This window comes from Corvus moneduloides, chromosome 17 (genome assembly GCF_009650955.1).
Source record: "Corvus moneduloides isolate bCorMon1 chromosome 17, bCorMon1.pri, whole genome shotgun sequence".
In the NCBI taxonomy this organism is placed as follows: Eukaryota; Metazoa; Chordata; class Aves; order Passeriformes; family Corvidae; genus Corvus; species Corvus moneduloides.
The window spans coordinates 9,526,191-9,762,937 of record NC_045492.1 but is presented as its reverse complement, the minus strand read 5'-3'; the positions used below and the strand labels follow the sequence as shown (position 1 = coordinate 9,762,937).

Sequence of the window (236,747 nt, the reverse complement as noted above, 5' to 3'; positions counted from 1 at the left end):
CCCAACCCCTTCCTCACAGGACTTCCTGAGAGCCAGACTGATTTTATTGAATGTGACAGGAGATAACAGTGCCTTATAATAATGGTGCTTTTTTTCCATCGTGAAAACTGTATAATGCAGCAACCTCCAGCTTGCTGATGAGCAAAGGGACACCTGCCTCAGCCACAGGCTGTGAGGTGGGCAGGAGAGCTCTGCTTGCCCTCATTCCATCCCATGCAAAGAGGATGACCCAGGAGGTTGGAGATGACATCCAAAGCATCTCATGATTCACTTAGTCCCCTCATGGGCAGCAAAGAAATTAGGATGGGAGCAGAAACACACTGGAGTGCACCTCCCTTCTGAGGGACATCCTGCTAAGACAGGGAAATGAATAAAATGGTTTGCCCTACCTTGTTATTCTAATTTATTCCTAGAGACAGGCAGTTAAGTACTGGGTAATTCCAACAAGGGAATCCTCTTCCATGGGCAAGAAAAATCTTGCTTTCATTTGTGAGACTCAAAGGAATTGATGGCTGAAAAGTTCTCCAAAGCCAAAGGGAAGGCTTCTGCCTACATCTGTCTCTCTGACAGGGGCATCTCCACCATGTGTTGAAAGGACAGGAGATGTTGGACCATGGCAGTCTTGAGAGCACAGGAACTGGACCCACATGTGTTCGAGGTGTGTTGTTCCATGTGTTGGTCGGGCTCTTGGCTGCACAGTGGCTCCCAGCAGTGGCTGTGACTCATGCTGCAAGCACAGAAAAAATTGGCTGCACATTTTCATAGCAGAAAATCAGCAAGTTTGGTGAAGATTAGAGCCAGAGCAGGAAGCAAAATTGCTCCCAATTCTGCTTTTCATGTAAAACCACCAGTACAGAAATATCAGTATCCTAAAGGAATGCTCACATACTTCATTTCTTCCTTTCAGCCCCACCATTCTCCAGTAACTCTCAGGTTGCTCCACTTGTAATATTTTTTCTCTAACAATAATTAAATTTAAGCTATTTTCCCTACCCTTCAATTTCCTGCACATGCTAAGTAACACTCTTGGAAAATTATACAGGGAGTGTGTTGCTGTCACTTGAAAGCAAGAATTAATTAAGGGGCCTCCAGCCATCCCCCAGGTGTAGCCCTTGGCTGAGCACAGCCAAAATGTGCCCATGGAAGGATTACACCTGGAAAAGGGAGCATGGATATCACTGCTACAATCTTCAGCACCAAAAAGCTCCATAAAGAACATGCAGCACTTCCATTCACACACACTGGATCACACCCCACATGTAGAGGCACAGGCATGAATTTTGTGAGATCATGGGAAGGATTACTTAAAAAAATCTCCATGGATTCTTGCAAAGGCACATGGCAGATTGTTCTTTCTGATTTGTTGCCCAACCCAGAGTTTTGGTCTCTGCTCTTTCCACTTTCCCACTCTTTGCTTGACATGGTGGAATTTCACCTCGATCTCAGGAAGGACTGATGAGCTATGATGCCTTTCCCTCATAGCAGCTGTCTGCACCAGCCTGACAACAATAAGGCAGAGCAAAAGAGATGTAAAAAGTTTCTGATTTTAGGAAGATTTCAGACTCACAGCTGATTCTCAGTGCACTGATCCAGCAAAACATTTTATGATGCTGCATGTGAAGGACATTGTGTGAAATTAATTGTACTACATTTAATTAGCTCTCTGTCTCCTTTTCAGGTCTGCTTCACATATATTTTCCTTTCTTCCTGTTCAATTACTGTACACTGCTCTCTTTCAGCTCATGTTTTCATTTAGCAGTGTAGCTAATTCTGTAGCTGGTTGTTACTTAGGAAAGTGGAACTGAGGCAATTTGTACAGGAAATAAAAAGCCCTTCTGTCCTACAATATGCATTTCCAGTGGCAGTCACAGACACTTTCTCCTCCACCCTGTAAACCCCAAATAGCTGAAGTTCCCCCTGACTGCACTGAGTGAAGCAGGGCTGCAGTCCAGCTCAGATCTGTGCCATTCTTACCTCCTTGGCAGCATTTTAAAATCCGGAGGAGCCAATGTCCACGGCCTTCTATCAAAGTCGTACACCTGTCTACCTTTGGATAGAGAATATGTTCTGATTCATTTGCAACTCAATACCATATGCAGCAGAGCTGTGCTAATCCAACTGTTTGGATCCTGGTTTGGAGTAGTAGAAATTCCTATTCCTGTGCTGGAATGATAATATTCTCAATGTTTGTTTTTTAGCTGTACGTGGTGTTCCTAAACAGGAAGATACCTTGGCAGAAGCAGACACAAATATAAGCACTAACATAAACATACCACATTCACAAAGTGATGCAGAAACTCTTGGCAGCAGAAAGACCAGAGGAGCCATAATCCAAAGAGCATCACTTACAGAGGGCTTGGGAGGAGCAGGAAGGTAGCTGACGAGATGATGTCTGCTATGCAATCAAGGACAATCACACACTAATTTTTACCATCACGGGCAAATACTGGTTAGCAAAGCATATCCCAGTGGCTTTTCCTTTAGCCCTCAAAGCAGCCCAACCTGCAACCATCACTGCTAGATGATGGTGACACTGGAAATAGTAATATATTCTCTCATAAACTGATGGCAAGGAAATTTATGCAGATTTGTGCTTCCTCCATAGTGAAGCAGAGGTCTGGTCCCCTCCAAGCTCTCACTCACTGAAAAAATAATTTGATGGGACTTTGCCTATTCCTTCCTTCTCTGAGTTTTGCTAGGATTTCCTTGAGAAGTAGATACAACAGCCAAAGCAGCTCTCAGAGAGCTCAGATGTAAAGCCAGGCTTCCAGAGTTGGAATTTATACACAGGGGAACAAGTATTTGTAGTTACTTCTGCCAGAATCTAAACTGCGATGTGCACAAACACTGAGTGTATTTGTTGGTGAGGAAGAGAAGTGAGTCAAGGTAACAGTACATGAAATTGCATTAATGCTCTCTTTTCTTGGCCAACTAGAATTAAAGCGTCGGGCCAAAGGTCTATTCTTCACTTGATTTTATTATGTGGCCTGGATTTAATTGTGAGCATCCATTATCAGCTCTGTTCATTCTCTTCATCAGACTCCAGACACACACACACACAGTCACACACAAAAGCCTCCCCCTTCTATTCCAGCTGTCTCCAAAACATCGAAGCACCAGTTTTCAGGGCAGCATCAGTAGATCCTGGGATGCCAGAGGGCAGCTTAAATGAAGGTGGACAAAAACATCCAGCCAGTTAAAAACCTGCCACATTATAGTCACATAAATAAATGTTGACGTGGCTGGAAGGAGAGCGTGTCCTAACATTGGGGTTTAGAACAGCGAGGATTAAAAAAACATGAGGAAAGGATCTGTTACTGAAAAGCCAGTCTGGGGAAATGATCCCCTTTTCTGTTTACCCAGTTTTGTCTGTAAGTCTGCTTTTTCATTGCTTATTTATCACTCAGCTCCATTATGTACTTTGTGCCCTATCCCTGGTAATGTTCAAGGCCAGGTTGGATGGGGCTTGGAGCAACCTGGGATAGTGGAAGGTGTCCCTGCCCATGGCAGATGAACTTTAAGGTCCTTTCCAATCCAAACCATTCTATGAGTCTCTGAGGAGTCCTGCTGCCTACACACCACCTCGTTGTTTTGGGGTTTTCCCTCTCTGTTTCCTCACAACTTTCCGAAGTTCCCATTGCAGGCTGGGACCAAATGATAGTGAAAATGTGATTTTGTAACATAAAATTTCATAATGAGCCCCTTTTCCCACACCACTCCAAGCATATGAATTCAGAAGTGGCAGCCTCAAAATAGTACCACTGTCACGAGTTTGTACTGAAAACTGAGACCAAACACTCAAGGAGCCTTTATTTATGATTTCCAGCAACTGTTAGTAAGCACAGCCTAAACTCCACACCCAGACAGCAAGGAAAGCATTTGGAATACATAAATACCCCTGGTCAGCGGCACTGACTGTGGTACAAATGTGCCTGGAAGAGACCAGCTTGTAATTCTGGGCCAGAGCCAGCTGAATTCAAAGGATGACTTTCTATCATCTCTGATAGGCTTTGGGATCAGGCCCAGCTTGCCTTAAATCAGGCATCTGGCACTTAAATAAACTAAAAGGTTTCTTAGTTTGTGGTTTTCAGTCAGGCTAGCAGCAATATGTTGTGCAAAGAGAAAGCTCTCGTGTAATATTCCTTCCTGGCTATAGCTTTGTCCCAAGATGACAAATTGTTTCCAAATAGACTCACATGATATAATTCTATTATAGATGCTCTGGGCATGTTTCATGATGGGTCTTTCTACTTCTATAAATCCCTTACGGAAGCATATTTTCTATTAAGTATATTGATTTATATGTGTCAGAAGCCATATGCTTAAAGGAAAAGGACAAACTAAGTTCACTTCTTTTTTTCTTTTAAAGGAAATAAGAAGCAGGAAACAACACAGAATGACATAACTCTAGTATGTGAGGGTAATTATCTGCTGAAAGAAGAGATAAAACCTGTTCCAAAACCAGTTCAGGTAGATGGGAACAGATCACCCCAGCATGAAATTAGCCTGTGTTTTATCTACAGAAATGTCCTGTCAGAGATTATGTCTGTTCAGTTGAAATCTGGTTTCTGCTCAACCCTGAGAGAACTGACCAAGTATTTGCATGACCTGATGGGCACAGATGGAGTTTTCATCTTGGCCATGCAAGAGAAAGTTGCCAGCTGTGCCGCAATATCCGTGGTCTTGGCTGACTTGATAATCAGAGACTCCTAAGAGTTGGAGGGATCTTGTGAAAACCTCTGACACTGCTCTTCCATCATGCTCTGACAGCCTCTGGGGCTGGTTATTCCAGTTCCTCTACACATTGGACCTTCTAACATCCCTCAGCTGCTGCTCTTTCATGAGGAACGAAAGGGCACGGTTTGGTACAGGAAGGACTAAGCCCTTTACTGCCACAGGACTCTCACTTTGGTTTCTGCATCACTGACCTGCACTTACCCTTTCTCATAAATGTATACATGAAACCCTGGCACTCAATACCTAGAGGATCTTGTTTTGGCCAAGAATTTCATGCAAGGAATTCCATTTGTTAAATTCTCTGAATCCTAATTAGAAAAGGCAGCCCCTAATATTTATTGGTTTTCATTTATATCTTTGGCTTCACAGCCTCTTCATTTCCAATGACCCAAATACTTTCTGTCATGTCTTGCTGATAATCCGACTGTGATAAAACCTCTCTTAGTGTTATTAATCTCTCATGTGGAACCACGTGAGCTTGCCAAAGCCTGTTTCAAGAGCCTCTGAAATCAATTCTCCTATTGCAGATGGTTGGACTCGATGATCTTAGAGGTATTTTCCAACCTTAATGATTCTACAACCTGTCTTATAGAACAAGCTTTAAATACGAGAGCAAATGTCAAGATTACGTTCGAATGCAGAGGGACTTACTGCAAATTACAATTATTTACCTTAGGTGAGTGATTGCCAACTACTATTATATCAAAGGCACCCATAGCTACTTCAGCTTTCATTATATTGATTAAACAACACTGACACAAAGCAAAAATTGATTTCTGAGCACAGTGAAAGGCTCTTCCTTCAGCTCAGGGATATCTGTGTAAAGATGCAGGCTGGCCCAGGCCGTGTTAGGGGAATGGGCTGCCCTTTGCAGTTTCTATCTTCTCCCAGGCTTGTCTCCCTGTGTTCCTGCCTCTCCCAGATTTGTAGTGACATCCCCAGCAGGAGCTGCTGAAGCCTTGAGCTCTCTGCCAATCATTTGTTGCTTCTGGTGAGAATTGGAGGCACTGGGCAATCCCGGGGGAGGGAGGAGTGCAGGGAAGCAATTAGCAATCCACCCGCTGCAGGGATGAAACCATTTGCTCCCAGAAGCTGTGGGGGCAGCTAGAAGGAGAGTTTTCTTGGATTAGGGTGCCTCTCACTGCTCTCTTTTGGAAGAAGGACTGGAGGGAAAAGATGAATTGGGATACAGCTGTGATTTTAATGTTTTTCAGTCTCTCCAGCCTCTCTTTTCAACAATGGCAGGATGTAAGATACACAGCAAGGGCAGAAATGTGGGAAATTATATTAATGAGAGAGGAGGTCAAGCCAAACCGTTCTTCAGAAGAAATGAAATCTCTCTGAGTCATCTTATCTTTTCTCAGCATCTTCCTTTGTCGGATCTTTTGGCTAAATGGCCAGGCCTCCTGGCTCTCTTTCTCCTTCTCTGCTCCTGGGGAAGGTGTTTTATTCTAGCAGTGGGCAGTTTTCTGTGGTTTGGATTGGTTCTGCTCAGTGCAGAACTGGAGTCTGCCTCTGAGGTGGAAGCACTACTGGTGCCTTTGAGAACAGAGACTGAAACGCACCCAAGCCATGGACGGGTGATATTTCTGTCCTGTCACATCCCATTAATGAGAAAAGATGGCAAAATGTCCATGTTATGGCAGCAGTTCTTTCTCCCAAGTATTACTTAGTTTACTGTAGCACCTCTAGACAACAGCAAAGCCAAGTCCCTCCGGGTTTGATGTTGCTCTACCTTGGACACTCCTTGCCTGCGTTTGGTTAACTCTCTGGCCAAAATCCAGTAGATTTGGGAGCATCAGATCTAAAGCGTCATTTTTGGGCTCATCACTGTGACAGGAGTTTCCTCCTTTCATGGGTTGAAGATAAGCAACTTTTTTTTCTCAAGTATCAGCATAACTTTTATTGAGTCTTCACAAGCAAGATTCTATTGTTTAGTCAGAGTTATTGTTGCTAGAAAATGAATGGTTGTGAGGGCTGCTGAGGACTGGAACTTTCCCTGGATTTGAATTGAACGATAAATCTAAATTAACTCTGCTATAGAAATGAAGGGAAGGCAGCAGCTGTCATAAATCTGTGTCTTTGTGGAAAGAAAAGTGGAGCTTCCTGCTGATGTGCAGGTGGTAGCTCTGGGTCTCAGTGCACTGTTTGCCAAAGGGAGTTACACCAAGGTCCAATGAATCAAACAGCTGTAACTGCATTGGGAGAGAATAAAACCCCTCCATGATAATAAAATAATAACCAGCCAAATTATTTCTACCTTGCCGCTTCCTCTGGCTCAGAGAATGGCCTTATTCTTAGGAGAAATAGCAGGATCAAAGACGACAATCTGTAAGACTCTTGGAGTATGATTGGAACAACTTCCAACACGTTGTGCATCGTTTTTCACTGGTTTATCTCTCAGCAGATCCAGGGCAGATATAGGAATTTCCCCTAGAGGTGTGTAATGGTGCTGTTGCAGTAATGACTTGCAGTGACCTGTAAGATAGGGAGCAGAAAATTGGCAAAATCTGGGAATATATTACAGTGAGCATGCCAGGGAGTCCAGGGTCATGCAAAATCTGTCCCAGACAGAGACAAGGTTGTGCACTGCTGAGCAATACAGACTCTGCAATTCTAAATTCACTGGCACACATGAGGATAGAAGAGAGAAGCAAAGGCAAACTGCTCAAATTTTCCAGATAGAGTTGTTTCTCCACCTAAACTTTATCCCTAGAGAAAAAGAGATTATGGGATTGGAGGAGCTATTGACAGAGCTGGGATCTAGACGAGCCATGTCATGTGTCAGTGGTTTTTACCACAACTACAACATAAAAAGTTCATCATCCTCTCCTGCCTGCAAAGGGAGTTTGTCGTTTCCTCTGCTTAGAAAGGAAAAAAGAAAAGACAGAGAGATGGAAATGCTGTTCTGCTCTTGTAGCCCATCTCCTAAAACATCACATCAGATGTGATAGCTCTGAGTGAAAGTGGGTCACTCAGCTACACAAGTGACTTCAATTAAACTTCTTGGCAGGATCCAGGAAGGTGCTGTGTTCACACCTCTAATTTAATCTTTTTTGGGTGGTTGCATACAGCCACAGGATCTCCCTTGTTCCCTATCCTCTGCTGGCATCTTCTGTGCCCTCTGCTCCCTCTGACCCTGAGCCCATTTTCATATAGAAGATATAAGGAGAAAACCTTACTGAGCTGAGTGGCAGGGGGCTGGATTGGTGGTATTTTTAGGATGCTCCTCTGACAGCCTTTCTTCCCTCACTGCTCTCCTCAGAGACGGTCAAGCAAGGCCAGTGTGGCACTGAAACAAGCAGCCACCACTGCCCTATATGTTGGGGTGGGAGATTTGGGTGCAGGATGACAGCTTTTGAGCCAGCCCTCTGCAAAATTTGGCAAGATGATGCATCCTGCTCTGAAGCACTGAGTTGTGCCATGGTGCCTCCTCCATCACGTTGGATTAGATTAAGCTCAGCAGCAGGACAGTGCATTACACAGCATCCTGGGGTATTAACCTGAATTTGTACTCAGTCTATGTGCATCATATGATAATGGCTCCCTGTCAGCAGAGGTTGTTGGGAAAAGGAAGACTATTAATCCAGACGTAATGAAAACAGAGAGAGAGGGAATAATTACATTTCCTAGTTCTCGTTAGAGTCCTAGTGTAGCTCAGGGAGTGGTGTGCACAGCCTGAACATGGCAAGAAAGGAAGAAAGAAACAATTAAGGGAATTCAGAAGTGTGGGGAAAAGAAGTACTGGCACAGAAATTAAGGCCAGAGAGACAGCTCTTCTTCTTTTATTTTCTTCTTTCCTGAAACTATATGCCACCAAATAAATAACTACTCATGGAGATCTCTTTGGAAACGGGCTGATTTAGAAGCTCTGTCCCTGATAACAGACAAGCATTTGTTGGGTTTATAGGAAGAACAAGGTGTTTCCTGGGAAAGGTTGAAAGTTTCAGGCACCTATTTCTGTCTTCCACGCTTCTCATCAGAGGAATCAAACTTGATTTAGCACTGATTACTGTCCATGAGTCACCTGTAATTTAGCCATCACTGATTTAGAGAGGTATCAAGCATAAATGGATGTGGAGGAGAAGGCAATGTACAACTGAGATTTTTCTATCAAAGACAATAATTTATAATACAGAAAACAGGGCACAGCTGATTTAAAAAGGATCACACTCTTGGCGAAGTAGTGAAGAACTTGTTAAACTCCTATCTTCTGCAGATTTCTTTTTAGCAGGTATATATTACATATTCAGAAGTCCCTGGAGGAATAGATTACGTAGAACAGGTTTTTAGGATGCCACCTGATAAGTGAGTCTTGTGGTCAAGATATTAGACTGGGAGTGAGAAGAATATGCTTTAGTTCCTGCTCTGCAAGACCTGTAACATTGTATTTATTCTCCCAATGTCTCCAAAATAAATAAAATAAGAAAAATCTTGGTATTGTTGCCCAACCAGAGAGTACTACAGTGATAAATTCATTTGTGCCTCTAAGGCACCCAAGCAGTGCCATGGCTGCAGCCTGATTAGAACCAAGACAGATGCTCCAAGCCCATCACTTGCCTCTGGGTCACCAAGTCAATCCAGACCCTCTAAATGGAAGTGACAGTCACAGGATAAATTGCAGGGCTCTGGGAGAAATGGATCTGTCACGTGCTTCTGACCCTGTCACCTGCCCTCTGCCCACAAATCCATTTATTCCGTTTTCCCCATCTTTGCAAGCTCCAGTCTGCCAGCATTTGACAACTGAATCCTGGCTTTGGTGGGTAAGATGAGCACTATTTTAATTCACCGGTGCTCAGGTATTTGGGTGGGAAGTGTTTCCCATTTTCTCTTTAAATTATTGCTTTCCATTTGTTGATTGACCATCCCTGGAAGTGTCCAAAATCAGGTTGGATGGGGCTTGGAGCAACCTGGGATAGTGGAAGTGTCCCTGCCCATGGTAGGAGGATGGAATGAGATGAAATTTAAAGTCCCTTCCAAGCCAAATCAGTCTGTGATTCTGTGATTTAAAGAATACTCAAACAAAACCCCTGCACTCTCCAGCAACCAATTTCATTTCCCATGTCAGGGAATAAGTTACCACACATTACCAATAAATAGAGGGAGAATGCAATAATTCTAGAGAAAAATGTGGTTCCAAAGGAACTCAAGTGGACTCGAATGGAATAACACAGCACAAAAAAATCCCTGTGTCTACCCTCATCACCAGCTACTTGTAGCAAGCACAGCATCAGCCATACTACCCCAAGGCAGTCCTGTCAGGATCAATGACATCTTTAATTAATCCAGCCAAGACAAAAACAAAGAAAAGAAATCTCTGCATTCAATATTTTCCTTGCACTTCGTACACGTCACGAAGATGAGCTCTGGGGCAGGCAGTGTAATTAAGGCATTTCAGTACCCGGGCATCCACCAGCGCTCCCGGCACTTCCAACTGCTGTGCAAGTTGGATGGGAAGCGGTTGTCTGCACCACGGAGGGATCTGAGACTTTTAGCTTCTGGTCTTTTAAAAGCTTGACAAGTCACAGAGATTTTATTGGCCCTTTTGTAGGGGCCAACCATCAAATCTGTGGGGTCACACGCTCCGTATGAGGAGATTTGCTTGTGTTCATTCAGCACCTGCCCTCTGCTTCAATTTCTCTGGAGAAAACCAAGAAAACATATTAACCTCTCAGTCTCTGGACTCCATCTTTTGTTTTAAATTACCTCCTTTGCTTTGCACACAGAAGGTTTGAGAGCGAAGCCGCCCAGGGCCACAATTTAATTTGGGTGAATCACACACCTAAGCAGACCTGAGAAACCAGAGCATTGGCAACACCTCCAGCCCAGAGACAGCGCTGCAGATCACTGCATGACCCGAGGTAGGCCAGATTGTTATCAAACATGATCTCACACAGCTAATATTTTAGAAACTAGAAGTTTATTAGGCTCAATATTGACATTGCAATCTCCAGCAGTTGACAGAACAAGCACAAATTCATCTTCTGGCTGACTGGGCAACCCTCTGCTCCTCTCACATTGACAGACTCAGCTGAAGCACATTTGCAGTTTTCTTGGCAGATAAGTCAAGGGTTTTTGCCATCTGAGCTATCTCAGGCCAGATTAATTCACTGCCTTGTCCATGCACACCCTGCTGAGGACACAGGGCACGCCACCTTGGTGCCAGGGAGCACACAGGGTAAAATGGGACATCTCAGAGCCAGGAGACCCTGTGACACTGCCAGAAGGGAGGTGTGGATCTAGTCCTGCCCATCTGTGGCACTGAGAACATGCAGATATGTGTTTGTGTGTGTGTTGGAGTCCATCCATCCAAACACCCTCATCAGAAAACAGAGCACTACGTTGAAGTTGATGGGATTGTGAGGAAACACTGTACACTGTGCATATTTGAAAGACAAAGGTGAGTACCAGAAAGCATTTTCTCTACTGATTCAGCCTTCCCAAATGCCTTTCCTGTTACTCAAGGGAGCTTTTATACTATACATGGAGTTGTTGATGATTTCTAAGGCTAGGGATGGACTCAGTACTCCTGTACCATGGAGCTTCAGGAATGGTGCCATCAAGACCTTTCAGACAGCTCAGATGGCTCCAGATAACACATCAGTTCCCTGGAGTACACAGAAATTGCGAGTCTGAGGGGCTGCAGGAGCTCCTCTGCTTTTAAACATGATCATGTTTTGGCAGAAGTAGCATCCTGTGCTTGTTATAAAGCACAGTTTAACAAACTGTACCTCAATAAAACTCTTGCTACTGCCACTTCTCACCTTGTTTTCATATCGCACAGGGTCACTGGGTGAAGCAGGGCTCTCTCAGACTCCCTGGGTTTCTGTGATTCCTCAAGAGCAGAGAGAAAAGCAGATCTCCCTGGAGGGAACACACGCAGGAGGTCCAGACAAGGATTTTCTCATCAAGGGAACTGCTGGCTGTGCTTCTACAATGTTCACTGAAAATTCGTGTATATCCCTCATAAATTCATACCAAAGAAGATCCAAGGCAGACATCAACCACTTCTCATCCCAATGGAAAAAAACTAAAAAGATGTGAATACTGGCTGATCACACGAGTGAAAAGGGCAGCAATTCAATTAGCCAATCCATTAATTACTACCATAGTATTGTTTCTTCACTTTTCCAAGGAAACGCATAAAACACTAACATAAAAATCAAAATGGATGTTAAAAGCAATCCCTAAGTGTGTATTTATCAACTCTCACTTTCAAATTTCTATAGAGCTGCCACCTGTAAGAAAAAAAAGTCCTGTTTGAATCTCATTTCAATCAAGCCCACGCGATGAGCAGAGGGATCCCCATCCTGCTGAATGTGGGTGTCTGGCAGCCACTTCAGCTGGTTCCACTTCCCAACACCTGCGGGTGGTTCCAGCAGCTTCATCTGCAGGATTTTTGGCTGACTGCTTGAGTTTTTACAACTTATCATCCCTGTGAGATGGGGACGGTCCAACCTGGCATGCCCATCTGTCAGAGACTCCAAGGCTTGGCTGTCCATTCTTCTGCTTCTCACGGCACAAATTTGTGTAATTTGGTCAATTTGCACCTTTCCTGCATTCCATGTGTAAGTCTCACTGTGACAGGCACTGCACATCTCTTGTTGGGAGGCAGGACCTGCTGAAAACACGTTGGAAGCTGAAGGCAGAGGGTAGAAAGACTCTTCCTGAAGAGTTTTTGCAGTAATTCTGTGAATAGACACGGTAGGGAAACTGGGACTGCAATCTCACTCGAGTTTCACAGAACCACAGAATGGTTTGGGTTGGAAGGGACCTTAAAGCTCATCTCATTCCACCCCCTGCCATGGGCAGGGACACCTTCCACTATCCCAGGTTGCTCCGAGCCCCGTCCAACCTGGCCTTGGACACTTCCAGGGATGGGGCAGCCACAGCTTCTCTGGGCACCCTGTGCCAGGGCCTCCCCACCCTCACAGAGAAGAATTTCTTCCTAACATCTAATTTAAACCTACTCTCTTCCACTTTAAAGCCATTCTCCCTTGTCCTGTCACTATTTTATTGTTTAAGGTTTCAGCTTAAGGCTGACCCATTACCTGAATCCCAGACCAGGGTCTTACCTGAAACCAGTTTTGTGAGCTGTGGCTGTGATGGAATAAGTGAAAAATTACCCTTTAGTTATCATCACCACCATTTTGATCCCATTCTGTTACCTCTCCCCAGATGGGACAACATTCAGCCCTGCAGTTCATCTCACTTAAACTCCATGGAATGAGCAAGCCACTAATCAAGCTGAGAGCAGCCAGAATCTGGCCTTTAGAAGGGGCTGGAATGAAAAGGGGAGAGCAGAGGGTCTCCAGGGAATTTAAAGTGTCTGTCAAACACACACCAAAGCTCCAGTTAAGTGGGTTGTGAAAGTTTGATCGGGAGGCACTGCCCCAGACTGAATTCATCTGTTGGTGTGTAATGGTAATGAACCTCGGCTGCTCCTGCTGAAAATAGAGCCTCAGTGTGCATTATTTGGAGTGCATGCATTAGCCACCACTAGTGCCTTAATTAGTTTTTCAGAGACTGTGTCTGAATGGAAAGGTTATGGAATAGTAAGTGATAATGGCCTCTTATTTTATTTGCTGCTCTTTCCTAATTTATGGGACATTAAAAGAGTGGTAAAGAGAAATAACTTCATCAGAGTTATCCATGTTGTGGGCAAAAATGAAGCATGTATGTATTTGATAAATGATCTGAGGCTCTCAGATGCAGAGAAGTTCAGCTTTGATGGAATTCCCTTTTCAAGGGACAATCTGCCTGCCTAAAAAGACTATTTTTCACAAAGCCTTTGGAATCTGCCAGCTTCCTGTAATCCACTTGACTGATGCTCCAGCTCTCTTACAGAGCAGATCTGCATGCAAACGACATGCCAGGACAAAGGAAACAGTGAGATGCCAAGAACTGAAAACCACCAAGGCTCTCTGGCAATGCTTTGAGATTCATGAAAAGACATGAACCTGGAGAAACAGGGCAGGATTTCATGAGGAAAAGGGGCTGATTGATGGGAACACAAAACAGGCCAGGATCTTAGACAATGTCAGATTTCCTGAAGAGAATGAGAACAGCTCTCGAAAGATGGGGTTTTTTCTTAACAAAGATCTTTGCATTTTGTTAAAGCAGATTATGGAGCAGAGCTCACAAAAGGAGAGACAAGGATCTACCTGAAACAGGAGACCCAAACTCTCACCACGGGGCAATCTCCTGACAAAGGACTGGAAGTCACACCTGTTCTTCCCTGACTCCTAATGGGGACCCCCAGTATGTCCTTTATATCCCTGGCCATGGAGAGATCCCCCTGATCCTGATCCTGATCCCGATCCCAGGGCAGTAGTGGCCATTTCTATTTGCACGAACCTCTCTTCTGCATGAGAGATCCTTGAGGACATTCTCATGTTGGAAATATGTGGAATCCAGGCCCATTCCCTCTGGTATGTCACAGCTGGTTTGCTCACATCATTTCCTTCACTCTCAGATATAACCTCTTCTGCCTTCACTCCTTTTGCTATCTCTTCTTTATTACTGATGAAACAAACAGGAGGTTTGGGGCTTTTTTTACAAAAACAAAGTACATTTCTGTGTTCCATGTAATTGTCCCTCAATTTAATTGTGCAAGGCTTGATTTTGCCCCTGAGGGAACAATTTGCACACACAGACTCCCTCCCTCAGGTATTTTCCTTTGCTTTATTGCTTAGAATGAAATGTAAACACTCCAGTCCCTGTGTGGTTCTGCATTTCATTGTGTCTCATTTCCATACTTTGAATTTCCTAGCAAGTCACACTCTGTGATTTATAGCAATAGGAAAATAAGAGACCAATCTGTCAGCTCTGTCATTGAAAATCTGACACATTAGAATGTCTAGAGAATTGCCCCTAATCAAACAATTAGTGAAATTGCAGTGGATTTAATTATTGGTAAACTTACCACATACTGTTAGCACAGAGAAGTCAAAACCCCTTCAGAAATTATTTTCCTTTGGAAAGCTGCTTTCTTGTGTCAGGATAATATTTGCCACATTCAAACTTCTCACCCTGGATTAGTAGATTCTTTAATGTAGACAAAGATTACTGTATTATTTGCAAACTTGTTTATTCACCAAATGCTGATGCCATGATGATACAAGCAGTATTTTCTTCTAAGACTGGGTTATAAATTAAACCCTGAGGGGAAGTAAAATCATCCAAGGCTGTTCTGAAGATCACAAAGAGACAGTGAGTCCCTTAGATGCTTTTTCATTTCAACACAAAATTTAATTTTACAGAACTTTAGAACCGATGTCTGACAAAAGCTGTGTACAAACTGGGTTTTTCTGCACCTGCGAAGGTCCCAAAGAACCAGCTTTTTCCACCAAAATTGTTTCTGACCAGCCCTGGCTCACAGTCCCATCACAAAGATCTTTAAAGAAGAGAGGGGATGCACAGTATTGGCCTCAAGAGGAAAAGCCATCTGCAGCTGTAGCTGTCAGCAGGATGCAGAGCATCCTGAAAAGTCCTGGCTATCAAGAGCTTGAAGATGAATCACAGCCACCTGGAACTGGAGAGAGGGAGAGTGAAGCTATCACATTTAAGGAAGAAGAGCCCTGTTGCAGGCTTACAGCCTTGCTCTCGTGGTTAGGAAAGAAGCCTTTTAATCAGCTGAAGGGAGGTGTCCTTCTCACTCCAGACTGCAGCTCGTGAGCCTTCACTCCTGATTCACAGCTTTAATAGAAGAGGGGAGAAGAAAGGTTGGAAACAGGAGATTTAATGAAAACCCCTTCTTAAATTCGAGTGATTCATAGATAATACTTTATTGAGGTTTTTCCTGCTTCAAGCCATCAAGTAAATGCCAGTGAGAAGTATCCGATGCTTTCTCCCAGAGTGCAAGGACTGAGACACACAGATTTAGAGCTTATTCATACCCAGCTACAGAGCCTCCTGTGCTGAGCTTTTTCATCTTCTTCTGCCACGCAGTAGGGAATTACTGGCAGAGGAGTGGTGGAATTGCCCAAAGCCCTCTTTGAGGGTGACCAGGGTGGGCAATCTCTGCCATCTCTGACACATGATGCATACTTGGCTCTGGCTCAATGTCCCAGAGGAATAGAACTCCGCACCTAGAAGTTGAGGTCAGACACTGCAATAGAGAAAATAAAATCCTGTTATCTTCAGATTGATCCTGGGTATCCTCCTAGTCATGTATCAGTCAGACAAAAATAGGTCAACAGCAAGGTAAATGGGTGATATTTCATGTTTGTGATGCACCTGAAGTGAAACAAGAGGATTTTATTCCATTCTAGATTTAAGCTCAATAGGGTTGTAATGTGTTGCTATGACTATAAAGTAGCCCTTGGTCAGACTTTTTGTATTCTTTCATGTAATAACATGGTGGTGCCCAAAGCACATGGGGCATTTCACCCCTCAGGATCCTGTCTCTTAGTCCCTTCAGCAATATTTCTTTCCCAGAAAACCAATTCCATTTTCTAAAATACAATCGCTGTGCCTTTTTGGTGTGCAGTGCTGAGCAGGAAGGAAACATCTGGAAATCTCATTTAACAAACTTAAGAAGTAAGGTTGGTTTTTGGGGCTGCATGTTCTCACTGGAACACCTCCAACTCCTTACTCAAAGCTCTTTTGGTCTCCTCAGGGGAAGCATTATAGCAGTAGTGATGTCCTGATGGATTAGACAATTTCTTAATAATTAATGACAGTTTCCCTGTGCAGCTGGGTCAGCATCCCACTAAACAGCACAAAACAAATGAGGTAACAACAAAGCAGTTAACCAGTAGGGAACACAGGTCAAGAGCTCTGTGTCTTCCTTGGTCTTGCCATCCACCTTCCAATTCCTAGTGTGGGAAGAAGTCCTGCAAACCAGGACCAGTGCTCCTAGTTCTCAGAGCTGTGTCACACTGGACTTGTGGCTCTCAGCCCCTTGCACCCTTTGCTGTGTGACCTCTACAGCAGAAGGCTTGGCCAATCTCTCCTGGTACTCAGTGGATGGGGGATTTCCAGTGAGGAGAGCTGACTTTTTGCCTCTAAAAGACTTCTCAAATTCTCTTGTATCACAGGTGCCTAAGTTGCCATCTCATGAAATACAATCACTGATTAGACAGATACAATTTCTGTCTATTGTTTTGGCAAAAACCAGTGCCACCAACTTTCTGAAAGCATTGGGATGTTGGAAGCTAGGAAGCTTGGAAGGAAGCTTGGAAGGAAGGAAGGAAGGAAGGAAGGAAGGAAGGAAGGAAGGAAGGAAGGAAGGAAGGAAGGAAGGAGCGAGCTGTGCTGCTGTGTTTCCACCAAGGGCAGGTCCTGTTTGTGGCTGTAAACACTTTTGAATTGGCTTTAAACCACTCCAGCACCATGAGCACTGCAGAACTGTGAAACCCCTGTGGAAATCTGGGACACATTGCAGCTGTCAAGTAAATTATATATTGGGGCAATGCCTCCAATTACTCCTGATTTAGCTGGTTAAAAGGTAATCTGGGCAGGACTGTGTGACCTGACAATTTTTAGAGTCAAAATATAATTAGGCATAATTAGGAAAAGACACCAGCTGGTAGGAATGATTTAACGGCAGGTATCAGTTAAACCCCTTCTGAGTAAGGAGAGGGCAGTTTGTGTCAGTCAGAGCTTTAGTCTCCCCTGCACCCTGGCTCTTTGCTCTGTGCCTTGTGCTCAACTCTGCACTGTGCTGAGATTTCATACTCCAGTTCACCCAGCGTCACCTCCCAAGTCTTGCCAGTTCTCCTGCAACTAACTAAGCTCACAGGTTCTGGAGGCTGTCCTTAGCATGTTCCTGTTGTGGAGATGAATCCTGTTCCTAGGTGCCATCTCAGGGTGGCACTGAACTAAACAGCATTGCCTCATCCTCTGCAGTTTGCTTTTTGAGCTTCCTGTGCACTGTCTGGGGCGAGTTGCCAGTGCTGCTCTCGAGTGACTTCTCTGTGATTGATGGTTCCTGGGCTCTTCTCTCTGGAGCAGGAGATTTGGGGGCATGAAGGGCTTAATTCACACCATTCAACAGCCTCCCCCTCGGCTGACTCAGGAGGATGGGAGAGGTTGGTGATACGGCTCTGCCCAGCCATCCCAAGCCTCAAAAATGCCAGTCCTGGGAAAAGGTTTGAAACCAGGGCTGTGGATTATGGCTGGGGGGACATTCCCAGGATGGAGAGACCTGTGGCAGATCCTGGAGGAGCAGAGAGAAAAGGAAGGTTGGAACAAGATGAACTTTAAGGTCCCTTCCAACCCAAACCATTCTGGGATTCTGTTAAGAACATTAACAAACCCATCCCCTTGCCAGGCTCCCTTCTGCCGAGAGGACTGTCAGACACCAATTTCTTCAGGAACTCTTCCTATCATATGAAATGAAATAAAACAAAATCTGATCATTTGGGACACAAACTCAGAGTTTGTTCACACAATAATTCCTGTGGAAAATGAGTTAAAAGCTGAAAGATATGAAATATCTCTGATCCACTGGAAGTCAGCCTTTCTTTCCAATTTTTCAGGACACCCAAGGCTCTCCAGTCAAGCAGGGCAGCCAGACCTCATTCTAATACCTGGTTTATCCACCTGTGTTGGGTTGACCCTGAGTTGATGGACAGTCTTTAAGACCAATTACGCTTCTCACAATTTACATATTTAAACCGCACAGAAAGGCGGGACTTCCCCTTTTTGGTCGGAGCTCGCCTGCTGGAAGGTGGGGGGGCTCCGAGCCTCCCGGCCCCGCTGGGCCGGGCCGGGGCCACTGCCCCTTTCCCCCTTTCTCAGCACCACGGCACGGACCCTGGGTCGCTGCGGGGGGACTGTCCCAGAGCCGCAGGCAGCTAAAACCAGCCATGGACTGCCACAGCTAAACCCATCCAGCGCGGCTTCTGGGGACAGGCGGGTCCCTCTCCTCTCCATGCGGAGCCGGCGGAGCCAGCGGGAGCCGGCGGAGCCTCCTGTCTGCAGCCAGCACACTTCGTGCCGAACTGAAGAGGACACCACACAGCCAGCAGCACAGAAGGAGCGAGGCTTTCCCCACCGTAAAGCCTGAACAAGAACACCCTTCAACATGGCGGCTTCAGAGTCAGAGAGAAAGGGAAGTGAGTCCCGTGGGACGGAGCTGGAAATGGCGACGGGAGAAAAGAGGGCGGTGCCGCGATTCTGGCGCGCAGCTTAAAAGAAACCTTCTTGCATGCCGTGGTAAGAAACCGTAATACCACAAACTGTTTGTCTCTTTAATGCAATGAAAGAACATGGGGGGATGGAGTATCCTCGTGTGCCTGTGAAGATTGTGAAGAATGCCTATGCCAGGCTATATAGAAGTAGTAAGAGGCTGTTAGAGACTTGTGGTGAAGAAAAGCCTTTGTGTGCAGGCCAAAAGAACTTATCCTTAAAAAGATGAATAACCCCATGTGATGGCCCATGTTTTGTAGTATGAATGAACTGTGAAATTCTTCATGGGAGAGATGTTCTACACACAGCAGACTGTTTGTTTCCGGGCGGGTGTGCTGTTGGTGGCAGTTTGGGAACCATGTGCAACTGAAGGAAAACCTTTTCTTCCTTAAGCATAAGAGAAAAGACTTTTCAAGAACTGCAACACTGACTAACATCCCATGTTCTGTTATCCCTTGTGTGAGCTGGATAAAAGGAGAGAAGTGCTGGAAAGAGGGGGGGCGGGGGGGAATTTACTTTAATTTTATTTTGTTGTTTTCTCTTTACTTTTAATTCTGTTAGTAATAAAGCTTTTTCATTGTACTGCAACTGTTTAAGGTTTGTGCCTGCTTTGCTTTTCTCCTAATTCTTATCTCACAGAAGAAAAATAAGTAAATAATGGATATTTTGAATCAAAACCACTACATTTAATTGGTGTTTCCGCCCGGTTTCGAACTCAACCCGCTACACCACCCTTTCTCCTTCAGTACTTACAGACTGTAAGCACTTGGGACAGAGTCTGTTTCTGTAAGACGCATCTACAAATGACTGATGCAAAGGGATTCTTATGGGATTTTCTGGCAAGTAGCATGGTCATACGAAGAAGAAATACACCTGGACATTGAACAAAGCTCTATGTGACAGGATAAAGCAAAAGATCATTTTGAGTGTAGCTGGGGCAAAACAGATTTAGTACTTACAACTTTTTTGGTTTTGAAGTTAATAAACACTTTCTTTGCTAATCTTCCCCTTTAAAAAATAAAGCCACTAAAGATTTTCAAAAGTTTCTCTCTTGCTGATTGTTTGAGAGTTGCCTGGTACTGCCTCAGGTTAGCAGTTATCAGAATAGAGCATTCTGCAAACGAGCTCAGGAAACTTTCCCCAGGACATCTCAATCCATCCTCTGGACCAGTGTTTTCAGCTTCCCCGTCTGTGGCTCTGCATTAACAAGATTTATGTGGTTTTCCCTTGTCTAGGACAGGGGAGCCTTCTCTGCTCATCCATCACTGCTTTTCTCTGAGCACCAGCAGCAGCAGCAGTGCTGTAGGAAATAATGCACTTTCTAGTCCTTCATGGTGTTAATTCACCAGATAAACTCAATGAAATCCCATAAGGACTGAAGTGTAGTCAGCAGCAGCCCAGAGAAAGAGCTGAGGTATGGAAAAGGGCATTTCTTGTGTGAATCCATGGCTGCTCTCTGTAGATAAGATAAATATTGCTTATTTAGCTGTCACCAGTAATGAAGATTTTCTTTTCTGCAGGCCAATATTAGTAAGCATTAACACATCACTGCAGCAACTCTGGTTTATTGGGCTTTTTTTTCCTGGTTTGTTCGGGGGTTTTTTTCTGGTTTGGAGGGTTTTTTCTGGCTTGTTTGTTTGGGGGTTTTGTGGGGGGTTTTTTGTTCTTTGTGAGCTTGCTTGTTTGGGATTTTTCTTGTTGTTGTTGTTTGTGGCTCTTTGTTTGCTTGGGGTTTTGTTGTGGTTTTGTTTGGCTTGTTTTGGTGAGGGGTTTTTTTGAGGTTTGTTGTTGGTTAAGTTTGTTTATTGGTCTGGGTTTTTATTTCCAGAAAAACCTAATGGAGTGGACAGGTAGAATAAATACTGGCAGAAGCCAATATTGAATGGAGATGAGGACAAAGGGAAGGATAAAGGAAAATCCATTCTGAGGAGGACAAAATCCATTCTGAGGTGGGAAATTCTGTTTTCAGTGATACCATAACAATTTTGGGCACAAACAGAACAGATTTGCTAACCACCCCTGCTGGTGTTGGTTTGCAGAAATTGTATCGTAATATGAGTTAGCCTAACCCCAGAAAAAGCAAGATAAATGTATAAAATTTATCTAAAAACCTAATGAGATCTTTACAGCATTAATTCAGGGAGAAACTGAACTGCTCTGATTTCAGAAGAGCTGCTCTTCACACACACCCCTGGAAGCCACGTGCGCTGTTAGAACAGTCACAGATGTCTTTTCCAGGCTTTTGGAGGAATCCCTCATGTTTTGTAACATAACAGTTACACCTTAAGTGAACTTCTGAAATCCCTGACAGAACCCAAGGACCTCATTCTCTGTTCATTTTTTCTGGTAGAATTACTCACGGTTTACACTAATACATGAGAATAAACAAGCCCAGGCTGTGCATTAACATTCTCCAAAGGGCTCATTAAGGTAATTGTGCCTTGATTCCAGTCTCACCTCCAGGGCCAGCAGAGTTCGGTTTGTACACCCAAAGCCAACATCGAGAAAAGTCCTATGGAAAAGCAGAGTATAAGTGAACAGCAGCACAGCAGCACTTCCACTGCTCCCACACTTCCCTCTGCTCCCTGTGGATCTGCAGGAACTGTAATGTATGCAAAGGACTCAGTGGGACCCGTATTTCCTCTGAAAAATGTTTCTCACAGGAAGCCAAATTACATTTCTTCATTCAACCACACCAGTTAAATTTGCATTTGCAGAATGAGTATTCATTTCTTTGTGATTTTTTGCTCCTCAAAGAGAGATTTCTTGTGGTTTGGGCCATTTCCACCACATGTTCAGATTTCCTACCCAGAACTGTGGCTGCTTAGCTACCACAACCTTGTGCACTGAGGCCATGCACATTTAATGGAGAAACAGCATTTACAGCACAAATATCAAACATCCAAATTTAAATATTACTCTGAAATTCAGGATCTGTGTGCCAGCAATTTTAACACAAATAAACAAGAATGACCTATTTTAGCGCATCAGCTCTTCCCTGATATAGAAGGTTCTTCCAAGATTCCCTTTTTGCTCTGGGTTAGATCTTAATCCTCGTTACACTTGTGTGACTATGGATCTACTAAAGACACTTCAGTAGCTCTCACATTGATCCCAACAAGAAAATTCGGATTGTACTGACTTTTCCCAGCGTACCATAGTGGATTTGTGACAGAGATGAAATAAAATCCGTGAGTTCTGATGTACTCCCTGCTGTTCTCCTCCTTACACAACACTTTGTTACATAAAACTTTTTCTGGGGAAAAAAATAAAAAAGGAGAGGGAATGGAAAAAATAGCATCTTTTTGGTTGTAAGCCAGTTTTCTGTATCAACATGGCAGTAGCGTGTGAAGTGAAGCAAGATTTCCTTATAGCACCATGTGACAAAGCTAATCAAAATAAACATCCAAAAAATAAAGAAATTAAGGGTGAGGTAGCAGACTGTGGGGAGAGCAGATGGTTATTTAAAATAACAGCAAATTTTCCATGCTGACTGCAACTATAGCTCTTGTCACAAAACATTGTTGTTAATGGCAAAAGAGAAGGCAGGAATATCATCAGAGGATTTTGTGGGGCTGGGGAAAGCAAAAGGATGAAAAATATATGGGGAAGAGGGAATTTTCAGCTCTCTGAAAAAAACTGCTCCAAATATCAGTGGTGCTAGAGCAGAGACAGGAGAAACAGCAAGGCAGCAGGTGGAAGGAAGATCACATTGATCAAATTTATCACACACAATAAGAGGTCTCTCACAAGCCCAAGGATCAGACACTGAGATAAAGGAGAATCTTTTGTCTTCTCAGGAATGCAAAACCACAGAATTCATAGTTTATAGTAGTTTAAAGTACAGAAAAGAAGGTCCAGATCCCGAGAAAGGAGCTGGGAAACCAGGATTGACCTCAGACCATTGTTCAGAACCAGCCACTCACCCAGCCTCAAGCACAAATCCACAACTTGAGTTCCAAGGCATGGCTTTGGCCAATCCTGACATTTTACAGGCTCTTACCATGAGGAAGGCTTCCCACTTTTAAGGGCAGTGTATGCAACAAGATGTGCTTTTTTACAAGTTCAGATTTAAATGTTCTGCTGGAATCTCAGGTGAAAACAGGGAGATGCAGCTTCCAAGACGGAGAGGGTGCTGCCAGCCAGGTGCCAAGAGCATCTTGGGTGCTCAGATCCAATGGAGAAGGGACCTGGGAGCCTCTGCCTGCAGTGTTGCTCTGCCCACTTTGTACTGTGAATCCCCTTTTAACGCTGAATAAAAGCACTAAAAATCAGAAATTGCAGACAAATTGCTGCCTCTCTACAGTTAAAATTTCCAGAAGTGAGCTGTCAGCACACTGGGAGAATGGGGAGCAGCCGGCTCCGCTCGGCACTATTGAAGTGTTTTCAGCACTCCAGACACTTCAGAATCTTGGCACAGTGAGCAATAAATGCAGAAGCAGCATCTTTTCTGTCTCCTGCAGAGAAGGGGAAGTAGAGGGACATAGTCTAAAGCCCCAGAAGCTGGGATGACAGTGACACAGAGGATGCAGCTGCAGCTTTTGCCAAGGATGACGGGATTCCATGGAGTTCACAGCACACACCACGGGCAGTTGTGTTGGTTGTGGTGGTACCATCCTGAGCTGGCCTCTGGCAATGCCCTCAAATCTGGAAGACTCGTTCTCCCTTATCACCTCCATTTTCCTATCCTTCCTGCTTGTTTTCTGCGTGTGTAATACAAATGTTTGTGTTTTCCATGACTGTGAGGCAGCTTTTCTAGGATCTATTTCACTCCTGTAGCAAACAAAATGCGGAGTTTTCCATTGAATGGCAGCCTCAGATCTGTTGTACCAGCTTCTTCTCAGGCAGATACACCTCTGTTCTTGTCTTACACAACTTCCTACTTTAAAATACGTTCAGCACTCTCTCAGCAATAGAAATGACAAAGGCAAAGGCTTGTCTGCCCAGGAACACAGAAATGTTCATCTGTCCATCCTGATGAACTACTGCAGCTGATCAGCTAAGGAAATTAGAGCATTTTTCTAATTCTCTTCCTCCTAAGGGATCATCCTTGCAAAAATTTACCGTGTGGATGCTCACAGTATTTTAAATCATGGTCTGCTCAAAGGTGTTTTCTGAAGAGCAAGGAAAGTTTTGCTGAGTCTCAGTTCCTGGTGACTGGACTTCAGTGAAGATCCTTCTGCAGAACAGTCCAGATTAATTGCAACTCTAATTTTCCTCAGAATTCACACATCTTTGCACTGGCTTTCCACACCCTTTTATTTAAACTCTGATATTATGCAACCATTTTGTATCACCCCTCATCAGCACAGTATCCGAACACTTCCCACATACAAACTGAGAGAGAATATAAACTTGAGTTAAATCTCTGCCTTTCTTGCACTTTGGGGTAAAACCTCAGCTTTCACGGCAGCTTTATTTTTCATTTTAGATGTTATAGTTTTGTTTTAATGTACTATTGCTTGGTTAAAAGGGATTCACTGAATAGAAACCTTGTTTTCTAAAGAAATTTCCAGTGGCATGGCACAAAGCTGGGGAAAAGGCTCTGGTAATCCAGAGGAGAATCCCAGACCCCAGTTTGTGAGGCAGCTGAGCGTGGCTAGAAGGACACAGGACAAAAAGCAATGAGGAAAGCTTTAGGAAAGCTGACAGAGTGAGTGCTGAATCCAAGAGGAATTCAAGGAAGGAATTCAAGTAAGGAATTCAGGAAGCCCTATCTCCTGTGTCAGGGGCAGATGTGGTGAATCATCTTTACTGCTGGGGGAGAAGAGCTGCAGCTACACATGGATGTATCCTAATTCCCAGTTTCCTAGTTGCTGCAAAAGCTTTGACTAGAGCTTTTCAGTCTGTTTAATTGTGTTTTGTAAATGTATCCTACCTCAGTGGTCAAATGAAACCAAATTTTATCACTTTCCTCATTGCTGAGGGCCTTGAAATTCAGCACAGCAGCTCCATCCCAGATTCAATTTGTCAGATTACATTAGGTCCCTTCAGACTTAAAAAAAATGGGCACCTGGTGAACTCCTCTATTACATTTCCAAAACTTCTTGCACTTAGAAGCATTTTTCAATAAGTTTCTTTGCAAAGTAATTGTCAGTGTGATTAGATTCTTGTTCAGGTGCTGCACACAACAGTTGGAGTGTCCATGTGAATATGGAATGAAACACAAGATTAAACTCACTCTAAAAGCAGAGGGCGGTCAGTGACTGGCAGTTTTTTGCATGTTTTTCCTTGGTTTGTTTTTTCTTTTGAAATTAAAGTCTTGCCAAGTTCTACAACCCCCAAAATCACATGTTTCTGCCTTTAATAAACAGCTGCTAAATGATTCCCTGAACAGTCTGTTCTCCTCCTGCAGAAACCAGGCAGGAGCCCACCTCCAGCACGACTTGGCCACTTCTCATCTTGCTGTGCGCCTGCACATGCGGCTCAGAGAAACACAAAAGCAACCAGACAAAGAATTCTGCTGAACTTAGTCACAGACTTGCATTTAATGATGTGTGGGATTAACGTTACAGGAACATTTATACATTGGGAGTCAGATGTCTGGGGTGTTATCGTTAGAAGGAAAACATAGAAAACCAGAAAATTTGTTTTCATGAGAGTGGGGAACCACAGCATGTACCAGAAATGTTGACAGCAGTACCTCTCTTGCAGACATAACCCTGCACACATCACAGGGTTGGACAAATTCACCACTGCCACTTAAACTGAAAAAGAAAAAAAAATCTAAACAAGCACCATTACTGCTGCTGCTAAACCTCCAACAAAATTGCTTCTTTTCTGATAAAGGTGCACTTTTGCTTTATGAGCAGTTTAAGAAAAATCTGTGCAGAGACTAAGATTCCCTTTTGAAACTGTTATCTCTACAGACCCAACATTTTAAATAAGTTGTTTGTTGCTTAAAACGGTTTTATTCCAAACAGCTCCAGCTATCTAAGTGTTATCTCTGTGCCAGGATTTTTCCCAGAGGTAGATTTAAGCACGAGGACTAACATCAGACCTCTTCTGATGCTAAATTTGAGTCTGGATTGGCAGTCCATGGTACCTGGAGTGGGGAGTGTAACCTGTGAAAAGATTGGGAACTAAAACATTCAGGCTGGAAATTGTTACTCTTCTGCTCTGTCATGTAATATCATCACAGAAGGGACACCAGTGGCATCAGCAGGGCTCCACAAAATGCTTGACCACTCTTAAAATCATTGTGCCTTAGGAAGTCAGAGCTATGTTTAATTACTTGTAAAGCTACACTGAATTTGAAAGGAAGAAACTGTCAGAGTGTACCAAGAAGCCAAGTAATTATTCTGCATTAATCTTTGCTTGCCCCCCTCTCCTGAGATGACCTGAATTTGTAAGTTCCATGAGCTCTGGAGTCTATGGAACCACTGCATCAAGGCCAGAGGATTACAAAGACTTTTCATTCTGAGGCTGAATGAAAAGGCACAAAAAGCTAACGAGGATTCTGAAGAACATTCAGGTTTCCAGTTGCTAAGACCAAGAAGACTTTTAAAGCAGGAAAAATACAGCTGCGTCCACCCAATAACATCCATTCGAGATCTGATGCTTGATCCCACTCATGTAAATTACAACCGTTCATTAACTGGATAAAGAGAAAAACAATTTTAATATAGTATCTCTTGGCAGAAGACTCAATTGAACAGAAAATTGAGAAAAAAAATTAAACTCACATTAATAGCCAAAATGAAAAGTTTTTCCTCAGCTGCCCTCTTGTTCTAATAGGTCACAAAGTTTTTAAATTCCATTATCTTTCATGATTGGTCATATTTTACAATGTAATTGGTAATAGTTGTTTTGAACTGAAAATTAAAATGTAGGGTTTGGTGACAAAAGAATTTTCTTTTATTAAGACATATTAAAGAATCAGGAGTAGCTCCAGTGACTGAACTCAGTAGATTCAGCCCAGTGAAATAAAACTTCATCATGTTGAAGTTGCTTAAAGTACTGTTTGCTCATAACTAAAGAGTAAAGGGAGCAGCACAAATGGGGTATTAACCATTCCAGTAAGTTTGTGATCTTCATTTTCTAGAAATACGTTTGTCAAAGAGCTTCCTATTATGACCCTGATTATTACCTGTATTAGAAACAGGAGCCTCAAACAGCCACTGTCAAAATTCATTTTAGAAATTGGTCTGGAAGACAAGTATAAAGGCATTTAATCAGCAATCCTATCTAATAAAACTGATTAGAAGACACAGTTTTGCATAAGCCCACTTGATCGTAGTGAGAGCAGATAGCAAATGTTCCAAATTTGAATAAATTAGCAACAATCCCATCAGGGCACAGAGATAAGGTAATATACAGATACGAACTGCAGCAATAAAAGGTAAAGTGGGAAATGAGATACGATTATTTTTCTTAACAACTCCACTAATTTGATCCAAGAAGAATAACTAAAAGAATTCAAAGTGAACGCAGTTTATTGTAGTCTTGGATTCCTCTTCCAGATCAGACTGTGGGTACAGTGGAAAATTCATCAGCTCTCCCCAAATCCCTTGAAGATCAATTACACTTCTGTACATGTGTACACAAACAGCTACACACCTGATACATGAAGTCGTTTTCTAAGGGTGGAAATATTCCCATTTAATCCCACCTTTGAGCATGAAAAATGTTCAGAAAAAAAAACAGACTCCCTTGCAACTGAGATAAATTAAATTAAATTAAGTGGATGTAATAGCCAGACTCCTTAAAACAACTTTAGAAACTGCTACACACAAAGTGGGGAGAAAGTGCCACACACAAAATGGGGAGAAAGTGCCCCTTTCCTTGCTGTGGGCAGGGATGAAAGCCTCCACGGATCATCCCAGCTGGACACTCAGAAAGGCAATGGCAATGAAATGTTGCCCTGAGCAGGACTAGAGCTTCTGAAGTGAGAATACAACAAAAAATCAGCACTGGGGATGAACATTTGGCAGCTGTACAAGGACAGCAGTCATGGCAGGCCCAGGGCTAACTCTACATCTGGGTTTCTATTGCTTTCACTGATGAAAATCCTTCCCAAAAAAAACAAAAACAAAAACAAAGGAACGCTAAAATTATGAGACCATTTTAAAGGGCATCATTTAACAGAGCCAGTGAACAAAACAAACATTTGCCACAAACATTTTTTCCACCTCTTATTTTAGGTCTTTTTCCACTTGGGCTACTGAGCATTTGGGCTTCAGATTAAGAAGTAAAAGGGAGAACGGCAGACCAAAATATCAGGGGAAAAAAGACATTGTGAGACAGGCCATTACAAAAAGGAATTTCTGAGAAACTCAACGTTGTCAAACTGGATTTGGTGGAAGGTTTTTCCACTCAACAGAGCTGGAGCATTTTGCCCCCTGACCAAGGTCAGCTGGTTCTTGTAAGGTCGCACAACCCTCCCCATAAAAGCATCAAACAAAACATTGGTAGACGCAAGTTCTAAACTTACCCCAGCTGTAAATACTTTCTAGTGGAGATTTAGTCATTCAAATGAAAAACTGTGGTGATTATATTTAACATCACCAGAAGCAGAGGGCACTTCAGATAATAGCTTCCAGGTAGGGAAATGAAACACTGGGGATAAAGCCATCCTTTAAATCTTGTAGATTTTTATTATCATTGCAGGAGCAATTCAGAATTCTGATGTGCAATGTTAATAAGACAGATTATAGTTCACCTGAGCCCCAGATTTCCTACTGCTAAGGGAAAAGATATTTTTTACTTATTATTTTCTTAAAGTCCATTGAACTCTATTATATGGCAAGATGTACCTGGATTCCAAACAAACTATCATCTGCTCCTAATGGTGGATTAAAAAAGGAAAGCTTTTGAAAGTCAGATATATGTGATTGAATAACTCCTATTGCAGGTCTGCTAGTGAACCTTGGGCCTCATTTATTCTCGCTGAAGTTACTGCAAAAAGAACTTTCTATTTTTTAAGGTTTTGGCATCTCATAGCAGCCAAGAAAGCTTGAAAAAGAGCTGTGTTCTGAAATACTTGGAGTTAGCTCTGAAGTATAGTAAGTTTGGCAAATATAAATTAGACATTAAATTTTCCTTCACATATATTCAGTCCCTAAAATACAAAGCGCATAGAAACATGGGAGTTGACAAAAAAAATCTCTGAAGGAGGACAGCAGTTAACAAATGTACTGATTTTGTGTGAAAGAAGGGTCAGCTTTGCCTCTGTCCCATCCAGCCAGAACAAGACTCCTTGGCAAATGGGAAAAATTGTTAGTGAAGGAAGATATTGAAAAAAAAAAAAAAACGAAGAAGATTTTTATCCCCATTAATTTCTTTTGACGACGCAGCAGCATCTCCAGTGTGCTAAAGAACAGGCATGAAAAGGCTGAGGAATCACAGAACTCTGACATTGCTTGGATATCCTTAAATTATCTCTCCAAGAGCAAATCTGTAGCAAATGCTGCTTCTCTACCCCCATTCCTAAGGGCTGATGAAAAGTGAAAGGCAGGAGAAAGATCCCCACAGACACTGGCACCTTCTGTATCAGCATTTCCTTTTCTCTGGGGAATGTAAAAGTGTGAGTAATTCAGATCTCATCAGAGGTGGTTTTAAGAATGGGAGAGCAGCAAGGAACACTTGATTATCCTGCAGAGGATGAGTCAGTAGCACCAGGATGTGTAGGTGGGATCCAAAGCACTGTGTGCACTATCAGCCCCTCATCCCTCACCTCCCCGTTCCAGTCTGTAAAGACAGAATTTGTGAGCTTTTAAAAGTATGACCCCAAACACACATGAAAAAATCAAATAGATACTTCCTTTCTAAGTGTCTCACACAGATAAATGGTGGAATTATCTACTATGAAAGAAATTGGGGCCTTCCTACCTTTTAGAAAATGCCTTAAATTTAATACTTTACCTCTGATATTGTCTCAAGGAGCATAAAACCAGCACGAATGGCTGAGGCAATTGAGAAATCCTGAATAGGAGGAGAAGCTCTGTCTCTTTGCAAAAAGCTTCCAGCCACAGCTTGCTGGGAAAAGCTGTGGGATGTGCTCCCAGCCTCTGTCCCTAATATGATTATGCAAAGTAGATGATAGTAATAGTGCTGCCCTGCCATCACTTACAATGCATTTGCTCTCTTCAATTTTATGTAATTTTCATTGAATTTAGGTCCATCAGGTCTATAGGAGTCATATGAAAATGAGATCCTTATTCAAAGCAATTGATGCAATTGAAGAAATGGGAAGTGTTAAGGCTGCTATCCATTATGCTAAGGGGGAAAAGTATCCCAAAAATGCAAAGGGATAAAATCTATTTAAATGTGCAAGTTTTCAGTTACTTCCATTCCAGAGAAAAAAAAGAGGTCTGTGAATCACAGCTGTCCTCAGAACACTTGAACATATGTGTTCAGGTGGGGATTGTGATATATATGTAACCTTGCTGACAGACCTGACCCAGCAAAGGCTGCATTCCAGCAGGAATCTCAAGTTGGAGCTTGGAGTGAATGCTCCAAACTTCAAATATCAACTTTGGTGTAGAGGCTACTGAGCAAAATAAACAAGGGATAAAGCAGGACCAGTAATTTAAAGACAGGCCTTGATCTTAGCAAAGGAGAACACATTGGGCAAGTCAGCCTGTGTGAATCCACTATAAACTCCTGCAGCTCCAGAGTGCAATGAGGAGCTGCTCTGAGTAGGAAACAGTGCAGAAAGTGGTAATTAGAATTCTGGATGCAGCAGGGAACTGCTGATCCACTGGGCAGGTTTATGCAATTAAGTCTCTCATGAAGATATCCTACATAATTTGCCAAACTTCTTAAGCAATTGCTCATTGGCATCATTAGTTTTACATCAAATTACAGCATCGTACTACAGTTTATAAAACCCCTGAGTTTTGCCACACAAGCAGCAAAGCATTGAAATAAAGTTCTGCTTGCTGAATCAGAAACCAGAAGTGGCCAAGTGTATCAAAACAAAAACAATTGCACATTCTACCTTGGTGATATAGTTAGCTGTATCTGTGCCTTTTTACAGGAACAGATTGATATATAGATAGATTTTTTTTAGCATATTTTTATATAGTGATGTCAGTCATGACAGTGTTGTCTACAGCCTTTCTTTAAACCTGTTTATTTACTGGAGGGGTTTTTTTTTGCTCCTAAACACCCTAGGAATGCACATGGTAAAAACTGACATTTCTTTGGCTATGAAGATGGAAACACTTCAGAACTAACCCAAATACTTTAAATTACTGATACAGTTATTTCAGTTTGGGTTGGGGTTTTTTTTGTCTGTGTTGTTTTAGAAGGAATAACTGGTTTTGCAATATGTGCTGTAAATTACAGAAAAAAAAAAAAAAAAGTGGAAGAGTGCCAGGCCTGAAAAACAATAACCAAGTCCCCTGTCTCCTCTTACAGGTATCTCCTAAACAACCAAATAAACAGAAAACAGAATACATTTTATAGGAAATTCTACCTTCATTGACATCAATGGATTTTTTCCCCTTTGATTCACACTTATGCATAAAACAACATTTTTTTCAGTCAGTCTGGTTTAGTGTTATTAAAGATAGTGGCGGAGTCATTGAAAATGGTGAAGGACAAAACTCAGAGACTTCAGGCAACTCCAGGCAAAGTTGCTCCTCATCCAGGGCTGCATCTGCCTGGTTGAAGGCAAAGTGACCCAGGTTAAGAACATCTTCTACCAATGGAACCACTGCAAATATACTGATGAATTCTGAGAATCCAATTTCTTCTCAAGGTGATGGACAGTGAGGAATTTGATTAAACAGATAAAGCTCCAGGATTAGGTGTGTTGGTTCATCAAGCATTCCTTACTGTCAGTAATTATACACTTCGTACCTGAGGAAAGACAGAATTACACAGCTCTGCTTTGCTTCTGTAAATCAAATGAAAATTTAGATCAAAACAGAAGTGTTTGTAAAATGACACAGGAGACGGGACAGGACTTATTTCCATGACTACTGAGAAAAAAAGGTCCAGTTAGTAGCACTCTGTGGACTCCTGTTTCAGAGACACACTGACTCTAGAGACCTATTTCTACAAATTAGACAAATTCAGACATTCTTTGACAAGTTACTTGGCTTAGGCCTGGCTGGTTCTACTGATTTATCATCACTGCAAACCAAATTTCAAGCTGACCTGTTCCTTCCACAGCTTTCTGTGCTGTTTTCTGTGCCAGCAGCATTGCCTGCCTGGCTGTGGCTGCAGTTTGTCCCTTTTGTCCCTGCTTAGGATCCATCCTAGGAAACAACCTTAAGCATCATCCACATGTTGTAGCCTAAGGGATGATGCTGCTGAAAGGTGCTTGTGAACGCCCTCAGTAAGAATGAAATGCCAAAAAAAAAAGGCCTTAAAAGGATCTCCCAGACCCCTGAGTAGTTCTGTGTGTGCTTAAAGGAGCATATGTGCTTCATGAAAATCTGCTGCCACCCTCCGCCACAGTGAAAGCTGAGTGTGGCTGTCGTTCTAATGTCAGCTAGGCAGGGTTAGTGCTTCCCTGCTTCCCTTCTGAAGATCCTTTCTGCTCATGCTGGCTCCTTGTTTTTTTACAAACTAGTATTTGTAGGTTGAAAAATAGATTTTTTTAAATGCCCCCGAGAAGAAAGGGATGAGCTGAGCAACCCTGATCACAATGCTGAAACTGTCAAGGAAGGGAATTCCTTCTGATCTGGGCTGCCCAGATGGGCTAATGGGACTTTAGTTTGGCTGACACTTAGGCACTATCAGTAAAAATCATCTTCAATAAAACATGCTCTGATGTCGACTTGGGATAGCCAAGGATTCAGGAATTGATCCTTGTGCTCACCTTGAGCTTGTTCACTATAAATCCACTGGTCCATCTTTATGCCTCTCTGTAAGCCTGGGCTATGATGGATTTATTAAACTGAAAAATCAGTAAGATGGCTTTTCCTTCTCCAATCCCCACTCTGCCCTGGGATATTTTAAAGCACAGCAGCAGCAGTAATGAACGTCTCTGTGCATACTCAGAGATAATTATTTGCACTGTTTCCATCTACTTTTCCAAGGTTTGCCATCTGATGCCCACCTAATACGAAGCCTCTCTCCACTGGGAGAACGAGCACAACTGATCACAAGGGAAAAGTTCAGTTTGAGAACATATGTCTGAGCAAACAGAACAGATCCCCTGCCTGACAGCTGCTGCCCTCAGCCTTGCTGCTGCACCCTTATTTTGATTTAAATTCCCTGTTTTGCACCTGTAAGAAGCCACGCAGGGCAGATCTTGAGAGTGAATTTTCCATTCAATGTTTTTGTTTAATATAATCAAATATACCTTTGAGCAAAGGAAAAAGGTAATTAATTGGAAGAGGAAGAGGCAATGCTGCTCTAAAGGGCTGTGTGATAAGACTCTAACAACAAAGAGCTTTATCTTTGTGGTTCTTCCTCCTTCACAGGTTTAAGAGGGAGAAAACCATCTCCATATCAAACTATCTCATCAAACTATCTCCACCGATTCATTAAAAGATATGCAAAATGATCAAGCTCCAAGTTTTGGACAATTCCCTGGGTAGTTCTGTTAAAGCAAAACTTCCCACAGATTTCACACTGAAAAAAAATGGATTTTCAAAGTACAGCTAAAGCTTACAAATCACATCAGAACTCTTCTCTTCAGGAGGTCCTCATAAGTCACAAAGGATATTTTATTCAGAAATACTGAAATGTTCCAAGGCACTGAGATTGCTTATTTTGTAGGAGGATTTATGGATCTGAGAGTAATTTGGTGCAGGAAGAGGCTCCAGAAAAATGTACTTCTGCCTGTACTTCTTACCTATGGAAGAAAAATCCTGTTAGATTCTATATCCAGGATATAGAATCTATATCCTAGAAAAGGTTAAATGACTGGGTTTAATGCAAAAGCAGGCAGACGACACTCTTTTGCAAATGTTCATGAGGCACACCAAAAATTACAGGATTTGGAATGAAATTTTTGCTTTGTTAAGGGCACTAGCACATGGTGTTCTAAAATAATGACAGAAATAGTTGTAGCCATATTGCTTATCCCAGAAATCCAACGCTTCTAGGGAGAATGCCAAATGCCAGGCGGATTTCTCAGTTGTTGCAAAGTCTTAGGAAATTACTGATCATCTTCTGGGGGGGAACCACTGATCCAGCCAAGGGCTCAGCACCCTTAGGTGACACAACAGCCAGCCTGGTTTTTAAGGCTGAAATCAGCCTAAAGAGTGGGAAGAAAAAGAAAGGAATAAAATCATGCACATCTTCCATGGCTCATATCTGCTTAAACCCGAAAGTAGGATTTAAAGTTGAACGAGAGAACTGTAATTTTTTCTGAAAAATCTGTTCAGTGACTGAAAAAAAACAAAAAACAAAAAAAAACCCCAGAAAAATTTAATGAGGGAAAAATTAAACTCTGGTCAAAATCCAGGTGGAGGCTGTACATGGCATTATTATAGGCTCCCATATGTTTCCTAGAGGCATTGAACATGACAAGGGAATTTAGACACAGGGAAATGTAATTATTTGTGATTGAAACAAAATAGCAGTCCGTTTATGCACACACTGATCCTGTTGAATTAATATTATTCTACTGAATTGAATTCTTCTCAGATGCTATTGTATTTTCTGAGGTAGCCATAGGTTTCTTCACATTCTGTTTCACATGTTACTTTTTTTAGCCGTCAGAACTTAGTGACATAAAAATTGCTGTCTGAGTTGACACAGTTATTCCCTCTTGATGTCTTTAAGTAGGAGCATAATGTGACAGATCAGAGTGCTGAAACTCAGTGTCTCACACAGGCTTAAAAATAAGTTATTCCTGCAAAACTTTGAAAACTATTCTACAGGGGAGCAATTTTTATACTCTGAAATTTATTTGCTTTTCTTTCTCCCTTCATTTTTCTATGCCTAGAAACATGTATGAAAACAGGGATTTAGTTGATCAGGAACTCATTTCCTCCTGCTGTGCAGCCATCACAGGAAATCATAACCCTTTCTCTCAGTAGCAGCTGAGGACTAGGTAGCAGCATAGATCAAATAAACACTGAAAGGTTAAAGAGGCCTGGGTTTATCTCCAAAAACATGAGGACTTGAGTTTGAGATTGGTAAAATCCTGTCGATAGGTAATTTTGGCTCAAAACGAGGAAATCAGTGTGGAGCCTGGGCTGTGTGAAGGCAGGTCCAGCACAAGCAGGACACAGGTACAATGGTGACAGCAGGCAGAAGGGAAATTTCTGGAGATTCCTGTAGTCTTGATGCGGAGAAGTCGTTCCAGCAAGATCTCTTGTCACTCTGGAGCTCTCAGAGGAAGCTATTCCTGGAGAACTTCCACAGCATCTAAGCCAGACTGGGGTCACAGAATCCTTTCCATTCCAAGAGGCCAGACTGAACCCCACTGGAAAAACGGGATTCGTGTCCAGAACTCACACTACCAACCTTCCCAAGGCTTCACACATGAGGTTTTGGGTTTCACTCATTTCAAATGTTTATGTAATGTTAGATTAACCTGTTTGGGGTATAAATTACATCAAGGCCAAAACAATGACACGAGTCAGCTCTTTGGGTATCAACAGGTACAGGAAGTTCAATTTCAGAAAATTGTATCTTTCCCTTCCTGCTTTTTATTATGTGGATAATTTGCATTAAAATAATGTCTCTGCTTGTGTTTTCCCCCACTGCTTTATTATTCACTCAGAACACTCATTCCTTGCATATGATGTGATCATTATTTGCTGTTGAAACACTTTTAATGTCACAAAACGGATTAAATCTTCAATGAGGAATGAGCAATTGGAAAACCCTATCACCTAAGCAACCGCAGTCCCATTTCATGCCTGTGTGTCTAATTATACCTAACAAGGCAAAAACCCCTAATCTCGGAGGGAATGATACATTCTCCGTCTTCCCAAACTTTTTTTTTTTTTTTACATTTTAAATGATGGGCAAAGCTGGTGGGTTCTGCATTTTGTAACCAAGCCAGGCACGGTTATTTGTTAAGCATCCATGCCAGGTTGATATTTGATATAAAATGATCCAAGGAGGAGGAATCTGGGGGGATTTGTGTTGCAGTGGGGATCCTGCAACACGCATATATCAAACCAGGAGTCCCGTGGAAAGGAAATATATATGGACAGACAGATTCTTGCTAGATGTTTCAGAGATGTTTATTTCTCCAGCCGCATGGCCGGGGCTCTGCCCAGGAACTGTTCCAGTCACGGGACCAAGGGTCCTTCTGCCCGCGCAGGGAACACAAACCAACCAATGGGAACGAGGCTGAGCAGGGGCAGGGAAGCCCCGTGTCTGTGCCCTCAGGGCCCCTCTCCCAGGGCTACATGGCAGGGGAGGGACCCCAACACCTCACCCGTTTTATTTTAATAAAAGGAGAATGAAAACAACTGGATAAACATAACAAGAACAGTTTCAAAACAAAACAAGTCACCCTCCTGAGTCTTTAAATGTCCAAACAGATTCTGTGGAACATCTTAGGGCTGACAGAAGGGAGACAGAACTCTCTGAGCATGCTTTGTGGGGAAACTGAGGCAGGAGAGGGTTTAACTTCTTCCCTCCCCCTTTTCATCCCCCACTCGGCACTGGAAAGGGATTTTTGGGGAAACAATTGGCAAAAGCATGGTTTTGTGAGGGAAACCATGGATGAAAAAACGGATTGGGAATACACTGGGGGTAATAGGACATAGGGTAAAAGGGAAAGGTGGGATTAGGAAAGGGAGACTGTAGGGGGGACTTACAATGGAGATACTGTCTAACATGACTACGATTTTTTGCATATATACTGCCTTTTACAGGAACACCATCAGGCCCAGTGACCTGCGATGCTTGTAACCCTTTTCTACCTCGTATAATTTTGAATTGCACCACCTCTCCATCTCCCAAGCTTGGGATGTATTTTTCAGGGTTATTCTTTTTAATAGCAGTTCTATGCACGAATATGTCTTGCTGGTTGTCACACCTTGTTATAAAACCATAATTTTGCTTAACATTATACCATTTTACTATCCCTAAGATCTTAGTTACTATGATCTTTTCCTTTTTCCGAGTGGCTGCTGTTTTCTGTCTCGCTGCGTCTTTGCTCTCTCCTTTGGTCGCTCCCGTGTTGGAATTGTCGGGGCTGCTGGTGCCTGCGCGCTCTTCCCGGGGTCGCGTTCGGGGCTGCGCGGGCCGGGCCGGGCCGCGCCGCTCAGTTCTCCGCGCGTCGCCTCCTCTGGTCGCAGCTTCGCTGCCACTGCCGGGCGCTGCACCCACGTCTCGGCCGGGCCCCCGAGCGACGACTCCCCCGCGCCCTGCTCCAGCGCGCGTTTCGGCTGGGCGCGGCTCCGCTCCACCGCCGCCCGCGCGCCGCCTCTCTCGGTCGGGCGTTCACGGGGCTCGCTCCACCACGCGCTGCGCAGGGCCGGGCGGGCACCGCCGGGTCCCGCCGCTCCTCGCTCCGCTGCCGACACTGCGGCTCGCGTGGCTCCGCCCGCACGCGGGAACTGCCTCGCTGCTGCTCGCAGAGCGCTCGGTGCACGTGGCCTGGGCCGCACGGTCCCTGCGCCAGGCTTCCCTTCGCCAAGACACAGCTGACATTGCTCAACAGTCTCGGTAACTAAATAATATTCACGAAAATATTCTTCCATCGGCATATATTTTGACTCAAATATTAACTGTGTCCAAACGGTTTTCCAAAAGCCCTTGGTAAGAATTAAATCCCAAGAAACATAGAAAAAGTTCTTAAACAACCATGCCAGGAAGTGTTTCAGTTCTTTCTGAGCTTGAATCAAGCTAAAATTTACAAATCATTGTCCAAGAATCGTTTTAAGTTTAAGATAAATGTCCATATGCGGCTCGGAGAGCCAAGAGTCTTCCCACTGTTCCTCCATAGTTTAGATATGGAATAGCAAAGCAAAACCAAGAAGAGGAATCCAAAGTTTCCAGGGTTTACTCACACAAATCAGTCGCTTAGGGATCGGGGATCGTTCTGCTCACAATTCTCTACCATTTGTTGCAGTGGGGATCCTGCAACACGCATATATCAAACCAGGAGTCCCGTGGAAAGGAAATATATATGGACAGACAGATTCTTGCTAGATGTTTCAGAGGTGTTTATTTCTCCAGCCACATGGCCGGAGCTCTGCCGAGGAACTGTTCCAGTCACGGGACCAAGGGTCCTTCTGCCCGCGCAGGGAACACAAACCAACCAATGGGAACGAGGCTGAGCAGGGGCAGGGAAGCCCCGTGTCTGTGCCCTCAGGGCCCCTCTCCCAGGGCTACACGGCGGGGGAGGGACCCCAACAGATTTGCAGTGCCCGGGACTTTTCCCAGCACAACTTCCCACTGTGGCAGCTCCTTGGGCTGGATGAGGATGGGTCCTGAGGGCAAACACTGGACTGGCCAACACTTCCCAGACTAAGAGGGTGAGCACTAGGGTGGCCGAGGCTTCCTGGGCAGCAGGTCCTGCCCTGAGCCCCCACTGTGACTCCCCAGTGCCGGCACCCAGTCCCAGGGATCTCAGAATCCAGAGAGCCCTACGGAGCCCACTGGGATGGCAGCGTTGTGCTGCCTCCACAACTCGCCTAAGAGACCCTGAAACATGACAGTGGTCCTTTTCCCCCAGGCCCAAAAAGCTGTTCCCAGAGGCCCATAAGGAACACCCAGAGGCCCATAATTTTCCCCAGAGGTTCCGAAGCCACTTCCAGTGGTCCATAACGCTCTTCCCAGAAGTCCACGAGGCTCTTCACGGGCAGTGCCGCGGCCTCGCCCCGTCCCTCAGGGCTGGGTGCCGGTGCTCAGCTCCCGCCTCCGGCGCTGCCAGCGCGGGGCGGCCCCGTCCAGAGGAATCCCCCGAACCTGAGGGGCCCCCCCGAGGCTCCCCCGCCCCAGCCCCGGCCCCAGCGCAGTTGTGCCCGGCTCCCGGCCGGCAGGAGCCGCTGCGGGCGCGGCGCGGCGGGGATGAGCGAGGCGGAGGGCGGCTCGGCCGCCGCCGTGGAGAAGCCGCCGCTGCCCGCGGCCGGGCCTGGGGCGGCCGCGGCGGTCGCTGCCGCTGTTGCAGCCGCGGCGGCGGCGGCCGGCCCGGAGCCCGGCGCGCCGGCGGAGGAGGCGGCGGTGGTGTGGAGCCCGGAGGTGGAGGTCTGCCTATTCCACGCCATGCTGGGCCACAAACCCGTAGGTGAGCGCGGGCCGCGGCCTCCGGGAGCGGCGGGGGCCGGGCCGGGGAGCGGGGGCCGGGCGGGAGCTCCCGAGCGGCTCCAGCGGCCTCAGCGGCCGCCCTGCAGCCGGCCCGGGGCCGCGGGGCTGCGGCGGGGCCTGTGGGAGGGGGCGCCGGGCCCGGCCGGGCCGCTGAGCCGCCGTGTGACCGCCTGCCCTGCGCTTCCCCAGCATCACAGAGCGGGTCAGGCTGCAGGGACTACAGGGGCTCGTCTGCTTAGGCAGGGTCGTCCCGGAGCACTTGGCACGGGATTGTGTCGCGACCGTTCTGGAATATCTCCAGTGAGGGAGGCTCCGCAGTCTCTCTGGGCAGTGCCCGCCGTAAAGAAGTTCTTCCTCGTATTTAGGTGGCGCTTCCTGTGCATCAGTTTCTGCCCATTGCTTTATGTCCTATTGCTCTGCACCGCCGAGCAGAGTCTGGATCCATCCTCTTGGTACTCCCCTTTAGATATTTATAAACGTTGCTGAGGTCCCCTCTTAGACATCCCTTCTGGGGATTGAACAGGCCCAGCTCCCTCAGTTTTTCGTTGTCAGAGAGATGTTCAGGTTCCTTCATCTCTGTTGCCCTTGGTGGACCCGTACCAGGAGCTCCGTGTCTCTCTTGTACTCAAGAGCGCAGAACTGGACACAGCACTCCTAATACTTTCCTCCAGTTGTTTCTCACACAGCCTCTCTAAAAGCTCTGTGTGTCAGAATTACCCACAGGGGCACCCTCAGCTCCCCAGAGAATAGCACCTGCAGTGTAAGGTGAAAAATCAGCCTGCCCAGCTGCCAGCCGTCTCTCCTATAATGTACGTGTTCTTTGTAACAACATGGCTTTTTTAATTCATAAGTAAATAAGCTTACGTATATCTCTAAATGTCATAAATAACACTGTTAGCAACATTAATTGCACTGGGTTCTTCCCCCAGGTGTGAATCGCCATTTCCACATGATTTGTATCCGGGATAAATTCAGCCAGAATATCGGACGGCAGATCTCATCTAAAGTGATCTGGGACCATCTGAGCACCATGTATGATATGCAGGCTCTTGTGAGTATAAAGGGTCGGTACTGCCACGTGGTTTCATTGAGTTCAGAAGTTTGACAGGCCAAAATCACTGGGCCTGTTGTACCTTCCATGATACTTAGAATTAGGTGTCATTCCAGTGAGTTGATGGAGTTTTCCCTGAGTAAAAGTAGATTAGGTAGGAGACAATAAAACCTGCAGTGGCTTGTGAGGGTTTTTGGGGTTTTTTTGATACCATGTTCTGACTTTGTTTATTAAAGTTGCCTAAATGCTGATCCAGAAAATGTTTAGATACTTATATAAGTGTCAAATGAGAAAGTTGTAGTGTGTTTACATAAGAATTTGCTATGTTTGGATTCCAAAAATGATCTCAAATGACCATGAGTTGTGATCTCAGCTATCCTGACCTTAGTAATCAGTTTGATACCAGAAGCCTCCTGCTTCTCTAACTTCTGAAGTGTCTTGTTAAGAATTATTTAGCTCCTAATGGCATGTAAAATAGAACTTAAGAATGTCTGTCAAAATTCAAATTAAAGTCTTTACCAGTCACTCACAGAGATCCTTCTTTTCTTTCTAAGCATGAATCTGAGATTCTTCCATTCCCTAATATAGAGAAGAATTTTGCTCTTCCTGACGAAATGATTCAAGAAGTGAGAGAAGGTGAGATGTGACTGTAGTCGCTGATTCTTGGTTGCTTTAATCTCATCTCAGAATCTTAAACAAAACTCTCCCTAAAACCGCCTAACCATTAATAACAATCCTTTCTGTAGGAAAAGTAATGATGGAAGAAGAAGTGAAAGAGGAAATTTTAAAAGAAGAGATGGAAACGCATGCAGGTCCTGAAGAAGGTAATTTTGTAACTCTCTACTGTGTAATACGAGATTAAAAACCAACTGTAATTGAGAAATTAATGTTAAAATGTAAATCCAAATGCAGTGTACTTTGTGATTTGTACTCAGACTTAGCCTGTGCTCATGCTAAGAACTTGACTAATTTAGAGTGCACAGAGTAAGCAGCTGCTTATCGAGAAGATTTCTTCTTTGCTCCTAATTCATCTGTGCAAAGTTGTATAGCTTTGGAGATTTTTTGCTTTAATATGTATTTGAAAAAACCCTGGGAGTCTGAAGGAATCTGAGGATCTCTGGAAGAAAGCTGAGTCTCATTTTATTGAACTTAAATGCCGTGTTGGGAACTTTGTAGTCATGGGGGAAATAGGGCCTATAAATCAAAAAAGATTGTAAAATTGCGTGCTGAAGTGGGAAGGTGGGCAGAGTGTTTATTTTATTTTATTCTCATTATCGTGCTGCTTTTAAATAAAAGGCTTGTTTTTCTAACACTTTGCTGTAGAACAAGTCAAATGTGAACAGTAGAGATCCTGCTGTTTATCTTACCAGACCAAGCCAACTGCTAACAATATAATTTCATCATATTTATATCACTGAATAAGTGGTGTTTAAAGATTGTAATAAAAGATCTAAAATGTATTTTAAAATATATTAAATTTCACATTTTGGGTGTTCAGTTTTAAAATCTATCTATGATACCAAATGTAATGATTGCTGCTGATTATATATTTCATAGATTGGTCCTATGTTTGTGTAAATGTTCCTTTTAAGTATTTTAATATTAAGTGCTGTTTACTTCCACTTAATGAGTTTGATTTTTAGCCTGTCAAAATACATGCCTGTCTTTAAAGCAAATAATAAAAGCAAGATGTGCCTTTTTCAGAGATTTTTCCTTTAGAACTGAAAGTAAGACTTAAATGGTGGACAAGGATGTTGAGAGTTGATTGTTTTGAGAAGTTTTATGGAATATAAAGAAGTTTGATATCACTATTGTTTGCCTATGTGTATGACTCTGATCTGGAATCATTACTTTGATCCTATTTCAGTTTTTGCACCCTCTGGAAGTTTAGGAAAAACAACTGAAAAGCCAAGCAGCAAAGAGAAAGAGAAAACTTCATCAGATCCTGGATCCAAAGAAGGGTCTGATAAGAGGAAGCGCAACAGAGTCACCGAGAAGGTTCTAAATGCCAACAGCAACCCCTCTAGTCCCAGCGCCGCCAAACGACGCAGGACGTAGAGCTGAGGAGGAGCAGTGAAAAACTCTGGGATGGGAGGAGGGAGCAGGAAAAACAAGGAGCAGCACAGTTGCTACATAAACTTTTGGAGGAAGTAAAAGATATCTGAGCCAGTATTTGAGGAATCTGCACATTGGCTTTGTCTCTCCTGAGGTGTTTTCTGAGCAACAGCAAGGAACCACCTTCCTGGGGCAAGGGGACAAAGCTGGCACTGGGGAGGGTGGGTGTGACAGTGCCAGGGCTGCATTTCAAACCAGCAACACACTCTGTGTCAGCACAGCTCGTAGAACGAGTGCCCAGTGGGGCACAGGGCCTCAGACCTTCAAAAGCAGAGGTGATTTCTGTAAATGTGGGGTTGCTTTTTCTGCCTTTGCTGTCTGTGAGTATTACAGACCATTTGTGGGTAATGTTTCGCCATTTCCCTTCCATTTGTATCAAATGTCTCAATTTTTTGGTTCAGTAAAACTAAAATTCTAAATGCAGGTAACTACTGCATTTGAAGTATTCTTTCGCTCTCTTTGCTGGAGGACCTCGTTTCACCCTTTTTGACATAACATTTTACAACCATCAGTAAAGTGAAAATTATAATGCCCCTAACTAAAATAATTAATAAATGTCCTAAATAAAATATCTGGTGATGACACATGGTTTTGTAAGGGATCAGCTGAGCTGTGCATGCAAGTGGAGGTGTTGCTTCGTCCATTTGTAATACAGTAGTATATAATGGGGTTTGTACTTAATTATTTATTTTTTTAAAGCAGTTTTAGTAGATGTGAATGGAATTGGTTTTCCAAAATGTTTGTGTTGTTCTACAACTGAAGAATCTTGCTGACATTGTAATGCTTATCTTTTATATGCTAGAACATTGAGATTTGATGAAGTTACTATTTTTGTGTTGTCAAAAGATGGATCGCAGTCAACAAACACTTGTTGAATGGTGAATGAAGCAGGTTGAAATGGTACTGAATTTGTTTCACTATATTAACTATCAGTTAATAAAAAGAAGAGTTACTTCTTGATCTCGCAGTGTTGCCTTCATGGTGAGGCACTAGGAGTCTTCTAGTTTTTGCTTTATTCTAGGTACACAGCCAAGTTCTTGTCTGCCTAATTTGCTTCTCTTGCTTTATACAAAGAATAAATTTGACTTGTTTTTATTTTACTAAATGGCAGTTGTTGTGTGACTTGATTAAAATCTGGCCCAACTTATTTTGAAAGTAATTTAGCATTACAGTGCTGGTTACTTTGTCATGACCTACATAGATTTTGGCCGTAAAGTGCAGATTTTTTAATTCTCAAGTCTCACATCCCTGTGGGCAAATCCTCCTCATCCATGGGGTTTCATTCAAAAACTTTTGCTGTACTAATGAAATGTTTTTGTAGCTTAAAGTAAAAATATGTCGACAATAGCGTGTACTGGTGCAACCACTCAGCACCAACCTCGTAGCAAGGAAAGCCCACTTGGGGATTTCGCGGTCACTCCCGCAACGCAGACTTTTTAGGAATTGTTCGGATGTGAAGTTGAGTATCGGCAAATGTAAATGCTTTAGCAGACCCCAGCGCAGCCGCTCATTGCCGCCCTTGGCTCTTTGGGACGCTGTTGTTTTATTCCTTTGGCTGGAGAGCGCCGTTCCCTCCCGCTCTGCCCGGGGAGTGCGAGCGGGGCCGGGACCGGGGGCGCTCCCGGTGCCGCAGGAGCGGTGCGGGCGGGCGCAGGGGCCGCGCGGGCGGCAGCCAATGGGGCGCGGCGCCGCAGGAAGGGGGCGGGGCGTGCTCGCGCTTCCGTCCCCCGTTCCCCCCCACACGTGCCCGGGCTTTGTGCGCGCGGGCGGGCGGGTAGTCCCGCCGCCACATCCACGTCCCTTTCGCTTTCCCTTTCCGTTCCCCTTCCCCGCCGCGCCCCATGGCGGCCTGGTTCACCTCCAGGGCGGAGGAGGACGAGGCGGAGGACGAGGCGAACCTCTGGACGTACGACTCCACCTGGGAGGGGGAGGAGGACGACGAGGAGGATGGCGGCGGCGAGCCGGAGGGAGCGGCGGCGGAGGAGCCGGAGAATGCGGGGGAGCAGCCGGGGCAGGGCCGGGCGGGGGGCTGCCGGCACAGCCAGGTGCGTGTGGGGGGCACGGGGACAGAGCGGAGCCTGCGGGCGGGACGGCGTGACGGGACCCCTTCCAGACCTTTCTGGCCGGGCCCCGCAGCCGGAGCCCCTTCCCGACCCTTCCTTCCCTGGTCTCCCGGGCACAGCCGCTGCCCGGGAGCGGAACGGCGAGCTCGGGGCCGGGGGAGGCACCGCGGCCCTCGGGGGCATCCTCAGCACAGAATTTGTCCTCTGAGGAAGCAAATCCCCCTGGAGGAGGGGGGCAGAGAGATGCTGTCACTTAGTGACTCCTCAAGATCCATTGCACTGCCATGAGCTGGGTTTTAATACGTTCTTCCGCACGGTTCCCTATGATGTGGGTACTTTATCCCATAAATACAGGTCTGCTTTGTGTGTGGCACCTGCCTGTTCACCGCTGCTGATGGCCGCTGGATTTGACATTATGGCATTGATGTTCTTGCTTTTAAGTTTGTGGTTGGTATCCTCAGCTTTGTATGGTGGCCTTCCCTAGACTCTTCTGTGTCATCAATAAAAAGCCATTACATAACATCTGCTCAGTTTTTAAAATGAGCTGTAACTCTTTATGTGTCTTAGACATGTTTAATTTCTCAGGGAGCGTGTGTAGAGCAACTTTGAAAACCAAAAAATGCTGTGTTTTGAAAACTAGAGGTATGTGTGCAGTTTTGAGCAAGGTGCTGCAAAACATGAGCACTTGTGTCTGGGGCCTTAAAATACTGTTTATTTGAAATAAAAGGAATTAGTTAGTCTTATCTGAGGTTCCTGTTCTTAGCATCAGCGTTTTTCAGTTTGCCATTGGGTGCCAGTAATTTCTTCTCCAGCACTGCTTTGGTAAATGCAACTTTTTCCTTTTCAGTAGTTCCTATGTCAGGCAAAACACACTACAGTCCTTTAACTCCTCCCCTTTCTGGGAAAGGGAAACCAGTCCTTCGCTTCAAGCTTCATTTCAGCTATTCATGCTTATTTTTAAAATAAAGTTTTCTAATGAATATAGTTTTAAAGGAGTTTAATACTAAGCTTTCTTTTTTGCTTAATAAGCATTAAAATATAGAAATAACCACTCTTGAAGGAAGAATAAATTCTCTGTGCGCATAGATCTGGGAAAGGCCAAAGGTGTTTTGGGCGGAATAGTTGTAATTCTGAAGGGAAGAGGCAGTGAATTCCTTTGAAGTGTTTTGTGCTGTTTGAGGGCACCCTATCAACTTTGTTTTGTACATGGCTGGAGTTCACAAGCTTTGATAACTCCAGAACGTTCCCATTATTCTGTTTGAATGTGTTTGTTCTTGAGGTTCTTTTTTTTTTTTTTTTTCTTAGAGCAGCTCTGGATTGTGACAACTGTAAAAGCAAGGACCATTTTTTCACCCAGTGAATGGACTTTCCCAGCTTTGCCTTACAAAGGAGGATGTTGTTGTCCCTGAGACTTACAGCCCCTGGAATATTGTTCTGCATTTTTAAAGAGGAGCTCTTCCTTCAGTGATGAATGTGTAGTCACCTCTGTCTGACAGTGCCTGAAAATTTGTAAGGGCACTGAGAATGAGTGCACAAAGAAGCAGTAAATCTTCTGCTGCCCATTTACGCCTTTGCAGCCTGTCAAAGCCATGGATCAATTTCCCAAACTTGTTCCTACTTCTGCTTATTTTATACTAATTCTCATTCTTCTCCCCTCAGCCTGGATGGTTTTCTTTACACCTGAAGCGTCTAATGTCTTTCTTTAGTACTGAGGTTAGAGTTTTTTATTGTTATTTTCACTATGCACTTTCAAAACAAACTTCAAATTCTGCTTTGGTCTTTGCATTTCACTTGTGTCTCTGAGAGTGTTCATGGCCTAGTTCCTGCAGGTGTGTCTTTCCAGCTCTTTTGCATTTCAGTGCCTTCAGCTTCCACGAGAGAGTTTTGAAAACTTTGGGGGTTGTGTTCATTTTAAAAAGTTCCCTCTGAGGTTGCTGTAACACCTAGAGTTCATGTTCAGGTGTTTCAGTAACAAACCCCATGGTCCTGCCTTTTTCTGAATCTCCATCAACAAAAGATTTCAATTGCTCTTCTGGACTCTTACCATCTTTCTCATTCCTGTGCCTTGTTCACAATCCACATTCCTTCTGGTTACAGCGGATTTCCAGCTGATTTCTCAGCCAGATCCTGTTTGTGTCACCCTCTCCTGGCTGTGTTCTCTGCTTCCCTCACTCTTCCTGCAGCAGTGCATGTTCTGCCTGGTGTAATGCAGGTTTGGAGGGTGAAACCCACTGAGTTTTGTTGTGAGGCAAAAAGGTGTTTGATTTCTACAGGGAAGTTTCAGCCTCACTGTTTAGTTTTTGTGTCTTACCTGGAAAGAAAGGCCTTAAGTTGGAAGTTTGTGGAGACCCAGAGACAACACCTACTTGGAGGAGCAAAGCTGCGGTTTGCTCTCTTTGCTTCCCCATCTTGTTCTCCTGATTGCTGTGCTCCAGACTGCCTTTTCCCTGGATCTAGCTTCTTTCTGGATGAGCCTTGCAGCCCCTTACACCATGGCATTGCATCTGTCTCCGTATCTGCACTGACTCTTTAGCAAACCAGTTCTTTTCCTAAGTGGAACCCAGTCTGCTGTACTCCTGTCCCACCTGGCTGTGTTCAAGGATGTTATTTTAGAACCTTAAATGTAAAGAATTTCTGGGAATCAGTTATTTTGTAATGGGGAACAAAATTGTCATTAATGCCACATAACTGTCATCAGGGCAGCTGAATGGATGACTTCATACCAGCAAGGTGCTACAAATGTAGACCAGTTCCTGCCTTAATAATTAATGAATCAGTGATCAGTGTTTGTTAGAAAGTGGTTTTATTTTTCTCTGTGCACGTGATAAGAAATATCAAATGAGGTTATGAAATAACTTGGAGTTTTTGCGGCTTATGTCTTCTAAATTTCTTCCAATGCTTATTTTGCAAGATTCTGCATATCTTACCCCCATTTCCCAACTTCCCTGTTCTCTCTGTGAGCTGGCATTGAACCTTCTGGCTGTGCTGTGCTTTGGGTGCCATTTTTTCATGAGCAGTCTTGTTCCTTTTGGTGGTTCTCAATTGATAGAATGCTGTAAAATGCTGTCATGGTTTGGGATAAGATGGTTCAGCACTCAGCAAGATTAAACCTGTCTGTATTGCTTGTGAAGTGTAACAAAATCTCTAATCATTAAGGTAATCAAATGTATAAATAAAAATGTATATAATTCAGTTAAAATGCACTTTAAGCTAAGTCATACTTACAACTTCTATTTCCATGAAGTTCAGAGGAGGAAATGAAGCTGTTCTTTGTGAATTCTGTCTAAATGTGACACTTGGAATGAATCTAGCACATCTGTGATGAGAACCTGGTGCCTAGTCATATGGCACCATAGGTTTTTCTCTGTAGCAATTTGAATTATGCATAAAATACAGTGAATTCAGCTGTAACCTGGTAAATCTGTCACTTGGCAACTAATAGGGATCGTGTGAGTCACTGCTGTGGGTATTCTCATTTTGTATCTATTTTTTATTTTCTTAGTGAAGATTGGTTTCAAAATGTTCCAACTAAATGCTTTTTATTTGCAGGATCAAGGCTCAAATTCCTCACTGCTGTCTTGGGGGAGTTTTCAGGTAGGCTTGACATAAGGTTTGGTTACATGGAAAGATGGGTGATAATGAAGATTATGATTGGAAGAAAAGTCCAATAAAATAAATATCTCATGTGATGATGTGGCTCTGTTGCTGTCCACTGTCTGAGTCAGCAGGGCTGATCTTGAGCATAAAGCAAAAATGGAGAGAACTTTTTTTTCAGTAATGTCTACAGGGAGTGAGAATCTTGAATTCAAGGGATATTTCTGCATCCTAAATTCTACCACTTTAAAGTCTAGCCTCTGTCTCCACTAGGGTTTGTAGCAGCTCAGAGACATGTCTTGGTTTAAAACCTCTGAGGTAAAGAAAAACAATGAAATTTTCGTATTTGGGATCTTCATATTTGGGAGCTTGTTCCGATCATTTTCATTGGTAAACCCAGCTGGGATAAAAGATAGACAGAAAACATAAAAACCTTGATTAATAAGATGAGAAGGAAAAAGAAGTGTTTTTGTTACAGGAGATGGTGTTAACTTCTCTTGGTTTAAATTTGTCTTCAGGAATGCAGAGACATGACTACAGCACCAATCTGGCTGGTTTTGGGGGTGCTGGGAGTGCAGGGCACATGCAGGGGAACCTGTGGGAGGTGTTGAATTCAGTCAAGACATTGTTTATTTTACAGAATGTGATTTTATTCTGAGTCTCTGCTCTGTCTCTTCTCTCCAGTGCAGTGGGAGGCGCAACTGGACTGCGGCGAGAGACCTGCAGAGATACAGAAACCATTACCCAGTATGTGCTCCTGGGGCTCCTCCTCATCACTTCTACCTTCAGGAACATTTCCTAGATTTGGGAGCATCCTTTTGCCTTTGCATTTACAGGCTCAGCACCTTCAAAGGGTTCATCTGTGAGGGGGAAGGGATGATGTGTGTGTGTGGGTGCATCAGAAACAAGCTGCTACTTCCCAAAGCACATTTCGAGGATTTAGCTTGAAATATGTAGGAAATGTGAGGGAAAGCAAGGAGAAGTGTTGGAGTGATTACTGCTTTTTAAAAGGTTGCTGCTTGTTCATTTCTTGTTCTCATCTCCAGGATTTGAAAGAACCAGAAAATGAGGAGGAAGAAGAGATGTGGAACTTAAGCTTTTATAAAAATGAGATTGCTTTTGTGCCCCACGGTGAGTACCTTGTGTGGTGGCTGTTTGATGCCATCTGCTGCAGCTGGTTGAATTGATGAGAGAGTAGTTTCATCCATGTGAGACAATTAATAAAAAACCAACCAACCAAAACCACCACCCAAGCCAAACAAAAACCCACCAAGAGTGACCATTTTAAAATGTTCCTGCTGTATTTTCTTTAATACTCTGGTGGTAGAAAAGTAAGATTTTTTTTTCTGGCTGGTTGTCCTGTCAACATTAGCTAATGCCTGTGTGTAAATATCTGGGTCTGGGTAGTGAGCCATGTAGAGTGACTGGCTAACTTCAATTTGGTGTCATTTCTTGCCTGACCTTTTCCTTTTCCTTGCAGGTGTGTTTATTGAAACTCTGCTTTCATCTTGGTGGGACAAGTATGAAATGCTGGAAGAAAACCATTCTTACATACAGTGGTAAATTGTCTGCATGAACACAGTGCCTCTCTCTAGTTGTGCCTCTTTGAAGTGTCAGGTGGATCTGTGCTCCTGATTTCAGCTTCACACAAGGCCCAGAATTACTTCAGTTAATTGAGTTGTATTCCTCGGGAAGCAATGCACTGGAACTCCTGAAAACACAGGTTTCCAGTGCAGCTGTGGCAAGAGATCTCTCAGTCATTCGTGGTCTTGGAGCACAAAGTTAGGGCAAGGAGAAAGATCCACATAAACAAAGTTTTTTGTTATTGGTGTAGACAGTGCTTTTATGGAAGGGATTTACTAGAAAACTACTTCTGTGTCCATAAGGATGGGAGTTCCCCAAGTGATGCCTGTGATATCACAAGTTCTGGAATCTTTTTTCAGTTTTAACAAGTTGGGTACCCTGGGTTGGATGTCATCTTTGCTCATCTGGCCTGAAAATTTCTTTCCTTTCAGGCTGTTCCCTTTACGTGAACACGGGATGAACTGGCGTGCCAGGCCACTCACCTGTCAAGAAATCCAGGTATTTATTTAAAGCTTTGGTCTCTCTTTTTTTGGAGATCTGAAGGATGTTAGGATTTACCCTAAATACATGGTATTTGAAGTCTGGTGGTTTTTTCCATTGTTTCCTTGGGTTTTTAGTGTGCACAGTGCTCATGGTGAAGCGTTTGCCTCTTGTGTCAGCAAGTGAAATGCTTAGTGATAAAATCAATCTTTGTTTATAATTCAGGTGCCACTTAAACAGGTGCAGGTAATTAGGGACTTGCACCATCTGCTAATTGCTGTGTCTTGTTTTCAGGCCTTTAGGAAGTCCAAGGAAGTTATGGACAGGTTTATCCGTGCTTACAAGCTCATGCTGGGATTTTATGGAATACATCTGGTCAACGAAGAAACTGGAGAACTTAAGAGAGCAGAGAATTGGCGTGAACGATTTGAAAACTTGAACAGGTGAGTGTGTTGATGCTGTTGATCGTTTACTGCAGCCAGGCACTTCTCTGCAGGGGGAGGGACATCAAAATCAAAGAAATCCTCAGACACTGAGGAATGGAGACTTCTGTTGATAAATGTTGTCTAGTGAAAGTGTTTTTAACTTTTATTCTGTTAAGCTACAAAATAGAAGTCTTTCCATATGGTTTCCTGACTGTTTATGAAGTACCCTTAATGTGTGTAAAATGCTTTGAGTCCTTGTTTGAAAAGTGCTCTGCAAATGGGATGTTTTTATGTTACTGCAGGTTTTGCAGAGTAATGACCCTTCCTGGTGATAGTAACATCTTGAAAGGAGTGGGCATAATCACAAAAGAAAAAAACAACTTGAAGTCTGTCAAGTATTAAAAAAAGGAAAAACCAGCTGTGTCTGGCTTAAGTCCTGAGGTTTTGGCATCATTCTTTCATGTCTGTGGTCTCAACACTACAGGCTTACCCTGTAGGGTCTCTGTCAGGGGCAGGACTTGTATATCTGCCCCAGTGTGGTGGCTCTTGTCTACTGGTGGCTGATCCAGAAAGCCCAGACCTTTCCAAGCAGTTGAGATGATGAATCTTATCAGCCCAAGGAGGGTTAGGAAGGAGCTGCTGAAGGCAAACAGCAGCAGTGGGTGCGTTAAAAGTAAATCCACCTGTGCTCCCATTTGCATTGTCAAATAGTCTTTAATGGCTCATAGTCAGTAAATGATAAAACGTTTTGAAGATGCCCCAGAGGCTCAGGGACCTGTAAGACTTTCCCTTGACATCTTTGCTTATCTGTTTCCTTCAGGTTCAGCCACAACAATTTGAGGATTACTCGCATCCTGAAGTGCCTGGGGGAGATGGGATATGAAGACTATCAAGTGCACTTGGTGAAGTTTTTCCTCACAGAAACTCTTGTTGAGGGGACATTACCAAATGTCAAGAGAAGTGCCTTGGATTACTTCCTGTTCACTGTCAGAAGCAAAGAGAAGAGGAGAGAACTCGTCCACTATGCTTGGCAACACTTCAGACCTCCGGGCAGCTTCGTGTGGGGGCCTCACGACAAACTCCGGAAGTACAGACCCCGCTCTGCCAAGCCACAGCTGCACCAAAGGCCTGAGGATAAACAGGACACTCCATGTCAAAAATGTGGTGATTCTGTGGGGAAGGATCAGAACCAGTCTCCAGAGGTGGAACAGAAAGCTGGAGATGCTGCAGAGTTGCAGCCTGAAATGAGTGATGAGCATGTAAAGGAGAAGATAAGCAAATGTGTTCTGAAGGGAGGAGATGATGAAGAGGAGAAAGAGGCTTCATTTGCCCAGCTGGAGGAGAAGGATTTAAAAAGTGAAGCTGAAGAAGTGCAGGGTACAGCAGAGAATGATTGCACAAAGGAGAGCAAGAAGAGAAAACTGAGTGCAAATATGGCAGATGCTAAAGGGGATGGATCGCTGAAAAACTCTGCTGATATTGAAAACATTTCCCATAATCTGGGAGAGTGTGCAATTGATGCAGAGATCCCCCCCTCAGGCCCGGAATCCCAGGCAGAAGAGGACCAGGAAGCACTGAAGGAAGATGATTCAAGCACCAAAGAGCCGGCAGCGCCGGAGGCCACGGATGCAGCTGTGAAACGCAGGAAGGTTGATAAAAGAACATTGAGAAACAAACCAGTCAACTTGGCCATAAACCTGAGCATGGGGCCCTCAGCCTCTGGTGCCAAGGCAAATCCATCTGCAGCTAACGGTGAGGGTGGAAAAGAAAATGTCAGTGAGAAAAATACAGCTGTGGAAGTGCCAAGTGAGAAAGGCGGTGGTGGTAGTGGTGATGCAGATGGTGGGACTGTGAGACCCCCGGCTGCTTCCAGGCTCCCCAGGACTGGCTGCACTGCTCCAGTCAAGGATGGCTGGAAGTCGAGTGGAGATCAAGACTCAGCAGGGGGTGATCAGCACCACTGCAACAGCAAACTCCTGGGGGGTAAAAGTGAACTAGATGGGGTAGGACAGCAGGAAAAGGCAGAAAATGCAGGTGAAAAAGGGCAAGCAGAAGACACAGACCAGAAGCAAGCTCCAGAGAGTCATGGGCAGAGCATGACACCCGCTTGTCCTGAAGAAAACAGTGCTGAGGTCCCAGAAGAAAAAGCTGAAGGCTCTGAGAATGCAGCAGAGCTTGGTGGAGAGGAGGGAGCAGCAGAGTGAGAGCAGCACGGCAAGTGCCCGAGCCAGCAGAGATGGCACTGCCCTGTCTGCTGGGAGCCAGCTTTGGTGGCTTGGAGAACTGAATAAATTTCTTTTGGGATGATTTAGCTGGCCCCTGTCTCACTCTTCCATGGTTTTTTAATCATCTCTAGTAAACTCACTGAGATCCAGCTCTTGGTTACTATAAAGAGGAAGACTCAATTACACATCTTCATGGACAGGCTGTGTCCTGTTCCAGGGTTTTATCAGATGTTCAGGGCTATCTTGGAGCAACGGGGATTTTTGCACTTTGCTTTGATTCTGGTCATGTCCCTACTGAAAGAGAAGAGGAGAAATGATCTGTCTCCTTGTTTGAATTCCTTAAGTGTTTGTTAAAGACAATGATTTTTAATGTAAGACAGCATGACCTAATTTGCCAGGCCCTTCTACTACTGTGTGACTTCTGTTTGTTATTGTGAAAGGCTGGACCTTACCAGGAGTTTTTTCCTGGCAAAAGTGCTGTTTCTCTAAAAGAGATGAGTATATGGATTTCACACGATGTCAGAGTGTAGTTGCCTCTCCTCCTGTAAGCAAAGTAGGTTGGGCTTTAGACTGGGATAAAAAGCCAAAATGTGTCTCTGACCAGTATGAACCTTTGTGTAGAGATTCTGTTCTCAGAGGTGCAAAGTGCTGGGTAATTAGTTCTCTTCATCCCCACAGAGGTTGCTTTGTAATTCTTGTTAGAGTTGTTAAGACTACAAGTTACCTACTGATTTCTAAGAGAATAAGCTCCAGGTTTTGCATAAAACCCTTTAGAGCTGCTCTTCCCCAGGTTTTCCCACCACTTTTAGACCCTTTATAGTCTTCCACAGATTTTTGTGTCCATGACTGTTTCAAAGGCCCTCGTTTCTCAGTTGCCAGAACAGCACAAATATTTCCCAGTGCATATTTTTCAGCCTTTGCTGGTAATTTGGAGTGGCCGGGGGGGCTCTTTTCTGCAGGCCCATGGTGTGAGGTTTGATGTGTCAGATCCAACCCATTTCCCACTTAGGGCAGGGTTGCTTTGCCTTTAATGTCAGATAGCCAGGGCATGTTGCAGTGCAGCTTGTCTGGAAACCACTGGGCTTTGTGGGGCAGTTAATTGAAACGTTAATTGGAGAGGCTATGCTTGTCTGGTTCGTTTATTTCCAGCCCTCAAGACTTTATTTTCAGACCTTGCCAGCTCTTTGCCTGCCTCAGTGGTTCCTGACCTCCTTGTCAGCTGTTCTGCCATGCTTGTACAATATTCCACCGAGTCTGAAGGAGCATTAAAACCGTTTAGCACCTTCACTCCTAAAAATGTACAACAGAAGATCCGTTTCATGAAGCAGAGGAAACTGTTTCCAATAGCCTGAAGGTCTGGACTTGCTGTTTGCTCAGCTTGTTTGGGTTGGTTTTGAGGTTCTTTGGTGATGCTTGTTTGTGTAGGAGATGGCCAGAGAGCAGATGCAGCAGCCTGTGCAATGTCAATGTTTTTCCTCTCTGCTACAGCTCTTAAGAAGCTTCGTGTTTCAGGGGATTTGAGGGGTGATTTGCCTTCCCAGACTGTAGGTTCTGATCCAGCATGCCACATACATGCGTGGGAATAAAAGTCTGCAAGCTTAACATCTGATGTTCATGGTCGCACATGTGCTGAAAAAAGGCTTTAATGTTTTTAAAATACTTCTTTTCTTCTTATAAACAGATGGAGTTAAATAGCCAATAATACTACACTTAACTACAGATATAAATACTTGAAGATGTTGAGTGAGAATTCTTTCGTAACAGATTCCTAAGAATTGTTAATTGTGGCTTTTGTACAGATTTATAGTAATTTTCTTATTTAATGAAGTTTTCATTGTGAATATGTGCTCATTTGGGGCATAGATCCTGTATCTTGTTATGGTGAGGTTTGGTTTTGTGTTTAATGGGATTTCACTGTGAGCCCCAACCTGGAGTGAATGCTCAAATCAGCCCCTTTCCTCTCCTGCCAGGTTTAATTTTGGCTGTAGGTGTGTGTGGTGAGTTCACAAGGTGTTTACCAGCACTCAGAGCTGTATCACAGAGTCTGTTATGTTAATTCCTTTATTAAAGCATGAATTTAATGCATATCAGTTTCTACTTACATTTTTTCATCTCTGAGCATAGGGTATGGCCCTGTATTTTACCCACCACCGCCCTCCCCCTGTAGCCATGAGCTGTTGCTTCATTCTCTCCAACAGGTGTGTGCTCTGCTGGGCTCACCATGGCACACCTGCCTCTTCTTCCATGTGGAGGTGATGCCCAGACTTCCTCCACCTCTTAAGACATGCCCAGTGAATGTTTTTGGGGAAAACGCCCCCCCTCTGCTGCATGTGTAATGATGTGCTTGGAAATTACAGGATCACAGAATGGTTTGGGTTAGAAGGGACCTCAAAGTTCATCTTGTTCCAACCCCCTGCCAGGGGAAGGGACACCTTCCACTGTGCCAGGTTGCTCAAAGCACCATCCAGCCTGGCTTTGAACACTTCCAGGGATGGGGTGTCTGGATGTTCCAGTGTGTTTTGCGTTGCCTTTGCAGCCATCCTCCCAGAGGTGTTGTGGTGCTCTGCAGAGCTAACCAGGACTCTGCTTTGAGCCCCCCCTGGGGCTCCGGGCAGGGGGGCACCTGCCCAGCCTCGCTGTGCGAGCTTCAGTTCAGGGGTTTTTTCCCTCGGGACAAAAGGACAGGGGTGTCTTTGTGGTAACAATTTCTGTAAGTCACTGTGTCCCCTCAGCTCTGCTGCCTCTGCCTGTGGGTGTAGGATGAGAGGGTTACTGGGAGTCCTTTTGGTCTGTGGGGTGGGCTTGAAGGTGAACACTCCCAGGGCTCTTCCTGTGCTGTTGCGGGCAGGCTCCACCTGCTGCAGCTCCCCAAACCCTGGCTTGCTCTGGACAAGGTGTGGCGGAGGAATTTGGGTCTGCTTTGCCTTCCCTCCTGCCATAGTTGGCCTTAGTGTGGGGGAGGAGATACAAACTGTGCAAAGCTGTCCATGGGACTTCACTGCTCTCCCTCTTCGGGGTTCAGAGTGTCTAATAAAGGATTCCAGTTACTGTGAAGCCATCAGACTTACGGATGCATGTTCCCTTTCTGTCCCCAGCTGTCTGTTCCACAAAATCATGTGGGAACTTGGTAAATCTGAGTCCTTTATCCCTCCGACAAAGCTCTAGGCATCCTGGCTTCTGGGGAGCTGGACAGACACGCACAGTGTGCTCATACAACCCTCCTGGCATCAGAATGTCAAGCTGAAATGTGGTGTTCCAGTTCTTAAAGTTTGCTTTTCCACTTCTCATCTTCCTAGACAGCTGCGCTGTGTCATTTCAGCCCTGAGGAACCTTGCCACTGTTCCTCTCCACTTCCAAGCCCTGCTTTAGATGAAATTGTCTTTAATCCATAAAGGGAAGCGTGAAGCTCTTTGCAGGACATGCATCTTCATCAGTCTATTGCCACTTGGGATCACCTAGCTGGGAAGTGTCCTCCTCTTCCTTCCTTGCAGTATTTCAATTTTTACTTTTTTTTTGTGGCTTTGAGTATGTTTCTCATCTTTCCTTCCTCCTTGTGTCTGTCTGTGATCGTCTTGTTTTCTGACCAGCATTCATCATTTCCCAAGGAATCAGTTAGTGCTCTTCAGATCACCCTGAAAAAACTCCGAAACCAGATGTGAACAGCCTCCAGAGTTAACAAAGCACCTCACTAAGCTGTAAGTGCATTTCTCGGTAGTGATCTTGCAGCGTTACAGGTTTGTTAATGTCCCTGCTGGAGTTAGGTGGCCTCAGGCATTGCATAACTCACCCTGTGATGTTTTTACCTGTCCAGCAGAGAGGTGGTGATGGGCTTGGGGAAATCTCCTGGGTGAGACCTGAGGAACAGCTCTGTATTTGCAGCTGGAGTAACCCAATTTTGCTCCTGTGTCTGGTCTCCCAATCCAGCGCTTGCACAGGCTCCTGGAGGAGGAGGCTGGGGCTGCCCAGCAGGGCATGAATGAGAGCTGCTCTGCCTGCCTGCTGCTCCCCCTCCTTCTCCCACCTCCTCTGCTCCAAGCTCGGCCCCTCTCGCCTTGCTCCAGCTGGAGCCACAGGTTTATCTGGAGGCGAGGCATCTCTGCTCCGTAAGCTGAGACCCGGGAGGAGGAGGAGGGATCTGCTGGACCCTGGAGGAGAAAGGGTTTGGCCGGCCTGGAGGAAGGGAGAGAGGCAGAGCCTGGGCACCATGGCTGGATTCTCTGCCCTTGGGCTCCTCTCCCTGTGTCAGCTCTTGGCCACAGCATCAGCTCAGGTGAGAAACCTCATTTGTATCTCCTGCTCAAGGAAAATCCTGTAAGGGTAAAAGAGAGTGGGCTGTGTGTGTTGTGCCTGTGGGGTGAAACGTGGCAGTAGGCAGGTTGTTAGTCTAAAGTTTATTACAAATGTGCACCTGGGTTTGTACCTGTGTGGGTAGGTGTAAAAACTGTTGGTTTATGTTCCTGTAAAAGTGTTGTTTTCCCATTCAGCCCTGCAATTATGAGAGAGAAAGCCTTGGAAAATGGAGATGTGTTGATGCAAGAGAAACAGTTTTCTTTTAAAGTGAAGTAACAGATTTCCAGCTAGACTGATCTGATCTGGGTCTTTATCTGAATCAGAATTTCTTACTCACTTCCTCAATCAATTTTCAAATATTACAGCATATTTAGCCCTTGCTCACTTGAGACATGAAGCTGCCTTAAGCTTCCCTGTCTGGTGTTAATATTATTGTCTGGGGAAGTGACTCCTCAGTGAGTTTTTCATTGTTAGTGAGGAATTCTCGCAGCCTGGCTTGGGAATTCAGAACTCTGCTGCGAGCAGAGCTGCTTCTACAATGAAACCTTTGTTCCCTTAAGCTACAGCAAGTTGCTCTCTGGAGCCCTCTCCATACAGAAGTCATTGATTGGACGTTTCTTTCCTTCAACCCACCTCAGACCTTTCTGAAATCCCAGATTTTTAAGCGGCACTCTGCTCAGAGAGGAGACCTTCCCTTTCTCCTCCTGTGTTCATTGGTGTCTGCCTGGCTTTGCCATCACCCCATCAGACTGTGGCTATAAATTAATTATTTCTACCGAGCACTTGGCACCTTTTCCATGGGCTTTGCATTTCCTCCTCTGCCCAACCCAAAATGTGCCTGTAGTCAGAACAATTTCCTGTACAACCAAACCCCTTTGCTGCCCAGTGACCAGCTTGGATTCCCAGTATAAGGCACCAGTGCAAGGAGCTGGGGATGTGCTCTGGGTTTTCCAAAGAGCCTGGCACTGCTCTGGAGCAACTTTGAGCCCACCCAGGCTGGCAGGGGGTGCAGATTTTGGGTTAAGCTGTGGGACTTGGCCATTGCTTTCTGATCTAGCCCTCTAGTGTTTCTTCTGATGCAAAAATAAGCTCTTGTCTTTCACTTTTCCTCAGTCCCTTCAGAGAATTGGACCACAAGGCCCTCCTGGACCACAAGGACCCCCTGGACCGTCTGGCAAGGACGGCATTGATGTGAGTGACACAGGCAGGGGCTGGCTCGGGCGAGGGGTGGAGCAGGGGCAGAGCCAATGGGGCAGAGAAGCTGCTCTTGTTCTCCAGATCTGCAGCCTCTGGACATCCTTCAGGGGTGGATGGACCTGGAAAATCACTGTCCTCGCAAGAGACCTCATTCTGCAGGAGTCAGAACAGCTAGTGGAGGTGCTGAGCAGCCTCAGGTTCTTTGCAGCATCAATCCAGGGAGAGCTCAGGGGTTCGTGACCCTGCTTGCAAAGTAGAGTATTTCTCTTTTGGCACAAGGTTGAGTGCAGGGGTACGATGTGTGTGTGGTCAGTGCACATTCAGTAGTTCAGAGAGAGATTTATGTGATGCTTCAGAGCACCTACATTTCTAGAGAGGCTACAAGAGACTTAAAATATGCAGCACTGGACACTGCTTTTATCTTAATAGTTTTATTTCAATATTGTCATCATGGTTATCCCTCACTTTGGCACATGACGTGTCAGGATCTGGCTCGTGTGTTGGCAGACCTGAGTCTGTAGTGGCCCAAAATGAAATGGAGGGTCTTTGTTTCAGCAGGCAGCTCCTTACACCTCCTGCAGAGGGAGAAGACTACATAACCCAGGACTTAATGGAGGAGAATATCTTGTTCTGTTACTTTTAATTGATGTTTCCATAGATATTAAGAATATTGCTTCCATGCATCTGTTGGATAAGGACTGAACTGTGTCCTATAGTTGGCAGTGGATAAATGAGCATCACATGGACCTTCAGCAAGACCATATCAAATGTGGAAGTCTGGGTTCCTGCTTCGATTTCCAGTTTGAGCAGCTCTTGTCTCTCTGAGCTGCTTATGGAATAGTGCAGGGGTTTTTAAAGCTCGTCTGAAGTACATTTATTGGAATTGGGCCCTTAAGCAACCTTGAAAAAATCTATTCATTCCATGCAGGTCATTTTCTTTTGGATAAGGAGGTAAAAAAAAAAAAAAAGTATGAGTTCCCTGGAACATGGTGAACAAGGAGTGTTTGTGCCTGCGGTGGGGAGCTTTCCCTGCAGCTCCCTGACCCAGGCTGGTCTGAAGAGAGAACCTCATTGATTTCCAGCTGCTCCCTCCGAGTGTCCTTTGGGCTAATGTTTTCCTGGGAATCTCACTCTGGTTTTGTAGTGTGAGATGTTCAGAGCTGGCACCTTGGCAGCTTCCACTGCTTTTCGTGGCTTCAGGGGACACCCCAGAAGAGGGCAAAGGACACGTGTTCCTGTTTGCAGCTGTGGAGTCCCTGCAGCAGGACACTGCTGTGGCCAGCAGGCTTCTCTATGGAAGCAAAAAGAGTTTGGGAAGTATGAAGCCCTTCAGACTTCAAGTTTCAACTTCTGCAGAGAGGAAATGGGGAAGAAACCCCACAGGTGTTCAGTTCCTGCGTTCCACAGGATATTTAATTCTGGAACAGCCCCAGCATCGCTCCTGATTGCTCTTGGAAACAGGAGCCCGGGGAGGTGTCAGTCATGGGGACCCACACCCTTTTATCCACAACTGAAAGCTTTGGAAGGCTCCCCGTGGGACAGGATCAACTAGCAACATCTAATTAATGTGAAGAACTTAGTCCTAATAAATCAAATGGCTGAGTAAGGTGTTTAAGGTGCAAAGTCCTGCAGCCCCAGCTTTGGGCTGGAGTTCTGGCTACGCAGGAGTAGTCTCTTATTTGAACAGACTTGAGCTCCATCCCTCCTATGGATGGAGGATGTCAGGGGCCCTGGTCAGGTGAGATGGTCTGGCTGTCCAGGGACAGGCTCCAGGATGATTCCTGCTCTTCAACAGGACATTGAGTCCTTTCAGAAAAGGCACAGGAGGAGGTGCTGGGCTGTGGCTGGTGTTGAGCACAGTCACGCAGCCTCCCTGCTTAAGAGCTGCCCTTTTTTTGTCAGTACACTCCAAAGAAGGATGGTATATAAAATTCAGCACTACTCTGCATTTTCCTAGTGCTGCATAGGGGGGGATCATGTGGATCCTGAGTGGCAGTGGTGTTCTGCCACTGCAGAGTGAAAACATTATTTTATTTTTCTCTTGATGCTGAGACTTTTATTTTTAATTGCAATTGAAAATTTTCTGCACTGTATTCCTGAACTCTGTAAGCCACTCCAGCCAGGTCATCTGGACAGGTGACTTTGGATGAGAGTGCTGTGGAAGTGTTGCAGGATGTCTTTGAGCTGGGTGGGTGCTGCCGAGGTGTTCAGCAGTCTCTTACCATCAGCTGTGAGCAGTGAGAGGTGCAGAACATGCAGCTGAATTATTCAGGATATCTCCTTGGATGAACCCCATCAGCACAATTTCTCAAAGGCCCTGCTTTCATCCCTGCCTTTCAGGAGGAGCTGTAATATTAAGTCCCTCTGAAATGCTTTATAATTAAAGCCTTTAACAAGCCTCTTGTTTCATACTCGGTAACAAGCAAAATCTCTCTCTCCCAAGACTAGAAACACCATGTTTTGATGGAAAGAATTAGTGACAAGTTCCTGTGAATTATTTCTGGGGATGTAATTCCCTAAATTGCTAATAAGCAATTGTCACTTTTCAGAAATCAAGGGGGTTTTTTTCTTGCTTTCTCTCCTGGCTTGACTTGCTGAGAAAGACTAAACTTCCTTCCCTCTGACACGGCACCAGGAGAGCATTTCCTTTTGCTGACAGCCCTTGCCTCTAATTCTTGGTGATCTGGCATTAGGGGTACAAACACTGATTAGGCTTTTGATTCAGCTCTCTGAAGTTCTGGTGCTCCTGCAGAGTCCTGCAGGGGTCCACGATGGCAGGATCAAGGTTTAAGATGGTCCCCAGCAGCCTTTGCTGGTGCTGTGACCTCGTGGTGCAGAATCCCACCATGCAGGCAAGGAAAAATGCAAGGGGCTGGCAATCCCAGGTGCTGGAGGAGGGAGCAAACCACCCCTAGTGCCATTTCCAGATGCCTTTTCATTTCAAAAGAACTGCTCCTTTCATTTCCTTGGCAGGGAACCTTCCCCAGCCATGATAGTGATAACTATTTATGGAAAAGCTGTGGGCAAAGGATACTGAAGAAGTTGCTTCAGCAAGTCAGAGCATAAAGATGCCTCTGTTCAGGGACCCTCTGGTCGGTCAGTGGTGCAGGACAGAAATCCTGAGCAGCTCCAGGCAGCCAGGCTGGAGAGATGTGCCCACAGCCTTCCCAGTAAATATAGAAATATGCTATAAATCCCACAGCTCTGCATACGCCTCCTGGCTCCTAATTACCAGGCCCATGGTGGGATGGTGTTATTTCCAGCCTTGCTCTGTTAACAACTACCCTTCTTCCACAGAGATTTTCTTCTTCCAGGGTACCAACTTGCCCCTTCCCCTCTGCTGGCCCACAATACCTCTCAAAATATTCAGTGCACTTATCCTAAAGCCACGAGGGCTGGGTACCCTCTGGACTGGGACACAAAGTGGTTTTTTGTGGGATGAGGTGGAAACCAAGCTCCAGTCGAGCTCCTGCTGTTCACGAATGTTTGTTTCTTTTGGGGCCTAACAATAAAATACAAATTGTTATTTGGAGTCTACACACACATTTATGAATGGCATTACAACTGGCTGACCTGGAAGAAGTGATTAAAGACTTATAAAATACTGTCTCACAAGCACCTTTAATGCTGTTCTTAGAAGTGTCTTTTTATTAGAATAGAAAAGAAATAGAGTGCTTTTGAAACATTATATGAAAATTGTGTTTAGTCCAGATTGTGCAATTGGATTAGGTGGAAATCAGTTGGGGGCTCTGCTCATTTGCTTCTCCTGTCCAAGTTTAGTCATATGAAGAAAATCATTGCAGACAGTTTGTTCATTCTTCACTTCATGGTAATCCCCAGCTCCTGGCAGTACCACAGCTTCATACTGTGCCCTGGAAACCTGGAGTTTACCCCTGTCTCCCTCTGTTTCCCCAGAGAGATGTTTGGAAGCTGTGACACCCATCCAGCTTCCTCTCTGCCTCATTTGCAGACAATCCCAAGTGCAAATAACTCCTAACTATGTCTGGAAGAAGTTGGAGGTGGTGGGGGCACTGTTCAGGAGCACTGGTTCTCTCTGGGAGGCTGGGTATGTGGATTTCCCCAGATTTGCTCCCATAGATGTTGGAAAAGGCTATCCAGGCTCATGCTGCTTAGGGGGTAGCAGGGTTTAGAGCATCAGCTCCGTGAGACTGAGCATGGTAAACCTTGGAGTGGGCACAAGGAGGGATTTGAGTGCAGCTGGGAACATCAGTGGTGGAAAAAGTCACCAAAGCAAAGTTCAGCACTAACACTGCCTTTTCTCTTTCCTCTAGGGAGAGCCAGGCCCTCCTGGTTTGCCAGGTCCACCAGTAAGTATCTCCTGCTTGGTATCGACTTGTCCATCCTTCTGAGAGGATGCAGGGCACGAGCTGGCACTTACAGCCTCACTTTCCTCTTCATCTGCCACAGAATTCCCGGGAGCAGGGATGCTCAGCGCTGCCCCAGGGGACAAACACAACCTCCTGCTTCAGTGCTATCAGTGAAATAAAATGAAAATTAAATTAATGAATGAAACAAGTGAGATAAAGCTTGTGCATCACCTGTATAATGAAATTATTGGCACCAAGCCACATCACACGGTTGTTTCTGGCACTGCTCTGAGTCTGCTTCAGCTGCTCAGTCTGCCAAGGGGTGCTTAGAATTGTACCAGGTGGCAGAGCCCTTTGCTTTGGCCACTTACTGCATCCCTTCCTACCCCTTACTAAGAACAGCTTGTGAGCATGTGGGAATGAGCCAAAGCGCTGAAACTTAGGATTTGGATATGGATTCATAACAAGATTTGCCTCTCTTCGTGGGATTGTCCCATGTTGCATGGTGTAAAATCAACACATCAACAAATGAGCTTCCATCCTTGCACCCCTGCCACGCTTCTGTTGCTATGTTGTTATAATAATTGACTGTTTACCTCATGTAGGGGCCAAAAGGTGCACCAGGGAAGCCTGGAGCTGCAGGTGAAGCTGGGCTGCCTGGCCTTCCTGGAGTGGATGTGAGTATTTTGTCATCTTCTCGTAGGTCTTTTAAATCTTTCACATAGGCGGGAGTGTTTTCCTGATGTGTCTCATCAACTTTCTCTGTGCCTACTGGGGAAGGAATGTGAGTCCTGGACTTACATGCATGTCTTGCATATCAGGAGAAATTGAAGGGGAAGCATCTCTTGGCTGAATCAAGAAATATGAGAACAATTTTGAGATGTTTTGCTGACAGGATGGCACTCTCTTGATCTTTTGGGCTTTTTTTTACAGGGTTTAATAGGAACTGATGGCCCACCTGGCCCAAATGGGCCTCCAGGAGACCGTGTGAGTACCCCATTAGATCCTAGGACCCTTTAAATGGTCATTGCCACTGATTGTAGTGATGATTTTCACTTTCTGCTGTAAATTGGTGATACTCAAGCGTTGATTTTCATGTAAACCCTTGCAAAATACTTGGATCCTTGAAATGCAGTCCCAGGTGGGTTTTCATTAAGCAGGGCATGAGATCCACCTTTCTTTCACACGGCTTTGAACCTGCTTGGGTTGCCTCAGTGGTGGCTGTACTGGGGATATTTCAAGTATCCAAAAAGTTTCTTGAAGCAGTCGAGAGACTCAATTATGAAGTTTATCAAAGTGAAGTTATTTTGGCCTTTATTTGCAGTCTGAGCTGGCAGATCTGCGTTGTTTATAATTAATGCTACTGTGTATTAATTGTTTAAACTTTTGCCTTTTATTATTTCTGGAGCTGTCCATATGATTGCATTATTAGTTGCCATAGTGTTCCCCAGGCAGCCTAGCAAGAAATAAGAATTGTTTCTGCTTCCTGCATATTCCAGCTCTGCTGAGGGGCACCACAGGGACAGGGAAACAACTGCCAGAGATGTTACAGATGTCCTTCAGATCATCCCCAGTCATCACCCACACTTAAGCCTCCCTGTGACATTAAGGAATAACAATTAATGAGCCACTCAGCACAGATTGTGAGCCAGCATGGCTATTCTCCTGTCTCCCAGATGGGAATATAAGGCTTGTATCCACAGCTGGCTTGCTGGCCTTTTGGACTGGGGGCTGCAGTGATGGGCTGGATTTTTGTAACATGTTCAGTATATCCCAATAATCCACTTATTGCCCCAAGGACTTGCTCAAATCTAAAAAATCTGTGAGTTATATAAAGGGATGAGTGGTACAGCCATGTATTTTAGAGCTGTTCTTCTTCCTTTCCCATGTGACAGGCAAAGTTTGTGTGGCCACTGGGAAAGTCGAGTGGCAGGGCCTGGACATCCTTGTCACAGCTCTGGACATCCTGGTCACAGCTCCCAGCCTCTGTCCATCACCACCACCCTAAATCCCCCTCCTTTTCTGTCCCTTGTGCCCTTCTTTCTCCCCAGAGATCCAGGGCTGTACAATCCTGGCTACTCTCAGACATTCTGTGGGAAGAGTCCAGCACCATCTGGGAACAGATCCCTGATTTTTAGACTAGGAAAGCTCAGGACCACATGCGGAAGGCTGTGAGCAGCTCTGTGCCCTGTTCTGTGCTGCGTGGCAGTGCCTGCCCATGCCCACGTTAGCTCACGGCTCCTGCCTTGCAGGGTAATTGAGCAGATAATTTCTGGGCAGCAGAACTTCCTCTCTGACTGCTGGGCAGGAGCCCTCAGACAGAGCTCACACCCAGGTTTGCTGTGCTTTCCCACATTTTGTAACTCAGTCTGGCAGCATGGGGCAAACCTGGGACCCCTCGTCATTTATGGGAGCTTTTCAAGGTCAGTGGTCCATCTGGGAAATTGTTTTAATTGGTCTAATAAAAACCTGGGAAAAGGGAAAAGACCTCTAAAAGCTTTAGCACTCTAAGTGAACAGCATTGTTGGTCTGACTCTTTTTTTCTCCCTATCTTCTATATTTCTGTCTTGCAGGACTCACTGAAATAAGCTGTCTACTTATTGTTGTGCATTTGAATTCATGCTTAACACTCTGTTTTCTTCTAAATAAGCTTAGTTTTTTGAACTGGAGTGTCTGAGAGCAAAGCTTTTTAGTGTAGGGAAGTGGGCTCATGGAGTTTTCAGTAATACTTTATTGCCAAACATTTCCAAAAGGATTTTTATCCTAAATATCTCCCGCTGCTCTCACCATCGATTAGCTTTTCTCCTGGTTCTGCTTACAGACTGAATAGATCAATCCTACTTGTTTTTTCAATTTTAAAAACCCTTTATTTTCAGCTGGGGTTGAGTTGGGTTCTGACCTCTATGTAAGATACTGGTGTCCTTCACTGAAAAAAAAACCATTTTGAAGTTTGTTGCTTTACACTGAAAGCAATAAGGAGAACATAATTATTCACTTTTATTTATGAATGTCATAATAATCAAGTATTTTCCACGCTCCATAATTGTCTATTCACAGAGTAAATTACTATAAAATGAAAAATTATGGTGTTACTGTTTTCTAATCAAAAGAGAAAGAACATTGTTACCAGGAGAGCGAGTCTAGTCAGACAATGTTATTAAAATTGAGATGTAAATTAGAGTCTCTCCTTTGCACTTACTGCAGTAGCATCAGCTCATTCAGGCACTTGATAACCCCTTACCTTACCAGGAATGTTCACTGCTGCATTCTGCACCTTACACTCTTCAAGATATCAAAATTAGGGAGTGTAAAGTAACAGCATTTGGCATTTTGGGTGCTCTGCCAACTTTCTGGCCTGTTGGTCAAAGCAGAAAGGGGCGATGCAGCTGCTTTCAGAATTAGGGTGCAAGTCAGGAGGTGCCAGGAATTCAATGTTTTCCCTGCAGGAGGAGATCCCAGTTTGCCCCTTACAACCATCAGTAGTGGTAAGGATTTTCAGCCTGAAGATAAAAGTGAGTGGAGGCAGAGCAGAGTAACCTGCAGCAAGAGAAATGAATGAGCTGACATTCACAGCATGGCTGATTTTTATTGGATTACAGTCCCCTGCTCACAAGACCACTCCTAACGAGGCCTTGGGTCCTCCATGTCTTTCTCCTTAAGCTGAGCAAGGGAAAACATTTCTAATCTTTGGTGCACAGAACATGAGGAGAGGGCAGGCGTCACCCCTGGGGTCACAGTGAGCAGCTGTGTGTGCTGGGATGTTCTCCAGGTCTGCCCATCCACCTTGTCCTAGGGGCAGACACCGTTTAATTCCAGCTCAGGACATCATCCTCGAGATGTTTCTGTGCAGCATTTTGGGGATGTTTGGAAAAGAGGTTTGGACTGGGGAGAGGCCATGGAAACTTTGTCCCTGTGCAAGGAGATGTCCTTGCTTTGACCCTGGACCCTGGTCCAGTGGAAGGTGTCCCTGCTCATGGCACAGGGGTGGAACAAGGTGGTCTTGAAGGTCCCTTCCAACCCAAACCATTCTGGGATTCTGCTTCAGAATGATCACCCCTGATTAATTTTACAGCCTGCTGGCCAGCTGGCAGCTTTGCAATGCAGCAAAGGGGTTAAGAAGGTCTCTGTCTTCTTCTCTTTAGTCAAGCAGGAAGTTCACAACTTCAAGGGTGACTTAATTCTAGTCTAAGCCATGAGATGACCAAGGTTCAGTCAAGCCTAACAGTAGGAATTCAAACTGGGAAAAGGAGACTGGGAATTTGCTAAGGAGGTTAGTGAAGAAACAGAAGCTGCCAAATCTTTGGCTTTGCTTGAAAGGGAAATGGATGAATTAATAAAATTCACTAGAATAAGTCCAAAATTTGTTAATAGTTTTAGAAAACTTAGTCATTGGAGCTACAATATGAATGTATTATGAATGAGAATATTTCAAGTAGATAAAAGTCAAGTTATGAACATTTAGATATTCATGGAGGATATTTAGATATTCATCTGATGCCAGCTGGGATTTCTAGGGTAATTATCCATAAGTTTTTGTCCCTATATGTGTGAATTCAGCTGAGCATCACCAGTTGTGTCCTGTTTCTGCAAGACACTGCTGGAGTTTCCAAGGAGAGCAGGCCTTGGTGACTCCCCATATGGAGGTTTCTCTTTTATCCCTGCTAATTTTTATCCTGTTTTATTCCCATAGGGTGCCTTAGGACCTGCTGGGCCACCTGGACCAGCTGTAAGTACCTCCCAGAACAGCACATGTGATGAAAGTGTGCAGTATTATGCCAAAACCATCACCAAGAGAGGATGGGAAGCTTTGTTTCCCAAACAAAGGGATCAAAGTCTGAATAAGTGAATATGTTGTTTGAAATGTTTAAATATGTATGTGTGACCTGTTCTGGTAACACAGGACCTGTTTTGAGCCTTCGAGGTGCTGTAAAAGCAAACCAGCTTGGGATACAGACTGACATATCAAATGCTATTAGAATCATTAGACATTACCTAATGTCTATCAGAATTAAAAGGAAAAGAAAAAGGAGAAATAGATAAACTGGAATGTTGTCTTCCTCTCCATGTCCCACTCTTGTGTCAGCACACATTACTTTTCTTACTGATGTCTTGTAGGTAACAGCAATGGAAAGGGAATACAAATTATTGGAGGCAACAAAAGGATTCATCAAGACTCTGCTCTGATTGAAAATTATAATAATTAGGGGCAAGGGAGTGATAAGGAAACTTAGGAAAAAAAAAATTAGCAGTGTTTTCCGAGGTTTTCTTTTCTTCTTGTATGTTTGGTTTCTGAGTGATCTTTTACTGTTTCAAATGTTGTTTCCAGGGAAAAGGACTGCCAGGACCTCCAGTAAGTAATAAGAATATTTTTTTCAAAACAAAGTTATAAATTAAGATTCTGATTTTATTGGATACCCTGAGTGTTACAAACCCACCCCAGGACCCAGGCAGAGGGACTTGGAGTCCTGCAGATCATCAGCCTTGTGGGATTTTTATCCTTGCCCCCACCCTGGGGAAGCTGGCTCTGGTTTAAACACAAGGCACAGCAGCCTTGTAAACACTGGAAGTGCTCAGTTTGGGGGCAGCTTTTGTTTGGTGGGTTCCTGGGAGCTGCCCTGTGCCTGAGGGATGCAGACTGGCAGTGTATTCCAGGGGGATGTGGAGTAAAAACAGGATGTGCGTTGGGAAGCTGGTGGTCTGGTGCAGGATGGAGCTCCTCGGGGGGATTGGGCAAATGGGGGCAGCCAGCAGCCTGGGCTTTGGGGTGTCATGATGTAAAAGCTCTTCTCTCTGCTCAACAGGGACCCCCAGGACCCAGTGGGCGCCCAGGTGGACATGGATTTCGGGGTCCTTCTGTGAGTTTCTCCTACCATTTAATCCCCATTTACTGAATGTGCCACAACCACAGAAGAATGAGTTTCATTTTTGTCTCTTGCCTCACTCTGAGGAGATATTTCCCTTTGCATTTACATTGAAAGGGAATTCTTATTATTTTTCTCTCTTTTTAGGGACCTTTTGGTCTGCCAGGATTCCCAGGGCCTCCTGGACCACCTGGGCCTCCCGTAAGTTGAGACTTGCAAACAAATGGGAGAAAATTCCTGGGGGGAGTCTGGAATTTTCTTCTTGCTGCACTTTTTATTTGCTGCCACTACCATGAGCATTCAGCAGGGCATAAACACCGTGCCCTGAGAAGAGCAGGGACTTTTCCCTGGCTGCACCTGGATGTGTTGATGATCTCCTGTTTGTTATTTGTGCTCTCTGTGAGGAGGGACCCAATGACACCGCACCTTTCTGGCACACAGAGCATGGGGTGGGCTGCTTGTTCTCTCAGGGAAAGTTTTTGTGCTTGCATGGATCATGATCTGTTCTTGTAGGACCGGCAAGTGGGGCTTGCAATCAAGTCCCTGCTTTGGGTTTGCTGTGCCCTCTCTGGAGTGTTGAACAGTGGGATTGGGACGTCTTTCCCAAGGAGTTTTCCCCAGGCCAGGAGGAAGCCAGGCACAGCTGCTCTCCTCTACTTGCTGCTTTCATCACCTAAGGCCCAAGACTCTTCCCCAGCCCAGCTGTGCCTCTCCAGGGGATGGTTACACCCTTGATGTGTCTGGTTTTGAGGACTGGTGCAGCTTATAACACTCCAGGGGCAGCACTTTAGACTCTGGGGCTGAGTATGTGCCTTGTGCTGATCCAGCTGAGCTGGCTCTGTAAAAATCATCCTAGAAACTGTGTTTCCTCCTCGTGTTTGTCCTGTATTTAAAAGCCACCATTCCCTGAATTGCAGGGTCTTCCAGGCGCCCTTCCCGATGGCGGCGGGGACCTTCAGGTAGGTTTTTCTTTATGTAGCATGAAAATGAGCTTTGGTTTAATCCCTGATGTGACTTTTGCTTGGCACAGCTGGGGGAGTGTCAGACCATTTAACATGCGCTGTTTAGACCTGCAGATGTGGGTTTAAACCACCTTACCAGGATGCAGAAGAATGGGGGGGTGTTTCCTGGGCTGAAAGATTTCTTGAGGAGGTAGATGTGCACTGGCACAGGGTGCCCAGAGAAGCTGTGGTTGCCCCATCCCTGGAAGTGTCCAAGGCCAGGTTGGATGGGGCTGGGAGCAACCAGGTGTCCCTGCCCATGGCTGGGTGTGGAACATGACAAGATTTAAGTTCCCTTCCAACCCAAACCATCCTGTGATTCCAGTGCTGGTGTTGTCCTTGATTTTTTTCTTCCCAAAATGCACATTTTGCATACATTCTTCAGGTGCTAAACAACTTCAGCTTTTGGTAAAAGACAACAGCTTTTCATGCTTCCAACCCTGCCTTGTGACAGGAAAGGCTGTGAGTGTAGCACTGTTTATTTCCAGGGATGGAGGCACCGGGTTCCTGTGGACATCTGCTTTGTTTAGGCTTCCTTCCTTAGGAGAAAGCCTTGATCCCTTTCTTTCAGGGGAACGAAAGGAGTGCTAAGTCCATGAACGATGGAAGTGACATTTGCAGATTTCACAGCTGTTGTTGTGACAGCTTCTTTGGTTTTCTAATTGACATGCCCCAAAAAAAGCTCCGAGTCAGTTTAGACTGCCTTATGGCACATCACATGGGAGTTAATAGGAAATTAGGTTATTTCTGCACGTTTAATTTAAGTTACCCTGTGGAATAGACTAGAAAATTAAATTTTTGCTACAGAGGTGCTGCCTGAAGTTGTATTAAAAGAAAAAAAAAAAAAAACCAAACAAATTAAGAGCTATTTGTAAAGATTCAAGAGTATGGCCTTTTCCTCATTAAATTGCCATGCATATTCTGATTTGTTCCCAGTGAAGCTGAAGTTCCCACCAGGGGCTCTGCCAGCCCTAGACATCTGCAGATATCAGTTTATAGGTATTGGTTTTTTTGTTGGTGCCCTTCAATTAACTCTGATGCCTGTCCTTGCTGCACTTAAGGAGCTGGCTAAAGGAAATCAATAGGGATCAATTACTGCAGAGGATTAAATATGGTCCTAATGATTTACAAAGAAACTGATCCAGCTGCACTGGGAAACTTGGGTTCTTGGGCATTTTGGACTGTGGACACTGTCAGCCTTCAGAAAATCTCACAATCCATGTTCAAAGTGGAGCAGGCCATTCATAAATCATTATTTTGTGGGATACCAGGACCTCCAGGACCCCTTTCCATAGGGAAATGTTGGTCAATCCATGATGCCACGATTCCATTAGATTTAGTGGATTTAGAGCCAAAATCCACATGACTTTTCACCTAATGGATGCAAGCAGCCTCCCTGGGTGTGATGTGTGCCTGTTAAACCGAAGTGTTTCTGTTCCCTGCAGTGCCCAGCTCTGTGCCCACCAGGCCCCCCAGGCCCCCCAGGAATGCCAGGCTTCAAGGTAAGGAAACATCACCTGCAATACAAGGATCTGTCCCCCAAAATAAACACTACTAGGAACCCCTGGGATTAAATTGTATCCACGGTCCATGTCTCCTGTCGGCTCACACCTCCCAAACCAGCCATGCATTTGCATTTATTCCAAATGAGATTTAACCCTTGGCATAGATTAAACCCCCCTGCAAGCCCAGTGGGGCAGAGCTGGTGGACAGGAACAAACAGGGGCAGCAGTTCAGGGCTACCTCAAGAACCAGGTGCTGCCTTTCCAGGCCTGCGAGCTGGAAAAACCTCACAACTTCTTAAACTGCAAACTTACATAATTAATATAATGTAATTTAGTTGCTGTTTTTATAGCCAGTGTAGCACCAGGTAGGTTTATGTTTAGTTGTTGGGCTCTGGTATATAAATTCAAGGTTTCCACCCTCAGGAGTTAAAAGTCTGCTCCTCTGTCCCCTCTCTGGTTCACATGAAGTCTGTGCAGTTGTGGATTCAGCAGCGAGACAAAGTAAAAAGTGACTCAAGGTCTTTTAGCAGGATTTAGAAGTTGGCAGTGAGTGGGAGAGCTCCTAGGGAATGCTCTCAGTTCCTCCTGAACTGACCTTTCTCAGGTCTGCTTGGTCTGTGCGCTGAGTCATAAATATCATTACAAATACAAGATGTTTAGGACATAACTGCTCAAAATTCATAGCTCATGAAAAGGAAAACCCTGTGAAACTCTCCAATTATGATGCAAATGATGCACAGGACCTTTGTTGTGGTGAGGAATAACATCTGCCATGGCTGAAATCGGGCTGGGTCTCTCCCACGTAATAGGAAGAGAGCCAAGACACAAATTGAATCAGAGCTTATATAAAAGCTTTCAGTGGGACATGGATTTCTTTGCAAGCTTGATGATGCCGACATTAAAGGTGACGTAAAAAGGGAGGTAAAAGATGCAGAGTGGGGTTTTCAGAAGTGACTCATTCCCATTTTCAGGGGTGATGGGAACTGAGTTCTGGTCCCTGATCTGTATTTGAGAACTGCATCCAGATCATGAGCTTAGTCCAGTGCAAGTCACTCTGGAAAACCAAATCTGGGCATTTCCTGAAACGACATCAATTCTGACACTGGTACCTGGATAACCTCCCCCAGGAGGGATCTGCATTCACCTGGGTACAGCACACCTACAGATTGTTTTTCTTGTAAGTCATTTGGGATGTGGGGGTTTAGGTTTCCCAGCTGTCTCGTCAAATTTAATTTTTAAAGCAAGACTCAGGATGTGATTAATCAGAACTCTTATTTCTAGGGACACACTGGTCACAAAGGGGAACCTGGTGAAGTAGGAAAACAAGGAGAGAAGGTAAACTTCAGTTTAAAGGGGGAGGATTTTTCTCTTTAAAAACATCTTAAAAAAGAAATAAGTGATTTTTTTCAAGGAGTCAGGGAGGAATGAGGCTGTTGGCTGAACAAGGAGCAGTTACTTTGGCTGAAGTGCACTGGGTTCCACTGCTCTCCCTGTAGGACCCTGTGCTGACTCTCCAAGAAAATTCATCTTCCCAGGGATCATCATGTTAAGATCAATTGGAGTTAACAGCTATCCTTTCCCAAGCAGGGATGTCAGCTCAGGAAAAGCCTTGCATTAATCACTTGGATAAATTCCTGACTGATCAGAACATTCTTGCATGTAGAAGAAATTGTCTATAACATAGAAGCAAATTCTGCAGAGAAATCTGGAAGGGAGAGGGGGAGCTCAAGAAGAAATAAGATGGGGAGTCCCTGGCTGTGTGTTTGCAGGCTCCTGATGTCTCTCCTCTTGTCTGATTGATTTTTCTCTCCCAGGGTAACCCTGGCCCTCCCGGCCCTCCAGGAATTCCGGGCGGTGTCGGCCTGCAGGTATCCCCTCCTCTTCTCTTCCCACCATTCGCATGGCCCTTTCACTGTGGAGCTCAATGGAGCCATCAGTCACCTTGGTTACACAAACAGAGATTGAGTTTGAACTGATTTGTTTTCTTAATTAGGGCCCAAGAGGACTAAGAGGCCTCCCTGGTCCAATGGGTCCAGCTGGCGACAGAGTAAGAAAAAACTTCTGGGTTTTTTTCCCCCTCCACCACCAGTTTGTCTTGTGAGAGGTTCCAGTGACACCTGTCCTTACTGAATTCCACTGGGAAACTTGTAAAGGCATAAAAAGTGGGGTGTTCCCTGCAGCACCTCCATCAGAACAACCTTCCAAAGTCAGGACAATCCACACACCTGGCAGGGTCAGGCCCAGCCAGACTGAATCATTCCACCCAAAGTGCAAGACTGACAGTGTTATAGAATCTTGCAAAAAAAAAAAAGAGAAACATTTCATGAACATTTCACTTTCTCTTCTGTCTCTTTACAAGAAAAAGCCAAAGAATCGCTCATAGACAGAGGTTTTCAGGACACAAAAAGGCTCCTCAGTGAGAACAGGGTCAATCTCCAGCTCATTGAGGCTTTGGACTCTTGTCACCATCCCTTGACCAGCAGCCCAGAGGCTGAATGGTTTTGACTTGGATGAAGTCATGCATTTATTTAGGAATAAGAGTGTTACCCAGATAGCAAGGCCATGAATGGTATCAGTGTATCAGAGGTACAAAGGTGGGGAGATCCAGAGTAAAAACCCGTTGTTCAGAGTGGGATTTTTTTGCAAGTCTGTCCTGAAAACCAGACGGAAATATGGGGTGGCTTTCCAGGGCTTTTGTGTTTTCTCAGGTTGTGGTACAAGGTGGGGATTCTGTTACTTCATCCTCTGCCAAGCCCAGCATTACAATGATGTCTGTTCTCTGCAGGGTGACATTGGATTCAGAGGCCCACCTGGAATCCCAGGACCTCCAGGGAAAGCTGTATGTATCCCACTCTCTCTCTGGCCCTGCCTTCCACAGCCACAGCCTGATTTATTCCTCCTTCCTGAGCTCTGCTGCCAGTGAGCAGGAGGCTGTGCTGACCACCTCCATCAGATAATTCCCTTTTCCCTCCACTTAGAGCAGTGTTATTTCACCTGGCCCAGACTTCAGGATGTCTCTCCCTTTGCCATGCCCCACACCAGAATAAGTTCACCACGTTTCCATTGCTCTCTGTGCTTCACTGCCCTTCCCTGAACACCAGCAGTTTGGGCAAGCACTGGAGAAGGGAATATCCATCACTTTTGCAGGAAGAAGCAGCCCTATCATAAGCTTACATCCCTTGAGTCTGGTCTGCTCCCAGGTGCCCACAGCTCTCAAAGATTTCTGCTCCAAGCAGGAATAGCTGTGTATTGAAGATGCAATCTCCATCCTTCTGCAGAGCTCCCTACTGCAGCACCACCCTCTGGGGACCCCTCCCTCATCTTGCAATTATAGAAGAAATTCATCCAAACGAAAATAAAATTAGGTGCTTTCTCACCAAACCTTTCATTACACCCAGCAGGATCTAGACAGTAAATATTAAAGCTTTTCTCCCACTCTGTTTTTGCTTAAAGAAATTGCTTCATTATATGAAGGGGAAGATGGTCTCTGCCCTGAGGGATTGTTGGCAAAGTTCCTGCTGCAAAAAGTGTGTCAGGAATTGGAATGTAACTGAGAAAGTACAGCCGAGCTCTCGGGGGACTGTGCGCTCACACCTCTGCTGACACCAGCAAACAGCACAAAAACCTCCTCTTTTCACCTCAAAGCATCAATCTGTCACTGTCTGATGGAGATGCTTAATGGCTTTTCCTCTTCTGTCACAGGGAGACCAAGGGAGCAAAGGACCTCAGGGATTCCGGGGGCCCAAAGGCGACACTGTAAGTGCAGTCAAACATCCTTCTGCTCCAGTCTGGGAGGTGACATTCCAAAGACTCTGTTCCTTGGTTTGCTTGAAAGGGATGGAAGTATCATCTCAAAAGTGAGATGTTTAACTCTTACTAAAGATGCCTGAGCAATAAGGTGTCCAAATGCTGCTACAGCCTGGAGCACAGGGAGCAGATCTTACATCCCCTTCCCTTGAAATGATCAAGAATTTCAAATGATCAGGTGTTGTATCCAGCATTGGGCCAGTTTCCTGGTGTGCCCAAAACAACCTCCATATCTATGTGGACAGAGAGGAGCCAGCTGAAATGGAATGAAGTGTCCCGGCAGAATTTGAGTATTGTCTTTGTTGACTGTTCATAAGGTTTACACAGGTTAACACAGGATTTATTGTTGTTTTCTAGGGTAAACCTGGACCAAAAGGAAACCCAGGGACTCGTGGACTCATAGGAGAACCTGTAAGTCAGTTAAGTAGGATGCAGATCTTGCTGTTGTCTTGCTTGCAGATGAGGAGATAAAACACAACAGGAGAAGAGCTGCTTCGTGCCATCTTTGCTGTCAAATTTCTGCTCTGTGGGTCTCTGTGTAATCCCAGCTGGACTAAGCCCCAGTTGTACTGCTGTTAATGGAAAATCTCCTAGTGCAACTGCAGCTGGACTCATTGCCAAAAGCTTCTTTGATGTGAATGTATTTTGCAAACCACAGAGCCTCCTCCTGACCTAAACATGTGCTGTCCATGTTTGCAGGGAATGCCTGGCAAGGACGGGCGGGATGGAGCTCCTGGACTCGATGGTGAGAAGGTTTGTAAAGTCCTACTTAAACACTGCAGGGAAGATTCCTGAGACTGTGCTGGGAGTGCTGCAAAGCTCCTGATGCTCATCAAGAAGCTTGGCTGGAAAGGCTTTTGCTCCTAAAAAGTTTTCTAATATATTGTCACTAGTGAAGGAGAATGAAATTTTCCTATTAGCTAATCCCAAGGGAATTCCCTAAAGAAGGAAAATGCACATCGTGATGTGTGCAGGGACACTCAGCTGTGTCCCCGGATTTAGTGGTTCCTTCTGGCTGACTTGAGGCCTTCCGAAATGCCTTTTCAGAGCTGTTCACAGGGTTGATTTTAATTGCCTGGAGACAAAGTGCTGTCAGGTACTGTTGCCTGGTTCTTGAACAGTGATCCTGCAGGAATATTGAGCATGTGCTGCCAGGGAAGGCTGGGAGCTGCAGGAAGTAGGGAGCTCCTGTCCAGTGGGTGCTCACTCCTCTAGACACAGCAGCTCTTGGTCCTGTGCATAAGGGGAGGGAGAAAAGTACAAATGCCTGTTTGGGAATGTGTCCCCTACGTGTGCCAGGCCATTTCCCAGTGCTGGAGGATCCTTCCTAACCTCTCCCTATCCACAGGGTGATGCGGCTCCCATGGGTGCTCCTGGAGAGAAGGGGCCAAATGGACTTCCTGTGAGTATGGAGCAGGACCTGCCACCTCTGGGGGTTCCAGCAGCTCGGTGTGCCTGCAGAGATCCTTCCTGGGCACAGGGGAGGGTCATTCTGGGGGTTGTTTTGCAAGGGGCTCTAGTTAAGCCAAGAAGAAATGCATTTTTCCCACCATGCCAGACAGAACTGGAGAACACCTGGAGCAGCACCACACAGTGTTTCCCTGGCTGTTGGCCTCTCTGACTCTTTAAAATCTAAACTTGAGAGGGATTTTCTCTTTCACATCCCACTGATGTACATCCCTTAAGCAGGGAGGTAAGATCTGGGATATAATACCCTGAGCTCTGTCCCTGCCTTACTCCAGTGCTTATTGGCAAAATGTTTCATCTCTCCGGTCTTCCAGCTGTTTAAAAGAGATAAAGTATTCCTTTCTTCCTGTATTACAGAATATTTTGAACACCCCTGGAGAGAGGTTTCTGCTGTGCAAAATGTGGCTGCTGCTGGTCTATTTGTATATTCCTGCTCTTTGCTCTCATGCCCAGGATTAGTGTTCATGGAGCTGCAAGGGCAGCAAGAGAGACATTGAAGTCATAGTTTTCGCAGTGAAAGCTGCAGAAGTCTAAACCCTCCATTGCTTCAAGCAAAGGTCACTCCTTGTGTGTCAAATCAGACCAGAATAACAAATTTAATCACTTCACTTCTTCTGACATTGCTTTAATATAATTTTTTTCAGGGACTGCCTGGAAGAGCGGGTATTAAAGGTTCAAAGGGTGAACCAGTAAGTGAATCTCTCTAACGATGGGGTCTGGTGGGGAAACTGGTCACAGCAAGACTTTTTAGCCTTGGGAAATGAGGAGGACTTACCCCAAAGTGATGGTTTCTGTATTTCTGCTGGGCCTGAGGAGCTGGAATTAGGTAAAATAACTGGGCTGGAAGCTGGTTCAGGAAAGACACAGCAGATACACAGGAGAGTCATCAGTGGTTTAGTAAACCTCATCCTTTTGCCAAAGTCACAGGAGGAGGCTTCATCTTTGGGAATCAAAAGCTGAGCACCTGCAAGCAGTAGCAGAATTATCTCATCTTGCCTTCTGCAGATTTTCCCTCAGCTCAGGAGAAAAACTTTCATGGAGCTTTAGATTGGCACTCACCTGTGAGATAAAAGAAAACCTCAGGCAGACCAAAGCAGTCCAGCACAAAGCTGTTCTGAGAGGTTTTTTTTTCCCTGTCCATCTCCTTTATGAATTCTTCCCTCTGCACCTGCATCATTATTGCTGCTAATCCTCAGGGAGGGGAGCACACACTGCAGGAAGGTGGTGCAGGAATCTGCTCCTGACATGAAGGTGATGCAGGAGTGAATGGGATGGGGCGTCCTGGCATCCCTGTCTCATGTGGGACATGGGGACACGGCCCTGGGGCTGGCAGCCCTCCCTGGTCACTGGTTCCAGGACAGGGCGTGCAGCTCACCTGTTCTCTGGTGCTGAGAGTTTTGCCTTAAAACTGTGAAAGTTTAAAGCTGTTTTTATTTCCTGATCCAGGTTATAGCTCCCTCCTCCTTTTGTTGCTTCAGGTAGGACAGAAATGACTCCCTGAAGTGATGCCCTAACTGAGTGTTTGCTTTGTGCTCTGCAGGGCAGCCCTGGAGAGATGGGAGAGGCAGGTCCCTCTGGAGAGCCAGGCATCCCTGTAAGTGTCCCACATTTACACTTGGGCTCTGCTGGGTGAGTTTTGAACCAAACTGGGGAGCTGGAGCTCACGTGCTGCTTCCTTGCACAAATAAAGCTTCCAGTGATGCAGCACCTGCAATCCCATGGGATTCCATGCTTTCCACACTGGTGTGGAGCTCCCCAGGGAGCACTGAGCTGTCTGGGCAGGGTGCTGGGCACAGGTACTGGGCAAAACCCACCAGCTGTGGGCTGGCAGATGGGTAGGAGTTTGGGACTGAGCAGCCTGGGATCCAGGAATGTGTCCCAGCGGGATGGGAAGGGTGGATTTGTGGCTCCTAAATATCACAGCTGACTTTGGTGTCCCTGCCAGGGCGATGTTGGCATTCCTGGTGAGAGAGGTCTGCCAGGACCCAGAGGAGCAACTGTAAGTACAGAGCTGCCTGTAAACCAGAGAGGTGCCAAAATAGGGTTTGTGTGGGGGTATCACTCTCTGGCTACACTAAAAGGCCACTTTCTCTCTCAGTGTTGTCTCTGGGGAGCTTTGGCAGCAGAGAAATTCCTCCCCCAAGCTGGGTCAGATCCTGTTCTCACTGACAGCTCCATGCAAATGCCAAGTGATCCCTCCCATTTTGCTTGGCAGAGCAAACTGCAGCTGTCCAGGAGGTTTGTGGAACTGCCACAGTCTGGCAGGAGGGACTGGACAGTCATTAAATAGGAATAAGAAGGTTCTGCCTGTGCTGAAGTGAGGCATAGTGAAGCAGAGCTCCTGGGAAGCCGTTGCAATGGACTTTGCCACCAGCACATGACACCTGAAATCCTCCCCAGTCCTGTATCCCTTTCCTTGGAGCAGTGGAGAGTGATTCCCTGCAAAACCTGAAGCCATGCTTACAACAAAACTGGGAATAACTGCATGGCTCCGTGCTGTGTCCCTGCTCCATAGCAGAGATGATAACAAATAGTTATCATCTAATAACTGTATAGATAACAAATATAGAGATGATAACAAATAATATAAGGAGGGTAAAACTCTAATTCTGATCCCACTACTAAAAATTCTTGGGTACTTTTTCATCTTGTCACTCCCCAGCCAGTGCTGCTGTTGGGGTAGGATCTGATCTTCTGGTGGTTTTGTTGGGTTTTTTTTCCCCTTTCCTTTTCTTTTTTTTTTTTCCCCCCCATCTTAATCTCATTTTGAAATCCAGGAGCCTACAGCAAGTCTAATATGATTTCTGGTATGTGCCACTTGGAAGAAATTGAACTGCATGATTTATTGTTTGTGAGCAGCTGCTGCTTAAACTCCCAAGGAGAGGGAAATCAGCTTTAGAAATAAACTGTATTAATAATGTTTGCTTTTATGTCTGCAATTTCTCATCAAAGTAGCTGGCCTCACAAAAGGTACCACATTACTGCAGCCAAAAAGCAAAAGCAGCTGAGCTAATTGTGTTGGTGCAGAGTTTTGACAGGGGTGCAGTAGCAGCTGAACCCGTGGTTATGTCTAACCTGGGTTTCTCATTTCTGATTTGTTTTATTAGAATCATAATCTATTAGTTAAGACTGGGCTGTTCCAATAGAAGTACAGGATTTTTCCAGTGTTAAGGCTGTTTGGCTCAAAACAATTTGGGGTTTTTTTAGCTCTGAGTATCAAGGGTTTCTCAGAGCCTCTCAGGTCCCTCCAGCTCCCACCACCAGCTCAGCAGAGTCATTTTTGGTGCAATTTAACTCAACTTTCTTAGAGCTCTGTATTTTTAATTCTCAAAGTTCCTTACTGAATTACAAGCAGAAAACAAAAGTGGAAGCAGTTACCATGAAAATTCCCGAGCAGTTGTTCAGCTTTTTGAGGATGCTGCTGCTTCATTTCAGTGGCCAGTTTGAGGCCTATTTGTGTCCCTGAATGCTCCACCCAGGAGGGGTGGCAGTGAAAGGAGCCAAAGCTGCAGCCCTGCCTCGTGACAGAAGCTTGCTGAAGGCATCTATTTCAAGAAGACAGTTTACAAAATAGGATTTAAATGCCTGAATTACTTAGGGTTTTTTCTTTTTTTCACCCAAGATCTTTATTGGATATGTGATTTTTCTCAGGAGAAAGCAATAGGGACTCCTAATGGTAATGCTCATGTTCTGTCTGGTGAGCTCTTAAAAGCCTCTGCTCTGACAGCATAAACTGCTGCCTTTTTCTACATTGCTGGAACCAAGGATGTCCAAGCAAATGGATGCAATTGCCATTTTTCATTTCCAAGGGCCTGCAGCACATGTTTTGCAGTAGTTTCCTGCAATCAATTAAAAGCATAATGTTGGGATAGCAGATCCCTCTAATGGATGTTGTCTATGCTCTATCACGCTGCCAATCTTTGCTGTCCCTGATCTTTTCTACTCATGAGCATGGTATGTTCTTAAGCACTGATTATACAAATGAGCCTTTCTGTTAATAACAATGCTGTTAGCAAAGCTCAGCAAACACCAGACACAACTTTGCAGCACAGAACTGCACATTCCCTCTCTCTGCCAGTTCAATTACACAAGTGACTTACCTGACCCTAAATTTTCTCCTTACCAAAGCTGATCTTTCTCTTTCCAGGGACCACTCGGCCTCCAAGGCCCCATAGGAGCCCGTGGTGTCCGAGGTTTCCAGGTCAGTGCTGAGAGGGGTGATTATGGGCATTGTGTTTTGGCAGATCAGTGTTCTCTGCACACCTCTGGCCAGACAGTTGGGTGATGGCAATGAGGGAAAGGAAGAAATGTCTTTCCATTTGCCAGAACCAATGCAACACCTTCATTACCACAGGATGGTAGAAAGAGCACAAAGCCAGATAAGCTGCCTGCAGGTGCAATTTATATTTAGTGTTTGTTTGCAAAGGGCAGGATTGAGTTTTGAGCCTGTTCTCTGCACAGGATGCCCAGAGAAGCTGTGGCTGCCCCATCCCTGGAAGTGTCCAAGGCCAGGTTGGATGGGGCCCTGATCACCCTGGTCAGGTGGAAGGTGTCCCAGCCCATGGCAGGGGGTGGAACAAGATGATGTTTAAGTTCCCTTCCAACCCAAATTGTTTTATGATCTTTTGAGTTTCGTAGGGACACCTCAATTTCTCCTTGATCTGGACCACTCTCAGCCTGTATTTCTTCAGTGAACTCCTCCTCCCTTTTGCTGCACTGGGGACTCCAGTATTTCTCCCTCCCTTCTCCAAGGGAATGGGACCTCCACTCCCCACTGACACTGGCTGAGGGGAGCATCACTTGGTGGGATCACAGATGTTGAAGGTTTATTAATTTTAAGAGGTTTATTAATGAAAGACCCAGGCCAAAGGTTGGAGCACCTTGGCATGTGCCTGACCTTGGCTGTGGGCCAGGACAGAAGCTGGAATGAGCTGTACCAACCAACACAAGTGCTTCCCAGGTCCTGGAGGGGAAGGGAGAGAGATCATCCAAGGCAAATAACCTTTCTGAACACGTTATGGAGGCTGGTGAACTCTCAGGGTGTTGAAGGGTGCAGGGTTTCCTGGCACTGTAAGCTGTAGCTTGGTTTTTGTTGTTTCCCCAACAGGGGCCCAAAGGTGCCAGTGGTGAGCCTGGCCTTCCTGGCCCGACTGGGATCCGTGGAGAGACAGGTGACAGGGTAAGGACAAGACATCTGTGACTAATTCCTGTTTGGGATGGGAATTTAGAGGATAACAGGAGCCCAAAACCTGGTGTAGCTGATGTGTGTGTGTTGGGTGTCCTGCACACCCTGAGGCTGCCCAAGTCTGACCCTAGAGTGGGGAGCAGGACTTGTGCATCCTGGCCCCTCTGTTCCTGGTTTCTGTTTCACCTCAGAAACTCCCACTATTTTCAGACAGGGTGGATTGTTTAAAAGAAACTTCCAGGCCCTATCCTAGCCAGAATAGAGGGTGTTTGGGATTTTTCCCTGCTCCTTACACTCATTTCCACCAAAGCCTGACTCCCCAGGAGCACAGGAGAGCTGATTCATTAATTTTTGTTACTCAGATGCTTGATTAGACTCTCTGGGTTTTTTTTTAATTACAGTTTTATCAGTGACTTTTCTCTCTGAACAGCAGCACACCTGGCCATCCCACCTCACAATAAATGTGACTTTTTATTTAAATTAGTTCATTCTCATTGAAAAGAAGCCAGCAGGGCAAATGGAACAGCATTTGCTGGGGGCTTGCAGGAGAACAGGAGCCGTGTGTTCACCAGCTCCCTCCTGCCCAGATTTAAGGTGAAAGTTTTTTAAAAAAAGCTTTAAGTTGCTGTCTGTGTAAGGAACGGCAGCAGCACCACGGGGGTTCCACAATGGCCCTTCTGTGCTGGCTCCAGGCAGGTTTAAAAAAGCCTCTTGGAGTGACTGTGAGCTGGAAGTGTGAAACAGGAGGGTTATTGTGGAGCTGTGGGGCTCTGACTCCATTCAGGCCTTTGCTGTGGTGAAAAATGTGCATTCAGAGGGGAAGAGGCCCCTGCATGAAGCACCCAGGGAGCTGCTCCAAGCAGAAGGAGGGAAAACGTTACGCTTGAAGCAATAAAAAATAATCTAGGTTTTATTTCTGGCTCTGAAGTTCAGTGTAGTTACTCTAAAATGTGACTGTTGATTGTTCAGAATGAGAGGGAATGGCCTCAAGCTGCACCAGGGGAGGGTCAGATTAGATATTAGGATTTTTTTTTCACAGAAAGGGTTGTTAAAGCATTGGAACAGGCCGCCCATGGAAGTGGTGGAGTCACCATCCCTGGAAGTGTTCAAACAACGCGTGGATGTGACATTTGGGGACGTGGTTTAGTGGTGACCGTGGTGGTGCTGGGTTTGACCCTAAACCCTCAGATTGTGTTTTTATAGCCTAAAAAAACATCCTGTGCTGCTGGGGGTGGTGGCAGCTGCTGGGGACACACAAAGAACCCCGAGATCTGCCCTGGGCTTGCTTTACTGCTGGTCGTGGCGTGGATAAAGTGCAGAACTGCACACACAGGATCGATGCAATTACCCTGTCCCAGCTGCAGCCAAGTCATCAAACTCTCTCGAAATCAATTGAGGCTTTTCTGTGAAAAAAGAAAAATCCCCCATGCCTGAGCTAACAGGTACTGACAGGCTTTTTCACAGTCCTTGGACTGACTGTGGCCAGGAACATAAACCAGCATTTCACTAAATGTGTTTGCTGGCATGAAAAATACGAGTGGTTTAGTGCATTTGAATGAAAGATATAAAATAGCATTGAAATAAAATACATCAACCGTCTTGCTGGAGCGGGATATGGAGAGGGGAAGGATTGGACTGTTGTTGCTGACTGAGGTAGCAATAGACAAATATTTTTCCTAAGGATTTTTATTATGATCAAGTTCCTGAGGATTCTGGATGCCAGCAGCCACCTGGGGTATTTAGGGCTCCCTACTGAAGCACTAAATACTTGGCCAAAAATACGAGTTTTGTTTAACTGATCAGATGAAACACGTGTCAAGGCATGGGGCTGGCAGTCCTAAACTCCTTGTTCCTGCTGCTAGGAATTACCACTGCAGTGAATTATAGTTTTGAATGGAAATCCTCTGGGCTAAGCTTGTCTTTGAGGGAATGTTCCTTGCAGAACTTGGTCTTTGGTGACTGAACTGTGTTTTATTGCCATAAACTTCCATGGAGCCTTGAGACTCTGTGAAGTCAGAGGTATAAACTTAGATGAAAATGTTCAGAAAGGAATATATTGCTTTTGCCATCAGCAAACATAAAATGAGTGTTATAAGCAGTTTTAGCCACTCTTGCATTTCTACATTCCATTGTCTGTTTTTCTGAGTTATTTTTCATTAATAGAAATCCCCCTTCTTTTTAACTTAGTGCTTGACTTGAGCAAAATAACATGTCCTTGTTCCATGTGTTTGTCCTCCTCAAGGATTCTGTTCTGCTGAGCCATCTCTAGATCTAGTTAATAAAAAAAAGATCAGTTTGCAGATGCCAGATTGATGAGAGTGCTGTAGAAATCCTGCTTGAAGGGTAAAATGGTTGAATTTCTCATGTAGATTTTGCAGTAGAGAAAAAAATCAGGGGCTCTCCCGAACTCCTTGTTGGCTCTGCTCTATGGAACAGAAAAGTCACAAATAGGGCTGAAAATATCTCATGTCCTCTCTGTGAATGTAAGGTAGATAAAGATGGAATGATTTTTCAAATTGCCTGGATTATTCCTGGGGTGATAATCAGTTCATCATCTCAATCTATTTTATTCCTATGGCCATGTTGTTCCATCAGTCTTTAAATCAGGAGCACCTCATTCTAAGTCCTAGGAAAACTGACAGTCTAATAAAGCCTTGAAAAAGCATCTTGGCTTTTTGCCCTTGTGGTATGAAAATATTCTTGTTGGTTTTATACCATGAATAAATCCAAGCTCCTCCTCACACCACAGGCTGAGAAATTGTCCCACAACACAAACCAGGGACTGTGGAGAGTGTCACAGAGCTAGCAGGGGTGCTTAAATCCCTTCATATTTCTAGGAAGTGTGAATGAGATTTGTACCCTCTTACTTGGCAGCTGGGAGACTGATTCCTGACCTCTTGCTGAGTGAGTGTCTGACCTCACCAGGAATTCACCGGAAAGTTACAGTTTGAGCTCATTTGCCTTCTTTCTCTGACTTATTTTCAGGGTCCTCTTGGTGTTCCTGGTCCCAAGGGGAACCAGGTAAGTGGTAGCTTTCATGCTGTTGTCAGCAGAGGCATTTAAACCAAACCTCAGGCACAGCCTTTGACAGCACAAATGGCTTTTTCTCCCTCAAATGAAAATATTCTGCAGCAGAAACCAAAATCCTCTTTGGTCCAACATTCCCTGCGTTGGCACAGGTGTTGTCTGTTCTAATGGAGACTTGTGAAAATGCTGTGATACAAACACCAGGCCCTCGCTGTCAGTTTTGTGGCCACAAGGATCTGTGCAGGAGCTCCTCACATCAAATTCCTCACCCAAGTTAAGTTTAGAAGTGCAGCTTTTCCTCACCTTCATGTGCCTGATGAAGGATATTTCACCCTAACCTCGAAGCTTGGCACACTAATGAACTAGTTTAATCTTTTCCTTTTTGCTGCTCGACTTCCATGGTTGGTTTAATCTCAGCAATGAGCTTTTGGGCCAGTTTTCATCAAATATATGGCATTTATTAACGCATGACTGTGTTCTTGCAGAAAATGAGGCTTTCCTAGCAAGCCTTCCTGGTTTGGTTTATCAGTATCAGCATGGTCTCTATTTTGTTGCTAAGGGGAAAGACCAACCTGATCTCTGCTTGTCTTGGAATAACTTCCTCTGGAAAGCCATGGAGTCACCGTAACAATGTTCATTATGTGCTGTAATTACAGTGTGATGAGCCAGCTCTGCCTTGGGCGGGACAGCGATTGCAGAGATTTGTGTCACCCCAGCCATGCTCAGATTGCTCAGGCAGCTGCTGGCTGGAGGTGATCAGCAGTGATGCTCCCTGGCCTGGCTGGTACAATGGATGTCACCAGAGCTTCAGCCACTCTTGCATTCCTGTCCCCAAGAGTGGAAAGGGATGTTCCTCACCAAGTGATGGATCACTGCAGTTTGAGAGTGGGATGAAGCTGTTGTTCCTGGGACCCTGCTCAGGAAGCCAAGGGAGCAGGGACACTCAACATTTGGCTGCACACCCACATTTTCTGTGAGACACAGAGCAGGGGGACCTGAAATTTAGATTCTGTGCTTGAGGAATGCCAGTGCCAGCCTGTAGATGTCTTTCATGGCCAACCCATCAGGGGTCTCATCTGTGCGAATTCAGCCTTTCAGCAAGGTCCCAGTTTGTTGCAAAGGGCACCCAGTTCTTGTGCCAGCTGCCTTGTGCCACCCGTGCCCTCATCAGCAGGGGAACAGCTTCTGTGGAGTTCAGCTTTGGGAAGAGAGAACTTCCTCCTGCTGGAGCAGCTGTGGCTGCTGAGAGCCCCCAACTCCCTCAGGCTATCCAGGCCTCAGGGTGATCCTTGCTGTCAGCAATAGGTGGTGCAGTGTTAACTCTGGTCTCTCTCTCAGGGCATTGCTGGAGCAGACGGCCTTCCAGGTGACAAAGGAGAGCTGGTAGGTGTCCTTGAATTCAGTAGAGTTGACTTCTCAAATAACAGATGGGTCCAGAAAACCATGGATCACTATGGTCAGTCAGAATTAATCACCCAAAATCTCCAACCCTGCTGTGAAAAGAGGGCAACCCAAGCCTTGCACATGTCACAGCAGCTTGGGAGACTGGGTTTCAGATGTGCATTTTCTGAATGAATCACTCGTTCTTATCTCCCTTTCCTTTCTTACAGGGTCCCTTTGGTCCCCCTGGCCAAAAAGGAGAGGTAAGTGTCAGACACTGGGGGTTCATGCCCCAAAGGATTTAGGAGTAAACATGACTATTGCATCTTTATATGATAAACTCTGCTCTGGTGTCATTCCCTAGAAGCAGCCTTTCTTCACAATCATGCTATAAAATCTATGAGCAAAATGGGGGTTTGTGGCATTGAAAATATTGAAATATGTTTGATAATTCTGCTGCAACAAAGACTCCTCTTATCATGACCTATATATGCAAAAATACTCTTAGGATGTAAGAAATGTATATGATCACCCAGATCTGTTCAGGAAACCTGAATAAAGTCTTTAACCCCCAGGAGAAAAGAATGGACCATGTCTTCCATTTTAAGTGGTTTTGGGTTTTTTTATTCTTTACTGCAGCCAGGAAAAAGAGGAGAACTTGGTCCAAAAGGTGTCCAAGGACCTAATGGGACAGCTGGAGCACCAGGGATCCCAGGACATCCAGGACCCATGGGTCACCAAGGGGAGAGGGGTGTTCCTGGCATCACGGGAAAACCTGGACCTCCTGTAAGTGTCTGCTGCTTCTGTGGCACAGCCAGGGAGCCTGTGAAGTGAATAAATGGATCGTGGGCTTTGGGTGCTATCAAAAAAATAATCCTTGGATTTCAACAGGCAAAAATAAGGCAAAATAAACCCCAGATTAAATATCTGGCCTAACATTAAAATTAATCTCTGCCATTTGTACAGCAGAGTTCTGAGGGGAAGCTGTCACCTTTTGAAGAGGGGAAAGAACCTTCTGCTCTTCATGCAGGACCCTGTGCTGCTTCCCGAGCTCCTGGAAATGTGTTTTGTGTCCCGAAGCTCCTGCCAGGGCTGGTTACTGATAAGGATGTTTGTATAAAGACAAATTCTTCTGTTAATTGCAGGGTAAAGAGGCCAGTGAACAACACATCAGAGAACTCTGTGGGGAAATGATAAACGGTGAGTATTACTGAGAGAAAACAGACTTTAATTACCAGATGGGTAGATCCTGAGCATAAGACGGCTTCTGAGATTTGTTAATTTTCTGTCTTGATAAGAAAAATATACATTGACCTTTAACATAAAGAAATTATTCAGGTCACCTTGTTGGGGATGTCTTTCAGTGTTCTAAAATTAGTATTTTTAAATGATTCATCATGGCAATGGTCAAAATGCACTGAAAGCAGCTTTGATGCAAGTGTTGTGTTTGACCTCCTGCCCTAACCTGTGTAATTCTGAACTTCACCTCTCTTCAGTGCACCTCATTTCCTCGGAGCAAGGCCCCAATGAGTGTCCTTCTTTCTTCAAAGTGACTGTTTTGCTTTTGGAGGCTATATTCCCCATTTGAGATGAGGTCAAACTCTGAAAGTTTGCTTCAGAAAGCTTGTTTTAATTATTTAAGTGTCATTTGTTAGAATACTTGACAGCCTTTAAAGTGGTTTTAGAAACAGGAATAATCAATGGCTTAAACCCCTGCAGATTTATGATTAAATCTCCCTCTGTAAAAATGGAAAAAAACCCCAGAAGCTACAGGTGAGCTGAAAGGACAGATTCAATGTTTCCTGCTGCCAGGAGCAGTGGCAGGAAGTTCTGCCCGAGCAAAGAGTGCAAATGTTGGAGATGCAGGTTCTAATTGTGTTTTTCAGAGCAAATTGCACAGTTGGCTGCTAACCTGAGGAAGCCCTTGGCTCCTGGAATGACGGGACGGCCTGGCCCAGCTGGGCCCCCAGGTCCTCCTGGAACCACGGGAAGTGTTGGGCATCCTGGTCCTCGTGGGCCCCCTGGATACAGAGGGCCAACAGGAGAGCTCGGTGATCCTGGACCCAGAGGCAAGTTAAGACTGAAACAATTTGCTTCTCTTCTTTGCCCACTGAAATAAATTCTGAACTTGTCCTGAATTCAGCACTGGGGAGAAGAGATCAGGCCTTGGTGGAGTTCTAGTGGGAGTTTAGGGGTGCCACGTAAGCAAAGATCCTCGCAGTGTCCAGAGAGGATTGGTAGCTTCTCTTGTTCTCTCCCTTCCTGTCCTTGGCTCCAGCTGCAGAGCACAGCTCACTGTGGAAATTGTGTTTGTGATTAAAGGTGACACTGGTGAAAAAGGAGATAAAGGACCTGTTGGCCAAGGTATCGATGGGCCTGATGGTGATCAAGGACTTCAGGGTAAGTGTGGGGAAATAATTTAATGCTCCATCATTGAAGTAAAGGCTGTGAGGAGGGACAGCTCTGCATGTTGGTGGCAGTAGATTATCAGCACTAATTTAAAGGTGTGTGACAACTCTGAGGCTCTCCAGATTGAGGGAAAGGATAGTGCCTGCTTCCTGATGATTCCTTTATTAAAAGATTCAAGATTAATTTATGCAAATTAATTAATATCTATTAGAAACTTGGAAGAATATTCTTTATTTTGCTCACCTGTTAAAGCAGCTTTTCTAATTGGGATTACACCTGTACAATGAATAAACTGCAGGCACCAAAAGCAGGCTCCGCATGGACAGAATTTCATAAAGCCAGAATATTTATAACCATATTATCTTAAATTCTTCCACAAAGTTTATATCATAAAATTTTATAATATTTATACCCCATTGTCTCAGAATCTTCCATAAAATAATTGCATTAATCCATGTCAATAAACTGCTAACCCATGACACACAGCCAAAACATCCCTTGACCAAATTAGGGATAAAAAATCCAAAGCACATACTCCAGATTCAGGGTAAATTTATTAAAAACACCTTGTACTCAACAGGCCATAACAAGTGTGATGTACAGACACTCAAAGTATATTAATATCTCTAAAAGCAACACATATATACAGATATTAAAAAAGAAGAGATGGAAATATTTCATTTAATCTTTTCCCCTCTCTTCTTTAGGACCACCTGGTGTGCCTGGAATTACTAAAAACGGCCGTGATGGTGCTCAGGGTGAACCCGGGCTGCCAGGGGATCCTGGGACTCCTGGGACTATTGGGGCTCAGGGAACTCCAGGAATATGTGACACGTCGGCTTGCATGGGAGCTGTTGCAGCATCAACTTCCAAAAAATCATAAACCAACAGTACAAGACGTGAAGAAGTGACTGAATATTTAAATAAACAGTGCATTGTAAGAAAACAGAATCCTTCTAGTGCTAAAAGGACAGATGCTCCTTCTATTCTATTAAGTGGAGACTTTGACACAGTTCTATGAAAAAGAAAGCATCAGATGAAAACTTTAATTAAAAGATGCTTTATGACTATCTTTTCCTCCCCCCAATTATTTTCCAGAATTTTTACTGCTAAACAACCTCACCTTTCCTTCTTCCCTTTGCTCAAGAGACCTGCAGGAGGAAGCATTGCTCCTTTTTACCATCACCCCCCCGTGTACTAAAGATCACGACTTTTTGCTAAGAAAGTTTGAGCCTTTTCCATTGAATTCCTTGGTGCTGCTCCCACTGACTTCAGTCCTGCAGGTTTGTGCACTCAGACACGTTGTTAAGGCACTCAGGCACTGAGCTGCCTCTTCCATCAGTGGAAATCAGGCATTTCAATATCCTGTATTTTAACCTTCTGGCCTAAGCAATGACCATTGCTTAAATCTGGGCTGCAAGTTAGAAACTTTCAGATTGCACCTCAAATATTTGCCAAGACTAGTAAACAATAATCCTCTTGCAAGAAAATTCTGCAAAAGGAGTAATGTAAATATTTTAATTTCCAGGGAAGAATTTTTGTGTATTTCCATATGATAACAAAGGAAATGAAGTAACAGCATTTTCATGACCTCTACTTCAGCTATTTGCACAGTAATTGTGATGGAACCCCACCTAAGAAAGGATGCTCTTTTAAAGTCCAGCCAAAACCACCTGTACGAACTGTTGTAAAAATAAAAGGAGATTTTTTTTAACCTTTTCTTTGTGATGGTGTAAGTGTCATTATACAAATCAAATTAACTTGGCTAAACTCCATTTTCCACAACTGGTTTTACTAGGAGTGTTTGGACATAAATTGCTGCAAAATTGTTCTTACCCGTGATTTAAACCAGTATTAATTTTGGTAGAACTTTTCATACTTTAAAACTTGCTAGCATCATCTATTTAAAAAAATTAAAAACCACTCTCAGCTCACACACAGTTCTATTTCTGTCCTATATGCCAAAGCCTATGAATGAAGCATCATATTTCTCTTTAAATATAAAAATAGTTTGTGCATTTAAATATCTACTGTTTAAAATACACCACTTTTGGTCTAAAGTAACAACACAAGAACCTGTTGGACAGTTGTGTGGCAGACATTAAAAATAGTACTGAATTTTTAAATGCCAACACCATTGCACTACTCTTTGCAGCTAATTATATTAAATATGTATGCAAATGCAAAATTCATAATATGCACAGTTTAGAAACTATGCACTTGTCCAAATAACCAATACAATATTTACATTTTAAATGGAAAAATGGCCATTATAATATGGTAACTTTAGTTTCTTTTTACACTGGAAGAATGAGCTTGCATCAGTCCATTAAAATAACAGGCAGATAGATGTTCTTCAACTCTTCCAATCTGTACTGCATCATCTTTGAAAAATAAAGTAAATGCAAACAATTAAATAAGACCCCAAAGCAGAATGACAAGCGAATTTTGTATAACTAAAGGATAAAAATACTTAGTCATGACATTTTCTTGTAGCTTCTGGTCCCAAAGCCGCTTGAACAGGGCACTGATTTCCATTGCTGGTAGTTAACTTCCATTTCCATTTGCAATAAAGAATATTTTCTTTAAATTTCTGTTTATATATATTTACAAGTTACACTTTCAAATTCCTAGTTAGCATGTAAATGGAAAGAATAAAACACAGTTTGGACTATAGTCACACAATTCAAGGTGAGCAGGTCAGGCTATTTGGTCTCCATAGCCGTGCGGTTTTCCGGTGCTGGACACATTACACATGAGTCTGGTCTTCCAATTTTTAGTCTCCTGCCTGTTTTACCACAGAACACAGTCTCAAATTCCTAAAAAAATCGAAATACAAAAAATAAATGTTATATTTAATGTAGATATTTACTTGAGATGCTTTTCTCATTAGTGCCTTCAGTAGGAAGGAAGAGGGGCTATACCAGCAGGTTTTCCAATACACACACTCTCCTAAAAATTCTTGGCAGAGCCAGATTTACTCTGGAGCTGAAAGTACTGCTGAGGAGGAGGGGAGGAATGATTGAAGATGACCTTAATTCTATATTGTTGTCCAAATAGGATCATGCTCAGGAATTGGGTAACTAAAAAAAATTCATTTTGAAATCCGATTTGAAAACACTGACTGAGGACGGCCTGTCATTTCTCACTAGTGAACTCAACCAGCTAAAAGAAATAAAAAATAAAAATTTAAAGGAAGGTTCAAGGATATGATGGGTCCTTCACAAACAGCATCAAGCAGAAGCTTTGCATCTCAGTTATACGCTATATTATGACAGCTTTAAAACATTTCCCCTTTTTATCAGGACCAAAAATGAAATGAGATTTTAAACCTGCTTCAGGGAGTCGCCGTGCCTTTCCTGAATGTACTTGAGGAATGCAGTTGTCCACTGCAAAGTTGTTGCCTTGTCAGTGTCAATCGTGCAGAAGGGAACGAGGAGATTGAGCTCATCACAACAAACGCGGATCCTGCGCCTGCAGGCAAACACCCAAGGTTATCAACCATGGGCCAGAGGGAAGGGAAACATACAGAAAGGAACACTACTCACATGTGCTACCAGCTGTGGACTTTGGGGACTTTTTGCTTGCTACAAGCTTTGTGTATTAGTTTTGTTACACACAAGTCACCTTATCTTTACAGAATGGGTGAAATGTTTTGAAATCTTTTTGTTTGTTTACAAAGTAAAAACACAAAGACAAGACAACCACAACAAAACATAGATTTTTTTTTCCTCTAACAAACACAAAACCCTCACCTCTTGTACTGCTTTTTCTTGGAGCTAACACAAAATATGTCAAGTTTACATTTACTCTGGATAATCAGAGTATTGCAGCACCAGTATTTCAGGCTTCAAAACGTGCTTCATGGCCCCTACTCCCAGAATTACCTCCTGTCTCTCTCCAGGCGGTTGTGCCTTTCCCTTCTCTGGGCACTTCCATCCTGGGAACCACTTTGTACCTGCACACTGGAGCTGGACTGTGCTGACTGCCAGGGGCCCTGGGCAGCTGCATTGCTCTGGTTGCTGTCCCGGGCATTCCGAATTTCACCGAGAGGTTTGCGATCCATGTTTGGATCCAACAGATTTATTCGGCTGCAACTTCTGTTTATGGCTTGCTTGCATAAGGTGTCTTGTTGGAAAAATAAAGATGAAAAGAATGACCTATTTATTACTCTCCCACTAACCTGAAAATAGTGATCATGGAAAGCTTTTTTGGAGCTTCATTTATGTGGAATAATCTTAGAAGCTTTACTGCCAGCCCACATTGATTCCTACAGCAAGACATGTCCTGCAGAAGGTCTAGGGCACTGCTTGCTATTCCAAAATCCACACAGCTTCTATTTTCTCAGAGAGCCCACTGAGATCATGCCTGCCCTTGGTGAGCACTTGAGGCAGCCCTTAAAATGTTCTTCAGTTTGATATTGACTGCATCTGCTCAATCAGCTTGGGGGTCAAAGAATGTACCCCTCTGCCATGGGGTTTGTTAGTGTTTGGTCAAAGGCTGGACTCAATGATCTTGGAGGTCTTTCCAACCTTAATGATTCTGTGATTCTAAAGAAACCAGTCACTGACCCAAGACCCAGTTTTTCAAAGGTACTATGTAACCTCAAGCCTGTTCATTTCAAGACAGAAGTGCTAAACAATTTTGAAAGTATAGCTAAACTCACGGGTGTTGAACTTTTTTTGCAAAATCTAGCCCCATGTTGCCTATAGAGCATCACTGCCATAAAAACTTCACCTCCCACACTCACTAAAATCATATTAACTCCAGAAAAGACACAAATCCAGAAAAAAAATTAACATTTGACGACCAAGAGAAAACTAAGTGAGAAGAAGATAAATGGTTTACCTCCAACTTTAATCCAAACTTCCTCGGGCAAAGCTTTATTTATAGCACCTACTGTCTGTTTTGTGGATTCAACTTCCTGATAGAGAAAAGGGAATGTCTTGGGTATCCCAAGGTCTTGATGTTTGGCAGCTTCCAAAATAGTGCAAGATGTTCCACAGGTCTGTGAAAACAAAAAGGAAATACTTACAGGACTATATACATTAAAACAAAAGAGACTATTTTGATATCTTTCTGTTAGCTTCTTAAATTGCTTTCTTAAATTACTTCTTCAGGCAGAATAAATCCCAAATACACACAACCATGAGGTTTTGACAGAGTGATGAATTTTGGGGATACCTCTGACATTTCTCAGTGCCATGCTATCACTTTTGCTTCAGAGGTTACTGCAAGTTGTGGAGGGGGAAATATCTTTATCATCAAAATGAATTAGAAAGAAAGGAACCATAGAAAATGGTACGGTGCCTCCTTCTTGTCTTGCACAGATGAAATTGATGATAAACTGATAAACCCTAGAAAAAAAGAAATCTAATGGCCTACTGCTCACTACTGGGACACAGGTAATTACAAATGCCACAGAAGTGACTTGATTGTCTTAAAGATTAATAAATAAATTCCATTACAGATCATTCTGATCATCCCTATTCAAAACCCAGCCACACCCTACCACAAACCTCCAGAATTCTACTACACCTAGTAAGGTAATACTATCAGCATTGGAACTTAGCAGAGGAGAGTTACCTGTGCTTGGGAAGGATTAGCACCTCCAGCAGCAGAACATGCATTCATGGTAAAGAACGGGTAAGTAAATGGTAAGGAATGTGTGGCAGGTACAGCCTTATTTTTCCCTAGTGCAGCACACCTGTTCCCTTGCTGGTGAAGAGGAACACCCACCACTTCTGAGGGCTGGCGGATCAATGTCACTAAACTTTAAACAAAAACAAACAAACACAAAACATACCAGGCTGACTGCTTGAGAATGAGTGCAGAAAAAAAAGTACAGCTACAAATATTCTAGAAACTATCACCAAGAAACCACTTCCATTTACTGTAAACAGAAATCACTGTTATTGCCATATTGCCCACTTCAGGGACCAAATAAAAGAAAAAAAATATCAGCCAAGGAGGTATTTTATTCTGTGCAGTAACAAGGTGCTTCATGCCTCAATAAAACATTTTTGTCAGCACATTAAGATAGGTACAGGGTTAGACTGTAAAACAATATTTTTGCTCAAAGTTTTCCCCATAGTCAGGCCTCCACATTATAACCCGAATAAATTGTTATTATTATTATTACTATTATTATCAAAAATCTACTTTGCTTTTAGCAAACTGCATATTATAACTAGGAAATGTTCTCTCGCCTTTATTTACAGTACATGCTATCAAGAATAAAGTTGTTAAGTAATTAATTTTGGAACTCCATGCTGTACCATTTATGTAATAAACAGAGGGGCCTAAGCTGAGCTCAGTGGAGTTGAAGCCACGTTTTATGGCACAGTTTAACAAAGCCCAACCCATCCTTCTCATGTATTAAAACAACCACTATTCTTAGGTTTCACTTAGCAAATCACTTTTGAGCTACATGATACATAGTTTAACAACAGAAACTAGAAGTAATTGCAACACACTTGTTAAGAGTTACTCCAGATTCTTGGGGTTCTTGACATCTGGGGTTTTCTGTCGAGCTGCTGTTGAATCTGTCTTCCAACCGAGCTCTTACTGCAGGTTTAGATCTAACCTCTGGTGCCAGTGCCGAATTTTCAACAAATATGTTTTCCTTATTCTCCCCCAAGAAATTTTCACCCTGTTTAGCTTTTACTACACTGCATCCCGAGACTTCTACAGAGCTACTGTTGGGCGCTTTCTCTCTTTGGTTCGCAGGGAGGCTGGACTCGCTAAGTAACATCATCCTGAGCTCCTGCAAGTCAGCATAGCCCAGGTGTGGGTTAGAACTCGGCCAGTAGCTGTCACAAGGCAACCCTGACTGACAGGTAACTGGGCAGACCGACTGGTTCCCAGAGCTGTTGGATGAGCCCCCGTCCTGACTGGTGCTGGGGGAGGGCTGCTGCAGAGGGGCGTCTGCAGAGGGGCCAGGCGAGGAGAAAGCGCTGAGCCTGGCTTCCACTTCACCTTCACTACTCTGCGCCTCCGTGTGTGAGCAAAGTATGTGCTGCAGCTGGGTGTACTCAATGTCCATCATCTCCACCAGGCTGGCCTCGGGGGTGGCGAAGCCAAGGTTTTGCTCACCAAAGGAACTGTCACTTGAGCCTCCAGGTCCGACAGCAACGGGAGCGGGGTCAGGAACACTAGCTGGGCTCTGAGGAATGGTCTGAGGCTCCTCGGGGGCTGATCCTGACATGGCTACAGCAAACCTAATCAGTTACCAATGTCCCTTTCAACAGAAAACCGTAAAACCTTCAACAATTGGCAGTACTATCCATTAAAAAAACCAAAAGGCAGAAAAAATTGCACTTAACACTGATTGGCGAGGTAACAGAGTGGGGACCAAGCTGCCGCTGGCGGGGTACCTGGCACCCTGACCATGTCTCCCCCCCCCAGGTGAGACCCTCCCTCCCCCTCCAGCACAGCTGCTCACGACAAACGGCCTTCACCTGTCCCCGCCCCGGCCTCGGCTGGGAGGCTGCGGGCACTCTGCGGCCTGACACCCCCCGAGACAGCGCCCGGACGGCGGCGGGGCAGCCCGAGCGGGCGGGAGCGGGGCCCCCGTGGCCGTGGGGAGCCGTGGGGAGCCGGGGCGGGCAGGCCCGGGCGGGGCGGGGGCAGCAGGGGACGCGCGGCCCCTCAGCCCGGCCGAGCGCTGCCGAGCGCGCCGCGCACCGCTGCCAACGGCCGCGCGTAACCGCCCCCCGCGCGCGGCGCCGCCCGCGCCCCGCCCCGCCCTGAGGCGGAGCCGGCCCCGCCCCCGCCCCGCCCTCAGGGCTGAACATAACCCGGGAGGGAGCCCCGGCCGCCCAAAATCGGCGTTAGTCGGTTCGCTTCGGGGTTGGGAGGAGATAAGGAAAGAGAACACGTGGCCGCAATGTGTATTTACAGATGTACTTCAGGTTCTGGACGCACGGTGTACTGTTTTAGCTGATTTGCGGGGGTTGGCTGGGTACACGCTCTTATGCCAAATTTAAACTAATTAAACCTATTGGCTGCTGAGTTTAAGGCTAAGATCCGTCACTCGGCTTTGTCGGTAACGGAAAGCTCACAGAGAGCAACGGCCACGGCCCGGCTGCGCCACCTGCACCAAGAGCAGCACCAGGGGCACGGAGGAGGCGAGCCAGGGCCGCTTGTGCAGGAAGGAAAAGGCAACGAAACCACCTGGTTTAAAGGAAAAACCAGCTGGATTAACGGGAATCGCTTGTCATTCCCCACGGGGGCCCTGGGGCCGCCTCAGCCCCGGACCCCGCGGGGAGAGCCCGACCGGGGCAGCGATGGGTCCCCGGCCCACCCCGCCCCGGGGTACGGATGGGAAAATTGAGAGGAAAAAAAAAAGGTCCCAAGGCAGTGTGCACAGACATTTCCATGAAGTGTAGCCACAGCCCGACAGTTTCACTTGTGACTTTCCCTCTAGACACAAACCCAGAAATTTTAAAAGCAGTTTTGTGCACACTGAACTCAATACACACTTTCCTACTTCTCTAATCCTCCTCCACACTCCCCTTTACAATGCTCACAGTTGGAATAGTGCAGCCTTTTATAGACATAATATTTCTGCTTATATTGTTCTAGACTTTGCGGGAAGTTTTACAGAAAAAAAGATTTCTCAAAATACTCTTTGGAAAGTTAGCTTAGTACAAACATAGACAAAAGCTCAAAACAGTGAGTTCTTTCATGTTAATCAAAAGTTTGGACAAAGCCAGAGAATTGTTTTTTCTCTTTCCTACAATGCAGGACAATCATTGAGTACCATTTTTAGTCTCTGTAAATTGAGTTAAATTGTCATGTTGGGTTCAGCCTGGCTTTTACTGCCTGCTGCTGTGGAGGATACAGTAACCCTGCTGCAAAATCCAACTCCAGCTGATTGTTAACTACATAAAGCTGTGGTTTAACAAAGTCACTGCAGCCTGTCTATGCTGTTGATTTTTTTTGCCACTTGATCTCTGGGAGGATGGATTTACCAGTCCTAAAGCATAAACAGATTCCCCAAACTGCTAAAGGAGAATTTCCTAGAAGCTGAAAAGCCACACATCTATTTAATAAAAATGTAAAGTCAAGAAATTCATAAATGGTGTGACCTGAATTAATACTTTTTCTTTTCTTCAGATTTTTTGATGTAAAAATCTTCAAATTCCAAGCTTCCTGATTCAAATGTAAAAAACCTTCAAAATAAATTATGGGGTGCTTTAGAACTGAGAAGAAAATCATAAGCACAGATATTTGCTGCTTTTTAGAAGGCCCACAATCAAACATTGGCTGGCTGTGACATCCTGCAGAACATCTGTCTAAACACCTGTAAACTACGAGGAAATGAAACCTGTGTGCCATCAGTCTCTCGTGGGTTGTTGAGAAATAGCAAAATGTAGAAAGTAATAGACACATACACATTTAAGAAAAGGACAACAGCTCTCTGTAGGTGTTTATTCTACTTACGGTAACAAAAACCTGTGAAGTCCCATATTTTAATGTACAGTGATATACTTTGCCGTATAAAATACAATTTACAGAAATTTCTAGCAAGTAAACCTAAACAAACACACATTTTGCATACTTTTATGTATGTCTTTAAATTAGAAACATCTCATTAAGAAAAAAAATCTTACACCATAGTTGATGTTTGCATTTAATACAATGTCTTTGCGTGTTACCGTTTTCCCTTGGGTTCAGGATGAGAGGATCATTTCAGCCAGCAAATGCTGGATGTGCAAGGACCTTCAAGAATGTACCAGTGTGACTGTGGTGACACACACACTACCTGTAATATAGTCCCCAAGATGCAATATGTTTACAGGAATCTAATTTTACATTTCCAAACCTATTTTAGCAAAATACCAAAATATTTACCCCAATGGTTAATTTACACATTCAAATAAATTACTGGGGTTTTATTTCACACTTTAGAATTACGTGCTTGAGGACTACATGAGAAGTAGCAATGTGATGTATTTCACCGTGGAAAATGTCCCTCTTCAATCACAACATGATGTACCACCGTAATTTAAACTTTAATGCAGCTGTGTCTTTTTCAGTGGAGAGTTTTATATACACTGACAGCCTAAGTAGGGCCTAACAAAAGAACAGTATCATTTATTTTTCAAGAGCCCTTTTAGAATGAAAGAGCACTTCTATAATGAAAAGTTCAATCAAATTGGGACATTTCTTAAATCTGTGGAAAAATTCTAGAAAACATAAACAAAACCAAAAAATGCTCCACTAAATCAGTTCAATTGAAGTAACAGATTTAGTGGCCTATTTAACCAGATTCTCTTCCTTCCTTTGGTTTACCAATTTTCAAAATAAATGTCTGATGCTTTTTTAAGTTTTGCTGGTTATAAAGGTGCTACTCGTGTATTTTCTCTAAAGACAGGTTTGTAAACATGGGATATTTAAAACTTCATGAAAAATAACTAAGTATGACTTGTTTCTTTGCTGTACACTTAACAAATGGATTCCAGACCCAAAATGCGTGTATATAAAAGGAAGATAGTGCACTTTAAGCTTATAACAGTCCATTTCCAAATCCTCCATCAGTCACAAGTAATTATGAACACTGTTCTTTTGCAGCCTTTTCCTAAACACATGACCCTTCCATTGTAAAAGAAACATGACACCAACATTTTTAGTGTGTGCTGTAGGAACAATTTTGACACCAAAATATCACGTAAATGAGATGTAAAGGTATGGCTCCTCAGGTCTGGATTAAATTCTCCTATAAAATTACAATTCAAGTTACTGGAAAACATAACTTTATAATCTTAAAAAGCAATATGCTCTTCTTAGACTTTTTCCATTTCTGTACTGTAAATGGAAATTTTAAGATAAAGATGCAAGTAGAAAAAACAAAATCTCAGTACAGGTAACGTTGTGAATCTTTATAAGAAAAACATTATGCACAAAATGCAGCAAGTGAAAGTCCAATATGTTCTTGCTTTTCATCTATCTGATTATTTTCATTCACAGTTGTTCAAAAATTGCTAATTTGTCAGTACATTGGGTAAGGCTAGTTTTACAACAGAACTTTTAAAAGGTGAGAATATGTACAGTATTTACAGATGTGCAGTCCTTGCTGTGTGGCAAAAGTGTATTTTGTGGGAAGTATCAGTCACAGTTCTATGACTGATTGCTGGAAGATGAAGCTTCAGTTTCCACCGGTTTCTGAGTTTCCTTCGGTGTTTCTGGCTTCGTCTCTTTACCAATTTCCTTACTCTTACTCCTATCTTTGCGATCTTTCCCTCTTTCCCTGTCGCGATCTCGATCTCTGTCTCGATCCCTTTCCTTTTCCCGGCTTCGATCCCGGTCCCTGTCTTTCTCTCTGTCACGATCCCTGTCTCTGCTTCTCGATCGCTCTCTATCACGTCTTCTGTAAGAGTCCCTCTCTCTGTTTCTTGTCCTATCTCGGTCTCTGCTTCTTTCCCAGTCCTTACTGCGCTCTGAATCCTTGTCTCTGTCTTTGTTTTGGCTCCTATCTCTATTTTTATCCCATTCCTTGTCTCTGTGTCTCTCCCAGTCCCTGTCTCTGCTCCAGTTTCTGCCACGGTCTCTTTCCCAAGGTCTGCCATGTTCTCGATCCCTTCGTCTTTCCTCAAAGCCTCTACCTTGGCGGTTATCTGCTTGTTGAGGCTCTGGCTGATCTAAACCCTTGTCTTTATTTCCTCCCTCATATCTCTCTCTCTGTCTCCCTTCAAATGTCTGGCCTCTATAGTCAGGATTTTTGCCTTCTCGGAAGTCAGTTGTGGGCCACTGTCCTTCCGACTCAGGTCCTTGCCCAGACATATTGGAAAGAGATGCAGATGGTCCACCTTCCTCCCACATCTCTTTTCTGTGAGTTGGTGGATGGCTTGGAAGGTCCAGGAGTGGTCTTGGGGGTGGTTTCATACCTTGTGGTGACTGACCCTGGTAATGAAATCTAGGAGGTTCATCTTCTTCTGGAAACATTGGAGGTGTCCCTCCTCTTGGTCCTCCAAACTGATGTGGTGCTGGACCTCTCTGGTTGGAAAATCTGGGTGGTGGGCTCCCTCTCCGTTCTTCATATGGCTGTGGCAAAAGTCCCCTTGGACCAGGCATATGATTTGGAGCTGTACCTCTCTGCCCTTCAAATTGATTTGGGTGAGGCCCTCTTGGTCCCCCAAAATGACCTGGGGCTGGACCTCTTGGCCCTCCAAACTGAGGGCCTCCTCTCTGTCCTTTAAACTGACCTGGTGGAGGTCGTCTTTGACCTCCAAAAGGAAAAGGTGAAGGTCCTCTGTTTCCCATAAACTGAGGGGAATCTGGTCCTTCAAACTGTCCTGGAGGCCCCATCATTTCATCATATTGGGAATCTGAGAATTCCATTTGTTCCATGTGAGGGTCCCTATGATCTTCAAAATGAGATGGTGACATTCCTCTTGGACCACCATGATAAGAAGGGGGAGGGCCCCTATTATCACCAAAAAGAGGTGGTCCATGCTGTGCAGAAAATAAGGAAGGAATGGGACCCTTTTGACCTCCAAACCTTCCAGACTGAGGTCCTCTTTGCCCATCATTATTTGGAAAACCATGCTCTTCAGAGAACTGTGGTGCTGGCCCTCTAAAATTAGGTCCATGAGGTCCTCCAGGTGCATTGAGCATCATTGGAGGCCCCCCTTTCTGCCCAGACATAGAAAATGCTCTATTTTCCTCAAAGTGCTGTGGAGGAGGTCCACCCTCACTCTGAACTGGTATGGATTCAGTTTGTTCTACAAATTGATGAGGATTTCTTTGTTCATCATATTGCACTGATGAAAGACCCATCTCTGGTTCAAAGTGTCCAGCTGCTTTTTCTTGTGGAGGAAACATTGTATTTGAAAAGGAATCCCTTCCCATTGCTTCCTTTGACTCATTTGACCATGACACTTGATGCATATCTTGCAAAGACGGGCTGTCATTTGATGTGGAGAAATTAGGCTGAAAAGATGTACTTGGAGGTGTTGGAAGCAGCACTTTACGTGTAGGTTTGGAAGCAGAAGGATCTCCAGAAGCTGTTTGACTCAAGTTTTCCAAAGTAACTTGAATGCTGTGTTCAAATTTGCTGTTAGATGTCTCTTTCTGGGGCACTGTAGATGTCTGTTCACTTGAAACCCAATTATCAGCAGTAAAACCAGGCTGAGTAGTGGAAGTTAAAGCATTATCTTCCTTACCAAGTGAAGTCTGCAAAGCATTTGGAAAACTTTCTGGAGCAACTTCTCTTGTGGATATCTCGTTCTGTACTACCTGTGGCTTTATTCGAGAATCAGCATTGTCATTCTCTGTTGCCATTCTTCGAGCTTGTCGAGGATCTCTGTTCTGCCTTGGGTCACAGCCCTGGTTTAAAACTTGTGCTTGCTGATTTAAAGATGAAGGTAAATCTACTTTTTGTGTAGCTTGCTGGCCCTGATGGAATAATTCGGTCTTTATTAGAGAAGCTTTTGCTGGTGGAGGTGACATTAAAGCATCAGACACTGAAAAGTGAGCCATTGAAACACCAACAGCTGCTCTTTGTTGTCTAAGGGCTTCTTCTTGTTCCTCTAGCTGCCTTTTCTGTTCTTCTATTTGTTTGTTTAATTCTTCCAACATTTTTTGCTGTTCTACCAAGGAGGAGGATGCAGATAAATCAGAAACAAATGAAGCAGATGTTTCTGAAGAACTGCTTTTAGTGTCTGTATACATTTTGTTGGGTAAATCATCAACAGTAACTTTTGCTTCTTCCAAGATAGTTTCATCCTCTGGATCATAGGCCTCATCCTCTAGTTCTGCTGTAGTAGATGGCTTTTCCACACTGTATCGTTTGTCACTTTCACCAGTCTGCATTTCAAAGGCTTTCTCTGGACCATATTCTTCCTCAGGATCATAAGGTCTGTCATCCTCCTCCTCTTCTATGGCTTTGTCCTTGGACATCTGCCCAAACTGCTGCACAATGGGATCTAACAGAGGAACCGCTGACACCCCGCTATCTGCTGCAGCTTGACTTTCCTGACTGGAAGACTGAACAGTTCCAGAATCCTTGGCAAGAGGCTCAAAAGTTTTCTTTTTCCCAAAGAGGGTCTGCAGGATGTGCTCAAGAGGCGTGGCAGTTTTTGAGGATGATGAGTGTGTGGCAGTGCTGCTTGCAGGAGCGGCCGTTGAAATCGGTGGGGTCACAGTAGTTGTGGGGCCACTTTTAATGGACGACAGTATTTTTAATACTGAAGGTGTCACTGCTGAGGTGTCTGGAACGGGAAGTGGGGGTGGAGGTGGAGGAGGAGATCCAGGAGGTGTACTCATGGTGGAGTCTCCTGAATAAAGTGTGTATTTTGGGGTTTTCTTCTCTTGTGAAGCTGGAGGCCCTTTAGAGAACAGTGATGGTTCACCTTCCTCATGTGTTTGAATTCTGCTTCGCTTCTCCTCTGTCTTTTCTGTCTCAGTGGCCGGACGTTTCCCTTTCTGACAGATGACCAATCCAAGGATTAAATTTGGCCGAGATGACTCAAGACCTGAAAGAGAACACAAAGATTGTATATATAAAAACCTGATTTTTAATGATGCTTTCAGTAGAAACCTATTATTTTACAAATTTTCATTAGTCCATAGGCATATGCATTTGTATTTCTTACTTTTTATATGTATCTATACATAAGTTTAAAAGTTTAAATTCCTTCCTCAATATTTTTAATAAAAGACTGCAGCATCAGGCATCACTGTTAAAGTGTCTCTGCAAAAGTTCAAACCAAACAAAGTTGTTATATTTTTGTATCTTTACATTGTTTCTACTGTTCAACTACCCCCACCTCTCCTGAAAAATCAAATATTTACATTTAGTTAGCAAATATACACAGAGATACTGAAAAGTGAGAAAACCTGGGCTAAACATTGCTATTTGTGTTATAATCTGTGCTAAAAGTCCACATTGACACCAGTCTATAAATATTTTGTCTGTCTCCAAGTTCAATAAACACCCGTAAAGGCAAAAAAAGATCACATCAAACAGCGTTTGGAAACAGTGTTCAAGCTGGTAATTACTCCCAGTTTGTTGTGGTTTTTTCCAGCCAGATATTATTTTAAGAGGCAATAGAAGCAGAGAAACCACAGATGTCCCAAATAAGCCCAGGAGAGGTGTTTGGTTGGGCCAGCACCTGGTGTGGGGGCAAGGTGGCCTTGGAGCTGCCAGACACAGTGTGGGTATTAGGCCTTGATACGTAAGTAAAACACACGATGAGCAGAACTGCTCCTTTGTGAAGAGCTTCAGACTTGAAGGAGAAGTATATCCAGAAATGATAAGAAAATTTCAGATAAAGAGGAAAAATGCAAAGGTCTGTAGGCCTGTCTCCTGCTATTATATTTTTTTCTCTTACACACACAGTTCCGCTGGCACTTGCGGCAGATGCCTAGAATGAAGGGCAGGGACTAAATCCTTAAACAAAACATGGTGGCAAATGTAGAGAATCTTTTTAACTTCTGGACTAAATGGCTTTTAAAAGGCCCACATTTGAGGGCCACTGTCCTTCTCCCATATGTGCCATTAGTTATGATTTGCATCAGCATGGAAGCAGTAATATGGAAACATAAAATAACCTGTGAAATAGAAGATAATATTGTGGAATAAAAGATAATATTCATTGTGGATAAATGGCAAGGTGAGGGCTCTGACCTAGGTTGACCCTTTTATTCAAGATCCCATAAGCAGGAGATTTTTATATATATGTTCCTTATTCTCATTAAATCAACTTCTCATTAAGCAACAATTTTAAATATCTAATTATTAGCACCAAAAACTTTTTGATACCAACGCAACCCCCAAACCCCACAGTAGCAGATACATTCCATTAGCAAACCACATCACACATACATTACTCTGGTGAAACAACTCAGAAGTTTTACTGGGACTCCTAAATTTACCATCTAATGAGGAAACCACATCAGCTGTTTTCCTAAATTTATGTTAATGAGTAACAACTCCCCAGTTGGTGGGTGTTGACCAGTGCAGAGCATCTCACAAACAGGAGTTCACCCAGAAACTGCCAGTAGGCATTTGCTGTTCTGCTGTTGTTAAATGTTTTGGTTACCAACTTTCATGCAGAGACTTGTGATTTATGCAATTAGTCGCAATGAATTTCAAACACTGAATAACTGAAATAAACAGGTGTCAAAAATCCATCAGGCAGGATATCTAATAAACAGCAATTACTGAGAAATCAAGTTTGAATCCCTGTAAGAAACAGAGATCAAGTCACTAATTAAAACAGGGTAACATTTTAATACACTTTCAAGGCAAAAAATTCTAGCAGCAAGTTAATAGCATTAGTTATAAATTACTGTGTTTAGAATTTAGTCATCATAGAATAAATCCATTAAAACTTTTCATCTCGATACTGGAATTGTACACAAATAGAAATTTTGCCTAAACTGACTTCTACACTCACACAGTTCAGAGCTCAAATACTACGTGATTCCTTCAATGAAGACACATGGCCAGAGCAGCTTTCAAAGGGCACAGCCCCATTCTATCTCAATATCCATAAATAGGTTAAGTGCCTAATTTTAGGAACAACGAAATGTTGACTGCAGTCTGCCACTATTGCTCAATGACTGTTTTAAAAGTGCTGCAAGCTGTGCTGGCAGAGTCAGTAGCTTTCAGTGCTAAATTATTTATAACAGTTATTATCCTATTATGCATTTGAAATCCACAGTCTGGTTTGATGGAGTTACTTCCTGTAACTAAAGCCATTAAGACAGGATATACTAAATACTAGTATTGAATTAACACTTGTCGTCCTTAGCCTTAAATACATTTTTTCATTAGATCAAGTTTACCATATTTATGTGTAGATTTGCCCCATCTTTTCCTGTCAGCAGCAGCTGCTAAAAGCTGACCTGCACTGTTCAAGACAACTTCATGTCTGCCCATTGCTGACAGACCCATGGGATTAGACTAAGCACACCTGTGGTGAATTTTAAACTGCAGAGACCAATACAAGATTCTATCTGTATTTTATCAATGCCATTTAAATATTTGTCCCAATTAATCATGAGAGCAATTGACAACTGTCTTTAGATTTGTGCCCCCTTAATTCAGGGCTGCAGATCACTCCCAGCACTGTGACACTGCTCCACATTCAGGCTCCGTTGCTGAGTGGAACTGGCTGGCACAGAAAATTGGGTTTGTAATGCCACATTCCTCTACTGCTGCAGCTTTTCCTAATGAAATCTGCTCAGCTGAACACATCAAACTCCATTCACAGTTCAGGTAATACTTTGGTCCATTTGTTTTTTTTAAGAGCATTCCAAACAGCATAAGGAGATTTCATGCCTTTGTACTTTATGAAAACCCACAGTCCCTATCAAAAACTACCAAAAGACATACCAGCATTTGTGGAATCTTTGCTGATATATGTCTTGTTTTATTAAAATTCAGCTAGGTAAGATAGTTGTTACATTCCCATCACCACTAAATCCCTCAATAAATCACTTTCTATTAGTAATTAAATCTGATTATACTACTTTTTACAACTGGAAGTGGTGTGTATGTGAAACAGAGAAGTGAATTCACATACCGTAAACCACTGCAAAAGGATAGCGCAGAAGAGCCCATGACACATAAAATCTGGTAATATATATCTGAGTTAATGAAATATAAATCAGGATAACCCTCCATTTTCCTGTTTTTAAGCCGCCCACGTCACAGTTTTCTGCAGATCTTCTAGGTACTAGCGCAGTCCTCAGTTGTGTTCCAAATCCAATCCATCAGAAAACAGGAGAAATTCCTAATCCGTACGTGCCTGATGGAACTGGCTGATACAGCTGGAATATCTTCTAACTAGGATTTCTGGAGTGGCAGGGTTTGATTGTCCTCTCCCTCCTCCCCCCTCAGCTCATATCTATCTAAATATGATAGACCATCTAAAGGCAATGCTTTTCCAGGCCTTGCTAGACTCTACTGGAAGGCACACAATTAAATTTAAGGAGACAATGACCACGTTCCACAAAATATTTTTATTGATTGGTAAAGAAAGAAAACACAGTCAATTCCATCAGATGGCATTAAAAAGTGTGGATTACATGTTGTGGTTTTCATACATACACAAAACAAGAGGAACAGCTTACCTGATTCCTTTCACCTGCTCTTAAAACACAACACAACGTAGCACAGCCGTGAGATCAAGGCTGCCACAGGAGTTTCCAACAAGTGTTAACTGATGGCAGAACTCTTAAGTGAATCTTCTGTGAAACTGTTCCATCTCATGGCCTGCCTGCCCTTGGAACCTTGTTTCTGCTAACCTTTATCTACTTGGCCTACAACTATTTACGTCAATTTGAAAACCTGACTTACAAAATTTGCCTCCACAAACACCTTCAGATGAGACCTGAATTTGTTCTGAGCAACTCCCTCTAGTTTTGAAATACTTTTGCACTTGAAACTCAGAAAAACCAGTCTGACATTACAAAGATCTCTCATTAATAGTAGAGTTTGGCTACATTTGCCAACCTTCAATCTAAGGTAAAGAGTTTAATTTGAAATGAGACCTATAATGGAGAAGTAAAAGAAGAGTAAAACAGAAAGCTGGTATTTCCACAGGAATGAAGGAGGCAAAAATTAGGTAAACTGAGTTATTTATCAGACCAGCAGACATTTACAGCAGATTCAATGGCCAATCCCATCCTTGTGCTACTGCCCAAAAAGGATGGCATTTCTTTAGTTCTGCCTGGAAAAACCAGTCCATGAGTTAAGACTTTGCCTACATCCCTGTGCCAAGGTGTTCTGTATTTGGTGTTTTGACTTCTTGGCTATGAAATAGCAGTAAGTTTTTGCCTACCTTTCAAAAATTCAGCAAGTAACAGACTACGAAGTGCTGACATTCAACAATTCTAGTTATACTGTAATTTAGACAACAATAATGCCTTTTTAGCTACTGCCTAAAAACAATCACCTATTCTGTGCACTGTTCAAAGGACAGATAAAAGAGGTTTGAAGTGTATGAGAAAAATCTTGTCTGGGGATGCAGAGCAAGCACCCTTGGCCATCTCATGGAGGAAGAGACAGCACTTAACTTATGATGTTCCACCTGCTGAAAACCTGTCCCAGCCACTGTTGCTCCTGAGAATGCTTTATTGAGTTTAGTGCTACACTTGTATCTGAGGAGTAGAGCTCAGTCAGCTTCCCAGAAAGGTGAACTCCTTGTTGGTTGTTCCATACCTACCACGTAGTGCCAGCCATGGCCGTGACAACGGAGTTCTGCCTTCACTGCCAGCTGCAGCTCTTCAGCTTCTCAAGCTGGTATTTACTATAAAACCTAGACCCTTGTTTGGAAACTAAGCATATGCGTCTCCTTATCCTTAGATGAAGATGACTTCAAATTTTGTAGAGGGGTGTTTCATGGTTGAATTCATTCTCAGTTCTTCTGTCACCATGTTCAACATGGGGCAAACTCACCAAACACTATTACAGGTAATTTTATCTAAAGATAGAAGATTCTAACCGTAAGGAATGGGTCCCTTTCTCCCCAAAGAACTGATTTTCTGAAGTCAGTGATTGGACTAGAGTTTGACCCAAGTAGAACAGAACATTTCGAACACCTCGTGCCCCACACTGCATGTGCAGATTAACTCAGCGTGGACAGTGACAATCCAGTGGAACCACCAGAAATGTTACCTGTGTCGTCACTCTGACTTCTTGGCTCCTCTGTGGGATAAGTTTCCTGCTTGAATTAAGTGATGGTGAATGGCTTGTAAGGGTCTAGGGTTTGTGAATTTAGGAGTTGCTAATAATAGGGTGGGAGCTTTTTGTGGTTTTGTTTGGGTGTTTTAAATATAGTGGCTGTTTCACATCCTTGGTTTTACAGGTAAACTCATTCTCCTAAGACATAAGAGCATCTTGTTGGAAAGACTAAAGTTTGGACAATTTTATCTTAGCAGAATTGGATTTCCAGCTCTTCCCTAATTACGTACTTTAAAACTGGTTTTTATATAAAAAAATTTAACTAATGATTACATTAAATATTCAACAATTGGTCTCAGATTGCCTTTTGTCTTGTGATTTTACCTAGCATTGAACCTCCCCTGTTTTGTGCTTACCTGGTCCCTCAAAGGGCAAGAGTTTGGAAGGAATTGGGTCCTTAGAACTCAGGGGGATCAGGTAGAGATCCTTGACATGTCTGTTGTTATTAGCTACAACACCAAAACGACCACGACTGCTAAAATAGGAGTAGAGGGAGATATAGGCAACTTCTTCTTCTTCTGTTGCAGGATGGAAACGAATCAAACACAATTCCTGGAATACAAAAGCAAAGTGGAAAAATTCAACCTGAAACATACCAACAAATGAAATGGTAAAGGGCAGATTCCAGGGGTAAAAATAAACCATATATTTGTCACTCCAACTATGCCTTCAGGGCAACACTCTAGATTTAAGAGACTACTGCTGTTCAATTTGCAACATTAAAATAGAATTTGGTTTGTTGTTTTCAGAAACACAAATTACTTGTGTATCTTACATCAAACTGAACAGCTTGAGGCTCAAATGAAAAAGAAATGGAAAATTCTTAGTTTCATGTTTATCTCTATACTGTGTATCGTTTTTTCTCTTCTGAAGTGGTTTTAATACAAAAATATATTAAATACATTAAATGATAACTTCCTTTTCTTTAAAATTTGAATTTCAATCTTAAATATTTCAGTTAGTAAATAGTATGAAGATTTAACTACTGTGCAGGAAAGAGATCAAGATTTACAGCTCAATAAACACATTACTAAAATAAATCAAAAATTTCAAAGAAGTGGTTTAGATAGTTTTCCATGTGTGATCCATGTCAGTATTTGCTGTTTACTACTCTATATTATAAAAAGCTTTCATTTTACATTGCTGTCTATTTCTTCTGGGTTTTGCAAAGGATTTTAAGTGAATACCTTAGAAAGTGAAGATTTGAGTTTGCCAACATAATCCCAGACTGTCTTCGGTGAGATCCTCCCACCAATATGAATTGTGTCAGGTAAATCCTAAACAAGAAGTATTACATGGTAGTGTGAGAAAAACCAAAAACAAAAACCAAAAAAGGCAGTGCAGGTTGTCCCATCCCAGTAGCCCAGTGGATAATTAAATTTTAGTAAACTTTTGTACATATGTTTTTAATTCAGTCATGCTGTTCCTAAATTTGGAGGTGTTTAATTATGGCATGTGACCCAAAGGCCAAGAGGATACATGGAACAGATACACACCCCCAAACATGGAGAGCAGCAACACATCAAACAGTTCTGTATGCCCATTACTGGCATTTAGAGGGGAACTATAATATGTAACATACATATTGGCTTTTATAGGAAAGCTGCTATCTGAAACACAGCTTTTCTCCACATTTTCAGTGACCCCAAGTCACTTGAATTCTGGTGACCTTCCTGTCACAAGGACAGTGAAACTCATTTCAGCAAAAGCAGTACTCAGAAGAACAAGCAACCCTACTAAGTCCTAAACCACACATTTGTGTTTGAAAAATCCTAAGTAATCTAAAATGCCCTTGAGAAGAAAAAAGAGAAAGAAAAGCCTTTCTACTGTCTCATTATTTGACTGTACACCCTCTCAGAACAATATCATCCAACTGGTTTTACTTGAAAATTAGTAAAAAGGATGATACTTTTCATAAACAGCTGAACAAAATTTTCTAACATTACATCAGTGACCCATCTAGTCTGAGAAGAGAACAAGGCACACACTTAAAAACACTGACTCTAAAACAAGGAACCTGATGTAAAGCCATTATTCCATGTCAGATCCTAACATATGTATAAACACATTAAAAGACATCAGAATTCTTCACGGATTTGTGGGGAAGTTTTAAAAGGCTGAGTTTTTTTCTTGAGCTACTTTTCCTATTACTACATGGATGTCTTTTACCACTGCTCCAGTTCTAATGTAACTCTATAAACGCACAGTGCCCCCAGCCTCTCCAGCAGCAGGAACTGCAGCACAGACCCATTCCAAACACACACACACACCTCACTAAGATAATCAAAGCACCCGGAGACTGGATACGCTTTAGTGACAAATTTGGCCACACTTTGCATGTTAATAAATCCTTTCCAAATGGTGTTGAGACGAGAGAGAAAGAGGGAAGTGTCACTGTCCTGAGGTGAGCGAGGCTCTGCAACACTGCAAAACAAATCCAAACAGAAAGGTTACAGCATGCAAATGAGGATGGGCCCTTTATTTTAAATTTTCTTCCGTCCTCCTATTGATTCAATACTTTCTTTTTAATAAGTAACAAAATTTTTACTAAAGGCTTTAATGTTTTCCATTAACTTGGAATTAGTTAAAAAAGCGAGGAGCAACAGAAAATAAACTTGCAGCTGCAGACAGGCAAAGAGATGCTAAAAGGTATAACTTTTATAAAACCAGTTACAGATTTCTCACTAATTAAGTCAACAATATCCCTCTGAAAGAGATTCTGAAGTAAAAAAACTTGCTATGAATAAAATTATTTTAACTGCAATTGCAAGAGGATATACTCAGCAATATTTATTTTTACTATTGTGTATACTCAGAATGTGAAAGAAAGCCACTTCCTTTCAACCTGATCATCTGGTTACTTTTAATTTGTATTTAGACATAACAGTATTTTAATACAGGATGAAAATCTGGAAATGCCTTTAAGCAATCTCTCCCATGCACTGTCTTTCTAGATATTAATGTGTATGCAGACTTCTAAGTCTGCATGACACCTTTAAGTTCTATTTCTCTGCTGGAACACTGGAGAATCTTTGCTGTCAACATACACTGATGCTCTGAAAACTTTATCAGCTAGAGAAGCCAAATGAGGAGAGACAGCATTTTAAAAATGTGAATCAGGCTCCCTGAACTATAAACCTCAATAAGCCTTTTAGCTGAGGGAAAAGGAACAGGACATGGGACACATGGGAGTCTGCAGAGAGCCACAGGAGGGATGTGGCAGCTGCTGAGGATACGCACTTGATGTTGGGCGACTGATGAACTGCCAGGTATCTGGGATCTGGTGAGGAAGACGGTTTGGTTAGGATTGATTTGGGGACAGTCATAACTGGTTTGGAAGTTTCCTGTTTGGTTTCCCCAGTTGAGACTTTTTCAGCTGCGGGCCCAGGACGCGGGGCCGGGGTCACGATCCCAGAGGAGCTGCTCATGGCTGTCCTGGGGTCTCTGCCAGAAACCGTTACGGTTGTGACAACGGGGCCAGCACAGGAGGCAGGGAAAGCAGAGGCCTCTTCAGGTACTGCAGAGTATGTGCTGTTCTGGCTCTGGCTTGTAGGAACATATGTTCTTTCTGTGGTTGGCTGTGGAACTGTTTCTGCTGCTGGTTCAACATCAATTTCCATTGCATCGTCAGCAACGGGCTCTTTGTCAGGCTCTGCTGCCGGGGCTGCTGCAGGACTTTCATACTTGGCCTGGACTTCTGGCTTTGATTTTGACTCCACCTTCTTAGCAGAAGCCCCTGACTTCACCTTCTTAGCTGGTATCTCATCTTCTGATGCTGAAATCTGACCTGTAGATTTATATCAAGCCCTTTTTGATTAGTATTTAACAGTAGTTTGGAGAAAGTATTTCAAACAAACCAAATAAACAAACAATACTCTTAAGCAACAGTTATTTTACTTTGCCCAAGGCCAGCATTGTAAATAAAATACCTGTACAGATTTTGCAGTTCAGGTCAAAAAGATGGGCTCGATGCTGACTTGTTGTATCCTTCAACATGCTGCTAAAAACGTCTAGAGAAGGAGCACTGTTCAAATTGGGTGCAGTTCGGGTTGACTCCTGCTGTTCCTAAAAGTCAACAAGCATAAAAAAATATAACAGTTGATCATTAACTTTAACAATAAAAAAATACTTTGAAAACTGTTAATTCACTTCAGTTCTTTAAAAGAATACATAAAAGGCCTTGCTTAAAGCCTATCATTAAATGGAGTTATCACATGATATGTGCCCTCATTTCATGCCATAGTGCTCTCAAGTAGAGCTAATGCTCAGAAATAAAAAATTTCTCTGTAAATTGACATCAACAGCTGAAAAATACACAGCATCTTTGAAGTGCCTGCAAAATACACCTATCACTGGCTGTTGCAGTCCTTCACACTTGAAGGATGCTCATAGCACATCCAGTGAGCAATGATATCACCAGAGTTCAGAGAAACAATCTGCACTTCTGGTGACAAATTTGAAGTCCTACATGCCATTTCTCCCCCTCCACATCCTCATGCTGAAGGAACATCCCCAGTACTCACATCAGAGTCAGACACTGGTGGCGAATCCTCCATATTGACAGCAGGCACATGTTCCCGTTTTACAGCCGTTTTCTTGATTTCGTGAGATTTGCTTCTTGACTCCATCTGAGAGAAACAAAACAGTGGTGGTAAAAGCTCCATATATTTCTTTTACTCCGTACTTTGCTATCATTTGGTACGTGGTAGAGAAAAAGTGTATTGAAACTGAGCGTTATTAGTATTTTGTTAGGAAGAAACTGGTGCATTAACATATAATGGGTGGTAAAGGTTGGCAAACTTGCTCTTAATTTCTACTTTAGGACATAGGAAAAAATTAGGTTACTTACTGCCTTAGCTGGTTTCTCTTTCCACACAGACAGCTCTTTAGATAAAAGTTCTTCTGGCTTCATTCTCACTAGTTTTGACAGGGAGATTTCCTCACGAAGGACACGATGGAAAAGTCCCTGAAAACAGAAGAGACTTTTGCCATGCTGAAGAGAACTTGCTTAGGTAATTGACAAGGTTACAGTGCTGGGCAGGCAAAACCGACTCCAGTTTCTTAATTTTCTATTAAAAATATCACCTACTTGTAAGTAAACTTGGAAAGGTGCAGCGATCAGAAAACAGGGATGAAATAAACCCCGAGTATAAATATATCACCAAGTGCTCAAACTGAATAAATACCAACCACCAACTAAAGGAGGCTTTGAAGTCCTACTTAGATAAAAATATTATTAAAAGTGTTCGAATGGCTTTATAATAATATTTTATAGTATAATTCCTAAGTCTCTGTTTCAAAACTCTTAATGTTGAGGGTAGAGTCTGACATACAATTAAAGCCCAAAAGCACTTTCTGTATAAGTTTAAGAAAATCCCAAACCTGATTTTTGGGGTCCTTGAGATTGAACATGATGCTACGGTATTTGCTCTTGTATCTGTTGTCCGTCACTTGGAACAAATTAAACATTTCCTTCTCGATGTTGAGTGCCACTTTCCCTACTTCACTCTCTGTCATGACCAGGTCATCGCTGTCATTGACTCTGTTGAAAACAAGAACAGGAATGTGTGGTTAGGTCAGCTGTGAATGGTCAGGCACAGTCACAAAAAATAATTTTTCAGAGCTGACCTCAGCTGCTCCTCACCCAGGAAGGGCTCAAGACTCCTTTAAATGACACCTCAAAGCCAAAGTCCATCACAGGACTTGAACTCAGGCAAACTTTAATTACTGCCTGCAGATGGCCATGGATGACACAGCTTTGGGAGACCAAGTCTGCCTTTACTCCTGCTCATGGCACTGACATCAGGAGTTTCTCTGCCAGGAGTGACACAGGGAGCCCAAGTGCTTGACATTCAGTCCTTGATTCCCCACTGTGACCAGGATTTCCAGTTCAGAGACAATACCAAAGGGCAGTGCTCCATGTAAGTCTTGATGGTTCACATTATCTTTAATAATCATTGGGGGGAAATCTGCATTTTTTGTGTGTTTGGGGCTTTTATTTTTCCTTTCATAAGTGATAGTTGCCCATTGACCAGAATTTCTTGTTGATTTTTATGTTGGGAGAGGAGGGAATCTCTCCTTCAGTGAGCTTTAACCTTTCACTATGGTATTTCCTGTACTATGTTCCCTACAACTCTGCATCTCCAACACTGCCATCTCTAGACTTTAAAACTTAGAGCACCTACATTATAGAAGTTTCTATGCTGTGATTTAATCCTTCAACTGCAATTGTCTCAATATAAATGGAATAGTGAGATTTCTTTTTCTAAAGGCTTTATCACATGCACACTTATTTTCTATCAGGATTTTTTATTTCAAATATAAACCTGAAATGCCGACTGCACCTGTAGTAATTTGTTGCATAAATTCAATCTCTCAAAATTCCTTATCAAGACAAACTAGACTCTGCATGCTAGTTGTAGATGTAGCTTCCTATATAAAGTAAGTGTTTTGAATTCCCACCTCTTCCATAAAATTTCTTTCAGGGATCGTCGAATGTTTTGCCGAATCTGAGAGTTGGGCTGTGACTGGGCAGAACTGGCTGATGCTTTTGCTTGACTACTTCCAGCTGCAGCTGACATGGAAGACAGTGAAGGCTTTTTGAGTCCTCCACTCAAACTGGAAGACAGAGCTGCTTTCTTGGCAACTGATGAGCCATGAGAGAGAGGTGACTGTTTGGAAGGAACACTGCCTGATGAAGGCCAAGGTTTCTTGGGAATGACACCTTTGAAACTTCCAGCAGGTTTCAGTGGTGGTTTAGTTAGTGATGTGTTGGAGTAGGATGGGGACTTCTTTGAAGGCAGATTTTTGCTGAGGGAAGAGGACTGTTTCTCCATGATAGATACCACAGTCTTCTTCGGTGCCGATGCAGACTCTGCTCGATCTTCGTTCCTTTTCTCTTCCCTTTGAGCTGTTAAAACAAAGAAGAAAATACAATATTAAAGGCTTAGCTTTATAACTTCCTGTTCATGAAGACCAAATACCAATCTATAAGGAAAAGTCTGTGAAATATCATATCCAGTGAATAACTACCAAGCAGGCAGTTCAAGCTATTTACTCTCACTTGCCTTCTTAAAAGTGATTTTAAAAACCATGCCATGATTGATTTGTTGAAAAATTTGTTCATAAGAAAAATGGGGGGGGAAAAAAGGCACCACCTTCAAAGATTCCTAAGTGGGATTTCATGGTTAAGCTTCAAAACCAACCCAGATTCTCACACATAAAAATAAGGCAATACAATACTCTACAATTAAACAAATTCTCATAGCACTTTACAGAACCAATTAATTACAGAGGTTGACCTGACAACAAAGTCCATGAATTTGAAACTGTACTAATACTACCCTAAGCTGAGTATTACTGAAGTTTAATAAATCTATTCAGTTCTTAGCTGAAGTCTAGATTTAAAGAATATTTAAACATTAACACTGCTACTCAGGCTGTAGCCATCTAACTCTCACCATTCTCAAACTATTTCATTCATAATACTCAGTTTTCCATTTAAAATTCTAATGCTACTACAATAATTGATATACATCATATACAAGAATATTAACAAAGTCTAAGTAAAAGCTCCTGTTTTCGCACCTGTTGAAGATATACTTGCACAGGATTTTACAAGCAAGTATGTTTTTAAACCGCATTTCATCTATACCACCTTCTGGCACTGACAGGAACAATTCAACCCAGCAAAAAAAAGCCACACCCAAAACCACACACATCTTGCTCCAACAGAACATCATTTCCAAGACATCAAAGTTACAGTGGGCAAACACCAGCACATGGATCCTGAGAGCTCAAATGAGGATGGGTCCTGAGAGAAACTACCAAAAAACAACTCCTAAAACAGAGTTGTTTCAAGCCTTGCCAAATGTTTGTAGATGAATTAGCCCACAAGCCCTAGGTGCAAGGTGCAGGACACTTCCTGAGCAATATCCAGGAGTTCCAGTAACTTTACCAAGGACCAACTGGTCCCTCTTCACCTTCCAGGACTGCTCTGATGAGAGCAGAAATCACTGGAAAAGGTCTAAACTGTTCCATCGATCTGTCCTGAGATGGACTTGATAGGGACAACTCCTCCTGGGGGGGGAGTCTGGTTCAAAACACCCCACACATCAGCATGAATTCCCAATGGAATCATCCCTCAAATTGGGGAAGATTTGGAATTCTTAAGGGACAAATGATACTCCCTCATCTCGTGAAGAAATGGCCTTGCAAGTTTCTGCATGCCTAGTGGAAATCAGCACTCCCCTGGACACCAGCACGTGCTTCCAGCAAAGCCCCTCCTCACCCCCCTGTAACTGGCCCTCGGCGCTGGCAGCACCCACGGACACCGGTGGGAGACGAGCCAATAAACACCTTACCTTTTGTAAGGTGAAGTGCAAGAGTGTGTGCTCAACTTCTGCTGGAACACAAGAAGCCAGAAGATCCAGAAACACTATCTTTGTCCTGAATTTTCTCCTGGAAGTATTTTACAACTGAGGATTTTTTCTGAGTCAGATTTAACTATTTGAAGTGTAAAACAGAACCTGCTGTCAAATGACTTTAAATCGTTTCACGGGCTGTGATGATTTTGCTATAAATGAATTACAGTTACTACCCAGAGTTTTCCCTAGACTAGCCTTGATTCCTGTCTGACTGAGGGACACCTCCTTTGTGACCAACAGTGTCTCTCCCTATGTCCCACCTCTACCCTACCCTGCTAACTCTATTCCAGTTGTCAGGAGGACTCTGGAAACTCCAGGAGGCAGGAAGGAACTATTACTCCTTATAGATAAGGCACTATTGCTGATATGGTTGATTTGGTCAAGTTGGGTCCCCAGAGCCTGAGATGTAACCAGCCAACTTATTTTGAGCTCAGTCCTGGGCAGAGAGATGGTGAATATTCAAAACGTGCACACTGGTAACGCTACAGGAATTACTCCCATTCTCTTTTTCCTGGTTTATTTGATCTTCTGCACAGAATGGTACCTTTTCAGGCAGGAGGACAGCAGCATACTCTGTGACCTGCCACGGCAAGGCAGGACAGCACAGCTTGGCTTGCAGAGCGATGACAGCAAAATTCAGTCCTCAGCACCATGACATTTCATTCTTTGTGGTTTACAGCAGAAGTACGACTGTAAATTTGTTCTTAATCCTCTATCCACTATCTATTTAACGATTAGTTCAAAGCAGTTAACAAACACTACATTGATAAAACTAAAAATAGCAGAACCAAGGTGTTTTGTGTCCCTCAGATGTTATGCATATGTAAAAACTATCCCCACACCAAACACCTGTTAGGAACAGCTGTATCACAGTAAGAATATTGAGTTGTAAAATAAATAAATAAATAAATAAATAAATAAAAGCTACTAGAGTACGAAGCTAGATTGACGTTCCTGGCTTGAAGGTCAGCAGAGTCTGTAAGGTCCAAGGACACACAGAGGCATCCTTTAACCTGCCAGTTGACATCATGACTATTCTAAAGGTGTGTAATTCTGTGCTTCTTTAGCCAGTGGAAAACACGCAAATAGTTCCCAAGTATCACGCACACCTGACAGTTTCAAACTACAATGCCACTTTATACCAATTACGTCTCCTGAGCAGGACTTGTTGATCAGACATGGATGGCACAGATTCTCTATGTATTAACGCAGCCAGAAGTGACTCCTTCAGTTCTCCAGAGCTACCAAGGTCCTGCTCAAACTGACACTGTCCAATCAGTCATGTGTAGGTTTTGATAAAGAATCCAGAATACTAAGATTGTGTACAAATAACCTGTGACAGCTGTACAGGAAGCTAATCTAAAAAAAAAAAACAAAACCTCTTATCCTGTTTGGACAATGAGAAACCAGAATTTCTGTCCTATCAAGTTTTGGGTTTTAGTGTCAATGTGCTACCCCATAATTCGGCTAAAGCAACTCACTTAGCATTACAAGGGTCTTGGATCCAATGCCCAGGAGCACACAGTGGAGGGTGGGAAAGGAGCAGGGCCGTCTCTTGGGGTGGCAGCTCACTCTCCTATTGATCTATCCACAACATGAGCACACCCCAAAGGTGACAGCACCTCCTAACAGGTATGGGAACATGGCAGATGTATGTTTGGAAGTGCTAACAGCAACATGTACTCTTTTCTGAGCAGCATGCCAACACATACAGAGTTTTACTTCTGAACAGATGCCAGAGTTGCACAGCAAATGGATGAGACAGACCATGGAGCAGGTATTCCCTCAGCCCATGATTTCCAAGCGCTTAGCCATGCAGTCTATGGGCAGCATGAGGAGAAGGCACAGCCAATGCTACTGCACACACTGGCCACTGTGTTTTGCACCATGGTGGGTTTGGTCCTTTTCAGCAGTAGCTCCAGTGGACCTATAATAAATGCCCTAAACCAAATTAAAAATAAAAGGATGAGACAAGCACTGAACATCAGCCTACCCCACTTAAGAGATTAACATGGAGTTTCACCACCAGCAGTTCAGAGTAAGGCATTTGATGGTTCTTCTACTCAGCACTTTTAACACCCAGGTGAACCTCCTTGGCTTGATGTCAGAAACACTATTTAAACCAACGAACAGTAATTCCTGTTTGCCCCATTTTGTCCCGTGGGCCATTTGTTAGGACAGGAACAGGATCCTTACTGACTGGAGGGAGGCGTGGGCTAAAGAGACTGAGGTGCAGCTGCAACTAATGAGCCAATGCATTCCCAGGGTGAAGCCCAACGAATCCTCTGGCAGAAAACCGTGCATTGCTCCCAGGCTTAACAAACAGCATTACTATGGTGTGCTCACTACACACAGACCTGGAATCTCTCCCACCAGATGTTGACAGACACAGAACCACTCCCCTGAGGAAATTCCCTGTGCAGCTACACTTGACATGACGACACACAGCCATGAACGAGGCTTCTGCATGCAGAGCAGGACAGAACTGCCACAGCATCTGCTGGGACAGATGAGCCCGACGGTTCCAGGTACTTGTAAACATCTCAACACGGTGTCTCAACACTGCCAGGCCATTGTGGAGGCCCAATTTAAGCAGGATTTCCACAGTGTAGGGCTGTTAACTTTACATGAAGGATTTGCAGGCTGTACTTGGATCACAGTCCACCAACACAGAGGCTGGGTTTTACACCACCAGCAGGTACATTACCCAATGGAAACTTTGTTTCTTCTCTGCTCTTTCTAGAATACTTCTGTATAGCATTCAAGTCTATTCTGGTTCTTTCCCCTTTCCCTCCCCCCAGTCCTTCTTTGGAGTAATAGCTTTTGAAAGCCACTTCAAAAACTAATCTTGATTTCTATTTAAATTCTCATTTGTGATGAGCTGTTTTGCTGAAACTATTCTCTACTTTTTCCAATTTTTAAATACCATAATAAATGTGCTATTACTTTTCTCTGTATAATTTTTAAATAAGTCAAATCACAGTTCTTTGAAAGAACTTCAGTTTCTGGCTCTAGATGATGTTAAAACTTTTAAATGCTGTGAATAAACCACAGGAAGTTGTACCTGAAGAGCCCATTTTGCAATGACTCCAGTAAAGCCTTTTTTTTTGGTGGTTTTCTAAATTAAAAAAAAGCATCACAGTTCCTCTTACAGGACATTAAAAGACTTCTGTGAAATACATCCTGCAGCCATGTAGACTACTCTAAGTTTCTCTACAGAATTAAGATTTTGGCATATGGTTGTTCATACACCAGCACTATTGTCTCTGGAGTCTAGTATCTTAATGTTCCCCCATGTTCTCTTCCACCTACATCAATCTACTTTTTTTCCCCAGGATGAAATTCCTCCAGGCAGTGTGTGGGGAGACGATGGCTGTGTCGTGTCCAGCTTGCACAGAACTTTCTGCAGTGGGAGCATAGGCCCAAGGGAGCAGGACATCAGGAACCAGCACTTGAGGGGACACTGCCCAATACAGAGGCAGCTCAAGCCTGTCTGGGTTTTACTGCTCCTTTCCAGACTTCTCTGTCACTACAATAGAGTTTTAGGGAAAAAACCAAAATCCCAGCTAACTTTCAGTCTTATGCACGGCCTATGGATTTCTGTGGGACCAACAGTAAGAAAGCTGGTAATTACCATTTTTCTGTAACAATAAATCTGTAAAATTCCACAATATGAATGCAACCTAAACAGAGAACAGCCGTTGTGATCCACCTGGTCAAAACTGGATCACTTTTATGACTCTTTAGATTTTTATGTCTTTAGAGGGAAGAAAATTCAGTAGCACAGCACTGCAGTTGTTACAAACCCAAAAATACCTCTTAGAAACTATTTACACAGCCAGTGTAAAGGCTGGGCAGAGCTGAGCAATTCCCTACTGTGACAAGAGCTGACCTCTACAGAGGCACCAGCACTGGCCCTTAGAGCAGCTGACCCAGCTGACAGGAACACAGGTGTGCCCAGCCCAGCAGAGCCAGTCACCTATGCAGGAGCTGCCCTGCCAGCATTTTGGGTGTCACACACAACTTGGGCTGTGACCTTGGCCTCGAAGTTCCGCTCGGTCCCGCAGCTCCTCGGGCTCAGCCGCAGGTGGCTGCGGTGGCTGTCCCTGCGCCGTCGTCCCAGCACACTGCAGCTTCTCTGCTCCAAGCGGGGGCAAGGCGAGGGGAGCCTGCTCTGGCACACAGGGCAGCACAGGCTTCTGGCCTACAAGGGAAACACCTCACCCCTCTTTGCCAGTAGCTGAGAATTTAAGAACTGCATTTCCCCTCTGGAAAATTGTTGGAAGCAGAGGACAGGCAGGATTTCCCAACCTCAGAACTGGTGTGGTTCAGCAGCTTCCCTTGGCCACTCAGCCCATGAACCAAGAGGACTTTTCCAACGCAGCTGTGCCACGACCCCCTCCTGTGTGACTTGTGACATGAATAACCGGAACAGAGCAGAACTGAACGAACCCCCCTGCCCCGACGCAGTGGCCAATACCGAACTTTAATCCACACGTTCTTGCGAGGTGAAACCCTTTGGAACTGAAAAACCTGAGTAAAAGACACGGGTGAGCAGGTGCTTTAGCTGTCAGTCTTAAAAGCACTCCGCAACGGGAAGCTACTTACCAGTTCCGAGCCAGCTGTGCCCAGTCCCGTGCTGGGCCGCCTGACATCTGTGCCTCGGGCACTGCTCACCGCCGCTGGGTGCCCCGAAGCCCCCTCTGGTGGCACCGAGCACCGCTGCCGGCAGCTGTGCAGGTGAGCTCTGGAACCGCTGCAGCTCCGCGGCTGTTCGACTGCTCCCTCCTCACACCTCCTTTTTGTCACTTCCTTCAAAGATAACTTAGTGCCAGCTCTAATTCACCCGTGTTGAGCTGCTCTTAAATCGGTTTCAGTGTTAATTTTCACTGTTACCTGCCCCATCTCCTTCCACTTCAAATTTTATTGAACACTAGTGTCTGGCATGTGCTGCCTGCCCCGCTGCTGCTCTTAGCAAACCTCCATCAGTTCTAATCTGCACTGCAGTTAAGTTGCCTGTGTGCCAAGCCTCTACATTCAGGCACACAAAATAAACCTGTCTCTAATTTAGGACACTCAGAGGCAAAGGCCTGCCTTTTCTGCGGTGGTTTGTGTTCAAGGCAACCTGTAGCTCTATGCTGACGCACAGCTGTAGCTTTGACATACAAGCTTTATTTTAATCTAAATGTTACTGTAGTGATCCATCTGATCTATGTTAGACAACTGCATCTTCACTCTTGCCCCCCTCCTGAGGGAGAGAGGCACTATCTGCAGCAAAAAAAGGGCTTCTTATTTTCCAAACTGTTCATGGATTGGCATCATCACTCCTTGCAGGGACAGGCCATCTTCAGGTTCCAAGTTCAGCACAGATCAGACACAGCGAATCAGCAGCAAACTTGACTCAAAGTGCAAGTGATCACCTCAAAAAAATCCCTTTTATTTGGGGACTAGCAAAGAACTTTTTCACTGGCTGTGCAGTCAAGTAAGCAAGTTCAAAGAACTTAAGTAAAATTAGTAAAAGAAAGCAAAACAGCAAGAGGGTGGTGAGTGTTTTTAATCAAACTTTCATCACTTTCAGTGTTGATGATGAGATAAACCACCCTCATATGCACAGTGCCTCTGGAAGTGGTACCAGGTTTCTGCCCCCAACCCTTCCCCTCAGCAATGGTTCTCACACTGAATCCAAGCACCCCTGACAGCAGGAGTGCTGGCTTGCTGTCTCCGAGTGCCTCAGGCATGCTGGGTGCTTGAGAGGCACATGCCAGGAGCAGGGACCAGTTTTCCTAACTTAAAGAGATGGCAAAAATCTTCACGTGGCTGCCAGCCACAGGGCACGTGTAACATACCTTGTAGGGCAGAGAAGGGGAGCTCCAGTAGTTCACAGGCAGGAGATGAAAATGACTCCCCAAGGATCCCACTGCTCCTTTTAACTGGCTGGGTCCCAGGGGACGTTGGCTTCAGCACCACTATGGTCTGCCTCACTCCACAGGCAGGGCTCAAGCCTTGTGCCAGCCCCGGGCCAGCACAGCTCCTGCCAGTCTCACGACGGGAGTTCAGCACTGGAGCTGCCAGGTTATACTCCTGTACAACCCTTCCAAAGCCAGGTCTCCAAGGTGAATTTCTCAGAACTTCTGGCAAACTCATCTCAGGTATGCTGATTATTATTTGGTCTGTCAGCAGCCCTTCTGAAAACTCCTCTAGTTCAAGTGTTTAGGGCAGACCTACATACAGGGCAGCCAGGTGTCCCAGAAAGTGGCCAGTAACAAAATCAGTAATTCTTTTCATTTCCCTAGTACTAACTCAATACTTACTGCCTCTCAGGATGGGCCTACACTGCAGAATGCAGCATTAAGCAAGACACTTTGGCTTTCTAGGAGTCAATTCAGATGTCAGTAGTCCAGTTTTAACAGTATGGAACCTGGCACAGCCTGGTTTTCCCTGTGGGGAAGCACACCCAAAGGAATCCAGTTTACCTACAATCAGTCCTTGCAGGCAAACATACCTATGGCTTAAGAAGCAAAGTTTAAGTAAAATGTATTTTAAGTAAAGCTAAACCAACAGCAGTATATCCACATCCACTGCACTCAACAGTCACAACTTCAGCTGGTACGATCCTGCCTGAAGAGCAGCGTTAAATTGGCACCAGCCTATGTGCAGACAAGACCTGATTTTCTACTCTCCGTATCAGTACTTACAGCTCCCTACACCACTTTTACCTCCTGAGCCATAACTCCTGCCTTTAGTGCACTCTATTCTCCCCCTGCTCTCTGTAGAGTGGTTTCTTTCTTTCCTGTCTTCATGCTGTTATTACATAAAGAAAAAAAATATAAAGACACAAGGACATGCACACATAAATTATGCATGCTATAATCCTGCCATTTTGATACACACAGCAGTTTCTGCTGGTGGGGCATCCCAGTATCCCTGTGTTCCACTCTCAAAGTCTCCTTATTTTTTTAGAGGTGTACAGGAACAAACAGTCCAAGATCTTTAACTACACAAGCACAGCCTATTCCCTTTGTGAATCGCTCTTGAGTTCAGCTGCAGAAGAGATGAAATAAACTGGAAGGGGATAACATAAAGAAGCTGGTATCACCAGAGCCAGGAGTCCCACTTCCAGGAGGTGGCAGCTTTGTGTCTTCATAATTCCCTGCTGGGAAGCAGCAGGACCACAAACATTGTGGTTTTCTCTGAAGGAAACACTTCCCTTTCCAAACCCCACCCATTAAGAACTTCTGTGAAACACTGGTACCAAATAAGGTAGGACCATAATTTGCTATAAACTCACACTACATCTGTCTGCAGTTATGTAAACACAAATTTAGTGGTTTGGTGTGGTAAGTGCTTTTTACTCTCAAGTTCTACCACAAGAACAATAATTTAATGCTTCCTTTTGAGCTTTTATCTAATAAACCCTCCTCACTCTCCTGCACTCTTAGTTGCTCTTCTCAATAAAAGCAGGCAAGATATTTAAACAGTTTTAATACCTGAATTACCTGAGTAAATTATTGCTTCAGGTATTTAAGTCTAATAAATCAGGTGAATTTCAAAGCTTTGAAGCACTAATGAATAGTTAGTATACTTAGGACTGGGTACTTTAGAAACTGGGATACTGCAAATGCTTACCCTCTTCCCCTCCTTTGGGATTCATTTGCTATTTTAAAACTGCAGATAAAACTGCATTTGCTGCTGACTTCTACTTGACAATTAAAAGCAAAAAATATAGAAAAAAGTCTCTTTTACAAGTGTTGCTGTTGTAACATGGATCTCTGAACAATGTTCACAAATCTCAACAATCCACATACTTGTATAAATTTGGAAGCCAGAATGACTCCTGAAATGCAACATAGAAGCTGAGCACTGCGTATTAAATTAATACTAATTTTCCTAACAAAAGTAAAAGCAACTCTTCTAAAAGGGAATGTGACTCAGACCTAATTTCCTTTTATATGTGTACTTCAAACGCTGCCTGAAACTTTAGATTACTTGTACTTAACATTCATTTATCAAATCAAGCTGTTTCCCACTCTAGTTTTTAAATTAATTAAAAGCATTATTTACACTGGGTACATAAAGATGGAACACAGTGTCATTAATCAGGCACCAGATTCTGGTGTACAAAGTCACTTCCAAGTACAGCCCTAACTCATATCCCCAAGACATAGGAAAGTTTGGAAGTGAAGAAACACAGACTAATGTGGTAACTGACGGGAAAAAAAAAAAATTACTGTTCTTTACAACTGCACAGTACTAGCACCAAATATCCCTTTTTAAATAAATGCAGAAAAGGTTGGGAAAAGGGGCCTGGTGGTAGGGTTAGATGCAAATACACTACATGCTCCTACCACCCAGTACGTCTTTAAAAGTGACTTGATTTTCTTGCTACTACTTAACAAAACTATCTCATGGAATAACAAAATCTTGTAACTCACAAGTACAGAGCACATACATAAAATAAATCTATGCCTGAAATGATACACTGGCAGATGGAAAGAGTATTAGAGAGCAGTTCTGTTAATCAGGTTAAGTTTCCTTAATTCCTAAAAGGCCCTGTGCACCGAAGTTGCAAACAAGGATTTGGTGAACGTGGCAGCATTCTGGAATACTGCATTTGGAAGTCCTCTGTCTCCTGTGGACTGCAAGTCCTTCATAATCAATGTTCAGAAATGCACGTTTCTAAACAGGGAATTGCTTGGTTTTAAGATTTGCATCTCAGCCAGACTATGTTTGGTCCAATAAACTTGTTTTCCTTGACAGACTAGCTCAGACTTAGAAACTTCTCACTTTTAGATACCTGAAGTGAGACAATTCTCATGAATTTCTCTAATGCTGTAACTTTTAGGTTTTGAACACCATATAAAGATTTCTTAAAGAAATAAAATCTGGAAGAGTACTTTTGCACATGGTGCATTGGCAGCTTCTCAGGAAGATTACAGCTCAGACCTATCCATTGAAAAGCAGGACACATTTTTTTCACGAATACACAAACAATTTATCTGGGCATTTAGTAATGGCAGAGTTCCCACATATCAGTGCTACTTACCTTAAAAAAAGCAATCTGAAGCTCTTCCTTGCATTTGATATGAGAGTTCTTCATCACACGAACTAGGTTGGTCTCTATTTGTTACTAAAGTCTGGTATTCACATTATCTTTTGGAATCAATTTAACTATTTAGCTACAGGAATCCAGTTTTCTACTGGAAGTGGTTAAATCTGTACAACGTCCAGTGCGGTAAATCTTAAGAGCAATCTCCCTTAAAAAAACCCTCCAACTTTCTGCCTCAAAACCTGTTATTTCTGTTTCCTAGGAAAAAAACAAACCTTATAGGAAATAAGGACATTTTAAGTGAAATGATTCTATGGACACCTGTAATTGTCACAGTCAGAAAAACCTCATGTAAAATAAGCCCTTGCAGTTTCATTTGTGTCTTTCCACTAATTTTAGTTATGTATAAAATACTACTGCTTCTGACAAAAAAGTTAAGTTTCTTTAAAAGATTACTTAAAAATGGAAGTTAATTAAAATATATACCTTAAGGGAGTTTACTATAAAAAAGGCAAAGGGCCTAATACGCAGCAAAAATAATACAGAGAAAAATTACAACCATTTAACCACTTGAATGTGGGTAAAGACCATTAAAATATACCTGGTATGTGCTATGTTCATCAACAGCAATTTAGGGTAGCTGGTGTTCCCTCAGTGTTTCAAAACTGTAACTAGAAAATCTCAAATACTATTTATAAACTTATCAGTTACTTTACATATAAGTGTTCAATAACTAGGTTTACTTCTTAAAATAAAATGTAAATTGGCTGAAGTGTGGTTACAAAAGCTGTGAGAACTGAATTTCTGAATTAGTCTTCAAAGGAGTAAACATGAGGCACCAGAGGTCACGTGGTTTGTAACTGAAATGTCAGTTTTCATCTCAAGTTCCATAACTGCATTATAAAACTACTTAGATGGAGTGAACCAAAAAACATCATAAGCAGACAGACTTGTTCAGGCTTCAAAGCAGTATTTACTTACCTTTACATGAGTTACAAGGATGCTACTCAAGACCTGCAAAAATACGCAAGGCAGTGTCTCTGCCCAATGTCCAGTTGAGACGTGGTCTTGTGTGTGTGCATAATGTGTAGAATATGAACAGAGAAAGGGGAAAAAAAGATAATAGAGTTCTGCCTCCCCCCCAACATAAAAGTAAAGGATGGTCCTCAAGTTACTTCATGTAAGGAAGAAAAGCAGCAGGAATATACTTGACAGTTAAAAGCTGTTTGCAGAGGTGTCAAGTATTGTTGGATACCACGCTGAAGATTTCACTCTTGGCACCAGGCACTGAAAATGCAAGACCTGAGAGGCAGGTGCCAAATCTAAATTACAAAAATACAACTGAAATTAGTACAGGCAATTGCTGATTCACGGAACACACTGCGCAACCTTTTGGTAAAACTTAACACAAATGTGTCAATACTTACCTTCTAGATTAGAAACAGACACTCTTTATGGGAAAGATTTCAAGCTTAACCATGTAGTTTTCATCCAGGAATCAGCTGGGTAAATCAACAGGCTCTTAATCATACAACTGTCATATGATACAAATGAAACTCCTAAAAGTGTCTCTCATTTGTGTGTATCTGTGTGTGAATCTTTGAAGGTGGAGAGAAGTACCTTGGTGCCATGGAAAGAAAAAACCCCCAAATCCTAAACTCCCTAGTTTAGTGGAGCCAAGAATGGATGGGTATTCAAAGAAAATATGATTACTCAGGAATATCCCTAAGCCATACATACATTTGAACAACAGTGCAGGTGAAATGGCAGCAGTCTTTTCAGGCTTTACAGCATTGTAATTATGATCGCTGGCCCAGGACGGCGTGACGGGTTCTGCCACTGGCTCTCGAGCAGGAGCTTGGGTGTTTGCCTCAGTCTTGGCTGTGCTCACAACAGTCTTCTTCACATTCACCTCTCTTTTCTCAGGGAACTGTCTCTTCTGGTTTGAAACTGGTTTGATGCCCGGCTGTATAATTAAAAGTAGCTCGATTACTAATAATTGTCAAATATATTGCATTTTACAAACAAGCAGAGAGAGTTACACATATGTACACCAGTTTCTTTTATAGTAAACTCCTTACTTTCATAGTGCACCACTTGAAATTATTTGATTACTCCAAAAGCCAGTAATTTGAAGCTTAGTTTAAAAAGACAAAATTAATTTCAATTAATGTAAACTAAAGAGATGTAATTACTGAAAATCATACTTTTTTAAAGTCATTGCCATCTAGAAGGGTACCTTGCACCTTTGCAAGGAACTATCCCCATCTAGAGGCAATTACTAAGATTTTTAAAAAATGACAGGAGAACATTTTATTGTCCTTACCATAGACAAAAGGCAAAAGAATAAGAACAAAAAAAATAAGAGAAAGCTGCTCTTCAGTGCAGGACTTGACAGTTTTATTAAAGTCAAAAAGGAAAGCACAATAATAAAAGGAGAGGAGAAATAAGCCACAGTGCTCCAGGGCAACTGCTCTGGATCATGAACACAAGCTTACCTGCTGCTGAGGTTTTGGCATGCCAGGCTTTTCAGATTTTGGTTTGATCTTCTCTTTAGGTTTTGGTTTTGCATCTTTGCCAGAACTCAAGATCTTCATGGTGGCTGCAGCGTGTTTCAGGATGCAGTCGTTGCTGCAGTACACGGAGTCAGGCTGGGCCACATTGAAACAGCCAGGGCCAATGCACTTGGAAGCACCAGGAGCTTCAATTATCTACAGAGAGAAATGGAGTGAGGTCAGACTTCAAAGAGGCAACAGCAGGAACACGCCTCTATAACATAGAGAATGCTTACACAGCCCATGTGCAGACTGCAGCTCTGACCTGCACAATCGCCAGCCTAAGAACAACTGCTATTCATGACACAACACAAAAAATCCATACAAAGGTAAGAATTTCACTCCTCTAACAGATTACTTTCAGGATGTGCTGCATTTTCAAGTGGTTGGTCTGTTAGCACTGAGATAAAGGAAGCTGGTTTCCTACATTTTCAAATCCCACAAGGACACAACTGCTTTTTACTGATCCTCTACATCATGTGAGAAATGTCCTTAATAATTGCACAGCTGGGTTCTCAACAGCAAGGTCTTACTGTATCCCCATCCACTGCTGTCCTCAGCCATGCACATGTGCAAGAAGAAGCACTCAGATATTCAGGGGTACAGATTATTCTTGCACTAGAAGTTTTACCAATTTTAATTTTGAAAGTCTCCAAATACCATTCTTAGTGACAACTTTCACATACTGCCTACCCCTTACACATTTACAGGTTTGCCTGTGCAATCTGAATTCCTCTAGTTCAGAATCATTCTCCATTTATATCAAGGTGTTACAGATGAAGCACTTCCTCTTCCAATGTTAAGATTCAGAAAATAGCACATTACTTCAAAACAGAGTGCATTAATTCGAGGTCTAGAAAAACTTGAAAGCCTCTTTAGGCTCCAGTGTATCATCTCTGGGTATTATGCTTTTAGTCTCTCTTCTAAATTACTCCTAAAAACGATAGAACCAACCTGACACTCACAACTACTGTAATTCTAGACAATCTCTCCCCATTTTTAATTACTAACAGTAAGTTTTTCAGGAATATTTCCAGTTAAATAAATATTACTTGCATAGTGCAACTCACTTCTCTGCAATCAAAAGTCAGTACACAGCTTTATCTGCAGCAGCCTGATAAAACCTGGATTTGGGCATTTCCCCATCATGTACACACTTAACTGAGAAGTAAAGATAAAGAGCACTTGGTGATATCCGTAGCAGAGCCAACACCAACACCACTGGACTCTCAAAAACCTTTCTGTGTACAAAGAAGTACAAATGAATTTGAATACATTTTTGAGAATACTGTTTTCTACACTTCTCTCTTAAAATAGTAAGTATTTATATATTCAGCTCAAACTGTTCTATCTATACGTTAATCTCACTGCACTGCCACGGATAGCTCTGAAACCTAAAGGGCAATGTCCTAGATACTGGCACTACTACACTACCTGAGGCAGAACAAAGACAGCCACTGCAGCACTTCTTTTTTTAGATTCATGTACATTGAGCTGAAGAAGCTTCTCTGCCTTTCCAATTGGGCATGGAACTTTATATTACAAAACTTAAACTTCTTTTAGATTTTGAAATAGTTCAAAACACACATTTTTAGATTAAAAAAGGCAGTATAAAGAAATTCTCTATTTGCTAATAACCTAAAGCAGCATCAGGCCAAAAATCAGAACTTCAAAGATTAACTGGAAGTACAGCTAGAATTAACTAACTCCAATAGAGACTTGTCAAGGTTAATTTGAAAGTTTCACTACCATTAAAAATGTCCAAAATGTTTGAGATTATTTCAAAGACAGTATAAACCAGCACAGGATTCTAATATTTTTATTAAAAGAAGATCTCATTGTTTGACTTCCAAAACAGTATTTAGAAAGGGTGGAATAGCACAAACTACTTCCTTGCACCTATATAAAACTTTTAAATCCCTCACTTGAAACTAACAGTTTTAGTTCCTCTGCTAATAGACCTATAGATAAACTTCTGCTAACCAGCATTATTCAGTGGGCTGTTCAGCTTATGTGTAGCTTTAAAATCAAGTCATTGTCTCCATGTACTCAGTGAAACATGAAAAATAAGAAACAATTAAAATACTTACGGGTTGAAATATCTTTAGTTTTTTCTTCCCGCTTGGATTTGCAGCTTTTTCAATCCTACCCTTGATTCCTTGGTCCTCAACTGATTTTTGTTCAATTGTTCCTATGCTTGTGAATTCTGTGCCATCCACATTTCCTTGCTCCACTTTAGCTTCCTGCTGGTCTAGTTCTGAAACAGGCTCATCCTGTCCCTGGAGAATGGTGCAGTTTGGACAGATATAGTCCTCACCATTCCTCTCCAACAATCGCCCTCGAGCCTCAGAAATACCCACGCAGTCACCATGAAACCATTCCTCACATCTATCACAACAAATCATAAACCTGAAAAAAAAAACCCACCAAGGAACAGTGAAACACTGCGAAATAAAAAGACAATTAACATTCAATGGATATTTCGAGCAACACAACTTAAGCACCCCAATAAAGCACTAATGCATGGTTCTGCCTCACTGGTTATTTCTATATTTGTTTATCCTCTTTTAAGTATTTGTTATAAACTCCCCGCCAAAATTTAACAAACCCAAAAGCTCATTCAAAAAGTAAGCACTAGCATCTGGCTTAATTATTCATCACAGAAAAATTCCAATTCCTTACACTGTGTCTGCAGCTGACTCCTTTGCCTACCTGTTGTTATGAGGCTGACGACAAATACAGTACAGGGCATTTGGGTCGTAGATCTCGGACTCAGGTTTGCTTTTGGGCTGTTCTTCAGGTTCCTCATCTGAGGCCCCCTTTGCACCAAGGGCAGGCTTTTCCTCCTTCTGAGCCTCAAGATCTTCAGTGTCCTCCTCAGACACAACCACCTGACTCGCAACCTCAGTGCTGTCTGCAGTCTCAGGCTCTTGTTTGACAGGCAGCTCAGACGCATCGTGTTTTTCAGGTGTGACATCACCTGTTTTAGCAGGATCTTGTTCTGAATTCCTTTTCCTCAGGTGGTTCTGCACATCCTTCAACACCAGCTGAGGAGGTTTCTGCTCAACACGTTTCTTTCTTAGCCGATTCTGCAGTTCCTTTAGCGTTAACCCATCACTGTCACTATCAGAAGTAGCATCCTCCTCTTCCTCCTCCTCCTCCTCCTCTTCTTCCTCTTCCTCCTTTGCGGGTCTGCTTTTAGGGCTTTTCTGCTCCTTACAACTCCTGGTGCAAATCCTCCGAGTGACAGGTTTTGTATCTGGAGTGCTCTCAACACTGTCTTCGGAAGCAGTTTCAGCATCTGTGGCTGGACCAGAGGCTGCTTCACTGGAATCCTCCAGAGTAGTGGGAACACTCCTCCTCCCCCTGCGCCTCACCGTGGTCAGGAACTCTTCCACTCTCTCCGTGCGCTTTGGCTGCCGTCCACTCCTCCTGAGGTTTATGCCTTGTTGCTGCTGCTGTGGCTGCTGCTCACCAGAGTCCACATCAGCATCTCCTGCACCCTCTCTCTTGGCAATTGTGGTCCTCCGAAACCCCCAGGTTTTCCTGAATTCTTTACTTGTCGGCTTGACAGACTTTTGTTCTTCCTCATTGCTTTGCTCACCTTTATCATCCAACACTGATGCTAAAAACAAGGGAATAGTTAATAAAGTGGTGGTGATGAAAGATGTGTTTCCTTAAAACCTTTTCTCAACATGTTATTTTCTTTGTGACATCTATGTAGCTCTACTTCGTATGATGAGCCTCAAAACAGGTATTTTCTTGTGAATGTAATACAACAGCAGTAACAATTAAACACATCAATCACTGATCAATATGATAACATAATCCAGCTGTTCCTGTTAAAAACTCTCGAGTTATTTTAAATAATTTACATATATGTAACACACATACGTACACAATGGACAAATAAGCACATTTTCAATCGGAAAGGAAGAACTCTTACCAGGAGAACTGTTTTCCATGTTGTCAGTATTAGGTTCAGACTCTAATGGCACTGTGTTTCCAGCTTGTTCCATAGTACAGGCAACACTATCCCCACTCTGAAATGCTGAAGAGAAACATAAGGTTCAAAACTCTCATTCAAAAATATTCATAGCCTAAGTAATTAGTAAATATTCTGATCTTCGTATTAATTGTAACAAGCACCTGTATTTCAAGGCATTAATATTCTTTCAAAGTACAAAGTTAAATGTGTGGGTTTGGATACTGTACTGACACATTTTATTGAGTAGCCTCAGGATTTCTGATATTTCTCAAAAAAACCAACCAAACAAAAAACTCCTTCATAGTATGAACCTACTCCCTGGGGTTTGTCTGGGGAAAAACTCTACAGCAGTTCCACTCACTTTTCTGTGGAATGAAATGTAAGAAAGGCTGAAAACGTTTTTGTAAATAAGCATGTCAAGGACCAGCCTATGTGATCTACTAGAATGACCCAAAAAAACCCAAACTGATTCAGCAAAGAACCTCCAACTGTCACAGACTCAGCCACAGAAAAAAAGAAAATCTATGCTGACAACCACATCTCCATTTTCTCAAGTCTTTCCCAGCTTACTAGAAGACTCTCTTACTTGAGAAGGCAGAAGCAAATGAGAAAAATAAATGGAGGATCTGTATTCTGATGAATTCAGGAATAACCTGGCTTGAACAAGTCAATACACCTCCAAAGAGCTGCATGCCCTGGAACTGCTCCTAAGGGCACAGACACTGCGCTGCAGCCGCTGCAGCGACACTGCTCTCAGGGAACTGGAACGTGCAGTAGTAACTGCACCTCAAAGAATGGGCTACATAGAAACACTTACTTGAAAACAAAGAACACACCCCAACTCTCCCCAAGAATGTTTTTGGATATGTGTATCCCTGGCTGAGGAATTGCAAAGGTAAGCCAAAAGGGAACATGAGCAGAATTCCTAAGTAACAGCACTGAAGAATCAGAGGTTTCTAACAGCTGTACATAACACAGCTACAAGTTTTCAGAGACATCCTGCAGCAAGCTTTTCCCAGTTTTCCAATGTTCCCTGGGAATAAATGCCTCCTTATTTCATATACTTCATCACTTCTATTACTGTTCTGTCTTAACACAATCACTCCTCTGCAGTCCTCTGCTTTCAGTGTTATATTTAACACTGCTTCAACAGAAATGTTAAGGGGCAACGCTATGGAAACATAAAAATCTATGCAGATATGTTTAAAAAATTAACACCTCAGTTGTAACTGTGAATACTATAAATGTCACTGGAAAAGCAGCAGACCTCAGAACACTAACTTAAATAGTAACTGATTAGTTTTAACATCACAGACAGAATAAAAAGTGAATTTTAAGCCTGCAGTACACAGGTAATGAGCCCAAACTGTCTCAATCTAATATGAAATTCCTTTAAGTTCCCCCATTAAAAAATCACTAACTATGAATTTTTAACTTTTTTTTTTAACAGCAGAAAAATTATATTCGTACCAGAAAGGTCACAATATAATTAAGGGAGCAAGTCAAAACAGTTAAAGTTTACATCTTTTGTTTACCCTGAAATATGAAGAAATATTAAAAGCTACAAGAAGAGGTTACCCAAATTCTGAGATTTAAACTTCAGCTAAAATGTGAATAACTAAGAAGGCTCTCCAACATGCTCTCTACCTGACACAGCATCAGAGGTTTGAATGGTTTCTCCCTGAAGAGCTGAGACAGAGGAGGGCAGCACCAGATCAGAGTCATTCAGCATCCTCCAGCCAGCACATACTGAATTTCCTGACTCAGAAGTGCCACACTGAATCTCTGAGATCTCAGCAGGTCCAAAGACTATCACTTCTCTTTTTCCTGCTGGCTCCTGGAAAAAAGAAAGGGACAAAATAAGGCATTGATACATTTATTAACTCATCTTACTGTTTTTTCCTAGATTTGGAATTGTTTTGCTTCTATTAGATTACATTATAAAGCAAATTCCATTATTTTGTTTTCTTCACAGTTTTGCACTTTCAGAAAAACAATGGAACTGGAAAAAAAAGTCAAAATTAAGCAATACCACCTCCCCACCTACCAACAGCTGAGACTTTCAAAAGAAATACAAAATATGATTGCCCTCTCATTAATTCATTTAGATCCAATTAGGATTTCCAGAACAGCAACAAAACTGTAATGAAGAATCTATTCTGTGTGCAGTATTTAAAAGCATTCTGAGAGTGGAATTAGTACTAAGTGCAGGTTGTCAATGAAAATACAGAAATGCTTTTACACTCCATTAGCATGGCCCAAGTTAGAGAAGGGCAGATTTACTGATTTATACAAAATTTCATCATAGGAGACACTGCAGCTTCCAGCACCTGAGTTTGAACACCAGTAGAAAATGCCTGCATTAACCCAAAGTAGTCTACCAGACTACAGGAGCACCGGAAAAGAATTTGGGAGGAAAAGGAGGACCAGCTGGACAGAATGAACTGGACTATCCAATAAATTAGTGAAGACAAAAGAAGGAAACTGAACACAGACCCTGTGTGTCAGCACTATGCTGTTAAAAATGCAGGGCAACTGCCAGAGCAGGTGTAGGACATAACTAAAACAGTAATAATTCTCTGAAAGGAATAAAAATTGGTTGTTAATACTCCAGGTGAGGAGACATATACATTTTAAAATAGGTTAGATAATCCATCATAGACGTGCCAACACATATTCTGACTTTTATTTTTAAGCAATACCTTTTGTTTTTTTCCAAATCTCTGAAGCCCCAACTCCTAAAGCATCTGCGCTCTTCAAAAACCACTTTTTACTCCCTAAGCAGTGATCATACCTAGGTGTTCTCCAATATTACTGCCCCAAAAAACAAGGAAAGGGGAAAAGACAAACCCCTTCCTGAATGTCATTTTCATCAGTGGATCGTTTTATTTCATGAACTGTAAATCTCAAGATTTGTGTGACTGCGGCAAAGCAGAATTAGTAAAAACAACAGGAGTGTTGAGCTAGATTCACACCAGTATTTCTTCTTCCCCCTGCGCCTTTTCTATAGGGGATTATGTACATTCTTTGCCTCAGCCAACCACTACCACTCCAAAAACAGTAGGAAAAATAAACAACAAAATAGAATAGAACACACTAATTATAAAGACCCTGGTGCTGTATCTCATGGCATTGAATACCTGCTCTAATAGGTATTTTGCTCCATTGTCTGAATCAGGGATTATATCCAGGGAGTCCATCACTGAGTTTAAAGTGTCTCCTTCCACCGTGTAATTGTGTAAGAACCTTTCAATCTCCCTGTTCAGAATCTCCAACTGATCACACATCATGCAATTTTTAAGTGATATGCCTAAAGGAAGAGGAAAATCAGCTAATCACTTCTTAACTGTTTTAAACTATGAAACAAACTAAGCCTCTAGCACACACAGAAAGTGCCTCCTGTTTGGGTAATTTACACTGAAGACAGAACTGTCTGAAGGGCTGTGTTCACAGTGCTGCACCTGGGCATTCAAGGCCCTGTGTGCAAGGTGCTCTCCAGATTAGGTTTGAGTCACTAAGTATCACTACAACATTTCAAACCCAGAATCAGCACCATCTCTTAGGAGACACAGCTGGTTGAACCCAAAGTGCATTTTCCAGTGTCAGTCACTGCCCACCCAGGGCACAGGCTCCAGCTCTGATTTAACAGCGAACAGCATTAACATCAGTAATACCTGAAAACAAAGATTCCGTGCCAGAATCATCCTTCCTTTTGCTCTAGTAGATAGTATCTAATTGCTGTTACCCATATTATCTCCATTACCTACAAGAAAAAATTTTTACGGAACTCCAATTTTAAAATAATTCCAAATTTGAGAGATATAAATATACAGCGCACTTCACTAACGTTACAGACCTCATATGTTCGCTGTGAAATGCCTGGTTGTTTCTTATTATTATTTAGTATCTCATCTCTTTCCTTTCCCACGTGGTTCAAAATATTTTTCATGAAAAACAGACGAAGTTTCAAACTTACTTTACACAAATCTGCTCTTACAGAATTGCACCTTAATACAGGCTAAACTTAAGTGCCTAGAAGAAGCTGCAAAATCAAGTATTATCAAAACACAAAAGGATGAAGCCTTAAGTCACAATTACACTTTGCACTTTTAAGCAAATGTTCTACAAACTGCCTGCAAAAATATTTACAACATACAGCAACTTTGGAATCTTCAAATACCTCTTTCTCTTCCAGATTCAGTGGGACTTTTTGTTCATTTTGTTCTGTTTGTTCTCAAGTTCACTGTTCAACTGCACCTGACATGTTGACAGAAATATCAACTGAAGCAGCAACTGGAAATCTTGTTTTAAATGAGCTGAACATCCATGATAACTTTATTTCTCCTAACACAATATATTAATCATATTTCTGAAATTGGAAGCTCCAGCTGGAAACTGAAAATTACTGTATTTCCCCTAGTAGATTCCCATCAGCATGATCCTCTCTTTCTATCTATATGTTAGGTAACTATATCTAGTTTTCTGCAGAATATTAGAAAGGATAATTTGTTCCTCTGAAAAAACTGAGGCAAGAGTCTCTATAAATGATGGGATAAAAAGGCAAATTAACATTAACAGACATATATTCATAAGGCCCTCTGGTTCCTGCTGAGGTTCAAAGCTTCTGTGAGAAGTAGTCTCCAGGGGGAAAATGTCTAAGGTTTTTAGACCAACTATAAATGAATTTAGAAATACAAATCAGGGGTTGCTGCAGTAGCATGAGCATTCCAGTGAAACAGAACAGTCACTTAACTGAAGTGGAGCATAAAGCTGATGCACAGCATCTCAAGAAAGAAGGTCCAGTCAAGGAAATATTTATTTAGTTTTTTCCTCCCTCATTAATTTTCAGGCAAAACGTTTCAATTTTTCCAAAAAAAGTTCGGCACTTGATTTCATTCTGGACTTAAATTCCAGAAGCAATTGAAGCACAGAGGTATTGTACCCTAGAAAAATCACAGAACTGTCACAAGCTTTTAATTTCAATTATGGTCAACTATTCTCAGGCAGTAACAAACCCGAAATCACAGGGCTGCCACACTGCAGGAGCAGAGAGCCCAGCAGTCCCATTCAGTAGCCCTGTGGATTCTCCAACTACTGCAAACCCTTGTGGTTCTCAGAAAACACAGACTGAAAAAATTCCAGAGCAGACTCGGCAGCCAGTTTAATCAGAGATGGAAAAGAGAGTCCCATATTTCAAATCCTGCTACTGCAACACCTTTCAACACATTAAAAATCTCATCTCCAACATACCTTCATTAAACAAACAAAAAACCCGCTTGTCATCTCCCTCTCACATTCAGACCAAACCTCATCGAAGCACACTCTTATCTACTGCCTGCCATTGTGACTCAGCACTTAGAAATCTCAGGTGAAAAAGGACAATTACCTCTGCCAGTAACACAGAGCTGAGATATTCATGGCAGGATGGGCTGTGAAGACACCTGGATCTGCTGTTGCTAACTTCATTAAGCCCTTTTTAGGATGCCCAACATAACATCTTCATCTGAGGTGACAAAGTTTTTCAAGAACACCAACACTGGCCCATCTTTTTGTGTTTGTATTTCTAGATAAAGGCCAATTCAATAAATCATGAAAAATATTCATTCGGATCGGGATTTCTACTTTTAGTCTTTCTCATTTCCCTGAAGAGGAAATAAAAAACTCAATAGGTCCTCTGACAGCATCAAGGTTTTGTCTCTTCTGGAGCTGATAGTTTTAACTACATTAAGAATTCCCTGCTTCAGGTAACTGAGAAGACTTCACTCTATAAAATGATTTTGAAAGGAAGCCTAGTAGTAAAACCTTTAACATGTACTAAAAGTAACTTCATTTCTTGTTTATCTGAGGACTTGTGTACAAAAATAGTCTGTCAGTATTCCGGATAAATTCTTCAGATTCAGTTTACTGGGGATTTTATTTAGTGTTTGAGGAATAAGTATGAAAGACCAGAGATCTTTATTCCCTCATTCTCACATCTAGATAGCAAAATAGGCCTCATCTTATTCCTTGATCTTGGATGTCAACACTCAGCCAATTTGCTGTGATCTGCACCAATACTGGTATCTCATTAGGGATTATACCAGCCCCTTGCACGAATACTTTAGTCCAAATGATTACTATCTGAAACCTATTCATTCTCTTATCTGCTACTCACATGGAGAACTCTACAGAAATGTCAGTGATTTTGAAAGATCACACACATACTCACCCCTACACAAACACCCATGGAAGGAAGATTCACTCCTCTTTAAGACTTGTGATAGACAATATTTACATCTTCTAGATTTTAAAAGTCTTTATACTGAAACTCCCGTTATCGTTTTAGATACATTATGGAAATGCAATGGCCATGCCCAAGGACAGGACAGAAATCTCAACAACCGCAATGGCCAGCATAAGGTTCTGAACATGAAAGTTGGTGAGAAGGCAGACTCTTCTCATGTGCAAAGAAATCCAAAGCATGATTTCCCACCACCTAGGTTTTCAAAGCAGGTATATTCATCAGTGACCAATTTCATGTCCATGTCCTAATGCAAATACAGTCTGTTCCACTATATAAGATACCAGCTTAAGTTAGAATGACTTGTACCTGGGTTTTGGTTATGTTTTTCTATGGGTTTCTTCAGAATTAGCTTGATATGCAAAGTACTTGGCTGAAACAAAGATATCCCAGTCAGGTTTCTTAAATATCAAAGAAACTGCAGGAAGTTACAAACAGGGAAGAAAGCATCCTTGTCAGAATGATGTAACAGTTATTTCAGTCACAATTTATGTTATTTTCTCATTTTATTCCCTGTAAAGAGTTACTGGGCTTGGCCTGCGATAGCCTTCTTTAAGTGTTAGAAATTCCTAATCAGCAAATATAGTAATACCACGCGAGGAAAAACAAAATAGTCTGAGAACTCATATAAGGATATAATTTCTGATGCACATAAAAGAAATGTTGGTATGTCTTAGTTGATGCATTCCTACTCAGAAGACTGATCCCATTGAAAGTTATTTTGCATCCCTTTTTGGCAAACATGATAGCTGGGAAACCTGCTAAGCAGCAGCAAAATTAATCCCTTGCATCAACAAGCACTGCAAAAGCAGCCCAAAGGATGCCAGTAGGGCATCACCTACTCTGTACAGGAACAAGCAGTTCCAGTGAGACCAGGGACAAAAGTGCAATCCAGTGACCCCCAAGAACAGCAGGAACAGCTTCTGCCCTGGCTCTGGAGATGTTCCCTCCATCTGCTCAGCCATGAAAGATACAAGAACAGATACTCTACTAGCATGGAAAGCAACAGAAAATCAGACCCCCCACTACAGCCAGCACATGGCCTTTTATTTTCATGTAAAACATATCCACTGCTCACTAAGTTGTGTATCCTAAGAAGGCAGGCTGACATCTTCCAAACAGTTGTGAAATGGACCTTGTGACAAAGAGAGGCAATGAGAGTTGAAGAACAAGAGGTCACAGTCCTAAAAGTTAAGTCTGGATATTGTGAGACAAGAAAATTGTTGTGGTCCTAACTTCTCCCCCTCACTCCAAATAATTTATTATCTCACTACTTGACTGCCATAGCCAAGCTGCAGCTCAAGGTCAAAAGTCCAGACATTCCTGGTAAATACAAAGATTTTATGCCAGAAGTTCACATTTGAAATAGCACATTAAAAATTGAATTTGCATAAAATCACAGTATTTCAATGCTTATTATAGTTAGACCTAAAAGAACAAAACCAAAGAGAAACAACACTACAAAGCACTTATCTCTAAGTGCTTTGCTGGCTATCATTAACCAAAGTAAATTAATTTCAAGATTAAAAACAAAGCCACCACCTCCTCTACCCACAATACTAACAACTTAAAAGTGGCAGTTCTTTCCTTTCTATTCTAGAGTCAATGTATTATTCCCATTTAAAAAACTTAAAAAGCTTGTAAATTTGCAAGATGTAGACTGAGCAGTAGCACAGTCATGCTCCCCAAGAACAATCCAGCCCAATTTAAGAAACCTGCACTCTTAAACACTGCAGGAAGCAGTAATTATTCTAGGCCAGTAGAACAGTTCTATACAGCCAAATTAAGAGAAATTATCACCAAGATCTGGTTTTAAGGTAGCTTTTAGTATCAGGATAGTATTTCAATCTCTGATGCACAGAGCATAACAGGGTATTAATTTGTCAGGGATGGCACCACAGACACCTACAGTCCAGTCTCACACCACACCTCAGTTCACCCAGACCTGCTGCTTCTGCCCTCGCCTCCCTGTCTCCCATTACAGAGAGATTCTAGTCCTTGTGAAGCCTCGTTTTTCAATGTTGGGGAGTACCCCATCAAGTCCCTGCCAAAAGTAATGGAAAAGAACTCACTGGTTTAGGGGATCAGGCTGGCCCAAGATAGAATGGTTGAACCGCAGAATGAAGAATCTGCACCCTTTGAAGGTGGTGGAAAGAAAGGGTGTTTATGGTACCCACACCACAGGAGGGCAAAGCTCCCTGAGGACACCTGAGCACTCCAATGAAGTGAGATGACCAGAGGGAGCAGGTGAGGAAAAAATTAATCCAGAGGCTTCTACACATCTGTTGAGATCCCCTTCCTCAACCTCTCCAATGTTTTTTTGAAGAAATCTTTGAAGGTACTGTAGGACCCTGAGGTGTAATGATGTGGTGCCAGAACTGTTCAGTAGAGCCCATCGCTACTACCTCTCTGCACCCAGGACACTCAGGACATTTCAGTGTAGCTTTGTGGTCTGCAGACTTTCTGCCTGTTTTTATGTTTGGTGCTGAAAAGTTATTTCAAATGTTCATGGTATGGTGCAAAACACTCATCCTGTCTTGGTACAGGAGAGCCCATTAAGTGCACATTCACATGACACCACATACCACCAACACACAGTGTTGACGCCAATGAACTAATGAGATTTAAAATGTAAACAAACATTAACTACTCTTTAAAAATTTTCAAATATGCAGAAACGAGTTTTCAATCTCCTAGATTTTTCCATCATGAAAAATGAGGCTTAATACATTCATAAATTTCACAAGATCAATACTTTTCAAAAGTAGAAAATAGTGAAGAGTTTAACTTAACAATAAACTTCAGAGCAAACCAACTTGACAGCTTACATGTTAAAATACAAGGAAATGGATTAATTCCAAAAAGAAACAGCTTCCCTTAATAACAAGATAACTCACAAGGTCTCTGTACTTGCAATAATAAAAACATTAGCCTTTCCAAATTAAAATGCCTTTAGTCAACACATTACAAACCCTCTCTGATGTGTCTGAAACTAAAACACCATCAGGCTTTCCATGGTTCCTGTCAGGCTGCTCACTTACCTTACATAAGCCTCATAGGAGGGCCAGTGCCTCACAGGATGGAAACCTGTGCTTGCACAGGACAGCATTCCTGAACATTTGCAGGGAATGTGGGACCTCCTGGAAGTGATGAATTTAATGTGTGTGCACAGCAGCAGATTATCACATTAGCAGCACGCACAGACTGGGCCCGGCAGCAGTTAGAGAGCAAAGACAATGAGCAACTCCATAGTACAACAGAACTGCACCAAGCAAAAACACAGAGCAGCTCCCTGGTTTATGCAAAGCAAAACACAAATACACTGAAGTTTATTTTGGTGTCTTTCAGGTTAAAACCCTCTTACTTCATATTGTAGCACACAGGACCCAAGCAGTCAAGGGAAGAAGGGATGGACCACTGGGTAGGTCATGTAGCAGAATGAGAACAGCACCAGGCATTACAGTAGCATTTTATTCTGGGTAAGTAGCAAAAAGAGCTTCTTTGAGGCTGACTGAAGTTCTCACAATTAAATTCAGCTAAATAGCAATTTTTCATAGAAATACTCAAGGCACTTTAGCAGCAGGCCCATCAGATATCTGGCAAACACAAGCATTCAATTTAATAACAGATCCTATCTGTACTACAGATGTTGCCTGTCAAAATTGCACAAGTCAGGAATAGTAAGGGCTACAATCCCTAATCAACAGAACTGTGCTGGCACGAGTGCCTCATACTGGTGTAATTAGATATGCAAAACTGTACTTTTACCTGTCTGTGCTGTTTGCAGGGTGGGGCAGGTGAGCACCACTCTGTGCAGTGGGTTCCCAGTGCAGCTGCACACTTAACCTCAGCTCTATCATGGGCCCCACCACGCAGGGAAGCAGTTCACCGCGGGATGGGGGAAAAGACTTTGAAAGTTCAATCAAATTCCTTGGAAGAAGTAGTTATATTGGCAAAGAGATTCTAAGATAGGTGTGTAGGCAGGAGGGGCTTTGCCAGCACAGCTCTGTGTCAGCAGCTGGGGACAGAACCGTGACAACAGCACTGATGAACTTTGGTAACCCCTAACACAAGGCACTTACGCTGTGTACGTCCTCCAAGCTGTAAGCCCGTAACCGTGTTTAGGAAACAAAATTCATATTGACTGTAGTGTTTTCTGCATTTATGAAAACATTCATTTTAAGTGGGAAGAAAAGTATTACATACATCACTTTTATTTTCTAGTCAGAACTCCATGGGTGGTTAACAGCCTAGGCAGATACTGACTTAGTAGCAGACTGACATTTGGCATTTCACTCCTCCTACAACACCTTCTGAAGCCTTTAGTCACAGTCTTCTGAGTAAAATAATCCCATATTTGCCCTAAAAATGAAAATTTACCCCCCAAAAAATTGAATTTTTGGGTCAGGTTTACTTCTGCTTTCAGGGTCTGACCAGCATGAGCAAAACTCAGGTAACAAACAGATTTTGCCCATTAAGGAAAGCTGTGAGCAAAATCAAAGCAGTGAAGAGAGCTCTGCTGTTTTCCTGTTGCCTTTTATACAGATTAAGAAACAGTAACCACGACTTTAGGTGGTCAAATGCTTAGATTAAAAGCCCAAGCACAATCATCTCTGCACAAGAAACCTTCTAAAGACTCCAACAATAGCCAATTTTACAAGTCATGGCTGAAAGTTTAGTCAACAGAAGTATCAATTACAAACACTGCCTGGGTATCACTCAGGATCTTTAGCACTCCTGTTCCATCATCTGGAATGAAAATATTTCGCAAATACATACTATTTATTTGCCTAATGTTCAATTTCTGCTACTGAACTTGATCTCTTCAGCAACTGCCCAGGAACCACTTCTTTGGGAAGGCAATTCACACCCTCTGGCATTCCTCCACCAGGACATCACGGAAATTACCAGTTCTTTATCAGAGCCGTTAGGAACATTCAGCTGTAAATCCAACAGCTAAATCAGAGAATCCTAAAGTCTAACCTTTCACAATCCCACATCTTGTTTGTTTATAAATAATCTATAATTTCTGACCCTACCAGTACAGCTGTTGAATAAAACAATCACGTGGTTTTACAATTTTTTCCCTTATTTCATTTGTAGAAAGTAAGCCAAAATATAACCTCTGAAACTAGCTATCATTTTCATTCTTATTTCATCAAAACAGCCTCATTAAATGAAGTAAACAGAAATGAACTCCTTCCAAATTTGGAAGTAATTACAGCACGCTGATTATGTTATTAAGGATGCAGTAAACACAGTTGAGTTTCCAGTTTTGATTAGAGTTTACTGGGAGAACACACATAATGCACATTAAATCTGTGCGTTTGAGCTGCCTAACTGGAAATCTAAGCTTTTTACACTCAAAGTCTATCAGTGCTCCTGAGACCAGCATCAGTAACACCTGTGGAATATCTGCTTCTTTCAGAAGCTGCGTTAGATAAAAACTTCCCAGCAGTGAACCCTCCAAGCACTGAGAGCTGAGAAGTCAGGCCTGACTGCACACACAAAGAGGAACCAGCTTTTGCATAAACTGGGGAAATCTCCCTTCTATTAAAATCCTCTCCTCAAATCTCCTACCACTGCCCTACTACTTGTGGCACAAGAGACATAAGGCAGAAAGTGAACCAGAGAATAAAACTGGTGCAGAGACACCACTAAAGCCATGTAATCCCACTCTTGCCCAGTCCAGGCCCTTCTCCTACTTCTATCAGTTATATTTCGTAACTCTCAGCCCAACCCCCTCTAATCCTTGTTCTTCCTCTTCCCACAAATACCTCCAGCTTAAAGTTTCAGGCTGTGCGGAATTAAAATCCCACAGTTGTTAAATTACAGCTATAAAGACAATTACTATCTTAAACCAGAAACAAATAATGTGATCAACTGCCAGAAAGTCTTAGTAGTGAAGCTGGATTAAGCAGAACAAACACTGGCTTTTGGGAGTCCACTAGACACTGAAAAAATATTTATTCAATTTTATCTACTAACCCACATTTGATTCTATTTGCATTGCTTTGGGGGGTTTCAGGGTTTCGGTATTACTTGGTTTTTTAATGCAAAATATATCTTTCAATTATATGAAAACACCCTCTGAAGCACAGTGTGAACAGATATTAGTTTATATTATTATTTCATATTTCAACAGTTTTTAAAACTGTAGGCATTTTTGCACTGTACATATATTTGCGACACAGCAAAACCTTCATTTGCATACCAACAGAAAATATCCCTTATAGAAACAAAAAGCACAAAAACTTCGTAAAAAATAAAGATTGAAAGGCTGGTCTTGAAAACACCAATTATTTGATTTTCAAATCATTGGAGTCAAGCACTCTCAAGGGAGGCTGAAGGCCAACGTGAGGCTTCACTCTTTCACCCAAGTGCATTAAAACACCTTTATGCCTGACATGTTTCTGGAACTGTCAAATGAAAAAAATTTAAGGCCTAGCTGAACAGCTATTTTGAGCTTACTTCTATATTTATTCCTATAGAAAGTTCTAAATGTCAAGGAACGATAACAAGCAGCTGGCACACATAAAAGTGGAGCACAACCCAGAATATCTACTACAATTAACACAGTATATGGTACACTTGGAGAGTAACTACATTTCATTTTTCATTGACCAGCAATCAAATTGGTTAAACATCTGGCAAATTTTGTTTGTAGAAGCAGCACCAAGACTGTTAAAGCTAAACTAATTCAAATTACCCCTTAAAAGAAAACCGAGGAAAATACACAAAGAAGCAAACAGTGAAAAAGTTCTCATAAAATACGGCAAAATATAGTTTTAATATCACCTGCCAAAGAATTCAGTTAAACACGACTGTGATTACTAAGTATTCAAAAGAGCTATTTCTGAAAAAAATCTCAACTCTATTATCCAGGGGGAAAAAAACCAACCAAACAAAAACCCCAGGGAATTTAGGAATGCTATATACATTCTTCTGAGTTAAATAAAAAGGAATCAGCATTTTTTTTCCTCCCTGAAGTTCCTGGAAGGAAAACCCATGAAAGCCCAAGCAAGAAAAAGAGCACGTTATACTGTTTCAAATTACTGAAGATAAAAACTGCAGGGCGAGTGTAATACACATTCATTTTACAATACATTACGAGATTGTAACATTGTTTCCAAGTTAAAAACGACAAGCTAAAATAGTTAGATTTTCATAATCACAACTAAAACATGCGCTGCCGCTTGGAGGTATAAACTGAAAACTATGTATGAAACAAAATTTGGCTGCCACCGAATAATGGTTTTTGCGAGCCAGACAAACCGCTCCAAACTATCATCACCTCCAAAAGACAGCATTTAAGTACATTAGTACCGTTTAAGTACATTAGTGCCAGGGATAAGGAATAGTTACTGGAAAGGAATTTATTAAATATTTAAAGCCAGCCAATAATTCCTACTGTCTAAATATTCGGGTTTTTCTCCCTACAAAATAGTCAGCAGAACATGATGAAGCTCAACTCCCCGTGTTTAACTCACCAATAAGGAGATCCCCTCCTTTGCCCAGAGAAAAACATTTCCCCAAGGCAGGGAAGTCTCCGTCCCCCCTGCCGAAGCCCCGGAACGATTTCGGTTGCGCTCGGTTGGGTTTGTGGGTCCCCAAGGGCGCTCCCCCGCCCCAGGCACCCCCGGCGCAGGCCCGGGGCCGGTGGGTACAGTCGGTGGTGCCGTCACGAAGCAGCTTCCCGGCGTCAGCGTGGCCATGACGGCGACGGGCTCCGAGCACACCCGGCCTCTCCTCGCCTCTCCTTCCCCCCAAGATGGAGGAGCCGCCTTCAGCCCGCTCCACCCGGGGAGCGGCCGTTCCGCTCCAGCCCCGCCGCGGCGTGAGCCAAAAGCTTCCTCCGGGGCCCCGCACGGAGCCGCCGCCTCCTCCGGACCGGGCCGGACCGGGCTGTACCCGCGCCCCGCTGCTCCCCGGGGAACCGCCCCCCCCCCGCACCCGAGCCGCTCCGGCCGCCCGCCCGCCTCCATTTTATAGCGAGCCCAAAGGCGGCTGGGCCGCCTTTCCCGCGACCTCCCCGCCGCAGCGGCGGCCCCGCTCCCACTCTCCTCCCGCCCCGGTGCTCCCCCACCCGCCTCCCGCACTCACCGCGGGCAGAGAAGAGGGCTCTCACCGCGGCCGCCGACGGTCTCAGCCGCGCCGCGCCGCCATTTCCTCCTCTCTCCGCGGCAGCGCTGGGCGGAGCTGCCCCACCCCGCCCCCGCCACCATCGACACCGAGATGGCGGCGGCGGGGCCAGAGCGCCGCCCTTGGCGCGCGGCTCCCGGAGGACCCGGCGGGCGCTGGGCGGGAGAGCGGCGGCCCCGCCCCTCAGCGCCTTCAGCGCTATGGCGGCCGCTCCTCACGGGGAGAGCCTTCGGCGCCATGGCGGCCGCTCCCCGGACAGCGCGGCGGCTATGCCCCTTCTGCGCTCACTCCCCGCGCCCCTCGGGGCTCCCTCAGGCCCGCTCCCGTCTGTCCGCTTGCAAACCCGGGCTGATCCCGGGAACGGCAGCTTTAGCCATGATTCGTGAGCATGGAAGGACACCGGAGGAACATGGCAGAGGATCCAGGCTGCTGCTGCACAACCACCTGCTCACAGCAGCTGTGCTCCCCACCTGTGCGCATTCCACTGGGACTTGGTTGGTTTTTCTATTCTACTCACACTGTTTGGCAAATTGCTGTTGTGATGCCTTCCTCTGGCTCCAAGTTACGGAGTGCTGAGAGTGGAATGTTGTCTGAATCTGCCCATCCAACACATGGAGCCTCCACAGGAAACGTCCTTTATCAATGGTTAAGCTACTCAAAAGCCACTCCAGGATCCAAACTGCTACAAATAGCTACAGTTAACTTCCATTTATGTGGTTTGTTCCTTCTGTCACTTTTTGAGTCAGTGGCACCCAGAAACATCCACACCTCACAGTCACTGAGGGATCCCAAGGAGTACAGGACACCCCCAACACCATACAGAGACCCCTGACCTGGGCACCTGAAGAGCCTTTAGATGTGTGAGGTTTGGCTCTTTGATTACCCTGATCATGCACATTTTTCCTCATGGGTTGGTAACGTGGATTTCAGGTGGACTCCAGACAGGTAGAGTGTTCACTAAGATTAAGGAATGAAAATGTGAAGAAAAAAAACCCAACAAACTGCTTAGGAATGATTGCACAGAATTACAGGATTCTGTCGAGTAATTTGATTACATCTTTTAGGAGTCTATTCATGAGACTTCTGGTAGCAAAAGCTCAGGATAATGTTGGAAAAGCTGCTATTAGCACAGTCAGCTTCTTTCTCCAGCTGTAAAACTGCGCAGTTTTAATACTTCACCCAGGAACACCAAGAGGTAAAAAACCACAACAGGTTCCTGTGCAAAAGTACAAAACACCACAATTATGGTAAAGCAGGAATTCAGATTTTGTTCTGCAGCTACAGAGTTGCTATAAATGACATAACATGGAGGGGAAATACTTTAGGGTTTGGTAGATCAAACTGCACTGTGATTTATGCTCTAGGAAAAGCTAATAACATACTTTAATGGATAAATTTAGCATCAGTGCTCAAACCCAGGAATTACACACCAACAGAAAGGGAACACGCAGAACAAGGAATTGCACAGCAGCAGTGAACAGGGGATGCCTGCCATAAGGAATCCTGCCGTGAAACAGGTATTAAATTCCTCTAACACACATTTAGTAAGAGGCTTGCACCACTTTAACATAATGGTGGTGCAATGTGCACACCCAGTGAATGCCACCTGAGCACGCTGCACTTTCAACCACAAAACCTCTACGCCTTTGTGTTAAAGCCAGATCTACCTTTGCTGACTAAACATGTGTCATGTTCATCATCAACACCTCAGTTCTTTCCCTGCCTTGTTGTCTTCCTAATTCTTTTCCTGTTAAAGCCTAATTTCCTTTAGTTTGGGAAATTTACTCCTGTGTTACTGGTCTGAATCTACATTATCCTGGCAGCAAAGCAGGAGGAGCTTTTTTGGTTATAATGTGAGTTTTGTTTCACTTCAGGCCTCCTCTCCTGTAACATGCTGGTAATTTGGTTTGAAATGAAAACTCTGCTGGGAAATCCTAGTAATAACTGTTACAAATAACCATCAATCAGCTTCTAAAACAGTCTAATAAGCACCTTACCTGTCTCTCCTTAGACACCAGAGAAGTTTATGCTGAGATACTGTCCCCAGGACAGATACCTACAAATCCCTCAGCACTACCTCTCCTTAAAACTTTCCACTTTCTTCCAAAACCTTTTGTGTGGTCAGTGCACTGACTTTCTCCTGCAGCTGATACATCTTTACTTATTTATCCTTTGGGCTTCCATAATTAATGTTTTTTTTTAAACTTTGGGTTCCTAAAATTGGCCTCACTTATATTTGTAGTGTCTCACACAAGGGTTGTTACATGTGACCCATAAAACCTTGTGACAGACATTAACACATCACTATTGTGTGGGACAGAGACAATATCCCCAGATCTGGGATGTCACTTCTCACCCACCTTTCCCTTAACTGCTGTTTGAAGATGCAAAGCCCTTAAATATAAATACAACACTTATTTTATGTTCATTCCTTCCCTCAGTTTTCCCTCACCGATTGTTCTGAATGAGCCAATTGCAGCAGCCAAGAAAAACTGGAGATAAGAGTTAGCCCATGAAAAGAGCAAGGATGAAAGCAAATGAGCAAGTCCTCCTCCCTCCTCAGTCTCTGGTGATTTTGTTGTATTTAACAGATAATTAACACATTTAAGTCAGAAGAGACTAATTTCTGTTGGCTATGCTCCAACTTTACCTTTTTTTTAGTGGAAAAAGGCCTCTCTCCTCAGAGCTCTGCACATCACAAAATAGACACATCAGGTGTCAAGGTAATGCCTCTTCAGGATTCTTGATGCTCCAAGGCTCCTGATACTTATTTTCCAAAAAGACTAGATGAACACAGAGAAATACTTTAATGAGGGTTAATCACATTCACATAAATAAAATAAACCCCTTCTCTACCAGCTGGCACAAACTTGCAGAATTTTCCCCCTCCCCAGTTCTAGATAAATTCCTTCCCTTCAATATAAGCATTTTTGTGACTTCTCTTGGAATGAGTGACTTTGGTTTGGGATTCGCTCCACGTAACTCCAAATATTAGTCATCAAAACACCTTTTTTGAAATTAGGATTTAACAAATTCTAATTCATGTAAAAAATCTATAAACTGCACTTACAGTTATGTTTCTTTTAATCTCAGTTTTGTCATCTTGCCCCCAAAGAATCCAACTTTCCATGTTACTCCTGCCCTCATTACTGTAAGATTCTTGTAAGACTGTGGCATATGGAAGCCATACTTTGGGATAATTTCCCAAGAGCAAAGTAGTCATGCATTTTAATCCAACTTGGGAGTCACAGGAGTGTCCTACAAAGTTCTCCCTCAGCAATGAAAGAAAGGTTTTGTTCCAACTTTTGGGAGAATATTAGAGTTTTTGACAGAAGTCAGTATTTAGTGCTAGGAAAAGAGAGAATTATGTAGGAAACCTTTTCCCCTGAATTGTTGCACAGCTTTGTATCTTCCTGAAGTATAAAATACGTACCATTTATTACTCAAGATACTGCATAATTCCCCATACATGCAGAATTTTCATTGTACTCGGAGCATTAGTAAGGGAAAAAAAGGCATGGATCAAAATTTCCACCCCTGATAGTGTTCCAGGCCAGGTTGGATGGGGCTTGGACAAACCTCATCCAGTGGAAGATGTTCCTGCCCTCTATCAGTTTGAAGCTATTCCTCCTTTTCTTACCACTATGGTTCCTGCTGAAATGCAGCTGGCCATGATATTCTGCATAGAATCATTACAAACTTCTTTTTTGTATCTTTATGATCAGAAGAAATACCAACTCTTAAAAACATTAAAAAAAAAAATAACAAAACGCATCAAATTATTTTTCATGACAAGTCACAGCTCTGCAGCTGCTCTTAGCCCATTTTTACTTTTCTTTAGCTCAGGGACAATGAAGGGGAAAAGGGAAACTTCTGCTGCAGCTGGTCAACCATCCCAACCTCTGAAAACCAGGGATCAGCACCACACAGTCAAACTGCTGCTAAACAGCAGCTCCCACATTTTTACCTTATTATTTCAATTTATTATTTTACTTATTAGACAGCATTAGACAACTACATCTGTTCTTTAATCTTTACCTGTGAATAGCAACTGTGGTATGGATTGTCTTCTGTTGTATCCTCTCTGCATAGAGCATATTTCCCTTAAGAAATCCTCATAGAGAGGGCATCCTCTCTCCCACTTTATGGAAGTCTCCCGAGAAACTCCACCTCTTAGGGAGGAGCTGACAAGAACAGGACAGGATACCTAAGCCAGAGACAGATTTACAAGCCAACAGCCTCAAAAATAGTCTGAATGTTTATGTTTCCTAATGAGTCAAATTCATTGAGATTCGTTTTTAGATCAAAGCCTAGAAAGAGCCCTCTCCAATCAAAAGGAATATTTGCCAGGCTGTAGCTTTCCTTATTTTTTGGCTACAACTAACAGCATGAATTACTGAATATTTGAAGCTCTATGTCCTGAATTTTGCATTGTTTATAAACTTGGAGCTTTGTTTGGGGAACTAAGTTAAAATAATATTAAAATAATAAAATAGTAATTGAGGCACAGATCTCTGCTTTCTGGTGACCAGTTGACAGGACCCAAGGCAATGGCTGGAATTTTGTCAGGGAAGGTTCAGGGTGGATATTAGGAAAAAGTTCTTCACTCAGAGGGTGGTCGAGTGCTGAACAGGCTCCCCAGGGAATGGTCACAGCCCCAAGGCTGCCAAAGCTCCAGGAGCATTTGGAAAAGGGTGGGATTGTTGGGCTGTCTGTGCAGGGCTAGGAATTGGACTTTGTTCTTTGTGTGTGTCTCTTCCAACTCAGGATATTCTATGGTTCTAATAAAATATTTATTACATTGTGGGTTTTCTCTGTTTCAACGTAAGCACAATTGTAATGAAAGTGAGTTTTGGAGCCTAGGCTTTATTGCAGTTACAAAAACAAGAGCGAAAAGTGCACAGCCATGTCCATATTCCCAGTCTGAGTGAAATTACATTTTCCTGAGGAGTATCATTTGCAGCATTTCACACATAAAAGTGTGTATTTTAAGCCTGTTCTCCCTTTAACTGTACAAATCGAGGTTTTGTTGCAAAATGTGGAATATGTAAAATTTTCTGAAGGAAGGATATTCTTTGAAGTTTTGGGAAGTTAACAAAGCTTGGGAAGAAGGAGGTACCAATGACAGTGGACACGAAGAATGCAGAACTCATGGGCCACAAGACCATCTAACAGAACTCCAAGATAAGGGCGACACTGATAAAGCCAATTCAGCAATTGTGCTAAAATCAGCTCCAACTGGGTTAAAGGTAATTAGGGCAGGGGCAGATCGTGACCACTGATGTATCCAAAAGAGAAAACTGAGCATGCGGATTAATCAACTTAAGCCAATGAACAATAATTCGTTTGCTAAAGTGTATAAATAGTAAGAAATTTTGATCGTTGGTATGCTGGCTTTGTGGATTCCCCATGTAGCACCCATTTCTGCGCTGAATTGTAAATAAATCAAATACCTCGACTCTTTGGCCTCTTGTTCACCGGGTGCAACAACCTATTTGGCAACAGCGCGTTCCTGCCTTTTCTGCAGTGACTCACAGACCCCGCGGTGGGTTCATCAACGCCTCAGCAACCACTACGCGTTTTGACAGAGACCATCAATCCTCAGCCGGGACACTTCCCGGCCCAGCCGATCAACACACGTGGAAAGGACCGCACACGGATATCGCAGGCTGTGCCCTGCCCGTTCGCCGGGCAGATGGCGGGGCCGCAGCTCCCACGGCCACTCCCTACAAAACTGCTGCTCCCACCGACCCCGCTGTGTCCGCGCACGAGCCGCCGCCGCCTCACACGGCGGTTCCTGCGCCCCTCGCGCCGAGCACGGCCCGGATCAATCTCTGCCTCAACTGCTCGTGGCGGGGCGGCGCTCGGTGCCGTGAGCCGAGCGCGGAGCGGGCGGAGCGGGCCGCCGCTGCGCTGTCCCGGCCCCGCTCCACGGTCGCGTGTTCTCGCCCGCTCCCCGCGCGCTGATTGGCCGCCAGCGCCGCTCTCGCGAGACCCGCGCGCCTGCGGCCCGGCGGAGGCGGCGGAGGCCCCGCGTTCGTGCGTCGGAGCGGCCCCGGGCGCGCGCGGTAAGATGGCGGCGGGGGGGCCGCGCCGGCCTCGGGGCACGGCGGGAGCGGGGCCCTCACCCTGACCCGGACCCGCCGGCCCGGCCGGAGCTCGCCCGCCGCGGCCACTGCGGAGGCGCCGGGCCTGTGGCGAGCGGGGCCCAGCGCTCCCGTGGCCCAGTGTCCCTGTGGCCCGCGCAGGGCCGGGCCGGGGCGGCGGGGGAAGCGGGGTTCGCAGCGGGCCGGGCCGCAACAGCAGCGCGGGCCGGCGGGAGCCCCGTTCCCCCAGCGCGGTTGGGAGCGGCGGAACGCGGGGCCGGGAGCGATCGGGGCCCGGGCGGGTTGTGCTCCCGTTGTTGGAGTTGCCGGGTGCGGGGCGGCCTCGGCCGCGGGTTAGAGAAGGGAGAACCTGTTGGAAGCGGCTCGCGATGAGGAGTCGCGCTGCCTTTCGTGATGTTTGACAGGGGTGGCGGTGCCGGTTGCTGTTGTTGTGGTCGCCTGTCCTCCCCTTTCGTTGCCCCCGTGGTCGTTACTTGGAAGTAGAATTCATTAAATGCGGCTTTGGTAAAGTGCTTTGCCTACCAATCCGAACAAAAATATTGTCGACAAAAACAGTGGAGATAACGTTTTAGTAGAGCTGGCAGGAGAACTTTTGGGGACAGCGAAACTGAGCTGGTGTAAGGCTTTGAGTTGTACACTGGGCAATGTATCATGGACAGTTTTGTAGCTGTGCAATATATGGAGCTGTCCGAAGTTTGGGTGCAAATTTAAAGCAGATATTGTTTACGTAGGCATTGCTATAAGTGCTTGTCACAGTCTTTCTGGCTGGCTGTCAAACTCTGATTCACTGGTTTCACACTGTGATGCTGCATGTCCTGTGTGAATTCTATGCAGTATTTATATGGAGTGGATTTAAGAGTAAGTACAAGAAGATGGTATTTGAATTTTTTATTCTGAGATTTCTGAAAGCAGCTTTAGAGTCTGGCAAATAGATGTGGAAGAGAGCAGGGATGAGGAGGAAAAAAATGCAAAACTAGCTTAAGATAAAAGGGTCAGTTTTGGATTACTAATTTAAAAGAGCTCATAGGAAGCTCTAAAGATGGCAGTAACACAGTTCTTACACACATTAAGCTTATTTTTTCTTGAATCATGTTAAATGAAATGCTTTTCTTTTGTAGTTAGAGTCCAGGATGAGTTATGCAGAAAAACCTGATGAAATCACGAAAGATGAATGGATGGAAAAACTTAATAACTTACATATCCAGAGAGCAGACATGAACCGCCTTATCATGAACTACCTTGTCACAGGTAAAAAGGGGTGGTAATGTCTGGAGGCTCTTAATGTGTGTCACATACTTTATCAGACAGTTTGGGGTAGAATATGGAACTGGATGGAGTGGAACTAAGGGCTATGAGGACTTTGTGATTGCTGTTGGCTTCTCTTAGCCAACAACTGCTCCGGTGTTCTCTTAGCTGCAGACTGACAAAGAATCAGAGACTGAGCAGTTTTCATGGAATACGAATGACATTTATGAGCCTGAACTCTTCTGCTAAAAGGTAGAGAAAGCAAAGTGTTTTCTGCAACGCTGTAAACATGACCTGCTTCTCCATGGTGTCCTTTTTTGTGCCATTGAAACAGCTCAAGATAAGTTGCTGTTGTTAAATAACAGTCTGAAAGCTGCAAGAACAACTATTAGAAGCAAGTTTTTAACTGTGCAGAAAGATAAACTCTGAAAGGGCACTGTTGTCAAAATAATTTGAGACCAGGACATTAACCCCTTCAGCACATGGCCTGACTTTATACTTGGAGCAACCCAGACCTCGTCAGGAGTTGTTCCTAGCAATTAGGTGCATGCCATCCCAGGAAGCTGTGCTGGGGCGGAGGCCTTTGTAGCCATCTACACCCCTGTTTACACTGAGTGTGGGTGAAGCCTCTGGGCTGAAGGAAGAGCATCTTAGTGGGTGGTATAAATCAGTTTTGTGTCTATGAAAGCAAGACCTGGGATTTAAAAGAGCTGTTATGACCTTAAATACTATAGAAGAAAGCAAAATTATTTCTTCTTGTGTATTCTCTTCTCAGAAAAACTGCTGGATCTGTGTAAACAGATCTGGGGCTGGAGGGTGAAGCAAAACCTCCCACGTTTTGAAAATGTGACTTTAACAATCTCAATTTGTAACAAGCACAGTGCTTTTTTTAAGTATAAAACAGGCTTCCAGGTTAAAAGGTATTGGACTACGAGTTGCATCCCTGGAGAATGAGAGTACATGAGTTCAGAATAAATTAAGCATTTGCTCTTAAATGCGTGTTGGATAAATAACTACTTAAATAGAGAGGAATTTTTCACAATTTTGGGTTAATCTTTAAACCTCCAAATTGCACAAGCATCTCTCAAATATTTTCATTTAAGCGGATGGGTTTTCTTCTAAAGTGTTTCATACAATACATCCTAGGGGTAAAATGTTCCTATTTCAGAGGGCTTTAAAGAAGCAGCAGAGAAATTTCGGATGGAGTCTGGAATTGAACCCAGTGTGGATTTAGAGACTCTGGATGAAAGGATAAAAATCCGCGAGATGATCTTGAAAGGACAGATCCAGGAAGCCATTGCATTGATAAACAGCCTTCATCCAGAGCTGCTGGATACCAACAGATATCTCTACTTTCATTTGCAGGTAAGGACAGGTGGCAAACTTTTATCTTTGTCTTAGAGTTTGCTGAGAGAGTGGGAAAAGTGGTGAAGAAATTAAGGTTATGTTGGGAGGTTTGTGACTGAACGTGGATGCAATTGTGGGTGTTCTTGGCATTTTTTTGTAGCAATGGGAAACTTTGTGGAATGGTGCAGGAGGCACCCTATACAGTTATTAACATAAAAACCTGTAACAGCAGTGGGCTGTGAGTTACCAGCTTCCAGTTTCTGAATTCCTTTAGTAACCCATCTTCTCAAACCCTGTTACTCAAAAGCACCAAGTTCCCCTTTTCAGTAAATTTTGCAGCCAAGATGCTGCTCCTTGTCTCACACATTGAGAAGAATTGACGTGAAACTGTCAAATTACAGATTAGTGTTTGTCTCAAATTACACACCAGTGTCTGAATTTTCCAGGCTTGAAATAGTGGAGATTTGTTAATTTGTTGGGCTAATATTGCTGTGTCTTTCGTGTGTAGCAACAGCATTTGATTGAACTGATTCGGCAGCGTGAGACAGAGGCAGCTCTGGAATTTGCTCAGACCCAATTAGCAGAACAAGGGGAGGAGAGCAGGGAATGCCTGACAGAAATGGAGCGCACGCTGGCTCTGCTTGCCTTTGATAATCCCGAAGAATCACCATTTGGAGACTTGCTGAACATGATGCAGCGACAGAAGGTAGTCCTTTCTCAAAGGGAACCGATGTCTTTTATATGTATGTTATGAAAATGAAATCTAAATATTTTTGAAATGGTTAGAAAAAACTTACATAGTGATGTGCAAAAGAACAGAAGTGTTTCTTGAGCAAAATTTAAAAAAATGGTGTTAATATATTCCAAATGTATTCAACTACTTGGCTCTCTTCATTGCTTTCTCCGGGCTTGTAGTCTGTGGAGCTTTGTCCTGGCCATTTGTGAGGAATTAGCACACTAGGTGTGATCTTCCCAGTGTGTATGTGACTTTAGCAGTGTTAATCTTACGAAAACTGTCACTGAACTCCAGTTTTTCTTTTCCAGGTATGGAGTGAGGTTAATCAAGCTGTTCTAGACTATGAAAATCGTGAATCAACACCCAAGTTGGCAAAATTACTGAAACTACTACTGTGGGCTCAGAATGAGCTGGACCAGAAGAAAGTGAAATACCCCAAAATGACAGACCTCAGCAAGGGGACGATCGAAGAGCCCAAGTAAAATGTGTGCAGATGGACATCAAACAATCTTAGTACTGCACAGTATACATTTATATCAGTCTGTGACTGAAATATTTTTACTACAGTACAGCACTCGATTCAGATTTTTCAATGAACATCTAATTTGAAGGGAGAAAAGTCCCTTTTAAATGCTGCAAAAACTGCATTGAAAGGCGCTGTATCTCTTTGGAAGTCTGACTTAGGCTATGCACTATAATACATTTTTAAAAAAAACAATTAAACAGGACAGGAAAAATAGCATTTTTAAAAGTACAGAACTCAAGCTTTCTAATTGGCTGCTGATGCCTAGTTTAGTGGCCAGTGAGTTAATATGGAGTTATATTGGCAACTGTTCAGTTTAACTGTCTCCTGTTTGAAATGTGTATATAGAACAGTGAATATTTTCTACCTTTAAGTTATAGCCAGATACACATTCCCCTTAAAAGTAACTGGTCAAATTTTCATCTATAAACTTTGCAGTAAGGTCAACCTTTTGCTTAGGAAATAGTGTACAAACTTGTAAATCATAATTTAAGGACTTTTGTTTTGGTTTGGTTTTCTTCCTTGTTTGACTTTTTGGTGCTTTATATGGTGAGAGCTATGTTCATAATGGATCAGTGACCCATCTTTTCAGGAGGAGTATTGATGGAAATAGGCTTTTTCTTAATATTCACCAATGACCAAAATGGCCCCAGCGGCACTTGAGGGGGTTTTTTAACAGGGGCCTTTTCCCCTCTATGTTAAATTTGCAGCAATTCCAGGTGGCTGCTACAGCTTTGAAGGCCACTGGATGTCTGTAAGCTGAGAGGCTTATGCTAGGAAATCAAGTGGTGGGGAGAGATGCTTGTTGAAGCCTCTGATGCATCATCTTGTGCAGGATCTGCCTTCATGCTTGCTGAGTAAGAACTGTAGTTTTAGAGCTACTTGGGCTGTTTTTATGCCTTGAGCTAAGCAGAGCAGGGCTGTCTAAAATCAGAAATTTGCATTTTCTCACTTCTTCCATACCTTTCTGAAGAGATGCAGTTCATCCTCATCTGTATTTGTTTACTGACTGTCCTCACTCCAGTTAGAACTATAGTTTTAATGTTTTACGTGTGAAGTCCAGACTTTCAAGTCAACAAATTGTAATCTTCTGGGTATGGGATGTTCTGGTTGAGCGATTGCAGCGCTGCACACTGGTTTACACCCAGTGGTAGGAAGCACTAATCTTGCCAAATCTATCTCTAGATTTTTAGGTCTATATATCAAGTTTTGCTGAGCACAGAGCAAGCTGACGAGTGAAAAAGTTTAACATCGTGAGACACTGGCAGTTGTCACACCAGTCCCATACTGTACATAATCTAGTCTTGTATGGTAGATATTACCCTGTAGAATGAAACTTAGTTTCCACTTAATTTTACTGGAATACTTAACGCATTGAACTGTATAAAGCTTTGCAGATACACCTGGCTTAGGGGAACTAACAAAACCTGTTACTGATTGCATTACTGTGAACACTGTTGCTTGTGTAGCTATTTTGTGGGGGAAGCCATTGTTTGTTAAGCAGCTGTGAGAGATGCAGAGCGCCAAGGTTAAGCGAGATGATGGATGTAACAAAATCATTTGTTCCCATTTCTTACTGATCGTTCTGTTCTTCACTTTGAGGCATTTGTGGTAGGGAGGTCTTCAGTTTATATATAACAAACAAGCTATCAGTAGCCCCCTAACTACGGCAGCAGTCTGGCTTTCCTTCACCCAGACTGGTTATTCTAACACCAAACTTTTAACAGTTGTGGGTTTGGTTGTTTTGGGGTTTTTTTAATTATTTTTTTTTCTTTTTGAAGTCGGTTGATGTCTGAAAACCATGTATAACTTTTAGTTTGTGAGAAACTGTATGGTTAATGTAACTTTGTTTAATAACAAACTGCAGAAACAAAACTGGAATAGCTCTAATTTCTTCATGTAGAACTGATCCGCTTTTCCTCTGTTCTGACACTTGTGTTGTTGAATCTCCTGTAAAGCTTCTCCCGGGTGAAGTGGAAAGTGGTGCGGTTTTGTGGCATGATGAGCATTTTTCTCCATGAGAAATGCAGTATTACAGCCCTGGGTGAGAAGTTCACTGTCCTCCTAGAACGCTACCTTAATTCCATAGAGTATTTGAGCAATGATTGAGCATAGATTACTTGAATTTCCACTAGCTTGTTTTTTTCCATTAAAAAATAAACGCGTTTTTTAAGGGGTTTAATATAAAATTAGTCTAGAACTATTTCACTTTGTTTTTATGAACATGCCACATTGATAAGCAGCTTTAATCTGTAAAGTTTTTGGTAACTGCAAGAAGATATTCGAAAGCTATGCATTTTAGAGAAAGCATAAAGGTAGTGATATTGGTACTTCTAAGGATCTTTATATTAGTGTATATAAAATAGTTTGCTTATACAAATATAATATATAATCTGTTCGAAATATTCTTGAATGGTAGGGGCTGTGAAACATAATTTATGGAAATATTGTACACAGTAAACGGACGTCTCAGTACACAAATGAATTTTTGTCATATGCATGAGAGGTGTCTTGTTTGGAGACTACTAATGAATGGGCTTTTGTTAACCCATTTTTGTTAGATAACCACTTTAACAAATACTATTAAATGCCACTTTGATCAGTTTGCTTTAGTGTAAAAATACATATTTTGTTCCACTGAATTTAGAACATTATGAAAATAACTTTTGTAAGAAGATTTGTTCCAAACTCAACGTTGGCAGACAGATCTGGTCATTAGAGGTGGTGCACTCATCCTCCCCCAGCCTTGCCTTTGGTAAAAGCAAATAGGATTTTTTTATTTATGCTATGGATGTGGAGAAGCTGGATTGTAAAATATCCTGTCTTATACCTCTGCAGAAAGGCTGCATAGCAAGTGTGTTTTGATTAGGTTACAAATCTCCCTCCTTTTCCCAAAGCCATCACCTCCCTGTAACTGTCTTTGCTGTTCCCATGTTTTGTTTCTGCCTGTCAAATCTAAGCTGAGCTGTGGCTGCTTCTGTTGTACAAAGGAGGGATTTGTGAAGGGTGGGGGATCACAGGCTTCCCTGAAGATGACGTTGTGGTGGTACATTGAGAAATACTTACTGAACTGTTTAATTTTATATAGCTGGAAAAGCAGAGGCTGCTGCACAGAAACTTAACAGCAGAATTTTGAGTAAAGCATTTCCTCTCAAGACTTTTGAAGAGGCAAACATACACCTTCGAGCCAGGTGAAGTACCTCTCTCTCTTTAAGATGATTTCATTGAAACACTTTCAGCTTCTTCCACCCACATTGCAAGAAAAATTGAAAATAATTCTGCTTCCTTTCCACTCCTTGTAAATACAGGAAAAGCCACTACATTATTCCAGGGTGATTTTATTGTTTTTAATTTGTAAAATTTATGCTTTGTATGCTTGAGTATAAGCTTAAAGGCATTACTTAAAAGAATCCTTGACTAGCTGAGTGTTGTTCGACTTATTTCAAACCACCTTGTGTCCAAGTGGGTTACAAAGCTCATTAAATGGAGTTGGATCCCTGTGTGTTGTGTCTTCACGGGAAACGGGGCTGCTGCTGTCAGCCACAGCTGAGAGCATCCTTGAGAGCCAGAACAGAACAGGATGTGGAATCCTATTTGCCCTAAATCTACCTTGAGGCTACAGGTTCTGACCTGCACTGTAGCTCTCTCTTCCCTTCAGAAGCCACGTCATGTCAGGAATTGTTTCTGCTCTGCTGTCCTTAACAAAAGGGGACAAGGAGGGTTCATAGCTGTTGTGTGAGCAGTGGTGTCCCCAGCCCTGCTCAGTGCTTTGTGTGCTCAGCTGAGCAGACACAGAACACAAAGCTCATGAACAGCACACTCAAAAGGATTTGTACTTCTCCATGGGCACCTCCAGGTGCTACAAACTATTTTTATTCCTCTGTGCTCCCCTCCTGCCTTCATCTGATTGAGTTACATACAGAGCTGGTCAAACCACCGGTGGGCTGCGTGTTAATGCTTTCAGGCACCTCAGACCCAAAGCCCTGCGTGTTCTGTCATGCTCTTCATGTTACATGAGGATTCCAACAATATCCTGCTGCCTTATCCCACCTGGATGAATTTCTGCGTGGAAGTTGCTGTTCATTTACAAGCAGTTTCAGTTTTCCAACTTCTCTGATAATTTGCCTATTTTTCAGTGTATTGTTGCCTAGTAATTTTGCCAAGTTGGATTATTTAACAGTAGAAACCCACGTGTGTTTTCTTTATTCTGTGAAGAAGTTGCATTAAAACTGCTCTGGGTTAGGGAGCTTTCAAGCTGCAGCCAGACTGTCCTTTCAGGAGACAACAGTTGTCCTTTATGGAATGTATGAGCCTATTGCTCCTTTCACAGCCTTTCAGGATTTGATCTTAATCTGTGCTTAACTTCATAAAATCTTCAAATAATTCAACCATTGTATGGATAAACTACAGAGATAGTAAATGTCAGGTCAAATATTAACCTGATAATCTTTTGTTTGGTTTAATCTTTTGACAGATGAATCTGAAGACGGGAAAAATGAGAGGAGGTTGTGTTCTTGTGTAAGATTATTTTCTTTAGTCAGCACCTGTTTTCTGAGTTGATTCCATTTGCCATTTAATCAGCTTGGTGGGAGGTTTGCTTATAGAAAATCATGCAGCAGTAGAAGGAACGATGTCTGTGTTTTTACACTTTAAACTTATTTATGGAAATGTGATGGATGCTGCACTCAAACACTTTCAACTGCAGCTGGTTTGGACAGTGAAAGTAGCTCCTTATCTGAGAGGCAAATTTGTCAAGCTTCTAATTGAAGAGGTGACACTGAGCAGGACAAGGAGAGGAACCAGAGAGTACAAAACTAAGGAAAACTTGTGCTTGATTTCCAAATTATCTACTAACTCACTAAAAGTATGATTCAGTGTTGCAGTGTCAGCGTTGGAAATGTTTGCACCCCTCAGCAGCGAGACTGGACACAGGATCACTCATACCTGGGTATGAGTTCATAATTTTTCTGGATCTGTGGTTACTCTACGGTGCCCAAGGCCTCTTCAGTTCTTTTCTGAGCTTAATTACATGCATTTCACTTCGCTAGTTACCTCAGAACTCATCTCCCCTCCTGCCTCAGGTTAACTGAAGTCCAAACACACACAATTTAAAAAACCCAAAATACATTGAACAATGGTTTACATTTTTGGCTGCAATTTACCATGACTTGGCTCCCTCTTCTGGAAATGGGCACAGTAGCAGAATGAATAAAAATACTCATAGTTTTGTTTCCTGCCCAAATAAAGGGAGGAAAGCCTACAACTAAATGAAAGCTACCATGTGGTTCCTACGCATGGTTCCCCTCAGTCTCTTCTTGCAGGAAAGCTCGTTGTATTTGTTTTCTCTGAGGCAGCAGGTCTGTGTGACTGTGCCACAGGCCTTTGGGGGAAGGTACCTTTTTTCTGAAGAAGAAATATCAAAGTAAAGGATAAAGTATGACTTCATGATTTTTGCTTTTCAGCAACCTCCTCCTCCTGGAGCTGTCTTTGGTGTGTCAGGAACCTTTTTGCTATTTCACTCTCAAAGGTTCATCTCAATAGTAGTGTTATGCCTCCTGATTTATGTAGCAAACTGCTCATCAGGGACCTGCCAAGGATTCATGTTGGGAGAAGGATGTTTGAATTACCTGAATATTAGTCTGCTAAAGGCTTAATTCCACCAAGGATTAAGAGGTTTCTGGCTGCAGGAGTAGCAGACAGGAGGTGTCTGCCCTGCACCTGCGCGTTTTGGAGCAGCCCAGCAGCGCTGGTACCTTTCCCAGGGGCCATGAACGACCTTGCTCAGGCTGTGCGGGAGCTCCTTCATCCTTTGCTGACCTGAAGTTTTGCCGTTCCTGCTTCCAGACTGCAATCGGCCAGAGCGTCACCTGAACGGTGCCTTAACAAGGCTGTTCCGCCTGCTCGTTCATGATCTTTAAGTGAGTCACGAGTCCTTTTGTTGTGGACTGCGATAACCATAATTTTAATTATTTATTTCCATAAAGGAGTTTGATTATCTCTTTCAGATGCTTACAAGGCAGCACCTCTATCCAACAGACTTAAATCAAGCTGTAACAACACTTATCCCTATTTATTTTGTCTTCGGATGGGAATGTCATGCTCGCTTCTAATCCTTAAAAAGCAGAGGCAGAGACTTTTCTGCCGGCAAACCTGTGAGAGCTGCGGGAGCAGGGCGCGATTCCCTACCCGGGTATGGGAGCGGGAGGACAGACCCTGGTCCGTCCCCTCCTTCCCTGTCCTCGCTGTGGCCGACGGGGGTGTCAGCAATTACCGGAGGAGAGGGAACGAGCAGAACCCCGCGGTTCTCCGGGGCTGGAGGGGCCGAACGCCCCCGCCGCGGGCCGGCACCTGCCCCGCCCGAGCCCTCCGGCTCCGCGGGTTCGAGGCTGCCCGGGGACCCAGACCGGGACCGGCACCGGGCCGGGCGGGACTTCCCGGCACGGCGGGCGGGGGCGGCGGGAGGCGCTGACACGTGGCCGCGGCCCGGCGGGGGAGGGAGCCGGCGGCCGCCGCGATGTGAGCCGGGGAGGCGGAAGGCGCTGCCCGCATGGCCGCGGGGGGCGGCGGCAGGAATGTGCCCCTGGGCAGCGGCCCCCGCGACGGCATGAGGCGGGATGGCGGCGCCGAGCCGTACTGGTCCAGGTAAGGCTGGACCCGCTCCCGGGAAAGCCGCTCCGCTGCTTGCGGCGCTCTGCCGGCACTCCCCGCATGCCCCCGGTCGGTGCCCTCCCGGCCCCGGCACCCCTCGCATCTTCGGGCCCCGCCGCCCCCGCCTCCCGCAGCTCCTGGGAAAGATGCGGCTCCGGGATGGAGGGGGTCGGGCGGCCCCCGCACCGCTCCCGGAGAGGCGATTTCGGAGGTGCCTGGTGCTCCCCGTCGGGCCGAGACCCTCCTGTCCCTGTCCCCGGCGCTGCCCTCCGGGAGGGACACGGTCCCACCACCCCGGGCGGTTCCCGCTGTCTCACCCCTCCGGACTCCAGCAGAGACGGTAGAAGGAAGGGGGAAGATAAGGAATTACTGTGAAAAACCGGGGAGGAAAAAACATCTATTTGAGCTTATTTCTGGCCTGTAATCAGTGAATTAAACACCAAACCGTTATGAGGTTCTTATCGGAGTGTTCCAGCGGGGATGTTTGTACTGGCGATAGTCATTCATTAAGATAAAGTCTGGAATAGGAGCTGGGCAGCAGCTAGACAGCATGAACTGCTCTTGATGTAAAGTCATTAAAATACTTAAAATACAGGCGAAGGCAGGGTGATCCAGTGTTTGGAGCTGACTGGGACACCTGGGGCAGTGCTACTCTTCTCTGCCACCCTGGGGAAGTCATTCAGCACCAAGACCTCAGGATCAGCCCCTTCTCCCAGCTGAGGTAGGATAAGATGGTGATTCCAAAGTACCACTGGGGCAGCTGGAAGTCATGGTCAGGCTTTTCCAAGCTGGGAGCCCCTGGACTCCCTGTGCTTTGGAAATTTGGCTCGGTTTCAGCTGACTGATGTCAGCTGTGGTGGCCAGCCCCGGGTCTCCCCTTTCCCCCTTGCCTTGGGGTCACACCGTGGTGAACTCGCCCTGGCAGGAGAGCAGAGGGACAGCCACAGGACAGGTGGCACCCGTGCCAATGCACAGGAACATGAGGCCAAGGGCAGGGATTGCCCCCCCTTCCAGCAGCAATCAGCCGCTGGATGAGTTGGTGTTTATCAATTGCTTTCTGCAGTGACAGCAGGCTGATAGCGAGCTTTAAACTGCCGTCCCGAGAGAGGCTTTTCCTGTAGTCAGATTGGGAAGTCTCGTCAAATCCACGCTCACCTGAAGAGTAAGGGGGTGGGTCTCAAAGACGACCTTTGGCACAGAGGCTCTTAACATTTGAAGATTCTTTCCCCCTCAAGCACTTAGGAAAATTCCTTCTCTCTGTCTCCCCCTTGCTAACTTTTCCCTAAGTCTTTGTGAAGTGGGAGTGGTGGGACCCCACACCGGATTTTCATGAAGCAAAACTTTAATTTATATGCTTTTCCTGTAGGAAAAAATAACCAACAACAAACAAAAAAACATTTGACCAGAGCAAGCCCTCCTGTTTCCCAAATCTCTTCGGAAAATGCAAAACGTAGATAACACTTTCCAAAACAGAAGGGATGAAGACAGCCTGTTGATCGAGGCAGACATTTTAAGTGGTTCTGACCGTGCTAAGAGGTGCTAATAATTGAGAGAATCCTGTTAGTGGGAAGGAGGGGCAGGATAACCCTAAGGCCCATCAGATCATTATCTATATTGCTGTCGTTCACAGAAGCTGAGTTCGTGTCCCTACTGTTTAGTGTAGACACACAAGTGGTCACGGCCCTTGTTTGGGGAGGTTTTATGGAGGTTTTATGGAGGTTTTATGGCCTAAAGTAAACTGGGCAGGTGGAGGGTGATTAAGGGGGAGCAGAAAGGGGGAATGAGCCACCAGAACATACGAGCAGGTTGGTCAAGTTTTATAAAGTACCTCATTGGGTGGTTTGAAGTAAATTTGGTGGACAGTTTGTGAACAGCATATGCAAATAAATAACTTTCATAGTTTCCAAGTAGCGAATTATTGCCATGGAGGCAAGGTGTTATCAAGTGGGGGAAGTGACATGGGTTCTCCTTTCATGCTCCAACAAAAGACATGCCAGGCAGCCTTCCAAGATCTGTCAGTGCAAGGAGAGATAAACAGTTATCTTGGCAGGTTTATTTTTCCGTCTTTGTTCACACTGCTTCTTCTTTTGTCCTCCCTTTTTTCAACTGGCTTTTCCTTCCTCTTCCACTGTTCTTGCCTTGTGTTTTATCCTGCCTGCCTTTCCCAAACTTTTCTGCAGGTTTGCAATGGCTCCATTATCACACATCTCTTCCAAGAACAGCACTTGGGGATTTCTCTTTGGGGCTTGAATAAGCCCTCGTGCTTATGTAGCACATCGGGACAGTTAGAGAGCATTTCTTATGTTGATCCTAACATGCTAAAGCAGTTCCACTCGGGCAGCGGATGCGTTCGAGCATCTCTGGTTCAACTGAGGGAAGACCAAAGCAGTGAAAAGAGAAATCAGATGCTGAAGGTTGCACACAAAGCCACCAGCAGATCCAGCAGTGGGTGTGTGGCTCACATTTTGGATGGTGCCTCCAGGAGAGAAATGCAACATGAAAAAGTCACTGTGTCCTGGGAAGCAAATGACTCCTGAAGCCACTCTTCATCTCCCAGCCTCTGGCTACACCTGAAGACAAGGGGTGACTATAGCAGTTTCTTTAAGCTCCAGAGATAAAAGGAGTTCTGGCCACAGTCTGGTCTCCAGTCACCTGATCTTTGCCCAGAGACAGCAGTCGGTTGTTTTTTCTGAGTTCTGTGCCCTTGTCTTTTGTCAACATGATGTTGCAGCTTTAGTTGGGTGGGTTTTTTTTGGTGGTTGGGATTTTTGTTTTACAAGTTCCTCACCCTGGTTTTCATCATGACCTTACTGAGAACTTTTTTCACGTGGAAAATGTAACGAGGGCACACATTTCATTCCTGGCTGATCCATGTATGCCCTCAGATCAGTGTGCAAAGCACGTCTCTGCTTTATTATTATGTTTTCTCACCACCTCCACCTGGACTCAACAACTTCCAGCTCATATGAGCTGCTGAAATCTAATTTCATCTTTGCTTTTGCCGAAAGCAAGAAATGAAGAGAGGGAATAAACCCAGAGCTCGCTTGCTGAACACCACTTTGTTGCCATCTGCAGCTCCGTGGAGGGAGCTTGAGCACAGGAGGCGGACAGGAAGCCAGCAGCTTTCCCAGGAAAAAAAGCCCTGTGTCCTCTGTGCTGCTCTTGTTGGCTGTTAACTGGATTGGGAAAAAAAATCCAACAACCCTCCTCTAAACCCCAAAGCTACTTTTGACAGCGACAAATCATTAGCTTGGAGCTGGTCGGCAGCATGACAAAATCAGCTTGAGGAGGGGGGGGAAATTACTCCAAGCCTCTCTCCTGACAAGCACATTAGGTTTTGAAGGAGAAATTACTGAGAAAAACAAAGAGTGAGAAGTGAAAGGACTGTCAAACAGGGTTGAAAATAACAACCTGGGTATTATCTCCTGGCACAGGAGTGTCTGCACGGCTGCTGTGTTGGTGCCACGTCAGTCAGTCCTGCTTGTGGTGGAGGTTGCTGTAAATTAAAGCTATAGGCAGGTAAGGTGGAAAAGAGGTTTTTGAAGGGCAGTGATTCCATGGGACTGGAAATGGGTGATGAGGAGGGAAGTGTTGACATACGGTGGTTGACAGGCCACCAGGCACAGGGGGACCACAGGCACCAGCTGCCTGTGCTGGGGACATTCCCCTGGGAGGTGCCCTCGTGCTTGGGCTGCTGGGTGTCCTGGGCTTGGAGCTGGTGGCGTGGCTGGGAGCTCGGTACCACCATGTGGGCTCATCCCATCGTGCCCTCGGGTTCTTGTAGGGTCTGGGGAGTATCCAGTGCTGGTGGCTGGGATGAGCGAGAGGGCTGAGGGCACTGGGGGTGACTGCACTGATGTGCTCTCCGTGCATCTCCCACAGAACTGTTTCTAATCTCTTTTTAGAGAGGGGAACTGAGGTAGCGATGCCTTCCCCGGGAGGTGGGCGTTGTGCTCTGCTGCTGGTACCTGTGCCCATCCTGTGCAGATCAGGAGCTGCAGCTCCCAGTTCTTCTTCCAGTTATGGAAAACACCCACGGATATTGCAGATGGCTTCTGGCCAAGAGCTGTTGCTGGGACAGGCTGTTCATAGTCTTGCTGTCTAACACAGCTCTCTTACCACCTGAAAATACCTGGCGGCCCAGACTTGTGCCTTGGAGGGGGCTAAACTGGGGCGTAATTGACAGCCTGAACTCCAGAGAGTCCATCTCAACAGTGACCTGCAGTGTCTGCCAAAGCCCTGCAGACTGGGGGAAAGGAGGGAGGCGAGTCAAGAGAAATAAAGTTGAATAAATATTTGCTCTGTGGCATCTATTGGAGAAATTCCTCCAGCAGGAAAACACACTGCAAATAAAGATACCCTGTGCTGCTGGCTCTGCTTCCACTGCCAGACAGCTCAGCTTGGTTTTGCCCCTTTGGGGATCTCAGGCATCCTTAAAAATCCATCCTAACCACTGTGCCCTGAGTGCAGATCTATTTGGTGGGAGCTGGGTCTCAGGGAAATCAAGGGATGCTTCCAAGCAAAGCCATTTCCACACAGTGCCCAAGGCTGTGTTTGGAGGAGGAGAACCAGGAGACATCAGACAGGACTGCTCAAAAAACCACCCAGGAAGAGTCATTAGGGCTTGGGCTAATTATAGTCTGGGTGGTGGTTGGAGGTTTGTGAAATAGGAAGTGTTTCTAGCTGCATGGCTGCTTTGCTCAGTGAAGAGGGTGTCGGTGACATGCAGAAGGGGATGCACCTGCAGTGCCTGTCTCTTGTGAAGAGAAGGGGATGGCGGGTCAGGAGGGCACAGTCTGGGCACTGAGGAGCCACTCCCATCACACAGCACCAAATTAAACAAATTAGGTGGCTCCAGACAAGCTCCAGTGATTCCCCTGCCAATGGTGTGGAGGGCTGGTCCCTCTCACAGCAGTGTCTGTCACATATAGCCAGGGCTTGGCCTGGACTGGCACAGGGATGCTTGGTGGGAGATGCTTGGTCTGGCTGGTGAATCAGGTGTGGTGGCACCAGTGACAGCAATGTCTGTGATTTCCTGTGCTCTGATTTAGGCTGGTTATCTGCAGCACAGCTTCCCTCTCCCTCCCTCCCTCAGCAGGGGACTCATTAGATTTAATTTATTAACACTGGTGAAGTTCTACTTCTTGGATGGCTGATGTCACCCACGAAAACTTTTGTTTGATTTGTCATTATTCCTTAGTTTTGGAAAGAGAGTTTTAATTCCTGTCTTTGTGCTAGTCCAGGTTCCTCCTGTGTAACCTCTGCTGTTGTTGTTTTGCACTGAGCAGAACGTTGAGTCATCTGTGGCCTCTGTGATAACTATAATTAGGACAAAATGCATTTACAAAGCTCTTCCCTGTGATGCAAGCACATCATTGTCCTTGTAGGAAAATCATTCCTGCCGTGGTTCCAGGTGGGTGTGAGCAGCTACTGATTACATTTGGCACTCCTATTCTTTGCTTGGATTTTCCTAGCTGGATGTGCTGCCTATGGAGGAACTGGTAGTCTGAAGCCATCATTACATTCTCCCCTTGCCCTGAGCATAATCCCTACTGATACAATTAAACACATAGGAAGAGAATATAGAATGTAGCCGTCAAAGGGAGGCGTATCAGTCAAAGAGAACCTTGAGAGTGTGTCATATACCCAGAGACTTATCTGGTGCTTTGGAATAAAAGTAAAAGTCAAGAGAAAAATGTTCCCTGGAGTTTTGTCAGAACATCAACTGGAGAGGAGGCTTCTCAAGAGAAACAGAGTAAAGACTCCTTGAGATGCTTAGGTCTTTTTCTCTCCCTCTTACACCTTGAGGAGCCGTACAAGGTTTAGGAAAAAGGAAGAACTGTTGATCTGGTATTAAAATGCTGCTGTGCTCACCAGGATAACTGCAGGTTATTCTGAACACACCAGAATGACTGGAGAGACAGAGCTCAGTCCCACTCCAGTGAAAGCTCATAAAGGTCTCCCTTTGCTGCAGGGGAAAAGCACAATTTAGGAAACTATCTTGATGGCTAAATAATAGAAAATACCTCCACACATCACTGGCTGCTGTGCTTTACTCTGTCACCTCAATTGTTGCAGGTTCAATAGCTCAAATTTATCAGTGCTTCGCTGTTGGAGATAACAGAGATTATGGCCTGGACTGGCAGCAGCCCATTTGTGCAGGGCAGGCAGGAGTCGTACCTGAAGTATCCCATCCCTAAGGGCTCTCCATAAGGTTTTCCATGGCCTGTTATCCCCACCTGCCCTCTGCCTTTGGTGGGGGATTTATACCCAGAACCTCCTGTCCATATTGTCCTGCTGGGGTTTCTGTGACCCAGATGTGCAGTGTCCAGGAGCCTTTGGTTTCCCTGTGCTTTTCTGTAGCAAGCTGGAGTCAGTGGAGCCACTCCAGTGTTCCTGGAGCCAGCTGGGGCTGGTGATTACTAACCAGCCCACCTTTGGTTTTGCAGCAAGTGGAGATATGATTGAAGATAACTTCCTGTCAGGGTAAGCCCAGGAGGGACTCCTGAGAGTGTTTCCCAGCCTGTTCAAATGACTGAGGCACGTCAACCCCTGCTTACTCATTCCTCCAGCAAAGATACGTGAGGTTTGCCAGTTTCTGTGTTATTTTGTGCACTCATGCGTGTGCACAGTAACAAAAGTTCCAACCTTCTAAACACCAACTGAAACACTTCCAGTTCCTCCTGCCAGAGGTTAGCACTGAGCTGCTTATCTGCCTTGTCAAGAAACAGCAATAAATCCACCTCCAGCAGGTTCACCTGCCCACCGTGTTCTGCTTTTCATTGTTCCTTCACCTGCCCCCTGTGACGGCCCATTTACACCTCTATAAATGGGTTTGTGCTGTGTGGGATTAACCCACATTTATCATCATTCCAGCACAGAGAAATCAATGCTCTCTTTGATATAAAAGGTGACCCGGGTTGTTTCCCACATGGAGAGTGGGTGTGTTTACCAGGGTGGAAAGCCCAGAGGTTACCACCCTGGTGCAGTGTATTCCTCTGTAGCAGAGAGTCTGTTTGCTCAGTGCTTTGTGCTGTGGCCTCTGGGCATAGAAATAATCAAATACAAATAGTACCCATAGTGGGTGTTCTTACTCAGCTTTTAGCTCTGTAATTCCACTGGCAAAGGGGGGGACCCAAAGTGGTATGGCTGAGGGAAGGCAGAGGCATTTACCTACACCTGGGCCTGATATTTGCAGCAAAATGTGTTTGTTTGCTCCAGAAGCACATCACTGACTCAGAGATGAGAAAATTGCTTCTCATGTACTTCCAGCCTGTAGGTGCCCTTTTCTTGAGGCTGAGAATTCATGCAGCACAAATATATATTCTGTTAACATATTTTGACTCTTATTATCTAAAACTTCTTGTCTGTCCAGGCTTAATCATTTTGCTCCTCTCTCTGAGCTCTTCATCCCCATCATGTCTTGTCTCGCTAAAGAATTCCTGCATATCCCTCCTATTTAGGAAGGGTAACACACAGACCACCTTCCCTGGGGAATGGGTAGGAATGCCAAATAACTAATGTTTGCCACCAAGAGGTGTGTCTCATGTAGGTGCTTCCAGCCTCATGCCCTAACCTTTCCTTTGTTATCTTTTAAAGAACAGTTTCTTGTTCGGGGGAAGAAAAACAAACAAACCTTTCCTTCCTGCCTTTCCATCCATCCACAGCCAGCGATGTCCAAGCAGCCCGTTCCACCTTGCAACCTATGGACAGACATTTGCTGGGGTCAGATAGTGTTTGGGATGAAGATGGCAACGTTCCTAAAAGCCAGCAGATGGGATACACTCTGTGTCAGAGCCGCTGTGCCCCAGGGGGGTTGTGCTGACCTTCATTTTATCAAGACAGGCTCGGCTTGCAAAGCAAACCCGACCCCTAAATCCTCGCTGTGCACGGACCCACCGGGCACAGCATCCCCCCTCTGCCCTTTCCCCTTCTTCCTCTCCATCCCTGCAGGCCCGAGTCCCGTGTGTGGACGGTGATGCTGCTGCTGGGGACGTGCCTGCTGTACTGTGCCCGTGTCACCGTGCCCATCTGCGCTGTCGCCCTCAGCTCCTACTTCAACTGGGACAAGAAGCAGTCCGGCGTCGTGCTCAGCAGCTTCTTCTGGGGCTACTGCTTGACACAGATTATTGGAGGACACATCAGTGATCAGTACTGGAATTTATTCTCATGTTTTCTTTTTTTAGTGACACTTAGCTTGGTTTTGACCCCTCAGCTCCAGTCTGAGCAGTGGCAGTGCCAGGTTTCACAGTGATGAGGTGGAGGGTGAAGTGTGTCCATGGGGAGACGCTCTGGTTGAGAAGGGATGTGGGTGGTTTAGACTGACCAGATAGAAGCTGTGGATGTCTCATCCCTGGAAGTGATTCTAGGATTCTGTGAATACAGCCTTTTTGATTTTATCTGCCTAGATGATCTTTGTTCAGCACTTCCAGTCTTTCTGCCCTATATTCTCTTGCAGTCTTTTCTCAAGCAAGTCCCCATACGCTGTTTCCATCATGTTTAGAAAAGCCAAGTGTCTCCATTGTATCACATGAATTAAAAGCCAAACAATTTCCCCAGCTGGCTGTAAGGGAAGATCTGAATCATTACCTGCTTGAGTCCCTTTCTCCAGCCAATCTATTCTTGGTGAGAGAGCTTTTCTATGAAATCTTTTGTGAGGAGCACATGCCTGGAAGGGGAGCATGATCCATGCAGTGCACTGTGCTGTTTAATCAGGGTCCTTAATAGTTTGCAAGAAAACACCCGGAAAAACCTCAATGGTAAAAGGCAGAGCTGATGCGAAAGAGCAAATGGAAAACACCATCTCTGGTTAAAAGAAGCAGAATGGTGGCAGCAGTTGGGCTTCCCCTCCACCACCATCAAGACTTGAGTGGCTCAGTGCTGTGAGAGCTCTGGGATCACAGGGGTTGGATGGGCAGTGCTGGCAGGAGGTGGGAAGGGAGGAGGTCAGAGCTACTCCCCAAGGGCCAAGAGAAGAACAGGTTTGACAGAAAGGTTGCTCTTAAAAACAGGCTAAACTGGGAAGGGCACTTGAGTCTTGACTGGAGGACTTTGCCCTTTTGCCCTCCTGTCTTTGATAATATGTTTTCTGTCTTCCAGAATAGGAGGTGAGAAAGTCCTCCTGCTTTCAGCATCAGCCTGGGGGTTCCTCACAGTCCTCACCCCGCTGCTCACCCACATCTCTTCAGCCCATCTGGTTTTTATGACCTCCTCCAGGTTCCTCATGGGGCTACTGCAAGGTGAGACCCCCATCCTGAGTGTGTCTGTGTGTCTGCCTGTTCAGGGGCTTCCTTGCACAGAGGCTCATGTGCAGCACGTTCAGATGCAAATCCTGTGGTTTGCAGGGCACGAACCGTTCCCATGGGTGTCTGAGCAATTCTCTGCCTCAAAACTGCCTCCACATCCACAACTTCCATGGGAAAACACAGTGACATTTCTAGAGAAAGTCACTGACAAGTCATTGTCCTGTAGAAATGCCTCTGCCAGACAGGGGCTGCTGGCTTCAGAAACCATCTCTGGTCGTGTTTGGTTTTCCACATTTTTAAACTTCAAAGCAGTCAGAGAAAATTTGCCCTTGCCAAAACTTTTGGATAATTTGGGGTGATTTTCCTTCCCTCTTGCCAAGCTGCAGCACTGGGAAGTGCATTGGCACTGATGGATTTACAGTAGCAGTGGTGATGATGAAATGGGATTACAGAGAAGGCACCAACAAGCCTTTGATGGCGATGGATCCACTTGGTTTATTTTATATCCCTGTTGTGAATTCACCAAAGGTTTTACTGCTTTGTCTCAGTGTTTAGCTCACTCTGGATATTTAAATTTGATTTTGGTTTGCCTTACTGCTCCCTGCCTTGCTCCTGTTTCTCTCAGGAGTGTACTTCCCATCTCTGGCCAGCCTGCTGTCCCAGAGGGTCCGGGAGAGCGAGCGAGCCTTCACCTACAGCACAGTGGGGACTGGATCCCAGTTTGGGTGAGTTCAAAGGCCTGTAAGCAGCGAGTGACAGTCTCTGGACATCGTGTGTGATGAAATGCCGTTAAATAGTTGGAGGCAAAACTCACAGCCCAAAGTACATGTGGATTCATGGGTCCTCAAGGACTCCGCCTGCAGCTGAGGAAGCCTCAGGCAGTTGCTGTCCTGCCTGTCAAGGATTTATGTAGTTTTCTCTTTCTTTTCAAACCAGACTTTGAAGACTGTTTGCAACATTTAATTACTATGGGAAACAGCCCAATTCAGTAGGAAGAGCAAGAGTCAGCCTGACACTCGTCACCTGCACTCTGATAGATGGGAAGAATAGAACTTCTCCATCTCTGCTGATCTCCATCAGAATTTCCTTTCTAAATGGAAGGGTTGCTTAAAAGACAAATAGAAATATTACTGTGTTGAATCACTTCATTTTCCAGTGTGCTCATTTCTTTTGCTGCTTTACACATTCTCTGAGATACTGCACACCAGAAACCTCCTTTTCTTTCCTCAGTGACCATTTTTCAGTATGGGGCAGGTAAGGGTGAGGTCCCTTTGGGATTTCTGCTGCCAGTGAGGATCTGGCCCGAGATGCCACTCAGGGAACAGGACAGGCTGCAGAGCCATGGTGGGACTGGTGGCAGCACCCACACATGCAGTGACAGAGAAATTCTCCCCTGTGAGGGTGCTGAGGCCCTGAGGTTGCCCAGAGAAGTTGTGGCTGCCCCTGGATCCCTGGAAGTGTCCAAGGCCAGGTCAGGCAGGGTTTGGAGCAACCTGGGAGAGTGGAATGTGTCCCTGCCCATGGCAGGGGGTGGAACAAGATGAGCTTTAAGGACCCTTCCAACCCAAACTATTTTAGGATTCTGTGGTTCAGTGACAGCAGCGTTGACCCCAGGGAGTCTCCCATCGATGTGCTCAGTCTGAGCTCTCAGCCAGGGCAGTAAATCCAAGTGGTTTCCCTTGCAGAACGCTGGTGATTGGTGGTGCAGGATCTCTCCTCCTGGACTGGTACGGCTGGGAAAGTGTTTTCTATTTCTCTGGTTTGCTCACTTTGCTCTGGGTTTATTGCACCTGCAAATACCTCCTGAGTGAGAAAGGTGAGTCCAGCTGCATCCCTGGGGCTGACAGTGCTCCCGAGGATCTGGGAACTAAGTGATCCCTCTCCATTATTTTCATTATTTTCTGCAAATTCTGTGTGTTTCCAAGATCATGCCTGTTTTTACGCAAAGGCCTTTTGCTCAGATGTGTTCTATAATACACGCTGTGTCTCACCCAAGATCCCCAACCCAAACATGAGGATTTGAGCTCTTGCAATGCTGATTTCGTATTTCAAGTCCCATGCTGGATTATATCATTGCTAAGAGCCTGATGTGGCTCCTCAGTAGTCTTTAAGCACCAGTGAAAACACAAAACAGAGCATGATCTTCAAAGTGGATTAAGCTAAAGCAGGGCAAGATACTTACTCCAAACTAAGAGCATCTACACATAGAGCTTTTAAAAACCAGTTAATCCACAATATCTCTTCCCAAATAACTGCCTAGGAGTAATTCCACATATGGACAAACCATTACACCTGGCTACAGCATTATTAGGGTGAGTGTGGTATGTAGGAGCGCAGCTCACTGGGAGCTGGGTGTGTGCCTGGTGCTGGACAGAATCCAAACCTGGTCCCTGCCAAGGGACTTTTCTTTAATTATGAAAGAGATACAACACACAGGTGAAGGTGGCTGGATGGGGAAGGGTGTGGAAAAATTTTGGTCAGTGTAACAAGGTGTTTTCATGAGCTTTCAATGCTGGTAGAGCCAAAAAAACAAGGGTTAGGAGGAGATTAAAAGTGGTTGTACAGCAGTATCCCAGGGCTGCCTCCAGCTGCACAGACAATTACTGACCGGAGCTTTCCTTTGGATGTTTTCTTCCCTGCAGAACTCATCATCCCCATAGACTATTTAACGAGAGGCCTCTCGATATCCAAGCAGACCAAAGTTCCCTGGAAGCAGCTGTTTAGGAAGGCACCGATCTGGTAGGCAGCTGCATGCATTGGCCAGGCTGGGAGCATCCTCCCTTTTCTCCTCTCTGGGCTTGTTTCTTCTGCCCCTGTGGTTTTTGTCCACTTATTTATATATTTGAGAAGCAGAACCAGTTTTCTAATTCCTTCTGTATAAATAAAGAACTGAAAAGGTGAGCTTGGCAAAGGTGGTTTATGTTCTATCCAGAGGACTCAAATGTTACTGGCAAATCTTTCTCCCTCCCAGGCTGTTCCCCCTGGATGAGTCCTGTGCTCCTCCGGAGTGATATTTTCCACGGATCTTGTTAGAAATGCTGATTGTAATGGGCTCCTAAGAAGTGCTGCTCAGGGGCACTGGGTGGCACAGGCTGTGTTCTCATTGCTGGCAAACATCTTTTTAATGGCCATTTTTCCTTTGGGATGCTGCAGTGGGTACTGAAGCTCATCCAAGCGTGTTCCCAAGGGCTGTTTTAAGGCGGGGAGGAGGAGGATGGGGCTGCAGGGCAGCAAACCCATTCCTGCCTTGAATAACAATGGAGCTACTAACACATCCCTAGAAAACCCTAAACAAAACCTCTCGGAGCAGGAGGGCTCTTGCAGGGCTGGAAGGGACCGGTGGGAAATGCAGTGGCATAATTAGCGCTTCAATTAACCTCGCCTGGCCCCGGGGCTGTGCGACGAGGCATCGAAGGAACCAGCTGCAGGGAGAAAGCTGAAAGGAGTGGTTATCTGTGACAAAAATCTCAGGAATCTCAGGAAGCCAAAAGGAGAAGTTATCCACGACGAAAATCCCAGGAAGCGATTGCAGAGCTGCGAGGGGTTTCTGTTAGGAGCTGGAATAGCGAGTGCCCGGTTGCCCCCCAGCGTGACCTGGCACTGCTGATGGTTTCCTCTCCGCTGTTTGTTTTCAGGGCTGTCATCATCGCTCAGCTCTCCACGGCCAGCACGTTCTTCACTCTCCTCTCCTGGCTGCCAACTTTCTTTAAGGAAACTTTTCCCGGCTCGAAGGTGGGTTGGTTCCGAAGCAGAGGCACTGCTGGGCACCTGCCAAAAGGGGCTGGATAGGGAGGAAGATGATGGCAGAGGGATTTGGGGAGGGCAGGCTGGGAGGCAGGAGGAGCTGGGTGGTTTCCCTGCGGGGCTGGGAGCAGTGGCACCGCTGCGTGTGCTTTTGGAGATCTCTCCAGGTTGCAGAAGCTGGTTTCTAGTTGCTTGTTTAGGGATGCTGAAGGGTACCAGAGCTGGGGCACTCTCCATATAGGGAAGAGCAGGTGGTTTTGGGTTTTAGACTGCTTTTCCTCTGGTTTTCAATTAGCACAAAGCTCATGACATTATGCTATTGCAAATAACCACCATTCACTCCTAGTTTTTTATGGGGTTTTTAACTGGACTAACATTGTACAGCTCAGATCTGCCTGTGAAAATTATAATTACCATTAATAATGTGTACTTCAGAAATACTACAAAAGCTCTCTGCTCAGCACAAATGATACTCCCATTTTTCAGAAAGCCAGGTAATACTCATCTGGGCTGAGAGCTGGTATTTCATCCTGTTCTCAGAAACTCAGGCAGTCTTTTCCACAATGGCTCTGTTAGGTTTTACAATTTCCAGAGCTGCTTACAAATGCCTTTTCATATTACACATGTAAAGCTCTTTATGGCATACTTGATATTTATATTAAAATCATGTGTTAAACCAGCAAACATATTGTTGTGACAAGATCTGTGCACCTCGAGTAATGTGCTTGTGCAGCAGTAATTTACCATCTGTTAAGCATTATATCGTGGTGCCCTTATGTAAGATGCTCTATAGAGTGCTCCTGCAGCTGATAATCGCTTCATGCAGTTTAAAACAGGGGCTGAGGCAGGTTGATTCTAAAGGATGGGTGATAATCCCTAATGCAGGGAACCTGTGTCACCTGCTGGCCGAAATCCCTTGCTGCAGGTGAGCTGGGCAGCTGCCTGTGGCCACCTGAGTGAAGGTGATGGAGGGTTTGGCTCAGGGCGATGGGCTGTGGGAAAAAACAAGGTTGGGATTGACGTGCTGAGCAGCCCCCGCTGGTGTTAACAGACAGCAGAAGCACCACCCCACAAAGCCCGTGGGGTAACATTTTCAAAAATGACCAAGACCCAGATTTTAAAGGCATGGAAAGGTGCAGAGGGACCCTGGTGTGATTTCCAGGAGCAGCTTTAACAGGACTATTCAAAATCAAGATTATTCTGCCCTCCCACACATCCCGAAGTCAGAGAGGAAGGGAGATGCCTGCACAGGGTGGTGGGCTCTGAGCAAAGGGGGGATGCTGGGGGGGATGGATGAATAGGTTGAACCCGCTGAGATGAAATCCAGCCCAGCCCACACTGATTTCAGCTGCTGTGGGATCTGGGCACCAAAGTGCCCCTGAGCAGCTGTAATCCAGCTGACCAGTAATCATCTGTGATTACAGCTGCAGCCCACTTAATTGAAAATAGGCCGAAGGATGCTGCTACCCATAATGTTACCTAATCCTGCCATTAGAAAATCCAGCTATGCTCCCTCAGCCTCACACAGTAACGCTGCTAACGAGCTGGAAGCTGCTGGAAATTTTGCCAGCAGCTTTGCTGGGGACCCACAGGAAACCTCCACTGCTCTGTGGCTCCCTGCCACATCATCTTGCTGAGCGGTAAACTTTGCCACATTTAATCCCTCTTCCCCAGAGTTTTCTGCCTCTCCCCTGGATGCAGCATTGCTGGGGAAGAGGGAAAGACAACAAATCTACAAATGCTACAGCCCTGTGATGCACCTGCCCCCTTACAGAGCTTGGAGTGGGGCATGGTGCAGCTGAGAGCTGGCTCTGCAAAGGGGGTAGAGATACTGCAACGAGTCCTGAGTGCTTCATTATTTCTCCTTTCTACAGGTACCACAGACTGCCAGAATATTTGTGAACAAACTCAGCTCTGACAACAAATCTCTCTTGATTTTCACTTCTTTTCAGGGTTGGGTGTTTAATGTAGTCCCCTGGCTGGTTGCAATTCCGACAAGCTTGTTCAGTGGATTTCTGTCTGATCATTTAATCAATCAAGGTGAGAGCTCTTTTTGGCTTTTCCTCAGCTCTTACATGATGTGGGAAGAGGACCTGGGTGGGAGCAGGTGGGCTTGTTGGTAGGGAGAAGTCCCAGCAAATAGACAATGTGAGGTTCTGATACAAAAGCAGAATAAATTCTCCAGTCTCCAAATCCCATCCACGTCGATCTCATTCATAACATCCACCTGGAGGTGAAATCTGGGCATCTGAAATCTACTTATGTTATAGTTTCCTGGCTGGACAACAAGGTGAGCTGTGCTTAACTCCAAGTGTCCCTTTTTTTTCCAGGGTACAGAACCATCACCATTCGTAAGTTCATGCAGGTAAGAGAGCTGAAGTTGTGGGAGAGACACCTGAGCTACCAGTTAAACTCTGATAGCTTGGTAGACCTTGTATGGGGGTTATAGGTGGAAAAAGGAAAGATTTTCTGGCTTTGCACATTAACTGGTGGTCAGGGTGTATGTGAAAGGAAATCCAGAGGAAAACCCTGGCTGAGGAACAGAGCATGGACCAATGGTATCATTGAGCACAGTGAGTGCTCTGAAGGGGTTCTCCTTCACAACCTGTCCCTGGTCATTCCAAATGACCCCTTAGATACTGAGGAAGCAGCAATAACAGGGTGAACAGAAATAGAAATGCTGGGTGAGAACACAGTGTATCCTCTGCTCTGCAGCACTGCATCCCTCTGGACAGACCTCTGACACAGAAGGACATTGGGGAAAAAAAAGAGAAGCACCTGGTGCACACTAACTCTTGCTATTGGAAAAGGGAACAGTTTGTTCATGGCAGGAGTTGCTTTCTTCCTTACAGAAAACGTGCTGTGGTGTTTAATTTCTCCTTTTTTCCAGGTCATTGGCTCTGGCGTCTCAAGCATTTTTGCTTTGTGCCTGGGCCAGACCTCCAGTTTCTGCAAAGCAATAGTGTTTGCCTCGGCCTCAGTTGGACTGCAGACCTTTAACCACAGGTAAGGAGAGCCATGGGGACAGTGGCCCTCAGCTGTCCTGCACATGTGGCATTTTGGGGTCTCAGAGGAGGCTGCCTCCGTCCTGACTGTGAGAACAAGAACTGGCACTTGCCTGAGCATTGTGTTTGGGACTCTGCGAGGTTGGTGGAGTTTAGTGCCCTGTGGGTTGGAAATGATGCAGCAAACCTCTAGCGTGGGGAAGGGCTTGGACCAGCCACTATGAGGGAGATAGAGCAGGAGGGGAATTGCATTGCAGCACCTCTGAACACTTGGAGTTGAATTGTTTTCCTTCTGATACTCACCTGTGCTGCTTCGCTCTCAGCTTCTTCTTTCTCCTGCCAGTGCTACTTCTTGTGCAGGACCTTTCCTTGTGTTTGACAAACCAAACTGAGTAGATGACAGGAAAGCAGTCCATTCCATTCAAACAGCCATTTATTTCCCCCCCTCTGTTTCTCACCAGTGGCATTTCAGTAAATGTGCAGGACCTGGCCCCCTCGTGTGCTGGCTTGCTGTTTGGTAAGAATTCTGTGGGGCTTCTGTGGGGGGGACATGGTCACCAGCATCATGTTTTGAGGAGGAGCAGCTCTGGGCAGTGTCTACTCTATGTGTGCAGTCTCAGCTTCCTTCTGTGATAAACCTGCCAGTGCTGGGGGCAGATAACAGCACCAAGGGGCCTTTCTTATATCTGTGAGGAGCTCTGCTGCACCCAGGGCTGGGCTGGGGCTGTGTCAGTGGTCTCTGTCAGTTGTCCAGAGAAGCTGTGGCTGCCCCGTCCCGGGAAGTGTTCAGGGTCAGGTGGGATGGGGCTTGGAGCAGGGCTAGTGGAAGGTGTCCCTGCCCATGGCAGGAGGAAGGAATGAGATGTGCTTTACAGTCCATCCCTGCTCAAACCAGTCAGTGATTCCATGATGAGAAAGACATTTTGCCCGACATGCAGATGGGGGGTTGGTGGGAGCTGTGATGAAGCCACTCATGTCTGTGGGTTTTCACAATTTCTTTTCACACCATTTCTCTCTTTTCTTTCCAGGGGTTGCAAATACAGGTGGAGCCCTCCTAGGTAAAGTACTTTCCTGCGGCTATCCTTTCCTGGGGAGCCCTCTCCCTGCAGAGGGCAGGATCCAGCCCAGAGCCTTTGCATGTTTCTCTTCTCTCTGGCTGCAGGGGTCATTTGTGTGTACCTGGCTGGATACCTGATCGAGACCACTGGCTCCTGGATTTCTGTTTTCAACCTGGTGGCTGCTGTGAACAGCATTGGGCTCTGCACATTCCTCCTGTTTGGAGAGGCCCAGAGGGTGGACACAGACTCTGTGTATGTGGATCTCTAGGGATGAGCTCAGGAAGCAGCTGAAGGACAGAAGAGTGTCACATCTATGGGTCATTCTTGCACAAGTGCCAAAGAACTTTTTTTTTTTTAGGTGTTTTAACAGGAAAAAAAAATGCTGAAACCAAGTACATAATGGGTCTGGATGAAACCCATGGGAGGAAAGAAATTTAGAGTTCATTTTTTTGCTCAGGGCTGTAGCTGGTAGCTTGCAGAGCCATCCAGCTCAACATCTCCAGTGAGGATACGGTCTGTGGGACCAGTTTGTCCCAGTCTGTGTCTAGTGGACAAATAGCCTTGTGGCCAAAGCAGCTGACCTGGCCTGTCTCCCAAGGCTGCTGTGGTTCCATTCCCTCCCGAGGGGAGCTGCTGCTCCATGTGGGAGTGGGGCCCCCACGCTCTGCTGTCCTGGGACCACCTGGCTCTGGAGCTGCTGTGCCATCAGGTGTCCTCTGAACATCCCAACGAGTACCTCTGACCTTAACCCCCGCACGTGCCTTCGTTCTGCAGCCTGCTCGGCAGGTACCAGCCAGGATTCCAGGGCTGTGAGGTGAATTCCAGGCTTCCCTTCAGGGAATGTGTGCCCTGGACCCAGGGCCATGGGGCTGTTTCAGTACTGCTGTCACGGAGCTGGGAGGCTCCAAGCCAAGCCTGACTTTGCTCAAGGGCTTGAGGTCTCCCTTCCATCCCTGGTGGGTTCACCCCAGCCCTGAGCCCAGGTGGACCAGCTCCACCATGATAGCAGAGCTAAGCTGTCCCCCGGGGTCAGGCTTAGCTGGGCTGACCTTGCCGTGCAGCAACAGCTGAGGAATCCCCCTGGAGCTGTTTTGTCAGATGCTGTGAATGTATGGGAAGAACCAGTCACACTCTGTGCTGTGGATCTACAACTCCCAAATGCTTTCTGCATGATTAGATGTTCCCTCCACATGCTCACAAAGGGCCGAGGGAGACTTTCCAAAGAGCTTGGCATGGGCAGGTTTTGTTTCTGTGTTAAGCATAAATCAAATTTCTGCTTTGGGCATCTACAAGGGTGTGGATCCCTGTGGTTCCCTGTGTCAGAGGGAAATACTTGGCTGTAGACACCTCTGAGCCTGAATGTCTTAAGTTATTTATAAATATTTTAAAATTTAAGCACCAAATCCTGTATTTATGTACTTGAGGCCTGATTCTGCATGCTTGTTTTGAGTGGTACTCCCACCAAATCCAACACTCCTTTCTCGAAGGGGACGATCTACCAGCCTCCAGTGTTTGGTTCTGGAGGATCAAGGTTAAATGTGAATTTCATATTAAAGCAATTCATTGCCTCTTCTCCCACCCCTTGCTTGCAGCCCTAAAGGATCTCTTGGGTTTCTCTAGTGCTTACCAGAAAATTCCGACTGAGGAGCAGATTGCCCAAGGACCTTGCAATGCAGGGAAAACTATAGGTTCAGGTGCAACACACCACCACCCCCCCCCAATTATCTTCTTCCTCACCTTTTGTTTTGGCCAAATTTCTTCTTGGAAGACTGTTGGAGCCATGCAAAGTTTCTGAATAGCCTGGCTTGTAGTGAAAATACTGACAGCCTTTTAATTGCAGAGACACTAATGGGTATCACTAAGCTGAGCTGAGCCCCTTACCGGGCAGATTTAGAGATAAGGATGCAGCTGCCTGATGTCTTCCCAAGAGAATAGAGAATCAATGTGGCCTGGCTGGGGACAGAGAGATAAGAAAGTTTTGGGGTTTTTTTTTTCCTGCTTCTGTGCTCTTTTTTGTCTAAAAGGCTGTTTGCTGCCATAGGTACTGTATCGGGGTGCTGCAGAGGCAGGACCCAGGAAGGCTGCTGGGAAGTCTTTAAATCAGTGGGTAAATTGGGAAGAACACCCAGTAACAACAAACACAAACACAGCCAGGCTTGCCAAGGAGGCCCGAGGCTGTGCAGCCTTCTCTGTCAGCTTGTCCTTTGTCCAGTCTGAGCAGATTGCTTGCATGGCCTTTTCTGCAGTGACACAGAAAAAAAAACCTCCTGGGTTTTGTGAGGTTTTAGAGTATCTTCCCTGGCCATTCAGAGCTGCAGGTCAGGAGCACAAGGAGTCAATTCTGCTTCTCTTTGCTGGTTGCACCATTTCTTGTGGAGGAGTTGATGAGTTTAAATCACTCACATTTGAATCGGGCTGCTTGGCCACCCCTTGGATCTGCCAGCTGGGAAATTTGGAACTGATCTTCAAAGGAAAGTGGTTGGCTGTGGCTTCTCTGTGAATCCAGCTAACATTCCAGTGAGCTGTCCAAGTTATCTGTCTCTGTAACTGGCCAATAAGTTAAATATTTGACCTACACTTGAGGCTGAGGTTTCATGATCATCATACCTCCTTGGTGAAGTATTGATTTTGCATATCTGTACTGTTATTTGTTTAAGCCAAAGCTTGTGGTCTGCGAGTTTTTGTTATGGAAGGACCTAAAAAAAATAAAGGCAGCAACTCATTTGCAAACTCTGCTTTTCCTTTGGCTGCAGAGGTGTTAATTTGTGTGATCAGTGAGGGACAGAGGAGTATATTTGATGTGATTATCTCCCTAGGGAGAGTATCAGGGCTGTCAGATTTTCACAGCATCCTCACATGTGCTTGTACATCAGACTCGGAGTCTTCTACATCTTCTCACTGATTTTGGAAAAATGAATGAAAAGCTGCCTTCAGCAGAGCTGTGGTCAGTACTCCATCAGCAGCCATGACCCACTATCACTTGTTAAGAGTAATGACACAAACGAAGTGGTTCTCGGGTGACTTGGGACACACCCCGCAGGCGGATCACCTTCCACATGGTGATCGTGCTAAAAAAATAAAATAAAAATACGTTTCCACCTTTTTTTTTATTATCCTCACTGATAGGTTCGAGCAGATGCCAACAGAGGGAGCTGTGAGATCTGGGATGTGGCAGCTCCTGGCCGGCGAGAGCTGCCGAGCCCGGCCCTGGCACAGCTGGCACGGGTAGCGTGGCTGGTGCGGATAGTTTGGGTGGCACATCTGGCAGAGCCTGGCCCTGCCCGCCAGCAGCCCTGACTGGTGGCTCTCGTGGCTGGAGCTGCCTTTGGGAGCCCCAGGATTTGCTGTCCCAGCGTTCCCTGTCATGCCTCACAGGGCAATTGCGCAGTTATTGTAGGGATGGAAAGTTTTGGAGACATTTTAAAAGGAGAAATAGCCATTAAATGAATTTTAACACCTCATCGGTAAGGTCATGTAATCGAGAGAGTATCTCTAAGTACTGCAGACTCCTCTAATTTTCTCCTCATTGTGATCAGAACAAAAGCCAACATGAAACTTGGCATGAAAATGATGCTGAGGATAATTTAGCAGAGTGCAAGTTATCTTCAACTTCCCCTGTCCTTTTGCTCTCTTTACAGAGGTATCAACAACCTCTGACATGCACATTTGAGCTATTTTGACCTTTTAGGTCATTCAGGTGATTTAAAGATTTTCAGCTCTAAGAAGCTGCAGACCCACCTTAAACCCTGCTCTGTTCTCCAACTGTGCGGAGCCTGAGCGAAAAGAAGGGTTTGGTATTTTTGTCTTTTTCTTTTCTTTAGTATTTTCTCTCCTCTTTTTTCTTTTCTTTTTTTAGTCTTTTTTTCTGCCACATTCCTTAAATTGTCGGTGTCCCAGGCTGGGTCTCAGCTTTCCAGCCTGCCCTGAGCGAGCAGGGACAGGCAGTGCAAAAAGGGCCTTAAAGGCTGATCAGTGACAGGTACCTTGTATTGCTGCTGGGGGTTGGTTTGTATTTAAATTGTTTGGAATATATTCCATAGCTGGCTGGAGATCATTAGACGGATCCCGTTTCATTGCAGTTTGCATAACACTAAATCAATAAACACATTCAAGCAGATGGAAAGCAAAACACAGGAGGAAAGTAGCACTATTTGGAGGAGAAAAGGGATAGCAAAGAGCACTCCTCGCTGATAGTTTTGCTTGGAAAACACAAGCAGATGCTCTCACAGCAGAGACCTGATCTAACATCCACCTGGCAGCTCCCCAGGGCCAGGACATGCCCCAAAGACAGCAGCTCTCAAAGGGCACCCAGTCCTGTAACAAGCGAAATATCACCGTTTATTGCAGCCGTGACCTACTGCGTGGCACGTAATGAGGAATTTTCCATTTCAAACTTTAATGCAATAATTAAGATGTCCATTAAGGTCTTTACAGTTTGGCTGCTTGTAATTAAAAATAGGGGGATGGGGGGGCAATGGCAGGGAGCTGCAGTCCAGGGCATCAAGCTCCCACCGGCAGCTTCAAGTGCTCTCCCCTTTCTTCCCTATTTGGTTTCTCTCTTTAAAATAATTTCTCTGGATTTGTTTGTAACTGTCCCCAGAGCATGAAAAACACATGAAGAGCAGTCTTAGTTCCCACAAGTACAACTTGGGTTTAAAAAAGAGCTTTTACCTTCTACCAACACCTCCAAAATACCGATCCTCCTGAGGTGCAGTTCTTGGGGGTGTCTCTGAGCAGTGCCAGGGGTTTTATGCTCCGGTTGGTTTCCAGACTGGTGTAGCTCCTGCTTACACAGTTCCTGATGCAGGATTAAGGGTGGGGTAGGTTTTAATCCAATAATGGAATGAGAAGAAACCCCCATATAAACCCACATCTTCCAGAGTGTCTCTGCTCCTGGGAGGCCAAAGTCCCATTATCCAGTAATTGGATTTGGCCTCCTAAAGCAGGACTGAAGTACTGTAAAATTTTGTTCCCAAATCACCAGATTTTTGCAAAGGATTAACAAAAATTAATGATTTGACTGAGGAAGTAGCTGCCAGGAAAGCTTTGGCTGATCCCTTGAATCCCTTCCCAAATTGCTTTCCCTGTACAACTCCCAATTTATGGGTGACTCACTCTTGCTCCTCCAAACACTGGGCACGATCTTGTGCAACTTTGACATTTGTTATTCTCTAAAAAATTGTTTTTAATTTCATCTCCAAAGGAAAAAAATAAATTGCAATTCCACTTCCATGGAAGACAATGGAAAGATACACGTGTAGCAATTACCAGGAGGATTTTGCACTAAGAATTAGCAACCTACTCGTGCATGTCCTGCATTCTCATTAAAGGCAAACTGTTTGTGGGTGACAGGGGATTTTCCTGTGCAACCATTTAGGCTCGTTGCAGCTGTTAAATTCCTTTCATGTCGGGTTTTTTCGCCCCTCTCCTACCAAGTTTCAGACAAACCCACTCATTTACAGCCTCTCCTGTGTGTGAGCTACAGGTGGGGTGGATGTTCCATGAATCTCATCCTCAGCCCTTCAGATGCTCAGAGCTGGTGCTGGGCACAGGAGCCTTTCTATGTTTTGCTCTGATTTTGCCCCAAATGTGCCCATAAACCTGGTGTCGCAAATTTCCTGGTTTCAGTCACCTTTGTGTGGTTTTGCTGCTGAGATCAACCTGCTCCTCAGAGCCTGCAGATCTTCTCTGCCTCCTCCAGCATCTTCCCTCCAGCTCCTCCATTCCCTGCCCCATTCCACAAAACCACTTGGCAGGTTTGGGGGAGCAGACAGGGCCCCCATGTGTCCCCAGGCTCATGGGAGGGAGGATGTGTCCTCTTATTGTGCACCCCAGACCCTGGTAATTTACTGGTTATTTAGCAAAATAAACCCCCTGAGCAAGAAGTATTATCAGCAGGAGCATAATCAGATATCAGAGAGGAGGTCTTCAGATGAGTAATTTATTGAGATCTCTTATTTCATTTTATTTCAGCCTATCTGGGACACGACTGTGCTTTGGAAAGGGCTGGAGGCTGCAGTTCCCACTGCAGGAGCCACCTGGACCAGCGTAAACCCCCATCCTTGCAATCTCATTTTGCAGAAACCTGTAAGTAGGACACGCACTGCAACAAAGTGGTGACCTGAGAAATGTTTGCACAGCCCTGGGCTGTCCTTCCAGGAGAGTCAGGGCTGGTGGGACACAGGCTGCTCTGCACCTGGACACAGGGTTTGGATCCAGGACCACAACAAACCTTTCAGAGTGGTACCTGTTCTCTGGGGATTTTGTGCCTGGACTCAGCTGGGAGTACAACATCCAAAGTTTGCCTTAGCATCCACCCTTTTCTGGCAGCTTTAATGCAGAGCTAAATACTAGAGCATGAGGAAGAAATGGCATATTTTGGCATTGCCCAGGGGCTCCAGTGTTTGCAAGGGAATCTTTACCACTTGCCTGTAAGAACGTGTCACTCCTCTCACCAAAGACATGGCTTTCTCTCTTTTCCTTAAGTGCAGTGCCAATTTTTTATCCTCTTCTGTTCATCCTCTCCCTCCTCCTCCTCCTTGGAGATTTCTGGATTAAAGAATAAAGCAGGGAATTGATTTCCTGAACGTGCATTAGAGAGGATTATTGCAGGAGATTCATCCGTGTTTGGTGGATTAATATTTTCAGGGAAGCAGCTCCAATCTCAGCCAAAACTTCTCTCAACATTCCCTGAACCATTTTTTTTTTCTTTTTCAGGCAAGAAAGAGCATTGGGAATGGGAGGAGACAGAGAGCAGAGGTTCTCAGCACTGCTTTTGAGTTTTGGAACCTTTTGTAACAACAGCATTTCTCATGTAAATAAATGAAAGGTCATTTGTGTGAATCCTGCCTTTTCTTTACTCTGCTAGTAATAAAAAATAAAATCAGACACATTCCAGGCAGGCACAGAAGTCACTCCAGCACCAGGGAATCAGGGAGAAATCTCTGTGTAGCATCACTTGCCACCAGCAGCACCCTCTGAGAGAGGGAGACAGCATCCAAACTAAATGGGGCTCTGTCCAACCAATTAATTTGTTTGCTCTACACAAACACAGCAGATCAAGGGTCTATTATGTTATAGAAGCAGTCTGTGAAGTCTTCATAGCAATGAATATCTCCAAATTATGCTTCAGAGGTAACAACTAAAGCGGAGCCAAAGCTCCCTCCCTCCTGGTCTCTCTCACACGTGGAGGAGACACTGTTTGTAATTGAGCAGAAGAGGCAAAACCTCTTCCCAGGAGAGGTGGAGGCGAGTCAGCCCCAAACCCTAATTGAGACCTCTGAGACAAGCCTTTAGATGTCAACCAGCTGGACAAACAATGGTGACTCCTCAGTGGTGCTTGGATAGATCAGCTGGGCTGCTCTTGCAGCTTTAACAGGGCTTGGTATGGGGATGATCAAAAGAAAAGAAGAAAGGAGTAAAAAGATCAGGTGTTATCAGGGTGAGTAAAGGAGAGCAGGGAAGGAAAGGATCTTCATTTTCATGCTGCCCTCCAAGCCAAGGAAACACTGGGTGTCACAGCCACACTCTTCTGAGTCTGAAATTCTTGAATTCAAGAGCTGGTTTGATTTTTGCTTCCAGTCTCAGCCTAGGAGTACCAGAGCAGGAAATCATGAAGTGTCAAAGACAGTCATCTACATGTCTGTAAGCTTGGGGAAGGAAGCAGGGCCACTGCCTGGCTCAGTACCAGGGGTGGGAAAAGCTGGCTGCAGCTGAAGGGCCAGGATGGGAGGAAGGATGGAGCTCCACGTGGCCGAGATGGGTACCAGAGTTCAGAGCAGGAGATGGGAATGGGGGATTTTAATTCCTGAAGAAGCAAAGGTCTGGCCAGGAGGCTGGGACTGTGGTGTGGGTGGGAAAGTCCCAGTGGTGAGTACATCTTACCCCTCCTTATCTCCCTGCTTTAGTCTGGCTCCCAGCCATGATGTTTGTCTACTCAGGGCCTTCAGGCACATTTGGACAGGTGACACCACCCCTGGTAGATAACCCAGAGAGAGCAAAGCACGAATTTGAAACAAACAACAAACAGAACAAATGGATTTGCATTTTTTCAGAGCAACCAGGAATCTGGAAGAATAATTTTTCCAGCCGATGCTCGTTACTCGGCAGTAAGGACATTGCCCGGTTTGCCACTGCTCTATTTGGGACACTGAAATGCAGAAACATGATCTGACACAAAGAATAAGTGAAAACCACATGATTTATTTATTAGTTCCCTCACATGATGAGTGTTAGTTCATGCCTCAGCAGTGCATTGCCAACAGGCAATGCAATGAGCGTTACCTTGCTCGGCTTCAGACAGAAACTTCAAGTTGAGACATGGATTGAAACATCTTTTTGTTGCTCCCCATGTTTTCTTTCTTTTTTTCCTGCAGGAATCACAGGAATCTCTCTTCCCTGTCCCTATGGTAGAAGTATCCCACACCAAGTCATCATCACTTTTTGCTTTCTGCAGAATATGAGACTTCTCTGTACCTCTGAATACCTGAACAACAGGGACAGCTGGACAATATCTTCCCAATTTCCAGCTTCCTCTAAATAATGTTATGTCTCTAAAAGATTCCTTCTCCTCCCCAAGATCTGCCTGAAAGAAACAGCTCTTCAAACAAAACATTTGGGGTTCAATCTGGAAATTGAACTCTTCGGGAATTTCTCTTGGATTTGTTTTCCAAGCGTTTTAAGAGGAAAACTTCAACCAGATGGCGCCCAAGAGAGCCCCGTTCCGCTCTGCAGTTTTCAGGTCCGATATAACTTACCATCAACTGCAAAATAGCTGTTTTCAGGCTGCTCTTTGCACCAGCCCTTACCAGCAGCCCCCTTGGAGGCACAGCTCTGTAATTAAAACTGCGCTCGGGAAGTGATTCCTTTAACCATGGCAGTGAAACGCGTTGCTCCTCAGCTCCCAAATATTTGTACAGAGCTGGGGAGGCACCTGGGGGCCTCTCCCCTCTTCCCACTGCAGTTTTACTGGAGGAAAGGGAGAGAAAACAGGAGTGCAATGCAAAGCTCAGCCCTGGGAGAGGAAAGAGCTGCCCAAGTGCTCGCTCGGGCTCGCCGTAAATCGTCCCCCTGAGCAGCAGCACCGCTCGCTCGATAAACGATGCTCCAGCCTGAAGTGTCGAAAGGAAAGAAAAAGACCCCACTTTTTTCCCCTCCTACTTCTCTCTAGTTATTTTTGACAAGCTGGAAGAGGAGAGAGGGAGAGGGAAAGGCTGAGGCATGTTTGATATACACTTTTGACGGAGCTTTTACTTTATTATGTTTAATTGAAAAGTGTTAACGTCGTCCGACATGAATATTCAGCTGATGCCTTTTGGTGCTGTTCCAGGAGTTACGATCGCCTGTGATTCCACTACGGCTTCTCAGCACGGAGCCCTGTCAAAGCCAGAGTGACAGTGGGGAAGCTATTAATTGAAATAGCTTCATTAATTAGTAATTAACAGCAGGGTAATGACTATGTCACACATCGTATTTCAATGAATGCCCTTCATGTGTTATGGGGCTTTTAATTAAAGAATATGCATTTTAATTAAAGGCAAGTTTGGCCCTTTGGCCTCTGGAATACAAAAGATGTTTCTAACTTTCAAGACTTGGAGGAGGAAAGGTTAGTGTGGGGAAAACCAGGCTGAGTGCAAGTCGTTTCAAAGTTAAATCCCTTGTGCTGCCGTGCCCGTGGGTCCTGGCTCCAGGGTGGGTGAGGAAAAGCTGCTGTGTTTGCAGGGTCTGTGAGGAAAGCTGGGTGCAAGAAAACCCCAACTTGGCACCCAGTGTGTCACTGGAAGTTGCTCTGCACCGTGTTTGACTCAGCAGCTGAATTTGTGTCCATCTGAGGGAAAATGCAGGTATGGAGGATTTTGGGACAGCTCAGCACAGCTCCCATCCTTCATGGTGGTTCCTTGGGAAGAAAGTTCCTGCCACTCCTGAGACATGCACAGGAGTTGGAGAGATCATCTCCATGGATTGAATGGAATAAATTACGCTAGATTTTAGTCTTTGCATATTCTGCTGATTAGGATTTACTCCCTGGGACTGGAGTGGCCACAGCGTTGGTTTCTGTTCTCTCTAAGCACAGGTCTCTCTGGAATGATCCCGCACATGTGGTGGGAAAGGCAGTGAGGAGGTTTGAAATACATGGACTGTACAATGAGCATCAGGGGAAAGTTTAGGAAAACAAATCCAAAGTGCCTGAGAGCTATTTACAGTCCCAAGCAAAAAAACTTCAAACCCCACAAAACAATAAAACCTCAGCCCAACCAGGCTCACCCACCAAAAGGGTTACTTTACGCTGTGATCAAAAATGCATTTATGTTTTTAAAACAAAAAAAACTTCAAACTTGCCCCTTTCAAAAATAAACTCTACTCCCCTGACATCCCGATCTGAAAGACTGAAGAGAAGCTTCCCAAATGTGATGAGGATTAGATGAGTGAGACATTGCATTTCAAAGAGAAAATGGCACATCAAAGTCGGCTCCAGCCCATATTGAAGTCCCCACCCAGGAGGGCTCCTGCCTGGGGGGATCAGGCAAGGTGGAGGCGGTTGCTGCTGCTGGGAGAGAGGGTGGGAAGGGCAAGAGACAGCCCCACATCTCCATGAAGGCATCTGGATCAGGCCAACACAGCTTTTGGGAAGCACACCTGCCTCTCCCGGCTAACAATGCTGGTTGGAAAGTCCCTGCTTTGCCCTGTGCTGCTGAAATGTCAGCAGTGTATTTGTGACTTTAACCTGCCCCAGAAATGAATTTAACAATGAAATCTTCATTGTTAAATTCATCTTCTGCCTCCCCACCTGGCTGTTTCCAGAAGGTCTTGAGTCAGGTATGCTTCACCTTGCTGTTCCATTCCCAGTGTGTCTGGGGATGGGCAATCCCTCCAGGAGCACAGGATGATCCCTGGATCCCTCACACCATTTCCCAGGAGCAGACCAAACGTTGTCTCAATTTATGGGCTGCAGAAGAAATTGTGATAAAACTGAGTCATAAAAGCCAGTAGTTTCACCAGGTGAAGATAATTTATGCTACTCTTCACACTAAAATACAACCCTCTGCTTGCACTACAGCGCTGAGCTCCTCCAGCATCTCTTTAGCCCCATCAGAGAGGATGCAGAGAGATCTGAGAGTTCTGATACCCACCAGCACTAGTTAAGCCCAACCTGGGTCTTGGCATGGACCAAACCCTTCCAGTCCCCCTGGATGGGATAGCTGGAAACTGGGACACACAGGGAGGCACCAAGCTGAGCCTTGGTGGCTGTGGAGCAAAACAAGGAGGTGCAGAGGAAATACAGTTTGGAGCACAATGGACTGGGATGGTGAGATACCATCTGCCAAATCCCTTCTGCTGCTCGAAGGAAATCCATGGAGAAAACAAGCGGATGTCAAAATTCAGAGTTCAGCTTTGGAGGAGAGGGTTGGGGGGAGGGAAAATGTGTGAATTACTCAGGGTATCCAAGTATGGTAATTAATGTTAATAACATTAAATAATTTAAATGGACAAGCAGTATTTTATATTATATTTCTTTGGCACTTTTACTGGTGTCACACTGAGTTTGTCCTTGTGTCCTGCATCCTGTAAGATCCCACTCACTCTGAGTAAAACCAAGAGTGACTTCAGGGTGAGGGATTGTTACAAAAATTATCTATTTTTAAAAATATTTCCCAAAGTAAAATTCCAGGTTTGAAATTCCTTTCTGGAGAGGAATGTAAATTGTACAGACAGAAATTATTTATTTCCTTTCAACAGCAGGGATTTTGTGCAGTTGTGGGAAGATGGACCATGTTTCTGTTCTCCACTAAGGCTTCTGTGTGTACATTTTGCTGTTACACTTGCTCAGACACTAAGAACAGCACATGTGAGACATATTTTCACCTTTTAGGCTCTACATCCCCTGGGTTTGTTGTCACAACCTGTACTAAAGTTCTGACCAAGCTGGAAGGGAAGGTGCCATCACATTGTGTGTTTAAAAAGGCTTTGGTTTTACCAGGATTGCTGTTAAAGTGCTGCTGCTGTGCTCAGCTATGTATAAAACATGGAGAACAGGTTTGGCTCCTGAATAGGGGTGCTTGGAAAATCATCTATGAGTTTTTACAAGGAAAATGGTTCCCTATGTAAACACACCGCAGCTCTTTGCAAACTCTGCCCAAGGAAATTTCATCGAAATCTGGTCAAATCCCTGCTCAGATGGAATGAAGATGGAGGATAGGAGTCTGGCTGGTCTCTGTGAGACATCTTGGCCACAACTTTCCTTTTTATTTGCAGACACAGCAAGAAAGTCCAGCCTGGATGTGACCCACCCTGTGCAGAGCAGAGTTTGGCCCTGATTTGTGGCAGCTGCGATTTGGGGCTGATGATCACAGAACCACAGAATGGTTTGGGTTGGAAGGGACCTTAAAGCTCATCTCATTCCACCCCCTGCCATGGGCAGGGACACCTTCCACTAGCCCAGGCTGCTCCAAGTCCTGTCCAACCCGGCCTTGGGCACTGCCAGGGATGGGGCACCCACAGCTGCTCTGGGCACCCTGTGCCAGGGCCTCACCACCCTCACAGGGAACAATTTCTTGCCAATATCCAATCTAAACCTCTTCTCTGTCACTGTGAAATTCTGGGAGCAACCTGGTCTAGTTCTGCAATTCTGCCATTCTTAGAAAGACAGACCTCCACTATTTACCGGTTTAAGTGAAATCCAAACAGCCCCAGAGTGAGCTGAAACCCCCTGTAAACGCCTGACCTTGCTCTGCTCTCCCTCTGCTGCCCCACAGCTCCAGGAGGGACCCAACCTGGTCCTTTCTTCCTCTGCCTTTTTTTTTCCATGCCTTGTTTGTTGTGTACCACAGGTCGCCTCATCATTTTCAAATCAAAGTCTTCTAGCTTTCTGCTTCCAGAAATTAAAATGTGGCAAGGTTTTTCCTTTTTCTTTTTTTTTTGTTTTTTTGAACAGCAAGATTAAAAGTCTTTTGAAGAATAATGTTTTCCTAAGTTTTAGCTGACATTCAATTTTAATGACTTTTTAAACAAAGTAACTATTAACTGTGCATCGTTTCATAGTTTCCTGATGTCTGACAGGTGTTTTTGCCCATGTGGGAAACAGATGCTAATAACATTTTCCCTAATAGCTCATAAATAATAAGCATTTAGCATTTTCCTTTGTATACTGCTCTGTCAATAGCCAATTTACTTTTCAGAAGCCACAACGTTTTCCTGTCAATCAGTTTTAGCCTCGGGCACTTTTTGGTGATTAGAAACCCCTTAGAGAGCGAGAACTCCAAATTAGTTTTAAATAAAAAATAAGAATATTCATGCTGTTGAACATCTAAAGGTAAAAAAAAAAAAAAAAAGAGAGAGATCTGGGTACATAAATATCACTGGTGGGGTATTAATACTTCATAGAACTAGAGTGACCAACTGCTCTCAGGAGGAATGCAGCAAAGACAAGCACATGACACAAAGAAAGTAATGTATGCTGGAGAAAAAGAACTTTTCATTAAATGAAAAAAAGTAATTTAGGGGGTCTGCTAAAAAGCTTTAACTCTGGGAGAGTGATATCACCTTCTCATTTGGAAAATAAGCAGCAAATCTATCGCAGCACTCGGTGCCTACCACGGTGTCTCACTCTTTTGATATGCCTTGGATCTCACCATGACATTTTGTCTCTTTCCAGAAGAGGAATGGGGTGAAGCCAAAATCTGTTCCTCTGAGGGAAGAGCAGATGCAGAACTGGGGAGCCCTCAGTGGTAGGCACGAAAGGCAGGAGGTGGCTGTAGGACCATCATGGAGTGGCACCAGCTCTCCAGACAATTGTCACCTGCTGGTTCATCCCTGCAGAAACCCTCCCTTTCCCACCATCACAACAAGGGTCAGAGAAAGGTCTGGGTATCTCCTGTCAGACCTTTCAGGCTCCACTATAACATCTGCGCAACTCCCAGGTAAAAGCAGTTTTAATAAACTCCATTTTAATCAGCTTTTTCCTCTCATAAATCACAATAAACAGCACTTTGGAAAAAGCAGATATTTTCTTCTTTGGGAAGACAAGAGCCTTGTGTTTCAGGATTCAAACCTACTTCTGGTGGTGCTGTGTTCAGATTTCACACTGGCTTCCCATCACCAGGCTTGGTCACATCAGCATTTTGGGGGTTGTGGGACCTTTGGCAGAGCTCTGGTCACGGCTGGAGACAGGACACCAATATGGATGGAGCTTGGCTCCTACACAGTTTGGCCTTTTCTGCATAAATGAGCTGAAATTCATGGATTTCACTGTTCATTAGCCGTACATCATCACACTGCATTGTAATCTGCAGCTCTTCCGCCAAATTAATTTCCTCATTCATTTTCCCACAGAAGTGGAGTGATACAACATTTGCCAGCCAGTACAAAAGCCAGATTTCTTTTTTTTTTCCAGAGAAAGTGGCCTCATTTATTCAAACATATTGACCTGAAACTGCACACACTGACATACCTGCAGCTGCACTGAACACCATTAAACCCAAGGGGTCTTAGTTAATCAAATGTAAACATGAATATTGCAGTGACATAAAATGCGAGTATCACAGAGATACAGGACAAAGGGGCAGACCCCGGGTTGGTTCTTCTGGTTGATTTTTCTCCTGAATGAAGGGAAAGGAAACTTTTGCCCTCCAATGAAATAGTTCCTCAGTGCCCAAACATGACAGCAGTGATGTGACCCACATGGCTCTTCCTTCACGAGCAGCAGTGTCACACCAAACCCTTGTGAAGGGACAGCTACAAAATGGTTAAATGACTTTCCTTGCATTTAGCATCAGCACTGAGGTAAGGAAGCCTGGGTTTCTCTAAGCAATGCAGGCTGCCTGGTTGCCCATGCAGAAGGCAAACATGCCTGGTGTTTCAATTCACATGTGGTGACTTTCTAATAATAGGGGTGTTAATTGAGCTCGAGCAAGTGAGTAACAATTAGCTGAAGCTCCTGCTTTCAGCAGACACACCATGGCACATCTGTAGGCTGGGAATCACTTCTGCATATCTAATTTTTAAAGATAAAAGGTGGCTGTTCTGGAAGCAAAAGGGCTTCTGGCACCAGGCTGGGGTGTTGTGTTATCCCTCACCACTTCAGAGGAGTTCCAGCAAACAGCCCTGGCATCACCAGCTGCTCAGGGCTGGTTTTGTTCAACACCTTCTGGTCCATTCCCAGCTTGACAATGTCCTTCAAGAAGTGCTTGGTAGGAATAGTTGGGATGAAAGCAAGCTTGATGGTTGGTACTGCTGGGATCACAATTCTTTTTCATGGTCTGGGTGCTGATGGAGCACCAAAACCTGCAAGAAGTTTGGAGGCTTGCTCTCCAGATGGTGTTGGGTGGGAATTGTCACTGCTGAGTGCTAGGTGTAAAAGGTTGGAAAGAAACCTGAAAGACTCATGACACCTTTCTGTCTGTTATTTTTCATTCATCCACTCCTTGGTAATCATCTCCCACCCATTCCCACCAGTTCCAAACCCTTTATCTGCTGCTCAGGCTCCCACATGGGCACAGTTCAAGCCTATCTCCTTGGCCAACCTCAACCTGTAAAGGAGGAAGAAGCTCTTAAAACCCACACACATCCTTAGGAGAATTTCTCTTGTACATCAAAGTGATGGAGAGGAATCAGAATAATCCCAAGGAGTTATTTCAGTACATTAAACCCCAATTCTTTATACCTTCAAGTTATGCCTGGTTCTGGTCTTCTCCCTTCCCTTTTTTTTGGCTTACTACACTCTAAAAGGTAAACTGCCCCAAAAGCTACCTCGTTAATTTTTCCTCTCTGAGCAGTTGGGTTGAAACATATGCCATTAGACCTGATGTCCCCAGCTAAAACCCCTGCCATATCACTAAATATTTTAGCAAATAAAAAATTTTTTAAACACGCGGCCAGATGTCCACATTGACATAGTGCTTAAGGCGTTTGACTGATAAAAAGCCAGGCCCCTTGGTAAGTGGGGATTTAAAAACATGTCCTGAGGCAAGTGTGCGATATTAAAAACATCCTGGGCTCTTTTGTATGGAGATTTGCATACGTTGAGGTTTTAAAGAGAGTGTCCATCTGTCACTGAGCATTCTCCCAATACAACAAAGCATCGATAAATATTTTGAACCACAGTCACTTTTCAGCAGGCACCAGCAAGGAGGCAGAGTGGTTTCAGCTGGGATATCCATCGCTTTGTGCAATAAAAGGAGCTGCAGTTTCACTTGGAAGTGGTGTTTAATATTTATGAGGATGACAGCCCTGTACAATTACAGAACTACAACCTGGCCCTTGGGTGATTCCATAAAAAGTATCAGCCAGCCAGAGCAAAAAAAAAACCCTCAAGCTTTTGTTCTGGAAAGTCTGGATGCAGTGATGTACCACGATGGTGCTTCAGCGTGAGTGGCACCCGCTTGCAACACACATGGCAGCAGGCTGGCTCCAGGTCTGTTGGAGCGATGGAAAGACTTCTGCCAGCTTTAATGAGCTCTGGACCAGCCTGGATACAGCTGAATTGTCACCAAAGTGGAGGAAATTCATTGTTCTTGGTGTATGTGTTGTGAAGAAAGGGTAAAAAATCACCTGGCCACAGTCCTGTTCAGATCCATCGCGTCAGCTCTGGGTTTGGCTCCTTGGATTTAAGACAGTGTTGCGTTTTAAAGCTCAGTCTGGAATGTGAGAAAACAGAATGGCAGCAAGGATGGGGATCAGGATGTTCTCACTAGACTAGAAGGTCTAACACGTGGGACGCATCTTACAGAAGGGAAAAGAAAGCACACAGGCATCATTTGGAGCTGCAGTCTCAGACAGGACAGAGGGAGTGACCGGCTCTCCACATTCCACGTTTTTATTTAGTTTTGCTTTTCTGAGTTTGTATTTTTTAAAGAGGTGCCATATTCTTCTTATTCTCCAACCATCTAGAAGGTTTGAAGTGTCTGTTTGAGATGAAACAAAGTCAGCACAAAACAGGTTTGCAGCAACTATTTTAGTCAACTAGATCATTTCAGTTCAAGCATGTGTGTATCTCAACAGGTTGACTACGGCACGATATTTCCAGCCTGTTCTCCTTGTATTCTTTCCTCCCTTAAATCTGAATCTATTTCTGAGCCCATCCTGCCTGACCATTGATTTTCCTAAAGAACCACTCATAAAATAGATGGGTTTTGTTCATTGGTTTCTCTGTTTCTCTTGCAAAGCTGGTTCTAATGGGGCAGTGGCTATTGCAGTGTTGGTGGTGGGAGATGCCAGGTGGCAGATGGCTTCTTTTTGTAGGTGCAGCACGATGGTCTTGCACAGTGTATGGTTGGGTGGCTGCACATCCATCTTGACAGAGAAGGAGGAGCCTCTACTAACACCTTTGGGGGTATTTCTCTAAGTCTTGTGTTTAAGCTGTTGAACACCTGAGGAAAGAAGAGATTCAAGAAAGCGAAAGGCAGATAATAATAAAAATCCCTCTCTGATTCACTTGCAGAATACATATATTATTGGAAAAGTACTGATTTTTCCCCCAGCAGACAATACATATTTGCTGCTGCTTGAAGGCAGCAATACTTCGATTGCAAACACAAGCTGCCAAAGGAGACTCTGGCTTTCCTGTCTACAGTTGTAGGACAGCTTCTATCCATGCAAGGGACATTTGATAGGCTTTGGGACAAATCCTGTGTGTCTTGATGGTTAAACGGCTGCACCAGTTGTGTCAGTGGTTGTGGTGTAAAATGCATGATTGCTTGGGAGAACAGGAGGATGTGACAGTGGGAAAACACCTCTTGACCAGATTAATTTCAGGCAGGAGACAGGAAATGACATAGATAAGCCTATCAGCTGAACACATCAGAGTCCTAAGGCTAGAGTTTGGAGAAAGTGAATGCTGACCTGCTTGATTAATCTCTGTTTGAAGTTTAAACTACCTAAGATGCAAGCTGGGAACTCAACATGCAGTTACAGCTCATGAGCTCTCTGTGTGCTCTGGTGCTGGTAGTAAGACACACGATCAGATGGCTTCTTTTCAACCAGGTACTCTAGTAATTGCTTGTATTTTGGGCACTAATTTATCTTAAAAGGACATTTCACCACAAGATATAAGAGTTCAGCTGTCCTTTAATTTAAGGTCTTAGGTATTTTCCTTGTGAACAAAGCTATGATGAAGCAGAGTTTTCATCCATCTCAGGGGTGTGGTACATCACAGGGGCTGGCAACATCCACATCACAGGTTGTAGATCTTCCCTGGTGAAATCTGGTTACAAAAAATTTAAGATTTGGGCTTCAAGGAGGGGTATTTCCAGATCCCTCTCAAACCCCTCTGTTGAGCTGACTTCCAAGAAGGCAGCAGTCTCTCCTCTCATTAAACGAATTAATTTAGGCATGTCTACCTTGATGACTGCTGGAAATGGGTGCCAAAATTCTTGAATTTCAGGTTTGCCACATCAAGAACATGCCTGAGAGAGTGTTAATGCTGCCAGCATTGGTGAGAGCCAGGAGAACAAATGGTGAGTTTAAAGCCTTTGTGGACAGTCCCAGTCCTTTGGCAGAGGGGATGGGGCTGAGTATTGAGGCAGTTTGTTGGTTGGAACCTTATTCGACTGCCAGAGCTGGCTTGGGGACACCAACCCTGGAGCCTGTGAAGCTGAGGAAGGGCTGGAAGACTTTCATTGATCATTTAACAACCTGTTGGCTGGCACATCCTGGATCCAGCATGGATCGCCTGGGGAACATGCACACCGTGCTCATGTCAGCCAGAGCATCCCCTCGGTGAGCCAGCAGAGCCATGCCAAGCTACACTGGCTCTGACTCCTGCCAGAGGGGTATGGCACAGAAATTAAATGCCAAATCGTTTTCCTTTTATATAGCCAATTAAAGTCAATTAGACCAGTGGTGGGAGCTGGGCACACTGGCACCGGGGTGAAGACAAAACAATGCTGTGTCTCTTCCACAAGCAGAGCTGAATTACTCTCTGTTTTGCTCCTAGAATGATTTAAGCTAAGGGAAGAGGCACTAGGTTGTGAGGAGAAGCATTTCAGAGAGAAAAAAAATCAGTCCTCACTAAATCCATATCCCATCTCCTCAAAGCTTGCTTACTGCCAGCTCCCTAATTTATGTAAACTGGTCGTTGGAGCTGAATTAAAACCTACAATTAGCAATCCAGGAGGGCACAGTGATAATTCAGACAGATGTGCCACTTAAAAATATTTACATAAAGCTTGCAGGATAACCAGCACTCCCAGAGGGAGCCATCAGGCGAGGCTCTGGATGTCCCCCAGCACAGCTCCACTGCCCCAGGCTGCAGAGCCCAACCACGGCTTAGATTTGCCAAAGACTGCAACCACAGCTGCAGCTCTTGGGATCAAAAAGTATAAAGACCTAAAGAAGTTATGAGGAACCTGAATGTTGCCTGATCTTTTTCTCAGGAAGATGCTCTGGGGTTTGCTTGAAGCTGCTCAGAAACTTCAAACCCATCACACCCCTCTTGTTACTAGATTGTGAGGAGAAAGCTTTCACTGTGCCCTGGTTAAGCGCTTGGCTTTCACTTCTGTTTTAACCAGCTTTGGGCTTTTGTTAGAAAACATGAAGAGTTTAGGGAGACATTTTTAATTTGCAAAGATCCATTGCTGTTACAGTGCAAATACAGTCCTGTTATACACAGCCTCAACTATCCTCCAGTGAGACTCAGACATGCGGGGAGCCCTTGTGGATGGATTTTGGGTTCCATTTGTGGACCTCTCCCTCTGATGCACCCCCTCTTTATCTCCCAAATAGAATGCAAGAGATAAACCAGCTTTGGAAAGCAGCACTTTTGTTGTGTTCAGATGCTCTAATTTAGAGCTTTTATCAGCAATTTCAGCAGCAGGTAAAGGATGGCTTGAAAGGAATTGTGTAGGTGGTGTTGGGATGCCAGGAGGGGTCATGGGCTTTCTCAGGAGGGTTTAGGAGCCGTGAACAAATACATCTGCCCAAGCATTTTAGTGCTGGGCAAAGCTTCGGTAGCAGTCAGTTATAAAATGGGGCCAGTTCACACAGATGGTGAAGACAGTCATGCTGGTTTAAATCCACAGCAAAACCAGTGACTAAATTGGCTCAGGCACAGCCCTGGTAGAACCAGGAAAAACTGTTCACAGATGTCAATTTATGGAGATAAGCTTTTTTTTCCCTGCACCACTGCCCTGGTTACAGATAACCACTATTTCCACCTTTCCAGTTGCATGAGTTCACATTTAATGTTAAGAAATTTCAGCCTGGAGAATGCAAATGAAATTTTGAAGATATTTCTTTGATATTCCCTTGTTGCTCTCACCACACACAGTATTTCCTGCTCCCTTACTGGTAGCCAACACCTCCTCTGGCTCTGGCTCTGGCTCTGGCTCTGGCTCTGGCTCTGGCTCTGGCACTGACATGTATTTCAAGATGATCGCACAAACCCATGAATTTTTCTCAAATATTTATCGGAACACCCAGAATGTTCACAGCAACAGATGAAAGACTGAGTACAAGATTCACTTGTTTATTAGCAAAATACAGAAAAAAAAGGAAAAGTGATTGCCCTGTTTTTGTATTTTATCTGTGGCTTGCTCAAAAACCTTCCAAATTTGAATATACTTCAAAAATGGGTATGATTTACACCAAGGCTGATTCACCTTCTGGCCTTGGTGGCTGGAATATTCCAGCAATGGGTTTGCTTTGTTTCAGCACAATAGAAGTTGAAAAAAAATATACTGTAGATGAGTTTTAATACTGCAGCTTTTATGTGGAACATGAAAGCTCACTAGTTTAATACAAAGTCATTACTGCAGTTAAAACCATTAAGTTAATTAATATGGACATTTATTACTGCCGATAAAAGATAATATCAGGGGATTTATAGAAACAATATATCTGTATATTCTTCCTCCTAAAGCCTCCACCAAGACAGGACTTTCAGTGGGGCGGAATATATTCTAATGGCACCTGTTCCTGGGGCTGGTGCTGAAGGTAGGTCAAGGGGAACACTTGCAGCAGAGTCATTAAGATAACCCTGGCCCCGAGAGCGCCAGGGCTCACAAAATAAATCCTTCAACCTTGATAATTATTACACATTGAAGGCACCAGCAAGTCCCTTGGTCCTTCCAAGCTTTAAGTGGTAGAATAACCTGTTTCTTTTATCAGCAGCAACCCTTCCACTGCTCAGCGTGGGGACAGTGTCAGCTCCCGTCCTTACAGATAAAGGTAACTCTGTCCTCAGGTTTTTAGCCAAAAACAAGTCAGCAAACCCTCAGCTTTCACCGCTTTCACCTCCCCACCTCTTCAGAGCTGAAAAACCCCAACTTGTCCCTGGCTGCTCTTGGTCATTTCCTCGTACTGATGCCGGATAACAGTTGGGAGACGCGGCAATTTAGGAAAGCTTTGCAAATGTGGACAACTGCAGAGTGTGATAGAGGGGCTGTATCAATCACCATAATGACAGACATTAGCAGAGTGCCAAGTGTTTTGGTCTCAACAGATCTGTCACCGGTTTGCAGGCGGCAGTTGTACGCACAGGTCTGGGCATCGGCCGCTCTCATTCACTGCTGTCTGCAAAGCTGTCACTTGCAGAGGAGATTTATTGGGCTGGGACATGTGATTTATGTCAGACGGCTTCAGCTTTGCTACCTCGTGTGCTACAATAGTAGTTAACAAGCAATTAAAATCTTTGGTCTGTTGTGCTGGAAGCTACATCACAGTTCCCTGAAATCAGCATTCAGCATTATCTCCTCTTAAAAACCCTCATTTTGGAGGCTGGGGGGAATTTAAGGAGTGCTTTTACTGGCACAAATAGTTTCTTGCTCTGCTTAAAATGGTGTGAATCGGTTCTTAGGGAGGGTATTTTTAATTCTGGCTTTCTCTGGGTCCACTTGTTCCACAGTTGGGCTGTGGAAATCTCTTGCTGGTTATCTGCCACTCTGTGTGTCTGCTCCTGTGGGCTGTAGCCAGTGGGGAAGCACCAGCAGATAGAATCACATCACAGAATCATGGAATGGTTTAGGTTGGAAGTGAACCTCAGAGTTTAAGTGGTTCCAAACCCCTGCCATGGGCAGGAACATCTTCCACTAGAATGACCCAAACAAGCATCACTTGCTGTGATCCCCTCTGCCAAAGAAGCTCCTCCAGGACTCCTTTCCTTGGCCTATTCCCACTCCCCAAGCTGTTGAGCTGGTGGCTCCTGCTGGTGCCCACACACCCAAACTTCTGCTGACAATTGATTCTGAGACCAATCTGGCAAAAGCATGGTGCAACAACACCTGGATATAAAAGCACATTCTATGGACCAACAATGGCTTTGGGTTGCTCATTTGAAGCAGCATCTCCTCACTGTGCTCGGGCACCCACTGCTGCCGTCCCGACACCAGCTGCTGGTGAGGGGCACCAACATTTTGGCCACCTCTGAACTCAGGGCAGGGAACCCCGGTCAAGCTGCTTGGACTGAAGTGCATCCAGCCTCGCTGGTGAGCTCCTCTGCTGTGCTGCCTGCACCAAACTCCTCGAGTCAGACAGCACTTGGTGCTAATTAGCCTCATTGCACACACACGCTACTCTGCCCTGAGTGACGCAGCCTTAATTACTAATGACAGGGATGGGGGTTTTTTTGTCCTTCTGTTACAAGCACTAGTGGTGGTGAATACACACCTTGGTGGGTGTTTTCACCCATTGGACACTGCAGTTCTTTCCCCCTGTTCTGTTCTGTGGTCTTTGAGCCAGTATTTCAGAGATCAGATTTTTTTCCCATTACAAAATGGGTATATGAGGCTGCACCAGTGTTCTGTGAGGAGATGATGCACGGTCTAATACATATTACATACTTAAATCCCCTTTTCCCTTGTGTTAGGTACGAACTTCAGTCCATACTGGAAATTAAACATTTGTGTTTCTGCACTTTTCAACTTGTTAAAATCACCAGGAAATTTTAGAGACAAGTGACTGCCCAGTGCAGCCATCAGGAAACGCTGGGCTCTCACTTCTTAACCAACAACCAGAGCTTTGGTACCTTTTCCAACACTTTGTCCTTCAGGGATGGTGTTCCTGTGCGGCAGGTACTTATAAATCCTGATATTTAAAATCCCCAAAAGCCTTCCCCTAAGGCTTTTTCCTGCTACAGCCACTCATGGTCTGTGTGGTGCTGCAGGAGGGCAAACCCCAGGGAGGGCTTGACTCAGATTTTTGTCTCCAGCCCAGCTTTGCTAGGATTCAGACAGACTTTCCTGGTACTTGTGGTTTTCTTGGTTGTTTTTCCCTCTCACATCACCCCAGAGGATGGATTCCTCCTGTCCTAACAAGCCAGGAAAACCCCAGGGAATAGGTTAATGAGGTGTTGGGAGGGGTTTGTACCTTTTCATACAAGATTGGTGCAACAAATCTAATTCTTCTTTTTTAAAATATTGACTGTTTTCCTCCTTTTCAAGGCAAAAACTATATCCACCCTTCAGACTAATCTTTATACCATTGGGCTGAATTGTCTGATCCTTTAGGCACAGGACCGGGGTGTGATGTCCCAGGCAAACCTGGGATTACAATCAGGATCTCAACCCAGCACTGGGCTGTGCAACCTGTCTCACACACCAGCTTGGGAAGAGGGCAGGTTTCCTGAAATTAAAGCAAAAAAAATATATATCCAAGGAACTATACAAACCCTCTGGAGAAACTTCTGCTGAGCAAAGGTGATCCGTGCTGACATTGAGAATTGTTTGATTTACAATAACAGGGAGATAATATTTTGCTAAGCCTCCCTGTAATACAATGTGTGTCATTTTAAATTTCCCATTACACTGAGCAATCTAATAAATAAATGCCCCAACTGCAATAAACATGAATCATGCAGTGTGGAGAAGCTCTCAGCAGCCCTGGAACACATATCTTCTTCCTAATGGTCTTTGGAAGTCACCGATTAATTTGACTTTGAGCTGAGTGTTTCTGGAGCAGAGGAGCCCCGCTACTGCCAGGCAAGTGCCTGCAAGATGCAGGGTAAAACTCTGACGAGATTTAGTGACAAATCAGATTTACAAATTAGGGCTGTGCTGCTCTGTAAGGGATACAGCTCAAGCCCGGTGATTAGCCAGTACGTGGTCAAGCAGAGTTGACTGCTGGGGTTTTTCAGGGTTTTTTTTTCAATGCTGGAAAACAAAAGCAGTTGTTTTACATCCTGCAGCAATGAAAGCCACCCTCTGAGAACAAGAAGTTCATGTCATTTGTCCCCTAATTTCTGCTGTTCATCTTTCACTGGATTATGTGCACGTGAAGGTATTCTAGCTATCTCCTGCCTTCATGCCAATATATGTTAGAATTTGGGATGGAATTTAATATGAGTAATGTTAGGGGAAACAGGTCAGGGTTTCAGATTAACACCAATAACCATAATGAGAACAGATGCTTATATCCATCTGGAATGTAGATTTAATATGTTAAATTCATAGCTCAGTCCATGAAATGCAATCATCAGATGTTTACTGGTCCCAATTTAATGAGCGATTTTGGATTAAACAGGGGCCAAACAACAGGCCACCAATCTATATTAAATCTCTGCAAAATGAAAATTGCAAAGATTTACTTAGGGTCATTACACAAGAAAATTTAATCACAACCTCATCCATAATGCCACATCGTCATCAGACTGATAATTGAAATGCCATGTGAGGGATTATGAATAACCCTCTGTTTATGAAGATAGCTTTCTGATTATCTCTATGTCCTGTGAGTAACATAAAATATGATTTGTATTAATGTACATGGGCCTTGCCTAAAAGAAACGTATTGGGGATCTGCAGAAAAAAGTCTGATTTTTTTTTTTTACCTTCACTCTTCCTGACGGGAGATGTTGTTAAAGAACATTATTGCCACAATTTTAAAGCTGCCTGGTGAGGTGAAGCCTTGAATACAGACTCAGGCTGTGTTTATGGCATCACAGGGAGACACAGCTTGCAACATCCCTGCAGCTGGGTGGGTGCTTATAAAGTATTCAGCATGTGATTTTAGTAAGCAAACATTGATTTGTCCAGAATCAATATTAATTTTTCAGACTGTGTGTTCTCTAGGGCAAGAAATGTATCTTCCAGTATTTACTAAACACTTAAGTACATTTGGGATATTAATAAGAACACACTTTTGATTTTGGCATGTTGCAAAATACTAAACTCTTGGATAACTGACAATTACATAATTGTGCATTGTAATGGATTATACAACAGACTACAAAGAGCCAAAATTCTAATGGCACTTTGGTTTTAAAATTTCATCTGAATATTTATCCAGTGTGTGCTGAAGGACTCTCTGCTCCAGCCCTGAAGGTGAATGCTCAGCTGAGATACTCCAGGAACCACACGAGTGAGCAACAGGCTCCTCTTGAGAACCAGTGCATGTGCTGCTGATATACTTGGGGTTCTACCACCCTTTGCTTCCAAATTTTCCTACCTACACGATCCAGTCACTCAGGAGGTGATGCCCTACCCTGCCACTGACCTCCCCAGCATCCCTGAGTGTGTCAGCTCCTCCCTGAGTGATGGCACTGTGACACTAGCCCACCAGGGTGCTGGAGATGACCCAGACACTGTTAGCAGAACAGTAAGAGCCCAGCAGAGCAGTTGGGGTTTCTCAGCCTCTGGCCCCACAGCTGAGATCTCAATTTCAGTAACTGAACCAAGCTCCCTCCTGCCAAACCCAGGGCAGGAGCAAGGATGAGCAGCTCATCTCCAAAAACGCGACTGCCTCCTCCTCCAGTTGCCTGAGCTCAGTCTGAACCTGCCCCACACCCTGGGGATCCAGCTCCATTTGTAGCAAGAGCAGAAAGCAAATGGGAATGTGTCTTTTCCCTGTCCAGGACTGCATTCTGTGTCATCTCATTGTCAATGCTGCAAAACTGATCACATCCCATGTGTTTTAATTGCCCTGCATAGGAATTAATTAGCCCCTTGGCCAGAGAACAATTAAGTGCCGAGCTCAGGAGCAAGAAAAGTCAAACAGAATAAAATCCTGAGTTTCCTGCCTGTCAGACAGAAGCCAAGAGTCCCTGACATGGGAATCTGCCATCCAAACTGGAATGTGGTGCCACTGTGGAGCACCCAGACAGTCGGGTCTTCTTGTTCCAAGCAAAAGTTTGAATCAGGTCCCCACATCACACTTATTCATCCCAATTTTAAACAGCTTTAGTCTCACCCATGCCCCCACATGGTTAAGGTTTTCAGTGGATCTCAACCCATGCTGAGCTTAGCAAGCTCTGAAAAACTTCTGCATTTACTTCTTAGCTGTGCCAGTCTGGGAATAACATTCCCTGCTGTAAATAAATTTTTTTCCAAGCAAATCTGTGCTCCTTTTTGACTGCAGCAAGCATCAGGCAGCCAGAAGTGGAAGGAGGTAGATTTTTGGCACTAACACATAACCAATGCAGTTAAATGAAGATAAACAGGTAAGGCACATCCCTCCATGGACCAAGGTAAGGGAGGATGTTGTTTTAAATTAAGCCCTTGTGATATTTCTGTCTGTCCAACCATTGAAAAACCAAGGAACAGATCCCATGTGAGTGGAATTTTACCCAGGATGCCACAACTAAATGCACATTTAACAGCCTCAGCCAGCTTTCCAACCCCCAGGCACCTTCTCTCCCACGGGCTGATCCATAGGAGTGTCTCTGAGCATCGTCCCACTGCCAGGCAGTGCTTTGCTCCACTGGCAGATGTCCCCCTGTGATATTTAAACCCTGAGGTTCTAATTCTGCAATTGCCCATTCGGGAGGTCATTATGCAGGTACCAACACAGCCATCCCGGGGAGAGAATGGTGCCTTTGGTTGGTCCCTCCCTCTTTTCCAGCCCCAGGATGGCTCACTGAGTTCCTGCAGGCAGAATGTGCTGGAGCTGGTTCAGCTCTGCAGTGATGACAGGACGCTGTTGGCTCCTCTTTCATGGAACAGTTGGGCTGAGTGTTGTCTTCCTATTACCGAGGGTAAGAAAATAATGAGCCATTATTAATGGGTGCTGGCACATGGGCAGAGCTCTGAGGTGCTGGGGGAGGGCCCAGTGCCACCCCTGGCACACGGACACAGACGTGTGGGCCTCCCATAGCAATGGGAAAGGGGAAATGCAAATCCTGGGAAGGGGACAAAGCTCCTGGTGTGTAATGGGGCTGATATGGCAGAATGCTTTCCTGAATCCCATCCTGTAAAAGCCTCATCTGAAGGTGACAGCAGCCACCAAATGGAGGTGTTAAAGAGAACTGACGCATCCGATAAACTCCAGCTGTCTCCTCCAGTCAGCGTCTCTTCTCCTTCCCCTGCCTGGGCCTCTTCTCTTGGCTAATAGCCCTAATGATTAAGATTGAAAACAGTTTTTTCTTCTTTTGCTTTCAGCCTCAAAGGTTGGTCTTTGTTTTTTTCCCCTTTTCTTCTTTAAACAGTCTTGTTTCTCAAAGAACAGGCAACTGAAGCCCAGGAAAAGTCAATGTTTTGTTGTTGGACCTGTTTTTCTCTAGGAAGATTGTAACAGACCTTTAGGATACTTTTCTGTAACCTCCAGCTAAACACTGCTCCAGACACTGGGCTCAGTACTTTCCTTTTTCTCTCCCAACCCCTGTTTAAGAGATCAGACTTGAAGATTTTTTCCCTTGCTGCAAAAAGTCTTATAAAACAGATCAGAGGACCCCAGCCCAAAGTCTCTGAGGTCACATCCAGGTCACATAATTTGGTCTGAAACAGATTATTTTTGCTTTGTTTTCTGGTTGAAAGTTCAGTGAGGTGATGGAGAGTGGTCTGCAAACTACTGTGAACTACTACAGTGGCCAAAATTTAATTGAATTAATTGTCTTTTTTTTAATTGTTTCATAGGGTGATTTTCTCATAGCTTAACCTTAGCCAAGGGAAAGGTGAGTCTGCAAAGAAAATCATTGAAGAGTTAAAGGATGCTGCAGAAGCACTGGCTGCCAGTTCAGGACACAGATACACTACCCACTAATCAGAGCTAAAAGTGGTGTTCCTTAGTGGGGAATAAGGATTGCTGTGCAACAGCAATCCTTATTCATTTGAGATCCCACCCAGGTACCCAATTTTTTCATGGCAGATACTAAAAGCACTCCTGGCTCATGTACCAGTAAGGACCTGTCTCCCTCAGCTCTCCTAGCAGGGCATGGCAGTTGCCTCTGCTTATATGAAACTGAACTGTGATTCACTCAAACGGCTAAAATTGATCCTTCTCTGTGTAGAGACAAAGTATTTAGGACTTTTTGGGACATTTTGCTTCAAAATGCCCAGATGCATAAAGTGAATGTGTGAATACAAGACATATATATATATATATATATAAAAAAATATATATATATTTTTCAATCCATCACTGTACCTCAGAATGTTGTTTTGTGCAGAGAAATAAAAATCTTTTAAATTAGTTTCTACTCTTGTCTCAGAGGCACTGTGGAAAATTACCTAGTGGTGAAAAATATCACTTACAAACATCACATTCTGCCCAAGAAAAATGGTTGATGGATTAATGTAAATAACTTACAATATTTTGCTTTATATACTCCACCATCAGTTAGAAATCTCATAAAGAGAATGAAGCAACGAGAAAATGTAGATCTGATCCCTTGATGGTTTGTTTTTTTTTTTCAATAGTGGCTATTTTGAAAAAAATCCTCTGCTTACTTACATAAACACACAGAAAAGAGTTAAAAGTGGCACATTATCTCTCCAACGACATATTTAGCCAGTTATTCAGGCTATAATGAAGCTGTGTAATGAAGTCAATGTCCTTGAAAGTTCTTCATCAATTTTTTTCTCATCTGTCAGCATATCCACTTGCCGACACAATATTAATTAAACACAACATTTCCTGGAGTGTTGAAGTGAAGTCCCATCACTGATAATGAACAGGTTTAGGAGAGTCACATCCCAACAAAATTACTTTTTAAACCAGCCTTATTAAGCAGAAAATTAGACCTAAATCACCCTACAACATCCTCATTAAAAGCCACTGATCCTTGGCTGCTTCTATGTTCTAACATCTTTAATTAGCAAACTGCTGGTCTATCTGCCATGATAAATGCTATTAATCTTACCTTTCATTTGCTTTCTCTTAACCTATCGTTTGCCCACTTCAGGGAGACACAGGCTTCCACCAGGACTCGTTTTATTGCGTTTAATGTCCTTGTAAGGATGAAAAATGGGGCAGTCACGGGTTAAACACGATGACTCTCTCCGCCCTCGCTCCATCACTGAGTTTCAGAATTTGTGGATATCTCAGATGGCAGACTTGCTGTGTTTGAGGGAAAATTAAGAGCAATTTCCAGTGGATATGTATGGAATACTGTTGTCAAACCTCGGCAGTAAATCACAGTGCAACTGCAGTTCGGTGCCCTCTCTGCTGCCCTGCTTCAACCATGGAAGAGTTATGCACATCAATTAAAAAAAACCTTCTGGGTGTCTGGGAAGGCTCCACCCAGGGAAAAGAAAAGCTTTAAAAACACGATTGCATTTTAGAACTGTAGCTACTAAATCTACAAGCTTTGAGAAGCCTTTACAAAGCGTGACAGCTTCACAGCCTCCTTAACATTTGTTCACAGAAGCTCCAGAATATATCAGGACAAATAACACACCGCATCAGGCCACTTTCACATGGCATTAATCAGAGGGAAGTGCACAATGCAGTGCCACACCAGGCATTTCAGAAATCCATTGCTATTTGCTGTGTTCTCAGGTGCAAAATGCCATCTTGGATGTGCACTGCTTTTTTCCCAGTTTATAGTTGTGGAATTGGGACTTTTCACGAGGTTCTTTCTGGCTGATTTTTGCAGTATGTCTGAGCATCATCTTCCTACAGCAAATAACATCAACCATGTTCAGCTCACAGCTCCTGGGCTACAGAGAAGTACAAATTTAACCTCCCTCAAATATCTTGTGATAAATTCAGTTTGCCTGGGGGTCAGTCTCTTCTCCCAAGTAATGAGTGATAGGACAAGAGGAAACAGCCTCAAGTTGTGCCAGGGGAGGTTTAGATTGGATGTTAGGAAAAACTTCCTCACAGAAAGGTTTGTCAAGCCCTAGCACAGACTGCCCAGGGCAGTGGTGGAGTCACCATCCCTGGAGGGATTTAAAGACATGACACCTGTGCACATGGTTTAGTGGTGGGCTTGGTAGTGCTGGGTTAATGGTTGGATGATGATCTTAGAGGGCTTTTCCAACCTAAACTATTCTAGGACTCTATGACTCAATAGATCTTTCTAATGGGTCTCTGAGAGAGGCTCTGACCTGGTTGAACATTCCATGTCCCAGAGGCAGACACTGTCCACAACCTTCAGCTGTCAGAGCTTAACTCTGAGATTTGCCAGAATAGTTCACTCCATGTGCCCCTATTCTTTTATCTCTTTCATTGTTTTCATCCCATATTATTTAGTGACCAGACTTGCCTCCCACAGATACAAACACTTTCCCTTGGCAGCTTTAATGAAAGCTGCTTTTAATTTCACATTGCCCTGGGTTATTCTGGCTGCTGATGGGCTGCTTCTTTTTGGGGACAGATTATTCTAATTGCTAGGAAACCATGACCTTTTAAGCTTTCATTTTAAGTCCTAATTCTAGCAGTAGGCTGTAAGGCAGGGGCTCCCCTCACTGTGTTCCTGTCCCTGGAAAGCAGGCATCTACTCTGAGCTATCTGTGTAGCTTCTGCAGTCAATGCCAAGAGATAAGCATCCCCAGAAGGCGACTTGTCCACCTATTCTACAGTGACATGAATTACCCTTGGGAAGCTGTTATCTATTATTCCTCAGGATGGAGACAGCCCAGGCTTAATTAGTTGTCTGACTTTTAGATGTTGAGTTAGGTACAATAATCTGACTCCCAGTGATTTTTTTTTTCAATCTGGAGTAGATGAGTCACGATTCATATGCAAGGATCGTACTCGTGAAGCTGTGCTTTGCTAATGAAACCTTTCTCTCACCCCCAATATGTTTCCATTATCTTGCCATCAGGAAATAGTTTTTTCTCCTCCACACGAAGACACATGACGTGCTCATTTACCCACACACGTGTGAAACCAGATTAACTACTCCATAAATTAGTTAAAAGATTTTCCCAGAGAAAATGAAGAGGAAATACATGTAATTTCCACTTTTCAGCTCCTGAATAAATGAAGACACTTTGTCTGCTCTGTCCATGACTGTTTAGTCATGCTAGAAATCAAGATTTCTGAATTGCAATGACCAAGTTTATGTGAAAAGAGCTTCTCCAATCCACCCCAAGTTATTAATAATTTTACCTCAATATCAATGTCCACTATGTTTTTCCATGTTTGGCTTAAACTCCACCATCCCCTGTCTCCAAATTTGGGGGATATTGATCCTGAATTTTAACAGCTGGACAAATCGAAACCCCAAACTCGGGGTAAAAACACATCTGAATGGAAATTGAGATCAGAATAAACTTCAGTTCTAACTCAAAGAGAACATTTCAGGCCAGCAGCTGGGATAATGTGGTGAATGAATCATAGGTCAGTGCAGCAAACCGACTGAAAGTCATTAGAGAGTCATCAGAGTATTTGTGACGAAATAAATATCAGCCTTGGCCATGATGGGACGGGTTCTGGGGCATTCCTGCCTGAACAGATACCCCTCACATCACTGCCAGGATGAGCCACTTTGTGCTGGCCAAGTCCCAACAAAACCCCAGCCTGCAGCCCCTTGGAGCTTTCAGAAGTTTTTAGATTATATTAAAGTGAGAAAATGAGTTCTGCTCCTATTGCAGGACCTGATGGGACTGACACTCCAGTGCAAATGAGCACAGACACACCTTTTTGTCTGGACTGAATAAAATATCTTCTGTGACTTAGCCTGGTCACCTGGGCTGTCTCCTTTCAACTGGAGCACTCCTGTCAGTTCCATTAATGCCATTGGGTAGGTGAAAATAGTTCCTTCATTCCAGACAACTAAACCCAAGAGTATTTCAGCCAGCAGAACTGTGTGTGTGTGTTGAGGTGTTACATAGGAAATCACAGGAAGGGCCAGGGAGTAGAAATGAAGTATCAGAATCTGCCCAAATAATGCTGATCACAAAAAGTGAATTTCATGAGGCTGGCACTTGTCTCATTTGAAAATGAGAAGATTCTCTGAAGTTTGGAGAGTGACACTCGTGCAAAATAAGTGTCAGAAATGGATCAACTCCCTGGCATGAGAACCAAAAGCTGGTTGTCAAACTGGGAGGGGAATTACAGGTGTGCAGCAGGGCTGGTTCAAAACCAGAGGCTAAGCAGGGATGTGACTACACGGATAAAAAAATCCCTGTTAGAAGTGCCCGTTTTCCTTGCAAAAAGAAAAACAAGGAGTTGCTCAGCCAGTGATAGCACCTCCTCCTCCCACTGTGTATCAGCCCCACTTCCTTCCTGGGGTTACCAGCTTTGTGCAGGGCTCTCTCTGAGGCTGAGCCTGTGGCTCGAGCAGTGACAGAGACACAGAGAAAGCAGCAAAGGACAGCCCGGTGATGACACTTCACATTACACACTGGGGCTTTCACAGAGCCGGGATCCTGGCTGGAATCTTCGCAGGGCAGGAAGCGAAGGGCAGGACACGGGAGCTCAGAGAACCAGAAAGATGCGTTTGGCAGCGAGGGCAAGTTTCTGTAGCAAAGCATTTCATAAACTCTGGCCCAGATTCTCCCCTATGACTTGACCAGGCTCAGCACAAGACGAGGATTGGAGAACAAAGATGGCTTGAAGCCACCTTTATGCTTCCCCACTCCGGAGCAGCTGGGGACTGGCTGGTCCCCAGGGTAGGTTCAAGTCGCCCCAGGCTATTGTAGCAGCAGGAGACTGCTAGAAAATAGCCAAGATGTAGCTACACCTCCTTTCCGATTGGCTGCCACTGCTCCTGAAGGAACCAGGAGGTGACTTGGGTGACACCACTGCCACAACACAGGGTCTATCTTCCCAGGGACCCCGAGCGTGAGGAGGGAGAGAGAAAATGTCAGCGCGGATGCTGCCGGGGAGGCAGGGCAGTGTGTGGCTTATTCAGGGAAGCAGGAAGCGCAGATCATCTGAATTCAAATCTGGTGAGCCACTCACTCAAGTCAGTGTGTGTCCATGGGCACATGCCTTGATCTTTTCTCTGCCTCAGGGCAAGGCAACTGGAGAAAGAAGTCGAAAGCAACAGAATTTCACTGAAATGATCAGATACTGCTTCCAAATTGGATTTAACTCTAAAAACCAAACCAAAGTAAATTCCTACAGACACACACACTCAACGTGGTCAAGAGTTAAATTCTCATGTATTTATAAGGAACAAGTGTGTCTGCAGGCTGGATCAGAAATCCACCGAGGGCAGAAGCATTTACAGGCGAGAGAATTTGCAAGGATGAGGACTTCAACATGCAGTTGAAAACAAAAAGAAAAGGAAAAGCTCTTGCCTGACAGGGGATTTTGGGTTTGCTTTTGGTGAAATAAAATATAAGACTGATCCCAAGCACCTACACAGGAGAGAAACAGCAGAGAGAAGGTGCTCTTTGTGCATTGCTTACCTCCCAAAAAAGGGGGTTTGTGTACTGCTACAAGTAAGCACCTGAAAAAGGAGTCAAGTCAGAGAGGAATGAGCTCCCCTATGTTGTGCAGTCTCCAAATACCAAGATTATTCTATACAGTGCCACATCCAATTGCAACAGGGACTGTTAGGAGTAATAGAGCTCCTGTAACTAAAGTGTTTTCTGTCCTCAAATCTTCCAGGAAACCGACTGAGGCATGAGAGGGAAAAAGCCGAGGGGAGAAAACTTGTTAGAAGTAAAATTGTATTTTCTTGGACATTGGAAAGGATGTAAAACTAAGCCAGAGGCCTCCAAGTCAGCAGCCATTTTAACATTTTGCAAGAGATTTTCATCTTTTTCCCCTACAGCCTCAGTTCTGCTGTAAACACTGAGTGCATCCACTATGGCTGTCAGCTGGGGAGCTTGCTTTACACTGAAGCTGCCAGGAGATAAAAAAATACTTAAGGTAATGTAATTCTCAAATGGAAGGCATAAGGATTTCTTCATGACATCTGTGTGAAGAGCGCAAGACATGAGATTTACTTTCAGCAAATCAATGAAAATAGGATGGATGCATTTGGAAACCAGGGAAAGCAAAGATAGGCTGGTTGTCTGTCGTTCTTACGGCAAAGCTGCCCGTGGCACAACAGGAAACCAACACCCTGTATTGTCCCAAAACATCACTTCTTTTTATTAAGGATAAAATAAAAGGATGAAAAATATTACTCATGAGTTTGTTGGCTTTAACAAGCCAAAGCAATTTTTGAGGAGACCGGTGGTTTTCATGCAATGGCACTTCCTGTGCTGCAGCCGAATGATGTTGTGCAAAGTTTCATGAAAATATAATAAAACCATGCCGGTAAAGCAACCAAAAAATGACAGAAAAAGACAAGGTAAATACATTATAGGAAGACTCATTCATGCAGGCACACGTGAAGACACTACACATATGCATCAACATATGCATTTTACACCGACAAACGCCCACACACACAACCACATTTACCAGCACAACCTAAATTTGGAAGCGTTTTCTTCAACAATCAGTTGGGTGCCCTTTGCTTGAAGGCAAACACAAGCACAATAAATTCCTCACTGGTAGCACTGAGGAGGAAGCATTACTCCAGACTCTGGAAAAGTTCAGCACTGGTAAATTCTGATGAACACCATTACTGTGATTACTGCTCGGGCACAGATATGCCCGCCTCATTGTCATTTCTTATACTACATCAAGCAGAGGCTGGTGGGGACCTAGTGCTGCTGTCGCCCAACTGAATGTGACCTTTTTTGGGTGACCGCGCTGCAGTGGGGGTTTTCCTCCTCCTCTGGGAAAGCGTGAATTAAAAAAAAAAAAAGTGCAGACCAGAGGATGCAATGTAAGGTTTTAATAAGCCTAGAAATTAAATAGATGAGCTTTTCACTTTTAAATGTCAGCGTTGTGGCTTCCCTGTCATTCGCGGGAGGAAAGGGAAAGGGCTGAATATCCTGGGATGTGGGGAGTTTTAAAGCGCATAATGATGGCGATAAAAATCCATAATGTCAGTTGCCTTGTGGCAATCAACAACCATTTCACATTATGCTTGCTTCTTAAGGTTTGCGGCCAAAAAACAGATTTGCCTGTGTCTCATTAAAATAACGAATGCAGTCCGAATGGATCTGCAATGATTCACTGTACGTCACACTAAATCACGACGCTCTTTGGAGCCAACTGACTATGGCCTCATTACTTTAGACAAAAGTGGGCTTGGAGGAAAAACTCGGGTGATGTTTTATTGCTCGGCCACGTTTTTCCCTTTGAAATACTTAAGGGAAAAGAGCAGATAGGGTTTTTTTCCCATTGGTAGCTGAGGAAGGTTGGGTTATATCCGTAGCACAATTCCGGATCAATACACACAAACACACAAAACACCAATGTTAGTGTGGGGGAAGAGGAATTGAGCAAATACAACTGGCATTAACAGAGCAGATTTTAATGAATGTGAATCACTGATGAATTGGAAGGCTTAAAAATTAAAATAAGCTGTTAAATAATTTAAATATAGATATATTTGAGCTGCTGCACCAGGGCAAGGAGTTCGAAAAGCAGCACACTCCCCTCCTCCGTGTTGTAAGACCTTAAGTACTTGTGGTTTGTCTTCTGCAGGTCTTTGTTCTGCAAATTTCACTGCCTTAAGCACAGCAAAAAAGAACCCCCTTTATTTTCACCCTAAATTAGCCTGACTAAATATCTTTACACATCAGTTTATTGTAATGCTAATACTTAAGATGAATCTATTTGGCCTTAAAGAAGTACGAGGGTTATGCTAAAAACTGTTCAGTGTTTCAGGAATAAACATTAACTCAAATTTTACTATTGTGAAGTGAAGCTAAGACTACTTAAAAAATTAAATGGATAATTTAAAAACTGTATGTATGCATAAATACAAATAGAAATAAGAATTTCAGGTAATGGCTAAAAGAATTAATGTGAATTTTGATTATGTAAAGATTATAGAAAGTCCTTGTTGAAAATCCTACTTCAAAACATCTGAAAGAATGGCAAAGATCTCAAATTTATTATTTGTTTTGATAATTGGTTCCATTTTCTCTTATGCACGTATACTTTATTGTAAAGAGAAAATGCTTGATATTAAGCTATTTTCTCACAAAAACCACATGCAAATGTATTTCTAATCTGATAACAAAATATGTTACATACCCATTTAGGTATTTTTTTATTTCAGGAAGGAGAAAAACCGCCTGAGAAACATTCATGGAATGACTGATTTAAAGGTTATAAACCCCTGAAATTTTCATCTCCCTTTGAATGGAATGCCAAAGGGGATTAAAGACTAAAGACATATCACAAACAAATTTACATTATTAAAATTACTGTAATCAAGAGTCTTTTCTAGCCTTAATCAGGATTAGTGAAAACAAACCCCCCCCCCACTTTTCTACTGTGCAATACTAATCAAAATTCTATCAAATGACAGATAACAATATAAAAGCAGTTTTGAAAATTGAAAACATTGGTTAGTGTATTTCAGTATCCTTTAGAAGCATTTTCACCGATTCAGATCAAAGCAATGATTCCTCTGCTGATAACTCACATGGCAAGGAACAAGCGCAGGTAAAATAAATTTCAGTAATGCTGCAGTGTCCAACCTCTTGTTTTCAAGAGTCCACTCAAGGAGCACACTTGATTAACATAATGCTGTGGAAATGAAACGTGGAGTGCTTGGTTTTGTTCTCCTAAACTGTAAACTAAATAATTTCAGCTGTGGCAGACTGGGCTGGAAACTTGCTGTGTGTGAGGACTCAGCCTGGCGGGATGTGCCGCGACTCTCGCTGCCGACGAGCAGGTTTGGGCTGAAAAGCCACGAAAGCTTTCGAGTGAGGTGTTTATCCACCGTGCCCTTCACTTTACACATGATACAAGGCTAACATATTGAAGGTATAAAGCTTGTGCACATTTTTCTGGGTATCTGGAGCCTCTTAAAGGTGGTTTGGGCCAGACACCGCCGGAGCACCAGGCCCCGTCTTGCTGTCACCAATATCACCAGTGCTGCCAATTTGCAAAACAGCACCAGGGTTGGGCTCTATGTTCATTTAACCCTGAAAAATGTCAAATGCTCTTATAAAATGGATATTACACAGATGTGTATGTAAAGAACAATACCAAAAAGTGATCTGAGAACAATAAGCAATCACTTCCTAAAGTCTGGGAAACAAGCTCAGCACGCAGCAATATTCAGATATTGTGACAGAATGCCACAAAATCAGTGATACGAATCAAAGGACAAGGAAAGCTTCATGATTCTTATGCTTCTTTCCAGGAACTCAAATGATTTAACTTTTTGCTGGTATCTGAGATAGACCGCTGCCTTCTGGGCCCTCCATCTTCAAACCTGTTGCTTCCCTGTATTTAGTTAAAGCACATTTTACCTTGCAGGCTCAAGGCTGCTAATGTTAAACCTGGGCTGATGCAGTGCAAGGTGACAGCAGTTTCCAATCCCCTATTCATGACGCTATACATATTGGTTAGTAAAACCTTCATTTTGGTTAGTGACAAGAATTACACAAGTTAAAAAAAGCAACAGACAGCAGAGCAGCATTTCCTCCTTCTGACACTTCTTGCTGCTCAGTCTTGGAGTTCAAAGAAAAACTAAGTGAGGTTAGAAAACAATATATTATATTTAATTAAAAGTTGGCATTATGTTTTCTTCCATGTGTGAACATATCAGGGTAATAAGTACATTAGGACACACAATCTGTATTTCAGTTCCATCCGAGCATACACAATAAATCCTTCTTGGAAAAAAAGAGAGCAGGCATCATAGCAAAAACATTAGAGCAGGGAAAAAAAAAGATCTTCAGGTTTTCTCAAGTCCTCCCTTCATATTCTCTGAAACACCAAATGGAAACAGACACTTCAAACCTTACATGGTACACAAAATATGCCAGAGCAGGGGAAAAACAGATGACAAGTACAGGACCTCATCCTCAGGATAACCACACACATCTGCAAGGTTTGCACTGATGCTTCACACACACAAATGCAGTAGTCAGCTGCTTGTTTATCCCCTCCCAACAAAATCATCTTTGAGAAGTATTAGGCATTCACTGGGTAGCAGTTTTAGCAGCAGCTCAGTGTAAATCACCTCGGAACAGATGCCTTCCTGTCATGGGAAACACGGAGGGCTCGGAATGGGCTCCACCTCAGCATGAGCTAAAATCCTGCAAGTCCAGGGTGGACAGAAGCAGCTCACAGGAGTGAACTTGCAGATTAACTGAGAAGTTGGTCAACTTTTTTCGAGCTTAATATTGTTTGTTGCAGGAAAAGTTATGATTCATTTCAATTTTCCTTTTGAATTGAAATTGCTGTACTTTGAGGTTAACTTAAAAAAATTATTTACAACTGCCTTTATTATTAATTCTATAAATTCTGAGCTTGTTTTTAATACCTGGCCTCTTAGCAGCACTTAAATAGTCAAACTTGCTATTTTCTCTATCAATTTTTTTTTAATGCAGGTTTTTTCTTCTGTATTTGAAATTCCATACTTAGCCTCCTGAGATAGTTTAATTCCAAGAGGGCTCTTGAAGACCCTTCTGAATATTTCAAGGATTCTCAGAAGGAAGAATTTTAGGATTCTAGGTAGGTATGATAGTAAGAGCAAGTTTTTACTGATGTAAATGAAGAGTTTTAAAACAATCACTGTACTAAAACCCATCATTCCAAAAATAGCTTGTCTCAGACAGTGAAGAGTTGTTAAGCTCTGAAATTAGTGAGACTTTTTTTGAGGGGGGCCATAATTATTTGACAAAGAAGCAATTACAAATTCCATTATTTTTAGTCTTAAGTCTTTAACCAAACCAAACTCAGATGAACTATTCAGCTGTTAAAATACTTTATTCTCCAACTATTTTAGTTTTGGAAAAATGAACAGTTAAGCTAATCTCCATTTAAATATTCTCAATCTTCTGTAATTTTAACCAGAAGTAACATACATCTGCTTAAAAATTATGATTCTCTGTTAAACTGGCCTTTATATTCCATATTATTTCCCAGCAACAACTCAGTCTGCAAAATTTTAAGTGACCTTTGCTGATCTGCAGTTTCCAGTCATTTTTGCTTCACTAGGGATTTTGGTTGGCTTTTGCTTCATCAGATGCTTTTTAGGAGCATTTTCAAAATTTTCTTTTATGGAAAAAGGTACAAGAGAGAAACTGTTCTGTAAAACTACTCTTTTTTTTTTTCTTTCCTTTTTATAATTACAGGCAAGAAATGAAGATATAAAAATGGAAATGAGCAGGAACCAGTTTTAAACATATGTCTTTATGAATAAGGCTTAATCACACACTTCGTTTTCCAAACACAAAAAGTCTTTTGGAAATGTATTAATTAAAATTAAGTGCCATGGACAAGCACTTCAGAGGGATGGCAGTCCTTTTGAAATTAGCATAACACTACCGACAGGCATGGAAATTGGTTTAATAACCCTAAATAGTTACACCCCACTCCTAACACAAATGGCCACGGACAGCTCGAGCCCCTGAGGCTGCGACTGTACCAGTTTACGTGGTTGCTCTGACACTGGGTGGGTATTTCCAACCCGAACAGAAAGCACTGAATGCACCTCAATTATTATTATTATTATATAATGACTAGTGAAGCATACAAGGCACCAAAGCGTTGAACAACATAAACCAGAAAACCAAAGTAAACCAACACAAGCGACACCGAAAACTCAGCCAGCCAGAGACGCACTTCGTAACTTGTACAAACACAGTCAGTATCGGCAAGAGATTATTAGTTCACTCGTTAAGTGGCCCAAACCCCAGATGTAGATCTAGGGTCAAGCTGCAGGTAGAACAGAAAACCAAGCCAAGGGGATAAGCAGAACCTTTAAGCGATTTCCTTCCCTGCCATGTTTTCCTGGGTGCGCCCAGAGCAAAGCTCGCTGCTACAATAACCCCACTCAAACACCACTTTCAGGGCACAGCATTCCCCAGCAAATGTCAGAATACACAACGTAAACCCCTACCTGCTTAACTCAGAGTCAGACATAAGCAACTCTTTTGGTGTGCTCATGATTCAGGAGAAACTGGAGAAAAAAAATGGAAATCCCTGCTGATAAGGAGCTGAATAGCCACAAGATTTTTCCAAGTATTCTGATCATTCCCCTAAGTTCACACAGCTACTCCTGCTGCGTCCATCTCTGCTTTACCTGACTCCAGCAGGGGTTTTTGCACGGACTGCCAGCTGGTTTTAGAGACATGTAGGACAGAGAAAGTGGTTATTCATGTCTTTTATTTATTATTAATACAAATAAATATGTTAAGTGACCTTTTGCTTTGTTTATCATGATGAGCAATGACTTTGGAAAATCATCCGGAAAACTTAACCAAGCCGAGAAACAGGCAAACAGCAAGCATTAGCATACAATCACAGGTTCCTCTCAGTCCAAGGACGGGTTAATTTTTTTAAGAGAGAAAAAAAAAAAGCATCTTACTTTGAAGCATCAATTGTTTTAGCAAGAGCACTGGACTTCCCCCCTCCCGTGAGCTCTGACCAAATGATTTCCATTTGGATTTGCGGGTGCAGTCCAACCCCAGCTGGCTACACAAAACCCCCTCCGCCCGTGATTCTGAAACATTGCATAGTTTGCAGCTGGATTTTGCTTCCCCTCCCTCCTTTTAATCTATTTTTAACACAGGTCGATCATGCCAAAGCAAATTCACTGAGGTTTCCATTTCCAGATCTCTCTCCCTCTCTGTTTTTCTATAGTTCTGCTTCAAAACTGCTCAAAAACTTTGTAGCTCAGAGCAAGCAAAAAGCAACATTACGCTCACAATCCACTGACAGGCTGGGAAGGAAATAACTCTACAGATGAAGTTGCATGTGGGGGTGAACTAAATAAAGTAGAAAGTGGGTGTTTTGGGGGTCCACGTGAACTGCCAAATATTTCCAAATGGGGAGGGGGGTATTTAAGAGAAGAACAAAAAAGAAAACCCAGACTTAACTGATGGAAGGAAGCCAGGGCTGATGGCAGTGGAAAGAAAAGTGCACAGAAAAAAACCCCAACCAAACAAACAAAAAAAAAAGAAACAAAAGAAAGGAAAAGCCCGAAGAAGGCAGAAGTCAAGGCTTGTCGTTACAGTGTTTGCAGAGGGCGGAGGCGGCTCCTGTGAAGGCAGTGCATTTCTCGGGGCAGCCGGGCACGGCCGCGCCGCCGAAGGGGTACACGGGCGACTGTCCGAAGGGGTTGAGGGTGGCGGGCAGCGGGGCGCTCAGCGCCTGGCCCTGGTTCAGGTAGGCCACCAGCCGCCGCATCTCCTCCAGGGCCTGCGCCTGCATGAGGATGTAGTTTTTGGCCAGGAGCAGCGTGGCGATTTTGGAGAGTTTCCGCACCGAGGGGCTGTGGGCGTAGGGGATGACGGAGCGCAGCCCGTCCAGCGCATCGTTCAGGTCGTGCATCCGCCGCCGCTCCCGCGCGTTGATGCTGAGGCGCAGCGAGCGCTGCTCCTTGGGCTTCTTGCCCAGGGCTCCCCCCTTCAGCTTCCCCTCTCGCTCGAAGCCCGCGCCGCCCTTCACGCCCGTCTCGAAGCCGTCCTCCTCGTCGCCGCTCTGCTCGCCGCTGCTCTCCGCCGACTTGCCCAGCGCCCCGGCATGGAAGTCCGCCCCGCCTGCCCCCGCGTAGGCGCCCCGCGGGCCCTCGGCGCTCCCGCGCACGGCCCCATAGGCGAAAGCCGAGGGCCCGTAGCCCGGAGCCAGCGCCAGGTACGCCTCGCTGCCCAGCGACTTGAGCTCGGCCATCGCCGGGGATCCCGCTCGGCTGCCGCTGCCTGGGCGCTGAGGAGGAGGAGGAGGCGGCCCCGCCGCTCCGCTCCGCTCGGCGCTGCGCCCGGGCTGGGGGCGGGCAGTGAGCGCAGAACGGCCCCGCCGCACTTATATCGCCGACAGGGGCCGCGGGGACACCCGCCGCCAATCGCAGGGCAGCGCGATTCCCTTCCCTTCCCTTCCCTTCCCTTCCCTTCCCTTCCCTTCCCTTCCCTTCCCTTCCCTTCCCTTCCCTTCCCTTCCCTTCCCTTCCCTTCCCTTCCCTTCCCTTCCCTTCCCTTCCCTTCCCTTCCCTTCCCTTCCCTTCCCTTCCCTTCCCTTCCCTTCCCTTCCCTTCCCTTCCCTTCCCTTCCCTTCCCTTCCCTTCCCTTCCCTTCCCTTCCCTTCCCTTCCCTTCCCTTCCCTTCCCTTCCCTTCCCTTCCCTTCCCTTCCCTTCCCTTCCCTTCCCTTCCCTTCCCTTCCCTTCCCTTCCCTTCCCTTCCCTTCCCTTCCCTTCCCTTCCCTTCCCTTCCCTTCCCTTCCCTTCCCTTCCCTTCCCTTCCCTTCCCTTCCCTTCCCTTCCCTTCCCTTCCCTTCCCTTCCCTTCCCTTCCCTTCCCTTCCCTTCCCTTCCCTTCCCTTCCCTTCCCTTCCCTTCCCTTCCCTTCCCTTCCCTTCCCTTCCCTTCCCTTCCCTTCCCTTCCCTTCCCTTCCCTTCCCTTCCCTTCCCTTGAGGAACCACCAGCACAAGCAGTGTCGCACCTGGAGCATCACCTCTCTTTAATGCACTGCCCCTGGATGCTGGAAGCACAGGGAAGCATCAGGGCATGCACGGTATTGGCAGCTGTGGGCATGGTTTGAGATCCAGTCATGGTGGTTTAGGTGGGGATGACAGAGGAGGCACCTGTTGTGCACGGAGATTTCCAAGGCAAAGGCCCCATCTATTCTCACTTTCTTCAGAGACTCACAGTGCCAGGAAAAGTTTCTCTTCCATGTGCCAGGAAAAGGTTAGATCCGAGATGACCCAGCCCTTCTCTGAGGGGACTCTGAATCCTCCCCAGGGTGGGTACCAGTAACGAAGCGTGAGACTGGGACAGGAAACAAACTACACCGTGGCCTGCAGGGTGGGAGGAATCATCACTGTGACTGGTGGTGTCTGGTCCATGGAGGAACCTCAAGGGGAATCCAAGGCAAAGGTGGGGCTGCATGGAGAAGGACAATCAGGATGCTTAGCCCCATATTCCCACATCGAGATGACAAGGACCTAATCTTTAATTGCAACAGAAAGAGGTCCCAGTTTCTTACTTTGCTAGACTTCAGAGACTACTTCACATTACTGAGGTTTGTTTTACAGATAGTGTAAGGGCATTCCAGGCTTTCTCCACGCATGATAAGTGCCTTGTCCAGGCCCCTCTAAAGTCTGCTTAGAAAGGGTGGGATGAATCCTGAATCCTGTGCAAGGACATATAGATTCAAGCAGGTAGATATTGCATACAGGCAGATGCAACTAGTTGCTGCAGATGCACCTGGTAGGTTATCTGCTGTAGTAAATAGCCTGGGTGTTACAGTGACAGGAGGCTTTTTCCACAGTGTGGTTTGTTTTTCTCAGGCCCTCTCCAAAGCGTAGTTGGCTTGTCCTCTTCCCATCACCTCCCTGTGTGCCGTGCCCTAACGTGAAATGACGAGCTTGTCTCTCTTCCTTCTCCACATCAGAGCCAAGAGAGCCGAGATGTGCAGTGACACATTCACCCTCAGCTGAGCTTGCAGAGCTGCTGCCTGAATGAGGCTGTTCCCCTGCTCTGTGAGTGCACATCTGGGAGGTTGTGTTTCTGCTTTTTGGAGGAGTGGAGCACATAAAACTGATTCTGTCCGAGCCTGGCATCAGAGTGTGCAGCAGGTTTGTCCGTCATAGTTTTCACTGATCTTCCCTTACCTCACCTCCAGTGTTTGAGTGTTACAATATGGTCACATCTCTCTTTTGCTCCCCTTATCGGGCTTATCCAACCATGAAGACCAATTACTGGTTTTAGTAAGTTAATTGTTTTATGAGAATTGAACCACTTAGTTACTCCTGGGACAGATCACTCTATATATTCATGGTGACACTCTATATATTCACTGTGACTTTCAAATGCAAGTGAGCACAGCGTGACTTCTGCTCATCTCTGGAGCCAGTCCCACACTCCAAGTGATAACAGACAAATGGAAGGAGGTACCAGAATATCATCACTGGCATAAATAATTTCCATTAGAAAGATGTAGAGAAAATGTTAAAAGCTTTGTCCCCTGCTAGAAGTGATTTATTTTTTTTTTGGTAATGTGTTAAGATCTTGCAATGAGAAGGACCAGCAGCGTTATAAACTTTCAGGAATTCTGGTTGTAAAGACATGCTGCAAGTACTGCCACCTTTCTAAGAATGTCATGTGCATCTAAGTGGGCTGAAAATTAGAAGCAAACACTCACACAGGCTCTCCCAGGGTTTATTAAACAGATTAGTTCTTCAAGGGTTATTTCAACACTGAAGGGTTGTGGGAGGTGCATTAGCTACACGAGAACAGAACAGGGATTTGATGCTGTATATGTAATTCCAAAACACACAATGGAGAGAAATCATTTGGAGCCTGCATGAATCTGAAATCCAACCAGGTTTAATGTGCTACCAAAAAATGCACATGGAAGAATTTGCTTTGGACTTCTCCCTCGAATTGCAGCTGTGAACGAGCATCTTTGAAAATACTCAAGCTGGTTTTCCACTAAAAACTGAGAAACAAGAATTTGGATTTTGACGTGTTAGACTAGAACAAAAAAAAAAAGGAAGACAAAAATAGCAGAAAGAGGTGATTCATGTGGAAGACCAGGGCAGAAAATAAAATCTCTTCCAAGTGCTTTGGGGAAAAATGGACATATGCAGCAGGAAATAAATTTATCACATGTTGTTGAGTATTTGCCAGCTTTAAAGTGGGATTTATTTCTTCCAGAGTTTTACATATGCAAAACTTGTTGTGAATATTTAATAATTAATAGCAGATTATCATTGCTGTGATTATAACAGGTGTTCTAAGCTCCTCAGGGCAGGACCCACACCTTTAGTAAGACTCTTTCAAGTCACAAACGTTTTATAAATAATAGGCAGCATCAATGGTTTGGTTACTGCATTCCCTACATGTGGCTCCATAAATTCAATTCTGTCAGCTTGACAAGGCAAAACTGCTTCCAAAGAGAAACCCTCCCTGCTGGGCCATGGACAGGGAGCAAAGCAGGAGCAGCACAGCCTGCCAAGGCCACTGCCCATCCTTTGCTGCTGGGGCTACTCCAGGGCTACAGATCCCAGCTTCAGCTGCAGCTTGGAGCCTGCACTCCTCCTTCCAGAGGAAAAAAGTGCATTTGGAGGTTGTAGCACCTGTTACTATATCAAAATTTGACTACAATTTATTTCAGTTTTAATGCTAAGAGAGGGAGAAAATGATCAAAAAAATTACATTTTTTTTTTCAATTTCAGCTGTAGTTCTAAAGCCTGAACCAAATTGTGGATCTCCCGATGTCAGTGCCCACTGCCTGAAAGTCCAAAGGGCTGCAATGAGATAGGACAAAGGTACAAAGCAAAAACCTACACGTTATCCATCTCAAAATGTATAAGATTGGTTTTAAAGACTGCCACTTTCATTTAAAAACTTGTTTAGCTGGATAACATCATTTTTTGACTGAGGGACCAACTCACAGATGGATTTTTTTCCCCATAGGAGAAGAGGAGGGGGCAGTGGTGAGAAACACGGCTCCAGCCTTACCAGCCACAATTGGATACCAAAAGCAGAACCAAACAAAATCCCTCGAACAGATCTGAAGGCAGGAGGTTTAAGAGAGACCAATATGCTCTGGTCGTGTGGTTTTTGTTCATTGTTCCGTGTCCTCTCAGGAGCGGTGCGGGTTTGTCGGGCCGGGGACTGCGGCGTCCCCGGGGCCGGGCTGGCGGTCCCGTGCTGACATCTAGCGAGCACCGGCGGCGTGCGGGCACCCACCGGCCCCGGCACCCCCGGCCCCGGCATCGAGACAGAGGTGGGCAAAGTGCTACAAATTCCCAAGTGACCCCCAAGGCTGAGCGGCACAGTAAGAGCCGTGAGCGCGTTCGGGTCTCAGGTTGTAATCCCACACCTCTGCTATGGATACCGGGAAATACAGCCCTGCTCGCTGCTGCGAGATCCTCAGGGCTCGGATCTTACCTCCAGGCAAACACAAGGAGGGTGGAAGAGGTGTGTTCGAGCATCAAAATATGCGGTTGGATCATCTTCTGCTGGGTACAAATGGTGGTGGGATGGGCGGAGTTGCTCTACTGGAAGGTCCCTGGAATTGCTGGGGGTGGTGGGTGAACACTCTGTCCCCTGCGAGTAACAGCAGGAAATCAGCAAGAACAACTGTGCAGAAAAAGCACAACCAGTGGCAATGCTGTGCTGGAAATGGTTGGTAGGTAGAGAGAAAAGCTCAAGGTGGGGAAAGCAAGCCAGATCTCAGTCTGGCACGTATGTGCCATAACCACAGGTCTGGACTAGCCAGAGGGCATGGAAGCGTAACAGGAGTGCAAGAAGAACTGGAGCTGCTGAAGTGTTTGTGTTTCTGCTGACTCCTTGTCTGTCACCTGTCTGTCACACAGCTGAGGCTTTCCTCCCAAAAATTCCTGAGGGCTGCAGAAATGTGGCATTTTTATTTAGGGGAAGGAAGATCTTAGCCAAGGCTGAGGCACAGGACTCTGGATTTGAGATTCTGTTCCCAGTCCTGAAGCTCACTCAGGTCCTAACGAGGAGTTTGATTCCGCTTATAAAACCTGCCTGAGAAGTTAGGTGGGTGTGTAGAGGTTGTGCTTATGATCCTCCTGCAGTAATTGCATATTCATGGTAATATAGAAGCCAGTGAACGCTTCCATTAGTGCCTGATCCTGCAAAGACCACCACAATTCCTACAGCTTTTAAGAGCAGCCTGAAGAGTTTCAGTACAACAAAATGGTCATTCTTGGATTGCTCTTCAGACATAAGTGATGACAAAGTAAGGCTTGTCCATTAAGGACCTAGGAGTGCGCTTTCTGAAGGAGATTTCCAAAAGGGAGCTCTTCATGCAACTTTGAAGGTTGTTTTGAAGCAGTTTATTCAAAGTTAAGAGTTTGTTTAACAAGTACAAGCCTCTGGGATAGGTTTTGCTCTGCTCATGTCACTCAAGTCATACTTTTTCCCGTTCACTAGATGGCAGCAAGAAGATAGCTATAGGGATTTTCAGGATTATTATTATTATTTTTAAATACAGGAGAGAGTTTTCAATTGTTTTCTTGTTTTTGAATGGATTTCTTTAGCAGTCCCCGTAGAGAGAAAGCCCTCAACAACCAAACCAGCCAGCAGAAAGCTGGTCAAGAGCAATGGTAGAGGTGTCTGAAACATCTCTTTTCCAGGTAGGAGAGGAGACACTCAGCGTACCTACGGGGCTCGGTGAGTGTTTCAGCAGGGAAGGAGCGATTATCCGGTCTGTACTTCCCTCTGCTGGCAAAGTCTCTTCTTGCATCAGCCGGGCTCGGAGGCAGCGGTGACTCCGGCAGAGCCGCGCTGCCGCAGTAGAGGCTTCGGGAGGAGGGACAGGCGCACCCAAGCAGCCTCGGATGTGCTGCCGGGGCACAGGGCCACAGGAGACCCTGCCCCTGAAGAGAACAAGGGGACATCATCCTCTCTTTCCCATCTGGCTCCACTTCAAGCTTGCAGATGAGATACAGGATGTTTAAACTGGATGCACAGTTCTTGCTTCTCCGAAGTCCCAGTCTCCTTCTCCTGTTCCTCTTGAGTCTCCTGAGACTACGAGTCCTTTAGCACTAGGATGAAGTTCTTTATGGCAGCTGGAAATGCATGGATGATCCTTAGCTCTGGCTACACCCTCTAAAAACTGCACAGCCCTCATTGTTGCTTCTGCTGAGGGAAAGGACCTACAGATAGCGAGCCCTGCACAGAGAGGAGAAAGCAGGTATTTTCAGGGAGAGCTTGAATTCTCTTATGCAGAACCACCCCAGAACATGCAACTACTGAAGAGAAGGCAGTGACAGGGACCCCAGCTACCCCCTTGGAGTCCCAGCATAGGTGTTGCCTCCCTTCAGTGAAACAAAACCGAGCGCCAGGGGGCAAGCACAAGGGGCTGCATGACACCAGTGGGAAGGTGCTTGGTTTGCCAAGGACGAAGTGTTGATGGAAGCAGCAGGATGCAGAAGGAACGGGTGGGCTGACTGCTCAGAGCTGAATAACTCTGTATAGTCATGATGTGGTTAGTGGGACATGGATGGTGAGGCTGGCAGTCACGGGTTTGGTGTCTGTGCTCAAGCCCAAGTAACAACCCCATGTTGTCATATCCTTAAACCTCAGAGGCACTAAGGAAGGTGAAGGGGATTCTCCTGCTCACTGACTTTCTGGCTTCTCCCACTGAGTGTGCTTGTTTGGCGCTTAGACCTCTGCAGAACTGACCCATGAGAAGAGGAGGTGATGCTTGAGGTGCTTGAGAGAGCTGGATGTGACAGACGGCCCTGAAGAACAACTAAAAGTGAAAGATGTTCCAGTGGGTCAGGGCTGGCAGCGGATGCAGGATGTGCCACGATTCACAGAAGTGGGGCAGGCTTTCCATCAGAAGGTTTTTAAAGTAGGAGTTTAGGTACAGGATGATGTCTAGGCTTCTGCCCCAAACATAAATGCTTTGTTCTCTTTCCAGCTTTTCTAGAGGTTTGTGCTTCTCTGGGAGCTTTCAGTTCCCTCCTGCGACATGAACATCCCAGCCTAACAAGTGAGGGAAAACTTGGCTGTTCTAATAAGACAAGGGAGCAGTCGAAAATGGATTAAGAAGGGATTGAATGTGTCTTGTGAGAGCTTGGCTATTGATTTCTAACCCTCCCATTCTGATGTTATTGCAGAAATGATTTTCTTCTGCACTGTGCAGAGATTAAATATTAATAAATAGAAAATTAAAAAAAAAAGGGGGAGAAAAAGACCAGATCCCAAGACATCCTGCTGCACAATTAAAAACCAAATGAAGGATTTCTAGACTGAAAAACTTTATTTCCCGAAGTTTTCTTGAGCTCTGAGTAGAAACATAAAGGGTTTTGATAAGATAATTTGTAATGTTTCTATTTAGTGTTTTGCAACAGAGATGTGTGATTTTGAGCCACATCTCATTGCAGTAGGTTGAGGATAAAGACAGAATAAAAAAGGGATGGAGATTTACTTCGATCTGATTCACCAGTGACCCATTTACCCACTGATGATGAAGTAAGGGGGAACACGCAGGTCTGCTCTGCCTTCACTTGCACTGCATCCTGCAGTCATGCTCCGTTCCATTAGGCTTCTATTTATTATTTAACAGAGGAGATGGAAGACAAGGCACACAAAGGTGATTTTTATGTCCTGGAGGTTTCATTTGCACAAAGAATGCACAAGCTGCTACTTCCCATGAACTCTGTGGTTTCCAAGTGAAACCCGCATTCCCTGGGTGTCTGAAGGAGGAGGTGAATGGACAGGCAGGCTTTGCATGCAGGGCAGGGCTCACAGGCTCTGCAAGGAAATCTGCTCCCCACTTGGAGCTCTCCTAGGAGAGCTCCACTGATCATTCTGCCCCATCTTCCTCCTCATTCCATTGGACTGGGCACTAACTGAGAGGAAAAAGGGGCACAGCAAGAATCTCATGTCCAATTTCTTGCAAGACCAGTATTTCTTCTGCAGCAAGATTTGGGATAATGGAAAATGGAAATTAAATTTGAAGGCATTTAATATGGAAGACTTTTATATATCTTTTTTAAGGGAGTTGTAACCATGAGAAAAGGATTGTTAGGGTCTTACCCAAATCATTCATGTGCTCTTTCAGCACTCTAAAAAGTTGCTTATGTTGGTACATTGTCCAGCAAATTCAGAGCAAAATCAGGGAATGCAGACGGAAGGGGAAAGAAGAGGAAATAGGTCTATGGTCTCATGAGCACAAACAAAGGCAGGATTTGACCCACTGCTTTTCTCCAATCCACCTGCAGCAGTCAGTGGTGTTGCTGGCTGACTTCCATCCTAATTCAATAGTTTTCAAGCTGCACAAGATGTTTGATCAGTGTTTTACATCCCAAAGAGACCCGTCTTTGACAGACTCATAGCTGGATGTACCCTGTCTGTTCCTGTCTCTATTAATCTTTTTAAATGATCTCTCTTGAATTTCGTGGCTGTGGCTGGTTGTGGCTTTGCTGCTGCCAGTTCTCCATGGCCTTGATGCTCAGCTCTTTCAAGTCAGCTCATTGACTTTGGATCTTGTCCCCACATTACTCATTTCATTATGGTCCTGCAGCCTGTCTTTGTTTCCTCAGCAAAGTGAGCTCAGATGGAACTTTCAAGCCTGTAGGGAGAGACCCAGCACTGGGATGGCAGAGGTACTGAGCTATTCCTCTGGATTTAAGGGAATTTGGTAGGTAAATTTGCATCAAACATGTGGACAAGTGGAAATCTGGCCCTGGGCTTCAGATTGTGCTATAGGGCTCAGCAGATGAGGCTCCAGTCTTTAGTCTTTTACTGATTCCCTGTGTGCCTGAGGTGATCCAGGTCTGTGAAATCAGTGGGAATCAAGAAGCTAAAAGCTTCTGGAACCCTGGTTATAAATTGCTGGAGCTTCTGTAGCTTAAAGAGTGGCTCCTGTCAGCAGAGCTGGAGTACCTCACCATGCACACTCTCAGTCCATCCTGAAAATAAAACACCCTAAACTGAGCAGAGGTCCAAGAATGCTCATAGAGGCTGCTGTGAGGGCTCAGCTGATGGCTGCAAACCCTGGAAGCCACAGGAGATCATTGCTTTCTGCCATTCCTCATGCTCTCAGCTGCTTTCTGTGCTTCAGTCCCTTGTCTTCAACAGAACAGTGTGTGCAGTCCTGGGCCCTGAGAGGACCACACATGAAGGGTTGCAGAGCACTGATATGGTGGGCAGGGCTCCATCCCCTGCTGGCTCTCCAGTGTAGCAGCAGAAAAAAGGGAGTCAGTGTCCTTCCTGGGTGTCTAAAAAGAGCGTTCCCAGATTACCCAGCGTGTCACACCCAGGTTTAGAAGCACCATAAGGCATCATTTGGCAGACACCAGGCAATATTTAGTGACTACGGGAGCTATATATAATGGAATTACGGAGGGTGTGAGAAAGCAGCGCCTCCTCCCATCTGCCCCCTTAAGGGACGCAAATGCTTTGCTGTAATACTGTTCCCTGAGAGCTGGAACTTTAGCAAATAAGGGACTTTATTAAGTTGTTAATAAGATTTCATTTTCTCACTAATGCTGTGGTGCTACATTATTAATTTAAAACTGTATTTAGCCTGACATGCTAAAGTGCTAGGCCTCATTATTAATGCATAAACCCGTGCCTCTGTTGTTTAATTAAACACCATGATTATGAAGTTCTGATGTGGTTTAATGATAGCAGGCTGGAGTGGCAGTACATTCCTGTGCTCAGATCTCCCCCATTCCCCCCTCCTGCTACTTTCCCCTTTCATTTCCCTTCAAAAGCACAAATGCAGTTGTTGTTCTGCTGAATAAACACCACACAACAAATGATGTTGATCTTTCCAAGGTGACAGAGCACTGTATTTTTATTTTCCTAGGCTTAGCTTATTATTGACCAGAGATTTCTCTGCTCCTTCTGTTAATGGCTCTGAAGGTAACTGTTTGCATTCCCCCAGAAGACAACATAATCCTTGCTCCCAGTAAAGTCAACAGCAGCTTCCAACTGGCATCAACAGGGCAGAGTTTCACCCCAAGACAAGAAGAGACCTAGAGAAAAAGCCCAGGTTTTATATGTCTGTTTAGACGTGGTAATTCCTGAACACTCCTTATCTTGGACATGGAGCTTGGTCCAGGGAAGAGGGTGTTGTACTGAATCCCATAAGAATTAATGGATTATTACCAGGGTAATAAACCATGTGGAGATTTTTTCCCCACCAGTATCCTTCTGAATCGGATTCAAGTGTTTCAGAGTCCTTGTTTTGTGCAGCCCATAATTGTATTCTCTTTGATGTCCTTTGCAGGACCAAGATTTTCTGGGTGTTTCTGGTATACTTTCTGCTATGTATTCCCCTCTTTTCTCCCTCAACATTTGGCTTCATCATCTTATTCCTCCCCATTTCTTGTGATGATTCTTTCTGAACAGCAGCTTACCCAATCTGGCTTGCAGAGCCTCTTACTTTATTGACTGGGAGTAAAATTAAACATATTCTTATGTACTCTCCTGCTTAATAAGGATTTGCACAGATCAGCCTTCTGTGCCTTTGTTTCTCTCCACACCCCTTGCCTCTTCGTCTGTTCAAACAGGAGGTTCTTGGCTTAGAGTGTCCCATCTCCCAAACTTTGGGGTCTCCTCTCTCTTTTGAAGGCAAAGGGGAATTTCCTGTGTCCTTCCCTGGAGCTAAAATTTTACCCCAAGCATTTTTTCAGCCGAGGAGGAGAGGGGACAAGGAAAAAGTTGCATGACAGCACCAAGGGTTCAGGGGCACTCGTCATTCTGGGCATTTCTAGCAGGACAGGTAGAGCCCCTCTTTAATGCCATCCAGGAGAATTCACAGCTGACAACCAATGCTTTGCTCAGCAGAGCCCAAATTCTCTTTTAAAGTAGCCATTTGTTTGAAACACATCTCAGATTCTCTTCCTTGTACCTCTCAAAGAAGAAAATTGTTCATTATAATCAACCATCCTTCACTTTCCTGCCCTGAAAGGGAGTGCACAGATCTGTTCTCTCCATGTGCAAATACAACAGAAATGTTACCAAGCTTAACTTCCTTTAGTAGATTATTTTTTTAAAGTATGTGTTCAGCAAAGTAACCTTTTTCTAACAAAGAGATGACCTTTTTGCATTTATGTAGTGCTTGTTGCTAGGATTTAGATCTTTGCTGAAAGCTGTTATTTCTAAGTACAGGAAAAAGTGCATTTTCACCTCCATTTGGGTAAACTGTCATTTTCGACTGTTCACCACTTTTCTCACCATGGAATAATAATTTGAGGTTCAGTGGGTTTTTTGAGAGAATGCATTCCAGGAGTGTGGTGGGGCCTGGGAAGTCCGCCACGTTTGCTGGTGAGGGAGAAAAGGAAGAGGAGGGAGAAGGCTTCTGAAACATTTCAGGCTCCTGAGCAGTACAGTTGCTCAGCTTCTGCCATCAAATGGCATTCAGTTTAGGAGGGTCATGCAGGTATTTTATAATCACACACAAAAAGCAGCCTGTGGGTAGCAGGGAAGCTGTACCTGTATGCACAATATATTATTTTTTGGTGGCAGCACCAGCATTCATAGGAAGCCACTTTAGGCAGATTTAAGAGGTTTCTGTCCAACCGTGATACTGATGAATAACAGAAATAATCTAATATTACTCTTTGTGTTGCTCTGTTCCCAGTGTTATTGCAAACCATCCCATTAATATGGGATGCAGGAGGTACCAGTGACTGCACATGCAGTGGGCTGTGACTGAGGGGAGGGCAGAGTTACTCACATGTGTGCAGATCCCTTATTGAGACACAGAACTGAGTCTCATCTCTCTTAAACCATTTCCTGTATTAGTTTCTGTAGATAGTGAGAGACTAAAAGAGACCACTGAGAGCAACTTGACTTGTGAGATCTCTTTTCTCTGCAAATTGAGCATGAAAAAATCCCTCAGATCCCTGGAAACCAGTGAAGACCCTGTCTAGTGGGGGAAGAAGACCCAAATACTTCCAGCATGTGCAGCTGAAGTTGTCTCCAAATAGAAACAGGCAAAGTCAAAATGTTCCCTAGGAATGTTCACACTTTTCTTGGTCAAAACTGCTCTTCAAACAGATGACTCCAGAAACTGGATGTGCTGTTTGCCAGTCTCACAGAATTTCAGGAGGTGGAAGGCAGTATCATAAGGATTTAGGAAACATGTGGAATAATTGAATTGAATTTATTGCTCTGTGCGGAGTGCAGTGGGTGCTGTGGTGTCCCAAAGCCCAGCCAGGCCAGCTGGGATGGCAGGAACAGTCCCTCTTACATCCTCTGTTTCTGCCTCACATGCACTTAGAAGAGAGCAATTGCCAGTTTCTCTACAATTGAAACAACTAAAATTAATCAGGTCCAAATCCATCCTGTCCAAGAGACCATGAATTCAGCAGGATCAGAAGCCCTTGGTTAAGCAGCCTCTGAAAGTCTATCAGAAGTTTATTAGTATGGTAATTTATCTGGGTAAGCACATAAAGATGCTAATTGAAATGCTTTTTTGGCATTATTTTTTAAAGGCAGAAAGGTTGGAGATTTTCTAGGTAGAAAAGTAGAGTTGTCAATTATGTTTCATCATTTCATAATGTTACAATTTCATTATTTTCTTATGCTTCATTTTAAATTTATTTTTTATTTTTTATTTTAAGCATAAACAACAAAGACCTGGATACTCCAAAGACTTGGGGCTCGTGCCACGTCTGGTTCTGGCCTTGATGCATGGAGATAGATTGAATTAATCAAACTTCTTCACACTGCTGTTTAATCGGGTTTACAATTAGTTGAGGGCTGCAGGTCTCCCGGGCCTATCAGCTGTAATACAGCAGCTCTGCAGCCACACACTGGGAGTGCCTCACAGACCAGATCGTCATAATGTGGCATGAAATTAAAGCGTGATGTTACTTGACAACAGAATTTATATCTCTCCCTCCCCCCCCTTTCTCCTCCCTAATAAAGTCCCTACCTAGAGACAGGTCTCCCTGTCGAGCTGCACCCACCTGCTCTAAGCTACACAGCTGCCTTCAAAAGAGTTTCTGATACTATTAAAGCAATCTGTGTTCCTTTACAGCCACTCTGATATTCTCCCCTTTCAACGGCAGATTATTTGGCTGTGAGGAGCTAACAAGCATACAGCTCTTAACTTGTTTCAATTCTTACTCCAACCTACCGATCTCATCTCTCCCTCTCTTCTTTCTCACAGCACAGAGGCTTTCAGTGGTGTCTGCTCTCCCCAGACCTGCCTGCACAGTGTTTTCCAGCCTTCTCAAACCCACTGCCGTTCAGACTGACAAAAACAAAGAGGACTGGGGAAGCTGGTACTGGGGAACCTGGTTTTTCCATCTCTCACCCCTCATCTCGTGTCAAGCAGCATGGATGTACAGGTAGGAAATGGGATTTGTAACTCCTCCCTACACGAACAAGTCAAGATCTGGTGGACAACACCCACCACCACCACTAACTAATTAACTGGCTGTTGATGATTTTGTGTCTTTCAGTAAACATAGGAAGAGCTGGAAAGAAGAGCGTAATGAACCCAGAAGGAGGCTGGAAAGAGGTGAGGATCAGGTTGAGCTGCTAATGGAGGATGTTATTCCCTCTTTGAACAGACCTGGACTCCAGTCTAATTCCATGTACACCTTAGAAATCCACGGGTAGATGATGAAGTGCTCCCTGCGGCTGAGAGGAAAGGGTTGGGGAAATGTTTCTGACGTTGAGGTTTGACTGTGGAATATTCTCCCCAGCTGCAGCCCTGGAAGGTGCTGGAGTGACATGGACATGGAGAACCCCACACTAGGACAGGAAGCCTGGCCAAGTGGTGTACAGGGGGATCCAGCTCTGGCCCTGCTGAAGGGAATGAGTGAGGCTCCTGCAGAAACAAGGTCTGCCCTTTGGTGACATGGTTTATTCTCTGCTCCTGGCTTCTTGTGACTTCTCTGGGTCAGGGAGGTGACCAGACCCACTGGTGGCCTGGCCCTTCGATTTGTAATGATGGATTTTGCTCATTAGCTCTGAGCATTTTTCTACCTCTGCTACTGAATTGAAAACCAAATCATATCCACGGAACAGCATCCGGAGAGAGGTGACAGAGGTGAGATTCATGTAAAACAGACAGAATTATAACTCCTACATTCACTTCAACTGTATCTGTTGCTTGAAACAGCACAGATCTACAATTCTGAGCATTATTTGGACATAATTAATCAGAGTAACCTCCATTTAGTTATCAAACATGGGAACAAAATGAATTTTTGTTATAACCCCCCCCCCCAAACTCTTTAAACCTCTGTCTCCCGTTGCTCTCCAGTCTTTTTCCCTTCCTGCATGGTCCTGAGCATCTCCCAAGGAGGAAGTGATTATTCAGAAAATTGATTCTGCTCCCATTGAGGGTGATTACTTCCCCCATGCTGAACTCCACAAAAGCACAATCAGGTGCACAGCCAAGGTGGTTTGAAGCATTTGCATCTTACACAGGTTGTCCTGCAAAACACCTGTAGTTTTCCTGGCTGATAGCAGCCATTGATGGGCATAGGGGGTAAGGAAGAAATCAGGGAACTTTAAAAAGCAAAAAAAAAAAAAAAAAAAAGGCATTTTTCTGATTGAGAAAAATCAAGCTTAATGAACTGAGATGAAATTATTTCTTCAATTTACTTGGACATTTTAAATTACAAGCAGAGTGTAACCTCTGCTTGCAAATTGCTGTAAACATTTCAATCAGTCTCTAATTCATGGTAAAAGGGAGGAAAGGCTGGACTATGAAATACTAATCAAGGATCACTCCTGGGAAAGCAGAATCTTTGTTTTCCAGTGGTTTTTTTTGAGAACAGAGTTTCTAGGGCTGTCACTTTACAAAATTGCACATAATATATATATGTGTCTATATAGACACACACATATATATACAAAACATGAATATTTATGAAGAGTTTGCTAGTGACAGACCAGGCTGGCCCTGCAGACCCAAAGGAATTAATGTAAATTCCAGTCAGCCATGAAAACCCACTAGAATTGAAGTGTATTTCAGCATGGTGGATAAAGCACATCAAAGAGCAGAATTTCTATAAGATAATTACACACAATGCAACTCTAATCACAGAAAGACTGTGGATATTGCTGATAAAGCGTAATAAATCTTTTATGACTACGCCTTGTTCTGCTGAATCAGCTTTCGGTTTCTATTGCACTAAACTCTAGATTCTTGCTCTTATTTATATATTTACAATTTTAAAAAACCCACATCAGCTAACAATTTACCGTAGATTCCGTGAAAGGTTTGAGCTTATTTGGATTTTTGTTGTTGCACTTGTTGAAGAGCAGTGAGATCAACAACAGCAGATATTCTTCTCTTCTGTCTGGCAAATCTGCAGAAATAAATTGTCTATAAGACGAGAACTCCCCTTTCTCTGCTATTTTAAGAAATTGGAATAATTTCAGTTTTGACAGCTCAAAAAGCTCAAAATTCAGGCTCCTTCCTCCATACTATG

The 236,747-nt window shown here is 44.3% G+C and overlaps 8 protein-coding genes and 1 long non-coding RNA gene across 19 annotated transcripts; 5 read left to right on the top strand and 4 right to left on the bottom strand.

Annotated features, from left to right (window-relative positions):
* The first annotated feature begins 38,745 nt into the window (after positions 1-38,745).
* Positions 38,746-43,268, top strand: MRGBP (MRG domain binding protein). The gene is made up of 5 exons (XM_032126547.1): positions 38,746-38,977; positions 39,927-40,048; positions 40,603-40,684; positions 40,795-40,872; positions 41,916-43,268. Exons 1-5 carry the CDS (start codon positions 38,761-38,763, stop codon positions 42,104-42,106), a joined length of 690 nt encoding a protein of 229 aa, XP_031982438.1. The 5' UTR covers positions 38,746-38,760; the 3' UTR covers positions 42,107-43,268.
* Positions 43,269-43,876: 608 nt separating this feature from the next.
* OGFR (opioid growth factor receptor) lies at positions 43,877-54,619 on the top strand. Of its 2 annotated transcripts, XM_032126545.1 has the most exons (9): positions 43,877-44,208; positions 45,886-45,939; positions 47,776-47,820; positions 48,505-48,567; positions 48,867-48,951; positions 49,301-49,379; positions 49,836-49,902; positions 50,179-50,327; positions 51,130-54,619. In XM_032126545.1, exons 1-9 carry the CDS (start codon positions 44,005-44,007, stop codon positions 52,511-52,513), a joined length of 2,130 nt encoding a protein of 709 aa, XP_031982436.1. In that variant the 5' UTR covers positions 43,877-44,004; the 3' UTR covers positions 52,514-54,619. The 2 variants fall into 2 exon arrangements, with proteins under 2 accessions (XP_031982436.1, XP_031982437.1); XM_032126546.1 differs by lacking the exon at positions 45,886-45,939.
* A 1,909-nt stretch (positions 54,620-56,528) lies between these two features.
* On the top strand, positions 56,529-89,705 carry COL9A3 (collagen type IX alpha 3 chain). Its single transcript, XM_032126541.1, has 32 exons — positions 56,529-56,804; positions 57,938-58,015; positions 62,314-62,349; positions 62,955-63,026; positions 63,283-63,336; positions 67,040-67,075; positions 67,676-67,699; positions 68,151-68,204; positions 68,358-68,411; positions 69,128-69,169; positions 70,657-70,713; positions 71,998-72,051; positions 72,531-72,584; positions 72,710-72,763; positions 73,502-73,555; positions 74,419-74,472; positions 74,881-74,934; positions 75,223-75,276; positions 75,872-75,925; positions 76,635-76,679; positions 77,531-77,584; positions 77,936-77,989; positions 80,138-80,191; positions 81,098-81,169; positions 84,161-84,196; positions 85,541-85,585; positions 85,813-85,845; positions 86,222-86,368; positions 86,728-86,782; positions 87,469-87,651; positions 87,905-87,982; positions 88,699-89,705. Exons 1-32 carry the CDS (start codon positions 56,739-56,741, stop codon positions 88,872-88,874), a joined length of 2,037 nt encoding a protein of 678 aa, XP_031982432.1. The 5' UTR covers positions 56,529-56,738; the 3' UTR covers positions 88,875-89,705.
* TCFL5 (transcription factor like 5) lies at positions 88,527-95,558 on the bottom strand. 2 transcript variants are annotated; one of them, XM_032126544.1, is made up of 7 exons: positions 95,452-95,558; positions 94,468-95,231; positions 93,578-93,764; positions 92,840-92,999; positions 91,879-92,119; positions 91,324-91,465; positions 88,527-90,810 (listed from the first exon to the last, which is right to left on the bottom strand). In XM_032126544.1, exons 2-7 carry the CDS (start codon positions 95,196-95,198, stop codon positions 90,697-90,699), a joined length of 1,575 nt encoding a protein of 524 aa, XP_031982435.1. In that variant the 5' UTR covers positions 95,199-95,231; positions 95,452-95,558; the 3' UTR covers positions 88,527-90,696. The 2 variants fall into 2 exon arrangements, with proteins under 2 accessions (XP_031982435.1, XP_031982434.1); XM_032126543.1 differs by lacking the exon at positions 95,452-95,558 and having other exon boundaries at positions 94,468-95,384.
* A 1,839-nt stretch (positions 95,559-97,397) lies between these two features.
* On the bottom strand, positions 97,398-146,189 carry DIDO1 (death inducer-obliterator 1). Of its 3 annotated transcripts, none has more exons than XM_032126862.1 (17): positions 145,476-145,845; positions 133,353-133,542; positions 131,664-131,768; positions 130,430-131,342; positions 129,808-130,126; positions 127,661-127,873; positions 126,903-127,128; positions 114,153-114,600; positions 113,073-113,232; positions 112,540-112,656; positions 112,214-112,318; positions 111,620-111,755; positions 110,931-111,477; positions 109,961-110,114; positions 108,878-108,967; positions 108,047-108,242; positions 97,398-102,471 (listed from the first exon to the last, which is right to left on the bottom strand). In XM_032126862.1, the coding sequence occupies exons 1-17, from the start codon at positions 145,698-145,700 to the stop codon at positions 99,116-99,118; spliced, it is 7,500 nt and encodes a 2,499-aa protein (XP_031982753.1). In that variant the 5' UTR covers positions 145,701-145,845; the 3' UTR covers positions 97,398-99,115. The 3 variants fall into 3 exon arrangements, with proteins under 3 accessions (XP_031982753.1, XP_031982754.1, XP_031982755.1); XM_032126863.1 differs by lacking the exon at positions 145,476-145,845 and adding an exon at positions 146,089-146,189 and having other exon boundaries at positions 99,116-102,471; XM_032126864.1 differs by lacking the exon at positions 97,398-102,471 and having other exon boundaries at positions 105,949-108,242; positions 145,476-145,830.
* An 891-nt stretch (positions 146,190-147,080) lies between these two features.
* LOC116452399 lies at positions 147,081-152,026 on the bottom strand. Its single transcript, XR_004243486.1, has 3 exons — positions 151,581-152,026; positions 148,778-148,910; positions 147,081-147,343 (listed from the first exon to the last, which is right to left on the bottom strand). It is a non-coding gene; the product is annotated as an uncharacterized LOC116452399 (long non-coding RNA).
* Positions 152,027-152,092: 66 nt separating this feature from the next.
* On the top strand, positions 152,093-158,689 carry GID8 (GID complex subunit 8 homolog). Its single transcript, XM_032126861.1, has 5 exons — positions 152,093-152,195; positions 153,353-153,482; positions 154,648-154,844; positions 155,335-155,532; positions 155,871-158,689. Exons 2-5 carry the CDS (start codon positions 153,365-153,367, stop codon positions 156,042-156,044), a joined length of 687 nt encoding a protein of 228 aa, XP_031982752.1. The 5' UTR covers positions 152,093-152,195; positions 153,353-153,364; the 3' UTR covers positions 156,045-158,689.
* Positions 158,690-161,844: 3,155 nt separating this feature from the next.
* Positions 161,845-186,606, top strand: SLC17A9 (solute carrier family 17 member 9). 7 transcript variants are annotated; one of them, XM_032126854.1, is made up of 16 exons: positions 162,576-162,727; positions 163,329-163,454; positions 170,687-170,884; positions 171,833-171,972; positions 172,604-172,703; positions 173,664-173,794; positions 174,621-174,717; positions 175,614-175,710; positions 177,675-177,762; positions 178,053-178,087; positions 178,613-178,728; positions 179,189-179,244; positions 179,756-179,785; positions 179,890-180,037; positions 185,759-185,872; positions 186,503-186,606. In XM_032126854.1, the coding sequence occupies exons 1-15, from the start codon at positions 162,633-162,635 to the stop codon at positions 185,835-185,837; spliced, it is 1,536 nt and encodes a 511-aa protein (XP_031982745.1). In that variant the 5' UTR covers positions 162,576-162,632; the 3' UTR covers positions 185,838-185,872; positions 186,503-186,606. The 7 variants fall into 7 exon arrangements, with proteins under 7 accessions (XP_031982749.1, XP_031982745.1, XP_031982747.1 ...); XM_032126859.1 differs by lacking the exon at positions 163,329-163,454 and adding an exon at positions 164,914-166,252 and having other exon boundaries at positions 162,661-162,727; positions 186,503-186,605; XM_032126858.1 differs by lacking the exons at positions 162,576-162,727; positions 163,329-163,454 and adding an exon at positions 161,845-162,003 and having other exon boundaries at positions 186,503-186,605.
* Positions 186,607-217,385: 30,779 nt separating this feature from the next.
* BHLHE23 (basic helix-loop-helix family member e23) lies at positions 217,386-221,651 on the bottom strand. The gene has a single exon (XM_032127237.1). The coding sequence runs from the start codon at positions 221,525-221,527 to the stop codon at positions 220,853-220,855; it is 675 nt and encodes a 224-aa protein (XP_031983128.1). The 5' UTR covers positions 221,528-221,651; the 3' UTR covers positions 217,386-220,852.
* Between the last annotated feature and the right edge of the window lie 15,096 nt (positions 221,652-236,747).

Excerpts from the sequence above, each read along its gene's own strand:
- MRGBP (XM_032126547.1), top strand. The coding sequence starts at position 38,761 with ATGAGCGAGGCGGAGGGCGGCTCGGCCGCCGCCGTGGAGAAGCCGCCG. Across the intron at positions 38,978-39,926 it reads GCTGGGCCACAAACCCGTAG|GTGTGAATCGCCATTTCCAC; the intron begins GTGAGCGCGGGC and ends TTCTTCCCCCAG. Across the intron at positions 40,049-40,602 it reads TGTATGATATGCAGGCTCTT|CATGAATCTGAGATTCTTCC; the intron begins GTGAGTATAAAG and ends TTTCTTTCTAAG.
- BHLHE23 (XM_032127237.1), bottom strand. The coding sequence starts at position 221,527 with ATGGCCGAGCTCAAGTCGCTGGGCAGCGAGGCGTACCTGGCGCTGGCT.
- DIDO1 (XM_032126862.1), bottom strand. The coding sequence starts at position 145,700 with ATGGCCACGCTGACGCCGGGAAGCTGCTTCGTGACGGCACCACCGACT. Across the intron at positions 111,756-112,213 it reads CACCAGTGTCTGACTCTGAT|GAACAGCAGGAGTCAACCCG; the intron begins GTGAGTACTGGG and ends GTTGACTTTTAG. Across the intron at positions 111,478-111,619 it reads GAACTGCAAAATCTGTACAG|GTCAGATTTCAGCATCAGAA; the intron begins GTATTTTATTTA and ends ATAAATCTACAG.
- SLC17A9 (XM_032126854.1), top strand. The coding sequence starts at position 162,633 with ATGGCCGCGGGGGGCGGCGGCAGGAATGTGCCCCTGGGCAGCGGCCCC. Across the intron at positions 171,973-172,603 it reads CCTCATGGGGCTACTGCAAG|GAGTGTACTTCCCATCTCTG; the intron begins GTGAGACCCCCA and ends TGTTTCTCTCAG. Across the intron at positions 172,704-173,663 it reads GGGACTGGATCCCAGTTTGG|AACGCTGGTGATTGGTGGTG; the intron begins GTGAGTTCAAAG and ends TTTCCCTTGCAG.
- OGFR (XM_032126545.1), top strand. The coding sequence starts at position 44,005 with ATGGCGGCCTGGTTCACCTCCAGGGCGGAGGAGGACGAGGCGGAGGAC. Across the intron at positions 44,209-45,885 it reads GGGGCTGCCGGCACAGCCAG|CCTGGATGGTTTTCTTTACA; the intron begins GTGCGTGTGGGG and ends TTCTCCCCTCAG. Across the intron at positions 47,821-48,504 it reads TGTCTTGGGGGAGTTTTCAG|TGCAGTGGGAGGCGCAACTG; the intron begins GTAGGCTTGACA and ends TCTTCTCTCCAG.
- GID8 (XM_032126861.1), top strand. The coding sequence starts at position 153,365 with ATGAGTTATGCAGAAAAACCTGATGAAATCACGAAAGATGAATGGATG. Across the intron at positions 154,845-155,334 it reads ATCTCTACTTTCATTTGCAG|CAACAGCATTTGATTGAACT; the intron begins GTAAGGACAGGT and ends TTTCGTGTGTAG. Across the intron at positions 155,533-155,870 it reads ACATGATGCAGCGACAGAAG|GTATGGAGTGAGGTTAATCA; the intron begins GTAGTCCTTTCT and ends TTTCTTTTCCAG.
- COL9A3 (XM_032126541.1), top strand. The coding sequence starts at position 56,739 with ATGGCTGGATTCTCTGCCCTTGGGCTCCTCTCCCTGTGTCAGCTCTTG. Across the intron at positions 70,714-71,997 it reads CAGGAATGCCAGGCTTCAAG|GGACACACTGGTCACAAAGG; the intron begins GTAAGGAAACAT and ends TCTTATTTCTAG. Across the intron at positions 76,680-77,530 it reads AAGGTTCAAAGGGTGAACCA|GGCAGCCCTGGAGAGATGGG; the intron begins GTAAGTGAATCT and ends TGTGCTCTGCAG.
- TCFL5 (XM_032126544.1), bottom strand. The coding sequence starts at position 95,198 with ATGTCAGGATCAGCCCCCGAGGAGCCTCAGACCATTCCTCAGAGCCCA. Across the intron at positions 93,765-94,467 it reads TCTGGAGTAACTCTTAACAA|TTTAGTGACATTGATCCGCC; the intron begins GTGTGTTGCAAT and ends TTTTGTTTAAAG. Across the intron at positions 90,811-91,323 it reads ACGGCGACTCCCTGAAGCAG|GAATTTGAGACTGTGTTCTG; the intron begins GTTTAAAATCTC and ends CGATTTTTTTAG.